The following is a 288358-nucleotide window of genomic DNA, read 5'->3' as shown; positions in this document are numbered from 1 at the left end:
AACAAATTGATATTTTAAGACCGGATATTTTTTATTAGTTTAAGAATTCGATGAACTGGGTCCGTATTTCATATCAGTGGCCTAGTTTACGTATTTTTTTTTAAATTGAATTTTTATTAAAATTCACTACGATACATCCGTACAAAGCCAAACGAACTTTTCTTATTTGTCACGTGAAAACTATGGCGTCACTTGATCAAGCTAGATTTTTTTAGACTGCGTGCGCATATGACAAGAAAAAAGGGCGCCGATATTTAAAAAAAAAATAAAAAATACTCTGTAAGAAATTACTTAATTAAATTTTTTTTTTCTTTTAATCAATTACACAATTAATTTTTTTCTTAAAAAATGAATGAGCGTTATGAGGCGTGCACTTTTGGATTTTCCAAACTTTTTTTTATTTTATTCAGCTCGATTTTGGGAGATTATCAAACCTTTTAAAACACACATATTCCCAATAAATGACTACTATTTATGTTTTTTTTCAGTGGAGTTTAGTTTACATTTATCAATTTGTCTATTATTGATATATTGAAAACTTGTTTAATTTTAAATTTTATAAATGTCTTAAACAAAAAAATATAATTTAGTGAAACTCTTTTCTTTATAATACCTTATATTTTTACTTAAAATTATTTATTTTAATTATTTTGATTTATTTTAAGTTAGAAAGTTAGGTTTTGCTGGATTAGATTAAAGCGTTCCACATTTTTACAAATATAAATAATGCTGTGAAGCGGGAAAGAATAGGAGTTACGGTAATTATTACGTGAAGCGTTCCACATTCACGTAATAGGATATTGGTAGGAAAGGATTGAGAAAGGAATGTGGAGAGGATCATCTTAATGTGAGTTTATAGAATATGTGAGAAAAAATTATTAGATAGCTCGGACTGGGTTACACGCTAAAATTAGTTAAAAAATTAATTTCTTTGAGACCAATAAACGATTTATTAAGTATCAATAAATCATTTGTTAAATACTACTAAATATTCATTTGGTGAAACTAAATGGGCTTTAATAAATGATTTAGTACCTATTACTAAATATTTGGTAGTGAAAGGTTTGTTACTAAATCATTTAGTATCTGTTACTAAATCTTATTAAATAGAACTAAATCCTTCTATCAGTGTGCTAATCAAAAAGATAACTAAAATGACTTCAACATAAAATAAAAAATTCTAAATTTTAGGTTAATATATTAAAAATAATAAAAATCATATGGGGACTTTTTTGTAGAGAATTTAATTATCCACGAAAAAGGTCTTTATAAATTTCAGCGTATCTCTCACCCAGTCGACAGAATAATAACGTTAAGCAAAAAATGTTCAGTATGTCTATGTAGAATTTTAATAAACTTGAGGATAATTATTTTTCACACTGAAAAAATAAATGAAATAACATAATTGGCTGAACAGAGAATTTCCATGGCTTACTGGAACAATAAAAAAATTAAAACCCACCAAGTAAATAACAGTAATAATAAATAAAAGTTTTATCTCCTCGGTGAGTAACTTTTTTAATTTAATAAACCAGAAGAGCCTCCAAAACAAAGCAAATCAACCTGGAATTCAATAAAAGAATATAAATTGAGGGCACGTTAAAAAGTCGAATAAAAGAGAAGAAAATAAATATAAAAAGCAAACTTTTTTCAATCTATTGAACGTTAAAATGGCTGAAATCGCGCTTCGGCCTCTCGAATCTATGATCGAGAGGTCGCGAGTGCTCAGAAGTGAAGCAAAGTAGAGTCGAGGCCGTGATGGTGAGAGCGAGATCGATGAATGACAATCAGTTAGCTATATAGAGTATAGTATACATTTTACTACACATATGCATTATGTACATCTATTTCAATACACATATATACAGCTCTTGTGTTTTCAATATTCAAGAGTGGCTTCCGAATGCGCTACTACTACCGTCCACTCCTGTGTTATAACAAAGTGGCTTAATCGCTCGGGTCTCAACGATATCATGCAAAACGCGTCTCTAAAATAGTATTCAAGGTTTTAATATTCAAGGACTCTTATTTTCTCTATTCACTTACTCCATTCTCTATGCATAATCTCTATACTTCATACTGTATGACGTACTAGGTACTATGTACCTGCACTACCATTCTATCTCCACTACCTCCATTATCATTATCAATCCCTCTATAATCCGAGCTAATCGATTCAGTACAATCAACCGCTCCATGCTTACTGGTTCTTCATCATAAATTATTATCGAAAATAATTATTGCACCACTTACGGTCAGAATTGTTAGATACCGCTGGAAAATTTATTTCATCTCTACTCGTCAATTATTTTTTAATTCATTTCAAATAAATATTTATTTGTTCTCATATTTTTAAAATTCACTATTTTTTAACTTAGTGGTCTGAATTATTGATAAACTAGTTGTTACTCGCCCGCTCCGCTGGGCGCTTTATAGAATTGCATTTTTAGATCTACATGGAGAGAAATTTATAGGAACCTTTCCAAAAATTATGGGAATGGTTCCTATAATAAAATGATCATTATAGGTATCAATCCTATGCTCATTATGGGAACCATACTCATATTTTATTGGAAATATTCCTATACAATAATAGAATGGCTTCAATATATTATGGGAATGGTTCCTATAATATTATAGGAATGGTCCCTATATTATTAACGGAATGGTTCCTATAATATTATGGGAATGATGCACATAATAATATAAAAATGTTTATGTTCATAATAATGAAGCAATCACATCAAAAATATAAAGTAATTATTATATATTTTTTTGCTAATAAACTTTTTTTTGTATATAAAAATTGATCTTTCACTAAAGTGAAAAAATTTCTTTTTCATAATTTTTATTGACGCGTGTACTTAATCTTAAATTGTTTATTCCAACTCAGTTATTATTGTGTTAGATAATATTGAAAAATATTGTAGCAAGTCTGAAGTTTCTCTAATAAAAGGGATATTTTTTCACTATACAATGAGAGGAGCAAAGTAGATATGGAAATTCATTGTTTATTTTTACAATTTTATTTTATTTTTAAAACAAATTATTTATTTACAATACATACGTTGAATATTTATTAAATACATCTTTTGGGTATGTAACTTTTATTATTTATATGAACAATATTACTTATTGTATATATTTCAAATGATATTGGGAAGCAAGTAAAATTATCGAATAATTTCAATTTGCTAATAATTTCAAATGCTTCAAAGTGGTCATCGAAGTGACAAATAACTGGAGTTGCAATGATAAATATCTCAATATTATTAGGCATCATCAGTATAATATTATGGGAATGGTTCCTATAATATTATAGGAATGGTTCCTATAATATTATAGTAATGGTTCCTATAATATTATAGGTATCGTTTTTATAATTATAGGAACCATTTCCATAATTATAGTAACATTCCCCAAAAATTATGGGTACAATTTCCATAATTTAAGTAATCGCTCCTAACATAGTATAGGAAAACATTTAATTAAAATTAGAGTATTGTTTTGCACACACACAGACTCCCAATTCTATCGAATCGGCATGCACCTTTTATCCATGTAATTAGTCTAGCAAATATTTATTGTAACTTTAAATGTGCAATCATTATAACATTCCCGTGTCTTTCTTACAAAAATGAATAATGATTGATATGAAAAAAAAATTTTTAATGAGCATTGAAAGTTACAGTTAAAGAAATTGCAGGTCTCATAAGTGAAGAAATTTGCCTAGTATGTAAAAATAACCAATAGAATTAAAAAATTTATTTTAAATAAATGACAATCGAATAGAATAAATTTAGTTACAATAAAAATTCATTATTTCTAAGTCAAAAAAATATAGGTTCTAAATAAGTAATCACCAACATATCATATACTAAAACCTCTGAAACACGCTGCATCTTACGGTATAAGTATTATTCCGATCGGTTTAGTAGTTTTCGCAGTATAACCGGACAAAAAAACCGGCTCTCCATTTATTAGTACACAGAAAAAAAAATGTTCTTGAATCAAGTATATAATTTTGAAAAACTTAATATTTTTGATTTGAGTAAAAAAATTCTTGATTCAAAGAAATTTTGTTTGATTCGAGAATTTTTCGTTTTAATTCAAGACAATTACCCTCTTCAAAATTGTATTCTTGGTTCATGAATTTTTATCTTGAATCAAGTTAATTTTTTTTTTTTTTTTTATAGATTTCGATAAAATAAGCCTTAATTTTTACGCTTTGATTGAAGAATAAATTTAAATTAAATAATAAAAAAATTATCTCCTATTTTAAATGAAAAAATAAAAGTTTCCAAACTTATTTAATAAACTAAAAGGTTCAATAATTAATTTACTTTGAAATATTTTTAGAGTTAAATTTGAATTTAATTTAATAACTCTCTAAAAATACTAACTTGACAATTTTGTTGATAAAATTACGAGTTTAGAAAAAAAAAATATTTAACAACAAATTTACTAAATTTTTTTTAATAAAAGATATTTTTTTTTAAATTATCACATAAAAAAAATTGAAAATTTTTATACTATTGAAAAGATAATTTAATCGAGATAATTTTGTTGTCTCTAAAAATTAATTTGATATAATGGAAAAAATGTTGCAAACATAATAACATTCAAAACAATTAATTTATTAAAAATTTTTTTTTTTTAACGAATTTGTTCTATCGAAAAAAAGAACCGTATTGCAAATAGCTTTCATAATCGGTGCCGTTAAATTATTATTACGAGTTATAACATAAAAAAAAAAAAGGTTTCTATCCTTAACATCGGTAAATTCTTAAAACTCATAAGACTTTCACGATAAATTTATCGGATCATTACTTCACCCGACGAGCTGCATTTACGGCCCGGTTTATAAATACTTGGGGATAAAATATAAATTCTGGTGGTTTACTCGAAATATATCTGGAGATCGCGTCGACAGGAGGTCTCCGGGGACAAGAAGCAGAGTGACACGGATGCAGAATCGGTTATCTCTTATCTCTTAAAACCTAAAAGAGGAGGAAGAAGAGTTAGCTCACTCAATAGCAACATAAACCTTGTACTAGTCTGAGGTCTGAGGAGCGATACCAACCATTTTACTGTCTAGTCTGGCTCAGCTTATCCACACACGTACCAGGAGCAGCCTCTACTCGTGCCAGCAGCTATTTCTTTAAAAAGTTTATTGCATCGAGACCGTGTAACGAGTTTTCCATGACATAATCCTGGGTCAGGTAATACCGCAACGATTACGTCAAAGTGAAACCGCTTCTTGTATAATAAATTTATATATCTATATAGATATACATTAATAAATAAAGTAATGCTCTCTCTGGTACTCTCTGCAGTATAGAGACACAATGTCCTATCCAATTGGCTTTCACTATCCTTGGACTCGGTATTTTTATTCATTCCATATCAATATTATTATTATTATTATTATCATTACTATAAATCAACAAGTCTTTGATACTTTTTAATAATAGATTTAATGGTTGAAATTTTTAAATAAATAAATTTTAAAATAATAATAACAATAATAATAATAATAATTATTATTATAATAAACAGAAAAAAAAATTAGGAAAGCGATTGACCCTGAAGGCCATCCCTGCAACTTCCCGCCAATTCTATACCTAAACGCTTGAAATTGCACTTATGAAGTTTTTGAGCTCTCCGAGCTCAAAAAATAGCTTTTGCATGCTTTTGAGCTCTTCGAGCTCAAAAATTTGATAGAAGTTTGATAAAACACTATTTTTTGAATTTTCAAATCGCAATAACTTTTGAATGAATGAACCGATTTTCACGCGGTTAGTGGCATTCGACGCAATTTTTTAAGCTTCATGGAGAATCTTCAAGTTTAAATTGATAGAATGAAAAATTTCGGAGTAATTTCGAAAAAACACTTTTTTTGGTTTTCTTTCGTCAACGATAACTCACGAACGAATCAACCGATTTTGACCGAACTGGCAGCGATCGACGTGGTTTTTTGATATTAAGAGCTGATTAGTTTTTGGAATTGATCGGTTGAGCCGCTTAAAAGTTATTCCAAAAAAACCACATTTAAAAAAATTTTTTTTTATACTTTTTTTGCGATTTCTCAAAATCTACCGGCTTGAATTGTTCCAAAGTATATTCAAAATCTAAGTTCAGTCAAGCCCTTTTGAATGGCATCAACCGCGATCAAATCGGTCAAGCCGTTCAAAAGTTATGAGAGGTTTACATACGTCCATACACACGCACACACACACACACACACACCCATTCATACATACGTACCTACAGACATATAGACACCATCGCGGAAATAGTCAGGGAAGCTTCCTAGGACCTCGAAACGTCGAGATTCGATGAAAACTCGATTTTCATAAAACGGGGTGAAAACAATAACTTCCCGATTCTTGAAAATCTTCGATTTTCTTAGCGGGAAGTTAAAAATTTATTTAAATCAAAGTAATAATTTTGAAGAACTTCATCTTCTTGATTTGAGTAGAAAAATTCTTAAACTAAGAAATTTTTTTTGATTCAAATAAATTTTACTTAATTCAAGAATTATTCGTCTTGATTCAGAACAAAATCTTCGAAATTATTTTTTTGGTTCAAGAATCTTTCTCTTAATTCAAGTTAATTTTTTTTTCTGTGTAATAATAATAATAATAATGATCTATATTAATAAGAGAATAAAAAAAAATTGTGTCTAAGATAGCCATATAATAAAAATTGGTTTTATTGCTCGACGGGCAGAAAGCGTCAACTTTCGGCCCGCTGCGCTAAACGAAAGTGCCGCTTCCTGCCTTCGTCGAGCAAAAAAATAGTATACACTCCACGGGAAGTAAATAAGAAAGCCTCAGATCAATTACATGTGATCTGAGACATTTCTTACTTTACTTCCCTAGGTGTGTAATATACTATTTTTTGTGAAATTTAGTGTCATTGCAAAGGTCTTGATTTGAATTTGTGCCTTTTCAAAATTTTTTATCATTTTCACCGATAATCAATTTATGATGATAAGTATTCAGGCTGCATTCGAAAACTCTCTATCTCTAGATACATAATTAAGAAATGACCTTGTATCTTGAGAACCATTGACTTTTTTAAAGATATAAGCTCATCCCGATGTTACACTAATCAAGACCTTTCATTTGAGTATCCACATCAATTTTTGATATATTTTATATATTTATATATATGTATATATGAAAAATATATCAAAATGCATGTGGGTACTCAAATGAAAGCTCTTGATAAGTCTAACATCGAGATGAGCTTATATCTTTAAAAACCGTCAATAGTTAAAAAAGTACAGTGCAATTTAACATAATTAAGAAATGACCTTGTATCTTGTGAACTATTGACATTTTTAAAGATATAAGCGCATCCCGATGTTACACTCATCAAGATCTTCCATTTGAGTACCCACATCGATTTTTTATATATTTTATATATTTATATATATGTATATATGAAAAATATATCAAAATGCATGTGGGTACTCAAATGAAAGCTCTTGATAAGTATTACATCAGGATGAGCTTATATCTTTAAAAACGTCAATAGTTAAAAAAGTACAGTGCAATTTAACAAAAGTCATTATTTAATAAAGCTAAATTTTATTTATTTATAGTTCATAAGTCACGGCAGTCACGTAGTTGCAAGGTTGGTAGTAATAATAATAATAATAATATATTCATTCTAAATTTTTATTATTATTATTAAAATATTGCCATTTAAAATTAAATAATTTATGGGAATAGCAAAAATAATTTATTTAAAATGTTAATTTAAAGTCAGAACTTTGTTGACTATTACTCAAGTGTTTGGTTAACAAAAACATTGAATACACAATAAGTAAATGGAAAAAAAAAAGAAAGAAAGAGAGAATGAGATAGAAGAACATGTGTCACACTCACGCTTTCAATTTAAAAACCACTTGCCTCTGCTCTTTATCTACATATATGTATATATTTAGGCATATATAGAAATAGTATGCATGATTCGGCATCACCAAGTTGTTAAAACTTTACAACAGCCCGAGCATGTTCTATTGCTAAACAATACATCAACTCGATAGGACGCGAGCGATGAAATGAAATATCCATATAAATATACACCCTCCATAAACAGACGAAAAATAAAATATGTATTTCATATAATAAAAATATACAAATGCTTTGCTACATTACCTGGAACAAAATTGTTTTATTAAACGAAAGACGGAAATTTATCATTTATATAGTAGTTCCAAATTGCTCGATATTTTTTATTATTTCCTATATCTTTACGGATGCTTAAATTTATTCATCAGCCTTTGCGTCACCGAGCAATTATGTTTATCATACGCTAATAAAACAAATTGATTGAATTTTTTAAATAACAGCTATCATAGATTTTGCAATATAATAACAACAACTCTGAATTCATTTACCCGGATATGTCACTTTGTACTTTGTATGGTTGTAATATTAAATAAAATATTTGCCTCGTTTCTAAAATTTGTGTCAATCACGTCACTGAGCTGCACTGTTCCGCGTTTATTATTTTTTATATACTGACAGAGTTATATACCAATGAAAATCAACTCCCTCGTAAAATAAAATATAATTAGAGGTTATTATTTTATGTAACAATTTGTCACCTTACTTTCAAGTTTATTGTCACTTTAATAAAAAATACAATTTATTACATCTGTCATCATCATTACGTTCAATAAAACATATAACAAAGTTTTATTTATTTTATTTTATTTTTTTTTTTTAAAGAACTTTTCTTGTGATAATTTTTTATTAAATGACCTGTAACTATTAGCGAAGTTTACATTTTACGCTGATAAAAAAGTTTGTATCAACTGTTAATAAATTAATTTATTCATTTAGAGACAATTTTTTAATTTATTAACTATAAATAATTATTCTCTAACTTTTAACAAAATATTCAGGAATGCATAATTATCATTCATTAAAAAATTTTTTTTAAATAGCCATATATTGTAAAATAATTTAATATATCCATATATATCCTAATATGATCATATATTCTTACATTTAATTATTTTATCAAAATTAGTATTGATAATTTCCGACAGGTAGCGCATGATCGCCAAATTTTTTCGTTACTAGAGAGTTCAAATTCAAGATATAAATCTATAAATCAAAAATAATTTTTTAAGGAAGTCCTTTCGCTCCAGTTAAGTCACAACTGTAGTAATCAATATTCGATAAATTAAAATAAAAAACCCATAAAAATTCCTAAAATTAAAAAATAAATAGTATATGAGGAATTAATCGTTGAAATTTTGAAAATTCGAAAAAAAAAATAGTTAAATACAAAAATTAATTTGACTCTTGTAAATCAGTTGTTAGTAACCTGTCCGTGATTTGGCAACGCTATATATTGGTTGTTTACATTTTCATTTGCACAATATAACCTTAACCGTGTTTAAGTTTTTGCAGTCAGTGTAAATAAATAAATTAATTAAAAATGTTTAGTCATAAAACCATAACATTCTAATGTTCCATGGCAAGAATGCTAGTATTTTTTAATTATTGTTTTATTTTTCAATTATGAAATATGAAAATTTGTTAACAATAAATTAATTAATAAGTATGTATGAAAAACATAAGTGCGTTAAAGTTTAGTTTGAATTTATTGAATGATCTAAAGCTCGCGCTCTATGCAACGTTGCCAAATGTTCTGACGCCATTTAAATGTAGGTTACTCAAAACTTTTCTGTGATTTTATAATTTTAATTTCTCCATAAATTCCACGGCAACCTATATATTTTATTGCAAAAAATCAAACCTGAATATTTCTAAAACCTTATTTTGAGTTTTTTTTTACCCCATCTAATTGGTGGTTAATGCCATAATTCGAGAAAGTTGTTAAGGTCTGACTTTCTCGTAAGATTCAGAAAAAATACTACCATTTTTAGAAATTTTTTTTTCAAAAATTTCCACCGTGAAGAATAAATTAAACTTCACTAGTAGATAAATAAGGACTTTATTAGATAAAACTTAATTCTATGCATAATCTAATATTTTTTATTTAACATTGATGGCGAAAGGACCTCCTTAAGCTTCTATAGAGCTTATTTAAAATTAATTCTTGATACAATCAACTATTAAACCTATTTTTGTCGAATTAAACATTTTAATCGATAAAATTACAATTTTATCATAAAACTCACGAAATTTTTATCTCAGTAAAATTTGGGCAAAAGGTTTCTTAAAATTGTAATAAAAAAAAAAACCCAATCATCCCTCCAAACTATCCCTAAAACCTCAAAAGTCACAAAATAATTAGAATCCCAAGCAACTAGCAGTCACCTCGCAACCAAAGTAAGAAAAGATGTAGCCATTAATCAGAAAAGTGATTACCCCGAAAAAAAAAAAAAAATCAAGGAGTAGATATCCGAGTCTATTTAACGCGTGAGAACCCACCGGGTGAATTCCCATCACGTATAATATTTAGAATCACAAGTTATTTACATTTCCAAGAACGCGGGCACCAACTCAAGCTTGAGCTTACCTTCCTTTAGCATACTCTCTCACCCCGCATTTATTTTGTTATCTAACGTTAAACTATCGCCTCTGGCACTAAATACTTTCTTCTTCATCTACCCGAACATCTCGCCCTCTTCTCTCTATTACCCACCCTCATCCTCAACTTCTTCTTCTTCTTCTTCTCTCATCCTCCTGATATTCATCCCACAGTACCTTCTCTTTTTCCCTCTGCGACAGACTTAAATTTGTTTCGGTGACGTATATGCACCCTTCGGGAACAGAAACCACGTTACAGCAAGCAACAACTTCTAGAGCAACATCCAAAGGTACAACGAGCCAGTAAACTCTTGTACATATGTACAAATGCTCATACATAGCGGATTTATAATGTTGATCTGTAAGTGTGTCCGAAGTTGTGACTGGTCGAAACAACATTCCCTCTTTCTCTGTCCCTCTGACGTAGCTTTCACTGGGCTCTAATGTCTGCTCCAGTGTTTGAACACAAGAATACGCTTGTTTATATTTGTACACAACTAAATTTTGGTGTAAGAGTGTGTTAAGCTTCTAGGACATTAATATAACTTGGTGACTCGCCGACGTAATAGTATATTATCCCGATGGGAGTTATATTTACTTGGTGTCCAGCAAGTCCGCTTGGTTCAACCCAACCCTGCTCCTCCTGGGGTATTTATTTATTATTATGCTTCGTTTCCGTCCGTGTTCATGTTTATGTCTATGTTTGTGTCCATCCAGCTCATCTGGAGCCTAACGGTCTGACAAGTTAACATGTGTCATGTTTGAATTAAAACCTGCAAGTACGTTTTAAGTGATAAGCTCCGCTTAGTTGTTCTCTCCAAACACCTTTTATTTTTCATGTCCTAAATGGGTTAGCTAGTTATTTCTTTTTATGACCTCCAGAGTAAATGTATACTGTATTAAATTGTTTCTAATGAGAATTTTAATTAGAAATAGTTTCAGGTTGTAAATAATGCCAGGTTTAATTTATCCGGAATTCTACAATGAATTTCAGTTTCTATCTATTGTTTTCTGAGGTATGGTTCATTTTAGTTTGTTAATTAATTAATTGTTTTGTTGGGAGAGTTTCGTCGGTGTTTTAGGAACTTCGAGAATATGAAATATTTTATGCATGAGAAGTATTTATATTGAATTTATTTTAGTGGGTAATTTTTCAATTAAGAAATGGAAAAGTACTCTTGGTAATTAAATTTATCATTTTGGGATTTTTATGTTGGGGGTATTTGGTCTGTTACCAAAATAATACAATTCGGTTTTATTAGTTTTAGTAATATTATTAGTATTATTTATGTTTGTTGTCGCAAGAATTTAAAGAATGAAAGTTATGATTTTAAGAGATAAATTCTTGTTTGTTATTATGAAATAATGGAATTATTTTGTAGCTTATTTGAAGTTTTTAAATTTTAAATACAAATTCCGGATCATAATATTATGTCAAACATATTCTTTGATGTTTTTAATCAAATATTTTTAAAATTATAATTTTTGGAACGATTTTTTTAATTTTACTTTTGGCAAAATATTTTTTTTTAATAATATTTATAAAATGGTATTTTTGAAGTTATATTGTTAAAATGATATTTTTAGAGCGATATTTTGAAATGATATTTTTGGCGAGATATTTTTGAATAATATTTTAAAAATGATATTTTCGGAATGACATTTTTTAAATGATTCTTTCGGAATGATATTTTTGACATGATATTTTCGATAAAATATACTAGCAACCTTGCAGTCACTGTGTGACTGCCGTGACTTGTGAAATATAAATAAATAAAATTTTGCTTTATTAAATAATGACTTTTGTTAAATTGCGCTGTACTTTCCTAACTATTGAAATTTTTAAATATATAAGCTCATCCTGATATTATACTCATCAAGAGCTTTCATTTGAGTATTCACATGTATTTTGAAATATTTTTCATATATTCATGTATATAAATATATAAAATATATGAAAAATTGATGTGGGTACTCAAATGAAAGGTCTTGATGAGCGTAACATCGGGATAAGCTTACATCTTCAAAAATGTCAATAGTTCACGAGATACAAGGTCATTTCTTAATTATATATCTAGAGAAAGTTTGGAAAATCCAAAGGTGCACGCCTCGTAACGCTCATTCATTTTTTAAGAAAAAAATTAATTGTGTAATTGATTAAAAAAAAAAAATTATAATTAAGTAATTTCTTACAGAGTATTTTTTATTTTTTTTTTTAAATATCGGCGCCCTTTTTTCTTGTCATATGCGCACGCAGTCTAAAAAAATCTATCTTGATCAAGTGGCGCCATAGTTTTCACGTGACAAATAAGAAAAGTTCGTTTGGCTTTGTACGGTTGTATCGTACACGGAAAAAAAAATTTCGTTCTAGTAACGTAACTGTAGAGTTACCACAACTATACACAGTTTACTATTCGTTGTAGAGTTACAGTAACATAATGTTATTTAGTTCTGATAACTAAATGTTGTTGAGCTCTCAGAGCTCTACGGGATTGTTCTCAGAGCCAAACGGTATAGTTGGGAGCGCTCTACGTTGCGCAGTAGTGGAGTGCGCTGACATATTTCATAACCTTCTAAAATGCCAAACATAATTATTTTGTTACTAATCTATATTATTAAAAATATATGAGGACAATTAAGTTCCCAATTTATTTATTTAAAGAAGGTGAGAGGTAAATAACGTTTAGCTCTCAGAGCTCAACGATGTAGAGTTGCAGGAGCTAAACGGCATTGTTACTATAAAAATACGTTAACCTACTGGAACTTTTTACAACTAACTAACTACTATAGAGTTCCGATAGCAAAATTTTTTTCTCCGTGTAGTGAATTTTAATAAAAATTCAATTTAAAAAAAAAATACGTAAACTAGGCCACTGATATGAAATACGGACCCAGTTCATCGAATTCTTAAACTAATAAAAAAGGTCCGGTCTTGAAATATCAATTTGTTCGGGAGTAATCGTTGTTACATCCAAAATGGGGTGACATCCGGACGTCCACGTAAAATTTTTTTCAAAACGTTTTTTTTTTTTTCAAAATAGCTACATGAAATGATTCTAGAAAGTAAAAGGTGGTTTAATTTAAGTATTTTTCCGGTGTACATCTACTTATACCATTGTATAAGTGTAATATGGTTGTGATAGAGGCATTTAAAGATCACAAAATTGCTTGACCTTGATAAGTCGAGTATAAAGCACAGCCTCACGCGCTTCGCGCTATGAGGTTTGCAATAGAGCATTTTTGAATGCCACCTAAATATTTATTATCATAAATTAACTATTGGTGAGAATGATATGAAATCTTGAAAAGGTACAAATCCAGGTCAAGACTTTTCCAACGATAGCAAATTTAACCATAAAAACCCATTTTATCATGTAAATATACTGGCCACAAAATTTTGCTTATTTTCTTAATAATATAGATTAAAAATGATGTTATTAATACCCCAAAAATTTCACCTCAACTGTATAAATCTCCAAATATCCAACTCGACCTGATAAAAATAAATCCATAACTCAAAAAAAATACAAATAAATGAAATAGCAATCCTGAAAAACTTTGAGTTGAAAATTAAATATCCGATTACGTTTTATGGAAATTCAACCGTAAATTCCTTTGTAATTTCAAACTCATCAATATTCTGGATTGCATGTGCGATGTGCTTGATAGTATCATATAGAATATACAGAATAGGCCAGAATACTATCCAGGGGGCTGGTGGATGTCCGGGAAAGGTGATTATATGCGATGATGGACAGATCGAGCGTAAGAGACAAAAGATAGATAAAATGTGGGTGGCGGTGGTGGTGGGTAGATTTTAGATAGACGAGTTGAGTGTAACAGGATGCAGTTAGCAGTTATGCAGGACCTATTCTAACTGACGTATTGCGCAGGTTTGTTATATATTCAATATATAGCGCGTAGAATAAGGGCTTGGTGATCTGTGTACACAGGTGTTACCAACGGGCTGTATAACCTATTGACTAGGTTAAAGTACTGGCACGGTGAAGGCACTTTGGGATTGGCGGGCGATTTAAACGCTTTACGTCGTTACGTGCGAGTAACTTTGTTCCACTATCGGGTTACCAGACACGTGGTCATGCAAAATTTTCCCTAACTGGATTCAATACTGGTCTATCATCTAACCTATTCTGTTACTTAATTTACTTTGTTGGCTAAATTTATTTTGTTATTTTTTTCAATAAAGAATTTACATTAATAATTTTATTTTTGGCCAAATTTTGAGTAACAAATTTTTCAATTTTTTTTTTTCTAAGAAAAAAATTAATATCATAAATTTAATTTTTAAATTTTAATTTTGAAAAAAAAATAGTTTTATAAAAAAAAAAAAAAAAAAAAAAGGCCAATTACTTGGGAAAAAAAAAAAAAAAAAAAAAAAAAATATTTTTTTTTATTTATAGAAAAAGTAAAACTATGTACTCTCTTTTAGAAGTTTTTAAGGGGGAACACCACTGTGATGGTCGAAAAAAAAAGATGATTTTCGGGAATTTTTTTGACAGGGAAAATAAAGAAATTTGGGGATCGCATTTTTTTTATTTTATTAAGGGTGCATTAAAGATTTTTACACAGCAAGAAAAATTTCTTGACTAGAGAACAAAATTCTTGGCTCAAGAAAATTTTCGGGTGCCTGAAGGAAGACCGAAGTTGTGTTGGCCGAAGTAAAAATTTTTTTGAAATTCTATTCTTGGTGGAAGTAATTTTTTCTTATTTCAAATTATCATAAATACTTGATACAATAAATTTTTATATTTAATCAAGATTTTTAGATACTTTAGGGAAGCAGCGCTGCCTACTTCAGCTGAGAAAAAAATTTTCTCACCTTGAGAAAATTTTTCTCTTGAATATTTGATACCCATTTTATATTATTTTAGCGTGCAATTATACATATTAAATGAAAAAAAAAATGATTCAATATTATTTGATCTTTCCATTTGACATGTTAATCAATAAAAATATTAATGAAAATTTACTTCTATCGAGATATTTAGTTTTTTGGAACAAGAGAGAAATTTTCTCAAGACAAGAAAATTTACTTCTATCAAGAACTAAATTTTTTGGAGCAAGAGACTGAATTTTCTCAAAACAAGAAGATTTTCTTGACAAATAAATTTTCTTGGATCAAGATACGTATTTCTTAAAGCAAGAGAATTAATTTTGTTGGAATAAGTAAAATTTCTTGTGTCAAAAATAAATTTTTTTTTTGCTCAAGAAAATACACGGAGAAAAAAATGTTGCTATAGGAACTCTATAGTAGTTAGTTAGTTGTAAAAAGTTCCAGTAGGTTAACGTATTCTTATAGTAACAATACCGTTTGGCTCCTGCAACTCTACATCGTTGAGCTCTGAGAGCTAAACGTTATTTACCTCTCACAACTCTACAGGATCGTTCTGAGACTATAACAAATTTTTGGAAGTCTGCTTAATAATTTTTTTTTACGATTTAGCATTGATAATTTGATAAATACATGCGGCAGAATGAATTTATATTGCCAACAATAATTGTATACGACAAATAAGAATAGTATTATAATAGAAATAAAATAATAATAGAACTTACATTACAAATAAAAATTATTTGTAAAATAAAAATATGGTCGTCACAAAATTATCTTATTTTCTTAATTATATCAATAAATATTGGACATGAAATCACTACCGTATATGCACAAGAAAAGATAAATAAACGAAAACAAATTTTATTTTGGGTTAAATGGGGTCTTTTTAATGTATTCCGATAACTTATCACTTATCACAATATATTTAACTAATAAATTAAATTAACAGTCACTGCAAATAAACCTTGAAAAACCATAAATACAAAACTGTTCTGACGAAATTCAATTTGACAAAAAAAAAACCTATTTCCTTAAATAAATAAATTGGGAACTTAATTGTCCTCATAAATTTTTAATAATAAATAAATAAATTAATAATAAATAAATAATAATTAATAATAAATAATAATTAATAATAATTAATTAATAAATAAATAATAATAATAAATAAATCCCAACTATACCGTTTGGCTCTGAGAACAATCCCGTAGAGCTCTGAGAGCTCAACAACATTGAGTTATCAGAATTAAATAACATTTTGTTACTGTAACTCTACAACGAACAGTAAACTGTGTATAGTTGTGATAACTCTACAGTTACGTTACCAGAACGAAATTTTTTTTTCCGTGTACTTAGAAAGAGAAATATTTTCTTGGTTCAAGTTAACCTTTTTTCTGTATTCTCTGAATTTTTATTAATAAATATTTAATTATTACAAAGTTATTAACAATCTCGTAGAGCACTAGAAAAAATTTTCCCCTCCATGGTCGGTATCGATAACTCAAAAACGGACCATCTGAAAATAAAAACCCAAATAGCTTTTTAATCAGTAAGGATGTAGTTATCGTTGCCCGTACAGAATTTTGAAAATTTTAATTTAAAAAAAAAATGGTGACTGATTGAAAATTTTCTCATTATTTTTACTGTTTTTTTTTTTTGTTTTAACTCAGCTAAAAAAATCTGTAAAATCAAAATTTTAAAAATTCCGTCCGTGCAACGATAACTACATCCTTAAAAAACTACCCCTTAAAATCAAAGTAAAAAAATTTTTTTTCTTTTTCTACAAAAATTTTTTCTTATGAATTTAAAAATCTAATATATATTAAAATTTTTACTAAATATTTATAAAAAATATTATGATGACAACAGAGAGGAAATTTGAAGAAATAAATAAAGCAATTTTTCGTTAAGTATAAAAAATCAATGGCAATGTTTTTTCATCAGGTGTCGAAGGTACGAATTTACGGCATAGCAGTCGGCGGTAGTCGATCGAGTTGAGATTGCCAGATCAGTAGACGGATCTGGGGTATAAAAAGCTGAAATAAAGCTTGAGTAGACAGAAGAGAGTGGAGAGAAAAGAGTGTGAAGGTAAAAAGAATCGGTATATATAAATATATAAATATTATAGAAGAGTATTAGTGTTAGTATTAGTTGTGTAGATACCGAGCAGTGCTTGAGATTACACTCGAGACTCCTTGTGGTCCTGGGTCAAAGAGGACGATGGGAGCCGAGATAGAGGGTTGATCGATCCTGTTCACTCTCACTCTTGTTCCCTCGGTTTATCTTCATCTTTATTCCTTTCTCTTTTCCCTTTTCTCCTCTGTCCTCTGTACTGTATAATACGTGGGTACTGTGTATACACAGTACTACGACATAGACACGGAAACTTCGAAGGAGACGAGAGACTACTAACGCGGTCTCACTTTTCAGTAGTTCAACTCCACGCTAAAACATTGACTGAAACTGCCCGAGAAAAATAAAACCTCAACTTGTCGATAAATGCTTTAAATTTATTTAATGGCTTCATTTTTTAAAGTCCTCCCTTTTTTATTCCAGATAGATTTCAATCAATATTTTTATAATAAAAAATTCCATTCATTGTTTTTTTACATTCATACATGGGGAAAATAAAGTAGTCATATTTATTATTTTATACATAAAACGAAAAAAAATTCTTGAACCAAGAAAATTATTTTTAAGAGCTTTATTGTTTAAATTTGAAAAATCTTCGTCTTACTTTAAGACAATTAAACTTTTCAGAATAAATTTCTTCGTTTAAAAATATTTCTCTTAAAATTCTTTTTTTTTCCGCGTCTATTAATGATCTTCGATAAAATTCTAATGATTTTTACACTAAATTAATTAATTTTCAATAAACCAAATTATTATATTTTAATTAATTCAAGAGTAAATATCACTATGATTTATATAAATTAAAGCATTCGTATTACGGATAAATTTATCAGAAAATTTTTAATAAAAAAAAAAAAATAATAATTATAATAAAACACTAAAATTTATCTCAATTTTTTTGACAATTATTTTTCAATAATACCCTTTTTTATAAAATAAATTGTTTATTAAATTTTAATTGAACAAGATTATAATTATTTTTTTTTAACCATCAATTTAATGAAAAATTCGCTTTGATTTATAACAATAAAGCTTATTAATACTTCGCTATTTTATTTCCACGCTGAAATTTAATTAAAATTAATAATTAGTTTTTTAATAAAAAAAAAATTCTTCTTACATTCTCTAATGAATTTATAATAATTTTTTTTTTCTAATTTGTTTATTTAATTTATGTTTCTTGATCTTACAAATGTATACTTAAAAAATTCTCCGTAATTTCGAAATAAAATTAAAACAAAATCTCTGAGTTAAAATCCAATCTTGAGAATTTTACCAGCGGGCTAAAAATACGTGACTAAATAAACTTACCTCCCTGCGATAATTTTTTATCATCAAGCCTGGAGCTTTTTTCTATCGGAAATGACATCAATACATATCACCGCTAATTCTTTATTCAGGAAAGTAAAACCCGTCTGATCCGGAGCTTAATATTAGCTGGGCATTAGTGCGGGTCAAAAGGTGAAGTCGCCAATATTATCGAGCAAGATCTCCCGGAGATTACTCTCTGTTCCTTCTCGATAGACTAACCATGCCTGTGTCTGTGTCTCTGTCTATAATAACCCTCTTGACAAATATATACTCGACACGCGACACTACTCACATTTTTTCCCGAAGTTTGAGGGTACACCCTCACCCCGTCCATTATTACATTTGTCCCTCAATCTCACCTATCTCGTGTGGCTTCTGGATGTCGGCGAGTCCTTTCAGCCCCGAGCCCTGAGATTGCCGAGAACTCACGTCGACTTGTTCACATTTTTCCCCAGGGTCCATAAAAATAAAAACTAAATAAAATAAATGAAAGTAGCCACGTGTAAGCTCCCACAATCTCTAGTCGATCAATCTCTCGCTGAAACTAACGTCAATGCGAGTGAAAAAATTTTTACTTTATTTTATTTTATTCGTACTATCTCTATCTCGGATAACTTTTATTGATAATGTTAGTAAAGGCGAGAGCGAACTTGTAGAATAATATAAGCTCCCACTATAGGTAAATCCTTTATTTAGCTTACCTTTATTTTATTTCTCCATCACCTCCTCGATCTTCTTCATCTGGCACCGAAGCCTTGTCTTCATCTCATCTCTTCCTCTCATCTTATCAGTTAACGTCAGAAAATAAATATAATATTTCAAAGCTTCGTCATATCCAGTGATCGATAATGTCATTTTTCCATTTTTTAACTTAAATTCAACTTTAAGCTCCGAGCTTCTGTTCGTCTTTATTTAGTACAGCTAAACTTTTTACTCAGGAGAGCCTTCCCCTGTTTTTACAGGTCTTTTTTACGGCAACAGTGTCGGAAAAAGATGCAGATTATCGTCAGACAATTTCATTTCTCTTCCTGCCAATTTTACCAAAGCGGAAAAAAAATTCACTCGATACATTTTACGTTTTACTGTTAAATTCTTCGTAATCCGCCGGTACAGCTACAGTTTATTAAGAAAATTCAATTAAACCCAGAAGATAGATTCAATGTGAAATTTGTTGTTTTTTTTTTTTTTTTTTTTTTTTTTTTTTTTTTTTTTCAGTGAAAACTTTATAATATTTATTATTTTCTTTAATGCCAAAGTCAAAACTATTTAAAGTGAGTTATGAATAAAAATTTATTTTATTTTATCCGCCTCGAGAATCGAACTCAATACCTTTTGTGTAAGCGTTTCGTCAATTTGATTTAAATTTCAATTAAAAAAGTTCGATTATTATAGTAGAAACTAGCAACCTTGCAGTCTCTATGTGACCTGTTAACTATAAGTAAAAAAATTTTTCTTTATTAAATAATGACTTTTATTAAACTAGAAAATCGAACGCGTTTTGCGCGCTCCCGTCGAAATATTTATTGTCGACAATTTAATTAATCAAGATTTTTAAAAATTTAACTCATTTATATTTAACCGTTGCTATGGTAAATGTTGTCATAGTAACCGTTGCTATGGTGACAATTGCTGTGGTAACGGTTGCTATGGTAGTCTTTGCTGTGGCAATCGCTACCATAGCAACGGTTACTATAGTTACGATAGTAACCGTTTTTATAGTAACTGTTGCTATGATAACCGTCGCTTTGGTAACCATTGTCATAGTAACCGTTCCTATGGTAACCAATGCCAAAGCGGTCACCATAGCAACGAAAAGCGACAACAATGAAAACGTCACATCAACTTTTTAATAAAGGATTGCACTGTACTTTTTTAATTATTGACGTTTTTAACGATATAAGCTCACCCCGATGTTACACTCATCAAGAGCTTTCATTTGAATACCCACATGGATTTTGATATATTTTTCATTTATACATATATAATAGGGTGCGTCAAAATTTAATCTTCGAAAGCAACCTTTTAAAATTGAAATTTCGAGTTTCGCTTTTTAACAGGAGCTGTATTTGGGCATTTTCTGATATATTTTGGTGTGTTACAATTTATTTAATATTCACACGATTTTTTAACAGGAGTTTCGTTTGGCCAAATTTTTAAATTCCAGAAAAATTGCTTCAACAAAACCCCTGTTAAACAATTATGTGAACATCAAATAAATCCTGATACATCAAAATATGTCAGGATATGTTTAAACCTAATTCCTGCTAAAAGCGGAACTCAAAATTCCGATTTTAAAAGGTTGCATTTAGAGATTAAATTTTGACGCACCCTAATATATATAAAACATATAAATATATGAAAAATTGATGTGGGTACTTAAATGAAAGGTCTTAATGAGTCTAACATCAGGATGAGCTTATAACTTCAAAAATGTCAATAGTTCACAAGATACAAGGTAATTTCTTAATTATGTATCTAGAGATATTTTCGAATGCAGCTGAAATATTTATCATTATAAATTGACTATCGGTGAGAATGATATGAAACCATGAAAAGGCACAACTCTAGATCAAGACTTTTCCAACGATACCAAATTTAACCATAAAAACCCATTTTATTATATAAATACACTGACGACAAAATTTTGCTTATTCTCTTAATAATATCGATTATAAAAGCATTGTTTTAATAAAATTCCAAATAAAAACTCTAGCTTTATCTTTGTAAAAATTTCAAATAATTATTAGAATCATTAATCTTGAATATATACTAAAAAATACACTTAAAAAAATTGTGTAAAAATCAAATGTACCTGAAGTTCCGAACGTTTTTTTATGAACGAAAATCAAAAAAAAAAAAAATGAAAGACTTATTTTTAATAAATTTTATTCTCAAACTTTAAAAATACAATTAAAAAAAAAGACGTAACTCCTTAAATAAATTTAATAAAATTTTTCCCAAAACAAGAATCGAACCCGGAACTTTTTAAGTAAGAGTTTCGTGACTTTGACCGCCTCCGTTCACCATATTTTCCATTAAGCCGATATTCGCGTGCGTATTTATAGATCGAGGAGTGTCGTATTAATTAGTCAGATCAACCCTGCGCCATAAAAATCCCCAACCCCATCAAAACGAGTTTATCCGCCACAAATATTAATTTTCTTGCGTAAAGCAGAGCAAATACGAATTAGATGTGAACGAAGGGAGGGTGTGGAGTGTGAAGGATAAAGGACGAAGGGGTAGGACATTCTCGAAGCGGAATAGAATCAAGCAGGCGTAACATACCACGCAATCTGTCCCACCGGATCGTTCATCAAGATCGATTGAAACAGTAGTTGTGTTGTAGTGCCCGTCCAATCGGCATGGTAGTAGTAATTGAGTATATATGTGGGGTGTTGGGATATATAAGTGCAGTTACAGCGCCGAGGTGACTGTACGGCACTGTAGGGTAATGTCAGTGGTAGTGACAGTGTTGGTTCTGTTGGTACTGTAGGTGCCAGCGGTGGTGACGGTGGCGGAGTGTTTACTTGTTTTGTGTCGAGTATGGAGCAGTCGGGCGTGAGCTCTCCTATCCGTTGCTCGACTAAATGTCCCCTGGGCAATGTAATTCTCGTTCTCGAATAATTAGCGCTCGGGCTCCCGCAATCGGAACGATTATGTCACCGCGATTACGCTTCGTCTGTGATCCTAACGATCGCTCGCTTCTACCACATTAATTATACTCACAATCCTCAATCAATCGTAAGAGAGGAGAGTCCGACTGGCGCCGACTGAGGACCAACCTCAATAGAATATTCAAACTTTCCTCATAGTAAATATTAACTCTGCTTTTGTTGATAATAATAATACGCTTCGCTGATTCCCGAGTCGCTTTAACTTTTTTATTTTTGTCGAGAGCGGATATATAATTATTGTAATTTTATGCTGGCTTTTATTCCATTAGACGGTAATTAAGACTGAAAGAAATCCAGAAAAATTTTTTTTTCACTTTGAACTGATTTTTAGCGTATTGTAAATTAATGTGGAAAATTTTGTATTAGTCTTAGTGAAAAGGATTTAAATTTAGAAAGCTAGACTGTCAGTAATTTTTTTTTTCTTTTTAAATATAAATTTTTAATGATCTATAAATATTTTCAGAGCTTAATTATTAATTTATACTGCCAAAAAAATTATTTAAAAATCCATAATTACAATTTTCTATTATTAATTTAATTTGTCATATTTTTTTATAAAAAAATTATTAATTTACTCAATTGATTGGATTTTTTTAATCCAATAAATTAACGGAGTTATAAAAAAAATTTTAAATATAATTTTGACTGTTTATTTAAGGATTCAAATAAATATTTTTTATTTTAAACTACACGGAGAAAAATTAATTATACTACCTACTATACAAAAATATTTGTAAAAATGCTTACCGTAAGATGGACGGTGTGGCTTAATGTATATAGAATAAGCGAAAGGAAATTTAGTATAGACCGGATAGCTCAAATGGTAGAGTAGCCGACATGTCTTCGGAAGGTTCTGGGTTCGAATCCCAGTCCGAGCTATCTAATAATTTTTTCTCGCATATTCTATAAACTCACATTAAGATGATCCTCTCCACATTCTTTTCTCAATTCTTTCCTACCAATATCCTGCTACGTGAATGTGGAACGCTTCACGTAATAATTACCGTAACTCCTATTCTTTCCCGCTTCACAGCCTTATTTATATTTGTAAAAATGCTGTGAAGCATTTACTATACTTAATCCTTACTATCTGAAATGGTAATAAAATTAATTAGAAATAAAATAATAGGTAGTATCATTGACAATTGTAATAGTTACTATTAATAATGGTAACGATTACTATCGAAAATGATGATTGTAATTATTAAAAATTATAACTATTATAATTGAAGATGGTAATTGTAACCATCTCAGATTTTAAAAATTCTGAAAGAAAAAATAATATACATTTACTTAATTAAATCCTTTATGTTCATATTTTTTTTTTAATTTTAATTTTATTGAAAATTTTAATTTTTTCTGAAGTTTCAAATTTTTTTGAAAAATTTGGCGTTGAAACTTATTTTAGACACATAAAAATTTAAATATAAATTCAATCCCAATTTAATCTTGTAGTTTATTCTTGTATTTTAATAGCAGTAGTTGCTAAATAATATTTACTATTATCAAATTCAGTTAATAGATTTTACCATAACTAGATAATAAACTTAACTATAAAATTTTCTGTGTACTAAAAAATGTTAATTTATTGTTAATAATTTTTATTCAAAAATTATTTATCAACAATTAATAAAGTTTTTTAATGCTAATAATTTTTTTATCACTGCAGACCTAAACATTAATAATTAGATCAAATAAAATCATTAAAAATTGAAATTTCAGCTCATAAATTCTTGGCTCTTTTTCGGTATTGTTTTTTTTTAATTTTTGAAAAATATTTTTCGTCGGAATTAAATTTAAAAAAAATTTATTCTATGCCGCTTAATGAAAAATTTAAAATAATTCTCCCAGGCTTATTAAAAATATTAATACAGTATTAAATTTCGGATAAAATAAAAGTGTATTTGACTGAAAAGCTATGATATTTTCTAGTAAAAAGCTCATCCGTCGCATCATTCTCTTTTCCTCTCCAGCGTATAAAAGCAAAGTAAAAATTTGGTATCGGTTGAAAACTAAAAGCGATATTGTAAATTCTCGAATTGAAATTTTTGGAGTATTAAATTTAGGCGATTACAAAAAGCACTTGGATAAAAGCACTTGAGTTATGGGATCGTACCAAAAAATAAAATTCCTCTTACAAAGCAAAAGTAACGATAAAAAGTTGGTGAAAATAAAAATGCGAGTGACGATATTAAATAAAAGTTGAGATAGCGTCTGATGTGTGGAATCTGTGTAGTGTGTAGTGGGAGGGGATCCGGGAATCCCCTCCGACAAAAATATTGTAAAATCAAAGAAAAAAGGGCTCGGTTCGATCATTCCTCTTGCTCACGGGTACGTCGAGATGTCGAACCCGCGATATCTGGGAATATGCTCCGAGGGTAGCATACGTAAATGTGTAGTCGCTCTGGGGTGTTCGCACGTCTCGAAAAACTGAACAACGAGAGCACACCCATGCCTGCAAAATAGCTTGCGGTGCCAATACAACTCCACGGCAGACTCACTAGACACCAGCGTACGTCTGCTGTGTGAAATAATGCCGAGGGTTTGTCTGTGTAAGCGAATTTGAACCGAAAAAATCAACTGACTCGTTGTTTTCAACACTTTGTTTTTCGCGTTACAATAATACACTTTTCTTCTATTCCTGATATTTTTCTCTCTTTTGTGCATAATATGCTAATTTGAAAAACGCTTACTACGCTTTGCTTATATTAAATTTTAATTAACGCTCTCTTTTTAATTTAATTATTTATTTGTAAGTTTATTAAGTATCCGTCCGACTGAAATTTAGATCTTTCTATCTCGAGATTAAAAATTAAACGGAAGATTTAATAAAATTAAAGAGAGCGAAAATTTTAAATGATCTACTTTAATTAATTGGAATTAAAAAAGAGACTTTTAATTTTATTTTTGAAGCCAGGAAAATTTTTTTTTGAAAAAAGAAAAATTTTAATTGAAACTTCATTCAATTTTGAAGAAAATGATGTATAACTATATGTATTTTGATATATTTTAGAGGTAGTAATAATTAAAAGAAGAATTAGATTTATGAAGTCAATTTTTGATCATTAAAAATTAGATGTAATTAAAAATCAATTTTTTTAGGTTAAAATCATTTTTTTTAATTAAAAAAAATATTTGACAACAAACTACATTACATTTTAAATAAAATTATGTATAATGAGATATATTTTTACATATTTATTAAGAGATTCTAATAATTAAAAACATCCACTTATATTAATTAAATCAATTTTGAGACATTATATAAATGCTAACTAATGGAAAGGTTTTTTCGCAAGAATAACTTCCATTAACGCATTTTTAAGGGGGCATTCTGGTCTAGAAGCATGAAATTTTAAGTAATTTTTCAAGTGCTGTAAAAAAAAAGACAATCAATATTTTTACCATCCATTTTTTTATAAGTTATTTATTAAAATTACTAGCTATTACGCGCTTGCTCCGCTGGGCGCTTTATAGAATTGCAATTTTAAATCTAGACTTGAAATTTAATTAGTTGTTTTGACTTGCACTGATTCCCAATTCTATCGAATTGGCATGTACCTTTTATCCATGTAATTATTCTAGCCAATATTCATTGTAACTTGCAATGTGCAATCATTATAACATTCCCGGGTCTTTCTTACAAAAATTAATAATAATTGATATGAAAAAAAAAAATTTAATGAGCATTGAAAGTTACACTTAAAGAAATTGCAGGTCTCATAAGTGAAGAAATCTGCCTAGTATATAAACATAACCAATAGAATTCAAAAATTTATTTTAAACAAATGACAATCGGATAGAATAAATTTAGTTACAATAAAAATTCATGATTTCTAAGTCAAAAAAATATAGGTTCCGGATAAGTAATCACCACCATATCATATATTAAAACGCAGCATCTTATGGTGTAAGTATTATTCCGATTGGTTCAGTAGTTTTCGCAGTATAACCGGACAAAAAAAACGGCTCTCCATTTATAAATATAGATAAGAATACAGAAAAAAATAAAAAAATAAAAAAACTTGAAAGTTTGAAAAATTAGCAACTGATAAAGTGAGGGGCCTCAAAAAATTGGCACGTGACTATACCCACGATTCCAACCCTCCTAACAATCGAAAATAAAGAAATAAAAAAGATTATTAAATCTAGAGTAAGGTAAAGGGCCCAGTTTCTGACACTCTAAGAGTGACGGCAGAGGTTATAACACAATAATTATTAGAATATTTAATTGGGATAAATAATTTTTGCATCATAAAAAAATTTAGAATTTCTTGAAAAGATTATGAACGCGAAAGAATGATATGGGACTAGTTTATAATTTAAATTAATGTTTTAAATAGTAACGTTGTAGGACCTAGTTTCTGACACTCAAAATTTCTTGTATTGTAGTTTCTGACACTGATGTCGGCCTAGATTCTGACACTCATTTATAAAAATTATTCATTATTGGTTAGGTTTACATTATTTAATTAAAATAAAATAAAATCATTCAATAAAAGATAAATTAAACTTGTATTATAATTAAAACACTTTTTTTTATGTTAAAAAAAATTTTTTAATGTTAATTTAACTCTACGATTATAAATAAAAGCATATTATTATAATATATTAAGTATAATAAATATAAATATTTAAATGTTTCATTCAAACGTCAACAACGAAATAATCTCGATAATAGGTTAAAATTGGAGTGTCAATAACTGTGGCGTTCTTAAAAAAATGGACCTAGTTATTGACACCCACATTTTAATACATAAATGTCATTTAAGGGGTTATTAAAGTGATATATTATAATTAAAAACTAAATAATGTATAATTATTAACTAATTTATATAGTTTTTATTATATTTTTATACTTATATGATAAATAGTTGATTGATTCGATAGACGAACGCTCTTACGTATACTGCTTAGAATATAGCTTAAAAATGGCTTCCACAGTCACTCAAGACTTGAAGAATTTTTTTTATTAAATTATTTTTTTTTTTCACGGTTGGAAATATAATTAATTACGTACATAATTAATTAATTTTAATTTTAAAAAAATTCATAAAACTATTTAATGAAATGTTTTTTTTTTAAATTCAAAATAACGTTAGAAGTGTCAGTAACTGGGTCAGTGTCAATAACTGGGTCTTTCACCTTAGTGTCGCTATGGTTGGAACTACGAAAAAGTTGAAAAAAAAGTTTTTTCACAAAAATTCACTGAGTGAAAATTATTTCCACCTAAATTTATTGTAAACATTAAAAATATTGACGAAAAAAAATTCCTCGTAAAAATTACAATTTAAAAAAATTATATTCCGCACCGAAACGAAAATTCTACATCTACTCGTAATATTTTCAATATCCCGATGAAAAAACATTTAACTCTAGGTCTCTTCAATTAAAGCATTTATTTTCTCGTAAAATATTTACTCTTGTCAAAAAATAAAATTGTGTATTTGCCTAAAAATACATCACAAAAAAACTCATCTAAACTACAGGTGACGATTTCACAATAAACGAATCGAGAGCCTAAAAAAAGCACTTGTCACCTCACTTCACATTTACTCGACAATTGTTGTTTATCTTTACAAACTCTCTTCATTTAAACTCCCGTAAAATATCGACATAAAACCCCATTTACAATTGACTAATAAAAGTTCATCATAGATCAAAACATTTTGGCTTTAAAATGCAGTAAATGTTACGGATGTTCAATGGGGAATCCGCGATATGAATTTATATGATGTAATATAATATAACAACTCATTTCTCTTTCTCCACTGATCGTCAACATTTACGGAGGATTGAGTGCACAATAAACAATAACACATCCTCAATAGAAGCTAGTTCTCGTCGGTGATCGGTTTTCCGATTCTCATTCTGTTGTCCGGCATAGGACGCTACACTAACCGATATCTCAAAGATTTATCGACGGAATAATAAATAATAATAATGTCAATATTTATGAACATGATTATTAATAGGTGGGACATCAGAGAGTAAAGAGGAAGGATTTACCGAGTCATGAATAAAATATCACTCACGGATCGTTACCCAATATCTTCTATGTCTATATTTATCTCGTATTTGTGTTTGTATTTATACTTATGGTTATTGACCAGTCGGTTCAAGGACATTCGACTGGGATTCTCCGATTCTCGCGTTTAATATGTAGCTCATTAATGTCTTAGTTATTGCGTAATTATGCTTTTGCTTTTGTGGTAATTACGAAATCTAGTTAAGTTTCTAGTGATAAATTTTGTTTCTTCATGGCAATGAAATTTAGAATTAGAAATTGACATTCAACTGTGAGGTCGTAAAAAATTTGGTAATCGGGATTCTTTTGGAACGTTTTAAAGGAAAATTTATTTAGACGGCTTAAAATTAGTTATTTTTAATAATTATTTTTATAAACGATAAAAAAATTATAATTTTTAAATTTTAATATCATTTGATTCAAACTTTAAAAAGTTGAAAAAAAAATTTTTTTTATAAAAAAGCGTTTTAAAATTTTAAATCTTAAAATTTCAGTGCAATAAATAATTATGGCTATTAAATCTGTGCAATAATTCCGTAAATATTTAATATTTAATATTTTCAAAATACGAAAAAAAATTCAATTTTTAAAAATTTATAAAAAGATTTCTCTCTTTAATTAATTTTTTTTTTCATTAAAAATTTTTTATATGAAGGCGTATAAACTATTCATACCTCTACGGAATCTGTAACGCAATATTTTCCGTGATTGCTTTTCCAATTTTCTTCCATACTTTTTCAATTGCTCAAACTTAACAAAAACATTAATTAACTTACAGAAAAAAAAATATTTGTAAGTTTAATTATGATTCATGATAGAATTATTAAAACAAAAAATATGTCGCTGAATGAAAAATTATGCAAATGCCAAGCATATTTTAATCAACAATAACATCTCTCGGATCTTATCGTTCACCTTCCTCGTGAATTTTCCGGGCGAGCGAGCATTTACATACTTGGCATTAATTTTTCTTGGTAATTATTCCCATTGAAATAAAAGATACCATTCTTTCTTTATTATCATTATAATCACAATAATCCCGGTATTTTTTCGTTCCGTACCTTTTGTTAATTAACTTTATCATAGAGAATCATACATTATCCCAGATCCCGGCCCGGGTGGAGCAGTACTTTATCTTTTAATTTAACTTTCCATTTCTGTTTCGACAGCATAACACACTGCCACGCAATACTGACGCCGTCCCCGAGAAAAGAGACCGTGATACTCTGATAGAAAGATAAAGATAAAGATAACCTTTATTACCTTAACGAGTGAAGCGTTTTTTTAAATTTCAATGACCAGCCAAATCGCAATCACTATCGCTAACGATTATTGTTATTGCGCTTACTACTTTTTTTATTTCATATTTAAATTAATCTTTTTCATAATCGATTATTTTAAAAATTCTTAAATCGAGTAAAATTTATCCGAGCTAAGAAAAATTTCTTATTTATCAATAAAATTATTATTTAGAATTTAAAAAAATTTTGACTCAAAAAATCTTAACTAAAATTAATTTAAAAATATTTTTTAATAGTTAAAAATTATTTTTTGTAGCAAAAAAATATAACTTACCATTTAAGAAATTATTTTATTGAAATTTAATAAATAATTTCTAACTATAGTAAATTATAACAACCTTGCAGTCACTATGTGACTGCCGTGACTTGTGAACTATAAGTAAATAAAATTTTGCTTTATTAAATAATGATTTTGGTTAAATTGCACTGTAGTTTCTTAACTATTGACGTTCTTAAAGATATAAGCTCATCCCGATGTTACACTCATCAAGACCTTTTATTTAAGTACCGACATCACTTTTTCATATATTTATATATATTATATATACAAATATATGAAAAATATATCAAAATGCATGTGGGTACTCAAATGAAAGCTCTTGATGAGTGTAACATCGGGATGAGCTTATATCTTTAAAAATGTCAATAGTTCACAAGATATAAGGTCATTTCTTAATTATATTAAATTGCACTGTACTTTTTTCACTATTGACATTTTTAAAGATATAAGCTCATTCCGATGTTAGACTCATCAAGAGCTTTCATTTGAGTACCCACATATACTTTGATATATTTTTCATATATTCATATATATAAATATATAAAATATATGAAAAATTGATGTGGGTACTCAAATGAAAGGTTTCGATGAGTGTAAGCTCGGAATGAGCTTATATCTTTAAAAACGTCAATAGTTAAAAAAAGTACAGTGTAATTTAACATAATTAAGAGATGACCTTGTATCTTGTGAACTATTGACATTTTTAAAGATATAAGCTCATCTCGATGTTACACTCATCAAGAGCTTTCATTTGAGTACCCACATGCATTATTGATATATTTTTCATATATTCATATATATAATATATATAAATATATGAAAAATTGATGTGGGTACTTAAATGAAAGGTCTTGACGAGTATAACATCGGGATGAGCTTATATCTGTAAAAACGTCAATAGTTCTCAAGATACAAGGTAATTTCCTATTTATGTATTTAGAGATAGAGCATTTTCGATTACAGCCTAAATACTTAGCATTATAAATTGACTATTAGTGACAATGATATGAAACCACGAAAAGGCACAACTTCAGGTCAAGTCTTTTTTAACAATATCAATTTAACCATAAAAACCCATTTTATCATATAAATACACTAGCCACAAAATTTCGCTTATTCTCTTAATAATATAGATAATATGATAATATGACGACTCCGCCACACTCTTTGTTTATAGGTATACAGCTCAAACTAATGCATATACATAATTACCGCCATCTACCCTCTAATTTTCTTAAGAAATATTTATTAACTATTAATAAATCTTTTTTGCTGGTAATAAATATTTATTTCAATATAATGACACTTTGTTAGATCTAAAAACATTTATTTAATATCAGCAATTAACTCACTTAATTATAATAAATAATTTTTAATTGATAAAGAATATTTTTAATTTCCAAAAAAGTCACTTGACAAAATTAAAAAAAATCAATTAATTACTTCCTTAAAACTTCTTAAATAAAATTAAAAATCTTTTCATTTAAAAATTTCTTGTTTTAAATCCAGGATTTTGTTCTTATCAGTGTTAAAAGCAATAAATAATCATGAAATAATGCATGTCAAAAAAATTTATTATTAATGGAGCTCTAACTTTTAATTTAAGTTTATAATCAATAGAGTAACTATCCATCATAATAATACGTCGGGAGGCTTTGTAGCAATGTGCTTAATTAACCATACATAATGCATTTACTGTTCATAAATTTGTATATATGCCGAGACTAAAATACCATCGTTAATATTATACATTACTCTACTTATACTCAGCATCTATATAGTTATACACCTGACACTCCACACATAGACAGATAGATCCTACACTATATTTATTTCCGTCTAATGAACCTAATTCAATATGTTCGAGTATGATGAGCTGTCGACATATGCGTTTGTTTGTGTTGTTAGGCCGAATTAATTGAAATGGATATATACTTTCAAGTTAATGCTGTTTATGTTATGTGTTCTATATTTTCAATGTTTTAATAACAATGCTTTCAAGTACTTATTTTGTATAATTAATCTGCAATATACAGAATATAACTCTGTGTTTATAGTTTATGACTGCGTACTTTTCCGGAATAATAGATGAGGTGCTAGTGTCAAACTTTTTGTTGAATTTTATCCCATGTTGCGAAGAGAACCAATTTGTATAGAGCTTATTTTACGAATGGATATTGTTAATATTCTATCATACTCAATGAATGCAATATCGGTTTATTGTTCAGGGTATTAAATATTTAATATATATAAATATAAATATATATCGTGTATTACGTATTTTCATTTTAACTAGAGGGAAAGATTATTGTAAAGAGCTTTTATATTCAAGTATTTTAGTTATTTCCTTTTAAAACTCTGCAAATTAATTTTCCGATACTTAATAAGTCTATGCATCATTTTTGATGTAATCCTATTTAAAAATTGATCTAATAAACCATTTGTAATTTTTTTATAAAAGTTAGTTTCGAAAAATTCCGACAGGTGGCGCATGGTCGCCTAATTTTCTCGCTGCCAGAGATTTGCAAATTTGAAGTATATATTAACAAACTAAAAATCGTTTTTTGACTCTTTTAAAGAACTTATCGACTTTTTGTTCAATCAATTAAGGTGTAAACTCAGAGATTTCCATTTGAAAGACGATTATCGCAACAGCTTGGAATTTTCCACGAGCCAGTATAAGAAGGTCCAAGATGGTGTCGCGAAAAATAAGGAGATATGGTGATAAGAAAAATAAATAAGGAGTAAAATGGAGCTAGCTGGAATGGACAACAAAACGAGTAGTAGACGGACGTGCTCCAACTGGCGATACGCCGAACAATGACCGGCTGTTACGTCTACTGTCGAGTTGATGCCGTGCCTGATGCTTCCAAATGAGACATCCAGGACATTATTACGAGCTGGGTGGAGTTTGTCGACGGTAAGACGCCTCTTATACTTAACTGTACTCGGGCTCTGGTGGTTCTTATTCCGGAGTTTCTTTAGCGGAATAAAAAGATCTAGAGCAGGGATGACGAGCATTTATACGGACGGTGAAATGGGATGATAGAGAGAAGAAAGGAAGAAGAAAGAAGGGAGCCGAGGACGGAAGCGAAATAAAAAAGATGTTGAAAGGACAATCGGACTTTTCTTTTCGGGACGCTTAAACAGAGACATTATTGGCTCAGCCGGGATGGGTGCTCCGTCCCTTGAATACCAAACGAGGGATCGAATAAAACCAAAAGAAGGAAAAGAATAAAAGGACGAGATTCACTAAAAATCCGTGAGAAGGAATAGAAATAAATACATATATATATATATATATATATATATATATATATATATATATGACTGGTCTGGTCTGGTGAAAGAAAAGAAAAAGAAGAAGAAATATGAATTGGAATTGGAATTGGCGAGGATTTGCAACGACGATGGATCCTTCCTCGCAGCGGTTAAATTTATTATTAAATTACTGAGGCAAGTTTTTGTTTAGACAGGAAGGGAGAAAATCATGGAAAGACAAAGCTTAAGTTTTGGTTTTAAAGACTATTGGTTCAGCCGGAGAGAATGACAAAAAAGAGGAAGAGAAACTGCTGGAACAAAAGCTAAAGAAAAATAAACCAGAAAAAGAATAAGAGAAGAAAGTAGTCGTATTTCTTGAGCAGTTTTCTTGTGCATGCCGGGACAAGTATTACGAGGGTAATAAGAGCAAAAAATCTAAAACAGCAGAAATAAAGGATGATAAAATAAAAACAAAAACAAGTGTAGTAACATCCTCCTGGTGGAAATCCCGATGCTGGGTTAGTAATCCCGAGAAAAGGGATAAAGCACAAAAGAGACTGTAATGGCAGCACGTGGAAAGTCAAACGTCTACGTGTTCGCGGCATTTCCGGTCTTGGTATCATCAGATCTACTACTGATAACTGGCTGGCACTTTTCCAGGCTCCACGAGTGCCCCATTTCGCCCCTACTCTCCTACGCCCCTTCACACCGAGATCATTCTCCTTTAGTCCCGTCCACGGATTTCACACTGCCTGGTTTGCCATTCTTCCCTCCTTATCCTTATCTGTCTCTTCTGGTTCTTCGCTTCCGTCTTTGTTCTTCATCAACCCTTGCTTGCTTTTATTACGTCCAATTTTATTTTATTTTCACGGTACTTCCTTGGCATCGTCTTCATCTTCATCTGCCTGGACTAGTGATCCAGATATCACCGTACCAAGTATGGTTAGAGATTATAGCTATTTTACTCTGATTGTCATGTCTGCAAAATAAAATTTTATATTCATTAAGCCGTGAATAAATTTCTTAGCATGTCTTTAAGGCCATTTGACAAAATTTTTATGTCCGCATCTAGCCTAATATATTCTAAAATATGTCTAGACAATTTTTGATACATTCTGATATTAAAATTGCCCATATAATCTCTGACAAATGCATATATAATTTTTTTTATCAGAAATAGTGTTACAAATCTCCAACAGATGGCGCATGGTAGCGAACTTTTCTCGCTACCAGAAAGTTAAATTTAAGAAATAAAGTTCTAAACTAAAAATTAGTTTTCTAACATATTTTATATGTTTGGTGGATTTTAATTTAATCAACTGTTAAACCAATTTTTGTCGCACATGCAAATTGACCATATCAGGAAATTTCTCAACAAAAAATTAAGTAACAGCTAAACTTATAAAGTTTTAAAACTAAAAATAACAATATAAAGTTTCTAAATGAAAATTCAACCCTAAACTTTATATGAGTATTTTCCGAATGCACCAGGATGAGAAACTACGCCGAGACTCGGGGTAAAACTTGCCATTGAGTGAATGAAAGAAGCGTCGCATCGCAGCATTGAATTGGTAAAAGCTCGGAATTAAATCCCCGGGAAATGGTGATCGACGTACCCGATGAACCGTTAAAATTATTCAAAGTGTCACGCACTCTACGAGCCGAGGGCCATAACAAACGACCTGGAATTTAAACCCAAGTGAGACAGCGTCATCACGAAATAAATAATAGAAAAAAAAAATGAATAAAAACGGGGTGAATCTGGGCGAGGCGTGGAGCTGTTACGTCAGCTAATGCGGGTACGGGTGCGGATGTTTTTTAATGGAACGGCTCAGTAGCAGTGGATAAAGTGTATTGGAGGTAAAGATATAATAAAAATTACGCGGTCCGTTAGATGGGTAAGTACTTGAGAGCGGACACGCGGGACAGTGTGTCGTTGTGTCGGAACGGAGGACACTGTTAGTCGTTTGTCAACGACAGTTTCCCAGTCGACGGCGTTTTTCACAGCGACAACGGCTAACGGCCACCCCGCCGCATCGAGTCTGGCGGTGGTGGTGGTGGAGGCCAACTGGAGCTGGACTTCATGACACTTACTGTCCTATACATTACAACTAGCTCCTATTTTTGTGTTTGCATGTCCATGTCTGGCTATCTGTCCGTCTGTCTGTATGTCTCTGGTTGGATTCACATGTGGCAGGAGTAGGAGTCCATGAACATGAAAACACAAAGTTGTTGTCACGTGAAATGTTCCAGCTCAGTTCCGTTAAATTTGTTTGATCGTTTCGATTTAAACCCCAGGAGCTCGAATCGAAAAATACAGGCAAGCTTTTTGATCGGGAGCTTTTTAAAATTGGTAGTAGTTGTGCGCCCCCAGCAGAGACGAACGTCGAGAGGAATGGGTCGGGTGGGAGGTGATCAATCGACGGCGATTTGTCTAACAAGTTGGATGAATTATCGGTAAATCCAGTGGCTAGATTGTTGGTGACTGATAGATTGCTTGTGATTAATCCCCGTGACGTGAACGACACACGGTCATTAATTTTTCATTGGCACACGGCTACATCCAGCTCACTGTTAGTCCAGCTCAGTATTATGGCCAATGGAATCGCGATTGATAATTATCGCCCGTTTTCATTACCGGATACGCTGATTCACCCGATATTGCTAATCATTACTCTTACCAGGGGGTAAATCACCCGTGGCAAGTCTACGAATAAGGAGAGAGGGAACCCATCTATTCTGGGGATGATAACAGGACACTTAACTGTGATTGGGTCAGTCATTTTTTGGACGGAAATTTACAGTTGTTGAAATATGGATGAATTTTATTTTGTACAAAATTATTTTTATTTTTTTAATAAATTAAAATAATTATAAGAAAGTTTAAATTCACATTAAGGTAGTTGAGTCATGCGAGCAAAATTTTAAGAAATTTTCCAAATCTATACTAATAAATAGATAGCCGGTTTTTTTGTCCGGTTATACTGCACAGTAAAAAATTTTGCGTCAAAAAACTTGGTGTTAAAAATTTTTGTGTTAAATATTGATCACTTTTTTGTGTTGATCTAACATTTATTGTGTTAAATTAACACAAAAAAGTGTTAAATATTTAACATAAAAATTTTTAACACAAAATTTTTTGACGCAATGATGCAAAATTTTTTACTGTGTGCGAAAACTACCGAACCGATCGGAATAATATTTATACTATAAGATGCAGCGTATTTCGGAGGAGATTTTAGTATATGATATGGTGGTGATTACTTATCCGGAACCTATATTTTTTTGACTTAGAAATAATGAATTTTTACTGTAACTAAATTTATTCTATTCGATTGTCATTTGTTTAAAATAAATTTTTGAATTCTATTGGTTATGTTTACATACTAGGCAGATTTCTTCACTTAGGAGACCTGCAATTTCTTTAACTGAAGCTTTCAATGCTCATTAAAAAATTTTTTTTTCATATTAATTATTATTAATTTTTGTAAGAAAATGTATAAAATTGGGAATCTGTGCAAGTCAAAACAATTCTCTAATTAAATTTCAAGTCTAGATCTAATAATGCAATTCTATAAAGCGCCCAGCGGGGCGGGCGAGTAACAGCTAGTTTATAATATTAGTAATTAAATGCATAATGCACATGCTGTTAAAATGTGGAGACAATTTACCTCTTCTAACCAAAAATAATTGCAATTAATAATGATATTCTTACACAGGCAGTATGAAAAAAGAGAGAGAAAAACGCAAAGTTTTATTATTTTTGGAATGTAGAAATTTTTCAGAATTTTACGGAAATCTAATATTACTTAGATTAATACTTGTATAATTACCTTTAAAAATTCTGGAATTCTCTACTTCATAGTTTTTAAGAAATCATTGATAAACTAGTAAAGTAAACAAATAAAGTCATACTTGGAAGTAAGTGAGCAATAGCTCGTAAGAAGCGATACTAGCCAATGAAAGACAGTAGTAGCATAAACTAGAGATTGGAAAAAAACTACCTTAATGCTAAAAAAAATTTCTTTTAAGATAATTTTATACATATTTTTTCAATTCAATTAAAATTTTGTATTGATTTAGTAAAAATTTTGACAAGTATCTTTTTGCCTTAATTTGTCTTCTAAATAATTATTTAATGAATTCATCGTCATTCGAGAATGTAAGACGCTATCTTACTAATTAATCACCCACTTAATCATTAAATCTTCGCTGTCAGATATATTAAAATAATAAATTGATTAATTTAAAATCTCTTTTAATTGTTCCAATAACTCATTCTATCAAATTTTGAAATAAAATTAATTAATAGTTATTGTAAAAAAAATTCAAAATCAAGTAAAAAATTCTTTATAAAACTGATGATTGTCAAAAAATATAAATTTAAAGATTAAATATAAAGAAGAAATTTCTTTTTCCACAGAAAACATATCTTGTAGGAAATTGAATTCTCTAAAAAAAAGTTGGTATCAATTTTATCGTAGCTTTGTTGCTGCAGACAGAATTTTAATTGAAAAGTGAAGCTTTTTGTAATATGCTTTTTATATTAAATTTATTATTTCTCTGTTCTTTGAAAAAGTTTTACCTCAAAGAACTGATAAGGAGGTCACCATAATCGACAATGATGACTCGGAAAAAAGAAAGATTAATATGTAATAGTATGTTTTGCGCCAGAAATTTTAATATGAAGCTTTAAATCTCCCGTAGAAAGATTTATCGCGTAGTAGAAGGAGTTGGCATACGCGAGCTTCGAATTGAAATTCAACAGAAAACTATGCAAGCTTTAAAAAATTGTTTATAAATAATTTCGTAGTAAATTAAATGTTTTATCTCGTGAATAATTTACGATTGCATTTAATTGTCAAATATTTTGATAAATTGCTTAAATAATTTACCACTAAGATATTTCCGCATTTGAATTTCAAATTATAGTAACAGTAATAGTGGTAGTAATGGGATGCGTAAATTAACGCGATTGAGTTTACCAAAACTTTTTCATTCATTTAATTTATTTTTTTTTTTTTTTTTTTAGTTGAACAAAGTTATTCTAGCTATCAGAACGTCAATAAAAGTTATTTAAGAGGCGAAATTAAAAAAAGAGAGTGATAAATATATAAAACCTTTGGGGAAGCACTCACTTTTAAACGGTATATCAAATTTTCATTGTGTCACGGAAGAATTATCGAGGCACAACTAACTTTACCACGATTTCAGGAATACTTTTAAAAACTCCCTCGCGGGGTAATAATTCTTACTGAACAATGAACAATTTAATATACCACCGTTTAGGTCAATCTTTTCTTTCTCATGCTTCAAAATATTAACTTAAATATAAATTTATAAAGCTTGCGTGTTTCCACCCGTCCGTCTATGATAACAGTCCGCTTAATTTAAAGAAACCTTTTGAAATATTTATGACAGACTTACCACTACATTTTTTATGTCTGCATTTTTTTATTTTTCCATTCTGTCCATAAATAGGAGCATTGAACCTTTGAAGTACACTGAGAAAAAACAATACTTTTATTAAGAAAATTTTCTTGATACACACGGAAAAAAGTAAACTGTAATAAATAACAGTCGATTTATAATAAGTAATGATCAACTGCTGAAAATTACCATTTCAAACAGTAAAATCGTGATTTTACTATTCACTTTATAATATTTACCATTTAAACGTTATAATTTACTCTTTACATGGAAGAAAATACTATTTCAAACAGTAATATTCGCTATGTACATGTCTAAAATGTTAAAGTATAAGAATTAAGAATTCAGACTTTGATATTCATCATTTCGTACACTGATAGAAGGATTTGTTTATAGTTAAAAATATTTGTTAATATTTAACAAATCATTTATTAGAGACCACTTTTTAGTCCTTAACAAATATTTCTTAGTATTTAAAAAGATTTATTAATATTTAATAAATGAATATCTGATTTATTAAATACAAACAAATCATTTTAAATACTAAGAAATATTTGTTTGATACTAAAAAATGGTCTCTAATAAATGATTTGTTAACTATTAACAAATATTTTTTTAATACAAATAAATCCTTCTATCAGTGTACCTAAAAAATGATGTTATGATATGTAAAAAGTATAAAATAAAGTTAGTAAATTTCTAATACAAGCAACGTCAATATTTACAAAGTAAAATGGTAAATTTTAAACGCAACGCTAAAAATCAAACTGTAATTATTGACTTGCTTGGACTGGTAAAATGTATATTTTAAAAGTATAATTTTTACTGTCTCAAATGTTAAATTCTCCCAGAGTGAGACCCCCTTCTCCTCATAATATGGACTAAATATTGAAATGGCAATTTTTACTGTTTGAAACTGTAATTTTTCAAGATAAAAGAGTCGTTATTTACTATAGTGACAGCTACTAATCACTCATTTTGGATATTAAATTATAAATTGTGGCTTTCATACTTTCTACATTAAGTTCTGTGATATTTATATTCTTGCCACCCCGATGTCTGCTTTACTGTTTGAAACTATAAAAATTAACCGGAATCCAAGTGAATATTACAGTTTACTTTTTTCCGTGCAAGAATTCATGTTCTTGAAAATTTTCAAGAATATATATTCTTAACTCAAAAACTTGTTAAGGAAATCCTTTCGCTCTAGTTGAGTCACAACAACTGTAGTAGTCAATATTCGATAAATTAAAATAAAAAACCCATAAAAATTCCTAAAATTAAAAAATAAATAGTATATGAGGCAATAATCGTTGAAATTTTGAACATTAAAAAAAAAATAGTTAAATACAAAAATTAATTTGACTCTTGTAAATCAGCTGTTAGTAACCTGTCCGTGATTTGGCAACGCTATGCATCGGTTGTTTACATTTTCATTTGCACAATATAACCTTAACCATGTTTAAGTTTTTGCAGTCAGTGTAAATAAATAAATTAATTAAAAATGTTTAGTCATCAAACCATAACATTCTAATGTCTCATGGCAAGAATGCTAGTATTTTTTAATTATTGTTTTATTTTTCAATTATGAAATATGAAAATTTGTTAACAATAAATTAATTAATAAGTATGTATGAAAAACATAAGTGCGTTAAAGTTTAGTTTGAATTTAATGAATGGTCTGAAGCTCCCGCGCTACACAACGTTGCCAAATTTTCTGACGCCATTTAAATGTAGGTTACTCAAAAATTTTCTGTAATTTTATAACTTTAATTTCTCCATAAATTCCACGGCAACCTATATATTTTGGTGCAAAAAATGAAACCTGAATATTTCAAAAACCTTATTTTGAGTTTTTTTTTACCTCATCTAATCGGTGGTTAATGCCATAATTCGAGAAAGTTGTTAAGGTCTGACTTTCTCGTAAGACTCGGAAAAAATACTAACATTTTTAGAAATTTTTTTTTTCAAAAATTTCCACCGTGAAGAATAAATTAAATTTCACTAGTAGATAAATAAGGACTTTAACTATTAGATAAAACTTAATTTTATGCATAATCTAATATTTTTTATTTAACATTGATGGCGAAAGGACCTCCTTAAATTGATTGGAATAATTTTTACTTGATTTAAATAAAGCTATTATCTTGTTTATCTATTATGCCAAGATAAATATTGATGATCTTCTCTTCAGAAATTAATAATTAATAATAATAGAATATTTGATAATCACCGAATTTTTTCAACCAAGAAACTGCTAATTGAGTAAAAGTATTTTTTTTCTCAGTATAAAAATAAACAAAATAACTTTCCCAAAAAAATAAATCATCCTTCAAGATTCGTCCCGTCTAATTGAATAGGATTTTCAGCAAACCACCGAGCTCATAAATCCCGACAAACGTTAGAACGTGAATTTTCAATCCAGCACCGTCTAAGTAACTAATGGGGGTGTTTGAATCACGGCAACAAGCTGAATTTCCAACCGGCAGAGGAACAGTGTCGCGATAGTCATGAAAATGTCATGCAATCAAATGTCGTTTGGTGAGTGGTTGTAAGCCTGGATGCTAGTCGTATAACTAGAACTACCAATGGTGGAAATGGGATGGGACTAGAAACAAGACTAGACGACTCTCTATCTCTGGCCCCAATTCTCCAGTTCATTACCATTTTCATCTTTGTCTCCATTATTTCACCGCTCAACCTCTTCTCACTTAAGCTATCTCTCTCTCTCTATTCTTCAGATTTAGCTTTACGGCTTTCATTGCACCCAAATGGAGCTTTCAATAAATAAATAGGAAATTTATCCAAAGAGTAGAATTACCTTGACAGAGATTCTCAACCGTATCCAGTCCCAGGAGAAGATACAAACCCATTCTCCTTCTCCTTTGGCATAACGACCGAGCATACATAGTTTATGAGATCATTAAAGCTGTTGTTTCGTTCGGTTTCATTGTTCTCATTATACAACTTTAAAACAGTGTTTATTGTCGAATAAAATCTCTCCGGGGATTAAGATTAATTCATCTTATCCTGTTGATCCTCCGTGCTGAGCACAGATAATGTACAAACTCATCTGCATATATTTCCTCGGGGATATATTTGTATATTAAACTAAAACTAAGCTAAATACATCCATACTCAACACAGGAGAGAACAGTCTGCAGATGGAATACACTTTATTTTTAAATACACCCCAACTGTATTCTTTTGTTGACTCGAATAAATCCAGTAGAGTTTTACTGCAGCTCACTTGTACTTATATTACGTAGCTCCTGGTGGGCTGGCTGGTGGAGATCTTACACTGTTTCGAAATAAATGGAAACTGCTAGGCACATTTCAGACAGACTCGGTGAAAGGAGCCCCCGGTTTGTATTATATACCAACCATGTTAACTTATATATTATATGTATTATGTATTATGTTCTTAGTATTTTCTGTGTGGGTGTTAGCAATTCAAGTGTTATCCACAATTCACCTAAATGTGACATATTCAAGTTAAGTTTCCCTTAGCGACCCGCCAACTCCAGCATTCATTGATAATGCTGTTGCTGCTTATGCCTCGCTGGTGGTTGTTGATTCTTAGTCGTTGATAGCGCTGCTCTCGGTTCATTCGGGTCATAATGCTCCCTCAATCGAAGGGGGATGTTTATTAGTTAGTTTTACAAAGCTTCAAGCTGATTGTATTAATATTCTATTAACGCTGATGGCGATAGTCTTCAAACACCGCAAGGGTTGCTCGATAATTAACCAAATGTTTGATTGCTCTATTGTTAGTTTAAAAAGCTAGTTTTTTTTTAGGTAGATTTTTTTAGAAATCTAACTAATGCATTAGTCCTCATGGTGGAATTTTCAACTGATTTTACTATCATATGTTATAATTAGTCAAGTAAGTTCCAAAAATACCATTTGTTAAAAAATGTATGTATAAATATATATACATATTTAATATAACCGACCTTGTTATCAGGATATCTGCAAAAGTTTTCGACCGATCTTGATGAAACTTGGTACACATGTTCTTTGGGTAATTACCTTGAACGAGTTCGAAGATGAGCGAAATCGGTCAATTAGTTTAGAAATGGCGGCTATTTAAAATTTTCAAAATAGTGAAAATCACGTTTCCGGTTACTTTATTGATGTATAACTTTTGATTGAAAAGAGATAGCTAATTTTTGGAAAATTCATAGGATGGCTCATAAAATTGCCTTCAGTTTAACGTATATAACATTGACTTTTTGTTCATTTTTAGTTGTTTTATCAAAGTTAAGAGGTCTATTGAACCATTTTCAGGCAATGTGTAGTACATTTGATTTATTAATTTTATTCTATCAAGAATTATGAACAGATCCTAATGAAATTTGGTACACAATTTTCTTAGACAATTATCTCGCATGAGTCCTAGGATAGATGAAATCAATAAATTAGGTTCGAAGTAGTAGCATTTCAAAATTGACAAAATAGTGAAAATCACGTTTTTTGTGGCTTCATTGATGAATAACTTTCGATTGAAATAAGATGGCTAATTTTCGAAAAATTCATGTGAAAGCTCATAACATTGCCGTTGATTTGATGTACTTAACATATATCAAATGAAATCTACCTTCCATTTCGGATAAGGCCGAATAGCATTTTTTATTTTTTATTGACCCATTAAAAACTTTTCTAATACGTTATAATTTTGGTATCAGGTCATGCAATTGTCATGTTTTAAGGCTTCAATAAACAAGTTTATATGTAGCAAAACACAATTATAACTCCCAAAAAAGTTTAAATCTGAAAAGCTAACCTCAGTTGAGACTATAATTAGTAGCTAATGCTAGTTCACGAAAACGTCAAGAGTAGATACTAGACTTTGGGATGATAATTAAATGGATAGCAGCAGTCGATACTCATAATTATGCCGCGAGGTAATTACTCTGTTTCCAATTAAACCTTTAGAGCAACCGGAGTCTGAAGAATCCATGCATTAATACATAACTAATGCACCTTCTCGGCATTCCTATTCATGCTGCTCCAAATCCACACATCAAAATATTAATCAAAATCATAGTGATAATGATAACAATAATAATAATTTCATTCCGCCAGGAGAGCAAGGTTCAGGACAAGCATTTATATAATATAAATTACCAATTAACCACCAGCACGTTCACATAATCGACTAATTCTCGAGGCAGTTCGCGAATGTTTGAGGTTCAACGTCACGTTTTCGCCTCAAGTCCTCCCTTCTTCCTTCTATTCGGAATGAAGCAGCCTCTCGGCCTTCACCCTTCATCCCTCTGGCCCCTTGACTCCTATCCAGCCACCCTCACAGACTCTTCGACCTCGTTCACCCACGCCACCCAGTCACCGCCCGTAACACTGAAACGGGTAGAGGTCGGCTCGTTACCTCGTTGCCATACTCACTCAGAATTGGTTAACGAATCGTGAAGCTCCCTGGCGTACACATTGCCACCCAACATAGTCACACCAGACTAGACCTCTTCTCTCTGCGATAGACTGCTCAGACCTCAATACAGACTAATATTCGGTATAGTCTCCAGTTCACAGTCTACAGCGTCCCTAGCTCTCAATATAACCGGAAATTCTGTATTTTCCTCTACCACCTACCCACTCTGATATAATTTAAACCATCTGCCTGCCACCAGCCGGTCGCTCGTCTGCTCACCTGCTCTCCAGCCTCCAGTTAGTCAATCTTAACTCAACTACGCCGTGTTACTCCAGTAAGCAACAAAATCAATCCAACTTGATTCCCATGATTAATGTTTGTCTCGAGACTTGAGGCAGCAAGAGGTTCACTCCTTCTCCTTCCGATCATCCTTTGCTTCACTTCCGAGACCGCTGATTCACTCAATAAGCGGGTAGACAAAACAAGACACGAGGAACTACTAGGAAGCTGGAGGTAGTTAACTACCTGGCGCTACTTGACTTAGTTTACAACCAGCAGCCAGTTTATCAAATTACTTGATTCTCGAATCGATTGTTGTTGGTAAAAGGGCCAACTTTTGGCCCCTTAAGTATTCTGAATTAGTAACTATTTGTATTTTGCTACACCACAGCACTTTTTTTTTATCAGCTCAACGAAGCTGTAGGGCATCACCAATTCGCATTTTCAATGAGCTCTTCATTACGGCAACAACATCAGTATGTTCTTTCTTACTTTAGCACAGACTCTTTTGTTTGGGGGATTAAATTAAAGGGTGTTTGCAGCGAATCGCAATAAGAGCTCTCTTTTTCCACAAAGTTAATTGTACGTTTCTCTTGTTCTAGGTAAGAATTTAATTCCCCGTCGTACGGCATGTAATCAACAGACCAGTTACTGCTCTTAGCACAACTCCTGAAACCCGGTCTCTCGACTCACGTTTTTTAAAGGTAACGAAATTGATTATCGGCTAACAAACTTTTAAACACAAGTAAAAAGTTATTTACAACAACTCTACAAAGTTTCTGGTGATTGGAAGCTACAGGAGTGCAATTAAGAGGTTTCTATTTTTTTTTTGCAATTGCAGTCTGTAATTTAGAAATCTAACTTATCACCAGTCTATCTCTTTTATCACCAATTAAACTTTCAATAATTTTCTACCATACCTACTAGTAACATACTAAAAATATTCCTACTTACCATCTGCAGAAAGGTACTATACGCCACCGCTAGATGGCGCCAGCACGTTATCGACCGGCATTATAACGCGCATTCGTTTTCTAGATTGTCGACAAATGGAAGCTTCATTTGTCAAGCAATTTTTTTTATCTCCTAGCGATTTCTGCATTCACCTGCAATAAAATTCAATTAATTAAATTTGAACTTCGGGGCTTGATAGGTTTAATAATTATTGAGATATTAACTAATCATAATTATAAATTCATAATTTTAATTTTGTAATTAAATTTACTTCTGCTCGGAATAATTTAGATTTTAGAACATCACATAAATTAATAAATCCCGGAATAAAGTTATACAAGATTAATAGCGGCTCTGAAACTCTAAAACGATGCATGCCAGCCAATATGAAATTCAAAACAAATAAACTCAATATAAATACAAACACAAATAAAAATTTTTAATTTGCAACCGTGTTATTTTGGGAAAGTAAATATAACGGTGACGTAATTAGCGTCTGTATTGACGAGTTTAAATTACCTCTTTTAATTATTTACTCATTTTCCGTCATCATTTTTTAAAAAATTTTTTATTATTTATTTTCCACACATACAGACGTGGGTATAATAAATATATTTATTTAAATAGTGACCTCGCTTTGACGCTAGTGAATTGAACGCGGCATAAATTTTCGGTCGACGGAGCACACTTGAAGCGCTCAGTGGAAAGAATTAAACGTATTAAATTATTAATACTCTTCCCACGATATAAATACATATACATATATATCTGTGTAGAAATAACCTCCACTCCACATATGTGTATCACATCACATATATATCAAATGTATGGTGTTACAAGTGAGAAGGAAAAAAAAATTGTCAAGGGCTAAAAGAGGAAAAGGGAAAACAAGTGATGTGACGTGGGTTGAACCCACACGCTCGCAATGGCTGGGAGCATCGCCCTGGGGGACAACCAACATGGTACCCCCACTTTAGCAGCCGCTTTTTTGCCCCTCGCCCTGCTGGCCATCGTCAAGCTAAATTTTATACACATGTAATGTAATGAAAGTGTATATAAGTATATGTTTCTGTATTTAATGCCATGTGCGTCTCAGATGTGCCTTTTATCCTTCGATAGAGCTGTAAATTGAAAAATTTATAATTTTTAGAGCGTCGAATCCGAAAAAATTCCAAGAGAATATCAAAGAAGCTTTTCATTCAGGATTAATTAGTTTAATCTGGATCAAAAATATTTTCAGGGAGATAATTATTTAATATTTTTATAGACTACCGCAGAGCAAAATTAAACGGGAGCTCGCCTGGAAGTTAAGAGTTTTTTATTTGTCGGTAAAGTTTGTTAATTACCTACCGCTCTGCTCTTTCTCTCTAATAAACCGCTAAAATAGAGAGATTCTTTAAGAGAGTTCTTATTTTTAAACTTGTAAGAAGCTAATTTCATTTTTCGTCCGAGACTTTTAAGTATTAACCTTCTTGTTAATGAGCTACAAAAAAATACAAACTTTCTAATTCTACTGATACTTTACACACTCTAAAAATTTCCTTTGTTTCCAAAAAATATTAATGCACCTTTCCGAATCCGAAAGCAAGGTTGCGTAAAGATTTGAGAACCTCAAGGTGCTCAATGACTCACTGATTACTGATTGAGACCTCGAAACCCGTGAAGTAGGAAGTGTCTTCTTTCTAAATTACGAAATTTCAGCCGTTCAGAACTTTATTTGTACCATTAAAATCCAAGAACCTTTGCACCGGGGATTTCCAGGACTGAAAAAACGTAGTAATAATATATTTAACATTCCCCCTCTCTTTCCGGCAACACAGCCGTTTTTTACGGCTAGTATTTTTGTTTTTATTGTAGACTCATATTATTGGCAGCATTGGAGGCCAAAATTTATGAGTCCATGTATCGATTTGAGGATGTAAAATATCACATTCCAGGATTTTACCACGCGGAGCACGTGCAAATATCGTAAATTCGCGCCTTTTAAAAAAACCACAAGTGCATGTACGAGTACATGAACACGTACTGGTAGTACTGTACCGAGCGAAGCCAAGCTGAGCACAAGTACAAATATATTAATATTAATTCTCGCGCTTTCTATCTATATATATATATATACTTTATCCAAAGTGTCTCAGTACGTGAAAAAGTGGTGATAAAATCAAGATTTACGAAAAAATGGCTGGAAGTTTGTACAGCCGTAGGAAAGGCGAGGCGAAGAGAGAGGAAGGTTAACGACGAAAATAGCCTGGTAAGTGATGTGATGAAAAAGTCCATCGACCTGAGCTGAGAGAGGAGACTTACAAGCATGGAGTGAAGCCACATTATACATCATACATATAAACAGTAGTGAACCTTGGAGCTGAAGCTGGTTTCCAGTTAGTAGATCGTTTATGTACTTTTTTGCATAAAATACGGAGAAAAGTTGTCCTTAGAGCACACTTTGGTGAATTAAATTTCAGGTGAAGTTTGTGGAAATGTTGAATAAGGTGATGCTTTACGGAGAACACACGGACTAGAAAGGTACTGCTCCCTTTTCCTTTTGGAAACTTCTTGAGTGCTTGGTACGTTGGACAAAGAGCTCGCTGTGGGTTTCGGCCCAAAGTAAAATAAGTGAGAGTAAGCACGTTGAATAATAGCAGAATGAAAATGGACACACTCTGTAATGGTGTTGGGTTTACGGAAGCACACGTATCACTAAAATGGAAGATGAGCTGGATGTCGTTGTAAGAATTTTAGAACAACAATACGGTACAGTGTTTTTGAGAATAAATAACAGAAAATAAGGTTTGTTGTTGCAACTGGTGACTGTGATGATATGAGCTTGTGAGTGCATTCTCGCGTCACCAGTACCAACTTAATTGGAGCTTCTGGAGTCGACCTTTCTAAATCTCTTGCCAGAAATATTTTCACAAGCTTACGTGGTTGTTGTTATGAGGAAATCGTACCACGGAAATGGCGAGAGATAAAGTTACCTGGCGAATTCTCGGGTCACGGTTATTGCAAACGACGAGACGGGGTTCTTACCTTCTTGGAAAAACACCTCAGCAGAATTTCTTGGGATGAAATTCTGGGATTAGATGCTTCTCTTTTTAAGCTTGAATTTAAATGAGAAACATAATCGCAAAAAGAAAAGGTTAGTGTGTACCAGGATCGAAACCTCCAATATAACTGTCAGAGCAGTTTAGCCTGTAAATAACCGAGCGAGCTATAAAATTATGTTTCATAGAGCGTAATCCTGGTCGGAATTTTTACCAAACCGTAGAAAATACTGTACCGTAGATTTGAAAATAGTGTAAATGCACTCTGAGCAAAAATAACCTTTATTGTTCCTTATATTGTGATTTAGAGATCGAGTGTGTCAAGACTTACCCGTTCACTCTTTCTTCTTTCTTCTTTCGGGTGCTGGCTACTGCTAGCCTCCGGTAGATGGCGGCATTTATTTATCTTTATTCTGTTCTCGCTACAGAAGCTTTTTCCAACCGCCTGTATAAACATCTCACGAGTGCTTTTAACGTTAACATAAAAAGACTCCAGAATAACTTTCTCTACATTACCATTCCCATTCCTATTTCCATTGCTATAACTACTATTATTATCATGATTATTATTACTACTACTGCTACTATTACGACCATTATTGTTATTTTGTAAGCATACTGCTTTGGATCATTGCTTTAGTAATTTTCCGGCACCGGTCTTCACGGCGATTGGCTCCACAGAATATCCGGCTCTCATGCTCTATAGCTGGATATGGATGGATTTTATTTGAGGGATTGTGCTGATGCTACGAGGAAGAGAGCCAGGGGAAGGAGACGGCCGGAGGAAACCAAGCAAAGAAAAGATCCAAACATTTCTATATATATAGTATATAGTGGCTGGTGGCTGGTTCTTGGTGTATTGTCAGTCTGAGTACATAAGACATACCTCGTACATAAGACGGTGTTGTATATAAAAGGAAGGGCGAGAGACTGAAATGTGTATGAAAGCTATAAAGGATGCGGGGCCAAGGGAGGACCGGTTCGCCGGACCGGACGGAATCGTTCCCGATCGCTTGGAGCGTCTCCTTGGCTCCGGTCAGTGCCTGCTCCGGCCAACTTTTCTTCACCTTAAGGGCGAATGACCGTTACGTTTTTTCGTTCCAAGGCTGACCATCTTTCCAAGATGTTTCTGCTCTTGTGGATCGCTGCTGCGCCAGTATTCTACCAATCACAACTCAAACTCCAGTGGACTATTCACTTCTCAATATTCTGCTAGGTAGATAATGCTCCAACTGGTTTATCGGTTCTACTTTGGACTGTTCAATATCCAGTAGCGCTTTTCGATTCCTGGATGTCGACACCACGCTCAGCTTCTTTGAAGACTATCTAAAGTTATGAGTACTTTTGGTGATTGGGATAATGCAGAAGCAAGGGAGCGAGCAATTTTCCGATTAATCGGAAGCCCTCAGCAAAATTGGCGGATAGACAAGGAAAGAGCACTACCAGAAGGATCGAGGAGAACCGAGCGGTGGATAACTGTGAGCGGATCCATCCGAGTACAGAGAGTAATTCGCATGGATTGATACGAGGTGAATTAGCCTCTCGGACAACTTGCTCATCCAATCCACTATATTTTGGGCAGGTTCTGCTCCACGGTGGTTGAGTCGCTCGTGTATACACTATCACCAGTTTGTTCTATATCGTATGGCCTAGCTGTATGCGATCCAGGGTATATGTGGCAGGAAAACGACAGGCTGGTTGTTGGAATATAGCCCGAGGGCACCGCAACGAGGCATAAGCCCTACAGGAGAAATTACGATTGGGCGGTTCATCGTCAATCGATCGCTCGGGTAATTTATTCGCAGTCTCTCTGCACAGGGCTTCTCATCAGGTATCTAGATACACATATGCATAACTGACATCATGTATCGTGTATGGTGTACTCTGGGATTGCTGTTAAAACTACATTGGCAAAGACGAGTTCTGCTGAGGACGACCTACCCACGGTCCTACATCACCGTGCTAACTCAAAATGCCTAGAAGTCATACAGATGGTATGCTCATTCCGTTCAACGTGGTATGTACTGTACTGTATAGAGTATGTAGTATGTGCGGCAAGCCAAATCCCGGAAGCAACCGTTATTTTTTAATTACCCTCCCGAACAATAGAATCGATATCTCGTTAGCGGCTTTTCCGTTTTCAGTTTCTCTTTATATGGACTGATGCAGAGACTGACGCGAATTAATTTCCCTCTTGTACTTTGTGTTTTTTTCATTTAGTGCTTTGTTCTCAAGTTGTTCCTAAATTTTTTTGATTATTGATCACGATCAGTGCTTGAGAGTCATGTCTCAAGATAAGCGTATTAAATTGTCAATTTTAGGTGGTAAAAATAAACTCTAACATTTTTAGTTTCTAATTGACGCTCGGATCGTCACTTTTTAATCAGTTCGACTTGGCATTTATGAGGTAAAACAAAAATAGCAAATAAACAACTGGAAACTAAAGCATTCATAGTTATAATTAACGAAAATCTCGTTGATACCGATGTTTTTGGTTGTCTAACAATAGGATTCATTTCTGGTGATGAAGATAGAAGTTCTGAGTTTGCTGGTGACGAGTTTTGTGACAAAGTAGCAGAAAGTTAAGCTCCTTGATGCGAATATAACCATTTAAATATGTTATCACTTGGAAGAGTATTAAAATTCAAACATTTGATTATTCTTGGGCAAGTTATAAGGTTTTGGACAAATTGCTGGCAATACAACAACAGAGTGAACAGAGTGAAGAAAGAGAAGAAAGTGGTAGCTGGTGAGGACAGAAGTGTTGTTAGCAACAAACTTTTCCCTCTTCTTCTCAAGTTTAAACTGTCAGATTCTTTCATATTACATAGCGGAGAGTAAGAAGATTTTTAGGAAAGTTTGGCACAATACAACGGATACCATTGAATTTACGTCACCAACTCCTTTCTTCGTTCATTCCTCTCATTCTAGTTAGACTTGTGCGATATTACTTGGACCCTTTTTCTCTCTGTTCTCGTCTTTCTTTAGAGTTTTCCTTTTCCCAAGGAAACTCTTCTCGTCGTAACGAGTTACGATCACAGTTCCTTTCTGTCCAATGAAAAACGACTCATCGTCTTTTCTTTCGAATCACTACTGCAAAAAAGCCAGGAGCAAGACAAACAAAAACCGGGAGAAAAGTAATAAAGGAACAGAATCTAAGGCGGGATCTGACGGAGAGGATAGAGATGGAAACCAGCCGAGGGACCGTGCCCGTAATAAGGCTCCAAATAGCGACGCCGTATAAACCCTCTAAGAGGGCCACAGCCAGCGATCTACAATGAGAAATTTAAAAAACATTGAAGAAAGTTAAGTACACGAGAAAAAGCGTGCATCAACATCCATTATCTGTACTTAGCCGTTAAATCTTCCTCCGCAAGTGCTTGTTACACTCGCTGGCTATTACCCGAAAGAGGGCGTTCAAATTAACAAGTAAAAATCTTGAAACCTTTCTCCATCCTCTTGCTCATTTTTTTCTGCTATCAATCTCTATGCATTTAATATTTTTGAATAAAGTGCCAGGCATTAAATTGGATCGCAAATTTTTGAGAGTTTAAAAAGTATAATTTTAGAATTGGTCACGTCAAAAAATTTCTTCATACTGATCATTTGAAAAAAAAAAATTAGGAAAACGGTTGACCCTGAAGGCCATCCCTGCTACTTCTCGCTAATTCCATACCTAGGCGCTTAAAATTGCACTTATGGCCTTTTTTAGCTCTTCGAGCTCAAAGAGATAGCTTTCCTATGCTTTTGAGCTCTTCGAGCTCAAAAATCTTATCACAGTTCAATAAAACACGATATTTTTAATTTTTAAACTCCTATAACTTTTAAATGAATTAACCGATTTGCATGCGGTTAGCTGCAATCGATGTAGTTTTTTTAGCTCTATGAATAATTTTGAACAAAAAAATTGATCTTATGAAAAATTTTGGAGTTATTACAAAAAAACACTTTTTTCGATTTTTTTCGGCAACGATATCTCACGAATGCATCAACCGATTCTGACGCTTTTGGTGGCGATCGATGCAAGTTTTCAAGATTAAGAGCTGATTAGTTTTTGAGGTCGATCGGTTCAGCCAATTCGGAGATATTTGAAAAAAAAAATAAAAAAAAAACAACTTTTTTTGCAATTTCTCGAAATCTACTGGTCCGAATCGGTTCCAACTTACAGGAAATCTAAGTTTGGCGAAGACCTTTCGAATGACACCAACTGCGATCAAATCGGTCAAGCCGTTCAGAAGTTATAAGAGGTTTACATACACACACACACACACACACACACATACATACAGACGTACGGACATCATCGTAAAAATAGTCAGGGAAGCTTCTTAGGGCTTTAAAACGTTGAGATCTGTTGAAACCTCGATTTTTGCAAAACGGGGTGAAAACAATAACTTCCCGATTTTTCGAAAATCTTCAATTTTCTTAGCGGGAAGTTAAAAATCAAAGATTTAATTAACAGTACCAACCTTGTTAATTTTAAAGGAAAAAAAAAAATGAATTCTTTCGTCTGGATTTATCTGGGGATGAAAACTCGTGATACTTTCGAGGCAAAGGTTACGAAAGCGGTCTCCTTGAAGGCCGATATCGGAGGTGAAGAAACTGCCCAGAAGGTTGAAAACAATCTCTCCGAGGCCAAAGTTGCTTTGTCAGAATCAGCAAAGAGATGCCATGATAAAAATGAGTTGGATCCAGCGAAACAATTCCCGCAAACCAGATTTAAATCGTGTCTTCATAGCAAACAGTATCCTTCGTAGCATGTTCTTTAAATTCAAAAGTACCTCCCTCCGAGGGATGCCCAAAGAGAAAAATAAGAGAAGAACGTTACAGATAAAAGGAATAATAAAGAGGCTGTTAACCTTTCTCTTTGTATCTTCCTGGAGGAATAAGACAGGAACAGGGAATAAGTAACCGGCGGAGGTTGTCCGATAGCAAAGGTCAAGAGGTTAAGTCCCGTTCAAGGGGTCAGCTGACAATAAACACTCCAACACTGGTTGCTGAGTTTAAACAACTTAAAGTGTGTCGGCAACTTCAACCGTCCCTTCTTCGACATCTAGCACGTAAGGGTGCGTAAGTTCCACCGATCGATCCTCCAACTTGGGGTGTAGTTTGCTGTTTCGTGAAACCAACACCAGGATACTTTGCGGTTTTGGTGCCTCTATCCTTCGTCTTCTAAAAGGGAGCTTCTATTCCTTCCAAAGCAAAGTATGCGTACGGGCACGGCTTGCCTTCACACGTTTTCGTTATTAGCCATGGTTGCAAGCTCCCCCTCCTTGCTAGGTCTATAAAGCTCGAAGCTCTATTGCTCCTGTTTCTGTTCCTGCTTTTCTTCCTCTTCTGGCTCTGTTTCGTGCACGGTTCCCTTATCTTCTTGCCTATCGACTCCACCATGATTACAACAACGCCCGGAGGCACCGTGGTGCCCACCCCATTGAATGCTAGCTCTCACCCCCTCAGTCCCTGCCGACCCCCGTCAACCCCAGACCGAATCCCGTCAGACTCACGCGAACCTTACACAGAACGGGACAGGATAGGGATAGGGAGCACCAGAGCCTGCCTTCTACCTTCTACCTACTGGGTTTAAATTCCCCGCAGCACGCAAACAACCGCTACTGAATTTGGCACGCCTGCGACACGCGATTTAAAGCTCTCTCAGATAAAAAATATAAATAAATAAATAAATAAATAAAGGGGATTAATGTTTCCGTTTTTCACAAGGCTAGATTTTAAGAAGTTTTAAGACTTTAGATTGCGGAAATTTTGGCGATTGTTGATTGGAGAGCATTCAAAGAATCGTTTAAAGATTTTTATTGTTGTTATTGACACAAGCGATAATTTCGATTAGTTTTTGCTGGTAAACAGCATTTGTTTGTGTACTTTGAATTGTTCATGTGTAATTTCGCGCTGTTTTACATGCGGGTATCTTAATCTTTAAAGCTCGTGCGTGACAAACTATTTTCACGATATTATTATTGTTTGAATTAATTTAAAGTCTCATTGTTTAACAACGTATTAATCTATTTTTGTGAAACATTAAATTATTATTGTAAATTTTAGCTCATTAAAATAAATTTTTTATAATTATAATGATTATTATTAGTTACTTTTTTGCACGTTGGCTGACCTACCCATTTTTTCCCATTATAATAATTGATAAAATATCGTTAAATCAAATAACATACGTACGACACATATTGTTGTTCATTGTTTTGCAACTAGGGGGTGAAAATTCGGCTCCTCGCGTACACGTGTCATGCAACTGACGTTATATTATTGTTACATTGTCTACACCCAACGCATATGACTGTTTCTAATGACATACTATTAATACATATATTATTTAATCGCTTTTATTTTCTATTTTTATTTTTACTTCTCGCTCCCAGTTTTTATTGCCGGTACTCTTTACCAACTGTAAATACGGTATATCCTTTTACTTTGATGGAAAATCAGTGATGTTTTACACAATATGTGCGTATAAACAAATATATATATATATATATATATATATATATATATATATATATATATATATATATATATATATATATATATATATATATATACTTCACGATTGAATTTCCCACGCACCCGTATCGTGAACATTTGCCGGGTAATAACTTTGTTAGTAATGTTTCTAATGTAAATTTACCTAGACTTTATATTCATAGAGTAGTCTTTTGATACTATCAGCCATTAAACTAAGCAAAAATTTAAATAAATATTCCAAGTAAATCACTTTTGAATAAATATTTTGTTTTTTCTTTTTATGATCAACATTTGCAATACTCAAATACGATTATAAAATCTTTGAATCATTTTATGAATATTATTTCAATTAATGATTGACTATTAATAAAGATATATTCACATTTAAGTGAATAATTTAACTAAATTCAAATTAATTTTATTCGTCTATGAAATCAATTTTTTTTTTTTCAATTTTTTTATGTGAAAATATCTGCAGTGATCTTTAAATTTTTTATTAATAAGTTTAATTATTTTTAATATAAAATTCGAAATAATTTTTTTCAGTAGAATATTTTTATTAGGTTTAAAAAAAATTTTTTTTGAATCTTTATAATTTTTATTCTATTAAATTTATATTTTTAAAATAAAAATCTTAAAAATAAATATTCTAAATCGTTAAATATATAAATCCCTAAATATTTCAGTACCTTGATATTTTAGCAACCCATATTTGTAATATATGAGACCTATAATAACCTACAATCTATTAAACATATAAATATTCTGTTCAAAATAGACTTAACGGCCATTAAAAATGAATAAAAACAGAGAAGCGACAAAAACAACAAATGTATTAATAACAATAATAAATCGAACGGAAGAGAATAGAGTAATGAAAGCTAATAATTAATGACATGCTATTATAATTATTCCCAAATCTGAAAGCAGTTTGCATAAATATAACCGTACTAAAATATCCCCTGAATAAATCAAATAGGGGTATTTCATAAGTGACAATAAATAATCTAATAAATGTCTTAACAATTACATAATAACATTAATAGAAATCGCGACTGATAATTCTAAATGTCATTAGCAGCTAGAAATTAGTAAACACAAAATAGTAATAGTAATTGGCATATAATATACAAAATCCGTAATTAATGCTTGAAAAGGTGGTTGTACCAACAGGTTTACGAATCGTCTATATCTCTATTGCTCTCTCTCACATATCCGCAACACGGTCTTGCAATAATTATCACATTCGATTAAACCTCTCCCAAACGTGTTTACAACGGAAATGAAGTCTATAACCACGGTGAGTAATTACTCTCGTCGATATTGGCTTGCCAATCACGCGCCAGATCTCTAGTCTGAGTGCATTAAAAAATTATCGATTCCAACTAAAACGTGACAGACATTCATTTACCGTCGGGCTGAGAGGGTTTATGGTCCTCAATAAATTCTTAGGCTATTAAATATAAGCTCCAAATATATCTACATCAGATATATCGATATTTATCTATCTATCTGTCTATTAATGGATTAAACTTTGTTCAAATTGTCGTACTTTCCTACATTTGTCATCATTTAAGGGCGCATTTGTCTTCGAAGATAATTTACCGGCAAACAAAATCATATATTATTCACTTAATGATAAAATAGCGATAACACGGAAAAATAAATTATCTTTATTCAAGAAAAATATTTTTTAATTGAGTCAAATACGGAAAAATTATACGCGCGGACTAAAAAAAATTATTTGATATATATATATATATATATATATATATATATATATATATATATATATATATATATATATATATATATATATATATCTTATACACGGAAAGAAATTTATAGGAACCTCTCCCAAAATCATGGGAATGGTTTCTATAATAAAATGATCATTATAGGTATCAATCCTATGCTCATTATGGAAACCATACCCATAGTTTTTTGGAAAAATTCCTATACAATAATGGAATAGCTTCAATATATTATGGGAATGGTTCCTATAATATTATAGGGATGGTCCCTATATCATTAAAGGAATGGTTCCTATAATATTATGGGAATGACGCACATAATAATAGCAAAATGTTTATGTACATAATAATGAAGCAATCACATCAAAAATATGAAGTAATTATTATATATTTTTTTGCTAATAAATTTTTTTTTGTAAATAAAAATTGATCGTTCACTAGAGTGAAAAAATTTCTTTTTCATAATTTTTATTCAAGTGTGTACTTAATCTTAAATTGTTTATTCCAACTCAGTTATAATTGTGTTAGATAATATTGAAAAATATTGTAGCAATTCTAAAGTTTCTCTAATAAAAGGGATCTTTTCTCACAATATAATTAGAAGAGCAAAGTAGATATGGAAATTCATTGTTTATTTTTATAATTTCATTTTATTTTCAAAACAAATTATTTATTTACAATACATACGTTGAATATTTATTAAATACACCTTTTGGGTATGTAACTTTTATAATTTATATGAGCAATATTACTTATTTTACATATATCAAATGATGTTATTGGGAAGCAAGTAAAATTATCGAAATTACTAATAATTTCAAATGCTTCAAAGTGGTCATAAAATGGTATAGGAAAACATTTCATTAAAATTATAGGAATGATTTTCATATTTTTCTCTCCGTGTATGTACGACCTAAATTTTTTTAATATAGGAAAAAAGTCAATTTTATTGTTTCAAAAAAATTTTTTTCTTGGTTTTTATATTCTTGCTTGGAAAAATTTTTATTATATTAGTTCAACTTAATGTAATTTAATTCTCAAATTAATAAAATTTTTTTTCATATGAATAAATTAAAATTTTAACACCAGATGGTGCATCGGAAAACAATAGCCGAGTTATTGATGACATTTATTATTTTTTTTTTTATTTAATAAATTTTTTTTTTTTTCAACATCAAAAAATGATTCCGCGTTTAATTACAAATGTATAAATAATTTTGTGTACATTTAATATAATGCTCTGATTAACTAATAAAATACCAAAAAGAGTTTGTATAATATTTAATATTTACCTGACCAACGAATTAATATTGCACTGCAAATAAAATTTATTGATCGACTTATTAACACCGTAATTTTTGTAATTAAACACCGGACGGATGATCGATAGTAATTTTGCTGTTAATACCAACGAAAATAACTTTTCCCGTACATAATTCGATATAATAATTAATTAGTAAATCAATCTCTCGATAGAATATCATAATACACTCTAAAGCAGCCGCGGCACCAAATCACACATTATAATAAAAGTTTTGTTTCGATATAAAATAAATGGTGATAATAATTAAACTGAACAAAAGCAATATAATCAAATAAGCTTCCAAATATCGGTATTAATAGCAATAATAATAACAGTTATACAAAGCATTTATAACTCATCGATATTGTTAATTTAACCAAAAGTCATAACTGCTGTAAATTTCATCATTTCCTCAATTATTTTTCGTATAAATAAAATAAAAACTAAAGTTAATTAATGCAAAACCGATAATTTTTATCGAGTTTTAATAAACATTTTTAATTAAATGAATTTATAATTCACATTTCCAATTTAATATTGATTCTACTTGGAAAGTTTTTGTAAAATGAATTTACACTTTTACGGATCATATTTAATGTAAAATTAAATTGAAAACCAATTATCTTTATAATAGAATATTTTAATTATAAAATTTTTCTCTCAATTAAATAGTATATTACACTACAAGGGCAGAAAGCTGAGATTCCTGCACTGCGCGCCATGATGCCCTCGGCCACGCCTCGGGCATCATGGCGCGCAGTTCAGGGCTCTCAAATTTCGGCCCGTGTAGTGTATACTAGTTTTCTTGCTATCCGGTCGAAAGTACGCAAAAAATTGCTTTGAAAAAAAATTGATGCCTGCTCCCGACATTTGCGGCACGAGCGAAGCGAGTGCTGCTGGTCGGAGGGGGGGGGGGGCAGGCATCAAATACATCTGTCAATAAAGATACTAATTTATAATCTATCATACTACTACTTTCTTCTGAGAAAAGATCTTAATTTAATTAAATAAACTTAAAGTTATAAATATATTATTAATTAACTCTGATTTTGAGAATAAAAAAAAAAAAAACAGAAAAATGAAATAATAATCGTAAAATGCATAAAAAAAAAATTAAGAAAAAAATCTGTTTGTGTACACTCATAGAAGGATTTGTTTATAGTTAAAATATTTGTTAATATTTAACAAGTCATTTATTAGAGACCACTTTTTAGTCCTTAACAAATATTTCTTAGTATTTAAAAAGATTTATTAATATTTAATAAATGAATATCAGATTTATTAAATACAAACAAATCATTTTAAATAATAAGAAATATTTGTTTAATACTAAAAAGTCGTCTCTAATAAATGATTTGTTAACTATTAACAAATATTTTTTAATACAAATAAACCCTTCTTTCAGTGTATTTTTTCAAATAATTATTTGTTCAATAATTAATTTATTTATTTGAGAATATCTATCAGAATAAAAAATATTTCTCGTTTCTTTATGTAATTTAAATATTAAACAAGTCTCATTTCATTAAAATAAATATTTATTATCTATAATTAACTTAGTTTTAACCTAAAATCATCGACACATAACAAAACAGATACATTCATAACAATCACAAGTAAGGTTAGGCTTATAAACATAAGTTATAGAGAGAGCGGGACTACCGACTTTCAGACTTTCTGCCGCTTCGTGTCTCGTTGTCAGTGCATGAATTCATTATTTCGACTCTCCGTCATAGAGCGCATGCGTGACTCAACCACGGCATCAAAGCGGGGCTTTCTGCCGTGAAATTGCAACGGGAACCCCGTTCTTTCGACCGGCGTAGTAAGAAAAATTTTTTAAACACTCTTAGATTATTTATAAAATTCTTATCTCAAGTATTAAAAATATTCATACACGGAAAAAAGTAAACTGTAATATTCACTCGGATTCCGGTTAATTTTTATATTTTCAAACAGTAAAGCGGTCATCGGGGTGGCAAAAATATAAATATCACAGAACTTAATGTAGAAAGTATAAAAGCCACAATTTACAATTTAATATCCAAAATAAGTGATTAGTAGCTGCCACTATAGTAAATAACGACTCTTTCATCTTAAAAAATTACAGTTTCAAACACTAAAAATTGCCATTTCAATATATAGTCCTTATTATGAAGAGAAAGGGAACTCAGATGAGAAGAAGGGGGTCTCACTCTGGGAGAATTTAACATTTGAAACAGTAAAAATTATACTTTTAAAATATACATTTTACCAGTCCAAGCAAGTCAATAATTACAGTTTGATTTTTAGCGTTGCGTTTAAAATTTACCATTTTACTTTGTAAATATTGACGTTGCTTGTATTAGAAATTTACTAACTTTATTTTATACTTTTTACATATCATAAGATCATTTTTTAGGTACGAAATGATAAATTACTGTTTGAAATGGTAATTTTTAGCAGTTGATCATTACTTATTATAAATGGACTGTTAGTTATTACAGTTTATTTTTTTCCGTGCACTAATAAAAATTCTTAAGTGAATTTTTTTTTAATCTCAATTTTTAAACCTCATCACTAAAATAATATCCCGATATTGAAAAGACAACAAAAGTATTGCAACAAAACTCCATTTGATCGGATAAATATTTTCCATAAACTATATGATCCACTTTTCGATATTCCCATGGTCGTATACAATCATGCCTCGAAGTCATCTTATCTTGGTTCTATTCTATAAAAACCAAAACTAAAACTACATCACCGGGTTTTTAACAAGTTGAAGCTGTATCAGAAGTTGTATCTGCAATAGTTAAATTTTCGTAATGCAGCTCACGTGCGTAGTGAGCTTTACGATCGGGCAGCCGTGAGGATCACCACAAGTGATTCGATTCGATTTGATTCGATTCGATGGATATATCGCTGCTCCACTGAATATATATACACACCCGAGCAGCTCTAAACTAAATATATATTTATAGACAGACATATATATAGATAAATATATTCCCGGGGATGCGGTGAAGGGTCTCCTCTGTCTATCCGGTCGAATGATACTCAACTGGATGACGAGGGTACGGACTACAGAGACTTCACAACTACCGTATTCTCTTCGGGCTGAATCCTCCTTATTATTATAATATACCATACACAATATACAGTTTATAATACACAAAGTAAAGCTAAAGACCCAGAGTTATTTGTTGGAGCTGTGCAAAGTAAAACACGGCAGAGTCATGTCTCTAGTCTCATGTCTTCTGTCCCTTTCCCTTTCCCTTGGATATTTATTAAAGTTCCCTACCAACTACAAAGGGTTGACGAGGGTGTGCAAGAGATGCCTTTAAAGTGTTAGCCTCCACTTCTCCATATCTAAGGCTTTAAAACTTGGAATATGTATGCCGGGCAAGTACCATTGAAAGTAGGCCTTTGCGCACCCTGCACACCCTGCACACCCTGGGTCTTCTTAGAGCTTGCAGATTACAAACTACAGTCTGTAGATTGTATACTGTACTATCATACACCTCCATGAATGTGGCCATGGCAAAATGTCGATGGTGTGACGGCAAACTAAGATGGTGTGCTTCCAAACTTAGATGGTGTGCTTCCTAACTGTGCGAGGGCGAAACAGCTGAATCCGCTGGATTCAAGTATAGCTGACGCAGAATATTACGCAGAAGCTTGTGGGTATTTCGACCCCTTGGAAAAAGAACAATGTGAAAGCTGAAAATTCAAATGGGGGAGATCTTAATTGTCAACACTTTTCTAAGATTTACATATTCTGGAGAGTAGAAAAAAAAATTTAGATAATAATGATAAAATTTTGGGAATTTTGATTTTTGAACTGTTGAAAATTTCTTGCTGATTTAATTTCTTTATAATAATATTAACTTCGAGGAAAATTTTATTTATATTGTTTAATAAGTTTGGAAAATCTAAAAGTGCACGACTCATAATGCTCATTTAATTATGAAATATTAATTAAATAAAAAATGTGAAAAAATATGTAAAACAGCTAAACTAGCACGATAATGCGTACGCGCCTCTAGTGGGATAAATGTACACAATATATATAGATATACAGTCTTCTACTTTTTGTTTTATTTTATTAATTGTACATAAACGACACTGAATTACCTAGCCATTCGCATTTGGTGACCTATAATTTTCTTCCAAAGAATTAAAAAAAAGAAAATTTAACTCAATTAAGGCATTTTTTCGCAAGTTACAGTGTTTCCGCAGTTTCATACATGACGGACAGGAAAATTTTTTGATCTATTTTGATGTTTTTTTTCCGTTTTTATTGCATTAAATCAATTTTTGAAAAGTGTCAAATTAATTTCTTAAGTTATCTTGACAATAGTACGTAAAATATCGCGATTCCGTGAATTAACAAGACTATAATAATAAAAATAGTTGCTGAAATGAGGCGAAAAAAATTTTTCGATCGTAAAGCACTCTCTGATGCTTCGCATCATGAGTCGTGCAAAAACTGTGTCATAAATTTTGTTCTAATAATTGTTATTCGTTTAAAAATTACAAAATCCGTAATTAAATATTTTTTAAATTAATGCACAGAAAAAAATGTTTTTGATTATCAGTTTATGATTTTGAAGAACTTCATCTTCCTGATTTAAGACAATTACCTTCTCCAAAAATATTTTCTTGATTCAAGAATTTTCCTCTCGAATCAAGTTAATCTTTTTTTCAGTGCATTAACTTTTTTCCTCAGTTTGATGGAACAAATAAGTTTTAATATTTAATATCATTTTTTGATAAATTTTTATATAAAAATTTATTTCAGTTTAAAAACTCCTTACTGGAATATTTATCATTCTAAAATTCGTTTTTACTCGATTTTTCACAGCATATTCTTATCATATAATTATTTCTACGGAGCATAAATAAAAAGGGAAAAATCATAAATATCCCCTGCACATAAGCTTGAACGCAGCAAGACAATGGTATGCCGTCATCTAAATTGTAAAACGCACCTTGTACATTGCAAATTGCAAATGACCGTTTCTACGGGGTTGAAATAGCAGTTGGCCTAGGGAGGGTGAAAATGGCTCGGCGTAGGCCGTCGGGGTTGAATGTTCTCGGGGAAGGATATACCAGAATGGAAGTTGAGTACGAACCAGGAGCATGCGAATTATTTCGAATCTCGATTGCCACTCGACATGCAGCCGATCATTCGATGTGGAAAAATCAGCATACTATGCCCATTTTTTCTTCCGCCAGCAATCGATCTCTCCCCAGCCTGAGTTCTGTAAATCCTACCAAATCCTTTTTTGCGATTGTGATTACTGAAATCGTTGGATAGGATAAAAATATATAAAAAAAAAAAAAAAAAAAAAAAAAAAACGGCGTTATTTGCCCTGAAAATATTTTTAGTTTTTAAATTTACTTTTCGATTCGAGATTTGGTATCTGTAAATATTCCCCTATTGATTCACCCCTTTTTAATTAAACTCAAACTTTTCAGAAGCTTAAAACTCATCGGCTACTTTATTTCAGGTTGACATTTTTTTTTTCTCCTGCTCCGTTAAATTAAAATACTCTTACAAAGTATTCCAAAAGCTTTTTATTATGATTATAATTATCGTCGTCACTATTATTATCATTGTTATAATTATCAGAATGACAAAGTTTGTAACTGCAAGGCCGGCAGTTAAATGGACTATTAATTAAGAAAAATAGATTATTCCCGAAATAGCGACGTAAATTATTTTTTCTCTGGGAAAATTAGACGCCACGGGAATAAGAAAGCGCTAAGAATAAGCCAACAAGGCAACGTGGTAATGTGACTTTAAATCACTGTCTAGTTTTTCTTTTCTTCTCTTTTATTTTTTTCTGTTGCGACAAACAGTTCCAAGGAAAAAAAAAATAAAGAAAAAAAAGTCCCGAGAAAAAGCGACAAGACGAGACGGTGAAGAGACAAGAAGCGACAAGAGACTAGTGGCGGAATGGGCGGGCAACGTTTCTCTTGGATTTGCATTTTGATAAGAAATCTTGTGAAAAGTTTCATCCCCTTGTACACCTTACCGGAAGATAGAAAATCTTTCTATTCTATCTATATAGTTATAGATATCTTCCGTATAAATATATATCTGAGATACATAGTATATATATAGATGAACCCATTCCGGAAACTATTTTATTCTTACTTCATTACACGGGATTAGCTCCCTGGACTTTTTGCCTTTTGCCCGAACTCCCGGCACGAAACCCACGAAACTTTCGGCATTTCTTTCTATTTTTTTGTCCACTCCGCTCCACTTCCTTTCCTTCATTTTGCGATCAAGAAAGTCGTAATTAACCACTCGAAGAATATCAACGAGCTCGGGTTGAATTTCCTGCTCCCTGATAATAATAATAATCATCATCACGATAATATAATATGAAAAAGCTCTGTCTAGATAAGAACTAAAAGGAAAAGGATAAAAAAAAGATCAGGTAAATTTTTAAATAACTTTCCGTAATGGTTGATCGAGAAAATTCACCAGTCCTTGTCGTATATATTTATATATATTGTTAATGGATAGTACCGAGATCGGCGTTATCATGGTTAAGAGCAAAACCGTAATTCTCGAAAGTTTTCAAGCGGTATCGACGACTAGACTGCCTCAGATGATATCTTAAACTTCGTCATCCTTCGACGTAATCTTGTGACGGTAATTATTTACGCCACTCTGAGGAATTACTCGAGTTAATCAGTTGGTTTTTTTGATAAACATTCGATTATGTACTTAAAAGTTTTAATTCTGATCAGAAGGAAATACAAAAAAAAAAAAAACATTCTTTGGCTACAATTGACTTAGATTTTTTAAATGAATAAAAAAAATAAGAATTAATATCAGACGTGAATTATTTGAAAATAAAAGTCCAAAATTTTTAAAATCAATTTTATCCAAATTCAGAAAAATTGTTTGTATTAAATAAAAAGAATTTGATTGGATCAAAATAATAAAACTCTTCTAAATTAATTTTTTGTTTGAAATTTTTCTCTTTTATTAAAGGGACATTCCATACGAAACGGGAAAATGACTAAAATTTCTTTAATTAATTCTAATTTAAGCCTAATTTATTATTAAAAGTTAATATTTTACTAATTTGTAAAGAAAATTTTTTTTAATCAATAAGAAAATCGATTTTTCTTTTCTAGTAACTTTTCAGCCGTACTAACTTGTATCCGGGTCAAATGTTGTTTTAATAGTTTTAAGAACAAATTCATTTTATGTTTGTTATTAACTAACATATTAATTAATATAGTTTTAAGAAGAAATTTTTTTATATTCGGTATTAATTAACACCTAAGTTTATCAAGATCGTGTTGTCAGCATGCTAAATCCTTCATTTGTCTTTTTTAATTAGTTTTTTTTAACTATCCTAAATAATTCATAGTTAAATATATAAACAATAATGTTTCTAAGGTTGAAATAATATAAAAGTCTTTTTAATAAACAACTTCCTGTACACATTTTATACTTGTCCCACCAGTCACAAATGTCTGTCTCACCAGTCACAATAAAAAAAATTAGGAAAACGGTTGACCCTGAAGGCCATCCCTGCAACTTCTCACTAATTCCATACCTGGATGCTTAAAATTGCACTTATGCCGTTTTTGAGCGCTCTTTGAGCTCAAAAATACAGTTTATGTGTTGTTGCTTTCGAGCTTAGAATTCTAATAAAAGTTTGATAAAACACTATTTTTTTAGTTTTCAAACCGCAATAACTTTTGAATGAATGAACCGATTTTTACGTTATTGGCGGCATTCGACGCAGTTTTTTAAGCCTTTTGAAAAATCTTTAAGTTCAAATTGATCAAACTAGAAAATTCGGAGTATTTCCGAAAAAACACTTTTTGGGTTTTCTTTCCTGCACGATATCTCTCGAATGAATCAACCGATTTTGACCGGATTAGCGGCGATCGACGTGGTTTTTCAAGGTTAAGAGCTGATTAGTTTTTGGAGTTGATCGATAAAGCTGTTTGAAAGTTATTAAAAAAAAACCACTTTTAAAAAAAAGTTTTTTTACAGTTTTTTTTAAATTTCTCGAAATCTATCGGTCCGAATCGGTCCAAATTATATCTAAAATCTAAGTTTGGACAAACCCTTTCGAATGGTGCCAACCGCGATCGAATCGGTCAAGCCATTCAAAAGTTATGAGAGGTTTACATACTTACACACACACACACACACACACACACACACACACACACACACACACACACACACACACACACACACACACACACACACACACACACACACACACACACACACACACACACACACACACACACACACACACATACAGACATAGTGACACCCTCGCGGAGATAGTCAGGGAAGCTTCCTGTGACCTTCAAACGTCGAGATCTGATGAAAACTCGATTTTTGTAAAACGGGGTAAAACCAATAACTTCCCAATTTTTGAAAATCTGAGATTTTCTTAGCGGGAAGTTAAAAATTTTTTTAATTGTTTCTACGTAGGTAATCAGTCTAATTCTTCGTAATATTGAATGTTTGTAGGATAAATTTTGTATTGAGCGGAAAGTATTTTTTAAAAGTTTAGTGGTCGAACTGAAATTGGACTTTAAGTATACCGCAGTAAGAGAGAGGGGTTTTTCGATGTCCCACCAGTCGCACTCAGTCAAATGATAATTACGAGAAACTTAAAAAGTAATGGAGGTTTTTGACAAAGGGATATTGTTAATTAGTTATTCTTCTATATTATAAGATAAATTTTACTATAGTATAAGTTTCAGTTACATAATTATAGCTTATAATTGATGGAATGTCCCTAAAGTAATTTTTTATTTCAGTAGACAAAATTATTTTTTTAGAAATCAAAAAAAAATTAAAAAGCTTACTTTTAAATTAATCGACCAATTTTATTTATTCTTGAACTTGATTAAGATATTTTTCATAGAATTAGTACACAAAATTCGAGAATCATATACATAAATCAACTTTTGGACAATAGTCATTTTTTTTTATACAAAAGATAAATTTCTAAAAAAAAAATGGAGCTAGTAAATCAAATTTTAACGCATAAATCATGGACACCCCTTAGATGAAATAGAAGATTTTTTGCAAACCTCCAAATTACATCCTTTGAAATAAGAGAATAAGTTTTTCATAGCATAGTTCACATTTGAATGAAGTTTAGACGGCGCTTGGTGAAGCCGAACGTCAGACTGGACCCCAACCCTTCGTCTACGGACTAAAAATCATAAACAAAAAGTCGGTATTGCTTATATTAGGGTGAGGAGCTCAACGACCACGTGCTGGCCTTCTATTCCAGCTGGACCCAGTAGATACTGGCTGTACTGGATTTAGCAGATGATATCTGTAGACACAAGATTCGTACATGCGGATTGTGGATTTTGGATGTATGTGTCCTGTATATTTACCCCCACCGTCACATCTACCATAGTTAATGCAGATTCCATTTTGCACGGGAAGGTTGCGTGCATTATCTACGCACGCGTCGCGTACACGATACGCAATCAATGGTGAAATACAGGATACGAGGGACGTCACCCCAGTTAACGCTGCAGGAGATACCACCACTACCATATTTATGTATCCCGTCACCACTTTCCACCCCATCGGCATCAAACTCGACATCAACCCTTCATCCCGTCACTAAATAACCCGCGGTATCTTGTAATCCATCGTTAACATTAATGAACTAAATTTACTGTCTTTTATTATTAATTATTTATGTTCGATTCTAAGCTTCAGTAATTCTGCTTAGCTTCTCCTTCATAAGAAAGAGAAAAAGATAATATTTATTATTTAGAATTTTTTTTGATAAAATAATGTGATAATTATTACGTTTTTTTATAACTAAAAGTTAAATATAAATGTCTTAATAATTTAGATATTATTAAAAAAAATTAATTTGATTTGCGAAATAAACTTTAAACAATAAAATCATTTTGAAGAATTATTTTATTTTGTAAATTTTTTACTCTTAAACTTTACAAATTAATAAATTATGAAATAAATTTTGATTGAAAATCAATCAGGTAATTTAGAAAATTTCATAACTATTGATTAAATTTAAAGTAAATGACAAAATATTGGGATCATCTTTTAGTCTCGGTGTAATTTTTTTAAATAAATAAAAAAAAATTTTTTCTTTCTTTTCCTTCAATTTTTTAAATTTAGAATTTAGAATTTTTCCAATGAGCAACATTTCATGTAATTAATTATTAGTATATTTTGATGTTTTAATCTGATTTATAAAATTAGTAAAATTGAACTTTTTAATACTCTAATCGCTAGAAAATCCTCTTAACAAGCTAACATAATACTGTTGATAATTCCAAATTGTGAATTGTGAACAAAACTATTATCTTCTCTCCGAGTAATTAGAATGAAGATGACCAAAGTTCTTGTAGAAAGTTTTTGACTAGAATCGATGACTAGAAGCTCGAGAAGACCAACCAGTGATAGCCCAGAATGGAAAGTGACGATTTTCCGGAGTTGAAAACTCCACTGCATGGTAAAATCCAGGAGTTAGGGCAGCAGGAGCGAAGTAGGAAGGGGGAATAACCAAAAGTTAGGAAGTAACGTCAAATTTAAAAGCTTTCACGAGCTCCTGAAAGTTTTACGAGGCGAATTGACCCTCGGGTTTCTGTGAACGTTACACTCGGATGTACGCATGTCCTCATGCTGGACGACGCGAACTGATGAATTTTAGCGAGATCGCAAAAGGGAGACGTCAAAGTATTCCGGCAGACTGTTACTATAACGGATTTATGGGCTGGGATGGTATATTGCACACTGGGCAAACGATCTGTCCGTTATACACCTGACGATCAACCGTGTATACAGACATTGGAAGCTTGATGGCCGGCCATCGATAAATCCCGATTACTCCAGCAGCTCGTTACTCATATCGGATATATTCGTCTTGAATCCACAGACATTCTCATTTCGTGGCATCATTTTTCCCAGAATGAGTTTGGGCGGGTAGCAAAAATGAAAAACTAAAAACTAAAATGAAATAGAAAAAAAAGATATTGAGAAAAATGAAAAAATAATTTGCTCATCTCGTGTGTATGAGTTTACAGCAGCTTGGGAAAACCATCAGTTTCAGATATAAGCCAAAAAAGAATGTTATGAAACAATAGCGTTACATTGAATAGTGGTTTTTATAAAAGCTTGTGGTTTTATTTTTATCTCATACATGACGTACATTTTTATTCTCGTAAAAGTTTATCATTTTATTGCAGCGATTTTCTTTTTTATCTTTTTATATTGTTAAAATATACAATTAATAATAACAGTGACCATTAATTTTTTTATACCAGAATAAAATAACATTTCAGTTGATTTTGTCGAGCGAGCTTGATTGCTGATGTCTGCTTCTGGACAAACATTTACTATTTTCTATTTACATTCAATTGTTGGAGGAAATTTTTGTGAAAAATAAACATAGAAGTTTGAAAAGGAAGAGACTTGTAGAGAAATTTTGTGATATGAGTTGATTTGGCCATATGTGAAAAAAAAATTTATTGATTGGGCTAAAAATTATTTTTAGATAAGCTCTATAAAAGCTAAAGAAGTAAATTTTAATTTATAGCTTTATACTTTGAATTTAACTTTCTTAAAGCGAGACCATTTGGCGATCATGCGCCACCTGTCGGAAATTTTAAAAACTAACTTTGATAAAAAACTCAAACATGAATATATTAGGCCTACTATGATCATATAAAGTCATTGTAAAAATTTTTTTTACGGAAAAATAAATATCAAAGATTAAAAAAAGGTTACAACACTAATTTCTCGTAAAGGTTATCTGAATAATTCAGTAAAACAGGGCGCTCATATTTTTTCCATTAATTTTCTATGCTCAGCTGGGATGACACTGGAATTTTATTTTAACGGCACAGTAATAAAATCGATATTCCAGTGGTTACACTGGAGATCTATATTTATACATGTATCTCTATGCCGATATCTGTTGAGTTTTTTACCTTTTGCTTAGCTGATTTTTATACTTTTTAGCTTTGGTTTTTTTCTTTTTTTTATATATCAGCGAGCTAGGAAGCTAGATAAACCAACTACATATATATAGGTATCTATAGATAGAAAGATAGTAAGAGTAATAATACCGAGCACAATTTTGTCCGATGAAAATCCATGAGTTCTTTTTCACAGCGGAAAGCTTTCGACGACACGTTCTGAACATCAATGAAGTGTACATCCTGGATTTTCCAGTGTGTCGTCAAATGTTAGAGCCGCGAGGGTAAAATAGGACGAACTGGGTGAAAGAAGGAGGAATCGAAGTGGGAAAAGGGTGCCGATGTCGAATCAAAGGAACCTCTTTTCAAGACCCTTTAGCTCTTATATTGCTTCTTCTCTCCACACTTTATACTTTTGCGGACGCCTGGTGAAAGTAAAGTCAAGACCACGGATTGAATATTTACGACAAGACGGAGAGCGGAGGGATTGAGATTGAGAGTTAGAGCAGCTCACTTGATACGGAAAATCGAAGACCCTGGGTATATATTGGGAGGGTACCGTAGACCGACAAAAACTAAAATGTTTTGAGGGCAGAAGAGTGGAATGAACCAGACGAGGGTTGAAGCGACGGTTCCCCATGAATCCACTCTTTACTTACTATCAAAAAATAATCGACAAAGGAAAATACTATTGAAAATTTAATCTCATCTCATCTCTTCGTTTTCTTTGTTCATCCAACTGTTTTCTGAATGAGCCACGGTTTACTCTTAATCTCTCCGTACCGCATCCTTATGTCGATTTTTGTTCTTTGATAGTTTTGTTCTCCAGTGATCTCCATTGATTGGCATTTTTTCGATTAGTTTCTACCGTACCAATCTCAAGCGAGCAATCAATTTTTTTTTCAACAGTCAGTTGCTCACTTAAAATATTCGCAAGCTATTGCAGTCAAGTTGTTTTAATAAACCGTAGGAAAAATTTATGAAACAGGCTAACGTGACCTTGCATAATTTTTTTATGTATCCAGATATGTAAATTGACCATATTGAAACGTTTCAGCCTTGATTGAGCTTTATATGATCGAATACGCCCATATATAATTTTTTATTAGAATTAGTTCTGAAAATCTCTAACAGGTGGCGCATGGTCGCTAAATTATCTCGCTACAAGAGAGTTGAATTCAAAGTATAAAGATATTAAATTGAAATAATTTTTTTAACTCTTTTAAAGAGCTTATTTATGTCTTATACTCAATAAAAATTTATATTAACATTTTTTTAAAGTATACAATTAAAAAATTACAGGGAAATATTTATCTATTTATGATAAAATCAATTCATATCAGAAAATTTTCGAAAGAATGTTATCTCAATAAAAAAAAAAAAAAAAAAAAAAAAAAAAACAAAGCTATTATACGAGGAAAAATGAAAGCAGAAAATATGTGCCAGGAGTTTCCACAAAATAATTCAAAGTTAACTAAAAAGACTTTGAACGAAAATAATCACCAAACTCCTTTTCCTTTTTCTGAATATTTATTAGCCCGCCACAGAACAAACCGCGTTTTTCATTCGCTTACCGAAATACAGAACCGCAGTAGAATAGTAGAGTATATAAATGAATGAAAAACAAATTCATATTCTTTGTTCCTCATCTCCTAGATTCTAGATATTTTATTTATACTTTATTAATTTTATTTTATTTTTAAAGAGGATGTTATTTTTAGTCTGGTTTCGTCTCAGCTTCATAAATCTTTCATCGAAGCAGTTCACTCAGTACGACCGGTGGAGTCCGTGACGGGCGCTTGGCTCGTTTACGCGATTGCAAATTTGCATACCAAAATTTTAAAAACCCTAGTCTACCGTCCATACCCGAGTCCAACGAATCTAGTTTTCTAGCCACGAATCCCTTCCGTTCTCTCTTTCTCTCTCTTTCATTCTGTGTTTTTCCACCCCAACCGCTCGGCTACAGAGCTTGTCTATCAGCATAAAAAGCTTTAAAATAACTTGCGGTAAGAATGAAGATAAATCGCAAACCGTTCTGACGTGATAGCGTATCGAGGAAGAGGTTGATAAATTTATAAAAACTTCTTTTTCTTCCCCTTTTTTTATCCGTATTTCCCTCCTGTCAATGTTAATTTTTTCCGTCATCAAGCTTAAAAAGTTTATTCATCTTTCCCTTTGTCTAAAAATGCAAATGAGTGTCTAGTGGTTGTGTCTATAATCGAGTTCAAGTATAACGTAACACCCCCTCACTCATTCCTGGGCCTCCTTCAGGGGCCGATCGATTTGTTTACACTCCGCGAATCCTCTTCTCCTCCTGCATTGAGTGAGCATTGAACATCGGTGTATTGAATAGAACCGGGAAATAAAAAGCTCGCGGAATAATAGAGAGATAAAATGAAATGAGGACTAAAAAAATAATGGCTAATGAAGAGAATGTCAAATAAGGTTACAAGGAAGCAGAGTCGAGTCGAGTATACTGGAAGGGAATAGCAAATCTGTTTTTCCGCCCGGCTTTCACAGTTTCTCCGAATAATGTCGAGGGAAAATGTTGTGCAGCTGACAAAGTATTGTCTCTTGCTCGTGTTTCTACTCCTTCCCTTTATCTTCGGAAAATAGGGAGCTGTAAGGTGCGATGAAATAAAAAGTAATGCAAATTTAAGTATATATTTATAAAGTTTTTAAAAGTGGAATACGGCTAGGGTGATTTAAAATTGATGGCCAAGTGGCAAGATATTTTAATATCATCTTGCTCACATTTTTAATAATACTTGACGGGTTCTTTCCCCTCCTTCTAGCTCCTCTTATTTCTCGCCGGCGTCTTCTCGGTAATATATAGTTTTATATATATATATATATATATATATATATATATATATATATATATATATATATATATATATATATTCTTGACGGTGTGAATTGACTTGGTCGTGCTTGGAGCGGCGGATGAGGTACATTCGCGACTTTCCACTGGATTAAATTTGAAATTGGCTTGGTGGAGCTCGTCAGATAATAAACTATCGACATTATCGTTGGGAGAAACTTTAAAACTTAATATCATACCCATCATACCCATTATTATGTTCATGTGAATTATCGTATGAATTGATTAATGAAATTCAAATTAATTTTAAACTCTTCGAGACTTTCATCCGAGATATCGGCCCATAAATCCTACTGAAATTTCCGTTAAGGTATTTCTAGGTTGGTTAATTCAGCGTGAATAAAATTTTCTAATATGCCGTATGGCTAATTTTCATTTTAGGCTATATTAGGCAATATGTAAAGGTAAAATAATTAATTTTTAGCTGAAAAATTTATGTTTGTAATTTAACTCTCTAGAAGTGGAACGATTCAGCGATTATGCGCCACTTGTTGGTGACTCTTAATACTATTTTTGATAAACAATCATATAGAGGCATATTAGGCCTAATATAAGACTCTAAAGTCATGTCAAGCCAAAAAATAATAAATTAAAAATTTTTCTATCTAAAAATCAACTCAATGTACATTAAATGAATAATATTTTTCAATAATTTTTGATATGGCTCTTTATGGACTCATCAAACCATATGAGAAATTTTTATGGGTGGAATTGGAAATTCTTCGTTCAAAGGTCTGTATTGTATGTAGCAATGCCTAACAAACAAGTTTCACAATAGTATAAAGAACATCCGTCTTATACAAATTATGTTATGTGTTATATGTTATATACGTAGACGCGTTGGCTCGTACATCTTCCCTCAAGCCTTTCCATATACCTCCTCACAAGCTTTCACATAATATCCTCCACATGGATGAAACAGCGTGGACACAGACAAGTTCCGCTGGTAAGAATCTCATAATTTTATCTCATACGACACACTTTTAACGATTGCAAAAGCCAAGGACAATTATCAATGCAATTTAAATACACCGTCAATAACTTTCCACCTGTCAATGCGATAACCAGTTCCTTTCCGACAAGAGGCTCTAAACATCTCCGAAGAGTCATCCAACGAATTAGAATTCTAAATGTGAAGGCAAATGGTTGTTTAGTCGTAAGCGATGTCGAAACCCGTCACCCTGTCCCTTCTCCCATCATCGGTCCAGGAACCTTGAAAGAGCGGTCTCCATATTAGGAGCTCTCAATCCGCAACCAAATTAGGAGGAATATGCGGGATATCTTCATTGAGCAACTATGTGAAAGTAACCAGCAACGGGTTTATGAGATGAGATGCCCTCCTGGCAAATTAACTTGTGAAGATCCTCCTCTCGGTCTCATATCAGATCTCTCAAGGCACCCAGATCGCCACCACTTCAACGACCGAGTACCACTCCGCAATTCCTCGGAGTACCATCACCGCATCTCAATATGTATCTGCCCAAAACCGATACTAATACCATCAAGACTACTAGAAGAACCATCCCAACCAACCAGCCCACTAATGACCTAAAGCTCTCTTTTATAAAATCATCACAAAATTTTCCAATATAGCCTCATGGGTTCATACAATAATTGGCCATATCATACCATAAATAACCTTGGCTTGATATGTTCTAATATAACTTTTATCTTCACATATAATTTTTTCAAACAATATTAGTTTTAAAAATTTTCAATAGGTGGCGCATGATCGCTGAATTTTCTCCTTATAAGAGAGTTAAGTTTTATATTTTAAGTTTTCTAGAGTAAAAATCATTTTTGGAAGGAGCTTATCTCATTGAATTTAAGTTCTATGATTATCAGATCATATATTGTCATATGAGGTCATATGTAGCCATGTCAGAAAATTTTTTTGCGGTCTTGGTCTATAAACCGACGGTCATCATCATGGACCCGGATGCATGCTTCAATATTTTTGAAAAAACTTGATGGGCGACACCGGAAAGTACCTTATAAACCTAGACCATAAAACAGTCAGATCTTTTCCTGACATAACCTACCAGAATAGAGGCGACGCTCGTAACACGGGGAGCCAGTAATGGCGTCGGGGGCAAAAATGAAGACTCGACGTACGTAAGGTCTCGTATCTTTGGGGATCTTGCGTGCAATTGTCCCCTCTTTCTTCTCTTTCTTGACAAAACTAGCGAGGAGCACACACCGACGCCTTCAGCGGAGGGATGAGTGGACTAGCACCCCACGTTGGTGGTCGTCCGCGTGCGATCAATAGGGGTAGGTCGGAGATTCGCGCATGCGAATCCTATCCAGCCAATAGCTAGACGGGAAAACATCCCGACGGCCCAACGCCCTCGTGCAGTAGGGGAACGTGCTTTCAATGTACACAGGGGCGACTGAGGTTATTTTACGACCCTGTTCGTCTCCCTTCAACCTTTAACCCTCTCTCTTTCTATCTCCCTCTCGTGCCTAAAGAGTACACACATTCTACTATTAATATCTTTATTAATAAAACGCATAATCGAAGTCCTTTGTTTTTAACCCGAGTGTTCATTCAAATTAAAAAAAAAAAAAAAAAAAAAGTGTAAATTTGCCAGGAATTTCCACCAACGGGAGATTGTCCCCGAGTTTTTCCCCGGAATAATTTAATTAAAATAATTAATTGAATGTGTAATTGAAATTCTCAGCAACAATTTTGATTACTTGCTTAATTTCTCGTTGAATAATTTTCTATTAGCTCTAAGGAGCTGAAGAACAGGAACAAGAACGAAAATGAATTGAAGAATGAGAAGAAGAAGAACACGAAGAGGCGGAAGAAGTTTTAGAAGAAGTAGGAGACCGAGTTGTGAATTTCCAGAAATACACACACACACACACACACACACACACACACACACATATATATATTTTGTTGATAGTAAGAAGCAAAAGTTTTATAAAAGTTAACAGTGACGTTTTCTTAGCGCAATAGAATCTGAATTTAGTTGTGTATGTTTAAGTATACATTCGCTGCTGTAATACCAGCGTGCAGTAGTACAGTGTGCTCAGTAGCAAATTCAAGACTGTCATTTACATCCGCGTCAAGCTTCCTGACAAATGCTCACTCCCCTACTCAACTCCAAGTGGCTCTCTAACTCTAGAAGAGACTGGGATAACGAGGGGACTGACTACTACAACCTATATACACCCTAGATATATACCTTTACGTACATACATACATATATATTAACTCTCGAATGTCGTAGACCGTAGAGGAATGGCTTGTAAATTAAATTCCTTACACTGTAACCCCTCTAATGATTAAAGAGATCTTATAATTTCAATGATAACATTCACATACTATCTTATCCTTCTTCTTCTTCAGGCTCCTGTTTTTCTTTTAAAAAGTTATCATCACCAAAACACCATAAAAGAAGTGAATTTACGACTCGGTGGTTTAATCAACAAAAATTAAAACTTTTTAATAGTTTTGTTTACTGAAAAGCAGACCAGACCAGACAGAGTTCCATCAGTCGACGCCCGGAACCGAGGTCAAGGATGGTCATTGCTTTTACCTTTTCTTCCCTTCTCTTAGCCTCAGCCGCTTACGGCTCCTTACTTCCACCTGCAGGGTCACCAAAACAGGTGTTTGCTTTTTCCTCCCTAAGACAAGTGGAGTTTACAGCTTGCCTGAAAAAAATAGATGTTTTTTCTCCATCCTTCTTCCTCCCCCTGTCTTAAACTTTTACAGGGAAACTTTATCAATTTAGTAACAATTTTAAAACGCGCTCTACCATTCATCCGGATGCAATTTTACCGGTATAGCACGTCAGGACCTCAAATATTGTATTTACATTGAATATGAATCATTTTATGGATATAGAGGTATATATATATATATATATATATATATATATATATATATATATATATATATATATATATATATATATATATATATATATATATATAGGTGCATGATATAAAGTATATATTTAAATGGAGAATAGTGGATGGTCATAGCGCGAAACCAAAACCACATCATTGATGGTCCTATTATGCGTGCTACTGTTATTTTAATAATATACTCTGGCACTGAAATTTCTAACAATAAAACGAGGATCTATATGAACATACACTCACTAGTACCAGCAGGCTCGGAATATGGATGGAAATCCACGGGAGTAACGAGGCTACTGGTCTATTTTACACGTGTATTGTCAATGACGGATTCATCGTAGTGGAGTTCGGCCTCGGTTTATATCGTCGGAGTTGATTAAATTACTCGTGACAGCTCGCTCAATTGTGTCCGAATTCAATAACCCGAGGTGTATTCACATTTAAAAGGTGTTCTGCTGGAAAAAAATCAACAACAAATTGGGCTTAGCGTCCTAACGGATACATTTCAGCGGGAGAGATGCTTTCGTCAATTAGCGGAAGGGTGATTGTCATAATGATGATCATCACCACCCTGGAATGTAAGAGAAGAGCCGGGGTTCCTGGCGGACAAGTGTCATACCTGTTGTTGAAAGAGCGCAGCCGCGGAGTTTGAAATTTGTGGCGCGTCGTATTGTCGGGGTTGTGCTCGACGTTCGTTCGCCGTCAGCTACTCGGGGGTGGAAGTTCTCCGTAAGCCGGTCGACGGTGGTGTGGCGTCCCGCTTTAGAAGAGACCGAGTGAGTTTTGAGGGAGGAGGCGTCGGCATCCCCTGAACCTTTCGAAGGAACACCAGCAAAACGTAAAGCTACGCAAACCGTGTCGTGCCGTGGTGGAGCCGCGCCTTCTATGTGTCATCACTTGGCGTGCTTCTTACCCTACAAGGCTCCGCGCCTCAGTGCTTCTTGTTTATAACACCGTTTCCTATACAATCTTTCCCGTTGAACAAACTCCCTGGAAGTATAAAAGTCTTAAAGTTTGTGTGTTTAACTACGCTGTCATTAGCGGCACCAGGATGTTGCTTAAAAAGTGTGACAGCAAGACTTAGTGCATCATTGACGTTTATTGTTATGTATGTTCGAACACCGTGTCCGGTTAGGTTGAAATGTTAGTACGCTCTCAAGAGAGCCTTCAGTTCTGATCAGAGTCCCGTCGACAATTAAGGGTAGTTCCCGCGCAACCGTCCAGTAGCAAGTGTCCGTTCGTTCGTGTAGCATCGTAACTCTCCTCCAAGTAATGTAGCAGCATTACTCCTCGCCAAAGCTGTAGAATAGTCGTAGTTGTGATCGTAGTTGCCCCCACGGGAAATTACCAACTAAGTGCATGTGACTCAAGGACTTTTCAATCGTCGTAATCAAGTGACAGTTTCACAACAATCATCAGTGCCTCTTGTCATCTCAATCATTTCTGTGGTTATTGGCTGTTTACTGCCCGCCCACTGTCCCTCGTAACAAAAATATACAGTATTTATAAGGACTTGGGGTAAGACTGGTTGGTGGTAATCCTTATCATCGACAAGAAAAGCTCAGCTGTAGGTTGGAGGGCTGACAGAAATGTCGCCGTGACATGTTACCCTGCAGCCACTTTTGGCGTGACTGCACCCTCTTCGCGGAAGAGTCACGACCGGTCATTCACCATCATCATCATCTAGGATTACAGTTCAATAATCCGGGGTATCGTCTGCTGCCGACGGTATCACTCAAACCGAACGGTAGCGGCGGATCGCTCCCCTATGTTCTATGGTGGCGAACGCCTGGACCAGTTCACCAGGTCCAAGTGCCAATCCAGCAGTTCCCCCAGCCTCAAAGTCAGAACCAACATCAAAATCAACATCAACATCAACATCAATCATCCTATCAGCAGTTCGGCTCAATCCCTCCGAACCTGCGACATTTCCAGACCCAGAACCGAAGACGTCAACTGGCGGGACGTCGTTACCGTGACAGCTCTGACAGTTACGACAGCCAAAATCTTGTTCTTAGGGCGAGATCATCCTTCGCAGCCCGTGGCCTCGAGGGACGCCCGCAAGCTCTACTCCGTGGAATGGAAACGAGGTGAGAGGCTGGTTATTGTTATTGTTATTGTTATTGTATTGTTGCCGTTTGTATTGCATTGTCTTATGCGGTGATATTGCTAGTACTGTTCTACTATTCAGAAACTTACTTTCAAGGAGGCTTATATCTGTGTCACATTCTCAGCCTCCGCGGTCTAACATTGTCACAGATCGCTTTCCCTTTTTCTACTTGTTTTCATAACAATCTTTTTAGTCTTTTCTGCTTGGCTGGTATACGCTTTTTTGCTGTCCTCCATTGAAACCGTATCCCTCCATCCAGCCATTAGCTGTCTAGTCTGTTACACCAGACGTCCATTCATAATCTCGTAAAAATATAACAAATTACCGTGTGAATAAGTATGCATACTCATGCTAAATTGCACTATAATCGTAATTGTCGATCGCTCCGAAGCAATAACTCGATCACCAGTCTATATTATACTGCGAGTAAGTAAGTAGCTGATTAGGCACAGGTATAATAAACCATAACCATAAGTATAAGTATAAGTACAAGTGGGTGGCATGAGATTCAATCCAACTCGAATGCAATTGACCTTGAATTACAACTTGGATGGATTCGCTGTTTGCTGGTACGATGCTGTCGATGTCGACAATCGAGAATTGGTGATGGTATCGACACGAGATGTAGTCACGCACACGACGATTACCACGGAGTTGTCGATATCCGACAAACGATCCTTTCGAGTACAATGCCACGATCACTCAGCCCAGTAACTGTGTCTGTGCTAATGTGTCTATAAGTGATATAACGACATCAGTGTGTGTCTTGTCCTTTCATTTGGTCATCGCAACAATCAACAATCGGGCAAGAGGATCACACGTTGTGTGATTGCGCTGGCTCACCGACGGTACTATCACTTAGTGGGAGAGTTTAAGAAGGACATAGCTCTGAAGCTGGAGAAGGTCGTTTCTGATCGGTTGGGCAGCTGGGTGAAGGCTCAAACCGTGGAGCATGCTCCTCCAGGCGAATCTCTTTCGCTCCTTCTCAAACTTTCTGTCTTACTGGCTGATGATGGTGTCTTGCTAAGAAAAGAGTGTTAACCTTTTTTAAAAAAAAATTTATCTTTTCGAGTTTAATTTCTCAGCCAACGAACCGTTCTTTCTGTCCCTGACGATTCTTTGGTACGTTTTTCATCATCCACCAACCAAGCTAACCGTCTTTTTTATTTCTTTCACGTGGAACGACCGGCATTATACCACCTTTTTCAACGCTGGTCCCTTCTCGTCCTGCCTTTTTATTCTCACCGTCTCGACTAAAACCCAGACCAAACTTGCCCATACACGCATTTACACACACTAACAAGAGTTTATTTGTGGCAACACGGACTCGGGAACGCTCAGGGCCAACAGAGTCTCTTTCTCCTGTTGTTGACCTTCGGCGAATCGATAGATCTCCATCGCAGGTATGATGTATGCGAAAAAAATGTGGAATTACGCCTCTCACTTTTTTGCATAGTTGCCTCAGCTAATTCGACGGACGCATCTTTTTTTATTATTAAAATCCTCTCTCTTTACTCGACTCATTTATTTATTTATTTATATATTTATTATTAATTCCCAACAATCGCTGTTGAAATAGTCAATAAAGTTGTCGAATTGATTTCAACTCGAGTGACTTGATCAAATAAAACTTGGATTGAAAAAGTTTCAGCAACTTTTGTAGCCATCCAAAAGAACGTTTCACATTTAACTCCATGTGATACGTGCCTCTCAAAATAATTCTCTTCTCTTCTCTTCTCTTACTATTATTATTACTATCACTATTATTATCATTGTTTCGGTGATTGCTGTTGTCAGTTTGTTAACAAGCAAAGTACGGCTTAGCTTAAAATTATAAATAACCCAAACAAACTTTTATAAATAGTCCAATTCATAAAAGTAAACACAGCAGGTAAGGCAAAGTTTCTTTGTTTTGACAGAAATTAGATTACGGTTGTCATCACGCGACAACCATTTTATTGCCGGTGTAGACAGAATGACAAAGTTGTTCTCGCAATGTCAACCAAAGACACATCAATTATGCATATCTCAATCTTTTTGCTTCTCCCTTCCTTGCTTCCTTCTCACCTTTGTGTAGCATACCAGGATTCGGTTATTCCAAAAACTTGGGCATCGTTTTGTCGTTGATCCTATTCGAATTGTATGCCGATACATAACACAATATAGGAGTACAAACACAATATTATCCGTTTTCATCCGACACGGAGATCCCGCTGACACTCACATACGCAAAACACACACACACACACAATACATTCCCAAAAGATATCTTTGTATTGTCCGGCGTTTGGCTCTGGCTCGAATTGCAACCGATTGTTTCGTATTACCTGGGACACACAAAGAGAATGTGTTACAAATATTTGCGGATAGTTGCCAATGAAAATACGGTGATGCGGTATCAGGTGGAACAAAATATCCGTTTGTGCATTCCCATTATTATTAATGTCAGTGGAAAGCAAATTAAAGTTTAACCAAGTAAAGTGACCATAGATTAATAAACTAAATGCTTGGGAACAATAATAAACTGGGGTGAATATTTTAGATGCCTGTGGATCGATTGATCTCGACAATTTTATCATTGTAAAAATGCCTGCGGTAAATTCTCCAGATCCTTGCCCTCCCGCGAGACCTGTGAGAAGAGAGGAGAGACGAGAGAGGAAAGATGAAAGATAGTCTATCGTATTAAATATAACATCGTTGGTTTTTCTTGTTCCTTTGGGAGCGATCTGGAATTAAGCAGCCTAAAGACATAGTAACTGAGAAAGAATGGTTTGCGTCGAAAATAAAAAAGTAAGCTGCCGAGGAAAAGGAAAACAGAAACCCAACGAAGGAGAAGAAAAAACAAAGGAGTAAAAAATATATAAAGACCGTTTGAGAAAGGGGAAGGGAATTGAACGTCTCGGTCCATGACATTCTTTGTCTTTATTCATTCTTCTCAATAATTCCGTAGCTGGGCTTGCGAGCCTCGGTCCTTCTCTATCTCATCGCCGTTTCTCATCTACTACCGCTCGCTACTCACTGAATCCTACAACTACCATTGGCTCAGATTTAATGAAGGAATCTCGAAGGAACCTCGGGTGGTTCCTCAAGGAGGATTCACAGATCGAGTTGAGAGAAGAGTGCCTACCTAGGCTCTTCTTCCCCCCTCCTCTTCCTCCTTCTCTTTCTTGACTGCTCCTGCTCTTCGGGAGTGGCTCTTCCAAGGAGCAAGGAGCGTTACTCGAATCCCAATATAATTCCGATCTTGAAATCAACCTTCCATGAATAACTTTGCGTAGGTTTGTACTCCTTCTGCTTTCTGGTAGAGCTCAAACCGTTAATGCTCCATCTCTATCTTTGTTTCCATCTTCAACTCCTTTAGTTTCTCAATCTGGAAGTTTAAGACACCGACTCACCACTTGCCAACATCAATGTAATTGATATTAACAGTCTGTAGATCCCTATCATCCAGCCTGTTATTTATTTATAATCCTAATCATTGCGGGACATTATGATTGCTCGATGCAATCAATCAAGTCAGCCCGCCAAGGAGATGTTGCCTTCAATTGTTTGATGATGATGACGATGATAATGATTGCACCAGCATCATTATTACCAAAGTGTAATCATCTGAGTATCAAAGGCCAATCAATAAACAAGATATACCATTGGTCTTGCAATAAAACATTAAACACATCATCATCATCATCATCATCATCATCATTATCAGCAGCACATCATCACCGAGCATCTTTCTAATGGATAAATCGATGTTGCTATAAATGGTATTAAAAAATGGAGTGTGGCGGGTGCCCGAGGCAAAGTTAACTTGGTGGAAGACTACTGGCCAGCAAGCCCGAGAAAAGTTTGCTGAGACGAGACAAAACATGGCGGTTCAACTACTGATACCCTAGAGCAGCAGATTGGGGTGATGAAAAGCCTCCTGGATCATTCCATAGCATACCCTCAACCCTCAACTCGGGTTTCTTCGCTTACAACTTGGAGCCTCTTAGTTTAAATGAAAAGAAAAAACCTTAAAAGTATGTATAAATAAAAAATTTAACAGAAAAGGAACAAAACTCTGAGAGTATTCCACGGAGTTGAAAACCCACTGCGGGCTTCTTAATTTGATTGCATTCCCTCAGAAATCCTTCCATGTATATTTGTTTGCAAAAGGAATGACTGCTATGTTCATCAATATTATTTATAATAATAATAACAACATGATATCGCGGATATGGGCATGGGTAGTGAGATAATAGGACTGAGTATGTGGATTTCATAAATCTAAAGTGAAAGCAAATTTTCATTGATGATACGCGAATAAATGAAGCGTGCCAAACCGTGGGCGATATTGTATAATATTAATTACAAACTGTAATTACGATGAACCGCAATATATATATATAGGAAGAGGTATGTGCCAGAGGCGGCTTTGTAATCCACCGGTACCGAGTCACTCTCACTCTGTATCTCTATATCTCTAGCTAAACTATCTATCTTTATCTATCACCCGGGTTGTTGGTGTAGTATGCTCTATGCTCCCGTCTCCTCGTTCATAAATTATTAATTCTCGGCGTCCACGCATTTACGGTAGTCCGCGTGTTCTGAATGAAGCGAGTTAGCACCCATCCTCTGTCCCTGCAAGCTCCGCATCACCACCGCCAACAGTCTCGTGAAATAATGACAAAAATTTTAGCGCTCATGTTACTCCTGTTACAACCCACGACACCGTAATAATTTTAATCAAAGCATCCTATCCCGTTTATCCTGTCCCATATCGCTATTTTATGTACAAGTTAGATTATAGGTAAAGGGAGTAGAGTTTATCACCAGGAAAAACGTGCTACTGACAGTGCCGAGTCATCGGTATCCTAATAATACCATACGTACCAGATAAAAAAGGTATTAGTTGCATCTGTGTCATGACTCAGTAACCTCGAAAACTCATCATCGATTGCCAACCCATACAGGCGGCAATCGCTGAGTAAGCACAAAATAGAAGGAAGAACCAGAATTCAAAGAAGAATGAGAATAAGGAGCAGAATTACAAGGTCTTGTGCCTACGTTGAGCAACATTATAACTTTTTCGGTTCCCAATTCGGTGAACAATCATCAAGGAATATCAAGTCCCGGGTCCCAAGCTGGTTTTGGGCCAGTAGCTGGAAGACAATCGAGGTCCAGAGTTTGCGGGGTGAATGAGTATCACTGGTTTAAAGCAGACGCCACCCGACAACGTTGCCATACCCATGGCAGGTCCCACTCTTCTGGTATCGACCCGCACGGCAACGTTGCCAGATCCTTTTCCGTGGCTTTATCGTCCCCTTTCCATCTGAACTAAAACTCTCATCGTCGTCGCCGTCGTCAGTCGGGACGAACTCGCTTACTCTTTTCTCTTTCCCACTTCTTTCTGGTGAGAAGCAGTAGCAGCAGCAGCAGCAGCAGGGTAACCTCTATCCTCTATCTCCTATCCCCTATCCTATCCACCCAAATGTTTGTATTGCCTCTTACCCGTCCTCCGAGCTTAGCCAGTCTATCCATTTCTCCTCGTGATCCTGAGCCGGCTAAACTACTCTTCTGGTGCTAGTCGAGCTCAGGCACTGCTCTTGCTCCATCCACATCTACATCTACATCTGGAGCGTCAAACACCCGCGAACTCACGTTCTTCCTTTCATCGGCAGCTCCTCATGTGTTACTCATCCACACACACACACACACCCATCTCATATCCACCTTGTTCTTTACTAAAATCACACAGCTGTTTCTGGTGCCTCACCAGCAGTCCTCAACCTATCCCTATTTCTCGGTATCACCAACCAGAGACTGAGCCAGATGCCTCGTTTGGCTTTTTTATTCCTTCTCAACAGAGCAAAGTAGAATAGAACAGGAGAGAAGAGAAAATAAGAGAAAGAGAACGAGTTAGGTTGGTGAAAAAGCTGGCCAACAGTACACTACACTTCCATTCTTGTCTCTTGTCTCTTCCGTAGCCTGCCTATTCTTTTTGTTATTATCTCCTTCTCATTTTTCCGTGGGGAGTTTTTTATTTTCATTTCCCGGATATTTTGTTCCCTTTTTGCTCTTCTCTGTACACCCGTTTTTCTCTCAGCCGTGCTTTCTTTCCCACAGCGCACGTAATTGGCTGATAAAACACTTCAGCTCGGGGTCTGCTCTATACACCAAAACGAGAACCACCAGCAGAAGCACCACTAGCACCACTAGCAGTAGCAGCATCTGACCTCGATTTCTTTCTTCACTAGTAGCTCTTCTATCAGAATTACTCCCCTTGGTGCCTCGGCGTTATTTTCGCCTCCTATTCCAGTGAATGGGCATGAATACAGCTATAGAGGCTTCAGACAACTGTCATGTTCCTTTCCATTGATTTATTTGTTGCCGAATTCGGTTTAGTTACTCTTCCATTTAACTTTCCTTCATCTAGCATCTAGCAGCTAGCATCTTCTCTTTTTCTTCGATTTCTATCCCAGCGAGGGTTTTTCCATTTCCATCCTGGTTTTTCCTCCACTTATTTCAAAGGGGGTATTTGTCTTCCCGGCTGTGTTCCGTTTACCCAATGATATATACATTCCTCGTATTTCATTTTCAATTTATCGTGAACCAGTTATTCTCGTTACTCTCTTCCTCTCAGCAACAAAAAAATGCCATTCTACTCCAATTCCTCTGCAGCACATGCACCAAAAAAGGACGCCCGGACGGCAAAGAAAAGCGTCGTTAAAAAAGAAAATTACGTTACCCAAACAAAAGGAGAGTTTTTGCTGGATAAATATCCCTGCTCTACTCGTAGAAGAATTTTTTCCTTAAATTAAGTGTCCTCTCCATGTGTGAACTTTCGTAAAAGTTATTTTGTTTTGTTGAGAGCTTAACTAAAGGCCATCGAGGCTGCGGAATGCGAATAAGCTTCACCGGCCAAGGAATAAAGAGCTAATTGCTTTTACTGGGACCATCATTTAATGAGTAAGCCTTTGCCGGTAAAAGAGCTGCTTCTACCGGCTACAATCATAATCACTAATGATCGCGAGTATCCAAATAGGAGAAGGGGAATATGGAAAATTTAAGTAAATTAGCTTTGTCTGCTCTTATCTGGTCGCTGTCGCTGAATTCGGCCGGGAATAATGTCGCATAATGAAGATTAATCTTCAGTACAGTAGTACTCGGTCTAGGCAGTGCAGTGCGCTCTGCTCCGGAGGGAAGCATATCTCTCAGCGTCATAAATCAATCGCATCCAACCGATTATCATTCAAATTGGCTAGCATGCTACGCGATAGATTGTGCTAGTACTGATGGCTTCTCTCGTAACTACTCTAGTCTGATGGTATGATGCTCCGGTTCAATGCTCATCGACGCCTCGCACATCACAATATATATATATATGGGGAGCAGTATGGGTGGAACAATAATGCTCAATACCGCTCATACTAATACAAATACTAACGCTAATGCTAATACTAATGCTAACACCCCTAATGCCAACAGAATCCGTCGACGTCTCGCTCCAATGAATTGACTCATGTATGTTTAGTTATTGGGTTCAATGGGCTCCTGCCCAGTAATCATCAACGTTGAATTGATAAACGTCTGTATTCAATGCGAATACTGGAATATGCTGATAAACCTCTTGATTTATTTTTCGTTATGTTTCTCATTATTGATGACCAAACTCTACTGTTTCAGAAATTACAGGAAATGCTCTTAATAATCAGAATTCAGATATGATAAAATTGATAGAGACTTTTTGTGTAGGGAATTCAATTTTGGACAAAAAATGTATCTTTTTCATATTTCCAGAATTTAACCCGAAATTTTGAATTTTTATTGCACGCCTCATAAGCGAAGTGTTGAAGTAGCGCTCTACTCTCGACATTTCAAAAAAAGAAGTTTTCTCAAAACTGAAATTGAGTTTTTTGATTTATATCACACTTTCAGGTTAATCTGAGTGTACTAATATCAAGTCAAATAATTTTTCATGCACATCAAATATATTTCGACGGTCTAATTAGAATTTGGTCCAACTCCTTATTTTGTTAAAGGTGATTTTTTAACATTTTAATGTAGCAATTGATAATTTAATTGTAAATTATTTAAATGATCCATACCAAAATATTATACCTCTATTAGATATTAAATGATTTTTTTAATTGATAATAAATTTTTAACTAATTGTTTTATCGTACAAATGGAAGATTCTCTAAAATGGAATTAGACCATTTTGCTAATTAGAACGTCGATTTCAATAACAATATTTTGTTTAACATAATAAATAATAACATTAAAAATATTCTTTTCTGGACGTCCGTGTGTCTGTGTTTATGGATTGGTGTATGTAGCAGGGAAATTGGTCGAAAAAATGATCGTACCGGAATAATTTTATTTTTATCATCTAAAGTAACACACGGCGGAATTTTTCAATTAATATGAGCGTTCAATTCACTATCGTCAAATTATTATTCGTAAAAAACTAATATATGACTGTATTTTTTTGTATATCTATCTATACATTTTATTATGGTATTTTTTTTCCTCACCTTAGAATTATGGCGCCACTAAACTATAACAGAGTTTTCTGCTTTTTATTATTTTGCTTTTTATATTTTATTTTAATCAATTTTATTGTGAAAAATGAGATTATGAGGCGTGCACTTTTGGATTTTTCAAACTTTTTTTATATTATACACTGATGGAAAGATTTGTTTATAGTTAAAAATATTTGTTAATATTTAACAAATCATTTGTTAGAGACCACTTTTTAGTCCTTAACAAATATTTCTTAGTACTTAAAAATATTTAATAAATGAATATCAGATTTATTAAATACAAACAAATTATTTTAAATACTAAGGAATATTTATTTAATAATAAATAGTGGTCTCTAATAAATGATTTGTTAATTATTAACAAATATTTTTTGACACAAATAAATCCTTCTATCAGTGTACAGAAGTAAGGAGCTGCTCTGGTATCTTTTTGATAAGAAATGATTCGTTAAACTTTTGGCTAAGTATTCTGAGTAAAGGGTTGAAGATACGATGAAATTGATAGGGACTTAGTTTGGAAGAAATTAAATTTCCTACAAGAAAAGTCTCATATTTTTTTTTTCGTATCTCCAGATTTTTTTCGAACTGCAAAAATTGAGTCGAAAACTCACAAACGACTTAAGCTTCATCAAAGTCTCATTCCAGCAACCACTTGCCGAGGATAAATGAATACTCCAGTGGAAATAGTAATTACAAATAGTTAAAGGTCAGAGCTGACCACATCGGAGAAGTGGTCGACTTAGGTCAGACCATCAGAATTAGGTTTTCGGGATATTTGGAGACTGGTTAAAACTATTGACTTAACCTCACTTGAGACTTTGAGAGTAAACGACTGCATAACCTCAACATTAATCTACCGATTTCCTCGCAGAGTTCCTATGAATAATTGCCCGATTTGTGACACTTTGCGTAAATGCATCAAGTTAAAAAGAAAAGTGAGATCTGACGTGACGTGAGGGAGACTCTGGGACTGTAAAGCATAAAAAATGTGTGTACTTTATTAAAGCGGATTACCTCGGAAAATAGTGTCTAAGTGTCGCCTTGTAAAATTCCAAGAGGAAAAGTTTAAAAATTTATAAAATAAACTAGAGTTTTTGAAATAAAGAGCAGAGACGTTAAAAAAGACCGAGAATATCATTCGTGGGAGCGTGAATCTCGTCTCGGATTTCATCCCTCGTCATCGTAAGCGTAAGAGGATTCGCGCCCGGGCCATTTCGACGTAAGCTATGAGCATCACACAGTAACTAGATATTATGCTCTGTGAGCCAGAAAAATTGAGGTCCGCAATTGCTTTACTTTCATAGATCCGATAATTACCTATCTTGTTTTTTTTTTTTTTTTTTTTTTTTTAGAGAGAGAGAGAATTTATTTCACGCCGAGGCAATAAATTACACACTGAAATAGACAGCTCTGATTATAAAAAATTACAACGGACCAAAAATAAAATAAATATTGATATAACAACAATTATTACTTAATTTGAGCTAAAAAAAATCTCCTTCAAATTCTAACAAAACTACGGTTTTTTTTTCTTGTTTTAAAAATATAATATTTTGAAACTGTAGAAAACAAAATTTTTATTTTTACTCTTTAAAATTTTATTTCAAGATTATAATTATTTTTTCATTTATAAAAAGACAAAAAATGACTAATTTTTAATAAAATTCAATGAAATAAAATGTTTCGGAAGCTTTATACCGAAAAATATAATTGAAATAAAAAAAATTCAATGAATGAAATAAAATATTAATACCGTGAGTAATTATAATTGTAATAGTAATTATAAAATGAAGGCAGCGTTTATTTAGAGGCATTTAATTAATTAGCATTGAGTAATAATTGCGTGTGACCGAGATTTGTTTAGTCCTTGGCATTTGAAAGACTGGCGTTATATGTACGTGTCAAACAGCGAGTGAAGTGAATAATAAGTCATAGGTATAATGGGTAAAATAATTACCGATATACCCGTCTACAATAATGTCAATTCATGTAATGCCTTTAGTGAGTAAATATCCATAACTAATAAATAATAAATAATGCCTCACACTGAGTACGCTAACACCATTAATGTGCGATGTGTGACTCAAAAATAGAGCGGTAATAAATTTCATCAAGTATGTGCCGATTTTTGTTAAGTTAATAAGCTAATGAAACGATAAATAACAAGATTATAAATTATAACAAAGGTTTTCGTAGCCTGGATACTATCAATTTATTTAATTTATGAGAAAATCTAATTAGTTTGTTTGAATTTCGAGTGGTCATTAATTATTAGTCAGGTTTAATTATTGAAGTCTTTCATTATACATTTTTTCAACAAATCGTAATTTATGTTCATTAGATTTTAATGAACTATCGTCTCGACATTTTTTAATTTAATTTTTTAGGTCATTATTAATCAAGCTTATTTACGAATGGCTAAAATGAAGACACTCGTTAAAATAGGCCAAAAATCAAGGGATAGTTTATGAGAATAGTTTTTGTGATACATGGATACTATTTTTTCTTGGAAGTGTTGCTGGTAAATAAATGGAACAGTTTTGGAGGATTTATTACTGTAGTACCTTGTTTGAAATTGTTCCAAAGTAATGAACAATGCAACTTTTTCTAGTAAAGTAGGAATTAATGCATTGAAAAAAGTTCATTAAAAAAAAATTTTTCTTTAATTTCAGTTATAAAAATTTGAAATTGTTCAAATAATTCTAACTTTTGAAATAAAGCAAGATATAAAATTTTTTTTAAATGATATTTTTGTTAAATCTACTTTTTTCTTTTTAAAGAAATTTGCAAAAATATTCTTAGAATTTTTTTGATAGTGACAACCATTATTACGACAGTTAAAAAAGAAAAAAAAATGTTTGAAAGAATATTACATTGAAATAAATCCCATTATCGCAAGTTACCAAACTTTCGACAGTTGATGAATAGTTTTTCCCCTCGATTCAGAGTTAGGGCGCGTTACTATAATAATTTTATCGGTGGGTATGGTTCTATCAAAAGAGAATTTATAAAAAATTTGACAACCGGATTGTAAAAATGAAAAAAATAAATAATAAAATTACAGAATCGAAAAGACCGGCTAGACAAATAAATTAACAAATGATTGATAAATGCAATTTGAACAGACATATATATTCACGTACATATTTATCTATATGAACAAATACAGAAATACAATCAATTGTCTACTTTAAAGCGACACAAAACGTGAATTAATGATAACAAGCAGCTGCCGCGCATTAATTGCATTAATTCACCGTTGTTTAAACATTGAATGCATCATTTTGACTTTTTGTTTCCATAAAGCTGCGCAACGATAACCTATTCTCAATGCATACAAAACAGCAGTACACAGCACAAATACGCCGGCATTATGACTAAATATCTCTGAATATGCATATGGATAAATGTCAAAATCTTTCTCCCATTTTCTCTGGATGTAAATTTTATAATGATAAAATATTTCAATCCAAACACTACTTCCATTCCGGCGTTTTCCGACTGTCTATTCCCTTCTCCATTCGTTCACAACATTTACATTTTGATTATTATTTCAATCAACCAATGTGTCCACTGCTCGACACGTTATCACGATCAAAATAACGTCCAGACAATCGAAATTCACTGATATTCATATATAAATACACAACATCTGCAAAATAATTCATTCAAATTATCATATAAATACAAATTTTCTTTTTGTATGTTCCAATGCTTGAAAATATATGTATTTGTTCGTCCGTGAGTATTTATGAAATACACATACGTGTTTGTAACTTTTTCATACAGCAAAAAATTTTTACACATATCGACGGTCTAATTAGCAATTGGTCTAACTCCTTATTTTTTAGAGGATGATTTTTTAATATTTTGATGTGGTAATAGTCAAATTATAAATTATTTGAATGATCCTAACCAAAATATTATACCTCTATTAAATATTAAATAGTTTTTTAAATTGATAATTTTGAACTAATTGTATTTTCGTAGAAATGGAAGATTTGCTAAAATAAAGTTAGACAATTTGCTAATTAAAACGTCGATATGTTCACATATCGAGGGTTTTCTAATGCAACCACGTATCTCGATTTTTGAAGATGAAAGGTTTCAATTAAAAAATTAATAATTAATTATAAACGCGTTACTGAAATAGTATATTACACTATTAGGGTAGAAAGTTTGAGATTTCTGCACTGCGCGCCATGATGCCCGAGGCGTAGCCGAGGGCATCATGGCGCGCAGTTCAGATCTCTCAAACTTCTGCCCGTGTAGTGTATACTATTTTTCTTTATAGCCGGTCGAAAGTACGTAAAATATTTAATGTGCTGCATCGAAAAAGAATTGATGCCTGCCCTCGACATTTGTTGGTCGGGGGGGGGGGGGGGCAGGCATCAAATAAAAAAATTTTAATGTAAAATCAAATAAAAAATAATTAAAAAACATTTTTTTTGAAACATTTACAGATTAAATAAAACTGAAATTTCTTGAATTCAACAAACATAATAAAGATTATTCTCGGTTAAAAATAAAAAAAAAAAACGAGCATATTATCTGAAAATTAACAATAATTAATAAAAATCAAATTAAATTGTTGTTACTGCGTACATTTTTCTAAATAATCATTAATTACATAAAGTTGATCCATTTTACATACGTCACTGTCAAACTGAATCTTAGTACAGTACAACCTGGTTATTAGTTACATTGGATGATCTACTCACTCTTACGACAGTTATATCTTTCTCTATATCTTTATCTATATATGAAATATTTCATATAATTAGAAGAAAGAAAGAAATAAATATAACCAATCGTTTTGTATCGATTTGTATCGTACCATCAATCGTCAATGATCAGCGTAAACAAAACATAGTTAGTAACAAACGACTAATGTCAGTCACGGTAACAATAGTATATTACACATCTAGGGCAGTAAAATAAGAAATGTCTCAGATCACATGTAATTGTTGTCCGAGGCGAAGCCGAGGTCAATAAACATGTGATCTGAGGCTTTCTTATTTACTGCCCGTGGTGTGTATACTATTTTTTGCTCGCCGAAGGCGGGAAGCGGCACTTCCGTTTGGCGCAGCGGGCCGAAAGTTGACGCTTTCGCCCGTCGAGCAAAAGCATTTTATGCTCCCGCTGTTATAGAAGGCGAATGTGTAGCTTTACCAATGCACGAATCTTTAACTTTCTGCCTCGAAATAGGTGCAAAAGATGCGTACTTTCGACCGAGGTATAAAGAAATAGTATATTACACACTTAGGGAAGTAAAGTAAGAAATGTATCAGATCACATGTAATTGTCGGCCGAGGCGAAGCCGAGGTTGACAAACATGTGATCTGAGGCTTTCTTATTTACTTCCCGTGGAGTGTATACTATTTTTTTGCTCGACGAAGGCAGAAAGCGGCACTTTCGTTTAGCGCAGCGGGCCGAAAGTTGATGCTTTCTGCCCGTCGAGCAAAAAAAAATATTAATCACATTAATAATAAATACGATAATATTTTTAGAAAATACAATCGATAAATATTGTTTTTAGATGAATATTAATTTTTTATAAGCTATTTTTCACCTCATCTCTAAAATTGTCATTTTTGAGATACGAGGTTGCGTTAGAAAACCATCGATATGTGATCTCATATGGTCATATATGATGATAATAAAATCACATATTCTTGTAAATTAAAAAAAAATTGTAAACAATAAAAAATCACATAAATGATCACCCTAGTAGAAATGAACTCAATGTTTTAGCCAGTAACTGGCCAGTTTTACTAGACTTAAACCAGTAACTGGCCAGTGTAATATCAAGTTTCTGTCTAGTAACTGGCCAGTTTTACTAGAGATCTAACAAAACATTATGGCGGCTTTAGTGAAACTGTCAGTTTCGAATTCTGAGGTTATTAGGCGTTATTAAAATTGTCAAATAAATTCAAAATAATGTTTAATAAACGATATGATATAAAAAAGTTTCATTTATGTGTACATTATAAAATAGATAACATCATTAGACTGATAGACTAATAATAAATCTAACAATAGAATAAGAAAATAATTATTTTGAATTGGAGATTTGTTTTTAATACCCACAGTCGCAATTTATATATTGTGGCATTTTTTTTCACTGCATCCATTTTGAAATATATACTGGAAATTATTTACACGTTAATAAACACTAAGTTTGATTGATTTATACTGTTTTTTAATAATAATAATTACAATAATGATGCGTACAGGTTAACAAAAAAAATAAACAAACATACACACACTATTAAAGATACACTGTCGGTGTAACCAATGTTTATGACTTAGTTGTAGGTGGCGCGATTTCAAGTTTTTACTCGATATCACTGGCCAGTTACTGGTTTATATCCAGTGAAAACTCGATTATTTCTACTAGGGCATATGTGAATCTTATATCGACGGTCTAATTAGCAATTGGTCTAACTCCTTATTTTTTAGAGACTAATTTTTTAACGTTTTGATGTAGCGATAGTCCAATTATAAATTATTTGAATGATCCAAACAAAAATACTATACCTCTATTAGATATTTATTTATTTATTTATAAACAAACAAACCCAACAGCCGCAGCCATTAACAGGGTTAATAATCTTTACAAAGTAGTTGTTCTTAAAATTATTTTTGTACTGACAAAGGTAACCAAAAAAAAGAAAAAATTAAATAACATATTCGGTATTCGATATTAAATTGTTTTTTAAAATGATAATAAATTTTGAACTAATTGTTTTTTCGTACAAATGGAAGATTCTCTAAAATGGAGTTAGACAATTTTCTAATTAGAACGTCGATATGTGTATGAATATGAAGCATACATATGGATCTGTAACTGATATGTAACTGATTTTCAACAAAGTCATATGTGATCATACAGTAATAAAAGTAACATTACATATTGTAAATTTCTAAAATAAAAATCGTAAATTATAAAACAAAAGCTCATATGTGGTTCATGCATAAATAATATTACATATGTAAACCATCTATTCAAATGTAAGTATACATAAAATATATACGTTGATTTATAATTATGATAAATTTCGTTCAAAAAAAAAATAATACTAAAATCTTAATGAACTATTGTTATTTCGTTCTTATCGTTTCGTAGGAAAGAAATTATGGACAACCACTTCGTCGACCCTCACCGCTTCTTATATTATTATTATTATAACAATTTATTTTTTTTTTTATATTTATGTATTTTTACTTTTTCTAGCAACTTTCTCGTCGAGGGTACGGGAAAAGTTTATCGTGACTATGATTGTCATCGCGATTACCGAGCTCATTTTATTTTTACTCCAGGGTTTTTTTTTCCTCTTTACTTTTATCAGAATGTATACATCTTGATGATAATGCCGGTTTGTCTACACTTTGTCATCTTAAACTTTAGCATTTATGATAACATTTTTCTCTTAAATACTCTTAAAGAAATAATTGCTTTTTTTTTTTTCCAAATAACTGAGCAAGAATTTTTTTCTGTTCCAGGTAAGATAATTTATCGTCATACTGATTCCGATAGTACGTAAGTATCCATAATTTTCCATACTTATAATTTTTTTTTAAATATCCGACTTTATTAAAACAATAAAAAAATAATTGCCCGATTAAAAATCAAGTATTTAAATAAAATTGTATGAAGACTATGAGGGAAAATTGGGAATAAAAAGGGAAAATCGTTTATTGTAAAAGTTCATTGACCTGAAAGTGGTGAAGTAGGCTGTTGGCTGTTGGCTGTTAGCAGTAGCTCAGCAGGGCGTAAAATCTAGGTGCAATCTATGCATCTTTGGATCGTTGGTTATACACAACATACAACATACAGCATAGAACATACGGTTGTCTGACAGCATATCACACAAGGGTGTATTTTCCTCCTCTCCACTGGCTCCTACTATATTATAGGCCAATATAAGCACAGCCAGAACAGAAGAGTGGATATACAACTCTGAACAGTGAACCAAGAAAGAGGGAGTCTGTTTAAAGCGCCCAAGCAATGCAAACGTAAACGCAGCCAGCTAGAGCTTGCTATCACACATAACAGCTGTTTGTAACATCTGTGCCGTTAATAAATTACCCAGTCATTTAAATCCACGTGAATTGAATCCACAATTCGGAATGAATTCGGCATCATCCGGGCAATTAACTCAGAAATTAACCCCGCTAAAGGATAATTCCCAGCGAGAGAACATTTTTTCACCTCGGAAGAAAATTTCTCCCGGAAAAATCCCTCTGCAGAATGTCGAGGGTAAAAATAACTCATTGTTTATTGTTTATTGTTTATAGATTTTTTGCGGGCAAACGAATTGACCTGTCGTACATTTTGTATCGCTCCCGAATGTACTGATACAGGCAAACAGCTTTTTTGTTCACCTTGCTTTGTTTTTTAAATATTTTTGTTTTCGGGCGTGTCCGTGTGTGCCAACGCCTGCCTGGCTGACTGTCTACGGAAAAAAACCAATAACTCGTTATATCCCGCAATTATTTCTCGGGATAGCGAGTGTATATTTTCGTTTATCGAGTTTACGTCTGGGAAATCAAATGCCTGAATGTCAATGACCGGCAACTATTTTTTTTCATTATTTATTTAGATATATATGTCGATCTCGGTATGTTAACTTTATTATAACTATATTTTGTTAAGCCGCTCGTATGCGAGCTTTATAATGGGACTAATTAATACGGTCCATTGATTAAGAGGTTCGCTAAAAATTCAAATGAGAATAGAGTAAGTTAGCGCATTCATTTTTAAAACTTTCAATCTCTGTTAAATGCTCTGAAATTTTAATAATCGCGGCTATGAGAGCTCTGTTCATTGTGATTAAATATTTAAATCAATTAAGTGGATTTGTTATTTTTTTTTCATCAAGAGTTCGACGATTTTACCACTGAAAATTATTTTACGGAGATTCAAGAGGATTTTACTTTTTTTAAAGTTTGTTCTGGGGTGATACCTGCTGATTGAAATTATTAAATGTAATTTGTTGAAGGCTTTTGTGGAAATTCCACGGCTAATTCAAAGTTTTGATGAATTTTTTTATTTTTTAATCTAATATATATTTATTTAAACAATTAAACTTAATTATTAAATAGTACGAAAATTTTCTTCTTTTTTTATTAGTTTAAATAAATTTCTAAAAAAGTTAAAATTTGAAAAAAATTTAATATTTTTTTATTAAATAAATAATATTTGATGAAAATAAAATTTTTTTTAATTCAACAAAAATTAGATTATAAATTTTAATTTCGATTAAATAGTTAAAGGACTTCTGAATTTTTTATTTTTATTAATTCTGACTTTTTTAATCAAAAAAATTTAATATTACTAATTAAAACTAGAATTTTGATAATTATTTATTTACTCTTCAAGCTTAGCTTACAATAAATTTAACAAATTAATTGACTTACAAATTAACAAAAGATAAAAACATCAGATATACAAAGCGGCTAAATAACGAATTTTAAAAAATCTATATGTTGCTTAAAAATTACAGTTTTATATTGTCAATTTTGATAATTAGTAAGAAATTAGAATACAATATTTAACATTGTTAATAAATACATCAATCTTATATGGATTAAAAGGCAAAGATATTGCATTAGTAAGTTGGCTAGATATTATTTTGTACTCTTAATACTAATTATCAGGCTTAAGATAGCAGGACTATATGAATAAATAGAAAATCTTGCTTAAAAAGTCTACCTAATTCTTTGGCCAAGAGTTATACAAATAATACAAATACAGAAGTATAAAATTATATAATACAAATATAAAAATATAAAAAAGTGTGTGAGAACAGACTTCTGGAAGAATAGCTAAGCTTGAAGAGTAAATAAATAATTATCAATTATCAATTATCAATTATCAATTAACTAGAATTTTGATCGAAATTGAGGTTCAAATTTATAAATAAAAGAAATTAATGTAGTTATGTCAAAATAATATTTTCTATGAAAAAAAAAAAAAATAAAAACATTGAAAGAAATTAATTATAAATCAAGTTATAAATTAAACCGTAATAATTTCAATAATTGCGAATCATCTTGACAAAACCATTACGACATTTTGAATAATAAACGTCACTTAAAGTTCCAATATTGGGTAATTTAAAATCCAATTTCAATAACTTCAGCTTCGGAAAATAATTTTCTGGCTCTGGCGTACGTAAAAAAAATAATAAAACGCGATTAAATAATTAAATGAAATAAAATAAACCAGCGCAACAGAATGCGATCTTATCGGCTGAAAAAAAATGAATTTCCAGTAGAGGAGGAGAATTTTCAATTGGCGTAAACGCCGGAATTTATTTATTCATAAATCGCGTGTGTTACCGCCATAGTGGTCGTGCACCTGCTGGTGTCGTTTTTGCTACCCATTTTATACATCCACCAAAGAGTATAAATACATGTCCCCTTCTCTGTTCTCTACCCGCACACAGATCGAGCACACGTGGTAGTAATCATCCCTCTGCCGTTTATTTTCCATCGAGATTTCAAATCGGCGTTTTCCTTTGTACGCGAAACAAAGAGTTTATAGAGTAAAGAGAGCCGACTATCCACCGGGAACCGGAGGGCCAGAGAACCAGAGAACCGGAGGCAAGAGGAAGAGGACGTTGAGGGTGAGATGGACGAGAAAACCGCCGGTTTTATTACGTCCAATGTACACGTATATCATATTCCGTACCTCGCGGTTAAATTAAATTAATATTGTTGTTATTATTATTATCACGATCACTATTACTATTATTGTTATTTTTTAATGAAATTTTGAAACATGAATGACTTGTCTGCGTTTGCATGCCAACTGGATTAATTGAAAACGATAAATAAATAACACTCTCATGTAAATAATTCTGGATAAACGGATTAATAAAGAATTTCTGACTGAAACAGAAACGAAATTGGATTTTGGGATCTACCCAGAGGCTAGTTGCTTCACTAAACCAAAACCAAGTGGTAGAAATACAAGTGAGATTGTATAAACATGTCCTTATGTTCTTGGTTCAAGATTTTGGCTCTTTAGTCAAGTTAGTTTTTTTTATCAGTGTATTTATAATGTAATTTTTCGAGTTTTCTTTTTTCCGTGTTCCGAGAAAATGCAAAATTAATAAACTTGTTTTCAAAACTTCAAGAAAACATCAAATCATTGCTACTTATTGAATCTAATTGAATCGAAAAATGTAATTTTGATAAAATTAAGGTTCAAATTTCGAATAAATTATAAATTTTCTCATTCAAAAAACTCTAATTATTTTAAAAAAATTCAAAATTAATAAACTTGTTCATACATTTCAAGATAACATCCAATTATTGCCACTCATTAAGGCATAATCGATCCAAAATTATTATCTGAACTAATTTTAGGTTCAAAGCCGTATAAATGAAAATTATTATTGTTTGGACAAAAATAAATGTTTAAAAAATCTCAAAATCACTGAACTTGTTGAACAAGACTCAAGTAAACGTTGACTCAACCAATTTTTCGAACTTGAACAAATCGTCCGGGACTTGATTTGTAAAATAAAATCGAATTTGAGAGTAAAAGAAGTTTAATTACCCATCAACCAAACATTTATTATTTACTCTTCTAGCGGGTAGTAAAAACATTAACGGTGGTGCTAGCTGCTGGCGAATAATAAAATTGTCAATAAAACGTTTTCAATAGCTCGTATAACGGCATTGTGTCACCGTGGATTGTATGACGTGTTATAACGTCGTGAGGCGATCGCATAAACGAGACCCGTACCATCACCGAGACAAGACCCTTGCTGGGCGATACAATCTACGGCAATCCAGCACGGCTGTGAGCTGTAATGTGCGATATGCCCTCAGCTCTCACACTCAGACCCAGACGATATAATACGTATTACAGCCATACGTATCTCGGTCCACTGGTGAGTACTATTGCGTTTATTGCCTATTGCTATTGCCTGACAGACCTCCTCGATGACGCTAATAAAAAACCGACAAACATTCTATACTGTTCTATTGTTTTCTGTGTATTTGCATCTAATAAATAACTTTTATATTTTTATCGTCGTTATTTATTGCCCGAAAATTGGATTCGAGTGAATTATTATCGTGATATACGATTTTTTGCATAGAATAAAAAATTTTCCCCTAATTATAATTACAATTATATTTTGTAAATAAATGAATTATTAACCACAAAAAAAATACAATTAAACTTTTTTATGTTTAGCCAAAAAATAATTAATAGCAAAGTGCCTGGAGGGTGTTCCGTTATAAAAAAAAAAAAAAAAAAAAAAAAAAAAATGAGTAACGCATGAACACGGTTTTCTTGTGCCGTACAAATGCGGCGTGTGTAAAAAATAAAACAACTTCTGGGAGCTAGAGAAAAAAATAAAAAAAGGGTAAATTACCTAGGGGGCTAGAAAAAAATGCATGAGTGAGTGGTAGTCCATAGTCACACCTCTGGCCCGAGGGTTGACGCCCTTGCCGTGTTGCGTCATATATATTCTGCATCAAGTGTAGTGCTCGAAGAAGCCGTGTTTCTGCACAAAGACCCACGCCCGTCAGTAACGACCCGGAAAATCAAGCTTATGCTTTTGGATCTGGTGGATGAGTCTCTGAACCGCCGTTCCTCCTCACTAACATACTCCAAAAGCTCCCTCACTTCATATTGTTTTCATCATAGATACACCTCTTACACGTATTGTGCAAGTACCAGTGTCTACTGGTAACCCACCAGCTGCTTTCACCGCACCAGTCAACGAACTAGCCGCTGGGTAGCTTCCAAAACCTAATTTTCGCTAAGGTTACTTTACATTGTTATTTTATTTTTATTATTATTCAAATTTTGACCCGAATTAAAAGAAAAAAACTTCAAATTATTTTCAATTTTAAGCTCTAATTGAATCAAAAAGTGTAATTTACACTACATTGAGGTTCAAAATCATACATTTTCATTCAAACAATGATCATTGTTCTAATGGAACTCAAAATTAATGATTTTGTTCAAAAGTCATCGAGAAAACATCAAATCATTACTATTTATCAACGTAATAGAATTAAAAAATGATGTTTTGACCAAATTAAGGTTCAAATTTTCATAAATAATGATTCTTTTTGTTCGGAGAATAGTAATTACTCTAAAAAAGTCCAAAAATCAATGATCTTGTCCAAAAGTTATCAAGAAAAAATCAAATCATTGCTATCTATCAATGCAATAGAATCAAAAAGTGACGTTTTGACCAAACTAAGGTTCAAATAATTATTCTAAAAAAAGTCAAATAAATTAAAATGTTCAAAAATAATCAAGAAAGCATATTAATTAAAATTTCGACCCAAAATAATAAACATTCTCCTCATGGAATTCAATAAACACTCTTGAATTCTCGTCGAAATAAACTTAAACATAAAAATCTCACAAACAGAAAATACCCTAAACAATACAGTTCGAATTCAGAAAGAAAAACTTAGAAAATGATTAAAGCAATTGGCTAAAGAAGTACTGCCAGTGAAGTAGCACGAGAAGAAATCCAAAACTCCCCTTATTTCCTCTTTTTTCGCTTTTAAATTCGTTCTATTTCTTAACCGGGACTGGCACCGTATCGTTTCTTTCGACCCTTTCCACACATTCGATTCGAGTTTTCCTGCTTCCGTGGCTCTTATCTCAACCCGTTGTATGATATCGATTCGTAAAGTTTGACGCGTACCAGCTGGAAAGTACTTATACTTGAGCCAGCATCATCCACCAGCAGCACACCAGCTACCAGTTCTAGCAGTAGCAGCAGCAGCAGCAGCAGCAGCAGTTCAACTAAGAGCTAAAGTACCAACAGAAGACCGATGGCACTGTTCCCGAGTGCACCCACTTCTGAACGTGATCGAGAATAGGTCTCGTTAGTAGATCCTTTTCAAGTTCTCTTCTTTATTGAGAAATATCTTTCATCCTTAACTCTCTTCAATTTAAACCATCAGAAGAAGCTTCTCTTTTCATTTAAATTCGCAATTCGGGATGTCCTTTATTTCCATTAGCCATTACTCATTAGTCATTACTCATGAACCATTAGTCAGATCTTGTCACGAAGCAAACTACCAGTAACTGAATGAATTAAATCTTCCAGCGAGGTTTTATAAATTCATGATATTATAAAATATAATAAATTGTGTGAAATTATAAGGTAACGCAATACAACGGGTAATAAATAATATCACCACTCTTCTCGGGTATAGGAAGACTAAATTGATAGTCATTTTCTTTTTATTCACTGCAGTACCACCACCAGAATAGGATGCATACCCTCTTGACTCGTATTACACTTTCTTTCTTTATTTTTCCCCCCTCGACTCTCCTCTTCATTCTTCTTTTTTCAACAAACTTATCACGAGGTATTATTCACCATCACGAGAGGCAAAATGGAATAAGCACTTTTCCTGTGCTTCAAACACGGTATAAATTACTACCTACCGTCTAGCAGCACCGCCAAGTCTGTAAGAGTGTGTGTGTGTGTATGTGCAAAAAGTGTGTGTAGTTATAGTTACACAACCGATCGAAATTGCTAATTTTTTAGCGGATAATAGTCGTGGTGTAAAGCCAACTATCGGTAATTATTACAGTAGCTGGTTTAAATGTCAACTTTCAGCACGAATGTTATAGAGTTGAGAACAATATTTTAATTACAGAGATAATAACGAGTATACCAGAGAGCTGAAGAAAAAACTAATAGTAGGAGAGGTTCACCGAGGGCGTTGTTTTACAAATTAATTAGAGCTCATTCGGAGTAACCTATTTAAATAATTAAAAAATTTTATAAAATATTAAGCTGGGTAACCGAGAATGAAGCTTACTAAACATAAAACCGTACCCGTGTGGTGGAATAAATAATAAAAATGTATGGAAATAATTCTGTCGAAAAAGTTATATCAACATGTCAGTAAGGGAAAAAAAAGAGAGAGAGAGAGTTGGGGAGGTGTCACGGTATTCTGTCTCTTGGAGCACTTTTACTAATTAATAAATACTCTGGGCTGAAAAAAAAAATGTAAAAATGAAAATGAAAGCATGGCACAATTGATCCGGCATCTGACTTATTCATCACATATTTGAAAACATAGGGGGCTGAATCCATCAACGATATGACACGCATCCAACAACCATCAACCCTTACCCGCCGGCAAAACCCAGCTAAAAATATCAAGGATGAATAAAAGTAAAACGTGTGTATCGAGCGTATACTAGCTAGAGTTGCTAAGGATTTTTCTCAGCCCCTTTTATTTATCTCGAAACAATATTTATCGCGGTTTAAAAGGAAGCGACGAGACGTGAAGAGAAAAGGCTTTTCGCCCTTTTACCTCCGTGGTTGCTAGCGAGATCTACGTATGTATTCTCCTAATTGCCACTGGAGATGGGAATGTATAGGTGGTTGTACTTGTAGATGGAACTTTTTCGCCGGTTCGTTACCAACAAACCCTTTGGCAACATATTCTGGCAGTGGTATGGTGCGGATAATACACCGCGAGCTGAAAAGCTTCTGGGCTGATGTGCCTGAGCTGGATGACTGACTGGGAACCAGAAACACAAGCAGAAACAGAGGCAGTAGGAAGTAGGATTGAAACAAGAGGCATTATTGTTATTTCGGATCCATGAAGAAGAGACAGGGATCTAAACGAGGACAGAGTATGCCCCTCTGGATTTGGTAGGAACGAATGCACAGAGTATCGGCACGATAACCACCGGTTGGTATTGATCCTCGCGGGGGTGAGGGTGAACCCATCACACTGAGAGCACTAGATATACCCAGAGACTGGGTTATAGTCTGTGAGCACAGAGAGCTGCTTCATACCGCTCGGGGGGACTACCCAATGAGGTATGAGGCATGAGGCATGAGGCATGAGGCATGAGGCATGAGGGGCGAATGGGGACGATCAAGGGAGCTACAGCCAGACAGCAGAGCAGGAATAGAATGTTGGGGACACTCTCTGCTGTGAGAGACAGTTGTTGGCTTGGGTTCGTCCCTCTGGTGACTGGCTCACACACTCACATACAGACTCAAGTCAACGTACTGGGTTAGGATCACTAACCTAACGTAACTAAGGTTACTAAGAAGAGAGTCACGCGAAAAAATTTTCGTCCAGGCCACAGCAAAATTATGATATAATACATTGGGAAATTTTTTCAGACAATGATTTGATGTTTTGCTTTAAACCTATGGTTCAAAAATGATTAAGGTCATATCAGAAATTTTAGTGAGGTTACATTTAATGAATTATCTTGAGAGGCATAAGAAGTTGCTCCGTAACTTGGTAGAGCTTCCAGAGGTCGTTATCCAGGTCCAGCTTGAACGTGGAAAGTTGATCGTCAAACAACGGGCAGATATAAACTGTCGTTAAGCAGAGGATCCAGTGATGCAAAGCTCTTGTCATTGATCCTAAAGTACTCACGTTATGAGATGAGGATTACTCGGAGTACTCAGCGATGATAAGGCTGGCGTTGCCCTGCGCTGGTGGTATTAGTTGATGGTGTGGAAGCGTAAGCTCACCAAGGCCAGGGGTGACTGATGAAATATTTGCTAGCTCCTGGGGTCGCCGGGGATGTCCACGGGGAATAAATGAGGGCTGGATATTTATTTAGGCGGATAGCTGGGAGGATAACCGGCTGGTTGATGAGAAGCTCCTTCGACGGAGAAAACGCAGTTGTGGTAGTTCCAGGCTGTTGTGTGTGTCGTAGGTTTCAGTTCCTGGAGGAGCTCAACGACGAGCCAAATGACATTATGAACTGTCCGTATAACTCTGCCCGCTGGCAACTTGTACATCTTCTCGGCAGCTTCGGAAGGGTCTCCTCTTTGCCAGGCCACAATCTACCACTTCGTACCGTCTCGTGAAATTACCGCGAAACTTGCTTAATAACTTGTTACAAACAATCAACGAGAAACACTACTACTACTACTTCTACCACTGCTGATAATACTACATCTAGCAGTGTTGGTGATGCTCCTATGGCTCTGGTGGTGAAGGAGAAGATAGAATCATTGAGGATGTTTCTCCTCCGGATGTTGTTGTTGTTTCCACGGTTTTATTTACTTCTGAAAGTTCAACTGGAAGTTATGCGCAGAAATAATGCCACGTCAAGAACATATGAAGTCAGCAATTATGTTTCTACAATTGAATTCATTCGTAATAAGGTATATTATATGTATGTTTTGCTGGATTAACTTCTGGTGAAGTCATCTGGAACATATCAGTGAATTTTTTCACGGCAAACTTCACTTTTAAAATAGAATTCGGAATTTATTGCACCCCAACTTGGAAACTACAGTGCAAAGAGCATGAAAAATTTAAAAAGCTCACTTTAAACTTCGTCGAAGTTCCGGAGGAAAGCATGAACGGGGCACGTTCGCAGTGACAATTTCCGAGTTATTCACACACACATCGCTCAAACAATGCATTAAACATGAGTGATTATTTAGGTGATCTCGGGCATGAGTCGGGGAAATGACGCTTCCAAAATATGTATCGAACTACAAAAATAATCCAGGGGTTCTATTCCATTTATCGGTATGTGAATAATTTAAAAGAGTAAATAGGAGGAAGCGGAGTGGCGTGCTCGTGAAAAGCATCAAATGTGGAGCGAGTCATTCATTGATTTGAAAACTGGGAGCTCGAAAAGGGTGTTGCGCGTGCAAAAATCGCGTATTTCGATCGAACTTCGTTCATTGTGAGCAGCCAACCGTGCCCGCGTGTAAATCCCGTAATTCTCTATCTCTGCTCAACTCTACAACACAATTACGGGATATAATTCGACGATTGAGTTCTCTCGTTTTGTTTTTTGGTTCACTTTTCTATCGCATATGAGCATTAATCCTAATCATCATTTCAATACCGTCAGGAAATTTTGTTTACTATTCAGATTCAAATTCAGAATAAAAAAAAAAAACAGATAATTGATAATTATAATCATAAAATAATTTCTGTAAAATCACGGATACCACTTTGCAGAATGTTTTATTTAATACCCTTTCTTTTATTTTCACCAGCATGTTTTCATTCCAAGGATTGTCATTGTTATTATGATTACAATGTTTTTCAGTGTATTTTTGTTGAAAGCTCGTTTAACTGAAACTTGCTATTCACCGAGTAGCATTCACTTATTCAGAGTCATTCAAAACGGGAGTTTCTTTCTTTTATTTTCTCTTGTCTTCTTTCCGAGCTGTTTTATTTTCAGCGGCGAGTAATTCTTCTAAATGTCCATGCAAAAAACTCCACACACTTACCCTTATCTCGCTAAATTCCGCGACTCTTTTGTCCTCAACCCTTTACTTTTACTTATTTATTTTTTTTTTTATTATCTCCGTGAGCTTTTTCAACGCAACTTATTTTTTGCTTTCTATCGCGAGGCCACAATCCGCACGAGAACTGACCGTGTGTCAGCGGGCAAAAAATTCCGTCACTTTGTGTCGAGCTTTTTGTCACTCTGCGAGGGATCTTCAGTAAAAAATTTCATTGCAACCCCTTTGCCTTATTTTCTTTAAACCGACACCTTCATGATGATCTTTTTTTCTTAATCCTTGATTATTTAAACTGGTAAAATTAAAACCGAGTTTTTAATCACTTAAGGCTTTAACTTTTTACAACTCAAACCTTTTAAATAAATCTAAACCTAAAAAATTTTTGACAAATCTAAAGTCATAAAAAAAATTTTTTTTTTCAATTCAATTTCTTTTAAAATTACTTAAATATAAAAATTAAATAAAAACTTTAAATATTTTGTAAGCAAAATTAAAAAATTCAATATTTAGTTTAAATATCCAAAGGATCAACAATGAAGCTAGAAGATTGTGAAAATTAGTTAGTAAAATTTATATTGCAAATATAAAATCTAAAATTTAAACGGAAAATGACGACAATGAAATATAAAATAGTTTAATCACAGTATTAATATCCATCTAAAATAAATGTAAATTAAAACGAGTCACTTAGATTCGTCCCTTTCTAGAGGCATTCCCTGAAGCACTCAGACTCATCTCGCTGTCGAGTCTGGATGATGGTATTCAAGTTCTCGTGGGTTTTCATAACGACGCAATTTAACAGAGGATTCAAATAAGTAAGCCAGCAACCAGCGGAGATGAGCAAGACAATGCTCGCGCTTATGACGGAAAAAAACTTCAAAATTAAAGCAAACTGGGTCCTCGCAATAACCTCCCTCGAATCTTACCTTTCATCTTGCACTTAAAAACACAAGTAATGCTGGAAGAACAGAATAAGAAAAAATAAAAACTCACCTAAGAGAGATACTTCAGGAACCAGAAATCTTTCAGCCTCAGCCATAGTGGGTAGAATTTTTGGGAGCTCTATCTGTTTTGTTCTGTGAGTGGCCCGAACTCAGCCCAGGGGGAACTCTACCTTGAAGAATATTCCGCTAGTCTGGCCTCTTAGTAGCAGTTCTGGTGCTGGAGCTGGAGCTGCAGCCAACAGAGTATTCAAATATTTAAACACGAAAATACGGGGAAGATGCGGACTATGAATTATGCATAAAGCGTTTCTACTCCCTCTCACACCCACTCATATTTCTCAACCACTCTTTTATTCACCTCCTCTTTCTCCTGACCGTCTCACCTCCGCTCTCTTTCAAACACACAGATATAGATATACAGAGCCACCCTTTAAAACTTACCAGGTCGTGTTTCTCGTGCGACCGATTCCTCTCGTTAGTCATGGCCACATTCTACATTCTATGGGCTACATGTAACTAAGCAAACTTTATACTTACATTGCAGACGGATGTGTGAGTCCTTTCACGAATTCCCGATACAACATCTCCCTTTCATTGTCGGGTGCTCGGTTTCTGATCGTCTGAACCGTGGCCTTGAGCTTGATCTCCAAGGTATGATCGATTCCGAGATCTCCGCTGGCTAAGAGCTGTTCGTCGAACTCCTTCGCTCTTTGCTTGTAGCTTACTACTCTCTAGTCGTGGGTTTTGATGTACAGTTACGGTTTTTAGACACCTACAACCTGGAAATTGGATTTTAATTATGATACAATAGGTCTTAGAACGTTCGTTTCGGAAATTTTGGGCTTGTGGCATTTTTAATCAGTTGAATTACGAAATTCGACTAGAATCCTCCATGAAAAAAAAAATATATGTCGAAATATATAAAAAATATATTTTAGATATATTCAAGATATATCTTAAGGAAGTCCTTTCGCTCCAGTTGAGTCACAACAACTGTAGTAGTCAATACTCGATAAATTAAAATAAAAAACCCATAAAAATTCCTAAAATTAAAAAATAAATAGTATGAGGCATTAATCGTTGAAATTTTGAAAATTAAAAAAAAATAGTTAAATACAAAAATTAATTTGACTCTTGTAAATCAGCTATTAGTAACCTGTCCGTGATTTGGCAACGCTATATTTCGTTTGTTTACATTTTCATTTACACAATATAACCTTAACCATGTTTAAGTTTTTGCAGTCAGTGTAAATAAATAAATTAATTAAAAATGTTTAGTCATAAAACCATAACATTCTAATGTCCCATGGCAAGAATGCTAGTATTTTTAAATTATTGTTTTATTTTTCAATTATGAAATATGAAAATTTGTTAACAATAAATTAATTAATAAGTATGAATGAAAAACATAAGTGCGTTAAAGTTTAGTTTGAATTTATTGAATGGTCTGAAGCTCGCGCGCTACGCAACGTTGCCAAATGTTCTGACGCCATTTAAATGTAGGTTACTCAAAAATTTTCTGTGATTTTATAATTTTAATTTTTCCATAAATTCCACGGCAGTCTATATATTTTGTGGCAAAAAATCAAACCTAAATATTTCGAAAACCTTATTTTGAGTTTTTTTTTACCCCATCTAATCGGTGGTTAATGCCATAATTCAAGAAAGTTGTTAAGGTTTGACTTTCTCGTAAGACTCGGAAAAAATACTAACATTTTTAGAAATTTTTTTTTCAAAAATTTCCACAGTGAAAAATAAATTAAACTTCACTAGTAGATAAATAAGGACTTTAACTATTAGATAAAACTTAATTTTATGCATAATCTAATATTTTTTATTTAACATTGATGGCGAAAGGACCTCCTTAAAATACATAGCTAAAAATATAAAAAAAATGTATTTTGAATGTATCTAAAATATATTTGAAATATATAAAATATATATGAAAATCGGCCAAAAGTTAGTTATTAAAAATATATTTACTATACATAATATGAAAAATCATTTTTAATATCTTCGATTAAAATCTGGAATCAATTGCCAGCTGATTGTACGATGTTAGCAATCTTTAAGGAGATATTGCCCCAAGAAAAAGACACCAATAGGTTCGGGCTATCGGTTTCTTTCTCACGCACTAGTGCTGCCTCTCTTTACAGACTATCGCTCACTTACTTCCACTCACGTAAAATATCGAAAGCCACTAACTTCAAACATTTCTTATAAAAAAATGAATACCGTTTGTTTGTGTTATTTTTGATAAAAAATACTTGTTATAACTTCAATTAAATATTCTCAGTTTTTCAAAAAAATCCTAAGAAAAGTATGGTTGTTATTCCATAAAATGTTCACTCTAACTACGGTCAGAATAGGGAATACATGTTAAATGTACGATTTTTAATTGCTAATATTTCAAAAATTAGCACCACAAGGACTATTAAAAAAAATTTATTCGTATAGAGAACACTAAAAAGTACGCGTATTCAAAAATTGAAGAATATTGTAAGGAAAATGACTTTGCAAAGTACCTCCTTGAGGAGTTTTGAACGGCTTGTTATCAATATTTTTTAGAATTGGATAGATCATAATATGCATTCATTGTTATATTATTTGGTGATGCTTGAGTGATTGATTGAGTGTTTAGCATGCTACTTTATATATTATATATTATATTAAATAAATAAATATTAATAATAATAATAATTTATATATTTTTTATAGATTTTTAATATGTTTAAAATATATTTTTTATGTATTTCGACATATATTTTTTTTTTTTTTTTTTTTTTATGGGGGATCATTGAAATTTTTTAACTTTCAATCTTATAAAAATTGCCCTAAAAAATTTTTTATTAAACTAATGTCATAGAAAATTATATTTTTGATGCAATAAACCTCAAAAATGCTTTAATTTTTTATTAAATCTTTCAAATTTAAAAATTATACCTAATTCATTGAAATTATAGATTATCATTAAAGCTAAATTCTTGAAATATTGGCTTTGTAAAATTTTTTGTAGAACTAATAACATAAAAAATTGTATTCTTGATGCAATTTATCCTAAAGATTCATCAGTTTTTTATTAAATCATTTAATTATTAAAATGAAATCAATATCATTGAGATCATAGGAGGTAAAATATTAAAATAGTGGCCTTAAAAATTTTTTTTTAGAACTAATGTCATAAAAAATTGTGTTTTTAATTAAATAAACTCTAAAAATGCACTAATTTCTTGTTTAATCACTCAAATATTGACCATACACTGAAATAATCAGAATTTTAGAGGGATAATTTTCTAAGAAAACTTATTTAGAATCAAATTTATTATCTTAATTTTCTGAATATTTACTCACAATAAATTTATAAATAAAAGACAGAAAAAATTAATATGATTTGGCAAATTAATAATTTGTTTCATAAACATTCGCTTGAATAAAAATAAACAAAACAATTACTCCAGTGATTGAGCACAACAGTGATGGGTAAAACAAAATAATCGAAATCGCAAACAACAAATAAGCACATAAAGAATTACAGCTTAAAAACAAAAATACAAATCGTGCAAACAGTGAATCGGAGAAAAAATGAAAATCCCAACTCCCGACTATTATAATTGTTTCCTCATGCGAATTAATACAACACCGAGCTGCCCGGGATAGAGAATAAAACGCTTTTCATTGGGTGTCCGCCATGCTCACTGTTTAAAGTACTTTTTGCTTCATATTTATCCTCCTTTCCTCATTTCATCCTATTTATTTTATTCCATCCCATTTTATTTTATTTTATTTCACTTTATTTAATATATACCATCTACTTTTTTTATTTTATTTATTTACCTTGCATATATTTAAAACTACGTACCGCTGGTCATCGGCCATGCGTAAAGACAAATGTCCGGCGCAATTATATCACTGCGTATTTTTTGTGTGCTAGTCGAGTAGTACCGAGGCTGCCTCTGCACTGATTCTGATTTTGTACCGAGTAGCCCCATTCGAATTATTCTCGTGTTAACTCATTCGTTTATTCCAAATTTATCAGAATGCATTTATACATACATATACATAAATACATACATACAAATACATATAAATACATATTTATGCATCTCACTTTTATTCTCATATATTTATTTTATTTTCTTTGCGCATGCTAAATTAAACTCCATTCTCTTCCCGTCCGTTAATTTTTCATCATTCAAATATTTTTTTACCTAAATTAGATAACCCTGCAATTACTTCCATTGTTTTTAATTGCAATTTCTTCATAAATTATTACAAACAAATTTTTCTTCAAATTCTATGACTAAACTAAGAAAATTTTTATTTTGCTTTAATATTTTAAGGGGGGGGGGTCCATGTAAGAGCATTAAAATCGGTCATTTTTTTTAAATATTTTTAAAGGTGATAAAATAATCTTATTATTTTTAAACTTTAACACACAACTTTATTGAACCTTTTTAGGATACAAAAGTAATTTTTTTTTTTCTTTCAAATTGACGTCTCAGGATAATTTTTTATCTTCTGCCTCCGACGCGAGGTCCCAAACTGCTCTATTTATCGCTCATTAACCATTGATTTGAAACAAAAAAACTAAAGTGTTTTCTTTTTAGAACATATTAACGGAAAGGATAAATCTTTAAAATTAAAAAAAAAAAGTATAAAATTCAATATAAAATAATCCTTTGAAAGAAAAATCAGAATTTGGGGCTATTTTTTGACATTTATGACCTCAAAAAAGTAATTTATCAACGCAAAATATCTGAAATTTTAGGTTTATCCTTCCGATAGTAATATAGAGAAAGGCCTCACCAAATTTCAAACAAATCGATCAATAACTTTTTGAGTTACAACACGAGCAGTTTTTAAAAATACTGTATCTAGATAATCGCGTTTAAACTTACACAGAAAGTAAAATTTCTTGACTAGAGAACAAAATTCTTGGCTCAAGAAAATTTTCGGGTGCCTGAAGGAAAACCAAAGTTGTATTGGCCGAAGTAAAAATTTTTTCTTGAAATTCTATTCTTGGTGGGTCATTTTTTTTTAATTCAAATTATCATAAATACTCAATACAATAAATTTTTATATTTGATCAAGATTTTTACACGGAAAAAAGTAAACTGTAATAAATAACAGTCGATTTACAATAAGTAATGATCAACTGCTAAAAATTACCATTTCAAACAGTAAAATCGTGATTTTACTATTCACTTTATAATGTTTACCATTTAAACGTTACAATTTACTCTTTACATGGAAGAAAATACTATTTCAAACAGTAATATTCGCTATGTAAATGTCTAAAATGTTAAAGTATAATAATTAAGAATTCAGACTTTGATATTTATCATTTTGTACCTAAAAAATGATCTTATGGTATGTAAAAAGTATAAAATAAATTTAGTAAATTTCTAATACAAACAACGTCAATATTTACAAAGTAAAATCGTAAATTTTAAACGCAACGCTAAAAATCAAACTGTAATTATTGACTTGCTTGGACTGGTAAAATGTATATTTTAAAAGTATAATTTTTACTGTTTCAAATGTTAAATTCTCCCAGAGTGAGACCCCCTTCTCTTTCATCTGAGTTCCCCTTCTTCTCATAATATGGACTAAATATTGAAATGGCAATTTTTACTGTTTGAAACTGTAATTCTTTAAGATGAAAGAGTCGTTATTTATTATAGTGACAGCTACTAATCACTTATTTTGGATATTAAATTATAAACTGTGGCTTTTATACTTTCTACATTGAATTCTGTAATATTTATATTTTTGCCACCCCGATGTCCACTTAACTGTTTGAAACTATAAAAATTAATCGAAGTCTGAGTGAATATTACAGTTTACTTTTTTCCGTGTAGATACTTTAGGGAAACAGCACCACCTACTTCAGCTGAGAAAAGAATTTTCTCACCTTGAGAAATTTTTTCTCTTGAATATTTGATACCCATTTGATATTATATTTTAGCGTGCAATTATACATATTGATTGAAAAAAAATGATTCAATATTATTTGATCTTCCCATTTGACATGTTAATCAATAAAAATATTAATGAAAATTTACTTCTATCTTTATATTTAATTTTTTGGACCAAGAAAAAAATTTTCTCACGATAAGAAAATTTACTTCTATCAAGAACTAAATTTTTTAGAGCAAGAGGCTGAATTTTCTCAAAACACCAAGATTTTCTTAACAAATAAATTTTGTTGGATCAAGATATGTATTTCTTAAAGTAAGAGAATTAATTTTGTTGGAATAAGTGAAATTTCTTGTGTCAAAAAAAAATTTTTTTTCATTCAAGAAAATAATTAGGAAGAATAGTATATTACACACCTAGGGAAGTAAAGTAAGAAATGTCTCAGATTACATGTAATTGTCGGCCGAGGCGAAGCCGAGGTTGACAAACATGTGATCTGAGGCTTTCTTATTTACTTCCCGTGGAGTGTATACTATTTTTTGCTCGACGAAGGCAGGAAGCGGCACTTTCGTTTAGCGCAGCGGGCCGAAAGTTGACGCTTTCTACCCATTGAGCAAAATAGTATATTACACACCTAGGGAAGTAAAGTAAGAAATGTCTCAGATCACATGTAATTGTTGGCCGAGGCGAAGCCGAGGTCAACAAACATGTGATCTGAGGCTTTCTTATTTACTTCCCGAGGAGTGTATACTATTTTTTTGTCCGACGAAGGCGGAAAGCGGCAACTTAGTTTAGCGCAGCGGGACGAAAGTTGCCACTTTCCGCCCGGAGGGCAAAAAAAAATATTTTCTTGACTCAAGTGAACCTTTTTTTCTGTGTATAATACGCACTACAATACGCATTCCAGCCCGCTTCATTATATTAGCTATAACTTCGTCAATATTCGAGATTTTATTTTTTCCTTTCGTCAGTACACGCTCAGCATACTATATTTTTAGATTATCGAAAAAAAAAATTGATTTTTTGAAAATTTTACATGGACTTTCCCCCCTTAAAGTACAAAAAATATTTTTATAAAAAAATATTGAATGTCGTTCTATCGAGCGTGATTCCTGATATATAAAAAAAAAATACATATATGTCTAATAAATATAAGATAAAAATGACAGTAGCCTTGGTGATGTAACTTTCACAAGGTTTTTCTATCAATCACTAGCATACTGTACAAAATAACCATATTCTACCGACAAGCATCACTTCTAGCTCAGTGATGTAACAAAAAATAATTTAAGCAAGCAAATAGAGACAGATAATTGTCTCTTACAATAAATAATACCCGTGTAATAGGATCTGGCTTTCCAAAGTCAATTAAATTTAAAAATATTATTAAATAATTTTATTGTAAATTGTAAAAAAAACGTCACATTATGTACTTGCATACTTTCGTAACCGTGATTGGCTCTGCAGACAAGGTCGGGTACAATTACGTTTTTTATTAGGTGTTATATCACTCATTAATCGCCAATTGACTCATTATTCATTATTGACAACCATACATCATTATTTAATATACTTTTAATTCTCCACTTAAATTTTATTTTTTTACGCTTTTTAACTCTTATTTTTTACTGTTGATTTTTTTATCAGATGTCAAGGTACTGATTTATTAAACAAATTTTAAATTAAAAAAAAAAATTTCTACTATTAATTGTTCAAATAATCGAAAGGAGCCTTTTAATTTAATGAGTAAATTAGCGAACCCGAATGAAACTCGGAAAAACTAAATATTTAAATGAAAAAAAGTTTATAAAATGTCAGAACAAACTTAATTGCAAAGAAATATAAGTTTTAAAAGTAGTGAGTTAAATAAAAGTTTTTTAACTGATACCGGAATCAAAGACTAGAGACCGAAGGCAATAATCCTCGGGCGCAACTAATCAGCAGCCCATTAATAACGTTAATTAATATAAGTAAATATAAATAATCAAGATATAAGATATACATAGGCTTTGGCAATTAATAAAGATTATTTGTCGACTTTAGTGACATCAAAGTATCCCATAAAGTCTCAGGAATTAATCCCCCGACTACTCGACTACGAAGCATTAAAATTTAGTAGCGGTGTGAAACTATATCTCAGGATTTTCCTCTTAACTTTATGAATATCCAAGACACTTAGCTGCGGAAAATTCGCTCCAGAAACACAGATATAAATTCAAATACACACACAGTGCACAAAAGTCTGGTCTTACGTGTTAGCCATTTTCCCTTCTAGGTCGGATTTTAATCAAAAGTTCGGAGTCCAAAACACTTGGGACAGAATTAATGTTAATGTTATTTAATATTTAACTCTTGGAAACAATATTTAATTGAACTAATCGTATTTAATCGTCTGCTCACTCGCGACGCCCTTGGGTAAGGAAAGGAGGGGGCGCAGGGACAGAAGGAGAAACACCAGCTGTAAAGTTTTAACCCGGGTCAAGTCTCATTGGTAAGTTTGCTTTGGACTGAGCTCAAGAGTCCTTTGTCAGAGGGCACACAATAAGCAATACCTTCAGTGTCCACCGCGAACTACCCTTTCGTTCGTTACACTGGTCAAACTGTCCTTTAACGTGTTCGACTCTTTGAGAAGGGAACCCTTTTCCCCATTCCTTGGTTTTGGGTCTGGCTCACGGCTAATTCACTGCGAACCCTTTGCCCTTTATCCTTTCTCTTTCATTGACAAGATATACCTTCAAATTACCTCCTCTGCACTATTGTTTACTGCTTTGTCTTATAACTTGTGTTTCTTGATCAACAAATCCTTGATTATACGCTCAACATTTCTCCTTCCTTTAATTACTTCTCTTGTTCGGTTATTGGTGATGGTTTGTGCTTGGATGAACGGGATTTACGGGCTTAAATAGTTTATAATTGGAGAAAAGGGCTACATTCTAGGAACTTTTTTTAGATTACAAGGTTAAAAAAACATAACATGACGAATAAGAATGTTTTTTTATGGAAAATGATTAACCATTTATTCCTTCTAAGCGCATCGATGAATTTCGCTGATTTTGAAAAATGATCAAGATAATTGTCTATAAAATATATCTGTTCAATTTCATTTCGATAGCTTCAAGTTAATCATTGATATCAATAACACAAAACCATTAATTATAATGTTTCTTGTGGAAGAAACTAAAAATTGTGATACTCAAAAATGATTGACCATTTGTTTCTTCTAAGCGTTTCGATGAATTTGGCTGATTTTGAAAAATGATCAAGATATTTGTTCATAAAATATATCTTTTCAATTTCATTTCGATGGCTTCAAGTTAATCATCGATATCAATAAGACATAAAATGATTAATTATAATTTTTCTTGTGGAAGAAACTAAAAATTGTGATACTCAAAAATGATTGACCAATGTTTCTTCTAAGCGCATCGATGAATTTTCCTGATTTTTGAAAAATAATCAAGGTATTTGTTCATAAAATATGCCTCTTCAATTTCCTTCTGATGACTTCAAGTTAACCATAAATTTTAAATTGACATTTAAATTTAGAATTGACCGGAGCAAGATCCATGATGAATATTAAATCTCGTAATTCAAGAAAAGTGAGTAAAATAACTTTGAGCTTGATATAAATTATAATAAATTCGATTTCCCAAACGTACAGAAAACGATAAATCCGTAGTTTTATATATCTTATCCTTCAGGGAGTGTAAAAAAGCGTTCGTGGGACTTTTATATACTCGGGCACAACTGTTGGTGATGAAAAAAGAGGAATAAAAGGCGAGCAGCGAAGAAGTTGAACGGTTAAAAGTTCTCATTGCGGACACAAAACGTTTTCTAGTAAGAATCGTTATCTAGCAGGGCTCCGGGGACTCGGGTGTCTCTTTAGGTAACCAGCTTTATGGCACCACCGGAAGAGTCAGTTAACCGCGTTTCCCATGGCTGCATCATCCTTCAACCCTTCAACCCTACCGAGTTGCAGAAACCAAATCGAAACCGGTCGAACCGGTTAGTTCATTTCACTAGACATCTTGCATTATTATCCATGCACTGAATCCTTCACATCAGCTTTGTTTCGGGGATCAAAAGAGGTCATGATGTCAATGCGAGGATCGGTGATTGCAGAGCGAGTTACCTGCAGAATTCCCCGTGAGAAGGTGTCATGTCACTTAGAACGGAATTCGAAATAGGTTTAATGTCTGTGCGAATTGGTAATGTACACTTCTGGAGGCACTTGAGTAAATTAGTGTTGGAGACCCTGGATTTCGTCGCTCAACAGCTCTGCGAGTCGCTAGTTGCTGGTTGCTCGTTGCTGAGAGTATTGACAAACCAGTGATTCAACTGTTGGCTCATTCTCCTTGATACGGGTTAATTAATTAATAAAACAGTCCCGGTATACTCTCGCAGGCTAACAACCCGGTAATTTGCCAAACAGGTTACACAAATATTTAACTTCTGTACGCTTTATTTTTACCTTCTGTTTGCTTCTCAGTCGCTAAAACTTTCAGTACTTTTTCGGACTCATCACTCTTCTTCAAAAACTTACATTCGTTAATTACTTACGCAACTTTCGTCATTTCTGCTGTCCGAAATCGAGTGCCACGTAGCAGTTTGAAGAATAACTTTCCCCCAATTCTAACTCCAAGTTACTTTGCTATATACCCCAGAAGCAATGTAGTCTCTACGGGTATGTTCTCTCTATGTTTTGTGTGAGTTTTATTGCCAAACATAAACTGATTCGATCAAAAGAAGCTGTTGGTTTTAGTGCCAACGAGGGAAGCAAAGTTAAAAGTATGACATTTCCGATAAATTGATTTTCAGAATTCCTTCTTGCGCGAACCATTAATTGCATTACAGGTGTTTATTGAGGTTCGAGGCTACCAAACGAATTCAACTAACAACATTTATAATTCTTTTATCCATCCAACAGAAAAACTTCCACGCCATGGGCGATTACAATTACTCATATCCTTACAAAGACCTTCTAACTCAAACTATTCCCCAACACGCTGTTAATTCTCACATTATAGATATCAAACATAGAGCCACGTAATTGGATTTTCGAAATCTAAAAATGTCGGAAAGTTGGTGACAAGTTTAATTCCTGATGAGCAACATCGAATCCGACCACAAATCTCTGAGCGCTTTAATTGTCAACTGATCCTGATGTTGCTTCTATTTTATTCAACTCTCCAAAGGAACAAGTGTTGCCGTTAATGTTTTAGAGAAAATCAATAAGCTGATGCTGTCGTGGAGCAGGATTACCAAATTAAAACTGCCCTACAGACTACACTAACCCAAGCTAAAATTGTAAAACGAAGCCAGGAGGATTGGGTGAGTTTATTGCACTTTAACCCTCGCTGTGCCTAACAAAAGAAGTTGCCAACTAGATGCTGGGCTTATGAATTAGATCCAGATCCCAGTTCCCGGCATAGGGGTTGCCGAATTTGGGACCAGTGGCTCGCTGTTGAAAGGGTCGCCACGTCATAGTTGGGAGAGGTTCAGCCATATGGGGCTTCTGAACCAGCGTCATCAAAATTCGTCTAAGCCTTGCATTTGCCGAAACGTCATTACCATTACCATCCCCATTCTCATTTCTGGTCGTCACACTGGAAGGAGAGAGACGTAATAAGGGTAGATACAGAAGAACGCAGACGAACACTGCACAAGATCCCCTATCCCTCGGATTAGGGCAATGAACTTTCAGCAGGTTTAGATGTTAGAATGGATTCGGGATAAGGATAATGAATCCCGCGATATGCTCGGTATCCATAAAACATCCAATATCGAGTATTCCAATTCCTCGGATAAAATAGTACGAGGACAAATTCGAGCTGGAATGTCACGATTTACTCGCTCCGAGATATGTTAATCGTCTTCTGCACACGACATCTATAAGGTGGTAGTCTATAGCACCAAGAAATATGATTTAGAGGCATGCTGAAGGTAGAAGCATGTAAGCATATGTGGGACTGGTATTAAACATACCTCAACATCCAATCTCCGCACATGTCTCCGTGCAACGGATCGTCTCCGTCTTATTCGTTGTTATAACCTCACGCCTCCTTCCAACATCCTACAACACTTGCTGTCTCTTAATCGCGATGCCAACGAGCAAAGTGCAATGTCACATCTGTTTTCGAACAATACCTCGTCTCTTCGCCAAGGACGTCTTGTGTCTCCGTCTCCACTTAAATCACATGCTCATATCGAGGCTAACAATTGTCAGGAAACTTTTACTTCCATTGTTCAGATCCAATCCAATCATTCGGAACTATTAAGGTTAGTTTGTCAGGTTTGCTGTTAACGAGATATTTTTTAAATGCTTTAGATGCAGTCGATTCCGCTCACTTTTGTGATCTACGCTTTGATCTTCGAGGACGATTGAGTAGAGGTTGAGAATTCTGACAGAAAATCCCGTTAGAAATTTTAAATTGATTTTTTTCATTTTTTTAAATTATGATTCATTGAGAGTTTAATAAATATTTAAGAAGTTATTTTAAATGTTCAAGAGGTTCTATTATTCATTGTACTGAAATTTTAATTGTGATCTTATCAAAACTGTCACATCCTCCCTGTACATGTCAGAAATAACTTGTATCAAAGCAGTCAAAAAAGTGAGCCACTATAAAAAAAAAAAAAAAAAAAAAAAAAAAAAAAACTTTTTTTAATTCTTCAAAGATCAAATATCTTTTTATTTTATTTAAAGATCTTTTTGAAGAAATGACTGGTCGCAGGATTACATTGTAATCTGTTTTACAAAAATTAATATAAAAAACATTTAATAAAATGTCTAAATAGACACAGGAGAGGTTCAAAGTGCTATCGCGGGTGCAACGAAATCGGCCCACCATTAAAGGTCATGAAGCTAGAATGAAAAAAGTCTGTTAATTATGGAATATTTATTAAATCATTTTTACATTCTTTAAAAGAATACAAAACAAACTAATTATTAATTTAAATAAAATTATTAAAAGAAATAAATATTATAAATTATTCACTTTTTATCCAGTCACGGGTGCGACGTAAAACTATTGCGGGTGCAACACGTCTCACTGTAGTGAATATAAAAATTTCCATGTAACTTTAAATTAAAGATATGAGATCATAGATGCTGTATCACTAATTAGCACTTTCCTATGTAACTAAAATAAATTATTTGTTTGGAATAGTCGGCGATTTATCAGACTTAAGGTTCATCTTCAGAATCGCTGTAAACATCAGAAACGCGTAACTTTTGCGTAACTTTTTTTGCAACTTTTCTACGTTTTTTTTTTAGTAGCAGTTATCAAAACTAATTTGCTTTTCAAATTAGACTTCGACGTTCGTGCAACACAAATGCTCTTACCCTCCTCAAATTGAAAAAAATTGGTATAAAAAAAAGTAACAAACACTGTGATTTAAAAATTTATGTCAAAGATCGTCTCCCGCGGAATCGCCCACTATTAAAACTTTGAAATTATAATTATTTCATCAACTGCAAAAGCAATTATCAAAAATAACTCTTTTGAGCAGTCTAAACTAATTTGCATCCTTTGATGTTTTCCAACGAAATTTGATTTTAGTAAAGCGAGATAATTTAACTTTAATTCGAGGTGTAAAATTACCTTATTAAAAATCTAAAATATTAACAGGCGTTTAATTACACTCGTCTAATGGTAACTGTTAACTAAACCGTTGATGTAATTTTAACAGGAACATAAATGTCGCATAATAAAATCAACTAGTCGAGTAATTCTGTGAAAACAGTAAATTTGAATAAACATCAACTGAGGCAGATAACCTTGACTAGTGAAATAGTGACTAGTGAATTTATTCCTTTGACGTTGGTAAAGTTTATTTTAGCGAAAATCAACAGCTGTAATAAAATTAAATTTCATAGTTTGGCGCCCAACCAACATTCTCTTAAAAATCAGAAGCTGAAAAATATTACCAATATTATCTTACCTGATAAATATAATAAAATATTTTATTTTATTTTATCTGAGCGAATACTGAAGTAGAGTGTAGAAGAGAATTCGTGTAAGCGATTCTCGTTTTGCCTTCGGAGTTCTATGAAGGCAATAGAAGCAATAGTACTCCATGATTGCATTCGTGATACACATACACGAGAGATATGAGGAAACTTTGGTATGTACGAATAAGAACCAGAAGCAGCAGTATAGCTTACAGAACGAGAAGCGTCTGAGAAACTATATCTGGTAGATACCTGGAGCATAATTGTGGAGCAGGAAACTCGAGATTTAAAGCAGTATCTATTGAGGAATGGTGATGCCGTCTCGTTCGCGTTCTCGTTCTCGTTTGCGATCTGCCGCTTCTGGAATCGCAGAAGGTATAAGGTAGTAGCGAGTGCCTCCTTTGACGCTGGGTGATCACATCGCTGGGTGATCACCCAGCTTTAGCATCAGGAAACCAGCTCCCATCAGTCACCCAGCTAGAGTCTTTGTTGTATCTAAAGACACGACACACGACATACGACACTAGACTGCTGTCTGCTGGTGGAAAGTCTTCTATTTCTGTCGCTCATTCTTTCTTTGTATTGCGATAGTTCTTTTTCCGCTTTATCTCCGAGTCCTTTATTTTTGCTATTTTTACGCCGAGAATAACGAGGACGGCACGTACGGAACGGTAACGCTCCCTCGTTTCTTTCGCTAAATTACTCGGTCTTCTGTTTTCTGTCGACAGCTCGGTCTTCAGCTTCAGCTTCACTATTCGCTGCTCCGTTTCCTCATCTCGGAATCCATCGACAAACACCTGTCTGCTTTTTTAAATATACTTTAACTGATGGAGTTTCGTCAGGACGGAGAGCAAATATTACTAAAGCAATTCGATTTTAATTACTCCAGATTATTATTGTTATTATCATCTGCTTCCAAGATGAAATTTATCCATACCTTTCATATCTATCTTTACTAATAAATGAAGAGACTTTTTTTTCTTTAAACGCCTAATTTAACAAAAATTATGAAATCAATAGAACAATTTCATTTTTTATTAATTTGAATTTTTTTATAATTAATTTAAAGCAGGATTTTGCAGACCAAAATGATGGTATGTTTTTTATTTCTTTTATTTTAACATACGATGTTTCGTCAGTTTTATTCTGACATCATCAGGCACCTATGTGTTTACAAACAAATAAATAATTAACAATTTTCATGTAAAATCAAAACCTGAGAACAAATATCTAAAAAATAAATTTATAAATACCTTAAAATTTTACAATATAAAAACGCACACCGAAAAAAAGGTAAGAAAATATTTTTCTTCCTAATTATTTTCTTGAGCGAAAAAAAATTTTTTTTCGACACAAGAAATTTCACTTATTCTAACAAAATTAATTCTCTTACTTTAAGAAATACGTATCTTGATCCAAGAAAATTTATTTAAGTCAAGAAAATCTTCTTGTTTTGAGAAAATTCAGCCTCTTGCTCCAAAAAATTTAGTTCTTGATAGAAGTTAATTTTCTTGTCTTGAGAAAATTTCTCTCTTGCTCCAAAAAATTAAATATAAAGATAAAAGTAAATTTTCATTAATATTTTTATTGAATAACATGTTTAATGGGAAGATCAAATAATATTGAATCATTTTTTTTCATTCAACATGTATAATTGCACGCTAAAATAATATAAAATGGTGAGAAATCAAGGTGAGAAAATTCTTTTCTCAGCCGAAGTAGGTGGCGCTATTTTCCTAAAGTATCTAAAAATCTTGATCAAATATAAAAATTTATTGTATCAAGTAATTATGATTTGAATTAAGAAAAAAAATTACTTTCACCAAGAATCGAATTTCAAGAAAAATTTTTACTTCAGCCAACACAACTCGGGTCTTCCTTCAGGCACCCGAAAATTTTCTTGAGCCAAAAATTTCGTTTTCTAGTCAAGAAATTTTACTTTCTGTGTTACTTTATACGCGAATATCTCGATACTGTATTTTCTTGAGCCAAGAATTTTGTTCTCCAGTCAAGAAATTTTTCTTTCTGTGTAGTCCTTAATTTACAAAAAATTACCTCGCATGACATTTTAATATACAAATTTTTTATATTTAGAGTCCGTAATAAATAAAATGAACCATATCCAATTAAATATACTAAAAACCTTGTCAACAATATTTCCTATTACTTTCTAGTTAATATTGACAAGTAACAAATTGTCAACAATAACCTTCAAATAAACACGAGGTTTCAGTCCTTACTTTTTAAAAGATACTAACTTTAAAAAACTTAGAATTAAAATTTTTTAAATCTTCAGATCATAATTGCAGTTGAATTTAAATGATAATTTTTGATAAAAAACAAATTAAAAATTGACAGCTAGTACATAAATATCCTAAAGATTGCATCAGTGAAATTCAAATCGCTAATTGCTAATTACATTAAAATAATGTCACATTTTTGTGTCTGTGCAATCCGAGGGTTATAATTACAAGCCCGGGAATCATCTAGCTGTAGGATAGAGCAAACTAGTGCCTATCATTATTAAGATGAGATTCACGGTACACCAGAGACATACTGTTGTGTAAACAACAGCACTATCTCATCACTACACCTGATGTATGTTCCGTGGTTTATATAGACAGCTAATGTACTTGAGATTAGTAATATTGGGACCTTTGGAGGATTCGCAGAACGTACAACATCCAACATAGATACCAGTTAATGTCTGGGAGATGGGAGATGGGATTTATCATCTAGCTTCACTGAGTTAATTTGTCATTAACTCAGATGTGCTATTATCAAAGAGTCTTCTATAAATTAAACATTACTCAAAACTCCGTTCACTTATGCTCCTGGGGCTCCTACTCTAGCTCCTCGGCATTCTGGTAATATTCTGTTATTTTAACATAAATACCTCCCGCGTTAGCGTTATCTCGAATATGTTTAGCCAGTCTTCTTCCTTCTACCTCCACCATCGGGTATATATTTAAAGGTGGGTTTTGTTTCTCAGGAAACTACGGTAACTTGATATAACCAGTTGGTACATACTCAATGAACGAGCCAACCACGATCGACACTTTACTCTTGTTACATTAGTTACTACTTTAGCACAATCTATTCTGGTTAGAGTTGACTCGGAACTCGGAACTGGCAACTGGGAACTAGGAACAAGGAAGGGAACTAACAACTCAGAACTACCAACTAAAGTACCGAGCAGCGATACACTGAATAAAGGAAACCGGTCTCTGTTTTGTTAAACTTTGACTTTATAATTTTGTTTAAATACTTGGTTATAGTGATAATGATAATGATGATGATAATGCATGATCAACTTTCATCAAAATAACACCCAGGTCTCTTTCTCTGTTTCAGGTAAGCTTCATTAAGAATCCCAATAAGCGAATTCCGGGTGCATTATTGCTGATAACATTCCCATGAAAGTATCAAGTATACATAAGGTAAGACTCGAAAAGTTATTCCAGACAGAAGTTCTGCTTCTGGTTTAATTTCCATGTGAAGGAACGGGTTGGGATCCAAATACTAATCTATTCACCAACCCATGGCTCATAGAGTTTCAAATTCTGCGGTTCCTCAAAGAGAAACTTTGGTTTTTCCAATGAAATTCTAAGGAACAAACACGTTCGTATTTAAGGTAGTTTGATCGTCGCATTCCGAAGTCAAATTAATAGATATTTTTTTTTTCTTTTTTCCAAGAGATCACTCGAAAAATAGTATAAAATATAAAATTTTTTCTAACCAGAATTTAATTGATTAAATTCAATTCATAATTATGGTTGAATAACTATAATAATATAACTATTAAAATATCAACTGACAAGTACTGGGCTGTCACAAAATAATAACAACTGTTATAGGTTATGTAAGGTCGGTACTTAAAACAGTTGCTCACGGTGTTCATTTATTGTTTAAATTTGCAAATATCACTTCAATATATTAAATCTGCTATAATTTACGTGAACTTTTAATGTATGTTTAATAACAATTTATTTTAATGCAAAAAAACTTTATGATTATATTTCAATTTCAAATTTGCCGCGCACCGAGAAGTCGCCATTTTTTCCCTAATAATGATGGGGGAGTAATGTCTCCGACAAACAACAAAGATAGAAACCAATTTTTGATATTAAAAAATTAATTAAATTAAAACTATGTGGGAAATCTTTATCAAATTTTGATAGAATATGTATGAAACATTGTTCTAGCTATTGGAAAGTTTTTTTTATTAGGTCAAGTTGGCCGATTTTTTATAAATCCTCCATTTCCGGAGTTATTCAACAAGGACACTCATAAGAGACCGTGTATTTTTCCAAAACTTTAATTAATTATATCTCTTAAACGGTGTGGTAAAAAAATCTGTTTTTTTTTTGTATAGATGTATTAAATCATAATCTTTCGAATGAATATGGGTGATACTCTGTAAGGATGTTTTTCTCTATCCCAGGCATTTTTTTTATTAGAAAAATTGTTATTTTGTTACTAAAAAAAATTTGTTACGAAAGTAAAAAAACATTTCTATTTGGAGCATTGAAAACTAAAATGAAATAAATTTCGGTTTTTTTGCTATAAATTCGTAAACCACTGAAATAACAGTCCCCTGGGCTGTCCCTTTCCCAAAATTAAAACTTTAAGATTAAATTTTAAGTTATTCGTCCATAATATATAATTTGGTCCATAATGTTTATGAACTTAATTAGTTAACTAACAATCTTCTTCAATAAAAAGTACCGAAAATTAATTTGTTTCATTAAATTCATTAAACCAAAGTTTGTCCCAGGCATTTTAAGAACAGTCCCCTGCCAGAAGTTCAAAGCCAAAAAAAAATCCAGCGTGTTATTTTACCTTTTGTAAGGTTTATAAGGATCTAACTAGCTTCAAGTTAATAACCATAGGGCTGTTAGCGCTTTATCGCCATTTTATTTAGTGTCAAAGCTCCGTTTGTGCTGGAAATATGTGTCTGGACCACTTCAAAACTCAGTCCCCTGGCAACTATTTTTATTTATAATTTATTCATAAAATTGGATCCATAAGTCTTAATATTATTCTAATTAATGTAAACATTCATTGAGAACTTGAAAAGTTGAATGCATTGAAATAGTTTGCTTGATTTTTCTCAATTTGATAAAAAAACAGTCCCCTGTCATGTTATATGGCAAAAGATGCACAAATATCGAAAAACAAAAATTAATTTGGCTGTTTATTTATTATGATTAAGCTGATAGTTTTGTAGTCCTTGTTAATTTTTTTTCTAATAAAATCAAAAATAATTTGGTCGGACAATTTTGTACAGATTTAAGACGTCCTTACAGAGAATCACCCATATAAAAAAATATAGGTTCAAGTTGAAGTCATTTGGAGCCCAAACTACCTTTAAGAGATAAAAAATTTTGTTTAATGAACTAAATTCTTTGGAAGGAAAAGGTTCTTCTCTTGTTAATGCAAGAATTTTGGATCTGGGTGTATTTTATAAAGAATCGAGATGAAGAGTACTTACCACCGGGCTCATGGATGCTCACGTTTCTTGGGTGGTAGTTGATAGTTGGTAGAATTCTGGAGAGTTGAGGCTTCCCGTACACAGGATACTGTATATAAGTATAAGTTGTTGGCTCAGAGCCTTACTAGAAACGGAAACTTATGCCAAAGTCGGTGCATTATTAATTTGTTTTTCGAGCAGGCTTGCAGCTCACTAAGTACCTCACTAGCATATTCCTAAATCATACAAATGCGATCCTTATATCAGGTTTTGCTGAAGCTAAAAGATCTTTTTTGTGAATCTTTTTTGGGTAGATTAATTGTAAATTCATAAGAATTAATAATAGTAACAAGCTTTGTGTGTTTCCAATATTGGTTTTTATTATTACTTTGGGTTTGAGGTGAATGTATTTTCATAAATGCTTCAATGAGAAAGAGATTTTAAAAGTAAAAGCTATTTATATGAATTTGAAAGAGCAAAGGAGCTGATGAAAGACATTGAAGGAGTAATCAATGAGCCAATGTGCAATTTTCGATTTCCCTTTACTACAGTCGGGGCGATAAGACCAAATGTCACCGTAAATGCTGGAAACCGTTAATGTCACTTTCAAGCATTGCTACAAAATGACTTTTACGACCCAGCTACACTCTCAAAACTATTTTCACCAACTAAACTGTCAACTCCGGTTCTATTGGAATTCTTTCCGATATTTTCCGCCGCTTACTGAGGACTCTTTGGGTAAATCATTAGCCTATCACAGTAATCCGCTTCAATAGAGAATGAGAGCCGTGAAAAAAATTTCTGCTGAAAATCAATGACAGATAAGGTCTTTAAAAAAGTCAAAAAAAGACATTTTTAATTTAGAACTTTATACTTTGATTTTAACTCTCTAGTAGTGAGAAAATTCAGCGACCATGCGCCACCTATCGGAATTTTTCAAAACTATTTTTATAAAAAAATTCTATATGCATATATCAGACCATATAAAGCCTAATTGATATATATGATCATATAAATAATAATGATCATATAAAATCATATTAAGTCATAAAAATTTTTTTCACAGATAACTAATCAAAATAGACTTTTTCCTGCTTTATCAAAAAGAGCGAAAAATCTTCTAAGGCCAAAAGTTCTAACAAAATTCACTATCTCTCGTTTCTAGAAGGTAAATTTATCAGATATAGTTATCAGTTATGGAACGAAGCTCGGGTTATTCAAAAAGCGTTGCTGTGTGAATCTTGTAGCGATTTACCGCTACAACAAAGTGTGGTTTGGTTCGGCTCGGGTTGGCTTTACTCAACGCGGTTTAGTTCCTAGCTCAGGTTTTCGTGTGTCATGTCGACATTGGGGCGTGTCGTTGGCACACGAGCGAGATAATGTCGCGTATACCGCAGAGTTTGCGCGCAGAGTTTTGTGTGAGATCGGTAAGTGTACATTGACGGGTAGTGCCCGATAAAAAAGGTCCTGGTATAGGTACAAGCAACATCAACGTATATTGGAACATCAACCGTTTATAGGCACCAAGTCTAGTACGGTCTTTACGGCCCGACATAAATGTATATAAATGTATATGTGTTTTGAGCTTATCGGGTTGAATGCATCCCATGAAAGCAGCTAGATTTCAAGGAGATTGGAATCCCTCATCGATTATGCGCTCGTTCCGTTTTCCGTTTTCCTTCGCTTCTATCATCCAGGATTTTGGAGAGGCCTTTTTTAACATCACATCACATCACATCACCATGAGCTTTTAAAAATCCTCCATCACCTTTTCGCTGCTATCAGCTTGGTTACGGGCAGGCTAAAACAATCTTTACAACTTTCCTTTAAATGCCCGTTTTTTTTTTTTTTTCGTAATTTAAAAATAAGCTTTTGCGGGTCTCAGTCTGTATGGGTGCGTTAATCGAATTAACCAAAGGGAGAGAAGGGGAGGGTCTGTCAAAGGAAGGCATTACTTTGATGTATGATGGACTTCTTGAAGAAAGTTTGCTGTGTGGAGCTCCGCGGGTTTTATGTATACTATGCGGGCTATTTGTAGATGTATAAAGATTTAAAACGCGGAAATTGTATCGGTGGGTTTCTGTTTAGAAACAGTCTACTTGCGAAAGAAAATGAAAACGAGCGACATTCTCCTTCCCACCGGTAAACTCGATCACGTAATCGCCTAACTCTTTTAATCGTTCACCTTTCAAAGGAAATTTTAAATTAAATTCGTTTGCCTAGTAATTATTTACCTTTTTTATTTTCTTTATTACTGAGTAATCGAAACTTTTAATGACGTCATAATCTTTGCGCTAGATTATTAATCCTTTATTAGTAACGTAATTATAGTTAATATTTTTTTAATTTGAAATTTATTTTTTAAAAAATTATTTTTCAATTCTTTAACAATTTTTAACACTTCTTGACTTAAAAATGTAAAATTATTTAAAAAAAAAAAATTAAATTCTCTTCTCGCCAAAAAATCGTGATTTCGATTCAAACATGATTTTCATAATTTAAACAAAAAAAATTATGTATAAAAAGCATATTGAAATAAATAATAATAACTACAGAACACGTCAAAAAAATTTTCTTATCGATTAAATAAGATTTCTCCGGAGAAACTCGTTTTTCTGGCGAATTAAGTGAATAAGAGCGTTGTATTCACAGGAGCACTAGGCTTGATAACACCACAACTTTGTCAAAAATCATTTTCACGATTTAATTTTTTTTTTGTTTTATTCCTTAGGGAGTTTGCCAAAACCCTTGTGAAAATTTCGTGTCAAAATAATTCCGTTTCAATACAGTTAATTTTTTTCGACTGTCAGCTCGGTGACTTTTTCTGCAATTTCGACAGTCATATATATTATTTTTCATAAAATAGGATTGAAATAACTAAACAAGCCGAAATTATACATATATGATGGTATAATTACTAACTGTTTTATCATCTGTTAAGATTTTTTTTTTAGCTCAGCCTATAGAGGAGATAACACCACTCGCGGGAAAATTCAAACAAAAAAAAGAATCAAAAAAGTATAGAAGTCTTTATGAAAAAGCTAACAAATCGTAATCTAAACATTCAATCTAAATAATTTGTGTATCAGATGAGCTCTTAAAGAGGTTCGAGCGAATTTAATGTAAAAAATAATTTCCAACTTTGAGCTTTAAAATTAATCATACGTATAAATAAATACGTCATTTATCTAATCCCAAAATTTTAAAAAGATTCAACATTTAGTTACTTAGATATTAAATTTTAAAAATCACATATTTTATCTCCTTATACACGGGCTCTTATGGCGGACAAACTTTTGTCGAGACTTTAATTATTTTTTTAAATATTAACCTCCCAACTTTAAAGGATAAAAAACTATACACATGAAACTTGGATTATTGCAAAATATAAAAACAATTTAATAATAATACATTACCGAGATAACTTTTGAAATATTTAAAGTCAAATTTTATGTTTGTAACTCGTTTATCGTCAGCCATTTATTCGAATAAAGATTTGACAACATCGCGTCAACAGCTGAGAAAAAAGAAAAGGATAGAAATATAGTTACAGAGAAAGAAATGTTTAACTCATACACTCATCCACGTCTCAGTTATAGGTATAATCAAGCGCCCTATTGCCAAATCTGTTTATTTATTCCGGCAAGAAATAAATACGAAAGTCATTTTATTACTTTACTTTATTAAATAAGTCAAAATTATAAATTATTAAATTGTTTAAATTATTTTAAATTAAAATAAAGAATTTTTACGAATATTGGGAAGACTAAAATTAAAAAAAAATTTTAACACTATTTTGACTTATTAGTTACGCTCGAACTTCCTTAAGGAGGTCCTTTCGCCATCAATGTTAAATAAAAAATATTAGATTATGCATAAAATTAAGTTTTATCTAATAGTTAGAGTCCTTATTTATCTAGTAGTGAAGTTTAATTTATTCTTCACCGTGGAAATTTTTGAAAAAAAAATTTCTAAAAATGTTAGTATTTTTTCCGAGTCTTATGAGAAAGTCAGACCTTAACAACTTTCTCGAATTATGGCATTAACCACCGATTAGATGGGGTAAAAAAAAAAAACTCAAAATAAGGTTTTCGAAATATTCAGGTTTTATTTTTTGCAATAAAATATATAGGTTGCCGTGGAATTTATGGAGAAATAAAAATTATAAAATTACAGAAAATTTTTAAGTAACCTACATTTAAATGGCGTCAGAACATTTGGCAACGTTGGGTAGCGCGCGAGCTTCAGACCATTCAATAAATTCAAACTAAACTTTAACGCACTTATGTTTTTCATTCATACTTATTAATTAATTTATTGTTAAAAAATTTTCATATTTCATAATTGAAAAATAAAACAATAATTAGAAAAAACTAGCATTCTTGCCATGAAACATTATAGAATGTTATAGTTTTATGACTAAACATTTTTAATGAATTTATTTATTTACACTGACTGCAAAAACTTAAACATGGTTAAGGTTATATTGTGCAAATGAAAATGTAAACAATCAAAATATAGCGTTGCCAAATTACGGACAGATTACTAACAGCTGATTTACAAGAGTCAAATTAATTTTTGTATTTAACTATTTTTTTTTTAATTTTCAAAATTTCAACGATTAATGCCTCATATACTATTTATTTTTTAATTTTAGGAATTTTTATGGGTTTTTTATTTTAATTTATTGAATATTGACTACTACAGTTGTTGTGAATCAACTGGGGCGAAAGGACTTCCTTAAGGGATGCACATTTGGATTTTCCAAACTTTTTTTTTTTATTTTTTAATAATATTTAAATGACTATAAATAAACTTAAAAACTAAAAATAGCAGAGGACTAAATTTTTCTGATAAATTAATCAGACATTCAGTAGAATAAAATCTTAAAGAGTTCTGAGTAAGTTAAAAAAAAAAAAGAATCCTATCAACCCCGACTTATCTCGCCCTGAAAAGTATAAAGCAGTAAGCGGGTAAGAAAGTAAAGTAATTAAAAAACATTTTGGAGATAAAAATGTGTTGAGAAGAGTAGATTTTATAGAGTCTTTTAGGAAAGTGAAGAAGTAAAGATGATAATAAATGTCTTGGTAAGAGACACGTTTCTCTTTTGTTGCACCCACGGGACTCAAATGAGTTTCTTTTCAAGTAAAGCTTCTTCTTCTTCTCGTATCCTTGCGCTCGGCAACTAGGGTGTTACCAAAGTAGATATATATATACTCCACTTCGCTATCCGTCCCATCATACTATCATACTATCATACTCTGCTAGCTACGTACACCGTCATGCTATATAATATATATTAGACTGTACAGTATATATAAATATAGCGCACTGGTGTATATTCTCTAACATCTGTCGAGTGTCCTACGAGAACTGTGAATCTCGCCGGCTATATATCTTATATTACACCACCCAGTGTGCAAGTAAGTGTATGCTACATTACGTACTCTCTCCATATATATATACCTATAACAAGTCCTTGCAACTGTACACATATATGTTATAGTGTAGGAGTGAAAAAATATTCCAACTGTAAAAAAATATTCCAACCCAGAGGAAAAAGTGCCCACGCTTTCAATTTCAAGATGACAGTTGAGAAACTTTATAAGTATCTATGTTACCATATATATACCTGATATGATGTATCTGATCTACCCTCGACTCTTCGCGGAGATACAAGTACAACCACCAGCTGCGAGAATCCATCCCCGAAGTATATATATCTGTATAGAAAATTTTCGAAGCTCTTCTCTCTTCACTCGCCAATTGTATTTTCAACTCAACTATTCAATAATGTGTGTTCCATATGTCTGGCTTCTATTGATTTTTATTTCCGCGCTTAATACAATACTCGGTGCATCGGTTTTTTTATATTTTTCAATATAAATCCAATATTTATATTGATACAATATTTCCAAATAATATTCTCACGAAGTTTAAATGACGGTGAATTATGCTCGGGCTTCAATTGGCTTATTGAGTACTTACCGGCATGATAATTGTCATATTTTTGGGATTATATTAGTCAATATTCATGTCACTTGAAAATTTTTTACGATAAAAAAATTATCAGTCAATTTTACATGAAATTATTTTAATCACTATTTTTATAAAAATATATTTTTAGTGATTTAATAAAAATAGAATATTGTGAAAAAATAAAATTTTTAATAATTGTATTTTATTCTAAATTGCGTTATAATTTTTTTAAAAACTAAAGATTTTTTTTTTTAATTAGAAATAAAAATACAAAAATTATTTTGGCAAACAATTTTAGGAAAACAAATAAAAATTTAATTAAAATTTAAAAAAATATCTAGAATTTAAAAATATATCTGAAATAAAAATAAAATAATAAAAATAAAAAATATCTAAAATTAAAAAAAAAAAATTTTTTTAATTTAAAAAAATATCTAGATAAATAACTAAAAATTATCTATATTATTAAGAGAATAAGCAAAATTTTGTGGCCAGTACATTTAGATGATAAAATGGGTTTTTATGATTAAATTTGGTACCGTTGGAAAAGTCGAGACCTGAAGTTGTGTCTTTTCATATCATTCTCACCAATAGTCAATTTATGATGCATAATTGAGAAATGACCTTATATCTTGTGAACTATTGACATTTTTACAGATATAAGCTCATCCCGATGTTACATTCATCAAGACCTTTCATTTGAGCACCCACATCAATTTTTCATATATTTTATATATTTAAATATTTCACAAGTGCTATATATATATATATATATATATATATATATATATATATATATATATATATATATATATATATGAAATATAAAAAAAATGCAATATGGGTACTTAAATGAAAGGTCTCGATGAGTGTAACATTGAAATGAGTTTCTATCTTAAAAAATGTCAATAATTAAGAAATGACATTGTATCTTGTCAAATAATGATATTTTTAAGGATATAAGCTCATCCCGATATTACACTCATCAAAGCCTTTCATTTGAGTACCCACATCAATTTTTCATATATTTTATATATTTATATGTATTATATATATGCATATATAAAAAATATATCAAAATGCATGTGGGTACTCAAACGAAAGCTTTTGATGAGTGTAACATCGGGATGAGCTTATATCATTAAAAACGTCAATATTAAAAAAAGTACAGTGCAATTTAACAAAATTCATTATTTAATAAAGCAAAATTTTATTTATTTATAATTCACAAGTCACGTCAGTCATATAATGACTGCAAGATTGCTAGTATTAATTATTCCTAAAAGTCAACTAAAAAAAAGAAAAAAATAATGTTCTCCATAAAAAATTCAATAAAAATAACCTTATAAAATTAAGAGAAAATGATAAAATTTTCCGAGAGTAAATTAAAAATTAACAAGCACTTTAACCGATAAAATGAAATGAATAATTGATTGTTAAAAAGTGTTTATTGGTGTATTATTTAAAAGTCGGTATCCCGTTCGCGGGTCACTGTAATAAATCATCTGGCTAATAAAAAACTACTGACATTTTTTATTAATTAACAGTTGATTACGTCGATTAATTGACGGCCGTGAAATAAATTAAAAATAAAATAGGAACCAAGTACAGACAAATGGTAAAAAATTTTTTTATTCACGAGGAATAAAACGGAAATACGAATGTGTTATATACTGTGGGGCGAATGTTGAGCGTGCGTTTAGCCACGAGTTGAGTAGAGTCTGGTCGTGATATAATGGAAATCGTTTTATCCTAGCAAGGCTCTTATTCTGTATCTGGGAGCACAATGATGTCAATGGTACAACTCCGTTCATGTCCGTAACAAAATTGTAAGCTCTTCTATATAAATTTATGTATGTATGTAAAAGTCTTGTATATAGATATATGTCTTTATATATTTATATGGGAGAGAAAGATGGAAATGTGAGAATGAAAGGGGAGAGATAACCTAACCCAAGCCCGAGACAGCTCTACGTGACTCGACGTCTTCGTCGGGTCGGCACTACGTCTTCTCTACTGACAAGTGAACGCTTGAAACGACTATCACTCTCAATATTTCGACAGATCTCCGTAAGGTGAACGTTGTGGAGCTCAGACTTTCCCTTCAATCTCTTTCTCCTTTATATATATCATATACATCATCATCATATATATACGTTTTATATATATAATGTTTCTTAGCTAAACTATCGCGAGTATTTACATTTAAATAATCAAGAGCTTCGGCTCTATTCTATCGCTACAACTTCAGTGGTGAACCTTCTTGTTTGATGAAATTTATGCAGAGTGTAACAAAATTTTTGAAAACCTTTACGGATTTTACTTCATACTTCGCGAAAGGATGTGTAAATTGGATGTTGTTCTACAGAAATTTAGTCTTCTACAATTTTAGTTCTAGGCGAAATTGTTAAAAGCTTCGGAGTTTTGAGGTTACAGCCTCAAAAATATCCATGTATACACGGAAAAAAGTAAACTGTAATAAATAATAGTCGATTTATAATAAGTAATGATCAACTTCTAAAAATTACCATTTCAAACAGTAAAATCGTGATTTTACTATTCACTTTATAATATTTACCATTTAAACGTTACAATTTACTCTTTACATGGAACAAAATACTGTTTCAAACAGTAATTTTCGCTATGTAAATGTCTAAAATGTTAAAGTATAATAATTAACAATTCAGACTTTGATATTTATCATTTCTTACCTAAAAACAACGTCAATATTTACAAAGTAAAATGGTAAATTTTAAACGCAACGCTAAAAATCAAACTGTAATTATTGACTTGCTTGGACTGGTAAAATGTATATTTTAAAAGTATAATTTTTACTGTTTCAAATGTTAAATTCTCCCAGAGTGAGACCCCCTTCTCTTTCATCTGAGTTCCCCTTCTCCTCATAATATGGACTATATATTAAAATGGCAATTTTTACTGTTTGAAACTGTAATTTTTTAAGATGAAAGAGTCGTTATTTACTATAGTGACAGCTACTAATCACTTATTTTGGATATTAAATTATAAATTGTGGCTTTTATACTTTCTACATTAAGTTCTGGAATATTTATATTTTTGCCACCCCGATGTCCGCTTTACTGTTTGAAACTATAAAAATTAACCGGAATCCGAGTAAATATTACAGTTTACTTTTTTCCGTGTATCGACCGATTGGTTAGGTCTTGAACACGGATTTGATATTTTTTGGTGCTGGTATGAAGAGAAATTCAAAGAACCGAAAAATGCAATAAACCCGATTTCGAAAAAAATATGACTTATGGGGTTTCTCAAATAAACGATTCATTTAAGGTAGTTTGATCGTCGCATTCCGAGGTCAAATTAGTAGATATTTTTTTTTTCTTTTTTGCAAGAGATCACTCGAAAAATAGCATAAAATATAAAATTATTTCTAATCAGAATTAAATTGATTAAATTCAATTCATAATTATGGTCAAATAATTATAATAATATAACTATTAAAATATCAACTGACAAGTACTGGGCTGTCACAAAGCAATATCAACTGTTATAGGTTATGTAAGGTCGGTACTTAAAACAGTTGCTCACGGTGTTCATTTATTGTTTAAATTTGCAAATATCACTTCAATATATTAAATCTGCTATAATTTACGTGAACTTTTAATGTATGTTTAATAAAAATTTATTTTAATACAAAAAAACTTTATGATTATATTTTAATTTCAAATTTCCCGCGCACCGAGAAGTCGCCATTTTTTCCCTCATAAAGATAGGGGAGTAATGTCTCCGACAAACAACAAAGATAGAAAACAATTTTTGATATTAAAAAATTACACAATTAACTTTTTTTTTTTTTTAATGAATGAGCGTTATGAGGCGTGCACTTTTGGATTTTCCAAACTTTTTTAATTTCAAATTATTTAATTATTTATTAATGTAATTTTCTCAAAAAATATAAATTAAATAAATAATTTTCTAAAATCGGTATAGTTTATAAATTTTAAGTTTAATTTTTACTTCATAAAAAATTTATTAAAATCTTACTTTCCATAAAAATAAATTGGATCTCCTAAAACTAAATTTTATCGAAAAGCATAATCGTAAAAAAAAAAAATTTAATTTACTTCGTGACAAAGATACTCACATAATATATAATACATAAAGCATAATTATTAAAAAAAGAACTGTTGTAGGAGAAAATAAATGATACAAGTCAATTTTCTTTACAATCTAAATATACATTAGATATGTAACTTTAAAAGTGATATAAGAGAGTAATTTACGAGGGAATTACCAGAAATCCGCGGATTTACTTTTACAGTTTATGATCATACTCTTCGTACTCGTGCGCTACTATACCCGCTCTTGTGCATAACTCTGGCCTACTCTACTCTCAGTCGTCGACTTCGTCTTCGTCTATTGCAGTGTTTTGTAGTATATATACTACACATATACTTCTCTGCACTGTAGCAAATCGTATGTATGTGTGGTAAGTGGTGGTGGTGGTGCTAATAGTAGTAGAGGAGATTTGCCACGAGATAAGCTCGCGTAACGCCTTCTCACATTGTGTTTAAGATTTATTAATAGTGCTACTTGTAATCAAGTATGTTGGTGCACGACGCGCAATAAATACGTAAACTGAAGCTAAATACCGGACTAAGATAAAACACGTGTTCGATAAATTATTGTATTTTATTTATTATTTATCATTTGTTCTTTCGTGAGCAATTACTCGGAGTAATTTATGTCATTTTTCTCGAACATCCAGATTTATTATTATTCTTATTATTATCATTATTATTATGATTATCGAGACATTCATCCGTTAACGTTAACGTTTAGATTGTTAAACTTTCGAATGGGTTTACGACTGTTCCAACAGGTGTCCGGTGCAGAAGCTCCGCAGTCGCAGTTGGAGACCTAGTCGTCAAGCTATTACGCTTGAGAAACCACCAGTTTACTTAGCGGAATTGTTTTCGCTTGCTTAACTCTATCGACAAATGTGTGTACATCATTTATCAACAAATATTGTCTTATATTGTATATATTTTACCATTTTATTTTGAATTTTAATTTAAAAAATATTACACTTTTATAATAAATAACAACCTTGCAGTCCCTATGTGACTGCCGTGACTTGTAAATGATAAATAAATAAAATTTTGCTTTATTAAATAATGACTTTTAGTGAATTGCGCTGTACTTTTTTAACTATTGACGTTTTTAAAGATATAAGCTCATCCTGATGTTACACTCATCAAAAGCTTTCAATTAAGTACCCACATGCATTTTGATATTATATATATATAATATTTATAAATATATATGAAAAATTGATGTGGGTACTCAAATGAAAAGTCTTGATGAGTGTAACATCGAGATGAGCTTATATCTTTAAAAATGTCAATAGTTAACAAGACATTTATTAAAATGCCTTGTACTTTCTTAACAATTGACATTTTTAAAGAAATAAGCTCATCCCGATGTTACAATCACCCAGACCTTTCATTTGAATACCCACATGCATTTTTGATATATTTTTCATATATACATATATATATATATATATATATATATATATATATATATATATATATATATATAATAGATATAAATATATGAAAAATTGATGTGGGTACTCAAATGAAAAATCTCAATGAATGTAACATCGAGGTGAGCTTATATCTTCAAAAATGTCAAAAGGTCAAAAGATATTTGTTAAAATGCCCTGTACTTTCTTAACAATTGATATTTTTAAAGATATAAGCTCATCCCGATGTTACACTCATCAAGACCTTTCATTCGAGTACCCACATGCATTTTGATATATTTTTCATATATACATATAGATTTATATATATATATAATACATATAAATATATGAAAAAATGATGTGGGTATTCAAATGAAAGGTCTTGATGAGTGTAATATCGTGATGAGCTTATATATTTAAAAATGTCAATGGTTTACGAGATACAAGGTCATTTCTTAATTATGAATCTAGAGATAAAGCATTTTCGAATGCAGCCTGAATACTTATCATCATAAATTGACTATTGGTGAGAATTATATGAAACCATGGGAAGCCTCAGCTCCAGTTCAAAACTTTTCCAACGATACCAAATTTAACCATAAAAACCCATTTTATCATATAAATACACTAGCCACAAAATTTTGCTTATTCTTTTTATAATATAGATAATAATAATAAGTTTTATAAATATATCAATAATACGCGCAGCATGATATTATATATAAATCAAATTATATTTGTATAGACATATATAAATCAGATATAAAAAAAATCAATAAATCATTGACATTTCAACCCCTATTATCTTTTATCAAGCAATAATTTAATATCCCTTTACTTCCGTCAATAATTAACAAAATTTAATTTTCACAGTAGAAATATATATATAACAATTGATTTATAACGGAACACGGAAAAAAAAATTTCGTTCTGGTAACGTAACTGTAGAGTTACCACAACTATACACAGTTTACTGTTCGTTGTAGAGTTACAGTAACAAAATGTTATTTAGTTCTGATAAATCAATGTTGTTGAGCTATCAGAGCTCTACGGGATTGTTCTCAGAGCCAAACGGTATAGTTGGGAGCGCTCTACGTTGCACAGTAGTAGAGTGCGCTGACATATTTCATAACCTTCTAAAATGCCAAACATAATTATTTTGTTACTAATCTACATTATTAAAAATATATGAGGACAATTGAGTTCCCAATTTATTTATTTAAGGAAATAGGTTTTTTTTTTTTTTTTTGTCAAATTGAATTTCGTTAGAACAGTTTTGTATTTATGGTTTTTCAAGGTTCATTTGTAGTGACTATTAATTTAATTTATTAGTTGAATATATTGTGATAAGTGATAAGTTATCGGAATACATTAAAAAGACCCAATTTAACACAAAATAAAATTTGTTGTCGTTTATTTATCTTTTCTCGTGCATATACGGTAATGGTTTTATGTCCAATATCTATTGATATAATTAAGAAAATAAGATAATTTTGTGACGACCATATTTTTATTTTACAAATAATTTTTATTTGTAATATAAGTTCTATTATTATTTTATTTCTATTAAGGTAAAAGCCCCAATATATGATCATGTACCAGTATATGATCACTCCATGTATTTGTATACCTATATTTGTGAATATAGATATACAAATACATGGAGTGATCATATACTGGTACGTGATCATCTATTGGGGCTTTTACCTTATAATACTATTCTTATTTGTCATATACAATTATTGTTGGCAATATAAATTCATTCTGCCGCATGTATTTATTAAATTATCAATGCTAAATCGTAAAAAAAAATTACTAAACAGACTTCCGAAAATTTGTTATAGTCTCAGAACGATCCTGTAGAGTTGTGAGAGGTAAATAACGTTTAGCTCTCAGAGCTCAATGACGTAGAGTTGCAGGAGCCAAACGGTATTGTTACCATAAGAATACGTTAACCTACTGGAACTTTTTACAACTAACTAACTACTATAGAGTTCCTATAGCAAAATGTTTTTCTCCGTGAAGCAATCAATTATTTACATTGATAATTTATCGAAACCCTCATCATCGTTATCGGGAGAATTAATTCAGTCATTCAACCTTAGGCCTCTTGAAAACCCAAAAATACAAACGTACTATAAATTTATAGCAATCTGTCAATTACACTGAGAAAAAAAAAATACTTTTATTAAAATACTTAAATTATACTTTTATTTAAGAAAATTTTCTTGATACAAGAATTTATGTTCTTGAAAATTTTCAAGAATATATATTCTTAGCTCAAGAAATTGTTAAATTGATTGAAATAATTTTTACTTAATTTAAATGAAGCTATTCTTTTGTTTATCTATTATCCAAAGATAAATATTGATGTTCTTCTCTTCAGAAATTAATAATTAATAACAATATAATATTTGATCGTCAGCGAGTTTCTTGAGCCAAGAAAATGTTAATTGAGCAAAAGTATTTTTTTTTCTCAGTGTACCCAAAAAAAAAAAATTTTCTTTTAAATTCCAATATGAAGTAATTAGTATTGTACTTCAAAAGTAAAAACTTGAAATTTTAAATGATTGGTCGAGAAATCAGAGAGAACGTCTAGCCGGTATCGAACCTCAAAGGCTTTTCTTCAAAGTAAAATAAGAGTAGTGTACAAGTGCCGAGTATAAGAAAGGTCGAATAAGAGGAACCTCGCGGAGATAGAGACAAGATAGAAGATATTGAGGGTCAGGAATTCGAAATTACTTGTATTGGGCTTAGAGGATAGGAAGTGTGCAGCTGGTCCTTAGGGATTGCCCAGCTGTTCGCAGTACCTATACAAGGGAATAGAAGGAATGAGCTTGGGTATAGACCCGAGGATCCTCGTGCACGTCCTTTGGGTCGTGAGAAAGGACCTCGGGACTACCAACCAGCAACTACCTACGTACGAGGACCTAAGACGACTTTGATGCATTTTCAGCTATCTGCTCGCTCAACCATTCCGTCATTATAGGATCAGACTTTAAAGTCTTTGCTCTAGTTATATCGTTATTCTCGATAGATATAACATCTATTTTTATCAAAGTTTATTCCAAGTCTCATATTAAATTTATAACTTTTTTTTATAAGTTATTATTTTTGGTAAATAATAGATTAGTTACTTTATTTATTATTCACTCACTTGTTGCTATTTTTTTATGTCTGGAAACTTACTTTTTATATTAATTAATTTATCATAAATTTTTAGACTGATATAAAATCACGTAAATTATTAATATTATCAAATTAATTATTTTTGTATTTATTTTTAATATTTTAATATTAATATATATTTTTAATACTTTTATTTTTAATATTTAGAGCCGTTAAAATTTTATATAATATTTAAGATTATTTTATTCTTAATTTTATTGACCAGAAGATTTTATTTTTATTTATCAGTCAAAATTTTGAGTTGGTAATACAAACAAGAATCGATTGCAACAATAATATGTTTGTAATAATGTTTTATATTTATGTTGCTGACTAATATACTCTTTGAAGAGTTTTTCTTTTAGAATTCTGACGTAAGCCACTTTTATTTGGAAAAAGGATTTCTTTAGAGTCTAACCAAGTCCTCAAAGGTGTATTTTCCAGATGCTAGATAAGATTTTTGAAATTCTAAAGCCTGAATAAATACATTTATTACCTCGCTAGTAAATTTTGTGAGGGAAATTTAAAGTTTTTCGGGAAAAATTCTTTAATAAAAAATTATGAAAGCTGTAAAAATATTTGAGTAAATTTTTTTTTTAATTTGACTTTAAAAAAAAATTTGAACTTATGATTGAATTTAAAAGAAAATGAAATTTTCTATTCATACTAAAAAAAAGCAAAATAAAAATTTTTTAATATATTTTATAATAATTATAAAAAAATTTTATTTTTATTTTAAAATTTAATTCTCACTAATAAAATTTTTAAATTATTTGAAAAAGTTTAAAAAAAAATTTAAACTTATAATTGAAATTAAAAAAAATAAAATTTTCAGAGGCGCGCAGTAGCCCTATCGGATCCGGCCCTTGCTTACCAAAGCATTGGACCGGGTTCGAGTCCGGCGCACACCAATGAATATTTTCAATATTTAAGTGTATTATTCTGCTCAGCCCAAAAAATAAAACGAGTTCCAATCTCAAAAGTTTACCCCCTAACGTAGTCGCTCATGACCTTAGTAGTTTATGCGACTATAAACAAATTAAAAAAAAAAAAAAAAATTTCAATTCATACTATAGAAAGGCAAAATAAAAATTTTTTAATATATTTTATAAAAAAATTTTATTTTTATTTTAAAATTTAATCCTCACTAATAAAATTTTTAAATCATTTGAAAAAGTTTAAAAAAAAATTTGAACTTATAATTGAAATTAAAAAAAAAAATGAAATTTTCAATTCATACTATAAAAAAGCAAAATAAAAATTTTTTAATATATTTTATAAAAAAATTTTATTTTTATTTTAAAATTTAATCCTCACTAATAAAATTTTTAAAACATTTGAAAAAGTAAAATAAAAAATTTTTAATGTATTTTATTAGAATGCCAAAAATTTGAATAGCGCTTTCATGTATTTTAATTTAGAAGAAAAAAAAATTTATCAAACTAAACAAAAAATTTTTAATATATTTTATTAAATTTATTTTTATTTTAAAATTCAATTCTCACTAAAAAATTTTATAAATTATAAAAAAAATTGAAATGAATAATTTTTAATAAATTTTCTTACAATAAATAAAAATTATATCTAACTGAATCCGAGATGTTTATTAAAAAAAAAAATGAGATGTAAATAAAATTAATTCAAACAAAATTAATAGAAAAAATGAGCTGAATGCTCTTAATCAAAAATAGTATTCCGTCTAATTGATAAATAATTCTTTGAGGATTAAATCAACAAAAAGGGAAGCTATTGACTAAGGCCTTGATAAATAATAATAATAATGACGGAATAAAGGATGGTATACAACATACAACTAAAAGTAAATAAAAATAAAAAGAATGTATTGAATAAACAGCATTGAAGCCTGTAGTGAGCTTGTACTTCTCGGCAGGTAAACATAAAAATAATGATAATAAAAAATGATGATTATTATTATTAAAAAAAGGTGAGTCGAGTTGAGCTGAGCTGAGGTGGTGGCACTACAGGGAATCAAAGTATTCGTATTTCTCATCCCTTTAACCACAATCGTTTCATTTGACTGTCGCTAAGCGAAATATCTGTCTATCTATATCTGTATAGATCGATTACATGATCCCAGGTGGCTGTATATTTATATATAAAATGAGAATAGTGTAGTCTGTAGAGTGTATGATGCAAGGTTGTTCAGCACGTTTAATACACGGTGGGGCCGTGGATTATTCTGCCGAGTCGAATTTATTATCACCCCTTAACATACATCCCTCTCACTCACTCGTAAACCATTTTGCTCTCTACTCTCTGGTGCTATACTCGTACGGCTAAACTGACAATCGATAAAATCGTATTTGTGTCATCAGATAAATTATTTTTTTTTTATTTTTGCTACCAGCTACATAAAACTATATTTTATTTAACTAAACGCTCGAATTAAATATTTACTCTGTTTACTTTCATTCAATTTCTGTTTTAATAAATAGTTTATTTATCCGGACGATCGATACTTCTGTTTAATTGGATTTTTTCGGATACGCAGATGCTCTATGAGCTTTTTTATTTTGTTTGCTAAAGTGGGTTTTATGTCGAAAAATAAAGTATGTGTTGATTTTTGGGAAAAATTTGCATTAATTTTAGTCTATTAGCGAATTTAAAATGAAAATGCTGAAAATTGCAAGAAATTGAATATTCAAATTGCAAAAAATTAAAAACTAGCGTATTAATTGTCATGCATTGTTGATTTTTGATTATTTTTTTAACAATGAGAATTTTAACGCGTTGTATACTATTCACAAAAGCTTTGTTTTGGACATTAAATGCTACAATTAGTACACAGTTGAGTGTATACAATTTATTGTGTAATGAAAATTCAATTTCCAGGCAATTTAATTTTTATAACTCGTTTGATTTTTTGTAAATTTATAAATTTATTAATTAAAATTAAAATATAATTGACTTTTTTTTATACAAATTATTCCAGAAAATCGAAAAATCATTTTTTTTTTTAATAAGTAGAAAGTTAAAAAGTTTAAAAATAAAATTTTTGAGCCGATAATTGAATCGTTCATTTGAGAAACCCCATAAGTAAAAAATACTAAATTTTTCAGGAAAAGCAAAAAACATTTTTCTCGGTTAAGTTTGCATTAACATCATGAACCAATGATGAATAATAATAATTTTAGTATCCTGAAAAAATATTCGAGCATGAAAAAATTTAATTGTTAATTCCTACTGTTCATAATAATGATTTGAAGTTGATTGACTTATGGGGTTTCTCACCAAAACGAACAAATAGTAATAAAATCATTAATTTATTAATTTTTCTCCGTCAATAATTTATTACATTTATGTAATAAAGTACAAAATATGTATTGGAACAATTAACGAAAATTATAATAAATCATCTATTTTTAATTTCAAATTAGTGAACTGAAAGTCAACAATAAAACATTTTAATTTATCACAATCTAACTTTATAAAACTAAAATTGCAAAAATTATTGAAATCAAAGTATTTAACAGTAAATATAATATATTTTTATTTGATTATCATTAATTTCAGAATTTAAATCAGTTGAATCAGAGTCAACAATAAAACAACATATTTTTAATTTTAATCCATCTAGCGAATATTGTAAAACTCGTTAAAATTCAAGTATTTAACAGTAAATTTAGTTTCTAATTATCTAATAATCAATCATTTTAAAATTAGAGTCAGTGAAATCACATCAAACAATAAAACAATAATTTAATTTAATATTTTTAAACCCACACTGAAAATGATTAAAATTTAAGTATTTTGCATTAAACTGAATTTTTCTACTCAAAAGAAGTTTTTTAAAAAAAAAAAACATAGAAATTTATTTTTGGAATTTGATATTTTTTGAGATTTTTGAGATTTGATATTTTTTAGTGCTGGTATAAGTGAGGGAAAATTCAAAGAACCGAAAAATGCAATAAACCCAATTTCGAAAAAAATATGACTTATGGGGTTTCTCAAATAAACGATTCAATTATTTTCTGAAATTTTATTTTTTCTAAAAATTAAATATTATCTTTATGAAAAAAAAAATTTTTTTTTAAATTATGAAACAATAAAAATTTTTAATTCATTTTGTTTTATTAAAAAATAAATGAATTTCAAAATATTTAACTTATTTAATAACTAAACTTTTTCCAAAAATTGACAAATAAATTAATGCCTAAAAATGTCATAATTCGTTCCGAATAAATAATGCCTTAGATTTATCATTACCTCTGTAACAAAATAATTAAACTGTGAAAAACACAAAACATGAAATTAACGGTAGAAAACCCGGCAATTATCGGCAGCTGCTAGAAAACAGATGACCGATTTTAAAATCAGTTGTTACTGTTTATAACACAAAAAACATACATAATACTTTTTGGAAACTTGATTTACGTTGATACATAGCCAAACAATTAATTACCTTTTGCCTGGAATCAAAATCTAGCGCGTAATTTCACAGCCCGGGATGAACGCGGGAAATTCCAGGAGTTTTTATCGGCACCAAAAAAATTGAAGCTTCCACATTGCCAGCGGGAGTAGAGTATTTATCGTGAAAGCTCGCAGCGGGTCTCATTGACCCGGATTCCCCGCTCGAAAGCAAAACAGAATCAAAAATAATTAATGTGAGTAATAGTCGAGCTGGAATTCCAATAAATCTGTTTTCGGTAAAAAATTAACGCTCTTGCTGCTGATATGATCTACATTTTACATGTACATATTTCATATGTGCAATGTAAATAGTGATTATATACACCTACGCAGTCATAAAATCATCGCGAGTTTAAAATAGTTTTATTAGTAGCCTTGACTTGAAATACTCCAGAGCACTAGGACAGTGAACTTTGATAACAACAAAAACAAAAACAAAAATAATAATAATAATAATAATAATAATAATAATAATTATAGAAAAATTATTCGATTTAAATTATAAATAATAATCAAGATTTTTTAATCTATTTTTATTTTTATTGTTAATTAAATTAATTTTTTTTAATAGTCAAAAAAAAATTCATTAATTATTCAAATTAATTTTAATGACCCATAAAAAATTTTCATTTATGGCAAATTATTATATATAATTATGGCAAATTATTATATATAATTATGGCAAATTATTATAAATAATTATCTATGAAAATAAAAAAATTAATTATTCTAATTTTTTATTTTTTTTGTAAATTGCACGACTCATGATGCGAAGCATCAGAGAGTGTTTTACGATCGAAAAATTTTTTTCGCCTCATTTCGGCAACTAATTTTATTATTATAGTCTTGTTAATTGACAGAATCAAAATATTTTGCATACTATTGTCGAGATAATTTAATGGAGATTAATTTAACACTTTTTAAAAATTAATTTAGTGCAATAGAATCGGAAAAAAACATCAAAATTGATCAAAAAATTTTCCTCTCCGTCATGTATGAAACTCCGGAAATACTGTAACTTGCGAAAAAATGCATTAATTGAGTTAAATTTTTATTTTTTAATTCTTTGGAAGAATTATAGGCCATCGAATGCAAATGGTTAGGTAATTCAGTGTCGTTCATGTACAATTAATAAAATAAAACAGAAATCAGAAGACTGCATATCTATATATATATTGTGTACATTTATTCGACTTGAGGCGCGTACGTATTATCGTGCTATTTTAGCTGATTTATATGAGTGATTCTCTGTAAGGACGTCTTAAATCTGTACAAAATTGTCCGACCAAATTATTTTTGATTTTATTAGAAAAAAAATTAACAAGGACTACAAAACTATCAGCTTAATCATAATAAATAAACAGCTAAATTAATTTTTGTTTTTTCGATATTTGTGCATTTTTTTGCCATATAACATGACAGGGGACTGTTTTTTTTATCAAATTGAGAAAAATCAAGCAAACTATTTCAATGCATTCAACTTTTCAAGTTCTCAATGAATGTTTACATCAATTAGAATAATATTAAGACTTATGGATCCAATTTTATAAATAAATTATAAATAAAAAATAGTTGCCAGGGGACTGAGTTTTGAAGTGGCCCAGACACATATTTCCAGCACAAACGGTGCTTTGACACTAAATAAAATGGCGATAAAGCGCTAACAGCCCTATGGTTATTAACTTAAGGCTAGTTAGATCCTTATAAACCTTACGAAAGATAAAATAACACGCTGGATTTTTTTTTGGCTTTGAACTTCTGGTAGGGGACTGTTCTTAAAATGCCTGGGACAAACTTTGGTTTAATGAATTTAATGAAACAAATTAATTTTCGGTACTTTTTATTAAAGAAGATTGTTAGTTAACTAATTAAGTTTATAAACATTATGGACCAAATTATATATTATTAACGAATAACTTAAAATTTAATCTTAAAGTTTTAATTTTGGGAATGGGACAGCCCAGGGGACTGATATTTCGGTGGTTTACGAATTTATAGCAAAAAAACCAAAATTTATTTCATTTTAGTTTTCAATGCTCCAAATAGAAATGTTTTTTTACTTTCGCAACAAATTTTTTTTAGTAACAAAATAACAATTTTTCTAATAAAAAAATGCCTGGGACCGCAAAAAACATCCTTACAGAGAATCACCTATATATTTTTTTCACATTTTTTATTTTATTAATATTTCATAATTAAATGAGCATTATGAGTCGTGCACTTTTGGATTTTCCAAACTATTTTTTTTTTAAGTCAATTAACAGGTTAAATTAAAAAAAAAAAAAATTAGGAAAACGGTTGACCCTGAAGGCCATCCCTGCAACTTCCCGCTAATTCCATACCTGGATGCTTAAAATTGCACTTATGCCGTTTTTGAGCGATCTTTGAGCTCAAAAATACAGCTTATGTGTTGTTTTGAGCTCTCCGAGCTCAAACAGATAACATTTCTATGCTTTTGAGCTCTTCGAGCTCAGAAGTCTAATAAAAGTTTGATAAAACACTACTTTTTGAGTTTTCAAACCGCAATAACTTTTGAATGAATGAACCGATTTTTACGCGGTTGGCGGCATTCGACGCAGTTATTTAAACCTTTTAAAAAATCTTTAAGTTTAAATCGATCAAACTAGAAATTTCGGAGTAATTCCGAAAAAAAAACCCTTTTTTGGGTTTTCTTTCCTGCACGATATCTCTCAAATGAATCAACCGATTTTGACCGGATTAGCGGCGATCGACGTGGTTTTTCAAGGTTAAGAGCTGATTAGTTTTTGGAGTTGATCGATAAAGCCGTTCGAAAGTTATTCCAAAAAAACCACTTGAAAAGATTTTTTTTTACAGTTTTTTTTAGATTTCTCGAAATCTATTGGTCCGAATCGGTCCAATTGGAATTATATCCAAAATCTAATTTTGGACAAGCCCTTTCGTATGGCATTTAACCGCGATCGAATCGGTCAAGCCATTCAAAAGTTATGAGAGGTTTACATACTTACATACACACACACACACACACACACACACACACACACACACACACACACACACACATACATACATACAGACATAGTGACACCCTCGCGGGGATAGTCAGGGAAGCTTCCTGTGACCTTCAAACGTCGAGATCTGATGAAAACTCGATTTTTGTAAAACGGGGTAAAACCAATAACTTCCCGATTTTTGAAAATCTGAGATTTTCTTAGCGGGAAGTTAAAAATTAATGAAACTAACAAAAATATTAGATCAATTTATTTAATGATAAAAGTATTTTGTAACTTCCTAATTATTTTTTTTCCATAAAAAATATTTCATTTTAAAATTAAATTACCCAAATAATATTTTAAACAAAAAATCAAAAGATACTTTAGTCAGAAGCAAAAAAGACTAGATTGAAGTATCAGCAGTCAAATTGCACGCATGAAAGAAACCGTATGTAGGATTTTTATGAAATGTGTTGATGCAGATGTTCACTTGAGCAACAGGCATACTTGTCGTATTTTTTCCCAATACTCCAAATGATGGGAGATGGCGTACACATGACATAAAGTATAAAGTAAAAAGCATAAATAGTGTCTCGATGGAAGCAACCACGACTCAGAGCTCAGAGTTGCGTTGAATTAAGGTGATGGAGCCGGTAATTTAAATAATTGGATGAAGGCTGGCATTATTTTTATTGGTGTAGTGTATAGTATACAGTGAGTTTTTGTAGCTGGGTTGGCTGCGCCGCAGTCTACCTTGGAGTAGGTCCGTATTAGTACAGCACCTGCCCTTAGCTCAACTTTTATTCATCCTCATTCTCATCTTTATCCTCATCCCATCCTCGTCTGCTGCTTTTATTCCTTTGCTTTTTACTTTTTTACCTACTATGTCTTTTGTGAGTGTATTGTACAGTCTCGCTCATCTTTCCCTTTCATCCGTACCTCGACAATCCAGCTCCAGGTATAGTAAAATATAAATATCACTGCATTAGGCTTATATCTGCTGGAAAGTACAGTTTGCTCCAAAAAATTTTAGACTGTGTCTGTATTTTACATTCATGTCTACCAACTCAGAATTTTTTGTTGAAAAATAATTAATACACTGTAAAAAATTGCAGAGTAGATGGTTATTTATTAATTTAAACCTCTCATAGTGAAATTAACCCTGAAAAAAATTTTATTTATGTTATTAATAAAAAAAATTCCCTGGAGTGAATTTTTTTTTTTTTTAAATAAAAAAAATTTGTTATTTGATTAAAAATTACAGAATAGATATTTAGAGAATTTTTTAATGAATATGAATTTTTTTTCCTTAAAATGAACAAATAAATTTTAATATTTAAAAAAAAATTCCATCAATATTTTTTTTTTAATTTTTATAAGTAGCATTTTTTAATAAATTATCTCTATAATAATTTATTTGTTAATAAATTCTAAAAATTGCCATATAAAAGCTAATTTAAGTAATTAATTTTATTTAATTAAACGTATTAATGTTAATAGTTTATTATTATTTTATTTTTACGTTTGGATTTATCAACAAGATTAAAAAAAAAAAATAATCTTTATAAAAATTTGTTTTAATGTTTGAAAATAAAATTTTTTGAAAAATCTAATAAAAATAAAATTAAACTTGAAATGAATTTATTTTAATTTAAAAATTTTTTTTGCATTAAAATTCTTAACTCCCAATTTTTTACAGTGTAATTTTAATATTCTTTATTATGTAAACAATTATTCACTGGTCAATTGTTTTGGATAAATATTAATTGATAATTATAAAAAATGATATTGATATAATTTTAATTATAAAATAATAATGATGACGTGTTAATTTATAAAAAGAGAATGGGAAATTTAATACCGCAGACGAATGGAAAGTTCAATTTGTAAATTAATAAAACACACGATTGGTTATTAAAATTTATTATTGGCATTGTATTTTTATTTATAATGTGGATCGTACCTTTTCGATTCAATAATTATCCTGATTGTTAATTAATAATTAGTCATAAAATAATTTAGTTATTTTTTACGTAATATTAATATATTATTTTAATAAATCACGTGTTAATTATTTTATTAATTGTAGCTTCTGTATAAAAAATTCAAAAATAAATTTTAATTGTTATTGATCAATATAAATTTGTTTTTAGGATATGTTTTCTTGTCGGTAAAAAAATTCTTTTTGAATTAGAATTAAAGAAAAATTTTGTTCAATTTGTTTCACTCGGAATTTTTGACCTGAAACTTTTATAAAAACAACTTCAGATAAATGCATTTAACTGGATGCAGTTTCAGTCCCTTCAAAAATTCTTTTACAATAATTTAATATAACAAACCTATCAATCTCTAACTTAAAATTCATGAATCACGGTTAAAGTCCAGGTATATTTTACTAGAATAGCTTCAAGTGTCGTCTGATGGCTTGTCTTCAATGTAATCTTTACCTATTAAGCTTTGAAAAAGCTAATAGGTAATAAAAATTAAGCGAGAAAAAATTATTAGATAGCTCGGACTGGGATTCGAACCCAGAACCTTCCGAAGACATGTCGGCTACTCTACCATTTGAGCTATCCGGTCTATACTAAATTTCCTTTCGCTTATTCTATATACATTAAGCCACACCGGCCATTAAACATAGAGGCAGCACTGTAGACGTTTTAAGATGGCGCAGTCATGAGAAGTTATTTTGCCGCTAGAATTCATAAAAGCTGAATAAAAAATTTTAAATTATGATTTTTCTTGCTCTCCTAGCCGAAAGTACGCTCTTCCTGGACGTAATTTACCCCAGGAAGAGCAACTTTTATGGCCTGCTCTAACGCATGCGTATTACGCATATTTTCTAGCCGGCAGCATAGAACCTCGCTTTCTTTCGTATTTTCGTGGCACGACCGGCCTATACAGCGAGTTTCGACTGTATATAACAGTCACAACATCGTCTGTATGTAACATGTTAGCGCAGAAACTAACCAATAAATGTCAAATGAATAAAAATAATTTCTAACTAGATTATTGTTAATGAACTATTTAATAATAATACATCATAAATAATTTATATAAAAATTTTAGAAAATAATATAAAAGTTTTGTAAATTTTATTTGCTTTCTTTTATATTTTGACAGCTAGTAGAGCAATGTTTATAAAACAATCCATGTACTCTACAAGCTTCTAATAATTTAATTTCAATCTTTCTTAGCCGTCTAATTAAAAACTAATTTTTAATCAACTTAAAAAAATTAATTTTGTTATTAAATCGAGTTTAAATATTTGTGACGAGTTCTGTGCATGTTATCTCTCTTAATCAGAGCATTTGTTAGTAAACTTTAAAATAACTTATTGTTTTTTTTTTATTTATTAATTTTTACTTTTTTATTATGCCTGCCCTGACCAGCAAAACCTTGGCTTTGCAAAAGTCGGGCGGCGCCCCCCTCACCCCCGGCAAAACCTCGGCTTCGCCTCGGTTTTGCAAAACCCCTTCCCCGGGATTGCGTACTTTCGGCTGGATAGCAAGAAAAATAGTATACAACCCACGACCAGAATGTTGGATGCCCTGACGTATGTGATATGATATCCCATACGCCAGGAAATCCAACTTTCTGGCCTTGGGTCGTAATATACTATTTTTTGACAAAATTTTGGGTGAACTAATTTGATTATAATTATTATTATAAAAAGTGGAACTTTCAGAGAGGATAATTTCATGAATTATGTATGAAATAAGTATAGGGAAAAATGAAAAAGGAATAAGGATAATATGAATGTAAAATTTAGGATCACTTTTGAAGGATAATCGATCATTTTAGCCTCATTTGACCTTCGTCATCATCCAGGTCTAATGGAGTTGTACTCGTTGTGGAATCTTGAGTGGAGACTTCTTATTGTGTCGAACATAAAGAGTCCCAGGTACATAAGCATAATGTACCAACGAATATTTATCGATCATTCAACTCAATCCATCAATTTGCTCAGGATTTATCGAATGTTTTCGGTGGTATTAATATAATAAATAACTGATAATAATAATAATAATAAACTTAGTAAAGAAAAATTATCGACAAACCTCAACATTTTATTGAAATAAAATTTTGAATAATAGAAAAATATTTAATAAATTTAATAAATGTAAAAACTGAGAAAGTAAATACGAGATAACAAAATTTTTTCTTTCAAAACTTTTAGAATTTAATTTGTAACTAGCAACCTTGGAATCACTATGTGACTGCCGTAACTTGTGAATTATAAATAAATAAAATTTTGCTTTATTAGATAATGACTTTTGTTAGATTGCACTGTACTTTTTTAACTATTGACGTTTTTAAAGATATAAGCTCATCTTGATTTTACACTCATCAAGAGCTTTCATTTGAGTACCCATATGCATTTTGATATATTTTTCATATATAAATGTATAAAATATTTATAAATATATGAAAAATTGATGTAGGTACTCAAATAAAAGGTCTTGATGAGTGTAACATCGGGATGAGCTTATATTTTTAAAAATGTCAATATTTCACAAGATAAAAGGTCATTTCTTAAGTATTGACACTTTTTAAGATATAAGCTCACCCCGATGTTACACTCATCAAAAGCTTTCATTTGAGTACCCACATGCATTTTAATATATTTTTCATATATACATATATATATAATATATATAAATATATGAAAAATTGATGTGGGTACTCAAATGAAAGGTCTTGAAGAGTGTAATATCAGGATGAGCTTATATTTTTAAAAATATCAATAGCTGACAAAATATTTATTAAATGCCCTGTACTTTCTTAACAATTGACATTTTTAAAGATATAAGCTCATCCCGATGTTACACTCATCAAGAGCTTTCATTTGAGTACCCACATGCATTCTGATATATTTTTCATATATACATATATATAATATCTATAAATATATGATAAATTGATATGGGTACTCAAATGAAAGGTCTCGACGAGTGTAACATCGCAATGAGCTTATATCTTTAAAAATGTCAATAGTTCACGAGATACAAGGTCATTTCTTAATTATGTATCTATAGATAGAGCATTTTCGAATGCAGCCTAAATACTTATCATAATATAATAAATTGTCTGTGAGAATGAAATGAAACCTTGAAAAGGTACAACTCCAGGTCAAGACCTTTCTAATGATACCAAATTTAATCCTATAAAAAGCCATGCTGGCTACAAAATTTTTTTTATTCTCTTAATTTAATAATATAGCTTTTATAAAGCAAAAAAAAACATTAAAAATTTAACACAAAAATTTGTGTTGATGACTTTTTTTACACAATTTATGTTGAATCAACACTCTATTTTATTGAATCAACAGACTAAAATGTTAAATTCTACACACTAAAATGTTAAATTTTACACAAACATTTTTACACTTTACGCAATGACGAAAAATTTTTTACTGTGTAGATAAATGTTAATATTTTTTTTTAATAAATATTTTATTGTTGTTATGAAAATTATCATTTCGTTTTACTTTATTTCGAGGAATTAATTGAAAAATTATTTATTATTATTAAAATTTTCAATCAAAAAGTCTTTTCTCAGTCTTTTAATAAAATAGAGTGAAATTGAACTTATATGAAGCTAACAAATTGGATATCGCGGGTATAGATGTGAATGTGTATATGCTGTTGGCTCCATAGAAGTCGCTCACCCTGAGAAGTTAAGAGTTGACTCAGCCAGAACCCGAGTACGAGGTGGTAAAAAATAAGTCGATGTAGCTCATGTCCTATGTCCCAAGCAGAGTCCCCGGAGACCAACCGTACGTACACTGGGGTCTTTATAGCCGGTATCAATATTATATAGCTCTGGGACTCGCTGCGAGCTCAAGTCGACGACAAAATGAACTCAACGGAGTACATACTCTTTTTCTTCTGTTTGCCGCATATTCACAATCATAACATCAACAAATTTCCAAGAGTAAATTTAAATTTAAAAGTATTTTTTCCTCAAAAAAGCGATCCGTAAAAAAAATAAATCAAAAGTCGGACAAATAGACACAGGAGGTTTTAAAAACGCCCGGCAATTATGCAAATAATTACAACAATCGTCTAGTTCCGTGTTGAACATATTCCGGGTAGCAAAATTAATTTGGCAATTGTCCAAATCGGTGATTTCTATTCCCAGTGGTACAGATATATAACTAAGCATAACGAGTTTACATAAATCGGATATTTGCCGGTAGAATGTCATGGCCGTCTCTAAGACGCACGTGGAATAATCTTATAACGTAATATAATACGACCAATCTCTCCATCGTGATCTCCATCTCCGTCTCTTTCTATACAAAATAAGTTATACCGTTACAAGTTGATTCAATTATACCGGAATAATTAATGGTCCACGTGGAGACATTACATTAAATCAGATCTAGCATGAGGACAAACACTCGGATTTAAATACGAAATCACGAGCTGAGAGGTAAAGAGGGAAGAAGATTCTGCAATGTAACCAAAACCGGACTAAAACGTCCTTGACTAAAGTTTAATTTCCTCGGTGGTATCAACCTGGCACTGACATTCTCTCTTATACTTATACTTATACTTATACCGTCCTATAGTAATAATAATTATAATAATTTATCTTTCTGTACCACTCTCGGAAACTTAATTAGTGAAAAACTGAAATTGATAGTTAATAGTACATCAAATTGTTTGGAATAAGTTTCAAATTCTAAATTATTAACAAAAAGTTTAGAAAATCCAAAAGTGCACGACTCATAATGCTCATTTAATTATAAAATAAAAAAAAAAAAAAAAAAAACATGTCGTTCAAAATTAGTTGCCGAAAAAACAGCTGTACTAGGAAGATACTGCACAAGCGCCTCTGGTGGAATAAATGTACATAATATCTATAGATATGTCACCATCCATGTTAATTTTACATGGATATATATAGATATACAGTCTTGTAGTTTTCGTTTTTTATTAATTGCAATTAAACGACACTGAATTAATCAATCATTTGCATTCAGTGACCTACAATCGTCGATTAGAATTTAAAAAAAAAAATTTAACTCAAATAATGGATTTTTTCACAAGTTACAGTGTTTCCGGGTTTCACACATGACGGACAGGAAAATTTTTTGACCTATTTTGGTGTTTTTTTCCAATTCTATTGCAGTAAATCAATTTTTAAAAAGTATGAAAATAATCTCCATTAAATTATCTCGACAATAGTATGCAAAATATCTTGATTCCGTGAACTAACAAGGCTATAATAATAAAAATAGCCGCCAAAATGAGGCGAAAAAAATTTTTCGATCGTAAAGCACTCTCTGATGCTTCGCATCATGAGTCGTGCAATACTTCAATCTATCTTAAGTTTGATTTTATAAATATTTTTTTTTAATTTGACTTTGCAATATTGAACCAAATTTTCATAAAGATTATTTTGTTTTTTAATTTTTTTAGTAAATTCAAACGTAAAAAATAATAAATTATTGCATTTAATTAAATAAAATTACTCTAATGTTACTGAAATTAATTTTTATATTACAATTTTTAGGATTTAGTAACAAATTAATTATTCTAGAAATAATTTATCAAAAAATGCTACTCGGAGAAAAATTAATTATACTATCTACTATACAAAAATATTAACTCTTACTATCTGAAATGGTAATAAAATTAATTAGTAATAAAATAATAGATTGTATTATTGACAATTGTAATAGTTACTATTAATAATGGTAACGATTACTATCGAAAATGATAATTGTAATTATTAAAAATTAAAACTGTTATACAGTCGAACCTTGATAAGTGAGAGTTGATGGGACCAACATTTGATTCTCACTTATGAAGATTTTCCATTAAACTAGGTTTCTCACTTATTGAGGTATTTTAATGGCGTTTGTCACTTAGAGAGATATAAAAAAATAGAATAGTATAGGAAACATTTAAATACAGTATCAATTAAGATTATTATTAAATCTTATTACAAATATACTGAAATCAAATACATTAAAGCGAAGTACAATACAAAGTAATATTATCAAAACTATTAACATAAAGTGTTATGATGATTAATGTCAAAAAAATCAGAAATTTTCTTTTGAATTTCCTGTTTATCACTCTGAACATATTTTTCCAATTCGTATATCTTGTCAAAAATAGATTGATCCATTTTATTTGTGGAAAATTGAAAATATTGATGAAGTGTTTCTAAGGCGTTCAAGGCTTCTTGTCTTTTTGGAATAATAGGCGTTTCAGTCAATGTTATTTCAGAAACTTCACTATCTTGTACAAGTAATTTGCTATACAAATGATTAGTAAACTGTACAGAAATGTGTTAATAAGATTTTGAAAATGTAGAGAATAAGTGAAAGAAAAAAAAACATGTGCTCAAGTCTCACTTAAAGAAGTATAGCGTGAATAGTAGTCTCAAGTATAGAGGTTTTGACGTCAAAAATAGCACTCACTTACAAAGGTTTTCATTTCTCACGTATGGAGGTTTTTGAGAGTAAAAGCAATGGGACTCGATAATTATTCTCAATTATCCAGTTTTTTCACTCACCTAGTTGTCACTTATCAAGGTTTGACTGTAATTGAAGATGGTAATTGTAACCATCTCAGATTTTAAAAATTCTGCAAGAAAAAATAATATAAATTTACTTAATTAAATCCTTTATTTATATCCATATTTTTTTTTAATTTGAATTTTGTTGAAAATTTTAATTTTTTTATGAAGTTTCAAATTTTTTTGAAAAATTTCGCGTTGAAACTTATTTTAGACACAAAAATTTAATATAAATTCAATCCCAATTTCATCCTGTTTTTTTGTGCACTACACTGCGCTACAGCTGCTTGTAGTTTATTCAGAAATGCATCCACGGTAACGCAGATTCTTAATTTTTTAAATAGTTTTTACTAGCTTAGATAGTAGCTATTATTATTACTGATGGTAACTGCAACCATCAGGTTATATTAAGAATTATAATTTTGATAATAGTAGTAACTAATTAAAATAATAGAAGTTATTATTACTGATTACCATCATAATAGTAGTAGTTGCTATCAGGATGGTAAATACTACAATTTAGATTGTTCACTTAATTATTTAAATAATATTTACTACTATCAAATTCAGTTAATAGATTTTACCATAACTACACTGATCAAAGAAGGATTTATTAACTATTAAGAGATAATAAACTTTACTATAAAATTTTTTCCGTGTACTTATAGAAATTAAAAAAAATATTAATGCAATTTTTTCTTAAATATTGCATGGAAAAAAGTAAACTGTAATATTCACTCGGATTCCGGTTAATTTTTATAGTTTTAAACAGTAAAGCGGACATCGGGGTGGCAAAATATAAATATTACAGAACTTAATGTAGAAAATATAAAAGCCACAATTTATAATTTAATATCCAAAATAAGTGATTAGTAGCTGTCACTTTAGTAAATACCGTCTCTTTCATCTTAAAAAATTACAGTTTCAAACAGTAAAAATTGCCATTTCAATATCTAGTCCATATTATATGGAGAAGGGTAACTCAGATGAAAGAGAAGGGGGTCTCACTCATCTGGGAGAATTTAACATTTGAAACAGTAAAAATTCTACTTTTAAAATATTCATTTTACCAGTCCAAGCAAGTCAATAATTACAGTTTGATTTTTAGCGTTGCGTTTAAAATACCATTTTACTTTGTAAATATTGACGTTGCTTGTATTAGAAATTTACGGACTTTATTTTATACTTTTTACATATCATAAGATCATTTTTTAGCTACGAAATGATAAATATCAAATTCTAAGTTCTTAATTATTATACTTTAACATTTTAGATATTTACATAGCGAATATTACTGTTTGAAATAGTATTTTCTTCCATGTAAAGAGTAAATTGTAACGTTTAAATGGTAAATATTATATAGTGAATAGTAAAATCACGATTTTATTGTTTGAAATGGTAATTTTTAGCAGTTGATCATTGCTTATTATAAATCGACTGTTATTTATTACACACGGAAAAAAATTTCTGGGAAAATTTACGATACAACTATTGTAAAGCTGGACTATACTTTCATTACTATTAATTGTCAAATATTTTAGAAGAAAAATTATTATAAACTATTTATTCATGAAAAAATACGATATTACTATTGTAAAAAGTTAGAGATTAAAATTTCCAGTGCTGCCTCTGTATCTTTCCAATAGAACTATAACAAATTTTACAATAGTTGAATTGGAATGTTTCTCAATTAGTGTGAGTGATAGCCGTGCACAGCGCTAGACTCCGACTTTATGTAAATGTTAAAGGACTTTGGTTGTAGTTTAACTCGGGTAGCGTAGAGAGAGAGTCTCTGGCTGCAAACAAAAACTTCTGGGTTCGATTCCCAGATAGAACGAAAATGTTGGTTTCTTTTTTCAGTTACTGTACTTTCCGTGCAGTTTACTTTTTTTCCGTGTAAAATTTATTTGTTCGATTTAAGAAAAGTTTATATTGTTTTAAAAAATCTCTAAATACGCTTTTTGTAATTTTTAATCTAAAAATAACTATTTTTTTATTTTTATTAAAATAAAAATTCACTTTAGAGAGTTTTATTTATTTATAATATAAATAAGGGACTAAAAATGATCCACTCCGGAAATTTTAGCCATTGTATCTAGTTCTATCCTCTAAATTTGATTCATCTGGTATTTCCTCAAGGTCCATGTCTCAATACTAGTATCAATTCTTCTCTGAGTAGATGGGAAATATAAGGTTTCGAATGATAATACAGCGAGAGCTCAAGATCACGGATTTGGTGTAGCGAGAGAATGTGTTGGCAGAGCCACGAGCCAGTGAATGTCAGCTTGAAGGCCAGCTTTTGTCAGCGGATTCGCGTGTCTTGGATCCAGCGTTGAGAGTTGGTGTGAGGCTGCTTTTACACCGAACATATAGATTGTTTATGTGTGCTGCGAGGTTGTCCACCAGCCCTAAGCAGCCAGAGACAACCTATATGTCCCACCACAGTCCTACATATCCATTTATATCTCTTATGCAGCTGGCGATGTGTATAGATAGACGGAACAGAACAGAACAGCCTTTGGTGGTGCTGGTGCTGCTAATGTAAGAGGAGGGGCAATGACCACCAGGAACAATTCGCGAGGAGATGGAAGGGACGTCCAAGCGTCATTGACCGTGCTATACAATATACAACGCTGTCGTTAGTTCGCTTACTTGGGCTCCACTCTCGCACTAAGGTTCCTACATCTACACCTACGTCCACAGACACCCAACCATTATATTCAATGCAGACGTACATCTACATCTGTGTTTGTATTTGTGTTTGTATGTCGAGTGTAGTCCAAGCTAACTGATATGCTCGAGGTGTTCCGACACTAGGTGTTGTATCTTCACTTGATTACCTTTTCAACACTACCAGCTATTTGGTTCTAGCACTAGAGATCCAATAGTCCAATTGGACCCTGGTGTCGAATCGGAATTCCGATATCTCTGTGATCTTATAAATCATGATTAACTTCTGAGTCAATAGTCCTTTCATCGAGCACCAACTTCAATTTCACTGAAGTTCCAGACTTGATATGGTCTCGGTAGACCGATCTTGGCCCAAAACTTTTGAAGCAATAGCAATAATGGCCAAAATTAGCTCCAGTTGAAGAAGTTTCGTTTCATCAGTATTTTGATGTAAATTGTGTTTCCTCGAGTGAATTGTAGGTCTTCTGAAGTTTGGTTTCGGATATTGGATTAGTGGGTGAATTTTATGACAAAGCTTTGGTATCAGTAGCGTAAATGTCTAAAATTAGCTTCAATAGTTTCGTTTCATCACTATTCTGACATACATTATATGTTTTGTGATCCGCTGCAGATCTTTGATGAAGTTTGGGTCTTGATATTGGATCAGTTGATGGATTTTACGCCAAAGCTTCGGTGTTAATAGTAATTATGTCGAGAATTAGCTTCAATAGGATAATATTTTGATTACATGAATGTTGAACTGATTTTAGGGTAAATTTTAGATACTATAATGGACTGCAGCTATTCTAATGAAGTTTGATAATTGACAGTGGATTAGGTGATGGATTTTATGTCGAATCGGAAGGCAATTTGATTTCATGAGTGTTGAACGGATTTTGGGGTAAATTTTATACACTAGGGCCACTTTTGAAGAAAGCAGCAGCAACAAAAATTGAACTGGATTGATAAGATTTTGAGTTTTCGGTGTAAAATCTGGGGACTTGATGGCAAAGTTTTAGAAATGAATGTCAAGAAGATGACAAAGGAAGTTTGGCTTGTGCGTAGCCTGAATACACAAATGATCTGTGAACTGGTTGGCTATAAATCGTCGTTAGGTTACAGTGATACCGTTAATCATATCTGAATAACGCGAGTGGTGGAGCCAGCAACCCACTCAATCATCCCGGGGAGGATAGTGGAGTTAGATCGAAATGTTAATGCGGAGCAAGAGTGAGGGCACAGCGGAGATATAATTTGGATGGAGATAGAAACGGAGGCAGAGAGTATGGATTCAGTGGGTCAAAATCAGATGCGACGGGTCTCCAGGCACCTCATCAGCATCAGCTAAGCTGCGGTTGGTTCCTCTGGGTATTCCTCTGACTATAGAACTGCAGTTGGCTGGTAGCTGGGACCATAGTCGATGACGATAATTCGTTGGACGCCAAAGCGACGCGACGACGGTAATCGTATTAACCAACGTCACGTTGTAGTTACTTGCTGCTCCATGAGTTCAGTGTAGGGAGTTCGTTCTAGCTAGTAGGTATGTAGGTATCTGTACATCCGCAAATTGTCTGGGTTAACGAATGAGCTAGAGAAGGAGAACTGGAGAAACCAAAGAGACAACGAACAGTGAGTAAGTAAGTAAGATAGATAGATAGATATTAGAGCTGGAGATAAAGAGGAACGCTACCGAGCACTTTGGAACGTGCATTAGCGACCGAAATGCCGCGTTTAAATTTTTACCAAATTGCATTTCTCATGCTCTTACTATCTAACTATCTTCGCTCTTACTCCTCCTGATGCATACAGGAAAATAACTAAACGGGAAAAAGTTTTTTCGCGATGAGAGCATCCAAATTTAAGGCTATTTAGTGTATCCTCCTTTTTTTTTAAAGATGTAATGGTGCAATTTTTTTTTTTTTGAACGATTTTCAGCTCAGAAAATTATGATATTAAATTTTTTTTGTAATTTTATTTTTTAATAACTAAGTTCTCACTTTTGAAAATTTTATGATTGAAAAGAAAATTATTATTTATTTATTTAACTATAGACTAAGGCAAAAGCTGAATGACAAAAAATACATGGCAATTTTATAATCATATGAGTACTATGACATGTTTAATTTAATAATTTTACAAAAATTAAAATTAATAAACAGAAAAAAAGGTTCACTTGAGCCAAGAAAATATTTTTCTTCCTTATTATTTTCTTGAGGGAAAAAAAATTTTTTTTTGAGAAGAAATTTCACTTATTCCAACATAATTAATTATCTTGCTTTCAGAAATACGTATCTTGATCCAAGAAAATTTATTTAAGTAAAGAAAATCTTGTTGTTTTGAGAAAATTCAGGCTCTTGCTCCCAAAAATTTAGTTTTTGATAAAAATAAATTTTCTTGTCTTGAGAAAATTTCTCTCTTGCTCCAAAAAATTAAATATGAAGATAGAAGTAAATTTTTATTGAATAACATGTCAAATGGGAAGATCAAATAATATTGAATCATTTTTTTTCATTCAATATGTATAATTGCACGCTAAAATAATATAAAATGGGTATCAAATATTCAAGAGAAAAATTTTCTCAGGGTGAGACATAATATTTTTTTGCAGTTTTTAAATTAAAAATAGAAAAATTGTTGATATTAAAATTTTTCAATTTTTAAAATCGATAAAATATTAAAATTTACAAAAAAATTGATAAATTTTTCAAAAAATTATTTTAACTTTTCACAGAAAAAAAGATTCACTTGAGCCAAGAAAATATTTTTCTTCCTAATTATTTTCTTGAGCGAAAAAAAATTTTTTTTTGACACAAGAAATTTCACTTATTCTAACAAAATTAATTCTCTTACTTTAAGAAATACGTATCTTGATCCAAGAAAATTTATTTAAATCAAGAAAATCTTCTTGTTTTGAGAAAATTCAGCCTCTTGCTCCAAAAAATTTAGTTCTTGATAAAAATAAATTTTCTTGTCTTGAGAAAATTTCTCTCTTGCTCCAAAAAATTAAATATGAAGATAGAAGTAAATTTTTATTGAATAATATGTCGAATGGGAAGATCAAATAATATTGAATCATTTTTTTTTCATTCAATATGTATAATTGCACGCTAAAATAATATAAAATGGGTATCAAATATTCAAGAGAAAAATTTTCTCAGGGTGAGACATAATATTTTTTTGCAGTTTTTAAATTAAAAATAGAAAAATTGTTGATATTAAAATTTTTCAATTTTTAAAATCGATAAAATATTAACATTTACAAAAAAATTGATAAATTTTTCAAAAAATTATTTTAACTTTTCACAGAAAAAAAGATTCACTTGAGCCAAGAAAATATTTTTCTTCCTAATTATTTTCTTGAGCGAAAAAAAATTTTTTTTTGACACAAGAAATTTCACTTATTCCAACAAAATTAATTCTCTTGCTTTAAGAAATACGTATCTTGATCCAAGAAAATTTATTTAAGTCAAGAAAATCTTGTTGTTTTGAGAAAATTCAGCCTCTTGCTCCAAAAAATTTAGTTCTTGATAGAAGTTATTCTTGTCTTGAGAAAATTTCTCTCTTGCTCCAAAAAATTAAATATAAAGATAAAAGTAAATTTTCTTTAATATTTTTATTGAATAACATGTCAAATGGGAAGATCAAATAATATTTCATCAATTTTTTTCATTCAATATGTATAATTGCACGCTAAAATAATATAAAATGGGTATCAAATATTCAAGAGAAAAATTTTCTCAAGGTGAGAAAATGTTTTTCTCAGCTAAAGTAGGTGGCGCTGCTTCCCTAAAGTATTTAAAAATCTTGATCAAATATAAAAATTTATTGTATCAAGTATTTATGATATTTGAATTAAGACAAAATTACTTCCACCAAGAATAGAATTTCAAGAAAAATTTTTACTTTGGCCAACACAACTTCGGTCTTCCTTCAGGCACTCGAAAATTTTCTTGAGCCAAGAATTTTGTTCTCCAATCAAGAAATTTTTTATTCTGGGTATATAAGTTGCATTACATTATTTAAAATTTTAATGCCCATACAAGGAAAATATATATGTAATTTCGAGATTATTTAAGCAATAAAATTTGATATATATTTAAATAAATATTAATTTATTTATTTATGTATGCAAGCTCAAGTAAATTCACTTTTTTAAAAATAAATTCTGACTTAAAAATTTTTTTTAAATTTTATAATTGAAATAAAATTATTATTATTATTATCCCACAAAATAAATGAAAGAGAAATGATAATTCTCGTAATAGAAATAAAAGATTATTAAAAATTAATATAAATATTTATCCAGCAGAGAAATCGCGTCCGGTGTTACATATCGGAAATAATTATAAACCTTCATCAAAGTATAAAATATTATACAAGTCCACTCAATATCTATGTACATATATACAATATATATATATGCTCATAAAGTGAGTATAAGTAAGTGAGTAAATAAGTGAGTAAGTGTATGTATATTCTATATAGAGTTGAGAGACTGAGATTACCCTGTAAACCACAACGATTAATTTTCAACCGCACGGAGACACATTACCATCCACTCGGAAATAGCACCAGGGGCAGCCGCATAAAAATTCAAGACGCGCGACACCTAAACTAACCCCTCACTCCCTCCCATCCTCATCTTCGTCCTCATCTTCATCCCGTAACCCGTAACCCGTATAGCACACTATACTACTTCTCAGTACTCAGTCCAATCTAATTGCAGCGGCTCAACCCAGACGACAGACTCGCTGCTTTATCTTTTATTTAATGTATATATTCAAATTCATGGCACAGTATTATGCATGGATTTATCTCATCTTAACCTTCTTCAATGTCCGAATCCCAGAGAAGAGATAGTCATCCGTTTTGGTTTTGTTAATATTAATGCTAATTTTTGTATCACTTTTTTAAATTCATAACCCACCAGTTTATCCTTTAATTTAATGTAATCATTTGTAAGTCATTGTTGTTATTATTTTTTTTTTTTATTAAGAATTTTCTCTGGCATTACAGTTTTATAAATTTCTTCTAAATAAAAAAAAAGGTCTAACATCATTTTTAACTTCTACACGGAGAACATTTTGTACACGGAAAAAAGTAAACTGCCACGGAGAAAAAAATTTTGCTATAGGAACTCTATAGTAGTTAGTTAGTTGTAAAAAGTTCCAGTAGGTTAACGTTTTCTTATGGTAACAATACCGTTTGGCTCCTGCAACTCTACATCGTTGAGCTCTGAGAGCTAAACGTTATTTACCTCTCACAACTCTACAGGATCGTTCTGAGACTATAACAAATTTTTGGAAGTCTGCTTAGTAATTTTTTTTTACGATTTAGCATTGATAATTTAATAAATACATGCGGCAGAATGAATTTATATTGCCAACAATAATTGTATATGACAAATAAGAATAGTATTATAATAGAAATAAAATAATAATAGAACTTATATTACAAATAAAAATTATTTGTAAAATAAAAATATGGTCGTCACAAAATTATCTTATTTTCTTAATTATATCAATAAATATTGGACATAAAATCATTACCGTATATGCACGAGAAAAGATAAATAAACGAAAACAAATTTTATTTTGTGTTAAATTGGGTCTTTTTAATGTATTCCGATAACTTATCACTTATCACAATATATTCAACTAATAAATTAAATTAATAGTCACTACAAATGAACCTTGAAAAACCATAAATACAAAACTGTTCTAACGAAATTCAATTTGACAAAAAAAAAAAACCTATTTCCTTAAATAAATAAATTGGGAACTCAATTATCCTCATATATTTTTAATAATATAGATTAGTAACAAAATAATTATGTTTGGCATTTTAGAAGGTTATGAAATATGTCAGCGCACGCTACTACTGTGCAACGTAGAGCGCTCCCAACTATACCGTTTGGCTCTGAGAACAATCCCGTAGAGCTTTGAGAGCTCAACAACATTGAGTTATCAGAACTAAAAAACATTTTGTTACTGTAACTCTACAACGAACAGTAAACTGTGTATAGTCGTGGTAACTCTACAGTTACGTTACCAGAACGAAATTTTTTTTTCCGTGTGTAATAAATAACAGTCGATTTATAATTAGTAATGATCAACTGCTAAAAATTACCATTTCAAACAGTAAAATTGTGATTTTACTATTCACTTTATAATATTTACCATTTAAACGTTACAATTTACTCTTTACATGGAAGAAAATACTATTTCAAACAGTAATATTCGCTATGTAAATGTCTAAAATGTTCAAGTATAATAATTAACAATTCAGACTTCGATATTTATCATTTCTTACCTAAAAAATGATCTTATGATTTGTAAAAAGTATAAAATAAAGTTTATAAATTTCTAATACAAACAACGTCAATATTTACAAAGTAAAATGGTAAATTTTAAACGCAACGCTAAAAATCAAACTGTAATTATTGACTTGCTTGGACTGGTAAAATGTATATTTTAAAAGTATAATTTTTACTGTTTCAAATGTTAAATTCTGCGAGAGTGAGACCCCCTTCTCTTTCATCTGAGTTCCCCTTCTCCTCATAATATGGACTAGATATTGAAATGGCAATTTTTACTGTTTGAAACTGTAATTTCTAAGATAAAAGAGTCGGTATTTACTACACTGAGAGAAAAGTGCATAGTTAAGGTAGTACCTCCGCGACAATCCAGATCAAAAATTTTGACTCGCTATCCATGTTATACGTATCGACAGAGCTAAGGTTGTAGGTTAAGATTTTTTAACGTTACTGTACTCGTCACTACTATATTCTCTATACATATACACACACACTACGGTTTCAGTGACTAGCGGCTGTTTTTTGTACCCCCTCTCCTAAAAATAATCCTCTAAAAGTGAAATTGATTTTAATTAATCTCGAAAACTACATGGTAAAAAATTTTCATTTTTTTTTTAATTGTTCGAAATATCATATTCTTCAATCTACTAGTTTTTTGATAAAGTCTTGAAATTCTTTCGATGGAAAAAATTAAAAATACTGTCATTTTCCCACGCTTCTCCTATGTTACATGTACAAAAATGTCATTTTCAATTGCAATTATCTCGAGCTTGGTGTGGTAAATCGTCTTCAAATTTTAACAGCATATGTATTATGTATTTAATGACTTATATTCAAAGTTTCGAGGATTTCTTGAAATATTGCTTTCATAACCGTACTACCTTAACTGAATTATAACATCACAATTATGAAAATATAGTTTTCTGAACTTTTTTTTTGTAGTTACTTAAACTATGCATTAGTTTAAGTAACTATTGATAAATAGTTATATCGACTATATTTTAATAAATATGTTTTTGTTATCGCGTTAAACAAAAAGTTATTAGGTGACTGAAAGGTTTTTACGGACGACGTCTCAGATAGCTAAACTGGAAGAGCCCTTAGTGCGTAACCAAAAGATCCGAGTTCGATTCCCGGTCCAAGCTATCTGAATTATTTTTTCTGTTTTCTGAGTTAAACTTAATCAAGATGGCTATTAAGCTGATATTTAACTGAAAATAGTTTAAGTAACTATCTACTGAGGTTCAATATAATAAATAATGTTAGGTACAAGAACTGCAATTAAATAGTGGTGATACTATTTAACTAGATTTTCCTAGTTCAGTTGACCATATTTTTCTCTCAGTGTATAGTGACAGCTAATAATCACTTATTTTGGATATTAAATTATAAATTGTGACTTTTATACTTTCTCCATTAAGTTCTGTAATATTTACATTTTTGCCACCCCGATGTCCGCTTTACTGTTTGAAACTATGAAAATTAACCGGAACCCGAGTGATTATTACAGTTTACTTTTTTCCGTGTAGTAAAGTTTATTATATAGTTATGGTAAAATCTATCAACAATTTAAGATTAGTAAATATTATTTAAATAATTAAGTGAACCATCTGAATTGTAGTATTTACCATCCTGATAGCAACTACTACTATTATGATGGTAATTAGTAATAATAACTTCTATTATTTTAATTAGTTACTATTATTATCAAAATTGTAATTCTTAATATAACCTGATGGTTGCAGTTACCATCAGTAATAATAATAGCTACTATCTTAGCTAGTAAAAACTGTATAAAATATTAAGAATCTGCGTTACCGTGGATGCATTTCTGAATAAACTACAAGCAGCTGTAGCACAGTGTAGTGCACAAAAAAACAGATTTAAATCGGGACTGAATTTATATTTAAATTTTTGTGTCTAAAGTAACTTTCAACGCGAAATTTTTCAAAAAAATTTGAAACTTCCAAAAAAATTAAAATTTTCAATAAAATTAAAATTAAAAAAAAATAATTTTTTTATCTACTTTCCAAGTGCACGAAGACTGTAGTTTTTCTCAATGAGTGCAAATAGATAAAAAAAAAAAAAAAGGGAACAATTTTTAAATATTTTAAACATAATTACACCTCTCAACTGTTTAATTTTCATTAAATCCCTTTTATTTTATTTTTGAATAAAAATTAAATTATAGGCTTTTAGTTCGGCATAAGAAATGCGAAATCTTAAACTATACTGAGAATTTGGGACTCGCATTTCCTTTGACCCAACTGTAGTACCTGAGGTCAGAAAATTTATTTCTAAAAATAGAATATAATAGAGCGTATTTTCTGATCCTAGAGATATTCCAGGGGACAATGAATGGTATTTAATAAGATTAGGTGATTTTTGTTGGCCTTAAAATATTTATGAGTCAAAGAATTTAGTGACGAAACCGAAGGAAATTTTTATTCAGTTGAAATTTTTCTGAAATTTTGCTACGAAAGTCTATATTTATATAAAGTAAATTGTTATCTAATTTTTAGGAATTTTTGAAGAATTTAATAAACTTTTTTAAATAAGAATTTTGAAAGCGAAACTTTTCCTTTTCTTTCAGTCTTTTGTAATCTGTTTTCAAGGATTCTGTTTCTCAATAAATTATCTTCATAAATTATGAAAAAAAATTAGAGAAGACTCATATGTTGAAAGTTTTAAAAATGATTTGAGAAAACTTTTGAATTATTTCTATACTAACTCATTCTATTATTTTAATTTTTTCCAAATGTAGTTTCAATAATTTAACTGTTATTAATAAAAAAAAAGTTATCAATAATCTTAATCATTTCAATATTTAAATTGAAAAAAAAATATTCATTTATTAAAATAAAATTTATCAGCAATTTTTTTTTTTTTAAATAAACAATGTTTTTTTGAAATACTTACTTTCAAATTCAGATAAATCTTTTTAAATATCTATTCAATAAATTTATTCTTCAAAAAATCTGAATAATAATTATTTTATTTTAAAAATAGAATTTTAAATAGAAAAAAGTGTAAAAAATTTTAATATTGATCATAATTTTTTTAGATACTTGTTTAAAAATTTATTTTAAAAAAAATGTTAAATTTTAATTATTTCTACATTAAAATCTTTAATAAAAATATTTATCTATTTAAAATAAAATTTTAATATTAAAAAAAATGCTCAAAATTTCGAAACTTAATTTAAATTTCAGAGTAATTAATCCAATAAATTTACTCTTCAAAAAATCTAAATAATAAATAATTTTTATTATTTTAAGAATAAAATTTTAAATAGTAAAAAGTGTAAAAAATTTTTAAATTAATCATAATTTTTTTATTAAAAAATAACAATAAAAATTTCCAATGTTTAGTCTCAGTTTTTTAATTATTTTTAGATACCAGTTTAATAATTTATTTTTTACAAAAAAAAATGTTAAATTTTAATTATTTTTACATTAAAATAACAAAAAAAAATTTTTATCTATTTAAAATAAAATTTCACTATTAAAAAAAATGCTCAAAATTTCCAAAGCTTAATTTAAATTTTAGAGTAATCAATTTAATAAATTTACTTTTAAAAAAATCTAAATAATAAATAATTTTTATTATTTTTAAAATAAAATTTTAGATAGAAAAAAGTGTAAAAAATTTTAAGATTAATCATAATTTTTTTATTAAAAAATATTAATAAAAATTTCCAATGTTTAGTCTCAGTTTTAGATAAAATTTTTTAGATACTATTTTAATAATTTATTTATTGCAAAAAAAAATGTTTAATTTTCCATTAAAATCTTAAATAAAAATATTTAACTATTTAAAATAAAATTTAAAATAGAAAAAAGAGTAAAAAATTTTTAAATTCATCATAATTTTTTTATCAAAAATAAAAATAAAAGTTTCCAATATTTATTCTCAGTTTTAGATTAATTTTTTTAGATACTAGTTTAATAATTTATTAAAAAAAAAATGTTTAATTTTAATTATTTCTACATTAAAATCTTAAATAAAAATATTAAAATAAAATAAAATTTTAATATTAAAGAAAATGCTAAAAATTTCCAAAGCTTAATTTAAATTAAAAACTAATCAATTCAATAATTAATTAAAAAAAGAAAAAAAAATCATCAATATTAATTCCTAAAAACTTTCATACCTCCACCCAACCAAAAATATTCCCGTCTGTAAAAAGCGAGGTACTCCCATGGAATGGAGCCTTGAAATAGCCTCGAAAAAAAGTTCATCGATCGCTTTAATTTCTCATATTAATTCCTCTCTGTATACATATACCTCTTATACTACAAAGTACACATACAAGGACACAGTATATTGTATATATTGTATATATTGTATATATTGTACATTGTATACCGTATATTGTATATGGGTATCCATAGGTCTATAACCTCCCTTTCACCCTACAGCCTTGCAGGATTGAGCCCCTTGCCCTTCACTCTCCATTCCCATTTCCATCGCCATTCCTATCCATATCCCCATCAAGTCCATCGCACTTACCGTCCCTTTAACAACCGTGACCCTCCGTACAATCAGTATCGCCCTTTTAGGGCGCTGCCTGCTCCCGTTCCCAGAAATATATTTCCCATCCAGAGTTAAAGCCCTCGGGAGCTCGTCCTCCCTTTTATCTCCGTCCTAAATTCTACACTCTGAATTTAATATTTCTCAACTTTAATTCAAAAATTTCCCTATTTAAAAAATTTTAATAAAACCCGAAAAAAAATCAAAAAATTACTCACCACTCTCCAAAAATGATGAAAAATTTTTGAACTTCTAGGGTAAGGGCACCGGTACTTCAAAAGCCGTGACTGTACTTCCCCTTCTGTCCCCACTATTTCCTTGAGAGCGAGCGCATGCAATGTTCCCCCACCAGTTGGCATGCGCGTCAGCTTCGGCGCGTTCAATTTTAGTCTTCGCTGGGCCGTCATCGTGGCAGCTTCGCGACTCTTTTTTTTCCCGTTAATTAAAACAATTAACCTAGAACATTATTAAAATTATTTAAATTAATAATAATTACAATGATATTATTAATAAATTAAAATAGTGTGTGCAAATATAACCTCTAATTTTATTAAATTAGTTACGCGCACTATAGCGAAGTTTTGTGAAGTTTTAAAAAATTACAAGCCCTATTACTATCCCCTCTCGAAACTTGGGTCAAAAATTGGACTGAATATTTGTGTTAATGTTTGGAAAGTTATATTTTACGTTTTATGTCTCGTGGACGATTTACTGCTGAGCGTCCCGGACAAATTGTTCGAGTGACGCTTGCGCCAAAAACCGCCTACATTAAGGAAGAGCTTTTCTCAGTTGAATTAATATTATTATTATTTAAAGTGTGTTGATTGGTTGTTTTTTAATAAATAAGTTTTATTTTATTTGTGTCCGTGAGTGCAATATTAATATTGATTATTCACACTCAAGATATATATTATTATTATTAAAATTATTTTTATTTAAGAAACGTGATACGTTTGTGTGGTTTGACGCAATTCTTGGATACGTCGTTTTATAATGATGTCAGAGTGGTCTGTTAAAGCGCGCCGGACGTAAGTTTACACAATTATATTATTATTTTTATTTATAATTGTTGTTTTCATGCTTTAGGTATTTATTTAAGGACTTATTTTGGAAATACACGGACACGTGGTGAATTTTACCGAAAATTTGAGGTTAACCTTTTTGAAATTTTAAATTTCCCGCGGAAACTAAGCGCCATTATGGCGTGGCGTGGCTCCGATTTCAAAGCTGTGATATCAATGGATGCTATAGCTCAATAATATGATACGACTGTTTTCTGGATGTAAGTGAGTTAACGTTTGAGTAACTGGAGAGCGATTATTATGTTGTTTAATCGGATGTTTACTGCCGAAAATAAACACGTGTGTATGGATTGTGGATTCCGATATTGTTTTGTTTGGTTTGCGTTCGATATGACGTCTGTTCGAGGAATTTTCAATTTTTTTTATTTGTGTTTGGATGATAAAAATTCTTCGAGCATTTTCAAGGACGGATGAGTAATGTGGTGATGGCAATTAATTATTGAGAGTGGAGAATTTAAGAAGGGTTTACATTTTTCCTCTCTCTCGCCCTCTATTGGACAAACGAAAGTATCTCTGTCATACTTGTACAACAAATGGAATCTTAAAACGCATTTTGTGCATAAATAAATGAAAATTTTCCAAAAAAGCGCTTCGCTCTTCGATAGATAATTTAATTATCTATCGAAGAGCGAAGCGTTTTTTTTTCGAAATTTTATCACATACATGAGAAAAACACGTTTGAAAATCAACTATAAACCGCTCTTAAGGAGATTAAATTTTAATTTGTCTGAAATTGTCGGGTTAGTTAGTCATGGAGATGGAAATTCGGAATTAGCTTTTGTCATCAATTGTTCGGGCTTGTCAAGAGTGATTCAGGGTTTTTTTTTCTGATAATTCGGAAATTATTTTTATTAAAGAATTTATAGGTTAGATTATATATTTAATAAAATTAAAAGTTTTATTTTTATTTATATTAATTTTATGAAGCAAATTTTTTATGAAAAAAATTAAATTTTTGTAAAAAAATTAAATGAAAATTAATTAAATAATTAAAAGCCGACACTGAAAAATTTATGATTTTTTTATTGATTAAATAATAGAATTGAAATTATTTTTTAACAATTCCACGTATAATCTTTTTAATTTTCTACATGTAAAAATATTTATTTTAATGTTTTTTTAATTATTTTTCAACAAAATAAATTATAAAAATTTTGAAATGTCAGCTAATTTAATTTTTATAAAAAAATTAAATTAGCCGACACTCAGAAATTTTTGATTTTTTATTAATTAAATAATAGAATTATTACTATTTTTTAAAAACTCCATGTATAATTTTTAAAATTTTCTACATGTGAAAATTTTCATTTTAATTTTTTAAAAATTATTTTTCAATGCAATGAATTCTAAAAATTTTTAAATGTCGGCTAATTTAATTTTCATAAAAATTAAATTTCTATAAAAAAGTTAAATTTTTATAAAAAAATTTTTAAAAATTATTTTTCAATATAATGAATTATAAAAATTTTTAAATGTCGGCTAATTTAATTTTCATAAAAAAATTAAATTAAAAAAAAAAGTTAAATTTTTATAAAAAAAAATTTGAAATTCAATTTTTAAAAAATTGATAAATTATAAAAATTTTTACATGTGATATTTATTTTATTATCAAGAATGATAAAAATATTTGTTGATTTTATTTTTTAATGACATTTGTCCCCGTACACTTTTTTTTTATTTACTTCAAGGTTTTTAAAAAGAAATTTTTTTTCTTTAAAATTCTAAAATTTGTATAAAAAGTTATATTTTTTTTTAACAAAAACTCAAAATACATTAATCATTCCATTAAAAAAAATCGCCAATATAAATTTATTATTTAAAAAAAATCTACTATAAAAATATTTCCACAAATAAAATTGTTCTACTTTACAATTATCCAAAATTTATTATGTAAATTTAATCAAAAATAATTTTTACAAATTAATAATCGAAAAATGTGTTAACTGAGCGTTAACTTAATACTCATAACCTAACCCTAAAATAGACACGTGTTTCGTCCAACCTTAAAATATTTAATACTCTTTAAAAAAATAATTGCATAAAGCAATACAAAAAAAAAATTTATCTGTAATAAAGAACAAAGCGAGGTAATTACATGCTTAATGCTTTTCTTTAAAAAATGATAAAACACGAAATTGCGATTTGAAATTTAATCATCCAAGTGTATTTTATAAATATGAATATTATCGTAAATTTATTTAAAAACTAACTTGAAAATTTTTATTTAAATTATAAAATTTTTTTTTAATTTTTAATTCGTATAAATAAATTGAATATTTATAAATAAAAATAAAATAAATTCTGACAAAAGTTTTCCGAGTATTAAAAAAAAATGTCTCTTCGATTGTAGTCACAATAAAAAGCCGTCAAATGTCTGGAGTTTTATACTTCATTTATTATTATTATTATTATTATTATTATTGTTATTATCTGTAGTTACGCGACTTTAAAAGCAGAGTATCGTTACACCCGATAGAGCTTTTATCGATCGATAGACAATGGACACATCATTTGTTCAATTCCTTTGAGCTTTTCAATTTTTATTTCCAATTGCTCGATTTTCTCTTTCCGGGACGAGAGCAGCGCTCTGTTAAAAAATCTGTTAATTATAACGCGAAAAAAAGTATTAATTTATCTGAATTGCAGCGTTTTATTATTTATCGATTGAATTTCTCATCCTGAAAAAATAAAAGTATCAAACAGACTTTTGAGTTTGAAATTTGAATCGCAATTCTTTTGAATTCAATTATATATTCTTTTTTAATACTTAACTTTATTTAATAACAATAATAAAAATACTCTGAATTTAATTAAATAGCAGAACTGCTACAAAGCTAATTAAAAATTATCTTTTTAATGACACTGTGTAATATTAGAGGGAGTTTTATGTTTCTATAAAAGATAATATACATTTTTTTTAATACTTTACTTTTTTTAAATTGAATAAGTTAAGATGAGATCGGGTTTTAATGCTGCTTATAATCTTCTGATAACTTTCAGATCAAATTTATAATACCAAGAAGCTCTGTTTTATTATCTCCATTAGATAATTTTTAAAATAATTTTGTCGTGTAAGGGAAAAATAATTGATGTTAAAAATATAATACTGAAGATGATGTTGAGAAAAATGAAACCCAAGTGTTGAGCTGATATTAATTTATAAAATTTATTAAAATAATAAATTTTAGTGGTGTAAGTAAAGAGAAGAGAAAAGTGTATGTCGATAGTTATCGGGCATTACATCGTGTAGTATGTAATATATGTGTATACATACATTAAGGAGCATATATCGCAATGAGTATAACTTTGAATGTGATTATAACAAGCGCGTTCGCTTTCACTTGACATCATTTATTCACTTGAATAGTGGATCAAGTCCACGGGATACTTTTTGCAGAGTAACCTCCCGTACAGTTTGCTTACTTGTACTTTACTCTAGTGAGTGCAGCCTGCAGTCGCCTTCTTCGTTCAACGTGTTCCATTCGAGTTATTGTGCAATCCAACGGTATATAATTATGGGCATTACCATGGATGTCTTCGAGATTTTGTTGCATTCACAAGACCTTGATTCTTTTAATTAATTCAATTTTAAACAAGTTTTTATTTTTATTTTTTTAATAATAATTACCAGTCAAATTGCACTATTATTCGTAAATTATTATTGTTATTGTTATTGTTATTATCATCAAGTTGAAAATTTTAATCAAAAACACTTAAATAATAATGATGATAATAACTTGCAACCTTGCAGTCACTATGTGACTGCCGTGACTTGTGAACTATAAATAAATAAAATTTTGCTTTATTAAATAATGACTTTTGTTAAATTGCACTGTACTCTTTTAACTGTTGGCATTTTTAAAGATATAAGCTCATCCCGATGTTACATTTATCAAGAGCTTTCATTTGAGTACCTACATGCATTTTTGATATATTTTTCATATGTACATATATAATATATAATATATAATATATATATATATATATATATATATATATATATGAAAAAATGATGTAGGTACTCAAATGAAAGGTCTCGATGAGTGTAATGTCAGGGTGAGCTTATATCTTAAAAAATATCAATAGTTCACAAGATAAAAGGTCATTTCTTAATTATTCACATTTTTTAAGATATAAACTCATTCCGATGGTACACTCATCAAGAGCTTTCATTTGAGTACCCACATGCATATTTTGATATATTTTTCATATATATATATATATATATATATATATATATATATATATATATATATATATATATATATATATATATATATATATATATATATATATATATATATATATATATATGAAAAATTGATGTGGGTACTCAAATGAAAGGTTTCGATGAGTGTAACATCGGGATGAGCTTATATCTTTAAAAATGTCAATAGTTCACAAGATACAAGGTCATTTCTTAATTATTGACATTTTTTAAAATATAAACTCATTTTGATGTTATACTCATCGAGACCTTTCATTTAAGTACCCACATGGCATTTTTTATATATTTTATATATATGGTATTTATGAAATATATAAATATATGAAAAATTGATGTGGGTACTTAAATGAAAGGTCTTGATGAGTGTAACAGCGGGATGAGCTTATATTTTTGAAAATGTCAATAGTTCACAAGATACGTGGTCTTTTTTTAATTATAGACATTTTTCAATATATACTCTCATGCCGATGTTACACTCTTCAAGAGCTTTCATTTGAGTACCCACATGCATTTTTGATATATTTTTCATATATACATATATAATACACATAAATATATAAAAAATTGATGTGGGTACTTAAATGAAAGGTCTTGATGAGTGTAACATCGGGATGAGCTTATATCTTTGAAAATATCAATAGTTCACGAGATACAAGGTCATTTCTTAATTATGTATCTAGAGATAAAGCATTTTCGAATGTAGTCAAGATTTTTCCAATGATACCAAATTTAACCATAAAAAACCATTTTATCATATAAATACACTGGTCACAAAATTTTGTTTATTCTCTTAACAATATAGATAATAAATTTTAAAAACATATTATAATTTCGAATAAAAAAATTTTAATAAAAATACTAACATTAATTTAAAAATTATTATTATTATTTCTGCTAAATTTTTTATATTTTTTTTTATTCGAAATATAATAGCTAATATGTCCAACAATAATAATTATTATTATTGAAGCTAACAATAGTGACTTTGTATAATAACTAAGGGAGTATATAGCAACATAATAAATTTTAAAAGTGTAAAAATAAGCTTCAAAGGCAGTAATTGTTCCTACATAATAACTAAAGCTTTATTATTTTTAAATAAAAATTGAGCCAAGCGTTCAAAGCGTGTGCTGGCCTTACTCATCGGTGAATAATATATATATATGGGTATGGATAGGGATATGGATATGTATGTATAAATGCAGATAGAGGAGCGTGCATGTGAATTTCCTTTTATGCTTACACGCACGTGTTGCACGTGTGCATGTACCGTAATAGTAAGCAGTAAGCATACGAAGAAGTAATAAGACTACATATATTAGTAGTCTCACTTTATGTTAGTCTTTACTTGCATCTTCAACAGTCGTGACTCTTTAATTATTTTTTAAGGAATTATTCCGAAAATCTAAAGTTTTTTTTTTTAATAATAATTATCATTCATTTTTAAGTCAAGGTTATTATTATTATTATTATTATTATTATTTATAAAAATTTATCTACAATTTTTTTTTAATTAATTCTATAAAAGTAAAACACAAAAATATTGAAAAAAAAAATTATTTAAAAATTTTTTTTCGCGGTTTTTCGCGGATTGATATTCTTCAATTAGTATAGATCCGTGAGTACTCATTTTAAAAAGAATTTCATGATCTATAAAATTATATAATCTAAGTTTATAATTATTAATATAAAAATTCGTTAACAATAAAAATAATAATAATTAATTCACGATAAAATCTCTAAAAAAACTTGTTCATTATTATATCGAAGAATTTTGCGAAACAAAATGTTACTGGGATTTATTAGAAAGTATTTGAGGTGTTAGAAGGTCACCACCGTACAAAATATTCCGTACCGAATGTATCTTTCGGCAGAAACGAAACTTGTACTGTTAAATTGTGAAATAAAGTGTGTGTTAAAATTGTGTAATAAAACTAACGATGGAGGAGTTTAGATAAGTCATTGGCGAAGGTAGAGGCGAATGCAAAGACAAGCGACAAGGATTCGAAATAAAGTTACTGAGTAAAATACTCGCTTGGGTAATTAACACTAGCAGAGAGCGGTGTAGGTGGTAGTACTCCTATTACCCATTATCCACTCGAGAAGTAGGGAACAAACTCATCATCTGTAATTTTCCCGGTATATGGAGTAAATAGTGAATAGTAAATATAGTAACTAGTACATAGAAATCTTAATGTATATGTTTAGCAGTTAACTTTGTGCTTATACGAGTGCGATTGCTGTTAAGATAAAGGGGAGATAACCGATACGTTAATGATCGTTTTAGTTTTAGTTTGTTGCTCGCTTACTGTTTACTATTCACTGCAATCAGTACCTCTATATAAATATATAATATTGTACAATTTGCTCGTTAGATCTATAGTTGATAATTTGCGGAATCTGATCACTCTGTTTGAAGCTATTATTATTATTATTATTATTATTATTGTTATTATCATTAATATTATACTAATAACAATCACTATTAGCTATAAAATTATTTTGTCATCGTATAATTATTATTACCTCCATGAAGAAAAAATATATTTTAAATATATTAAAAATCTATAAAAAATATGTATAGTAAATATATTTTTAATAACTAACTTTTGGCCGATTTTCATATATATTTTAAATATATTTTAAAATACATAAAAAATACATAGCTAAAAATACAAAAAAAAATCTATTTTGAATATATCTAAAATATATTTGAAATATATAAAATATATATGAAAATCGGCCAAAAGTTAGTTATTAAAAATATATTTACTATACATAATTTATATATATTCATACATTATTTATAGATTTTCAATATATTTAAAATATATTTTTTTTTTTTCATGGGGCAATACAGAAAAAAAGGTTCATTTGAGCCAAGAAAATATTTTTCTTCCTGATTATTTTCTTGAGTGAAAAAAAAATTTTTTTTTGACACAAGAAATTTCACTTATTCCAACAAAATTAATTCTCTTGCTTTAAGAAATACGTATCTTGATCCAAGAAAATTTATTTAAGTCAAGAAAATCTTGTTTTAAGAAAATTCAGCCTCTTGCTCTAAAAAATTTAGTTTTTGATAAAAGTAAATTTTCTTGTCTTGAGAAAATTTCTCTCTTGCTCCAAAAAATTAAATATAAAGATAGAAGTAAGTTTTTATTTATATTTTTATTGATTAACATGTCAAATGGGAAGATCAAATAATATTTCATCATTTTTTTTCATTCAATATGTATAATTGCACGCTAAAATAATATAAAATGGGTATCAAATATTCAAGAGAAAAATTTTCTCAAGGTGAGAAAATTTTTTTCTCAGCTGAAGTAGGTGGCGCTGCTTCCCTAAAGTATCTAAAAATCTTGATCAAATATAAAAATTTATTGTATCAAGTATTTATGATAATTTGAATTAAGAAAAAATTACTTTCACCAAGAATAGAATTTCAAGAAAAATTTTTACTTCGACCAACACAACTTTCGTCTTCCTTCAGGCACCCGAAAATTTTCTTGCGCCAAGAATTCTGTTCTCCAATCAAAAAATTTTTCTTTCTGTGTAGCTATAAAATTATTTTATCATCGTATATTTATTATGACTTTTTACTGGCTTAAAAATTTTTGTCACTTAAAATTTTATAAATTAATTAATAGCAATCATATAAAAATATTCCGCGATAGAATTTCATCTAAAATCGTGTACTGACGCCTGTCGTTTTTTTCTTTCAGGCTGAGCCGTATCACGAGCAAAAATGAAGACACGAGGTATCAATAACTTTTTAAATAACCGCGCAATATAATTATTTACATTTTTTTAATTCTTAATTAATATGAGCACGTGAAAAAAAAAAAAAAGTTTTTTTTTCTAAAATAATTAGCCTTTGATATGATTTGCGCAACCGCTAAAATGAATATGGAGAGAAAAGTGGTACAGAAACGAATTTGGAACACGTGCTTATAGATGTGTGTAACACTCGCAAGCCTCTTTACTTATCGCTCAGTAAAAATAGTACACCGTTGTCGGAGGTGTGGGTGGGCCAACGGTTTATTTGCAAATGGAAATAGCCTTGCATCTCTCTTATTCGATTCGACACTCTGTTAGTTATCTTCTTTTCTCTTCTCCAAACACTCTCACACAAAAAAAGCAAAGAACAGTCTGCGCAAGCGTGTCGTGACCCACACAAACCGCGTCTCTTTCATCAGCTCGCCCCCGCGACCACTCACCGCGACCGCGATCTCCGTCCTCGTCATTCAACCAGCTGTTTTCATTCACTTCAAGATCTTACATTAAACATAACATTTCCTTCGTTCTTATCGCATATTTGCTTTTTTATTATATTTACAGTGATTCAGCGAGTGGGAATGATTCACAAGACCTTTCATTGCATTCAAAAGATTTGACTTGACAAGAAAAAAATTTTTCCGCTTTTAATTAGCGCTAAAGTCACCGAGAAATTCGACATTCGTACGCAGAAAGAAAGATGCACTTGAGCCAAAAAAATATTTTTCTTCCTAATTATTTTCTTGAGCGAAAAAAAATTTTTTTGACAAGAAATTTCACTTATTCCAACAAAATTAATTCTCTTGCTTTAAGAAATACGTATTTTGATCCAAGAAAATTTATTTAAGTCAAGAAAGTCTTGTTGTTTTGAGAAAACTCAGCCTCTTGTTCCAAAAAATTTAGTTCTTGATAGAAGTAAATTTTTTTGTCTTGAGAAAATTTCTCTCTTGCTCCAAAAAATTAAATATAAAGATAGAAGTAAATTTTCAGTAATATTTTTATTGATTAACATGTCAAATGGGAAGATCAAATAATATTGAATCATTTTTTTTCATTCAATATGTATAATTGCACGCTAAAATAATATAAAATGGGTATCAAATATTCAAGAGAAAAATTTTCTCAAGGTGAGAAAATTTTTTTCTCAGCTGAAGTAGGTGGCGCTGCTTCCCTAAAGTATCTAAGAATCTTGATCAAATATGAAAATTTATTGTATCAAGCATTTATGATAATTTGAATTAAGAAAAAATTACTTCCGTCAAGAATAGAATTTTAAGAAAAATTTTTTCTTCGGCCAACACAACTTCGGTCTTCCTTCAGGTACCCGAAAATTTTCTTGAGCCAAGAATTTTTTTCTCTAGACAAGAAATTTTTCTTTCTGGGCATAGACAAAAAGGTTCACTTGAGCCAAGAAAATATTTTTCTTCCTAATTATTTTCTTGAGCGAAAAAAAATTTTTTTTTTGACAAGAAATTTCACTTATTCCAACAAAATTAATTCTCTTGTTTTAAGAAATGCGTATCTTGATCCGAGAAAATTTATTTAAGTCAAGAAAATCTTCTTGTTTTGAGAAAATTCAGCCTCTTGTTCCAAAAAATTTAATTCTTGATAGAAGTAAATTTTCTTGTCTTGAAAAAATTTCTCTCTTGCTCCAAAAAATTAAATATGAAGATAGAAGTAAATTTTTATTAATATTTTTATTGATTAACATGTTTAATGGGAAGATCAAATAATATTGAATCATTTTTTTTCATTCAATATGTATAATTGCACGCTAAAATAATATAAAATGGGTATCAAATATTCAAGAGAAAAATTTTCTCAAGGTGAGAAAATTTTTTTCTCAGCTGAAGTAGGTGGCGCTGCTTCCCTAAAGTATCTAAAAATCTTGATCAAATATGAAAATTTATTGTATCATGTATTTATGATAATTTGAATTAAGAAAAAATTACTTCCACAAGAATAGAATTTCAATAAAAATTTTTACTTCGACCAACACAACTTTGGTCTTCTTTCAGGCACCCGAAAATTTTCTTGAGCCAAGAATTTTGTTCTCCAGATGAGAAATTTTTCTTTCTGTGTAACTTCTATACAGCCATTTTTAGAATTTATTAATAAACAAATTATTATAGAAATAATTTATCAAAAAAATACTACTTGTAAAAATAAAAAAAATTATTGATGCAATTTTATTTTAAATACTAAGAAATTTTTCTTCTTTCTGTGTATGGAAGGACTGTAACTTGGAAACTTTAGAAGCTATTGGCTTGATTTTTTGTGGGGACCTTTGGGAGAGTGCTCTGAGTGGATTTTCAAAAAATCAGGACTTAATTTAATGATTTTATTTATTTTATTATTATTTGAATTTTTTGAGGGAATAAATAAATTAAAGTTGGAAGAAAAATGTTTATGTGTAAGCAGTTAAATGTAACAGGAAGAAACCGTTTCTAATGTGAAGAGAGGAAACAAGAGATAGAGAAGAAGCGTCGATGCTTGACGAACCTCGAAAGGCAGGTACTAGCCGTTCTGCTTACATCGTATTATTTTTTTTTCCTTTTAATTCGCGGACAAAAAAGCTATTAGGCAATAAAATTCACAGTCTCGGTAAAAATAGTAAGAAAAAAAAATTGAAAAGAAGTAATAGTTAGGTATGAAAGTTATAATAAAGTCGAATAAAAGTATAAATGTAAGAGTGAAAGACGTCTTTCAATTTGGCAACCGATGTACGACTCGGAAGTTCCTCAAGGACGGCCGGATGCCAGAAAACTTAGTTGCCTTTCTCAAACTTTTTATCCCTTGACTCGTCCTACTCGTGGCACCTCTACGATCTTTCGCTGTATGCCAGTCCTTTCATCTGGTACGGGTTTAGTTCTTTTGAGTGAACCGACGCCGAACCCGAACCCGACACTCTTTCCCTCAGTCTCAGCTATGAAATTTCAAAGTTCCTCAAACAAACTAACTAAAACCATCTCAGAGAAACGTATTCCCGATATCTAATAATGGACGTGACTCCTGCATTTCTTCCCAAAGAATCCGATAGTTTACGTCATATTCTATTGAAATGTAACTCACTGTATACTGGTTATAATTTCTTTTAAAAAGTATTTCAAAAGTTACCTGAATCGGAACAGAGACAAAACTTTCGATTAAGAACCTATTTTCATTCTCTACACGGAAAGAACAATAACCCACTGTACATCCTCGTATAGTATACTCCGTGGTATTTGTAGTGAAAAAAAATTTCAGACTATAGTCAATATCCTTCAAAGTACACTAAATTATTTTTGGACTGTACTCAGTGAAGTCTCCGATTTAATCGATTAATTTTTCTGGTTATATCGCGTAAAACTTCACGGGATATAATCTGAAAAATTATTTCGTGTAAATTAAATTATACTCTGTTGAAATTTGGATTATGCCCACGGTGACTCCGCCAATTTTTTTTCTAGCGCCTGCGCACAGCATTATCATATCTATTATGTATTTTAAATATTAGGTTATTCAAATATTACAGAAAACAGTTTACTTGGTTATTACGCTCTTTAAATTATTTATTAAACGATCCTTTTGTCATGAAAATCATCAAAATAATTTAATAGCTTAAAAAAATCATAATTTTTATCTTGATTTTTTATACACGGAAAAAAATTTCTGGGAAAATTTACGATACAACTATTGTAAAACTGAATTATACTTTCATTACTATTAATTGTCAAATATTTTAGAAGAATATTTACGATTTATTCATGAAATTTTTCAACTTACTATTGTAAAAAGTAAAAGATTAAAATTTCCAGTGCTGCCTCTGTATCTTTCCAACAAAACTATAACAAATTTTACAATAGCTGAATTGGAATGTTTCTCAATTAGTGTGAATGATGGCCGTGCACAGCGCTACACGGAAAAAAGTAAACTGTAATATTCACTCGGATTCCGGTTAATTTTTATAGTTTCAAACAGTAAAGCGGACATCGGGGTGGCAAAAATATAAATATTACAGAACTTAATGAAAAAAGTATAAAAGCCAAAATTTAAAAAATTACAGTTTCAAACAGTAAAAATTGCCATTTCAATATATAGTCGATCTTATGAGGAGAAGGGGAACTTAGATGAAAGAGAAAGGGGTCTCACTCTGCACGGAAAGAACAATAACCCACTGTACATCCTCGTATAGTATACTCCGTGGTATTTGTAGTGAAAAAAAATTTCAGACTATAGTCAATATCCTTCAAAGTATACTAAATTATTTTTGGACTGTACACAGTGGTTTCCGATTCAATCGATTAATTTTTCTGGTTATATCGCGTAAAACTTCATGGGATATAATCTGAAAAATTATTTCGTGTAAATTAAATTATACTCTGTTAAAATTTGGATTATGCCCACGGTGACTCCGCCAATTTTTTTTCTAGCGCCTGCGCACAACATTATCATATCTATTATGTATTTTAAATATTAGGTTAGTCAAATATTGTTTTAAATAATTTTTACATACATCAAAAACATTTAAGGAGCATTAAAGCACAATTTTTCCGAAAATTTGGGGTTAAAAGATTTTTTTTTCTTTTCTTAGACTCTTCGAACTTAAAAATGTTAGGCTAAGAAAAAAATATTTTTACATATCAAAATATATAAATAGTCACACACTCATATAATTCACTGATTATATTTTAATTAATGTCCAATATGCTGATTGACTATAATTCACAAATTATAAACAGCACTTTACGCGCAGGCCCTAGAAAAAAAAAATGGCGGAGTCACCGTGGGCATAATCCAAATTTCAACCGAGTATAATTTAATTTACACGGAATAATTTTTCAGATTATATCCCGTGAAGTTTTACGCGATATAACCAGAAAAATTAATCGATTAAATCGGAGACTTCACTGAGTACAGTCCAAAAATAATTTAGTATACTTTGAAGGATATTGACTATAGTCTGAAATTTTTTTTCACTACAAATACCACGGGGTATACTATACGAGGATGTACAGTGGGTTATTGTTCTTTCCGTGTACAGTTTGTTCATTTTTTAATTTATATTATGATTATTATGAAGGAATTAAGAGCTGAATTTTTTGGAGGTAGCTCAGAAAGGGCCCTATATATAGTTAAACAAATAAATAATAATAATTTTGTTTTCAATTAAGGTAAAGTAACCAGTAGTTGAACAGGTTTCAAAGTAAAACTTATTTGACCCTACTTTTAATATATAAAGATGTAATTATTAGTTCAAATTAGTGATTTTTATGAAAATATAAACAATTTTGAATTAATTGAAGAGCAAAATAACGCAGATAATTAATTATTTATATTTTGACAACGTTTTTAAAATAGACTATGAAAGGAGTAGTAGTTGAACAATCAATTTTGACAAGCCGCAGTAGTTGAACACTCTGGGAGCAGTAGTTGAACTAATAAAATAAATGGCAATAGGCACACCAAAAATTTTCAACATTTTATTGAAATATCAAAAGAATTATAACATATTATTGAATAATGTTAAAAATAATACTGTGAATATTTAATATGTTCATTTAAAAATAAGAAATATTTATATTTAATTTTTTAACTACATTTTTATGGATGACAAAGCAAGTTTTCAATTATAAATTAAAAAAACTCAATTCAAAACGTTCAATAATTTTTAACTACACTAATTTTTAGTCATAAAACTTATTTTAATTGCAGTAATTAATACAAATCACAATGCTAATCACTAGTCTATAAACCTATTAGAGGTTACAGTGCTGTTAAAATTATACGGTCCCAGCCTGTTCAAGTTCTGGGTACCGCTTTGAAAATTTGGAGGTATAGTTGAACGCTAAAATTTAATATGAAAATTCTAGTTTATGTCTTTGCAAAAAATATAAGTTATTTAGAAAAGACTATTTCATTAGATGGTACAATTTTTTTTTTACTTAAAATGATGATATATCGTTTTTTTTTACTGATTGTTTGGTTTACGATTTAGTACTTTTTTCATGAAAAAAATAGTATCTATCGGTGGTTCTCGACATGTCAACTTTTAAATTAATAATAATATAATTGTTTTGATTTATAATTGAAAAAACTTACAGAAATCAATTACTGTATCATTTAATAATTATATGCGTATATTGCTCATAATAAATTTACAGATTTTGTATTATAACAATTCGAAAAGTCTGTTCAAGTACTGGTCCCATTTTTACAAGTGTTCAAGTACTGGGTACTTTACCTTATAAACTTTTAAAAAATTTAGAACTTAGTTATTAAAAAATAAAATTACATAAAAAAATTAAATATCATAATTTTCTGAGCTGAAAATTTTCTTGGCTCAAGTGAAGCTTTTTTTCTGCGTACATCCGTACAAAGCTCCATCTGTACAGATCGCAATTTCCCCGAAAACCGCTAAAAATCCTTCAAATTCGCCAGGAAAAAAAAACTCGGACGTTAATTACAGAATTCCTAGAGTCCTGGGAAACAAATTTCCTGCGGAATTTGATTAAAAGTCGAGCGTTTTTGGGCGGATACTTCCCGGGCTAACGAGTCCTAATTGGGTCCTCGACGTGATGCGTTACAGTCTAGTATCCACTTGGATGTCCTCGATCCATAAATACATGGTCTAGCCGGAGAGTACATGCAACACACAGTGGATAGACTGGCAGAGGAGAGTACACATAAACCGTACACAGCATTACGGCTGGCATTTAATCGGAACAACTTCCTCAATACAGCTAAGCCCGGACACTCCCGGGAGTTGACTATCCTTCGCCTAACCTCCAAAATCCGCCCACGAGTTCATTATAACTAACATCAAGCACCATCATCCTCTACACTCTACATGCCTCTGTAGATGAGGATGTGGATGAAGATATAGACTTCTACTTGACTCTACTCTACACGCGGTATAACTAGAGCATAGTTTAAACAGCCTCTGCATCAATGTTAGTGCTCATAGTGCTCTCAGGCCGTACATAACGAGTATAACATGTAGCTGACGTCTAATCTAATCTATAACTTTAAACTTGTAACATTTAATTTGCAATCTCTCAGCAGAATAGAACCCTGCCCGCATTTCTATCGATATTTATATTAATATATCCTTAATTAAACGAGTTAATTTGTTTTATAATCCGCCGATAGAAAGTCGCTGACCTACATTAAATGTCAACTTACATTACGTTACGTATTGTGTGTATTGTGTGGGTACATGGTAATGTTAAATAAGAATGAGAAAATTGGTGGAGGCGATACACGTGTTACGAGTCAAACTTACGATATGTTATAATAAGTGAAAACGTTTTATTTCGACAATATTTAAAAACACTCACGCTTTTACTTTGGATGAGACCGTTTTCGCAATCTTTCGGTAATAATGTATTATATGTTACGTATGGTGTGTGTTTGACGGCTACCAGACGCTATCAGTACGTTTATTTTGCCCACTCGCTGACCTATTTGTGTAAGACTGTTTATATTGATAGTGTAAACAAATACTCGGTGGTGAAATTTTTATTTCGGGTTAAATATTTAACATGTAGAAAATTATTCAATAATACGGGCTTTAACGTTTTTTTTTTTTTTTTTTTTTTTTTTTAATATAAAAACCGAAAAATTTTTATTGACATTTTTATGTTGAAATTTGGAAAATAAAATTTTTATTGACATTTTTAAGATATTAATTCACAGAATTCTTATTTTTTATAGATAAAAAAAAATGTCATGATGTTTTTAATAAAAAATAGTCAATTTCGACCATTTCTGCACAGAAAATAAGGTTCACTTTTGATCCACAATATTGATTATTTTTTTCGAAAAATTTTACTTTAAAAACTTTAAATCAAATTTTGATAAAAATTATTTTATTTTTAAATCCCATTGATGAATCCCAACATAAAAAATAAAAAATAATAAGTTATTAACTTTTCTTAAATTAATTACTTTAATTACATAGAAAAAAAGGTTCACTTGAGCCAAGGAAATATTTTTCTTCCTAATTATTTTCTTGAGCGAAAAAAAAATTTTTTTTGACAAGAAATTTCACTTATTCCAACAAAATTAATTCTCTTGCTTTAAAAAATACGTATCTTGATCTAAGAAAATTTATTTAAGTCAAGAAAATCTTCTTGTTTTGAGAAAATTCAGCCTCTTGTTCCAAAAAATTTAATTCTTGATAGAAGTAAATTTTTTTGTCTTGAGAAAATTTCTCTCTTGTTCCAAAAAATTAAATATAAAAATAAAAGTAAATTTTCTTCAATATTTTTATTGATTAACATGTCAAATGGAAAGATCAAATAATATTGAATCATTTTTTTTCATTCAATATCTATAATTGCACGCTAAAATAATATAAAATGGGTATCAAATATTCAAGAGAAAAATTTTCTCAAGGTGAGAAAATTTTTTTCTCAGCTGAAGTAGGTGGCGCTGCTTCCCTAAAGTATTTAAAAATCTTGATCAAATATAAAAATTTATTGTATCAAGTATTTATGATAATTTGAATTAAGAAAAAATTACTTCCACCAAGAATAGAATTTCAAGAAAAATTTTTACTTCGGCCAACACAACTTCGGTCTTCCTTCAGGCACCCGAAAATTTTCTTGAGCCAAGAATTTTGTTCTCCAGACAAGAAATTTTTTTTCTGTGTATAAAAACAAAAAAAAATTTTTATTTTCGTTTTTTATGTTAGGATTTGGAGAATAAATTTTTTATTGACATTTTTAAGATATTAATTTACAGAGTACGAAATTTTTTTTTTTTTGAAGATAAAAAAAAATATGATAATAATTTTTTAATAATAAATAGTCAATTTTAACAATTTCTGATTTAATTTTATAAATTATAAAAAATGACCTAAGTAGGATTCGAACCCAAGACCACCGCGTCAAAATTGACATAAAAAGCTTCGACTGTTACTATGGAGCCTCGTTGAGCAATTAATTAGTGTTTAAAGCGAGTCTGATAAATAAGAGGAATTAAGTACAAGTCTAAAGCATAGAAGTGACTACTCAGGACGTTGTTTTATTTATTAGAGTACATTACACTAGTGAAGGGAAGGCCTTAATAATGAATCATGATGGTATGACGGAACATTACCCGTAGAGTATAGAATATAAGTTAATATAACAACACAAGTATGAGTATGAGGCCGAAATATAAAAGTATTCGTATATGAGTTGAAAAGTCGTCTTGCGTAGAGCCGGCGTCGGTCAGAGCCCCCGATGCCAATCGTTTTAACAAAAACTTTTATTATTCTTATTGTTATTTCTATTTTTATGCTATAAATAATGTGTAGCAAAGAAGCATTTATGGAATAAAGTATAAGAGCTTAAGGCGCTCGAAAGATGGTGGAGATAATATAAACTGTTCTTGTTCTTGCACAAAGGCAATCGCGTCATTTGTCTTGGACAATTGCCGCTATTAGATATCTGATAGCAAAGAAAGATCTAAAGCTGCTTTAAAGAGACTTCACTAAGGAAAACTCTTTAGCTTTATATATTCTATTTTGTTTTGTGCTATTTTAACATCCTCCATCTATAGTCACAGGAAAATTTATAAATTTTACAAAAGAAAACAGTTTACTTGGTTATTACGCTCTTTAAATTATTTATTAAACGATCCTTTTGTCATGAAAATCATCAAAATAATTTAATAGCTTAAAAAAATCACAAATTTTATCTTGATTTTTTATACACGGAAAAAAAATTCTGGGAAAATTTACGATACAACTATTGTAAAACTGAATTATACTTTCATTACTATTGATTGCCAAATATTTTAGAAGAATATTTACAATTTATTCATGAAATTTTTCAACTTACTATTGTAAAAAGTAAGAGATTAAAATTTCCAGTGCTGCCTCTGTATCTTTCCAACAAAACTATAACAAATTTTACAATAGCTGAATTGGAATGTTTCTCAATTAGTGTGAATGATGGCCGTGCACAGCGCTACACGGAAAAAAGTAAACTGTAATATTCACTCGGATTCCGGTTAATTTTTATAGTTTCAAACAGTAAAGCGGACATCGGGGTGGCAAAAATATAAATATTACAGAACTTAATGTAAAAAGAATAAAAGCCAAAATTTATAATTTAATATTCAAAATAAGTGATTAATAGCTGTCACTATAGTAAATAACGACTCTTTCATCTTAAAAAATTACAGTTTCAAACAGTAAAAATTGCCATTTCAATATATAGTCGATCTTATGAGGAGAAGGGGAACTTAGATGAAAGAGAAAGGGGTCTCACTCTGCACGGAAAGAACAATAACCCACAGTACATCCTCGTATAGTATACTCCGTGGTATTTGTAGTGAAAAAAAATTTCAGACTATAGTCAATATCCTTCAAAGTATACTAAATTATTTTTGGACTGTACTCAGTGAAGTCTCCGATTTAATCGATTAATTTTTCTGGTTATATCGCGTAAAACTTCATGGGATATAATCTGAAAAATTATTTCGTGTAAATTAAATTATACTCTGTTGAAATTTGGATTATGCCCACGGTGACTCCGCCAATTTTTTTTCTAGCGCCTGCGCACTTAGCATTATCATATCTATTATGTATTTTAAATATTAGGTTATTCAAATATTGTTTTAAATAATTATTACATACATCAAAAACATTTAAGGAGCATTAAAGCACAATTTTTCCGATAATTTGGGGTTAAAAGATTTTTTTTCTTTTCTTAGACTCTTCGAACTTAAAAATGTTAGGCTAAGAAAAAAATATTTTTACATATCAAAATATATAAATAGTCACACACTCATATAATTCACTGATTATATTTTAATTTATGTCCAATATGCTGATTGACTATAATTCACAAATTATAAACAGCACTTTACGCGCAGGCCCTAGAAAAAAAAAATGGCGGAGTCACCGTGGGCATAATCCAAATTTCAACCGAGTATAATTTAATTTACACGAAATAATTTTTCAGATTATATCCCGTCAAGTTTTACGCGATATAACCAGAAAAATTAATCGATTAAATCGGAGACTTCACTGAGTACAGTCCAAAAATAATTTAGTATACTTTGAAGGATATTGACTATAGTCTGAAATTTTTTTTCACTACAAATGCCACGGAGTATACTATACGAGGATGTACAGTGGGTTATTGTTCTTTCCGTGTGGGAGAATTCAACATTTGAAACAGTAAAAATTATACTTTTAAAATATACATTTTACCAGTCCAAGCAAGTCAATAATTACAATTTGATTTTTAGCGTTGCGTTTAAAATTTACCATTTTACTTTGCAAATATTGACGTTGCTTGTATTAGAAATTTACTAACTTTATTTTATACTTTTTACAAATCATAACATCATTTTTTAGGTACGAAATGATAAATTTTAAAGTCTGAATTCTTAATTATTATACTTTAACATTTTAGACATTTACATAGCGAATATTACTGTTTGGAATAGTATTTTCTTCCATGTAAAGAGTAAATTGTAACGTTTAAATGGTAAATATTATAAAGTGAATAGTAAAATCACGATTTTACTGTTTGAAATGGTAATTTTTAGCAGTTGATCATTACTTATTATAAATCGACTGTTATTTATTACAGTTTACTTTTTTCCGTGTAGGCTCCGAGTTTATGTGAAAGGACATGGATTTTAGTGTACCTCGAATAACGTAGAGGGAGACTCTCTGGCTGCCAGTAAAGAGTAGTTCTGGGTTCGATTCCCGGATAGGATAAATATTCCGATTCCTTTTTTCGGTTACTGTACAGGTACCAATTAGTCCAACCTCCTGCCTCTCTCCTTCTCTAAAATTTCTTTAAAAAAAACTGACTGTGAATTTTTACAATAGTTGAATTGTCAAGTTTACAAACACATATTGTATAATTTGCTCTATAGTATTCGACTTTTTGAGTCTCTTGCTAGTCTTGTTTGTTGGATAAAATTTACAATAGTTGATTGTAAAAATTACTAAATGAGTATAATCCACCGTTACAATTTTATTTAGTAAAAATTACGATAATAAAATAGTAAAAATTCCTTCAATTTTCTTTCCGTGTACAAACAATTTTTTATTTAAAAAAAAAAAATTAAAACTCTAATAGAAAAGTCCCTTAAAAAATCCTAATCCATCAAAAAGGATTCTCTTTGATGGATTTCGCACTCAGAAACACTTCGAACAACTCCTAATCCTATTTCCCTTACAACAGAAATTCTCTAAATAAGCTCATTCAAGCTTATTAGCAGCAAAATATCCTTAAAATTTTTAATTGCATCAGACTAATTACCAACAATAGTTTATTCTTCTTTTCCTCCATTATATTACTGCTAGTTCGAACAGAAGCAGAAGCAATTAACCACTCAGCGCTTTCTCGGGCGGTAATTAAACGACTAAACAGATTAATTAATAACAATTAAATTAGCACCAGCCAAGTGTCTATCAATCTAAGAAAAGTTTCATGTACTTTTGTCAAAATAACTAATGATACCATTAAACTCCGTCAACTTACAAAAGCTTACATTATATCATAAATTATTTACGACTGTAGTTATAAGTCTAACTATACCTAAAACTATAGCCATAAATACTGTGCTAATACTAAATGCATGAAAAGTTGCGCTTACATGAAAACTTTTTATCCAACTTTTATTGTGAATTTTTTTCTGTAATCCGCAACAAAGACATAAGACATATTTCTACCTAATTTAGCTGTTGAACAACTTTTACAAAACGGTTAACATATTTTATTAATAAAATAAATATTCGAGAAGACCAATGTTTATCGGGTGGTTCGTAACACAACATAAATGGTAAAGAAAAAAGGGATAGGATCCATTTGCTTGCGTGCCCACGCACACACACATACACACACGGCCTATCGAAAGCACCCGCACGTCCGTTGCACGTGTTCACATGCGTGTTTCTCGTCAGCTTTCTTTCCACCAGCAAGGGTATAGTATACCCATACACTCAACTTTTAGTTGTTTTTTCTTTCTCTTTTTATTTTTTATGGCATTCTCATTCCTCAGTTGTAAGTTCCAGTCCTTAGCGGTAGGTTGGACCTTACTCCATACATTACATTAGCTTGACTCGACTCGTTGTCGCACATAATCCGGCTATGTGACTTGGGAACAAAGTAAATTCCCCGTAGCCTTGCTATTCTTATTGCAAACAAAGTAAATTGTTGCTTTAACCGTAAGTCCTCATAAATAATCATGAAATTTCTGGTAAACTTTTCGCTTTTGCACGCCTCATAGCGCTAAGCGCGTGAGGTTGTGCTTTATACTCGACTCGTCAAGGACAAGCAATTTTGTGATCTTTAAAGAAGTTCGATCTTTAAAGAGTTTACAAACATAAAATTTGACTTTAAATATTTGAAAAAATTATATCGGTAATGTATTATTATTAAATTGTTTTTATATTCTGCAATAATCCAAATTTCTTGTATATTGTTTTTTATCCGTTAAAGTTGGGAGGTTAATATTGAAAAAAATAATTAAAGTCTCGACAAAAGTTTGTCCGCCATAAGAGCCCGTGTATAAGGAAATAAAATATGTGATTTTTAAAATTTAATATCTAAGTAACTAAACGGTGAATCTTTTTTAAATTTTGGGATTAGATAAATGACGTATTTATTTATATGTATACTTAATTTCAAAGCTCAAAGTTGGAAATTATTTTTAACTAATTTAATTAAACAATTTAATTAAACCATCTTTTACTTTCTAAAATCATTTCATGTTGCTATTTAAAAAAAAAAAACGTTTTGAAAAAAATTTTACGTGGACGTCCGGATGTCACCCCATTTTGGATGTACCAACGATTACTCCCGAACAAATTGATATTTCAAGACCGGACCTTTTTTATTAGTTTAAGAATTCGATTAACTCGGTCCGTATTTAATATCAGTCGCCTAGTTTACGTATTTTTTTTTTAAATTGAATTTTTATTAAAATTTACTACGATACAACCGTACAAAGCCAAACGAATTTTTCTTATTTGTCACGTAAAAACTATGGCGCCACTTGATCAAGCTAGATTTTTTTAGACTGCGTGCGCATATGACAAGAAAAAAGGGCGCTGATATTTAAAAAAAAAAATAAAAAATACTCTGTAAGAAATTACTTAATTATAATTTTTTTTTTAATCAACTACACAATTAATTTTTTTCTTAAAAAATGAATGAGCGTTATGAGGCGTGCACTTTTGGATTTTCCAAACTTTTATTAGAATTAGTCGGATGTTGGCAGTCCCAGTGGAAGGGGAAGCGCTCGAGTGATGGTACAGTAGGAAACTCTTGCGCGTCGACCTGCTAGCCGCCATCTTGTCGTTCTTTCAGAAGAACTGATTTATTTTATTGTTTTTTGATTAGTTTCAAAGGTTTTGACGAGAGTTTTTTTTTACTATATCATCGTGAGACGGTTCTTGGTTTGAATAAAAATTTATTACGACCGACAGCTGCTGGTTCACGAGGATGAGTCAGTGACTTGCCGACTGGTACAGCTCAAGCAATATAATGTGATGTAAAGGAAATGCTCGCGATTGAGATGAAGTGGTTACGTCAGCCTCAACAATCGTACCAATTCAATCTTACGTCTCGCGTCTCATCTCTTTGATGGCCATATTACCCTCTGTTGCTATCCGAGTGTCCCTCTGTTTGTTGGAAGTCTCGCTCGTCAACGGCCCTTGACAACAAGATGAATTATTAGTTTTGCCGGCTACGAATAGAATCAAAACTTGGTGAAAAATTTTTATGCTTTTATCCACACCTGGATGTTTTATATATATATATATTTTTTTTTTATATAAAAAATATTATAAATGCTGGCACAAAGGGCCCGCATTTCATCCTGCGGGATCATTGTACGGAATTAATCCAACTTTAAAATATTTTAACCTCAACAATGAAACGGGGAGAATAAGCCGGAAGAATAACAAACTTTGTGTCTTAAAAGTTCTCAAGCCACCCAACAAAGAAATTCATTTGAGACATTTGAATTGTGTTTTTAATAAAATAATATATTAATATTTTGTATCAATCGATGTTTAAAATTTTTTTTTTAATAAATAAAAAATTTTAAATTATTTTTACACTGATAGAAGGATTTATTAACTATTAATAATTTAATTTATTTGAAGACAATTATTTAATTTATTAAATATTTTTTAACATTCAATAAATATTTATTTGGGAGGAAAGTACATATTAATAGTTTATAAGTATTTATTAATAGTTAACAAATAGTTATTAACAGTTAATAAATATTTTGTTGAGTGAATTTGTTTTACTTGCAATGTCGTAGATATGAAGATTGCTTATAAACAAAAATCATCTTAATAAATTATTTAAATTAATTATATTACATTATAATAACGTTTATTGTAAAATACTAAATTCTATCACAGCTCATAATTATCTTTTATATTTTTAAATATTAAAAACGTTAATTTAATTATTATCATGTATTCTAGCTAGAAAGTTATAAAAAGTGTCAAACGAAAATTTCTATTTTTGCTTTTTGATTTTAAATAAATATTTGTTAACAGTTTATGCTCATGAAAAAAAAATATATGTCGAAATATATAAAAAATATGTATAGTAAATATATTTTTAATAACTAACTTTTGGCCGATTTTCATATATATTTTAGATATATTCAAGATATATCTTAAAGTACATAAAAATACATAGCTAAAAATATAAAAAAAAATATATTTTTAATATATCTAAATTATATTTGAAATATATAAAATATATATTAAAATCAGCCAAAAGTTAGTTATTAAAAATATATTTGCTATACATATTTTATATATATTTATAAACAGTAAAAAATTTTGCGTCAATCCGTCAAAAAATTTTGTGTTAAATATTTAACACTTCTGTGTTAATTTAACACAATAAATGTTAAATTTACACATAAAAGTGTTAAATATTTAACACAAAATTTTTTGACGCAATGACGCAAAATTTTTTACTGTGTAATTTTTATAGATTTTTTATATATTTAAAATATATTTTTTATGTATTTCGACATATATTTTTTTTTTCATGAAGAAACAAATATTCATTAACCATTAATAAATATTTATTATATCCTATAATGTTTAAAAATAATTTATTAACAGTTAATAAAGCTTATTAAAAATAAACAAATCCTTCTATGAGTGTAGCTTAAAAAGTTTTGATTATAAAAAAAATTTTTTTTCAAAAATAATTCCCAGCAACAAAATCATACTGCAGAGACGAAAAATCTAGGGGATAACAAAAAAAAAACCTTGAAAAATAATAAAGCTTGATTTTTATAAGAAAATATAATGCGACTTAGCTGGATACCAAAAGATTCTAGCCAATACAAAATACGAGTCTTTCATTGTATTTTTTTTTGCTCAACTCCACGGGGAAGTTGACTGAAGTTAAAATCTTGGTGCTTTTTTTTATTATAATATATATTTTATTGGATTTAATGCAAGACAACTAAACACACACAAAGCGAACAAAGAAGTGCAAGTAAAGTACTCTCTCACGAGTGCGTAATCGTGTACAAGAACTTGAACGAGTTCACCGGAACGTGCAAAAAATATAAGTCCCCATTACATGTCCAACGTTAATAAAATATAAATGCAATAAATAGTTGCTAAAATTTTCTAGGCTCATAATTGAACTTTCGATTTTGGATTTTTCTAACTTTCAACTACGGAACAATTGTTTAGAATTATTTTTTACAGCAAGTCCATTGTCGTTTTACGGTAGTGAGCACGCTAACGAGCCCAGGGATGTTTTGTTTAGTTTAAAATTAAAACAATTCACTGTAATTAGGTGATTTAGATTTTTAAATCTGGCAGTAATGCACCGCGACTCGAGATTCGAGATGCGAATGGAGTTGACCTGCTGCAATATTATACATACAACATATACCGTATAGTATGTATGTATAGTTAACCGTCTTCACAAGTGTTTACACCTCTCTCTTTGACGCAGGGTGGGGAGACTTGCGAAGGATGTGATGGCTGGGTGTGAGAGAACACATGAGCTGGTTTTACAGTGGGGTCGAGACCAGACAAGGTCACGGCTACCAAGCTCCAGACTGCTGTAGCTGCCTCGTATTCGTATTCAGTTTTGTTCAATCCAGTATTTATTTATTTGTAAATTTATTTTTTATTTATTTTATTGGGCTTGTTAATTATTGATAGTGAGTAAGTTTATTGTGTGATTGGCAATCAATGGTCCTTGGTGGTAATTTTTTTTGGAAATTGATTTAATCAATAGTCCTTGATAAAAATTTTATTGATGATGTGAAAATATTAGTTTTATCAATTGGCCTTGATGAGAATTTTTTATTTAAAAAAATAGTTATTTATTTTTATTGAATAATTTTAAAATAAAATTTTTGTTAAATATTTAAAAAGAAAAATTCGAATCATTATTTTTTTTGGAAGTAAAATTTTTTTCAATTGTGTTAGATAAGAATTTTTAGTAAATAATTGAGTCAAAATTTGGGTCATCTATATTATTAATAGAATAAGTAACATTTTGTGACTAGTGTATGTATATGATAGAATGGGTTTTTATGGTTAAATTTAGTATCGTTGGAAGTCTTGACTTGAATTTGTGCCTTTTTATGGTTTCATATTATTCTCACCGATAGTCATGAAAATATATATATATATACATATATATGAAAAATATATCAAAAATGCATGTGGGTACTCAAATGAAAGCTCTTGATGAGTGTAACATCGGAATGAGCTTATATCTTAAAAAATGTCAATAATTAAGAAATGGCCTTGTATCTTGCAAACTATTGACATTTTTATAGATATAAGCTCATTCCAATGTTACACTCACCAAGACCTTTCATTTAAGTACCCACATCAATTTTTCATATATTTATATATATTATGTATATGTATATATGAAAAATATATCAAAAATGTATGTGGGTACTCAAATAAAAGCTCTTGATGAGTGTAACATCGGAATGAGTTTATATCTTAAAAAATTTCAATAATTAAGAAATGACCTTCTATCTTGTGAATTATTGACATTTTTAAAGATATCAGCTCATACTGACATTACACTCACCAAGACCTTTCATTTAAGTACCCACATCAATTTTTCATATATTTATATATATATATATATATATATATATATATATATATATATATATATATATATATATATATATATATATATATGAAAAATATATCAAAATGCACGTGGGTACTCAAATGAAAGCTCTTGATGAACGTAACATCGGGATAAGCTTATATCTTTAAAAACGTCAATAGTTAAAAAAGAACAGTGCAATTTAACAGTAGTCATTATTTAATAAAGCAAAATTTTATTTATTTATAGTTCACAAGTCATGGCAGTCACGTAGTGACTGCAAGGTTGCTAGTTTATTTTTATTAAATGATTTGAAAATAAAATTTTCATCAAAAACTTAAAACTCATAATTTAAATGATTATTTTTTATTTTTGATAATTTAAAATTAAAATTTTTATCAATTTTTTTTGATGAAAATTTATAATAAAAAATTGAAAGTCAAAATTTTGATAAAGTTAATAATTTTAAATGGATAAATTGTAAAAATAAATCTTATACAAATAAATAGCGAATAACAAACTTTAATAAATAAAGTAAGAATTTAAAAATCCATATAATAAACACCGAAGATAAAACAACTGAAAAAGAGAATAAATATAACCAAGTTCTTTTACAATTCCGTTACAATTCCCCGAAAGCATCTTCTAAATCTCTCAAGTTTCATTGCGGCGTCTTATCAACCAACAAAAACAGGAGTATCAAGATCCCTTAGCTTTCATTTCTGTTTATTATCCCGGAGCTCGTCCTATCTGCTATCTACTATCTTCTGTCTTTCATCCCTATCCCTTATCTCGAAAACAGGAGTAAACGTCAAGGTTTACGATAGCGGCCATTCCATTTCACCGCCATCTTCTCAAACTGCCAGTATAGAGCGCCGCAGCATGTCCACGTCGGCCATTCCGTTGTCTATTCAGTCCGCACAATGGCGCGTAATGTAGCGAAGCGTATATTGGCCTTCCAAAGGCAATAACTAACTTTACTGCCAAATGAAATGAAAATCCGGAACAAAAATAACTAAACTAAACTGAATAATAGAACTATAAATTATTAATAATATAATATAATATAATAAAATAATATACTGGCAACTTTCTATCCACTGGTTGTAGTTATATCAGGGAAGTGATAAAATTTGTCGTCTTTCGTAGCTCGTGGTTATTTTATGATATTATTTATGCCTCTCACACACTCTAATTCATACGTATATACACATATAATTCACGTATATTTTATTTATAAGATAGACGAAACAAACGTCGACATGATATACGTCGGCTATCGATGGTCTCGCTCTTGTCGGTTTAGTATATAAGTATAAAACCACTCTAAGAAATAGAATAACTTTGACAAAATAAAATGCCGTGCATTTTATTTCTCTCATTTGAATAAATAAATATTTTAAAAAATAAATATTAAAATGTCAAAAATTTTCTGTTCCACATAAAGAAACAGTTTGGAAAATCCGAAAGTGCACGCCTCATAATGCTCATTCATTTTTTAAGAAAAAAATTAGTTGTGTAATTGATTAAAGAAAAAAAAAAATTTTAATTAATTAATTTCTTACAGAGTATTTTTTATTTTTTTTTTTAAATATCGGCACCCTTTTTTCTTGTCATATGCGCAAGCAGTCTAAAAAAATCTAGCTTGATCAAGTGGCGCCATAGTTTTCACGTGACAAATAAGAAAAGTTCGTTTGGCTTTGTACGGTTGTATTGTAGTGAATTTTAATAAAAATTCAATTTAAAAAAAAAATACGTAAACTAGGCCACTGATATGAAATACAGACCCAGTTCATCGAATTCTTAAACTAATAAAAAAGGTCCGGAAATATCAATTTATTCGGGAGTAATAGTTGGTAGATCCAAAATGGGGTGACATCCGGACGTCTACGTAAAATTTTTTTCAAAACGTTTTTTTTTGTCAAAATAGCAACATGAAATGATTTAAGAAAGTAAAAGATGGTTTAATTTAAGTGTTTTATCGGTGTACATCTACTTATATCATTGTATAAGTGTAATATGCTTGTGATAGAGGCATTTAAAGATCCCAAAATTGCTTGACCTTGACGAGTCGAGTATATAGCACAACCTCACGCGCTTCGCGCTATGAGGCGTGCAAAAATTAGCTTAGATCAAGACGAAAAATTGTTGAATTAAGTAAAATTTATTTAATCCAAAAATAATTTCTCATTTAAAGAATTTTTTTACGCAAATTAAGATGAAATTTTTCAAAATTATTTACTTTATTTAAGAAAGTTCGAGCGTAACTAATGAGTCAAAATAATGTTAAAATTTTTTTTTAATTTTAGTCTTCCCAATATTTGTCAAAATTCTTTATTTTAATTTAAAATAATTTAAACAATTTAATAATTGATGATTTTTACTTATTTAATAAAGTAAAGTAATAAAATGACTTTGGTATTTATTACTTGCCGGAATAAATAAACAGATTTGGCAATAGTGCGCCTGATTATACCCATAACTGAGACGTGGATGAGTGTGTGAGTAAAACATTTCTCTCTCTGTAACTATATTTCTATCCTTTTCTTTTTTCTCAGCTGTTGACGCAATGTTGTCAAATCTTTATTCGAATAAATGGCTGACGATAAACGAGTTACAAACATAAAATTTGACTTTAAATATTTCAAAAATTATATCGGTAATGTATTATTATTAAATTGTTTTTATATTTTGCAATAATTCAAGTTTCATGTGTATAGTTTTTTATCCGTTAAAGTTGGGAGGTTAATATTGAAAAAAATAATTAAAGTCTCGACAAAAGTTTGTCCGCTATAAGAGCCCGTGTATAAGGATATAAAATATGTGATTTTTAAAATTTAATATCTAAGTAACTAAACGATGAATCTTTTTAAAATTTTGGGATTAGATAAATGACGTATTTATTTATACGTATACTTAATTTCAAAGCTCAAAGTTGGAAATTATTTTTTACCTTAGATTCGCTCGAACCTCCTTAAGTTAATTTGTTTTTTTTCTGCAAAAATAAAATTTTTAAGCTGCAACTCGATAAAAATTTACGTACAAAGTAGAAGGATTTTTGCATTAAAATCGTTGTTTCCTCGAGAGGAGGGTGCGATCCTGGTTATACTATTCTTTAGGGCGGGCGCTGAGACAATGGTGATTGTCTCAAAACGTTTACAGCCTAATTATGTGAACACGGTCCAGGCATGGTGGAGTAACAATGCCATAACAAAGTAACAATGTACGATTGTTCATTGTCCCATTGCGACTTTGTTTTTTCCCTCTTTCCTCTTATTTAATTTTTTTTTTTTTTATTGTTCAATCACTAATTCCGACGATTTTTTTGTCAACACTTTTCACTTTGAATAATATTTTCAACTTGTTATTAATTATTTTTTTTTTTTTTTTCAAAATATAAATTACAATTTTTTTACAATTAAACCATGACATCAGTATATTAAAAGAGCAAAAATAATTTATTGTGTTGCGAAATAAATGCAATTTAAATGTTCGCAATTGACAATAAAACGCAAAATATATAAGTTGAGCGCAAATATTTAAAGCTAACCGTATAAATAAAATAAAGATAAAAATAGTTAAATCGTAAACGATCTGAATGATGAAATTGAGAATCGAGAATTGAGGCAAGAAGATTTTCTCAAGGACCAGCTAGCCATCGAAGGAAAAACGAAAGGCGTCTCGTTACTTTTTTACTTTATATTTCTTCTATTCATTTTATTTAATAGTTTTTTATTTTAGCATACACTTTTATTTATGTTATTAATGTATGTGTTTATATTCCACTCACGCACGTGTCTCCGAGCTAACAGGGGTTCATATACATCTATATTTTATAGGTCTATCCATGTTAATGTTATTATATGTGCCGTGTATGTAGTAAACCGGCATAGAACCTTCATAACATAATGTAACATTCACGCGTAGGTTTTATCGTCATGGGACATGACAGGTTTCGCATTGCCTTTTGCCTTTACTTTGTCCTTGCAAATCTCACTACTCACGACTTCTGTTCTCCACTCTACGACGACACTACTATTGTCACTACTTTATATTTATTTTTGTATTCACATTAATATGTGGATTTTATAACTTATTACCTCTATGTTGGATCGTTTACTTTGTTTACCGATTCAACCTCCAATGTGGCACCATTTCAATGCTTATTTCGTATGTCACCGATTGTTATTATACCTATTATAACAATAGTAATAATAATAGCAGTAATAAATTTAAAAGCTGGTGTATAAGACGATGGAAATTTGAGTATTTTCAGAATTCTTGCTCAAGGGTTGAAGCTACGGTGAAATTGATAAGGACTTTTATTGTAGAGAATTTAATTCTCTATAAGAAAGGTACACTTATAGAAGGATTTCTTAGTATTTAAGGAGATTTCTTTGTATTTAAGAAATCATTTCTTAGTATTTAAAAAATATTTTTTGGTATTTAATGAATATTTCTTAAATACTAAGAAATACTATGAATAATAAGAAATATTTCTTAAATACTAAGAAATACTATGAATAATAAGAAATATTTCTTAAATACTAAGAAATATTTTTTAAATACTAAGAAATGATTTCTTAAATACAACGAAATCTTCTTAAATGCTAAGAAATCCTTCTATCAGTGTATCTTATATTTTTTTTTGTTTTTAATATTTTATCCATAAACAGGACTTGAAACTTTTGAAGACTACACAGAAAGAAAAATTTGTTGACTGGAGAACAAAATTCTTGGCTCAAGAAAATTTTCGGGTGCCTGAAGGAAGACTGAAGTTGTGTTGGCCGAAGTAAAAATTTTTCTTGAAATTCTATTCTTGGTGGAAGTAATTTTTTTCTTAATTCAAATTATCATAAATACTTGATACAATAAATCTTTATATTTGATCAAGATTTTTAGATACTTTAGGGAAGCAGCGCCACCTACTTCAGCTGAAAAAAAAATTTTCTCACCTTGAGAAAATTTTTCTATTGAATATTCGATACCCATTTTATATTATTTTAGCGTGCAATTATACGTATTGAATGAAAAAAAAATGATGAAATATTATTTGATCTTCCCATTTGACATGTTAATCAATAAAAATATTAATGAAAATTTACTTCTATCGATATATTTAATTTTTTGGAGCTAGAGAGAAATTTTCTCAAGACAAGAAAATTTACTTTTATCAAGAACTAAATTTTTTGGAGCAAGAGGCTGAATTTTCTCAAAACAAAATTTTCTTGACTTAAATAAATTTTCTTGGATCAAGATACGTATTTCTGAAAGCAAGAGAATTAATTTTGTTGAAATAAGTGAAATTTCTTCTCAAAAAAAATTTTTTTTTCGCTCAAGAAAATAATTAAGAAAAAAAATATTTTATTGGCTCAAGTGAATCTTTTTTCTGTGTATTGATAACTTCTGTGATTTAGTTTTTTTATTTTAAATTCAAATTTTGGAGAAAGGAAGAAAAATAAGGCAAAATTGGTAAGAATATTCTTTGTAGAAAATTAAATTCTCTATAAAAAAAATTCTGATATAATTTGTTCGTATTTTCAATATTTGATCTAAAATTTTGAAATATTTGATCCAAAAATGAATAAATAAAATAGTTTTTTATTTATTAATTATATTTAAAAAAAAATTATTATTATTACTGTTTTCATTTACTTATCCAAGGCTATTTATTTCAATAACTTTTTTTTACAACAATTTTGTAATTACTGTCGAAAAAAAATTATCAACGACCAATTGAACAACAAAAGTTTAGAGCGCACATTTAAAGTTCAAGGTTTATTTTCTTAATTTTAAATCTTTAATAATTATTAAAAAAAAATTTGAGCAAAAATTAAATTTTCTGAAATTTAAACCAAAAAAATCTCGTCTTGTTTGTTTTTTTTTTTTATCAAATAAGAAACTCAATTAAATAAAGAGCATTTAACGCTGAAACAAAGTGGTAATAAGGACAATGAAAAATAAAATAAAATATTGTTTTTATTTGAACTGTGCAATCTCTTCATTGGCTTGGTCCAGAGTTCGTGAGCGAGCAAAGTGCCGGAGCGTAACACGAGGAAAGTCCAGGTCTGAGTTAGATATCTTAAATAACTTAACAAATATTTTTTTTCCGACTTACACAGCACTGCTGAGTTTATCAAAGCTGTTATCGGAAAAATCGAATCGACCAGTCGGATAATTATTTAATTCAATTTTACAATTCCATTATCAACTGCGATGCTTCTATTTCTCTTCCTACTCTTATTTCTTTTCTACTGTAGTCTGTTGATTGAAATTTAATTGCCGTAGGTGTACGGCACGTATGTATGTATCGTTTGAAAGTTTCGTCTAACACAATATAACAGCGACACTTTTTTAAAAGTTCCGTTGGATAATCACTCGATTATCGAAATAACACTTTTATTTTAAACTCAAAACTTTCACAGTCATATTTATCGCTCTTACGCGGTAAAAGGTTAAAATTAACAAAACAATTAGTTTTAGAAATTTTAATAAAAAGAAAATTTATGTACACTGAAAAAAAAATTTTTTTTCCACCTGGAATACTAAATTTTTTACTCGAGTTTTCTTGATATAAAAAAACTGGTATTCTTAACCTTAAAATACCACGCTTTATTTATAAGGCTAGTTTTTTGACAGTGATTAAAAACGGTATTCTTATAGTTAAAAAACTTTCGTATTTAATCCATAAGAATACCAGTTTTTTAACCATAAGGAAACATTTCCTTGGTAGAAAAAAACTTTTTTTTCAGTGTAATTACTTTTTTGGTGTTTGAAAAAAAATTCTTACTTCAAGAAAATTATTATTCTTTACTCTAAATATTTTCAAATTTTTAATAATTTAAATCTAAAGCTCAGTATATTTTTAGCCTTAAAAATTTCAAAAATTAATTTTTTTTAATTGTTCAATTTTATTTTTTTAAATAAAAAATTGGTACACGGAGAAAATTTTATAATAAAGTTTATTATCTAGTTATGGTAAAATCTATTAACTGAATTTGATAGTCGTAAATATTATTTAAATAATTAAGTTAACCATCTGAATTGTAGTATTTACCATCCTGATAGCAACTACTACCGTTATGATGGTAATCAGTAATAATAATTTCTATTATTTTAATTAGTTAATACTATTATCAAAATTGTAATTCCTAATATAACCTGATGGTTGCAGTCACCATCAGGAATAATAATAGCTACTATCTAAGCTAGTAAAAACTATTTAAAAAATTAAGAACCTGCGTTACCGTGGATGCATTTCTGAATAAACTACAAGCAGCTTTAGCGCAGTATAGTGCACAAAAAAACAGAATTAAATTGGGATTGAATTTATATTTAAATTTTTATTTGTCTAAAATAAGTTTCAACTCGAAATTTTTCAAAAAAATTGAAACTTCCAAAAATATTAAAATTTTCAATAAAATTCAAATTAAAAAAAATATGGATATAAATAAAGGATTTAATTAAGTAAATTTATATTATTTTTTCTTTCAGAATTTTTAAAATTTAAGATGGTTACAATTACCATCTTCAATTATAACAGTTATAATTTTTAATAATAACGATTTTCAATTTAGATAGTAATCGTTACCATTATTAATAGTAACTGTTACAATTGACAATGATACAACCTAATATTTTATTACTAATTAATTTTATTACCATTTCAGATAGTAAGACTTAATATTTTTGTATAGTAGGTAGTATAATTAATTTTTCTCCGTGTACCGAAAAAAATTTTTATGAAAAATTGAAAAAAATAATTTTTTGAAATTTCCAATTTTTATCAAATTTTTGGTCGTATATTAATATTTTAATTGTAATGTCCGCTTGAAATGTGTACTTTTTTTTTTCTTTTTTTTTCTGGTTATTTTTTATATGCATATAAAATTAAAGAAAATTAACGTTTTCTAAGATGAATATAAAAAGGAATATTTTAGGCTCAAATAGACTAACTATGTTCAAGATTTAATAAATGTGTTTCTATTAATTTCCTATGCAACGGAACATTATTTTTATATTATATGACTTTTTTTATTTGTTTCTAAAAAGGCCCATTAAGATTAGATATATCCTGAAGCCTAAATAAACTGCAGCTGGCTTTATCGTTGGCCTCCTACAGTGACCTTAAGGAAAAATCATTCAAAATAAAACTTCGTATCTTCAAACTAAAAATATTACTAAATATAAAAAGAAATTTTAAATAGTAGAAAATATGTAGGATACAGTTAAGAATATTTTTTTTTTATACAAAATTTATAACGAAATAGAACTACAAATAAAATAAAATTACAAGGAATGATAAAAATAAAATTATGAAGTTAGAACAAAATTAGTAATCATTAAAAGACAAAATTTATTCAAATTAATAACTTTAGAATTCTAATAAATAAAATTATTGAATAATAATTTAAACATTGACGAATTACAGAAACTTTTAAATAAATTATAAATGAAAATTTTAGATCAAAGAATATTCAAAAAAATATTATATAAGGAATTAAAAAAATAAATTTGAAGGATGAACTATATTTAAACAAATTGAATGAATTAGAAAAATAAATGTAATGAATAAATTAAACGAACAAAAAATTATAGTTGATAAAAATAAATAAATAATTCAATTTTTAATAACAAATCTAAACTCTAATAAAAAAATGTATGAACTTTAAAATTATTATAAAAAGGAAAACTGTAATTGGTTTGTATCTCCCACCTAACGTATTAATTTGGACAACGTCCTTTCCTTTGAGCTTGATATTAATAAAAAAGAACTCAGTTACGAGTTAGCCACAGAACGAAGCCATATCAAAGCAAATTTTAAGGGAGTTGGGAAAGAACGGATAGGGGAAAGGGGGGGACCTACTCAGTGGGAATTTTTCCGTAGTGAAAAAATAATCAGACAGCCCAGACTGGGAATCGAACCCAGATCTCTCGGTTACGCGCCAAGGGCTCTACCAGTTAAGCTATCCGAGACAAGTACTGACTACTTTATTCAGTCACGTATATAAGACCCACCGAGCAAACAACGCCACCGTCCATCTTACTCTAATTTGTTCTAATTTGAGTCTTCCTTTTTTTTTTAATAAATAATTTTAAAAATTAAATATGTGTACAATTCACTAGATCCCTTCATCAATATCTTCTACGTCCCCGGTTTATTAGTCGAAAGACTAGGACCGAATAAAATAAATACAAAAAAATGTCCATTCCGGACATAACATAATAAAATTACTATTTATTTGAAAAAAAATCTACTGCTTTTTAATTAAAAAATTTTTTTTTATAAAAAATGATATTTGTCACAACCACCGGAAATTTAATCATCCAATAATCTCATAATCAAAAGTGTCTAAAACTGCTCTTCGTAATTACTGCTTATTTCTGTCAAATAATTAAAACCTCTCACTGATAATACTTCTATTTTATTAAAGCTCTCTACAATTAAAATATCACCCAGACAAGTAATTCTGACATTTACCAAATTACCCGAATGTGTCAAAAATCCTTAAAATAAAATCCACCTTTCCAATTCCATGACTTATTCAAACAACCCACTTACTGCAAATGAGCGGCACAGTAGATCATCTTCTGCTAAAATGATCCTCGAAATATCAATAAATTCAAAAATATCCCATCAGAAAAGGTCAAAAAAATTATCTCCCAATTTAGTATTTAATCCGGGATGGCTTTCGTCACATAATTGCCCAACGAAAAGAATAATCGGCAATCATTCGATCATTACTTTGTTTGAAAGGTCTAATTCATCGTCACATCGAAGTACTCATGCTTACCACTATGACAACCTCTGACTTTTTCTCCCAGTACAGGTAAATAAATAGACCTACCATCGCATATCTTCTTTCACAGTCAAACTGTTCAACAAGACATTTAAATATTTCAAAAGTCAACAACTTGACAAGCGTATCTCCTGAATCGCAAACAACTTATAAGTTGTCAGTTTCAACGACAATACTCGATGTAAATTACGCGTCTCGTTTCAATCAACAATGCCCAATCATCTTATCATTTTATTAAATTTCTCAATACCAAATACGACGACAAATAACAGCTAAATAATACATAAATATGTCGGGGATTATTCATCGTCTGTCATCGCTTTCGTACAATTTACAATGTTACATAAATTTCATTTCTCAGAAGACCTTTTATCTTTATATTTACTTTCTTGTTTGTTCGACGGATGGTAGAATTGATTTTATTTCGTTTCAATCATTTCATTTCGTTTAATTTCAATTTAAAATTGTACTCATTGTACATCAATAAAATTTTTTATAAATATTTAATGAAATTTATGAATTACTTATTCTATAAAATTTTATTTTATCTCTTAATTTTGATGACAAATGTTAGACTTGACAATTTAAAAAAAAAAATAAAAAATTAGTTTTTGGAAATTCCGCTAGATGGCCAAATCTTCTCGCTCTTACAACGGCATAAGGGATTTATTATACAGAAAGAAAGGTTCACTGAGCCAAGAAATTATTTTTCTTTCTAATTATTTTCTTAAGCGAAAAAAATTTTTTTTTTTGAGAAGAAATTTCACTTATTCCAACAAAACTAATTCTCTTGCTTTAAGAAATACGTATCTTGATCAGAGAAAATTTATTTAAGTAAAAAAAATCTTGTTTTTTTGAGAAAATTCAGCCTCTTGCTCCAAAAAATTTAGTTCTTGATAGAAGTAAATTTTCTTGTCTTGAGAAAATTTCTCTCTTGCTCTAAAAAATTAAATATAAAGATAAAAGTAAATTTTCATTAATATTTTTATTGATTAACATGTCAAATGGGAAGATCAAATAATATTAAATCATTTTTTTCATTCAATATGTATAATTGAACGCTAAAATAATATAAAATGGGTATCAAATATTCAAGAGAAAAATTTTCTCAAGGTGAGAAAATTTTTTTCTCAGCTGAAGTAGGTGGCGCTGCTTCCCTAAAGTATCTAAAAATCTTGATCAAATATAAAAATTTATTGTATCAAGTATTTATGATAATTTGAATTAAGAAAAAATTACTTCCACCAAGAATAGAATTTTAAGAAAAATTTTTACTTCGGCCAACATAACTTCGATCTTCCTTCAGACACCCGAAAATTTTCTTGAGCCAAGAATTTTATTCTCCTTTCAGATACGTTCCAAAATTGTTTCTTTTAATTTTTAAATTTACAACAAAATTTTTTTTAATTTCCGAAAATCATATCCAACCATATCGGTTACTTGGATTTTTTAATTTTTTATTTTATATCTTTTTGTAAAGAAATAAAATTTTTTTTTCTTAATAGTCTTATGAACGTGGACTTGGCGTGATTTTTTTACAGTGAAACTGTTTTTGTTCGGTTAAATATTAAACAAATCATTGGAATAAGGTAATCAATACGATAAGAAAGGGTTTTATAAACGGATTCAGTCATCTAATCAGACGCAATGGATAGGATTGAGTGTTAGTGTTGTAGTTAGCAGAGTTTAGTTAAATAAATGGTTGATGTTATTCAGCGGTTCGGATTTGCCAGAGCTAATGTCGGGTCAGATTTCATTGGACGTTTAATACTCGATCAAGTGGAGTCGAGCAAAGCTCTAAAATGATCGCGGTTACACTCAGATTAGCGTATTATATACCGTTTATAGTTTAATGCCCGAGTTGTAGATGTAGATGCAGTAACTGCAGTTCTCCAACACACACACACATATGTTCTCACGATTATCGGATTACATTTGCTGGCATATCGTTTACAATTTACGTTATAAATCCCCAAATTGTCCAATCATTACTTTCCTTTCGAATTGCAACTTAAGAATACCTAAACGGAGAAAAATTAATTATACTACCTACTATACAAAAATATTAACTCTTACTATCTGAAATGGTAATAAAATTAATTAGAAATAAAATAATAGGTTGTATCATTGACAATTGTAATAGTTACTATTAATAATGGTAACGATTATTATCGAAAATGATAATTGTTATTATTAAAAATTATTACTGTTATAATTGAAGATGGTAATTGTAACCATCTTAGATTTTAAAAATTCTGAAAGAAAAAATAATATAAATTTACTTAATTAAATCCTTTATTTATATCCATATTTTTTTTTAATTTGAATTTCATTGAAAATTTTAATTTTTTTGGAAGTTTCAAATTTTTTTGAAAAGTTTCGCGTTGAAACTTATTTTAGACAAATAAAGATTTAAATATAAATTCAATTCCAATTTAATCCTGTTTTTTTGTGGACTACACTGCGCTACAGCTGCTTGTAGTTTATTCAGAAATGCATCCACGCTAACCCAGATTCTTAATTTTTTAAATAGTTTTTTCTAGCTTAGATAGTAACTATTATTATTACTGATGGTAACTGCAACCATCAGGTTATATTAGGAATTACAATTTTGATAATAGTAGTAACTAATTAAAATAATAGAAATTATTATTACTGATTACCATCATAACAGTAGTAGTTGCTATCAGGATGGTAAATACTACAATTCAGATGGTTCACTTAATTATTTAAATAATATTTACGACTATCAAATTCAGTTAATAGATTTTACCATAACTACACTGATACAGTCGACGCTCTCTGTATTTGACCGCTCTCTGTATTTGACCACATTCTTCCTCTGTATTTGACGTTTTTACACAGCTCTTATGGATAAGGACGAGTCAAATACAGAGAATGGTCCTGTACGGGCGAGTCAAATACAGAGAGCGTTGACTGTAGAAGGATTTATTAACTATTAATAATTTTATTTATTTGAAGACAATTATTCAATTTATCAAATATTGATGAATATTTTTTAACATTCAATAAATATTCATTAACAGTTAATAAATATTTTATTGAGTAAATTTGTTTCGCTTGCAATGTCATATGATATCAAGATTGCTTATAAACAAAAATCACCTTTATAAATTATTTGCATTAATTATATTGCATCATAATAACGTTTATTATAAAATACCAAATTCTATCACAGCTCATAATTATTTTTTATATTTTTAAGTATTAAAAACGTTAATTTATTTAGTGAATTGAATTATTATAATGTATTCCACCTATAGGGTTATAAAAAGTGTCAAAAGAAAATTGCTATTTTTGCTTTTTACTTTAAATAAATATTTGTCATCATTAACCATTATTAAACATTTATTAACAGTTAATAAATTATACTTAATAAATTACTAAATAAAAACAGTTAACAAAGCTTATTAAATATAAACAAATCCTTTTATCAGTGTAGATAATAAACTTTACTATAAAATTTTTTTCGCCTATCGATTGCTATTGCCCGCCATTTTGATTCAGGGAGGCCATTTTGTTGTGCTGGGGCGCAGAAATAGACTTTTGGGGTTTAAACGTAGTTTTATGGGAATTTTTGAGTAGTTTTTTTTCTAAATTGATTTTATGTCATCGTCTGATTATGAAACAAGAGCTAGAGGTCGTTAGTTTTGTGAACTTTTATAGAAAATTGGTATTAGAAAAGAGCGAATCGATTTTAATCAGAAAGTTTTTTCATTTCACAGCTTCAGAGTTTGAGATAAATTTTTTATGAAGTTAATATTTTTTTATTAATGAGATTTATAATAAGGAATTTTGAAGATAACTTTGATGGCAAAGGTAATAAAAATTCAATTTTATTATTAAATTTATAGAAAATAATTTATGCAAAAATGAATTAAAGATAATTGGCTTTTGCTTTGAAATTTAAAACTGAGTTTATGAGGCAGTAATTTTTATAACAATCCAGCGGTTGTAAAAAAAGCGACAAAGAAAAAAATTTTAATATAAAAATTTTAGATCTCGCGTTATTAAAATCCGGGGGAAAAAGTTAAGGGGCTGTGTGCATAATAATGTCCTGGAAAAAATAACAACATTATAGCTTAATATAACAGGAGGGAAAACATTCGGTGGTAAATGACTTTAATCTCGGTGATGATTGTTTCGCGCTCAGCGGGCGGTCTCGCGGGGTGTGGCCCTAAGCTCGACAATATCGCGCTGGGACAAAAAACAGTTGAGAGTGTGCTCTGTAAGTGAAAGCAAAAATACACGAGTACGGAGAGAAAGGTATGTAGCATGTGTACGTAGTGCGGAGAATAATAAAGTCGGAGTCAGCGGAGAGCGTACAAAAGGAAGAGAGTAAGAGAGACGAATCGAACGACTACGACCTGACAAAGGCTTCCGTCTAGGCCCTTGGGGCTTGCACAACGAAATGGCCCTTTGTCGTGGCAGCTGGTGAACAGGTGTGTGGGGTTGAAACCTGGTTGTCAGCTGTTACTTTGCTACTCTATGTACTCCGTACTCTACACTCTGTACTCTATAACTCTATACATCTATACCCTGAAGAACAAAGTACTCTATACGCTTACATTCTATACTTTTTGTAATGAAATTTAAATTATACTTTCATACCAAAACCAATTTTTCTTTTTTTTATGTTTCAACAATTGTTCAGTCTATGGTTAATTAAAATTTATTGAAAATCGATCTGCCATAAAAGTCATTTATATTTAGAATATGTTTAAATGTGTAATTTATAAAATTTTTGTGTTGAAAATTTAACACAAAATTTTTGAACACAAAATTTTTTACTGTGTATATAGTCTATATTATTAAGAGAATAAGAAAAATTTTGGGGCCAGTATATTTATATGATAAAATAGGGTTTTATGATTAAATTTGGTATCGTTGGAAAAGTCTCGATTTAAATTTGTACCTTTTCAAAGTTTTATATCATTCTCACTTATAGTCAATTTATGATGATAAGTATTTAGGCTGCATTTGAAAATACTCTATTTCTAGATTCATAATTAAAAAATGACCTTGTATCTCGTGAAATATTGACATTTTTAAAGATATAAGTTCATCCCGATGTTACACTCATCAAGAGCTGTCATTTGAGTACCCACATCAATTTTTCATATATTTATGTATATTATATATATGTATATATGAAAAATATATAAAAAATGCATGTGGGTACTCAAATGAAAGCTCTTGATGAGTGTATCATCGGGATGAGCTTATATCTTTAAAAACGTCAAGAAAGTACAGGGCATTTCAACAAATATCTTTTAAACCATTGACATTTTTAAAGATATAAGCTCATCCCGATGTTACACTCATTAAGACCTTTCATTTGAGTACCCACATCAATTTTTCATATATTTATATATATTATATATATGTATATATGAAAAATATATCAAAAATGCATGTGGGTACTCAAATGAAAGCTCTCGATGAGTGTACCATCAGAATGAGCTTATATTTTTAAAAATGTCAATAGTTCACAAGATACAAGGTCGTTTTTTAATTATGTTAAATTGCACTGTACTTTTTTAACTATTGACGTTTTTAAAGATATAAGCTCATCCCGATGTTACACTCAGCAAGAGCTTTCATTTGAGTACCCACATCAATTTTTCATATATTTATATATATTATATATATGCATATATGAAAAATATATCAAAAATACATGTGGGTACTCAAATGAAAGCTCTCGATAAGTGTAACATCAGGATGAGCTTATATTTTTAAAAATGTCAATAGTTCACAAGATACAAGGTCGTTTTTTAATTATGTTAAATTGCACTGTACTTTTTTAACTATTGACGTTTTTAAAGATATAAGCTCATTCCGATGTTACACTCATAAAGAGCTTTCATTTGAGTACCCACATCAATTTTTCACATATTTATATATATTATATATATATGTATATATGAAAAATATATCAAAATGCATGTGGGTACTCAAATGAAATCTCTTGATGAGTGTAACATCAGAATGAATTTATATCTTTACAAACGCCAGTAGTTAAAAAAGTACAGTGCAATTTAACAAAAGTCATTATTTAATAAAGCAAAATTTTATTTATTTCTAGTTCACAAGTCACGACAGTCACATAGTGACTACAAGGTTGCTAGTATATTTTAAATAATTTGTTAATTTTTAGCAGATTTTCGTATTTATTTTAATTATAGTTAAAATGCATTAAAAAGATATCTTAAAAATGTAGAAAAAATTTTTATATCGTATATTTCTTATGTATCAAATTATACAAAATGTAGATTGAAAAACGAATTATTTTTAAAAAATGTCAATTCATTATTGCAAAATATAAAGACGTAAATTTCAAATGATTAAGAAATTTTTTATCCTATATAATCAGGAGGATCAGATCTCTCCAAGAAAATTCATCGGTAAATCCACAGTTGACGGAGATGGTCATTGACATGTGGAGTGGTTGGAATGGAAATGGAACTAAAGTAATGGTATCCGACTTGTTATGTCGAGTAGAGAGAATAGATGAGTAGGAAGAGTTCGGGGTTCGGGGACAAACTCCTCGACTCATCGTGGATTTCATAGCAGCAAGGCGGAAGCAGCATCGAATGTTGAATGCTGCCAGGGTATTGATCCGTTTCCCCTCGTACTTGCTCCCAGTAGGCACTTCACTCGGTTCTACCGTCCCAAATCCCCTCTGTGTACATTAAACTCTGTCTCCACCGCACCCTCTGTTTAAATAAGAAATTTTTATTTTGAATTTTTCAGACTTTCCGCGGGTCCAAATCCCCCGGAGAGCCCTCCAGAATTTTTCCCAAGTCAATTCGTCCAAAAACTCCCGAGAAATCCGAGTCCGTACATCCGCACAAGTTTTTGTGCGAATTTACCCGGAAAAAAGTAAACTGTAATAATTATTAGCTGATTTATAATAAGTAATGATCAACTGCTAAAAATTACCATTTCAAACAGTAAAATCGTGATTTTACTGTTCACTTTATAATATTTATCATTTAAATGCTACAATTTATTATTTAAATGGAAGAAAATACTATTTCAAACAGTAATATTCGCTATGTGAATGTCGAAAATGTTAAAGTATAATAATTAAGAATTTTGACTTTGATATTTATCATTTCGTACCTAAAAAATGATCTTATGATATGTAAAAAGTATAAAATAAAGTTAGTAAATTTCTAATACAAGCAACGTCAATATTCACAAAGTAAAATGGTAAATTTTAAACGCAACGCTAAAAATCAAACTGTAATTATTGACTTGCTTGGACTGGTAAAATGTTTATTTTAAAAGTATAATTTTTACTGTCTCAAATGTTAAATTCTCCCAGAGTGAGACCCCCTTCTCCTCATAATATGGACTAAATATTGAAATGGCAATTTTTACTGTTAGAAACTGTAATTTTTTAAGATGAGAGAGTCGTTATTTATTATAGTGACAGCTACACGGGAAAAAATTTCTAGGAAAATTTACGATACAACTATTGTAAAGCTAGACTATACTTTTATTACTATTAATTGTCAAATATTTTAGAAGAAAAAATACTATTTATTCATGAAAAAATACTATATTACTATTGTAAAAAGTAAGAAATGAAAATTTCTAGTGCTGCCTCTGTATCTTTCCAATAGAACTATAGCAAATTTTACAATAGTTGAATTGGAATGTCTTTCAATTAGTGTGAGTGATGGCCGTGCACAGCGCTAGACTCTGAGTTTATGTAAATGTTAAAGTATATGGGTCTTAGTTTACCTCGGGTAGCGTAGAGGGCGAGTCCCTGGCTGCCAACACAGAGTTCTGGGTTCGATTCCCAGATAGCACGAAAATGTCGGTTTCTTTTTTCGATTACTGTACAGGTACCAATTAGTCCAACCTTCTATCTCTCTCCCACCCTAATATTTCTTTTAAAAAAACCAACTGTTAATTTTTACAATAGTTGAATTGTAAAGTTCACAAACACATATTATATAATTTGCTCTATAGTATTCGACTTTTTAAGACTTTTGCTAGTCTTATTTTTTAGATAAAATTTACAATAGTATATCGTAAAAATTACTAAATGAGTATAGTCCACCGTTACTATTTTATTTAGTAAAAATTACAATAGTAAAATAGTAAAAACTTCTTCAATTTTCTTTCCGTGTACTAATCACTTATTTTGGATATTAAATTATAAATTGTGGCTTTTATACTTTTTACATTAAGTTCTGTAATATTTATATTTTTGCCACCCTGATGTCCGCTTCACAGTTTGAAACTATAAAAATTAACCGGAATCCGAGTGAATATTACAGTTTACTTTTTTCCATGTACTGATTACCATCATAATAGTAGTAGTTACCATCAGGATGGTAACTACTACAATTCAGATGGTTTACATAATTATTTAAATAATATTTACTACTATCGAATTCAGTTAATAGATTTTACCATCACTAGATAATAAACTCTACTGTAAAATTTTCTCCGTGTATGTTAATAATGATAATAAAATAACAATTGCAATCGTTGATCGATAGATATAATATAAATCCAGTGGATTTAGTGCTTTATCGTCTGTAGGTGTGTAAAAAAGGTAAAAGTTGGGAAAGCGGACTAGATGGCTAAATAGAAGGATTAGGGAGATTAACTGGTTGAATAGTAAACTAGTGGGAATAATTAATGGCCGTGTGTGTGATGCGAGCGTCAGAAGTAACCGTGGGTGTGTGAGTGAGTGACGCTAAATACACTAGTATATCTTGATTGCATAGTGTGGTATTCGCGGAATCTGCGCTAATCCCCGATGTTGCCGAGTTGAATTGGAAACCTCATTGGCAATCAGTGGAACCAGGAACAGCCCTCTCCCTCTATATGTATATAGATATATATGTATATAATAAATCTATATAGGTGGATGTAGATCTATATAGTGGATGAGGAAGACTGGTAGTACTGGGTGCGTGTGTATCGGACTATTATCCCGTCCTCGTTCTGTTTGATCGATTCCTGCTGTTCCAACGTGTCAACGAATCCCGATATTCCCAGGATATAGGATATATAGGGTTCCTCACGCAAATCCTCCGGCAAAGCTTTGTATTGTTCACTTTCTGTGTTCCGTGTTCGCTGTCCAATGTATCTCTATCTATCTGTATGGATGTACAAAGTATATACACGATACCCGAATCGGAGCACATCTAAACAGCTAAGTAGGATCTATAGAGGATGTCTGTGTACAAATACAGGGAAAATCCCTCGGGCCTCGGAAAATACAACTACAACTACTGTACATTACTAGGTGGATGCACGTGAGCAAGCAATTACTCCTTTCTACCTTTTCGTACTCACTGACTACGACCTGGAGACAAACTAAATAACCAGATAAATCTATATAAACATTTAAGATAAACAAACTTTGTAGTTTATATCATTTAGAAGTTATATTTTAGTTATATTAGTTTTATTCTGGATTTATTTATTTTTCGGTTTGTTATCAGGCTATTTATTTCTTTTTTTTTATTTGTCTTTTCTCTGTAAGCTCGGCTTAGTTTTCCGGGTGAAATATTGGACTTATTTAGAGACCTCTTCGAAGGAATTTATTTATTTATTTATTTGACGATCATTAAAGTTTATTTTTGGGAGAAGTTTAAGATTTTATAAATTAATACTGGAGAAAATATTAATATTTATGGGAATTAAATATTTGTAGCTGTCTAGTCTGAAAGCTTAATAATTAATATCCGACTCAAATATTAAAACATGGGAAAAAAACAAATATCTTGATCAAAGAAGAGTATTTATTTGATATAAAAAATTTTAATTAAGGGAAGTTTAATTATTTTTCAATAAACATTTTAGTGTTAGTTCACTTACGCTGTGATTGCTGAGTGGTATCACTCTTTATTAAGAGCACGGTACGATCAGGGTTTGAGTCCGGTCTTGGGCGAATTTTATATTATTTTTAGGTTATTAAAAAATTAATATTCTCGTCTCAAATATTGATCTTCTTAAATTAAGTATTCATTTCTTCAGCTTAGATAATTATTTTTTAAATTTCCAAGTTCTAGACGTTTTAATAAAAATTTATTTTAGCTCAATTTAAAAATGAGTTCTTTTCAAATTAATAAAGTTATTTTCTTAATTTGACGTTTTTAATCCTATTAATTTATAAAAAATAAATTATTGAATTAAGAAAAATAATTTTCTTTTATCCAAGAACCAATTTTTCAAGTAATTTTTTTTCCTCTCTAGTAAACTGTAATATTCACTCGGATTCCGGTTAATTTTTATAGTTTCAAACAGTAAAGTGGACATCGGGGTGACAAAAATATAAATATTACAGAACTTACTGTAGAAAGTATAAAAGCCACAATTTATATTTTAATGTCCAAAATAAGTGATTAGTAGCTATCACTATAGTAAATAACGGATCTTTCATCTTAAAAAATTACTGTTTCAAACAGTAAAAATTGCCATTTCAATATATAGTCCATATTATGAGGAGAAGGGGAACTTACTCTGATACAAGAGAAGGGGGTCTCACTCTGAGAGAATTTAACATTTGAAACAGTAAAAATTATACTTTTAAAATATACATTTTACCAGTCCAAGCAAGTCAATAATTACAGTTTAATTTTTAGCATCGCGTTTAAAATTTACAATTTTACTTTGTAAATATTGACGTTGCTTGTATCAGAAATTCACTAACTTTATTTTATACTTTTTACATATCATAAGATCATTTCTTAGCTACGAAATGATAAATATCAAAGTCTGAATTCTTAATTATTATACTTTAACATTTTAGACATTTACATAGCGAATATTACTGTTTGAAATAGTATTTTCTTCCATGTAAAGAGTAAATTGTAACGTTTAAATGGTAAATATTACAAAGTGAATAGTAAAATCCCGATTTTACTGTTTGAAATGGTAATTTTTAACAGTTGATCATTACTTATTATAAATCGACTGTTATTTATTACAGTTTACTTTTTTTCGTGCAGGGTTTGATTCTGGTCTTGGGCGAATTTTATATTATTTTTAGTTTATCAAAAAATAAATTCTCAAGTCTCAAATATTGATCTTCTTAAATTAAGTATTTATTTCTTCAGCTTAGATAATTATTTATTAAATTTCCAAGTTCTAGACGTTTTAATGAAAATTTATTTTAGCTCAATTTAAAAATGAATTCTTTTCAAATTAACAAAGTTATTTTCTTAATTCGACGTTTTTAATCCTACTAATTTAGAAAAAAAATTATTGAGTTTAGATTAAATAATTTTCTTTTAACCAGCAACCAATTTTCTAAGTAATTTTTCTAATTAATTAATTTATTTGATGAAAAAATTGAAAATGAATGATAATGACCGTGATAGGATGAAAATAATGAATAGCGTAATCAACGATTTGATGAATAGCAAAGAGGTGATTGGAATGAAATAAAAGCGGATGGATGACACGTTTGATTTGACAATGTGTCCTTTAGTCGAGCCCTTTCGATTATTTTTGGGCATTGTGTACGGGAAGGTATTTTTGATGGTCTCGGTAAAACGTGACCGCGAGTGCTGGCTCGACAGGACACGGGACAACTCAGACTCACTTCCGGTTCTATTTGGTTGCTGCGAACAAGCTTCCGTTAGTGTTTGTGGAAAAGCGGACGGGCATCCTGGATCCAAGTTGTTGTACGTTGTCTGCTGTCTGTTGTATGTTTTCGTTCGTCAGTCCAGGCTTATACGTTGTTTTTATTTTTTGTTTTGCTGGTATGTTGTTTGGCTTCACTTCGCTTCTTTTCTCCTCGCTTCTGTTCGATCGTGTTTGTATTATTGTACGATCAGCTTTTTATTTCTCGGTTAGGTAGGTGATGCTATACTACTGTAGACGTATATGCACACCTCACATGTGATACATTCATTCATCCAGGATATGCATTGTGAGGTGAATATTTTTTGTGCGACTAACGACTACAAATATTCCGGTTTTTAATAATAATAATAAAAATTCAAATTATTATTATCAATCAAAGAATTTTACCGAGAAAAAAAGTTCACTTGAGCCAAGAAAATATTTTTCTTCTTAATTATTTTCTTGAGCGAAAAAAAATTTTTTTTTGACAAGAAATTTCACTTATTCCAACTAAATTAATTCTCTTGCTTTAAGAAATACGTATCTTGGTCCAAGAAAATTTATTTAAGTCAAGAAAATCTTGTTGTTTTGAGAAAATTCAGCCTCTTGCTCCAAAAAATTTAGTTCTTGATAGAAGTAAATTTTCTTGTCTTGAGAAAATTTCTCTCTTGCTCCAAAAAATTAAATATAAAGATAAAAGTAAATTTTCATTAATATTTTTATTGATTAACATGTCAAATGGGAAGATCAAATAATATTTCATCATTTTTTTTCATTCAATATGTATAATTTCACGCTAAAATAATATAAAATGGGTATCAAATATTCAAGAGAAAAATTTTCTCAAGGTGAGAAAATTTTTTTCTCAGCTGAAGTAGGTGGCGCTGCTTTCCTTAAGTATCTAAAAATCTTGATCAAATATAAAAATTAATTGTATCAAATATTTATGATAAAGAAAAAATTACTTCCACCAAGAATAGAATTTCATTAAAAATTTTTACTTCAGCCAACACAACTTCGGTCTTCCTTCAGGCACTCGAAAATTTTCTTGAGCCAAGAATTTTGTTCTCCAGTTAAGAAATTTTTCTTTCTGTGTCATAATAATTATAATGTTTTCAAATTTTATTATTATTATAATTTAGAAAAATCTTAATAAATAAAAAAATAGTTTATTTGTTCAATTTTTGAATGTTACTGTTTTGATTCAAAATTCTGGGTCAACTATATTGAAAATACAAAAAAACTATATCAGCCCTTTTTTATAGAAAATTTTAATTTTCTACAAAAAAAATATTTCTACCAATTTTGTCTTATCTCTTTTCGGCTCTCCAAAATTTGAATTTAAAGTAAAAAAACTGTCTTAAAACCTATTCATAAGGTTCAAAAGTTTAAAATGCTGTTTATGGCTGAAATATTAAAGATACAAAAAAATATAAGATACCTTTTTAATAGAGGAATAAATTCTCTACAATAAAAGTCCTTATCAATTTTACCGTGTCTTGTTCTTGAGCAAGAATTTTGAAAATAATCAAATTTTCACTGTGTTATACAACTACCAGCTCTTAAATTTATAATTATTTTTTTTTTCTTGTTAATATAATGATTAATGATGAACAATGTGATTAACGAGGGTGTTATTTTGTGTTTCCAGGTACAAAGCAGCTCATTGCGTGAACGGTGGCGGGAGTCGCCCCGGACCCGGGGGGACCGTTCCGACGAGCGGAGCGACCGGAGGTACCAACGTAAACGGACTGGTGGGAGACCTAGGCGTGTTAGCTCCGCAAAGAGCGAACTACGTCGGAGCGGGTGTCGGGGGAGTTGGTAGCGTTCGTACCGTAGGAAGCGCGGGAAGCCCCAGACGGGGGGCTGCTCAAGAAGGTGGAGTACCTCTGTCTGTTGGACACCATCACCAGGGTTCCGGGAGAAACTATCGACACAAACTATCGGCGGGCTGCGGTGAGGTCCGTCATTCTCATCACCATCATCGGCACCACCCACACTATCGCGCCCACCATAGGGGCATGACCATGGGCCAAAAGTTATCAGGTAATTTCATTTATAAATTAAATTTATACCGAGCAATACACTTTTAAAAATCTAAAATTTAATTTTTTATGTGGCTGATTTTCTGTAAGGATGTTTTTTGCTGTCCCAGGCATTTTTTTTATAAGAAAAATTGTTATTTTGTTACTGAAAAAAATTTATTACAAAAGTAAAAAAACATTTCTATTTGGAGCATTGAAAACTAAAATGAAATAAATTTTGGTTTTTTTGCTATAAATTCGTAAACCACCGAAATAACAGTCCCCTGGGCTGTCCCATTCCCAAAATTAAAACTTTAAGATTAAATTTTAAGTTATTCGTCAATAATATATAATTTGGTCCATAATGTTTATAAACTTAATTAGTTAACTAACAATCTTCTTCAATAAAAAGTACCGAAAATTAATTTGTTTCATTAAATTCATCAAATCAAAGTTTGTCCCAGGCACTTTAAGAACAGTCCCCTGCCAGAAGTTCAAAGCCAAAAAAAAATCCAGCGTGTTATTTTACCTTTTGTAAGGTTTATAAGGACCTAACTAGCCTTGAGTTAATAACCATAGGGCTGTTAGCACTTTATCGCCATTTTATTTAGTGTCAAAGCACCGTTTGTGCTGGAAATATGTGTCTGGACCACTTCAAAACTCAGTCCCCTGGCAACTATTTTTATTTATAATTTATTTATAAAATTGGATCCATAAGTCTTAATATTATTCTAATTAATGTAAACATTCATTGAGAACTTGAAAGGTTGAATGCATTGAAATAGTTTGCTTGATTTTTCTCAATTTGATAAAAAAAAAAAAAAAACAGTCCCCTGTGATGTTATATGGCAAAAGATACACAAATATCGAGAAAGCAAAAATTAAATCGGCTGTTTATTTATTATGATTAAGCTGATAGTTTTGTAGCCCTTGTTAATTTTTTTTCTAATAAAATCAAAAATAATTTTGTCAGACAATTTTGTACAGATTTAAAACTTCCTTACAGAGAATCACCCATATATTGATTATATTTTTCGAAAAATTTTATTTTAAAAATTTTAAGTCAAATTTTGATAAAAATCCCAATATAAAAAATAATAAATTATGAACATTCCTTAAATTAACTTTTACACGGCAATTTTTTTAATTTAATAATAAATAAATAATTATAGAGATAATTTATTAAAAAAATTTTCTACTTGTAAAAATAAAAAAAATTATTGATGCAATTTTTTTTTAATATTAAAATTTATTTGTATCATTAATTTAAGTAAAAAATTTATTTTATTTAAAAAAAATTTCTAAATACGTATTCTGTAATTTTTAAACAAATAACAATTATTTTTTTTATTAATAATATAAATAAAATTCTAGTAAAGTTTACTTTAGAGGGATTAAATCAATAAAAATCCTCCACTCCGCAAATTTTTAACAGTGTAAGCATACTACAGCGAGAGTTTAAAACTTAATCAATAGTTTGTTGAGATTAGTATAAATATGTTGTGAGGTCAAGGTCTGGCTCCCACGGGGACTAAAATACAAGTTTGGTAACTACTCAGTACAGTATCAGTTACAGTATACTCGTACTCGGATACAGAACTTTGGTCTAAATCAACTAGGCCATCTAAGATCTTTAAAACCCCTTCCTTAAACTATCCTCTCTCTCTTGTTCCTCTTCCTTCTCTCAGTTCGCCTCCACCCACTCTAACTCTTTACTTTATCTTACAGTACATTAGATTGCGTTACATTATTCTTCTTCCTCCATTCTATTTCCGCTCGCGCTTTTTTTGACAAAAGAGTTTTATACACGTCCCACGATTTATCTCACTGAGTTTAATGAATTTTTTTTTATTTCACTTTAATGGCGCTGTTGAGATTGCTCTTGAAAATAACTATCCGTGTAATTGATTTCAGCAATACAAACACTACAATATAAATTAAAAAAAAGCTCGCAATTTAAATTGTGAGTTAAATATTGAAGATACAAAAAAATAATAAGAGACAATTTTTAAAGAAAATTAAATTTTCTACAAAAAAAAAAATTTTTATCAAATTCGTATCTCTCGTACTTTAGTCAGAATTCGAGGTCTAAAGTCGAAAATGTCACTCCTAATCCAAAAGATAACTAGACCGTTTCTTTTTAATAAAATTAAAACTCAAAATTTTGGATTAAATATTGAAGATAAAAAAAATAATAAGATATATCGACGGTCTTATTAGCAATTGGTCTAACTCCTTATTTTATAGAGAGAAATTTTTTAACATTTCCATGTAGCAATAGTCTAATTATAAATTTTTTGAATGATCCAAACCAAAATATTATACCTCTATTAGATATTAAATTATTTTTTAAAGTGATAATAAATTTTGAACTAATTGTTTTTTCGTACAAATGGAAGATTCTTTAAAGTGGAGTTAGGCAATTTGCTAATTAGAACGTCGATTTTTTTTTATGGAAAATTCAATTCTTTATAAAAAAAAAAGGTCCTTATCAAATTCATCATATCTTTGATACTTTAGTCAGAATTCGAGGTCAAAAGTCGAAGATATTATCCCTAATTCAAAAGATAACTTAAACGGTTCTTTTTAATAAAATTGAAACTCAAAATTTTTGGTTAAATATTGAAGATAAAAAAAATTTTCAAACACAGAAGATAAAGTTTACTTGAGCCAAGAAAATTTTTTTCTTCTTAATTATTTTCTGGAGCGAAAAACAAATTTTTTTTTGACACAAGAAATTTCACTTATTTCAACAAAATCAATTCTTTTGCTTTAAGAAATACGTATCTTGATCCAAGAAAATTTATTAAAGTCAAGAAAATCTTGTTGTTTTGAGAAAATTTCTCTCTTGCTCCAAAAAATTAAATATAAAGATAGAAGTAAATTTTCATTAATATTTTTATTGATTAACATGTCAAATGGGAAAATCAAATAATATTTCATCATTTTTTTTCATTCAATATGTATAATTGCACGCTAAAATAAAATGGGTATCAAATATTCAAGAGAAAAATTTTCTCAAGGTGAGAAAATTTTTTTCTCAGCTGAATTAGATGGCGCTGCTTCCCTAAAGTATCTAAAAATCTTGATCAAATATAAAAATTTATTGTATCAAGTATTTATGACAATTTGAATTAAGAAAAAATTACGTCCACCAAGAATTGAATTTCAAGAAAAATTTTTACTTCGGCCAACACAGCTTCGGTCTTCCTTCAGGCACCTAAAAATTTTCTTGAGCCAAGAATTTTGTTCTCCAGTCAAGAAATTTTCCTTTCTGTCGGCCCAAATCTCAATATTTAGAATAAAAATTTGGTTTTTTTAAAAAATGAACTTAGTTTTATAAAAAAAACTTGAACACTCCTGAAAGTAAATCAAATTTATTTATGACGTACTATTCTGTCGTCCAAGAAATTCTCATATTTTCTCTGGATATATATATATAATATATATTTTATCTTTATTTCTGTGCATTTTCGTACAATAAACTACATCACACCATTTTATGTCGGTGATGGGCGAGCCACGGGCAGCAGCGTCCCGAAAAATAGTGAAGCTTACTATAAGGTTCTTTGCAAACGTGTACGAGCTTTGGGTCGAGGGAGGATGAGGGATCAGCAAAAGGAAAAGCATAAAAAGACCCAAAAATAAAATAGTCGACTCGGGAAAGAAAAATGAGGGAGGCATTGAGCTGCTGGAGAAAGCTCAGCCAAAGCACAAAGCTATCCTCCTCCCTTCGTCCCCCGGCACCCATTTTGCCTCTTCCAGACAATAAAAATCGATTTATGGCATTTCATTAATCTGTCCAACGGCTCGCTCCGCAGCTCAACTCCCGCTATCGAGATAAATTTACGATCCATCCTACGTATTATCCCCGTGTCCTCATCCTGATCCTCAAGTTTTTCCCGGCGTCCGCTTTCCTTACAGACTCAAAAATAACCCATCATTCATTTTTGAATTAAACATTTTTCATTTAATTTACGTCACAATCAACTCCGCTTCCATTGAGCTTCACTCGGGATGCTTTCAAGCTTTAAAACTTCATAGCTTATAAACTGATTGACCTAAAAAATTCTACTTCGTATTGATCAAAAGCTTGAGCTTTCAGCTACAATTTTCATTTTATATCAACCAACTTTCCGTCAATAGTTTCCGAGTTACAGAATTATAAAGTCAGCTGCTTTTTTATTTCAACAATAACTTCATTTTCCGAGTTTTACTTTTATCATTTTATTTTTCAAGATAATTGGCCAAAAAAATAAATCTTGATCTCATTAGGAAGACCGTATTTTCTTCTCAAAACAACATACTATATTGATATACTTTCCTTGAATAGTTTCCGAGATAAAAAACTTTAAAGCAACTTCCTTTTCTAAATTTCCGAAGAATGTTAGATAATGCCGAATTTTACTTTCAAACTTTTAAAATTCATACCTTCCAAAGTAGTTGACCTGGAAATTATTTATAGTTTCCTTCAAAAGCTTGAACTTTCAGCTACAATTTTCATTTTCTATTGACATATTTTCCGTCAATAGTTTCCGAGTTACAGAATTAAAAAGTCATCTGCATTTTGATTCTACCAATAATTTCATTTTCCGAGTTTTACTTAGATAATTTTTATCTTCCAAGATAACTGTCCAAAAAATGAAATCTTGGTCTTATCAGTAAGATCAGATCTTCCGCTACAATTTTCATTTCATACTAATCGACTTTCCGTCAATAATTTCCGAGTTAGTCTTTTAAAATCAGCTCCTTTTTAATTTCAACAATAACTTCATTTTCCGAGTTTTACTGTTATCATTTATATTTTCCAAGATAATTGACCAAAAAAATAAATCTTGATCTTATTAGAAAGACCGTATTTTTTTTTAAAAATGATATTGGATATTGATATACTTTCCTTGAATAGTTTCCAAGATAAAAAACTTTAAAGCAACTTCCTTTTCTAAATTTCCGAAGAATCTTAGATAATACTGAATTTTACTTTCAACCTTTTAAAATTCATATCTTTTAAAGTTGTTGACCTAGAAAATTATTTATAGTTTCCTTCAAAAGCTTGAACTTTCAGCTACAATTTTCATTTTCTATTGACATATTTTCCGTCAATAGTTTCCGAGTTACAGAATTAAAAACTCATCTGCATTTTGATTCTACCAATAATTTCATTTTCCGAGTTTTACTTAGATAATTTTTATCTTCCAAGATAACTGTCCAAAAAATGAAATCTCGGTCTAATCAGAAAGATCAGATCTTCCGCTACAATTTTCATTTCATACTAATCGACTTTCCGTCAATAGTTTCCGAGTTAGTCTTTTAAAATCAGCTCCTTTTTGATTTCAACAATAACTTCATTTTCCGAGTTTTACTGTTATCATTTATATCTTCCAAGATAATTGACTAAAAAAATGAATCTTGATCTCATTAGAAAGACCGTATTTTTTTCTAAAAACAACATAGTATATTGATATACTTTCCTTGAATAGTTTCCGATAAAAAACTTTAAGGTAGTGCTACCGGTTTTAGAATTGACGTTCAGAATTTAATGAAATTTGGCATATTGGTACTTTATAATATCATAATAAAGCAGTAAAATTTTTGGAAGCCTGGCAAGTCCTGAAAAAAAGATATTAATATTCACATATTTTTGCCTTTACCATTGATCCTTATGGAAAATCAAAGACTTTATTTTATTTCACAAAACTGGACGTTCAGATTCTTATAAAAATTAAGACAACGAGAGAAAATAACGTCTAGAACATATTTAATAACAATCAGTATGGTTTCCAAGCATATGAGAATATTTATTAATAAAAAACATTCAAAATTTATCTCTGTTTCTCTTTCTCCAATGTGATTTTGTATAGGGAAATCTACTACGTTAATCAAATAAGGTTAGGTTTTGGGATTTGACTCTTGTGGTAACAGTACACGGTGAGAAATTTCCATTATTTTTTATTCTGCATGGATTTTAGATATTACAATGGTGCATATTACTAGTGAACCTTATTGACTCAGAATAAAATTTTACAATGGCCCATAGTAATTTCCGAAACAAATGAAATCAGACATAGTAAATGGTAGAAATTGAAATGTACCATAGTAAAATGAAATATGCAATAATTTAAATTTCCGAATGTACTATAGCAAAAAAAATAAGAAAACGTTTGTAAAAAATAAAAAATTTTAGAGTAAAAATGTTTTTAGCAATCAAAAAATATTAAACCAAACAAGATTTTTTGTTTGCAATAATTTTAAAAATATTTTTTAAAATATAGTTTTTATTTTTTTTTTCATTTTTAACAATGAACGTAGGATTTATTTTGGCAGTTAATTTTATTATGAATAATTATAAACACAATATATAACTTTTAAATTATTTTTTATTATTATTAGAAGTGTCGGTTGCAGGTTAACCATCAAATGTTTGTTTTCATTTTAATTTTTCACGGTAAATTATTAAATATTTTATTATTTATGAATCTTACAAATTTTCATTAACTATTCATGTGTTGATGGATTTATAAACTAATATTTATTCAAAACTTAATGTTTATTGCAATTTTCATAACACCGTTAACCACTACTGATAGCGTCTGTACACTTATGTTGACAAAATAAAGCAGTACGAAAAAATGAAAGAGCGCGCGTCGCGACTGACGCGCATACGTTTACTATGGGACATTTGAAAATTTCATAGTCACAATTTTAAATTTAAACCGAGTACACGTGACTAAATGTGAAACTTTTTTATAAATTTTTATTGTCGACTGAGCAACAGAAATTTTACTATGGAACTATAATGAAAAGTTTTAAGCACACTAACAGTTTTTGTTCTGTCAGTTTACGAAAATTTTTTATATATGTTTATGTAACAGTTGCATGGTCAAATTTACTATGGTCCCTAGTAAATATTGATTGGTACAATATGATATTCTTAAATTTTTATGGTAATATTTTGAATTGAGTCATTAAGGTTCAGTCTTATTATGTATGCATAGTAAATTTCTACAGAAATTTCTCACCGTGTAATACTGCCTTAATTTATATCTTTCAAGATAACTGTCCAAAAAATAAAACCTTGGTCTTATTGGAAAGATCAGATCTTCCGCTACAATTTTCATTTTAAAAGATAAAGAACATTTCAAAGTTATCGATCCTTTGGGGTGATTAATTTGGAGATGGTTGTTATTAGAGCAAGCTACTTGGTATGCATGGTTATAATTGAGGGTTTTAATTTACCGTAGAAGAAAAGAGTATAATAGTGATAGTAGTAATAATGATAATAACAATAAAGGTGTACTCAGATGATGCATTTAAACGGTTGAATTAAAAGTACAAAAGTAATGCCAAGAATTAATTAAGCTAATTAAAATGAAGGATATAATTGTAGGTTTTAGTATTGTTTCAGCCAGTAAGTGAGTAACTGAGTAACTCAGTGAGTAACTTTATAACAAGAAAAAAGTATAATAGCTTCTGGGGTCGCTGGGGGTAAATGTGAACCGGACCCGTTCTCCGCAGGGCTCTACAAACGAACAACTCAAGAATGAAAGAGAAATTAGTAATTGCACTTGTTATTTTAATAAACAACTATTATTTTAAAGCTTCTGTTCAAAAGAGTTTCTCACTTTTATAATTCATAATGTAATAAATAATTCGTCGGAAGATGTTTGTGGTCTTTGGTCTTATTATAAGTATCACTAAGATACTTTTAAATCTTGATAATTTGGAGATTATTTACGAAAAGTATATTAAAATAAAATGAAGGAGATTCATTATTTTTAAATGTTCTTTACACTTTATTTCGAAAGCTGTTGGAGGAAAATGGGTACATATAAAATGAAAATTATAGCGGAAGATCTGATCTTTCTGATAAGACCTAGATTTTATTTTTTGGACAATTGTTTTGGAAGATATAAAGTATCACAATAAAGCTCGGAAAATTAAATTATTGGTAGTATCAAAATGCAGATGACTTTTTTATTCTGTAACTCGAAAACTATTGACGGAAAATAAGTCAATAGAAAATGAAAATTGAAGCTGAAAGTTCAAGCTTTCGAAGAAAATCAGAAAGAATGTTCTAGGTCAACTACTTTGAAAGATATGAATTTTAAAAGGTTGAAAGTAAAATTCAGTATTATCTAACATTCTTCGGGAATTTAGAAAAGGAAGTTGCTTTAAAGTTTTTTATCTCGGAAACTATTCACGGAAAGTATATCAATATGCTATGTCATCTTTAGAAGAAAATACGGTCTTTCTAATGAGATCAAGATTTATTTGTTTGGCTAATTATCTTGGAAAATATAAATGATAAAAGTAAAACTCGGAAAATAAAGTTATTGTTGAAATCAAAAAGCAGCTGACTTTAAAATTCTGTAACTTGGAAACATTGGCAGAAAGTCGATTGATATAAAATGAAAATTGTACCTAAAAGCTCAAGCTTTTGATCAATACGAAGTAGAATTTTTTTAGGTCAATCAGTTTATAAGCTATGAAGTTTTAAAAAGCTCGAAAGCATCCCAAGTAAAGTTTTTTACGAGCAGAGTTAACTGTGACATTAATTAGCCAAATTTTTCGGGATATTTATCAATATTAAATGACAATTAGTACATAGTAATAAATTTGGTACTGTTTGGTAGTTTCAGAATAATTGTAATTTATGCAAACAATGGCTGTTATTACTGTAATGATATTAATATTATGATTTATGAATTTCAGGCGGCGTGAAGAGCGTGACGCGGGAAAGTGGAGCCGGTACAGGCGGCGGCGTCGGTATCGGGGGCGGTGGTGCAGTAGCGTACAAGCCCGTGGTACCACGAGAGATAGCTCAAGATTTTTCCCGACCTACTAGACTCGATGTCTTACTTGATATGCCTCCAGCAAGCAAAGACACACAAATTCATCATGGATGGAACGGAGAGGATAGAAGTCTCAATATATTTGTCAAAGTAATTATTATTATTTTTATCTATATTATTAAGAGAATAAGCAAAATTTTGTGGCCAATGAATGTTTATAATAAAATGGGTTTTTATGGTTAAATTTAGTCACGGTGCAAATATCTTGATTTGAATTGGAGCCTTTTCAAAATTTCATATCATTCTCACTGATAGTCAATTTATTATGATAATTATTGAGGCTGAATTTGAAAATGCTCTCTCTAGATACATAATTAAGAAATGACCTTGTATCTTGTGAACTATTGACAATTTTAAAGATATAAGCTCACCCCGAGATTACATTCATCGAGACCTTTCATTTAAGTACCCACATCATTTTTTCATATATTTATATATATTATACATATAAATATATGAAAAATATATCACAATGCATGTGGGTACTTAAATGAAAACTCTTGATGAGTGTAACATCGGGATGATCTTATATCTTTAAAAATGTCAATAGTTAAGAAAGTACAGGGCATTTTAACAAATATCTTGTGAACCATTGACATTTTTAAAGATATAAGCTCATCCCGACATTACACTTATCGAGACCTTTCGTTTGAGTACCCACATCAATTTTTCATATATTTATATACATGTATATATGAAAAATATATCACAATGCATGTGGGTACTCAAATGAAAGGTCTTGATGAGTGTAACATCGGGATGAGCTTATATCTTTAAAAATGTCAATAGTTAAGAAAGTACAGGGCATTTTAACAAATATCTTGTGAACCATTGACATTTTTAAAGATATAAGCTCATCCCGACATTACACTTATCGAGACCTTTCGTTTAAGTACCCACATTAATTTTTCATATATTTATGTATATTATATATATGTATATATGAAAAATATATCAAAATGCATGTGGGTACTCAAATGAAAGGTCTTGATGAGTGTAACATCGGGATGATCTTATATCTTTAAAAATATCAATAGTTACGAAAGTACAGGGCATTTTAACAAATATCTTATAAACTAATGACATTATTAAAAATATAAGCTCATCCCGATGTTACACTCATCAAGACCTTTCATTTGAGTACCCACATCAATTTTTCATATATTTATATATATTATATATATGAATATATGAAAAATATATTAAAAATGCATGTGGATGCTCAAATGAAAGGTCTTGATCAGTGTAACATCGGGATGAGCTTATATCTTTAAAAATGTCAATAGTTAAAAAAGTACAGTGCAATTTAACAAAAGTCATTATTTGATCAAGCAAAATTTTATTTATTTATAGTTCACAAATCACTGCAATCACATAGTGACTGCAAGGCTGTTAGTTATTATTATTATTATTATTTATTGTTTAATTTTGAATGATACTAATATGTGATTTTTCAGGATGACGACAAATTGACGTTCCATCGACACCCAGTTGCCCAAAGCACAGACTGCATACGAGGGAAGGTAGGATACACGAAAGGGATGCACGTCTGGGAGGTCCACTGGAGTACGAGACAACGAGGCACTCACGCGGTGGTGGGTGTCGCGACTGCCGATGCGCCGCTACACAGCGTAGGATACCAGAGCCTAGTCGGCAACAACGCGCTCAGTTGGGGTTGGGACCTCACTAGAAATAGATTATATCATGATTCTAAAAACTCACAGGGTGAAGTATATCCCTCGCTGCTCAAGCCCGATGAAACTTTTGTTGTTCCAGACAAATTTCTGGGTAGGTCTTCTTTTTTATTACTCTTCTTTTAAAAATCAAAATCAAAATTTTTTATCGTCATTTTATAAAATTCATTTTTATAAAGATCAAATATTTAAAATTTTTTAAATTAATCAATTTTTTTTAAATTCTGATTTATAAATATTTAAAAAATTTAATTATTAAAATTCTTTTTTTTTTTTTAATTCAATCTCTAGTTTTTTAAATTTAATATAAAAAAAAATTATGGATGAAAATTAGATAAAAATTTAAATTATTTCATTAATATTAAATTTTGAAAATATTAAAAATAAATAATTATAAAATTTATAACATTAATTTAAAAATCATTAATAAAATTGATACTTACAAATTTTTTATAAATTCAACATACACACTAGGGGGGCCAGAAAAACCGACTATTTTTTTTTTTTTTTGTCTCCAGTGAAAAAATGTTAGTTTTTGATGTTTTAAGAGCCCTCTCCAAAGGACAGCTGAAAAAAAAATTTTTAAGAGGTCGCTCCAAATTTTTTTTAATTTCAAAAATCGAATTTTTTTTTTTTTTAATTTTTTTTCTCGTTACGGTATAATTTTATAGACAAAAAAAAAATAAGTTTCTGAAAGTTTCAGTTCAAAATTAAAATTTTGAAAGGTCCCTCATAATTTTTTTTTTTTCTTTAATTAGTCATATCGCCGACTTCAACTGTTGGGAGTGGTACGGTGGGGTTTTTTTGGTTTGTAAAAATCTCAACCTACGCGGCAAACGTCAAATCTCAACCAAGCTGGTTTCTAGAACCAGCTTGGGATTCGAACCCACACTTGGAATTTGATTAAATAAAATTATTAAATTAAAAAAATTATTTTTTCTATATTGTGCTTGATTTTTAGTTGATCTCGTGATGTATTTTTATCGATTATTGTACTAAATAAAAAAAAAAAAATGTATGGAATTTTAATTTGAATAGTAAAAGGTCGCTCGAAAAAATCTAAACTAATGCACTAATAAATTGAAAAAAATTATGAGCGACCTTTCAAAATTTAAATTTTGAACTGAAATTTTCAGAAACTTATTTTTTTTTAGTCTATAAAATTATACTGTAACGAGAAAAAAAGTTTAAAAAAAAAAATTCGATTTTTGAAATTTTGAAAAATTTGGAGTGACTTCTTAAAACATCAAAAACTAACATTTTTTCACTCGAGACTAAAAAAAAAAAAAAAAAAAATAGTCGGTTTTTTTGGGCCACCCTAATACACACTCTTTAAATTTTGTTAAAAAAAAAAAAAATAAATTTCTAAGTCAAAGTTTGAAAAAAAAAATTTTGAATTCCAAAAAAAAAAAAATAATTTAAAAAAACTAAAATAATTAATTATTTTTACAGTTGTCTTAGACATGGACGAAGGAACCCTAGCCTTCGTTGTGGACGGTCAGTATCTAGGAGTAGCATTTCGTAATTTAAAGGGTCGCAAGCTCCACCCGATAGTCTCAGCAGTATGGGGTCACTGTGAGATCACAATGAAGTACATCGGCGGTCTAGATCGTGAGTACCACCCAATCTAACAAACCGTTTCTGAATTATTAAAGAAAAATTAAATAAACAAAAAACTTGAAATTACAGCCGAGCCATTGCCGCTAATGGACCTGTGCCGACGAGTGATCAGGCAGCGTGTGGGCAAGCACCGTCTGGAGAAGATCCAAGAGCTGAATCTCCCGCAAGCTATGAAAACTTATCTCCTGTACCGCGACAGGAGGTAACCAACAGAAGCAGAAGCAGATGTTGATTTAGCCACACGAACCAGCCAAACGAGCCCGTCATCCAACCGAATCTCTGGAGCTCTAACGAAACCACCAAAATCAGAAGCAGAAGCACAAGCAATTGCCAACGAGCCAGATAACAATGTTGTCTTCTCTAATAATAAAGATAAAAATAATTTTATCATTTCGACTGCTATCGAACCGCATCGTTGCAACAATACCCACCAGGACGCTCCGGGAGATCCTCCAGGAGTTCCACTGCCCAGCGACCAAGCGTCTCATATATTTATCCACGGAATAAATAATTATTACCTAAAACTCTCAATAGCAGCAGTGCGTCTCTAATCTCTCAATTTATTAATTAATTAAAAAAGTAATATGTGTATAAGCTTATATTACCATGTCGTTAACGGTAAACTGGCGATTAATAAATAAATTAATTATAATAATATTAAATTGTTAGGTAATTGTTTGTTATCATTTTTATATTATTGATGTTCAATTTCTCGTCTCAGATTTTTTTTATTAATTGTTAATTTAAATATCTCAAAAATTATTAATCATTTAAAAATAATTTTACGTGATAAATTAAGTGTGATTTCTTTTTTTTTTTTTTTTTTTTTTTTTGTTTAATTATTGATTATTAATTATTAATTAAAGATTGAGGGCCGAAGAGACGAAGAAATATTCTCACGGTTGGCCAGTAATAAATCTAGACTTAGTCGAGCCGTAAGAGAATTTTCGCCTTCGCTAGCTAGTGCATAAAAATTTATAAATAAATATATATTTAAAGACCGGTAAGAGTCTAGTCCAGCGTTAATGGGCATAATTAATTATTAATAATAAATAATTAAATAAAATATTATCTGTGGGGTGATTTGTTTCGGCGAATTATTTTTAAGTTTAAGACTTTGCGGTTTACGATGGATATATAAATATAAATATAAATATATAAATAATGGACTAAATAATTGCAAGTGTGTATAGTGAATTATTAAAATTATTCATTATTTAATTAATTATTATTATTATTTTTTATTATATATAATTGGTTATTATTATTTTTATTATTAATTATTAATTGAAGGGAAGAGCAGTTCTGTAATTCAATATATATTTTTAAGCATGTAACTTTAAATATTGATTAATTGATTAATCTATATTAATGGTGTGTATTCACGTTATGGGACAGGTTTATTAATTAATTAATAATGATAATGAGTTGATAAGGATAAATAAAATTTAAAGTTAAGGTTATTGTATTGAGCTAGTGTGTGGTAATTTGTGGTTAATTAATAAAGTAAAATAAAATTTGCTTTTCTATAAACAAAAAAAAAAAAATTAAGAAAGTAATTTGAGCTTATGAAAATTCATAAGCTTTTTAATGCGTATATGTAATTAAGAAAAAATTAAAATTAATAATTAAATTCATTTTTATAACTAAAAAAAATTATTATTTTTTTTTAATTAATTTCTAGATTGCTGCTTTAATAAAACTTTATAAAAAAATTTGTTTTTTTGTTTAAATATTTGGTCAAATTAATTATTATAAATTTCATGGAAAGAACAAGATTACACTGGATATCATCCCAGATTATACTCAGTGATATCTGTGGTAAAAAAAAATTTCAGATAGTTGCTAGCAAAACCCAGATTATACTCAGTGATATCTGTGATGAAAAAAAATTTTAGATAGTAGCTAGCAAAATCCAGATTATACTGTGTGATATCTGGATTATACTCAGTGATATATGTGATGAAAAAATTTTTTAGATCGTAGCTAGCAAAATTCAGATTATACTGTGTGATATCTGGATTATACTCATTGTAATCTAGATTATACTCATTATAATCTGGATTATACTCAGTATAATCTGGATTATACTAGTTACTATCTAAAAAAAAAAATTTTACTCAGTATAATCTGAGATTATAACCAGTATCATCTTGTTTTTTTCCGTACAGGCAATCTAGAATAAAAATTATTTTTATTTTTATAATTTATAAAAATTAATTACTTTTACAGTATGATTTAAAACAATCCTGTGCAATACAGGTTGTCTTCCAAATTAAACTTTGTTTCGGCAAATTTTTCACGTTAATTGAAATAATTCATTAAATCACTGACAATCGATGAATTTTATTTTTTGTGGATTATATTAATTGAATATAAATTATTCGATTAATTGTAGAAATAAAAAAAAAAAAAAAAACATTTAATTATTTTGAATTAATTAGAATCAAAATAGGATTAAAAAATTGTGAAATAAAATTTATCGATTTTTGGTGTTTGTTCAGTGTCATAAATCATTCATTTTGAAGAAATGATCTCACAAAGAGTAGCCCGTCCCTGTAAATACAATTGCACACCCGTGTATTGTCTACCGTTTTTTTTTTTGTTAAACTAAAAAAAAAATAATTTGTATTTACAAACTATAACTGAAATAAATAAATAAATATAAATGAAACAAAGAAAGAAGAAACTGAAGAATTATAATCTAAAAAATTGTGGGTGTGCATTACACACTGATTGTATAGATACAAAGTAAAAGTAATTAAATAATAAGTGAATTCATTTATTAAAAATGAGCGATTAAGAGATAAATAATATGTAATAATCATTTATATATGTATAAATAAGATATATATAAATATTATTGATTATTTTTTCTCGAGTTATCCTCATCTGAGTGTTCAGGTACAAAGTAACCTAAACCGCCAAGCCTAAACATCACACAGAGCACATTTAAATAGCGTATTTAATAAATAAACAAAAAAAAAATTATTGAAAAAATAGACACGATTAATTAACATGAACGATGTACATGTACAAATAAATAAAATAATTTATAATGAAGAAATTATTTAACAGGAAGCACGAGCTATGATTTAATAAATTAATCAGTCGATAAATAATAATATTTTTTTATTATTTACCGACTATTATTAATTGAAGGTTATTGAAGAAGAAATTTATTTAAAAAATATAATATGCAAACTTGGATGGAAATATAAAGCACTACTGTCTTGTAATAATACTATTTTATAATCGGGCGAGTGGTAGTTCGTTTTAAAAACGGAGAAATCTAATGTTAACGTGTTGTAAATATTATTAATAATAATTATCTTGGTTAAATTATTAGATTTAATGGATATTGTGTTAGTGTAGTTATTAATATTATTAATTATTAATTAATAGTTTTCTAGTTTGTTGTATTAAGTGAATTTTTCTTTTATATGTGACAATTATTTTAATTAAGTGATTAGTCGGTTTAATTTAAGACTTTGTAATATCTGATACGTTAAAATAGAATTTGTTTTTTAAGGCTGATGTGAGAAATGTTTCTTTTTTTTTTTTTTTTTTTTTTTTAAAGATAGAAAGGACAACACGTTAATTGTAAGAGAAACGATTAAAATGATTATAAAGTTGTAAAAAATGATAATAAATAATAAATGATAAAACAATTTATTTATCTTTTTTTTTTTTAACATTCAAAACTTCTATTCATTTTAATTTTTTAAGTATTTTATTATGAAATTTTTTTAAATCCAACTATTGATTTTTTTTTTATTTAAAATATTGATTAATTTTTTTTTTTTTTTTTTTTAATACTTAAAATTTGTATTAATTTTTATCATTTTAATATTTTATTACAAAATTGATCAAATTTAAATTATTTATATTTTTAAAAATTTTAAACTTTTATTTTAAAATTTATCAAAAAATTTATATTATTTATTTATTTTAATATTTAATCTTTTAATTTATTTTTATAAATAAAATTAATTATTTCAATATTTTATTGCAAATTTTATAAAATCAAATTTAATATTAATTTTTTCTTAAATTAAAATTTAAATAAAAAAAAAATTTTTTTAAATTGATCAAAAAATTAAATTCAATTTAAATTATTTATTTATTTTAATATTTAATCTTTTAATTTATTTTTATAAATAAAATTAATTATTTCAATATTTTATTGCAAATTTTATAAAATCAAATTTAATATTAATTTTTTCTTAAATTAAAATTTAAATAAAAAAAAAATTTTTTTAAATTGATCAAAAAATTTAATTCAATTTAAATTATTTATTTATTTTAATATTTAATCTTTTAATTTATTTTTATAAATAAAATTTTTATTATTTCAATATTTTATTGCAAATTTTATAAAATCAAATTTAATATTAATTTTTTCTTAAATTAAAATTTAAATAAAAAAAAATTTTATTATTAAAAATGACAATGAAGACTTGAGACTTAAATAAACTCTCTTCTAAATACAATAAGAAATTTTTTGTAGCTCCCTAAAATTAAATTAAAAGTTTTCTAAATCTATAAATTCATCAAATGAAGAAACACATTGTCTAAATGCTGCCTTAACAAACTTAATTATATAATATTATTAAATTTGATACTGAAGATGAAGACTAACGAAGTATTATCTTTACCGTCAGTCGAGAGTTAAATAATAATAATAATAATAATAATAATAATAATAATAATAATAATAAGTCAGTGCTCGCTTCTCTTATCACAAAATAATAAAAAGGAAATCTAATTTCTATGTCGACTCTTGACATTTTAATTTAATGATCAAGTATTCTTCTGTATGATTTTATTTCATTACACTGAATTAATCATCCGGTATACAATCACGGTAAAGAACGTCGCAATCATCCCCCCGTAATCCAGCAGCTGCGGCGTCTTCGACGAGGCGGTCCCATCCAGAAATACGCTTCAACGATTTCTTAACACTACGTCTAAGAATACATATTTACATAAATTATCATTATAATTATTATAAAATAGTGTGGATAAATACATCGAAGAGTTCATCAATGAATTTAAGAAATACTAACGTCAGATATTTCGCAAATCTGATCCCTCGAGACCCAAAGTCCTTCGAGAGTTCCCGATTTTCTTCACAAATAGTCCTTTGTATGCATCTTACTTTTAAATCATTTAAAATTTCTTCTTGCTCTGGTGTCTAAAATTTTACAAATTTATAAATATTATTGAAAAAAATTAAATTAATTTTAGATTTTAGAAAAAAGTTTTTCTATGCACTAATAGAAGAGTTTAATGTTTATAAATTTATTAATTTATTCAAGCAATTATTTTTTAATTTTTAATATTTTTTTAAGGTAATAAATATTGGTAGTTAAAAAATATTTTATTAAATTTAATAAATATCTTTATATTGAGAAGAAAAATTTTTTTGATACAAAAATATATTTTCGATAATTATTGACGATATATTTTCTTGTCTGAGAAATTTATCAAAATAATTTGTATTTAATTTTATAATTAAGGTGGATATATAAAATTTTGACCATACTTTTTACTCAAAGATTTAAATAAAAATTTATTAAATTTTAATAAATATTAGCCACCTTGCAGTCACTATGTGACTGCCGTGACTTGTGAACTATAAATAAATAAAATTTTGCTTTATTAAAAAATGACTTGTGTTAAATTACACTGTACTTTCTTAAATCTTGATATTTTTACAGATATAAGCTCATCCTGATGTTACACTCATCGAGACCTTTCATTTGAGTACCCACATGTATTTTGATATTTTCATAGTTACATATATATATTATATATACAAATATATGAAAAATTGATGTGGGTACTCAAATGAAAGGTCTTGATGAGTGTAATGTCGGGATGAGCTTATATCTTTAAAAATGTCAATAGTTCACAAGATATTCGTTAAATTGCACTGTACTTTCTTAACTATTGAGATTTTTAAAGATATAAGCTCATCCCGGTGTTACACTCATCAAGACCTTTCATTTGAGTACCCACATGCATTTTTGATATATTTTTCATATATACATATATATAATATATAAAATATATGAAAAAATAATGTGGGTACTCAAATGGAAGGTCTCGATGGCTGTAATGTCGGGATGAGCTTATATCTTTAATAATGTCAATGGTTCACAAGATCTTTGTTAAAATGCCCTGTAATTTTTTAACTATTGACATTTTTAAAAATATAAGCTCATCCTGATATTACATTCATCGAGACCTTTCATTTGAGTACCCACATGTATTTTGATATATTTTTCATAGTTACATATATATAATATATATACAAATATATGAAAAATTGATGTGGGTACTCAAATGAAAGGTCTTGATGGCTGTAATGTCGAGATGAGCTTATATCTTTAATAATGTCAATGGTTCACTAGATCTTTGTTAAAATGCCCTGTAATTTTTTAACTATTGACATTTTTAAAAATATAAGCTCATCCTGATATTACACTCATCGAGACCTTTCATTTGAGTACCCACATGTATTTTGATATATTTTTCATAGTTACATATATATAATATATATACAAATATATGAAAAATTGATGTGGGTATTCAAATGAAAGGTCTTGATGAGTGTAATGTCGGGATGAGCTTATATCTTTAAAAATGTCAATAGTTCACAAGATATTCGTTAAATTGCACTGTACTTTCTTAACTATTGAGATTTTTAAAGATATAAGCTCATCCTGATATTACACTCATCAAGAGCGTTCGTTTGAGTACCCACATGCATTTTTGATATATTTTTGATATATTCATATATATAATATATATAAATATATGAAAAATTGATGTGGGTACTCAAATGAAAGGTCTTGATAAGTGCAACATGAGGGTGAGCTTATAACTTCAAAAAGGTCAATAGTTCACAAGATACAAGGTCATTTCTTAATTATGTATCTAGAGATCGAGAATTTTCGAGTGCAGCCTAAATAATCATAATAAATGGACTATCGGTGAGAATGATATGAAACCTTGAAAAAGTACAAATTTAAATCAAGACCTTTACAATGACACTAAATTTTACTAAAAATACCGATTTTATCATATAACTATCCTGGACACAAAATTTTTCTTATTCTCTTAAAAATATAGATTTTTTTCAAAAAATTTTCAGAAATAAATATTTATTAAATTATTTGATATTAAAAAAATAATTTTTCTCAGTTAGTAAAGCCAATAATTAATTAAATATTAAATTCTTCTACCAGTGCAGTTACCATTTCTTCGATTTGATAAGACAAGTCTCTTCTCTTCCTGGTAAGAACATCACTAATGTCTTTTTGCTTTGCCGAAATAATGGAGCCCTGGATGATGGCAAAGAGTGTAAGGAGCCCAATAAATAAAGCGACGGTCATAAATTTCGGAGTTACTCCTAATTGATGGTTCGGGTCCTGGGCAATAAGAGGATTGCCAAACTCCGGGTATCCGTAAGACCAAGGCTCACTGCGATATGTCAGCGGACGAGCTGTTGGTTCTGTAATTGCTATTTATCAGCAGTATAAAAAAATCAATGGGAATTAAATTACGAAAAACTCCTCAATAAATAGATTTAAAGAAATTTAAAGAGAAGAAATAAATTAACTTAAGACCGAGGAAATGGATTTCGTTGTATTGATGTATTGTATTAAATTATTGAACAATTTAATTTATCCCTAAATTAAGAAAATTTTTCTATTGAACGAGAGTAGAAGTTTAAAATTACAAATTTTTAACTTTTAATTTAAGCATTAAATATAATTTTAATAATTACCTTGTAAGTAATAACCTGGAGGGATTGGTTGATGTATTTCGGCGGTGTAAGGTGAGGTTTGCATCACTTCAACGTCACTAGGAGGCCACCACTCATTTCTTCTCACTGTGGTGTTAATAAACGGGCTCGCGGAACTGGCTATTTGATTTAAAAGCGTCTGATTGTCAGACGGAAATTGTAACGCGGTTGAAGAAGCTCTCGCGAATTTGAGAACGAGGAGAATGAAAATGAAGACATGGGACTTCATATTTTAAAAAGCTGGACAAAGACTGACGGTTTTCGGTCAGCTTACTTTTATTTAAGAGATTTACACACGCATTAGAATAAATTACTGTAATTTTTTTTATTTATTCGCTTCGGTGAATAAGTAAATAATTTATAGTTGTAATTTTATCTTATTTTTTATTTTAGTTATTAGATTTAACAAGGGGGAAATTTAATCAAAATAATAATAATAATAATAATAATAATAATGATAAAGTTTTATATGAGAAATTACTATCAAATACTTAAAATATTATTATTATTTCGATTTTTACTTGTACAATGTAAAAAAAGCGGTGTTAAAATGCACTCATTTTAACACCGCTATGTAACACCTGTGTATTAACACCGGTGTAGCGGTGCTCTTTTGCGGTGTTAAAAATCCGGTGTTAAACCGGTGTAATATCGGTGTTAAACCGGTGTAATACCGGTGTAACAGTAAAATAATTTTACACCGTATCGGAGTATGAATATTACATGATCCATAAAACACAATTAATATTCAATATTTATCAAAATGAGACAAGTAACATTTATTTAAGAATTTTCAATTTATAAAATTACGCAGAAATCGATTTAATGAATGTTATACAACAAGTTAAATAGTATTTACAATATTAAATGTTTAGGAACAATATAATAATTATTTTTATCGTAACCATGATGTTTCTTATGATATAATGGAAGTTTTAAACATGAAAAATCTACAGCTGTGCAAAAATAAATTATCTATTTTTTATTTATTTATTTTATTGAAGACATTCGGCCCTAGAACTGACGTTCCCTAAAGGCCGTAGAAATTTAATAGTATTATTACATAGTGAGTAAGTACTTTGAATACAAAATTATAAAGTAATTTGAATACAAAATTAAAAAGTAATTTGAATACAAAATTAAATAGTAATCTGAATACAAAATTAGAAACCATTTTGAATAACATTTTAATCATATAAGTAAATGAACACTTATTATTATTATTGACTCTCTAGTTCAAATGTCTTTATCAAAAATTAATTTGTAACACAACGTCTGAAACTCAGCTGAAGAATTCACGGCCACAAGATCACTCGGTAACTGATTCCATTCCCTCACTGCAGTCAACAAGAATGAATTTTCATAGGCAACAGTCCTACAGGCAGGCTGATGCAGAACTTGATTTCTACGCTCAGCACGACCCCTGACATCAAGCAATATTTTGAAATTCGAATGCAACAACTTATGATGCTGCATATTTAGCATTTTATACACCAGACTCAAAATTAGAAACTCACGCCTACTTCGGAGCGTCAACCATCCAAGTCTCCTCCTGTAAGGTGTTATGTACTCAAACCGCCGAGCTCCAAATATGAATCTGATGCAAGCATTGAACTTCCGCTGGAGCCTAAGTTGCAAAGTCCCCGAAATATTTGTAAATACAGCACTGCAATAATCAAATATAGGCAATATCAGAGCAGCAACTAGTCTTCTCCGCATTGAAGCACTTAGCACCTTACTGTTCATTTTCAATCGAGCAAGACAACTCATCGCTTGTATCTATATGAAAATCATTTAAAAAACGTTCAAAATTTTCGTAAAATTGTTCTAAAAATGTTTCAAATTTGTTGTAAAAACACTCTAAAACTGTCCAAAAAATGTTCCAAAATTGTCTCAAAAATATCCGAAAAATGTTTCAAAAGTATTCAAAATTTGTTCTCAAATAGTTAAAAAAATGTTTTAAGATTATTCAAAAAAGGTTCCACATAAGATTTAAGGACAAAATTTTAACTAAATTGCTACAACTAAATTGCATTGATTCTAAAATTATCTTAGAAGTATTCCGAAAATCTTAAAAAAAATACTTAAAAGTTATGAAATAATTACTAAAATCCACTATTTTAGAGTTTCCGATTATCTATATGATGTCCTAAAATTGTCCTTTAATAATGGTGTTAAAGTAACACGGATCGAAAATTTACACCGAGAGAATTTCACACCATTATTTCACACTACACGGCCATGTAAAGTGCTCTGGGTCCATTTTTACATCGAAATTTTTTACAGTGTATTTAATTTAATCAAAAACTTTTATCTACTTTATATTTTATTATTTTAAACTTTCTAAATTAAATATTAACTTTTTTTTTATTATTTATCTTTAATTATTAAACATAAAATGTTTAAAAATAGAATAAAATAAAGATATAATTCAAAATTGTTGGTTATAATTCAAAATTATTAAATAATGATAAATAAAATATGTGGCGCCACCTATTGATCGTTATGAGTACTCTAAACAACAACATTGGCGCTTTCGCTTAGCTCGCGCTTAGCTCGCGTCTGCGCCTAGAAACATCTCGTAAAAGAAAAGTCTAGATCAAAATTCTTAATTTTGGCTAAATATTAATTAAAAATCGATAAATTAATAATCAAAAGAGTTAAAATAAAGTAAAAATTCATTTTTGTATCAAAATCATTCATTTTGTTAATCTGGAAAGTGAATTTATCTAAAAGAATTCTCTCGAACTCAATCGAGAGAATTCCAGCTGAAAATTCGAGAATCCCGCCAGTCAAGTATATAAGCCAGTCCGTCCGGCGCTGCGAGTCAGTCTTCAATTCAAACGCTTACTATTCACATCGTGATATCAAGCTAAAATAAAAGTCTTTCACTGCAACGAACTTGTCTACAAGTAAAATCTTGTTATTCTGAGTGTGAGAAAATCATCTAAGTCAGCGTGTTTATAACCTAATCGAGAAAGCATCTTCTTTGGCGACTTCTAGACAAGAAAATCATCGTGTTCAAGGCTCGGTACTTCTTTTCACCCTGTTAGGTGACCTACAAGCTTCCTTGTGGTACACATCAGAGAAAATCATCGTACCCAAGGCCCGGCTGGTCATCACTTTGTAAGGTGCACCTGCAGGCTCCCTTGAACACCTTCTAGAAGTCTATTTCTAATCAACAGATCCAGCACCTCTTCTCCTTTGAGTTTACGGTGTCTAACCACTATTTTAACCATTTAAGTGACTTTCATTGATTTCATAAAACGAAACTGTGATCTAAAAGACTGTGTGTTCTCTAACTTAAACTTGTTCTTAATTTTGTAATAAATGTCAATAAAATTAACCTATAAACCTGACTCTCCAGCTATTGTTCTTTAACATAAAAAGTTTAATTATAAAAATTGTGTTACTTAAAATATTATCAACACCGGAAAATTTATAACACCGATTTAACACCGAAAAAAAATATTTACACCGCGACCGGTGTTACTGCTACACCGATTTCGGTGTTGAATTAAACACCAGAATTTTTAACACCGTACACCGCATGGACTCACACCGGTTTTTTTTTTACAGTGTATACCGTTCTTGGTTTTTACAAGGCTGAGTAGATGGTAGCTGTCGCATTCCGCGAGTGCACCACCCTCTTGTGTTTTTTATATTGTCCTTGTTTATTCAACGCTTTTTTGGACCCCAGCACGTCCTCTTTTCACTCCTGTATTTTCACTACATAATCAACCTTATTTTTCGCACATTTATATACTCAACTCTTAATTATTATCACGCGGCTGTGGACCGACTTGTGCTTTCTGTACTGTATTTGCCCTATTCCTCACCCCTTTCTATCGGTTGTTGGAATAGTGGCGATGGGGAAACCACAGAGAAAACCCATGCCAGTACAGTTCGGCTACCGGAGCGACCCCCGACGGTTGGTGTTGGAACTATTCGAACAACCGTCGGGGCTCGAACCCTCGCCTCACGGCATGATGTGCGAGCAAACTAACGGGATAATAACTTAACCCGCTCGGCCATCATGCCGCTCAAATACTTAAAATAATATATTTCAAATTTAATTTTTTAAATATTAATTGTACTATTTAAAAAAAGGCCATTCAACATCCGCCAAGATGGACGGTGGATTTCATATAATCCATGATTTTAATAACAATATTTAGATGACATTCAGCTTCTTAAATTTTTATTTTAATTGTTGAAAAGTAAATTTATTATAGGTTAAATGAAGGAGAATTTCATAAAATTTGAAATGAAATGCAAAAAAACGACCTATTATTTCTCAATGAAAAGTTATTCCTTAAAAAAGTCACCAATCATGTGATTTTTTACATTTTCGAAAATTTCAAATGGCTGCCATTTCTAAACTATTTGATGGATTTAACTCATTTTTGAACTCATTTATTCAAGCTAATTGTCTGTAGAAAACATTTGATAAGTTTCATGAAGATTTATTAAAGTAGTACTACCAGTTTTAGAATTGACGTTCAGAATTTAATGAAATTTGGCATATTGGTACTTTATATCATAATTAAGCAGTGAAATTTTTGAAAATCTGGCAACGACAAAAAAAAAGATATTAATATCTACATATTTTTGCTTTTACCATTGATCCTTATAGAGAATCACAGACTTCATTTTACTTTACAAAACTGGACGTTCAGATTCTTATAAAAATCAAGACAAGAGAAAATAACATCTAGAAGATATTTAATAACAATCAGTATAGTTTCCAAGAATATGAGAATATTTATTAATAAAAAACATTCAAAATTTATCTCTGTCTCTCTTTCTCCAACGTGATTTAGTATAGGGAAATCTACTACGTTAATCAAATAAGGTTAGGTTTTGGGATTTGACTCTTGTGGTAACGGTAGTACTACCTTAAGAATTGTGGAAGTTATCGTATCCACAAGCCGCGCGTTATATTACATAAGTATATACAGTCGACGCTCTCTGTATTGTACCTCTCTGTATTTGACCGCTCTCTGTATTTGACCACATTCTTCCTCTGTACTTAACGATTTTACACAGCTCTTATGGACAAGGACGAGTCAAATACAGAGAATGGTCCTGTACGAGCGAGTCAAATACAGAGAGCGTTGACTGTATGTACTAATATACGTTGCGCGCGCGAGCGCGCGTGTGAATGTTAGTATGGAATTATCTATATTTTCATGCTTATGATATATTTGACCATTCACGTCACGAATAGTTTGCTGACATGATATATTTGACCAATCACGTTACGAATAGTTTGCTGACATGATATATTTTCATATTTTTCATCTAAATTATAAGAGTGGATACATTAGGGTGTGCCAAAATGTAACTTCCTTGATGGACCTTTTAAAATTGGAATTTTGAGTTCCGCTTTTAACAGGAGTTGTGTTTGGGCATTTCCTGACATATTTTGAGCGTTAAATTAAGGAAGTTCGAGCGAATCTAATGTAAAAAATAATTTCCAACTTTGAGCTTTGAAATTAAGTATACGTATAAATAAATACGTCATCTATCTAATCCCAAAATTTTAAAAAGATTCACCGTTTAATTACTTAGATATTAAATTTTAAAAATCACATATTTTATCTCCTTATACACGGGCTCTTATGGCGGACAAACTTTTGTCGAGACTTTAATTATTTTTTTCAATATTAACCTTCCAACTTTAACCGATAAAAAACTATACACAAGAAACTTGGATTATTGCAAAATATAAAAACAATTTAATAATAATACATTACCGGTATAATTTTTGAAATATTTAAAGTCAAATTTTATGTTTGTAACTCGTTTACCGTCAGCTATTTATTCGAATAAAGATTTGACAACATCGCTTCAACAGCTGAGAAAAAAGAAAAGGATAGAAGTATAGTTACAGAGAGAGAAATGTTTAACTCACACCCCGAGTCGAAAATTCAGACCCGTTTAAGCTGTACTTTTTTCCAACAATTCTTAGAAAATTGAGTGGTCAGGAAAGACTGCTCAGTTAAATACTATATAAACTCGACGCCTGGTTTGACTGTAAATAGTGGAGTTTTGTCCCATTTTGACAGGATTAAAGTCTAACCAGGCGTTGAATAATAATAACAATTTAAATAATAATAATTACTTTTGTTGTACCGTGCCTGGGGACGCAGGTTCGAACCCAACTAGAGACCGAATTTTTTTTTGTTTTTTTAATAATAATAATAATAATAATAATAATTTTGTTATTAGTAAAATGATAAAAAAAGAAATTTTTCGAGTTTTTTTTTTATATTATTTTTAATGTAGAGCTAAACACATGTTTAGACCGCTTGACTCTTTATTTAGACCTAACTTTCGCTACTTATAGAAATAAAGTGAAAATCGCATTCGTTCTAACCGAGACTCGAACCCGAAACGCCCGCTTGCCAGACCAATAACTAACCCCTACACCGTACGACCGATGAGTTAATATACCTCTAATCATTGCTATAAGCTAAATTTATGTAATGACATTATATGCTTATAAAATTTTTTTTCTACATTTCTGCACATTTCAGACGAAAATTCGTCGATTCCCGAAAAAAAATATTTTATACGTACCGATAGCTTTTCATCGAGGCCTTTTGTCGGAATACGCCTTTATGGTATCTGGAACGCGACATATAAACTTTTGAATGAAAGATATTTTCTGACTCAGTTTGTCAAGCTGATTCAGAAAATGGGTGAATTTTTTAAAAGTTGCGCTATAAGGACGACTGCAATAGTTAGATTATTATAAAATCTACTAATAATGATATTATTATTATTATTATTATTATTTATTATGCTTTGGATAAAATTTACATTGAAAACGGAACTCAGTGGAGCTGTTTTCACTATGTCCTTAGTTCACCCCGACTTTTACAGCTAAAACGGGTCTAATGTTTCGACTCTGCATTATTATTATTATTCTTTGGATAAAATTTACATTGAAAACGGAACTCAGTGGACCTGTGTTCACTGTATCCATAGTTCACTCCGACTTTTACTGCCAAAACAGGCGTCTTCTAAGGAGGAGAATTGAACTACAAAGGATTTGGAAACTTTTACAGCTTAACAGGCGAGACCATCTTTTTCTCGCTTTGCTCTCACGGAGTTCAACGGAACTATCTCTGTCGCACTCCCAACAGCAGAGCAATCGCAGTTTCGATTGGTTTCATGAAACGAATGAAATTTTTGAAAAAAACGCTTTGTGGTGAAATAGTTTATTAAATTATCTATTATCTCTAAAAACGTTTTTTCAAAATTTCCATTCGTTTCGCTAAGCCGTTTGAAACTGCAATCACTGGTCTCGGCTGTTAAACGGGTCTGATATTTCGACTCGGGACATTCATCCACGTCTCTGTTATGGGTATAATCAAGCGCGCTATTGCCAAATCTGTTTATTTATTCCGGCAAGTAATAAATACCAAAGTCATTTTATTACTTTACTTTATTAAATAAGTAAAAATCATCAATTATTAAATTGTTTAAATTATTTTAAATTAAAATAAAGAATTTTGACGAATATCGGGAAGACTAAAATTAAAAAAAAATTTTAACATTATTTTGACTCATTAGTTACGCTCGAACTTCCTTAAGGATTTATTTGATTATTATAGAATTTTTTAACAGAAGTTTTGTTTAGGCATTTTTGCTGAAATTTCAAAATTTCAAAATTTGGCCGAATAAAACTTCTGTTAAAAAATTCTATGAGAATCAAATAAATCTTTAACGCTCAAAATATGTCAGGAAATGCCCAAACACAACTCCTGTTAAAAGCGGAACTCGAAATTCCAATTTTAAGAGGTCTATCAAGGAAGTTATATTTTTAAAGCTTTACTTAACTAAATAATTAATATAAGAACGAAATTCTATGTGAATTTTGACACAAGGACCAATGCAATAGATAGATTTTATGAAATCTACCTAAAAATTTGACGTTGAGAATTTTGAATCAAATTTTTCTAAAGATTATTTCTATTTAAAAATTTTTAAGTTCTCAAAATACGCATTCTGTAATTTTTAATCAAAAAACAATTTTTTTATTATTATAAAAGAAAAATTAAAGAATTCACTACGTGAAATTTTTTTTAACATATTAATTTAATAATAATTTTGTATGAATGAAAATTCAATTTTATCTGCAATCAACTCTATAGTTATAGTCCATAAAACATGAACAATAAATTGAATAAAGTTCCTTTGTTTGCCGTGAATATATATAAAACTTCAATAAAGTTAAAACAATACTTCAATGACATTTATTCTGAAATAAATATTATCAATAATAAAAATAAAAAAACCACTTTGAGTTAGAAATAAATCACGGATTTTCCGCTAAAAAAATCTCAAAAGTTTTTTCATTAAAAATATTCATCCAGGCCTGTATAAATTTTAATGGTATGTAAAAAAATAAAAATATAGAAGTACTCATACTTCCGGATCCTTTGATATTTATAGCGTTGTTGAATTACATTTGTTTTATTAAAAAAATGAATTTACATGTACAGTTTGAGTTAATAGCCTATAGAACACGAATAATGATATTTATGAAGTAAAGGGAAGTTTTTTGATTGGGGTAGGTACATAGTGCCAAGTGCGTGCAAGGGGTTGCTATGACAATCCACCAGTCTACTCACGTCAAGACAAAGACACTAAAAATACGGCTGGAGTTTTTTGAAGCCTCGAGAGACGAGAATGTCTGGAAGGCTTATATTACTGCTATAAGAAATAGATTGTAAATTTTTTTCTTCAGCAATAAGTTTTTTTAATCTCCACGTATGTATTTATTTATTTATTATCTTGATGAACATGTAAAGGATAATAAATTACCGGAGAATATAAATCATTTTTTTTTTTTATTTCTCTAAGGGAGTAAAAGTGTTGCTGTAAGCAAATTAAACAAACTGCATTGTTACTGAGTCATTGGATTGTATAAATCTGCAGCACCAAGATAACGACAGCAACTGAATGTGTTGGATCGCAAATCGGGGTCACATCGATACTGAGCGGGATGGGACAAAACATTGTAGAGCAAATGAACGGGGAGAAAAAAATAGCCGAGCGAGATAGAAAAATAGTGAGAACGCCAACGCGATATCACAGGAAAATTATTTATAGATCTTTTTTATTTATAAATTTATATCTTTATTTTTATGGATGCTTCATCGGCCTTTCCAATCTTCCAAGCTGTAATCGGCTTTATTAATATAAGAATTTATTTTTTATTCCACGTAATTATAACGCTCGAGCCTGATTAATTTTTTTTTTTTTTTTTTATTAAATTACCTTGTATTTATTTACTTCTGGTAAAACATTCTATAGAGGTGCAAGAAGCACCTGTGCATAGACACCAGAAAAATATAATGCATTTATAAAAATTAGTACATAATATTAAATTAACTAAGAAAGTAGTGTACAGAGTATATTAAGAATAATTTTACAAAATTTTTACATAAATACAATTTATCATGAATTAAAGTATTATTGATCTTATCCACCTCACAATATGCTTTCTTAACCATTTATTATAATTTAGCTCTTTCAGATTACTAGGAAGTGAATTGAAGTATTTAATTGCAATATAAATTGCACTTTTAGTACTTATTGTTCTATTAATTTTTGGTAATGTTAACTGTCTAGATCTTGTATTGATTACTCTATCAGAGTACAAAGTTTTACATTCACAAAAATAATAGGTTAAGGCTTGTACAACGAAAGATTGTTTAATCTTCAATGGTCCTAACATATCATCAGAATTTGTTATTTTGCTTAACATTTTATTTTGTAGATTTACAATAGGTTTTAAGGTAGTTGTAGCGTGATAGGCATTTCAATAGAAAATTATGAAATTTTTTTTATCGAAAGATAAATATATTAATAATTCACTACCAAAATTTCAGATCAATTGACCGCATCGTTTTTGAGTAATTAATTTTTGAAATTGCATCTTTTACACGTAGCGGTATAGAGAGATGATAAAGTTAGTATCAAATCTTTGGCCCTCTCAAGTGGTATGGAAGATTTCATACTAACTTTACCATCTCTATACCTCTACGTGTAAAAGATACAATTTCGAAAATTAATTACTCAAAAACGGTGCGGTCAATTGATCTGAAATTTTGGTAGTGAATTATTAATATATTTATCTTTCAATAAAAAAAATTTCATAATTTTCTGTTGAAATGCCTATCACGCTACAACTACCTTAATGTGTTATCATATGCACCTCCCCAGGCTATAATTCCATAGTTTATAAAACTTTCAAATAGACCATGATAAATGATTTTCAGTAATGATGTGTCTATCCAATTACTTAATTTGTAAAAGAGGAAGGTAAAGTACTTGAGTTTTTTCATTAGTTCTGAAATATGTTTGTTCCATTTCATGTGGCAATCAAAAACTACTCCCAGATATTTACAACTTTCAACTCTTTTCAACTCTCTATCTTTAATGTACAAATGAAAATTAGTAGGCACACTGTCAGTATAACAACCAAAAGTAATAAATGTCGATTTATCAACATTTAGCGTTAACTGATTGACTTTTAACCATTGATCTAGCTTATTCAACCAATCAGACAAACAATCAGAGACTACTAACCAATTAGTTCCACTACACAGAACTACTGTGTCATCAGCATATGATACAAGAGCATTAGGAGGCAGAATATTAAAAATATCATTTATGTACATAATAAAGAGAAGAGGCCCCAAGATGGTCCCTTGGGGAACCCCAATTTTTACTATTCTATAATCACTAGAACAATTATTTAATTTAACACATTGTTCTCTACCTGATAGGTAATTAACAATCAATTTATGAGGTAGACCTCTGATTCCTTTGCGCCACAATTTAATTAACTTTAAATTTTATTCAAATTTTTAATTTATCCCAGTACGCGGAGAAAAATTGATTATACTACCTACTATACAAAAATATTAATTCTTACTCTGAGAGACAATTTTAATTAATAATAATGAAATTTTATTACTACTTAATAAAACGTTTATTTGGCTAATCCCAAATAAAAATTTATTAAATATTATTAAAATTTCCTTAAATATTAATAAAAATTTTCTTAAAAATTAATATATGTTTTATTAAATACTGATAGATTTTATTAAATACTAATAAAATTTTGTTAAATACTAATAAAGGGCGATTCCGTACTCGCGGGTGCAACATTTAGACTCACTCAAGGCTTCTTACTAAGAAAATAAAAACTCTTTTTAAAGAAATGACTGGTCGCAGGATTACATTGTAATCTGTTTTATAAAAATTAATATAAAAAACATTTAATAAAATGTCTAAATAGACACAGGAGAGGTTCAAAGTGCTATCGCGGGTGCAACGAAATCGGCCCACCATTAAAGGTCATGAAGCTAGAATGAAAAAAGTCTGTTAATTATGAAATATTTATCAAATTATTTTTACATTCTTTAAAAGAATACAAAACAAACTAATTATTAATTTAAATAAAATTATTAAAAGAAATAAATATTATAAATTATTGACTTTTTATCCAGTCGCGGGTGCAACGTAAAACTATCGCGGTTGCAACACGTCTCACTGTAGTGAATATAAACATTTCCATGTAACTTTAAATTAAAGATATGAGATCATAGATGCTGTATCACTAATTAGCACTTTTCTATGTAACTAAAATAAATTATTTGTTTGGAATAGTCGGCGATTTATCAGACTTAAGGTTCATCTTCAGAATCGCTGTAAACATCAGAAATGCGTAACTTTTGCGTAACTTTTTTTGCAACTTTTCTACGTTTTTTTTTAGTAGCAGTTATCAAAACTAATTTGCTTTTCAAATTAGACTTCGACGTTCGTGCAACACAAATGCTCTTACCCTCCTCAAATTGAAAAAAATTGGTATAAAAAAAAGTAACAAATACTGTGATTTAAAAATGTATGTCAAAAATCGTCTCCCGCGGAATCGCCCTAAAATTTTGTTAAATACTAATAAATTTTTCTTAGCATGTAAAAGACGTCGTCTGTCATGAAGACAACATAAAAGTCAGAAATAAAAAAATAGGTTTAGTTAGGATGTCTCGTTGAAAAATCTTCTTATTATTTATAAAAAGATATTACTGTGAAAATATATTTGACTAAATTATAATTAATACAAATTTATGTTATGTTATGAAACATAAATTATGTATTGTAATTAAGCACGTTTAACTTTTATATGTTTATATATCTCAATAAATTAAATTGATCAGTATTAATTTTTTGATCAATATTTTATAATAATAATTTTTTTTTGATCAATATTTTTTGTAATAATAATTTTTTTTGATCAGTATTAATTTTTTTTTTAAGAAACTTTTGGAACAAGTACAAACTACGCGAATTAATGACAGCTAACGAAAGCACGCTTGTGGTTATTTTAATAAACACATATTAGTATTTAAGAAAATTTTATTAAATACTAAAAAAATTTTATTTAGATGAAATATAATTTTATTAATATTAACTAAGTTTTTTTTTCAAGTCCAAATAAACTTTTTTATTATTATATTAAATAAAATTGTCTCTCAGTGTACTATCTAACATGGTAATAAAATTATTTAGTAATGAAATAATAGGTTGTATCATTGAAAATTGTAATAGTTACTATTAATAATGGTAACGATTACTACACTGATAGAAGGATTTATTTGTATTAAATAATATTTTTTAATAGTTAACAAATCATTTATTAGAGACCACTTTTTAGTATTAAACAAATATTTCTTAGTATTTAAAATGATTTGTTTGTATTTAATAAATCTGATATTCATTTGTTAAATATTAATAAATCTTTTTAAATGTTAAGAAATATTTGTTAAGGACTAAAAAGTGATCACTAATAAATGATTTTTTAAATATTAACAAATATTTTTAACTATAAACAAATCCTTCTATCAGTGTATCGAAATTAATAATTGTTATTATTAAAAATTATAACTGTTATAATTGAAGATGGTAATTGTAACCATCTCAGATTTTAAAAATTCTGAAAGAAAAAATAATATAAATTTACTTAATTAAATCCTTTATTTATATTCATATTTTTTTTTAATTTGAATTTTATTGAAAATTTTAATTTTTTTGGAAGTTTCAAATTTTTTGAAAAATTTCGCGTTGAAACTTATTTTAGACACAAAAATTTAAATATAAATTCAATCCCAATTTAATCCTGTTTTTTTGTGCACTACACTGCGCTACAGCTGCTTGTAGTTTATTCAGAAATGCATCCACGGTAACGCAGATTCTTAATTTTTTAAATAGTTTTTACTAGCTTAGATAGTAGCTATTATTATTACTGATGGTAACTGCAACCATCAGGTTATATTAGGAATTACAATTTTGATAATAGTATTAACTAATTAAAATAATAGAAATTATTATTACTGATTACCATCATAATAGTAATAGTTGCTATCAGGATGGTAAATACTAGAATTCAGATGGTTCACTTAATTATTTAAATAATATATACTACTGTCAAATTCAGTTAATAGGTTTTACCATAACTAGATAATAAACTTTACTATAAAATTTTCTCCGTGTACCTTAAAAATTATTTTTTTACAGAAAAAAATTTTAATTAAATAAAAAAAATTTTTTATATTTTAAATTTAATCTTGTTATTTTACTTTGTGGTCATCGATTGAAATTGTTAAAAATAGCCTCGCTAATTCCTGAGTAAAATAATGAAACCCCGACCTTTTGTACAAAAATAAAAAAAAAAGTTATAAAATAAAAATTTAAATTAACCGAGAGTTAAGCCATCGGATTTAGTTACGAGTTGAAAAAGTTTTCAATTAACCCGCAAGTTGGTTTAGAATTACATGACCTGGCGTAAAATATAAGTATAAGTTAACTAACACGTAGACCGAGGTATATATACACGCAGAAAGTAAGCGCGCTAATTATTACTTGCTGGCTTACGGCAGTTAGTAAAGTACGAAAGCCAGTCTATTGTACTATTATATTTCATATTCTCGCGAGTCTGACTAAAAGTACCGGCATTATTGCGACAGGGAGTGTCAGTGTAAATGTATACTAGATTATCTCGCTATTTGTCGCTATCAGTTAATCGTCGTCCGTTGGCTGATGTATTAACAGACTTACTACTGGTTAACACGCGACTTTTTTATCTTCTCAATGGACTGAGCTCGCCTTATCAATTCTTTAACAATTCTTAAACTTTCGTTTGCACTTTTGATTTTTGGATTTAAAATAAGCAGTTTTATTTCTGTCGGAGATTTTATAGATATTAATGATTTGATGCAGTAAGATGGATTGCGTTTATTTCTGGGTCATCTTTTTATGGGAATCGATTTTTAGGGATGGAAATAAATTATTTTCTAAGAAGTGAATTATATCTCGCCTATTTTTGTAGAATTAATTCGTCATTGGAAAGCTAATGATAACGAGAATTTTGTAGGCGGTGGTTTGTAATTAATTGATTGGTAAAAGTGTAAATTGATTGGTGGAGAGATCTTAGATATCAATAGTATAAAAATTATCTTAATTAAAAAGTTTATTAAATTTTTAACTTCCCGCTAAGAAAATCGAAGATTTTCAAAAATCGGGAAGTTATTGTTTTCACCCCGTTTTGCAAAAATCGAGTTTTCATCAGATCTCGACGTTTGAAGGTCACAGGAAGCTTCCCTGACTATCCCCGCGAGGTTGTCACTATGTCTGTGTGTGTGTGACTCGCTTATAACTTTTGAACGACTGAACCGATCGGAACCAACCAAATGGCGTTCTAAAGAGTTCCCTCAAACTTAGATTTCCTGAGAATTTGAACCAATTCGGACCGATAAATTTCGAGAAATTTTGAAAAATCTAAAAAAAAATCATTTTTGAAAGTGGTTTTTTTGGAATAACTTTTAAACGGCTAGAGCGATCAACTCCAAAAACTAATCCACCATTAAGCTTGAAAAACCACATCGATCGCCGCTAATTCGGTCAAAATCGGTTAATTCGTTCGAGAGATATTGTGAACGAAAGAAAACCGCAAAAAGTGTTTTTTTCACATAACTTCGAAATTTCTTTTCGGATCGTTTTTGATTAAATAGAATAATTTTTAGAGCTCATAAAACCGCGTCGATCACCGCTAAGAACGTTGGAATTGGTTGATTTGTTTGAGAGATATCGTCGATGAAATATTTGGAAACAAGTAATTTTTTAACATAACTCCAACATTTTTTGGAATAACTTTTAAACGGCTCTACCGATCGATTCCAAAAACTAATCAGCTCTTAACATAAGAAAACCACGTCGATCGCCGCCAACCGCGTAAAAATCGGTTGATTCGTTCGTGAGTTATCGTTGACGAAAGAAGTCGAAAAAAAGTGTTTTTTTCGAATTGCACCGAAATTTCTGGTTTGATCAATTTGTGTTTGAAAATATATCATAGAATTTGAAAAACTGCGTCGAATGCCGCCAACCGCGTGAAAATCGGTTCATTCATTCAAAAGTTACCTTTATAGGAAATGACAACCGGCCCGAGCTTGGCCAAGGCTTGGCGCAATGCTCATTAACTCTGGGGCAAGCTTGAAATCCAAGCTTGGCCCAAGTCCGTCTAAGCATACAAATGATAACTTCCTGCCAAGACTGAATATCAGTACTGTGCCAAGACTGAAAATAAGTATTGCGCCAAGACTGAAAATAAGTATTGTGCCAAGACTGAATTTTAGTATTGAGTCAATACCGATTTTCAAATCTGACCCATGCCTGGTTACCAGGACTGGACCACAGTTACTATTTAAGTCTGGCCCATGCCATTTGATAAAAAGTGATAAAAAGGAATTTATTAATTGTAATTTTTTTTTTATTTTAATATTTATGCAGGGCTAACGCAAGTTTAGACCATTTGACTTTTTATTTAGATCTAACGTTTATTAATTATGGAAATAAAGTGAAAATTGTATTTGCCCTAACCGAGATTCGAACCCGAGCCGCGCGCTTGCTAGACTGATACATCTCATCATTCTTATAAGCTAAATCTATATGGTGACAGAGTGTGACGGTTTATTATTTTCATAATTTATGTTATTTAATATTGTGTTTTGATGAAAATTAACGATTTTTTAGAAATATTTATTAATTTAAAAAAATACAAAAGTCATGTCCTTATATTACTTTAGAATTTGTACATTGTTCTGTATACTTTTAATATTTTGTTATAAATTTTAATGTTCAAAATTATAAATACTAAAAAATTATTAGATAGCTCGGACTGGGATTCGAACCCAGAACCTTCCCCTACCAATATCCTGTTACGTGAATGTGGAACGCTTCACGTAATAATTACCGTAACTCCTATTCTTTCCCGCTTCACAGCATTATTTATATTTGTAAAAAATGCTTGCCGTAAGATGGACGGTGTGGCTTAATGTATATAGAATAAGCGAAAGGAAATTTAGTATAGACCGGATAGCTCAAATGGTAGAGTAGCCGACATGTCTTCGGAAGGTTCTGGGTTCGAATCCCAGTCCGAGAAATTAAACATTTTCAAAAATCAGGAAGTTATTGGTTTTACCTCGTTTTTCGATAATCGAGTTTTCAACGGATGTTGACGTTTTGAGGTCCTAGGAAGCCTCCCCGAATATTTCCGCGATGATGTCCGTACGTCTGCCTGCCTGTGTATGTGTGTGTGTGTGTGTGTGTGTGTGTGTGTGTACGGCCCTATGTAAACCTCTCATAACTTTTGAACAGCTTGGCCGATTCCATCGCGGTTGGCACCATTCGAAAGGGCTTGACCAAACTTAAATTTTGACTATAATTTGAACCGATTCGAACCAGTAGATTTTGAGAAATTTCAAAAAAACTGCAAAAAAAATTTTTTCAAATGTGGTTTTTTTGGAATAACTTTCAAACGACTTTACCGATCGATTCCAAAAACTAATCAGCTCTTAACATAAAAAACCACGTCGATTGCTGCCAGCCCGGTCGAAATCAGTTAATTCGTTCGTAAGTTATCGTTAGCAAAAAAAATCGAAAAAATCGTTTTTTGGGAATTACTTCGAAATTCCTTGTTCGATGAATTTAAGGGGCCATGAAAGAAGATTTGATAACATTTTTATGAGATGATTTTTGGTGCATTGTTTTCAGCTAAATTTTGGACAGTTTTTAATCAAATTTAAACCACATATAAAAAATATAATAATAAAAGCAGGGAACTGATTTATATATGAAATTTTTACAAAAAAAAATTAATTTAAATTTGATTAAAAACTGTCCAAAATTTAGCTCAAAACAATGCAGCAAAAATCATCTGATAAAAATGTTATCAAATCTTCTTTCATGGCCCCTTAAACTTAAAGGTTCTCCACGAGACTTCAAAAACTGCGTTGAATGCCACCAACCACATAAAAATCGGTTCATTCATTCAAAAGTTATTGCGATTTAAAATTTCGAAAAATAGTGTTTTATTCAACTTAAGTATGAAATGAGCGGGAAGTTGCAGGGATGGCCTTTAGGGTCAACCGTTTTCCTAATTTTTTTTTTTAATATTCAATAGTGTACAATGATGTTAAAAATTACAGCATCAACGGTGTTAGAAATATTTTTGAGGAAAAAAAAATTTTTTTTTAATTTTTTTAAATATTGGAATTTTTTTTTTTCATTTTCCCAAATAGTGAAAAATAATGTTGAAATATATTTTAGGATATTTTAGAAGCTTTAAAAGGAAATAATTATAAATTTCCTTCTTTGTATAAAACAAAAAAGTTACTAGAGATAAATTTTTAGGAAATAATAATATAAATGATATAAAAGTTTTCAAAGTTATCATTACTATAATTATTATTATTTTTTTTAACTTAAAATAATAATAATAATAATTTAAATATATCCATAAAAAAAAACTAAAAAATTCAGCCAACGAACTTCATCGAAAAGCTATCAACCCTCTTAAAACCAGCAAGCCTCCTAATACTTCCTCATTATCCCCTTGATAGACACATCTCCCATCACAAGACCTCTCCTACGCACTCAGTCCTCTCCAGCACCCTCATGACCTCAAGTGACCGCAACCACCAATTTTCCTCCCCAAAAAAGCAATCTGCAAAACCTCCCCTAAAATTTCCACCCAAAATTCCCCTTTTTTCCACCAACTCTCCAAATTTCTAAAACTCCCAACCAAATTTAAAAAACCCCAAAAAAAAATTTCAAATTATCAATCCCTAAAATTCAAATCAAACCCTAAAACTCAACCCTCTTTTCTTATACTCTGGCGTTTATCGAACGAGTGCGCGCGCAAGTTGAGGGGCGTCCGGTAGTGTTATCGCGTACATGCGTCCCACGACGTAGACGTCGACGTCGGCGGCAAGATGATACGGGGTGATGCTCTTGACGGAAAGGGACGTCCATCTCTAACCCGAGGGCTCACTTCTCTCTGACCATCGCCGTAAGCTCAAGACACAACAGCTTTGTTTTTTGATAAAAAAAAAAAAAAAAAAACAAATCACCCTTGTGATCATCAGTGATTTTTATTTATATTAAAAACATTTCGCTCTTCGATTAAGTGACTAATCAATGTGCAGTGACTAAAACATTCTACAATTTTTCATCTTTAATAGCAATTAATTACTATAAAAAATTTACTTTTTAATAATAAAATAACAATATTAATATAAATAAAATTAATAAAAAATTTAACTTAGTCTTGTAAAAAAAAACTATCATAACAATTTTTGGTAGCGAACGCGCGCCGAGTTTATGTATTGATCGACCGCCATATTAGTCGCGGAGTTTTCTGCTGTGAGGGTGCGTACCGAGGATCTGATTGCAGTAAGGCTAGTGTCAGTTATCAGTTAACAGTTGACAGAATAAAACAAAATAAAATAAAATAATAATTTAGTAATTATTTTTTTTAACTAAAAAATAGTGAAAAAAAAAGTACTCGAAGGCATCAGGCTGGGAGGTAGGTTGAGCGAAGTTGTGGGTCCCGTCGTGGAGGAGGCCATTGAGCCAGGGGATGCGACCCCGCTGACGGGACCCGTAAGGGAGGTCTCTATTCCGCGAGCGCCTCCACCACCCCCGCGAATCACGACTCCGAGTCCTCCGCGGCCGCCACCTCCGCCTCCGCCGCCTCAACAGACCCAAGTGAGGATCCAGTCCCAGGAGCAAATCCAGCCCTTGGTCCAGGTCCAGGTCCAGATCCAGGAACAGCCACTGCAAGTTCACTACGCCAATCCCTCGGAAACTGTGATCACGCAGACAACTACCGGGTTGACTCTCACCAAAAGCCACAGCTCTGCTCAGATTAATCAGCACCAGCTTCTCCACCAGACCAGCGAGCCCAACAACCTCACCATGGGCACCGTCCTGTCTTTCAGTCCCAAAGAGCGGAGGAACTCCTCGGTCTATCCGCCAATCGGCAGCCAGCATGCCAATGATTTTACTCTCAATAATTTTAATTATGAGCAGCTCAACAATGCCAAAAACAGGGAGAATAAAAATGTCGCGGCCGTCGCTCCTGCTCCTGGGAACAACACTTCGCTTCAGAATAATAATATTAATTTGAACAACGACAGCGCGAGGATCATTTCGGAAAAAAATGCTCTGGAGAAAAATTTGAAGAAACACTCGTTGTTTATTAATGCGTTGTCCTGGAGACGGTTTAGCACTACTAATAATAATAAGAAGAAACTTGATAATAATAAGAACAAGAATATCACTTTTAGACAGCCGCTGGATAATATTCCCATTGTTGATAAGAACAAAAATATTCAGACGCCTCAGGTTGGTATAATAATTTTTAAAAAAATATTTTTTAAGAAAAAAATTGATAAAATTTTTAAAAAAATATTTGTAATTTTTTTTAATAAAAATAAAAGATGATAGAGTGCTAATTTTAGTGAAACAATTATTTTTTTTATTTTTTTAGATAATTTTATTAAAAATTTCAAACATGGATTTTTAAAAAAATCTGACAATTTAAAAAAAAAATAATTCTAAAAAAAATTTTAAGAAATTAATTCAAATTTTTAAAATAATAATTTATTTTTTAAACAAAATAATGATCGAATGTCTGCTAATTTTATTAAACAATTATTTTGTTCATTTTTTCAAATAAAAATATATTTATTATTTATTTTAAGTTATTTGAAGAAATAATTCAAATTTTTAAAATAATAATTTATTTTTTAAACAAAATAATGATCAAATGTCTGCTAATTTTATTAAACAATTATTTTGTTTATTTTTTTAAATAATTTTATTAAAAATTTTAAACATGGACAAAAAAATCCGACAGTTTTTAAAAAACAAATTCTAAAAAAAATTTTAAGGAATTAATTCAAATTTTTAAAATAATAATTTACTTTTTAAGCAAAATAATGATAAAATGTCTGCTAATTTTATTAAACAATTATTTTGTTTATTTCTTCAAATAAAAATTAATTTATTATTTATTTTATTTAAAGAAATAATTAATTCAAATTATTAAAATAATAATTTATTTTTTGAACAAAATAATGATCAAATGTCTGCTAATTTTATTAAACAATTATTTTGTTTATTTCTTCAGATAAAAATTAATTTATTATTTATATTTATAAGTATTTAATGATAAATTCTGAATTTCATTGAAATATTTGTCTATATAGAGAAATAAACTGAGCATTAATATCCGGTAAATAAATAGAATAATTAATCACTAAAAGTTGGGGATAGTACTTCTAAATAACTATCATTTTTGTCAGTATACTATCAAGGGTAGAAATAATAAATGTTATGGGTAGTTTTAGAAATTCCAAAATCGATAGTTTGAAGGGCTATTTTTAGAGGCCATAAAACGACATTTCTCACAATTGTTAAATAAATTGACCCATCTCTTTACATTTGACATTAAAATTTAGAGTAAAAATTTCTGGATAAATAGCGAGTGTTTCATGATTGTAAGTAACGAATGACCCTCAGAAATAGCAAACATTAGTTAATTTAAATGAAAGTCTGGAGCAGAAGACGAGCGAGCAATTAAATTCTCATATCTCGTATGTAAATCAATGTTATGATTCGCATTGAGTTTGTTTGGGCGAATCGGCGCAAGCTTCGAGCTTCCAGCCTCTGGGGAGCGTGTTATTATCCGCCGGCTGGCTGCAGACACAGACGAAGACATGTATGCACCGAACTTCCCGATGAAATTTATTGATTCAGTAAAAACCAACAAATACTATAATTGAACAATTTTGATTAAAAATTCCCAGTGAATGCAATTTATGACACTGAAAGCTCGCTATCTGTATCAATATCTATATCTATGCATTTCCGTCCACGTGACAAAGTCCAAGTACATGTATTGTATAATACATGTAAATTGACAGAGTTGTTCAAGGTCTTACTCCCTTATATCGACAATCAAATAAAACCATTGAATGTCTCGGCCTACTTGTTCTATTCTACTATTTGTTAAATTGACGATATTGATTTGCAGACAAAAGCACCAGCGTCGAACAACAATCACACGACGCACAATTTAAAGTGTGAGAAAATATCGGAGCGACCTCAACCGGCAGGGCCAAGGAAAACCGTGATCCAGGCCTCTACTTCCGAGCTGTTGAGGTGTCTCGGAGTTTACTTGCACGGGAAATGCACAAGGTTGAGGGATTTCCAGGCTGGGGACGCTGTCATGTGGCTCAGAACTGTCGACAGGAGTTTGCTGCTTCAAGGATGGCAGGTTTGTTCCTTTTTTATCAATCCAATACAAGGCTTTACTTTATAAATAAGGACAATTGCACAATAAGTGTCAAGCTTTCAATTATTGAGAAGAATGACAATATTTATTTCCTTAGTTTAAAACTTTTACGACCTAAGATGATAAACAAAGTTCACTTGATTTAAATTAAAAATTCTTGAACTAAGAATATTGTTGAGAAAAGATTGCTGACCTTTAATTAAGTTAAGCAGAAAAATTCTTTAACTTAAAGATTGTTTAAGCAAATTTTTATTTTGAGAATTTTTTAGCTTGATTGAAAATTATCAAAATTAGTATTTTTCTTAATTTTTTTTTTTCAATTAAGATATTTTTTTTTAGTGTAATGAAAACTGTAAAAAATGATATGATTCTCTGTAAGGACGCCTTAAATCTGTAAAAAATTTTCCGACCAAATTATTTTTGATTTTATTAGAAAAAAAATTATCAAGGGCTACAAAACTATCAGCTTAATCATAATAAATAAAAAGCTGATTTAATTTTTGCTTTTTTGATATTTGTGTATCTTTTGCCATATAACATGACAGGAGACTGTTTTTTTTTTTTATCAAATTGAGAAAAATCAAGCAAACTATTTCAATGCATTCAACTTTTCAAGTTCTCAATGAATGTTTACATTAATTAGAATAATATTAAGACTTATGGATCCAATTTTATAAATAAATTATAAATAAAAATAGTTACCAGGGGACTGAGTTTTGAAGTGGCCCAGACACATATTTTCAGCACAAACGGTGCTTTGACACTAAATAAAATGACGATAAAGCGCTAACAGCCCTATGGTTATTAACTCAAGGCTAGTTAGATCCTTATAAACCTTACAAAAGGTAAAATAACACGCTTGATTTTTTTTTTTTGCTTTGAACTTCTGGCAGGGGACTGTTCTTAAAATGCCTGGGACAAACTTTGGTTTAATGAATTTAATGAAACAAATTAATTTTCGGTACTTTTTATTGAAGAAGATTGTTAGTTAACTAATTAAGTTTATAAACATTATGGACCAAATTATATATTATGAACGAATAACTTAAAATTTAATCCTAAAGTTTTAATTTTGGGAATGGGACAGCCCAGGGGACTGTTATTTCGGTGGTTTACGAATTTATAGCAAAAAAACCAAAATTTATTTCATTTTAGTTTTCAATGCTCCAAATAGAAATGTTTTTTTACTTTCATAATAAATTTTTTTTAGTAACAAAATAACAATTTTTCTAATAAAAAAATGCTTGGGACAGCAAAAAAAAAACATCCTTACAGTGAATCACCCATATACACTTCAAATAAAAAAAAAAAAAAAATCAGTTTTTTTTTAATTAAATTTTTCTAATGGAAATTTTTAAAGTATTTTTTAAATTCTATGAAAATTTGGAATTTTTTAACAATTCAAACTAAAGATATCTAGTTCATTGCAAGTTACCTCTCAAAAAAAAACAAAAATATTACAAAAATTATTATTAAAATAAAAAAAAAAGCAAGAACGTATTATTAAAGTTTAAATTTACAATTAATAGTTATAAATCAATTTTAAAATTAATTAAATTAAAAAACTTTAATAAAAATAACCAAAAAATCGTTTTTTTTCTGACTTTTAAGTGCATACAGCCCCTTAAAATAAAATAAAACAAAATAAAAATGTTCATGAAGACACTGTAACACGATATTACGACAGAGTAATGAAGGAATACATTGGAATAGAATAACACCCTTGAGAATCTACGACTTCGGATAAAATATCAAACAGGCTTCCGTGCTGCATAATTTTATTTTATTTTTTCCACGTCCAGTTGAAGGAAATTAAATCAACCCTCTCTCTACCTCCCTCTTAAAAATAGACGAGCCGAGTTATGAAATAAAATATTCAATTAATTCTAAAGTTTTAATTAAGCCAAAAATCAATGAGCTTGATGAAAAATTGACGAGGTAATATTTAAAAATAAAAAAAAACACGCATTGTATATTAAATTAATTCATATTAACATTTAAATGTCAGCTAAAAAAAGTATTTTAATAAGTCAATAGAAATTCAGATTATTCGATCGGAGAAAATTGAAAATTTCATCCCGGAGTTGTTTATTTATTTAAGATCGAATTCGAAATGGAAGCTTAAAACTCGCTCGAGGATTTAACTCATGAGAAATGAATATAAAACCCCAGTAACGCTCCTTTCGATCTAAAAATAATACTTTTTCCGATAAACTGACTATCTGGGTCTTTATTGTTTTATCATTATTGTTATCATCATCAGCGGAGCTTAGCGACTCAAAAATATAAATAAATAAAGGTAGAATAAAGGAATCTTGCGAGTGGGCTGATGGAAAATGAAAAATGAAAATAATTAGAGGCTGAGGATTGTTTTTTAATTACTGTCGAACAGCTCGAGGAATTTTTCATGCGTGTAACTGTAACTAGAACCAAAAAGAGTCGTGAGCTACATAGCGTTAGAATGATGTGGGTGTAGTTTTATTTAGTTTCTGGCGGGGTGGAGTGAATACGAGACAAGGGTGGCTCCAAAGCAATGCCAGAAAGAGGGTCACGTGCCGAGGGTGACGATAACTCTAGTCATGGGGTATTGTGTACAAACACCTACGAGGGTCGACATATATGGATACTTGTACAGGCAACGTTGCTGAAAATTTTCTACCCCTCGACAATGTTCTTCCCGGCTTCTATTTCCTTTCCAAAGATATTTAGTTTCTTGCTGAGCCCTAGATTTAGCTTTTCATTTCCCGGTTTTTGCTTACGATTCTGTTGCTTTCCGATTTATGGGGAGGTTATTTTATTAGAGCAGTGATTTTTGTCATTAGATTGATGTTCCACATATTTTATTAATTCTTACACTGTAAAAAAAAGCCCATTTGGCAACAGCCGAGATGGAAAGTAGATTTAAAAAAAAAAAAAGTACAATCAACTGGGAAAAAAACTATTTTCATGTTTTTCTTATATATTTGTATAAGTTCTCAACATTTACAAAAATAACAATTAATTCTGACACCTTAAATTTCTATAAACGAGTTTAATTAATAATTATTGATTATATCAGAAGAAAAAATTGTCCGAGAAATACAGAACACAGCAAAAAAATTTTGCGTTAATGCGTCAAAAAATTTTTGTGTTAAATATTTAACACTTTTATCTGTAAATTTGACATTTATTGTGTTAAATTAACACAGAAAAGTGTTAAATATTGAACATAAAAATTTTTAACACAAAATTTTTTGACGCATTGACGCAAAATTTTTTACTGTGTAGCGCTCAAAAGTATTTTGACAAATATATTTAATGGTTTAATTTAAAATAAATATGAAACACAATAATAATTTATTTATTTTTTAAACAGCTTTTGAACAATCTACAGAATTGTGTCAAAGTGGTCCTTGTTCGTAACAAAAGAATGTTTAATTTTTTTTAAATTAGGAAAATGGTGGCTCCAAAGTATTTTTACATTGTTGAAAAAAACTAACGCATAATGTTGTTAAAATACTTTTGAGCACAGTTCCGACTTCCGTTAGAATCTGGTTAGAGAATGGTTCAATTAAACTCTTAACTTCGATAAAATAACTAATAATTCTCAAAAAGTTAACGTTATGTACACAGAAAAAAAAATTAACTTGATTTAAGAGAAAAATTCTTGAACCAAGAATATAATTTTGAAGAGGGTAATTGTCTTGAATCAAGACGAAAAATTCTTGAATCAATTTCCTTAAAATTTCCTTAAATCAAGAGTTTTTCTACTCAAATCAAAAATATTTAGTATCAAAATATTTCATAGTTTTTCAAAATTATATACTTGATTCAAGAACATTTTTTTTCTATGCACGTCAAATTAGAGATAATTTCATGAGCTTTCACATGAATTTATTAAAAATTAGCTATCTTTTTTCTATCAAAAGAAATACATCAACAAAGTCACCGAAAACGTAATTTTTACTATTTTGACCATTTTGAAGAGCTACTACTTCTGAACTAATGAAATAATTTCGCTCATTTTATGACTCATGCAAGCTAATTGTCCAAGGAATTTGTAAACTCAATTTCATTAGGATCTGTTGAGAATTATCGATAGAATAACATTCATAAGTCGCTTGTACTACACATTACCTGAAAATGATATAATAGAACTCTTAACTCTAATAAAATAACTAAAAATGGTCAAAATTTCAATGTTATTTACATCAAATTAGAGCTAATTTAATAAGCTTCCACATGAATTTATCAAAAATTAGCCGTCTCTTTTCAATTAAAAGTTATACATCAATAAAGTCACCGTAAACGTGATTTTCACTATTTTGATCATTTTGAAGAGCTACCATTTCTAAACTTATTGACGGATTTCGCTCATCTTCGAACTCATTTAAGTTTATTATCCAAAGAATATGTGTACCAAGTTTCATCTAAATTCGTTGAGAATTGTAGACGCTTTCGTGTCCACAAGCCGCGTTGTATTACATACATACATAAATATATAAACTTTTGAGCCAATGCCAATTTTGAGCCTTACTCGATTAAATAAGAGATAAAATGACAAAATTCCGCGTGAATTCCGATGCAAGGACCAATGCATAGATTTCTATGAAATCCATTAAAAATTTACGAAGTGGATTTTTAATTAATTAGATTTCTTTAAAGTAAAAATTACTTTGAAAAAGATTTTATTTCTTATTAATAATAAAGAAATTTTGCGGAGTGAATTCTTTATTATTTTGTTTTTTTTTTTTTTTAAATAAAAAAATAATTATTCGTTAAAAATTTTTAAAATTATCATAAATTTTTCCAGAAAATATTTTTAAAAAATTACATCAATATTTTATTTTTATTTAATTAAAAAAAATTAATTAGTGACATTTAATAAATAATTAAATAAATTGTTTTTGAATAAATAAATAAATTAATTAATAGTTAGTAAATTATTCTATCAGTGCATCAATCTGATCTTAAAGATTTTTCATAAATAGAAATTTCCTTAAATGTTTATTGTCTAAAAAAAGTAACGGATAGAAATAATAATCATAATGTGTGAGGATATGTTTGTTCCGATACACCTGACCTTTTACCTAGTCACGTATATTTATGGATTGGGCACGAGGCCAATGTATACAGTTAACATATATTTGCCATCAGCAGAACACGAACGTTTACCCCCGAGCAATTAGACGCGCCCAAATTGGAGGTTTTTATTCAGAAGCTGAGTCATCCGCCCGTTAAATTGCGATTAGAATTTATAATCACTTGCAAGGGGAGTGAAACAAAAGGAGACTGAGGATATGGAAATTTTCAGCGATCGAAGCTTGGGAGCTTGAAAGATCGCCAAAGGCGAGAAAAAATCCACGATATTGGGTGTGATAATGCCGGAATTTATGATGGAGAAGGATATTTGTGAAATGTGTGAATCTTGAGGTAGAAACAAGGAAATTTATAGAGGTCGGTTGAGAAAAAGTCGGGTTCGAACGGGTAAATTTATGGAAAAATGTTCCGATAGGTTAAAAAAGTGCTTCTGGGTATGAAAAATCTTTTCGTCCGGAAAACTTTGATAGATGTGTTTTGAATTTAAAGAAAAAGCAAAAATTAATTTATCCTGTAATACTTTTTGTTCAAATATTGGAGTAAATATTAAAGATACGGAAAATTTATAAGAGAACTTTTACAATAAAATTCTCTACAAAAAAGGTTCTTTTCAATTTTGCGGTATCTTCTATACCTTCGTCAAAATTCGAGGTCAAAAGTTAAAGATATCATCCTCAATCAAAAAGATTACTAGACCGATTTACTAAAAAACTAAAACTCAAATCTCTGGGTTAAATATTGAAATTTATAAAAGTCGAAAAAATTATGTCTTTTTTTATAAAAAATTAAATACTCTTTAAAAAAGATCTCTATAAAATTTTCTGTATCTCTCATCCGTAAGCCAGAATTATAATTAAAACTAGCAACCTTGCAGTCACTATGCGACTGTCGTGACTTGTAAACTATAAATAAATAAAATTTTGCTTCATAAATAATGATTTTTGTTAAATTGCACTGTACTTTTTTAACTATTGACGTGTTTAAAGATATAAGCTCATACCGATGTTATACTCATTAAGAGCTTTCATTTGAGTACCCACATGCATTTTCATATATACATATATGTAATATATATAAATATATGAAAAATTGATGTAGGTACTCAAATGAAAGGTCTCAATAAATGTAACATCGGGATGAGCTTATATCTTTAAGAATGTCAATAGTTCACAAGATACAAGGTCGTTTCTGAATTATGTTAAATTGTACTGTACTTTCTTAACTATTGACATTTTTAAAGATATAAGCTAATCCCGATGTTACACTCATCAAAAGCTTTCATTTGAGTACCCACATGCATTTTGATATATTTTTCATGTATACATATTTATAATATATATATAAATATATGAAAAATTGATGTGGACGGAAAAAAGTAAACTGTAATATTTACTCGGATTCCGGTTAATTTTTATAGTTTCAAACAGTAAAGCGGACATCGGGGTGGCAAAAATATAAATATTACAGAACTTAATGTAGAAAGTATAAAAGCCACTATTTATAATTTACTATCCAAAATAAGTGATTAGTAGCTGTCACTATAGTAAATAACGACTCTTTCATCTTAAAAAATTACAGTTTCAAACAGTAAAAATTGCCATTTCAATATGTAGTCCATATTATGAGGAGAAGAGGAACTCAGATGAAAGAGAAGGGGGTCGCACTCTGGGAGAATTTAACATTTGAAACAGTAAAAATTATACTTTTAAAATATACATTTTACCAGTCCAAGCAAGTCAATAATTACAGTTTGATTTTTAGTGTTGCGTTTAAAATTTACCATTTTACTTTGTAAATATTGACGTTGCTTGTATTAGAAATTTACTAACTTTATTTTATACTTTTTACATATCATAAGATCATTTTTTGGGTACCAAATGATAAATATCAAAGTCTGAATTATTAATTATTATACTTTAACATTTTAGATATTTACATAGCGAATATTACTGTTTGAAATAGTATTTTCTTCCATTTAAAGAGTAAATTGTAACGTTTAAATGGTAAATATTATAAAGTGAATAGTAAAATCATGATTTTACTATTTGAAATGGTAATTTTTAGCAGTTGATCATTACTTATTATAAATCGACTGTTATTTATTACAGTTTACTTTTTTCCGTGTGGGTACTCGAACGAAAGGTCTCGATAAATGTAACATCGGGATGAGCGTATATCTTTAAGAATGTCAATAGTTCACAAGATACAAGGTCGTTTCTTAATTATGTTAAATTACACTGTACTTCCTTAACTATTGACATTTTTAAAGATATAAATTCATTCCGATGTTACACTCATTAAGAGCTTTCAGTTGAGTATTTATATATATATATATATGAAAAATTGATGTGGGTACTCAAATGAAAGGTCTCGATAAATGTAACATCGGGATGAGCTTATATTTTTAAAAATGTCAATAGTTTACAAGATACAAGGTCATTTCTTAATTATGTATCCAGAGATAAAGCATTTTCGAATGCAGCCTAAATACTTATCATAATGAATTGACTATCGGTAAGAATGATATGAAACCTTGAAAAGGCACAACTCCGGGTCAAAACTTTTCTAAACGATACCAAATTTAACGATAAAAACCCATTTTATCATATAAATACACTGGCCACAAAATTTTTCTTATTCTCTTAATAATATAGATTAAAATTATAAAAATTTAACTCCATCAATATACTTAAAAAAATTTGATCAGTAAAATTATAAAATCTCATAATTATATTTACAAACTCAACGTGACACTGCCAATGACCTTGCGGAGCTTTAAAAAAAAAACGTGCAGAATACTCCACTTTCAACGTAAATCATTTAATCTAATTATCATCAACCGGATTTTAAATTTGTTCCATTTGTTTTTTTCCTACAAAATAAAATTATTCTCTAATATAAAACACGTGTCAATATCGATTCTTCACCCAGACACTTTTCACTTAAATTCGAACGGATAAAAAAATCAAAAAAATATTTCTGAAAGAGCAAGTGAACAATGATTGCGAAATACTTAAGAGCTGCAGTAAAAAGGTCAGTCACCCCATATTGATCGGAGCTATACCCTCTTTTATGTATTATTTCAACTCCATACTCGGTATAATATGTATACAGTACATATAGTCATAGTCCAAGTCTAAGTCTGCGTTATATTTATATTTTTGCTAGATTTTTCTATATCGGAATTCGCTGGGTGAGTTTAAGCCGATGCTTGTCCTCTTTATGAATATTAACATTGTTGTTGATATTATTGTTATTATTATTATTATTGATAAAAGTAGCTGCTTAAGGGCTGGGTTTGCCAGCGAGAAAAAACGTCATAGTGTCGACGACCGTATAGCGTGAAAGAAAAAATAGCTATCATCATCATTAGCATCATTGTTATGATTATGATTATTTTTATGATAATGGTGGTCAGAAGTGCCGGTGACCATCGAATCGTGCTTTTACACGTTATTGTTATTATAGACTTACTTATTAACGCTCAAATGCGTGGGCGAGAATGATAGAGCATCATAAAAAGCTACTTGTAAACTGACATAGATTTTACGCCAGCGTATTAGTGTCAGGAGTTTATTGAGTATTTAAAAAAAGCTTTATTTATTGCCTACATCAACTAGATTGCTGATATTGTCATTGTAAAAAGTAAAGAAAAAATTGTTTGGAAATGAGAAATAGTATATTACATACCTAGGCCAGTAAAATAAGAAAAGTCTCAGATCACATGTAATTGTTGGCCGAGGCGAAGCCGAGGTTGACAAACATGTGATCTGAGGCTTTCTTATCCACAGATTCGGTAGAATCTGGCGCCAAGTTCCGTTCAAAAATCCCGTTGTAAACGGAGCGCCAGACTACCGACTGTGTTTACTGTAAGCAGAACGGTATTTCGAGGTTGCAAAATTTTATTTAATTATATGGTTCTCCTTTTTCCAAAATGATATATTATAAAAGTAATTTATACTTTATTTTACTGATATTAATTAATTATAATCAATTATAACACTTAATTCACTTAAAATTATTAAATTTTATCAGCACAAACTATAGTAAGCCCAGAAATTTCGATCCTGACTTTTTTTCGATGGGAAATATCAGCGCCACAGACTAGATAAAATAAAAATGTGTAGTAATCCTTCCTATAGACACGCAACTACAGTAAAAAAAAGTGATTCATAGCCTGCATCTATGGCCGCCAGGGTGCACTGGAATTACATCTACATAAACCGTAGCTTCAAGGGGATAGTTTGCAGTAAAAAATGCAGTCAACACGAGATTTAAGTTGTTATCAATTGTAATTTTTCATTATAATTACAAAAAATACTAAAATCCGAACAAAACAGTTTCACTGTAAAAAGTCGCGCCAAGTCCACGTTCATAAGACTATTAGGAAAAAAATTTTTTTTCTTTACAAAAAGATACAAAATAAAAAAATTAAAAAATCCAAGTAACCGATATGATTGTTTATGATTTTCGGAAATTAAAAAAAATTTTATTGTAAATTTAAAAATTAAAAAAAAAATTTTAGAACGTACTTGGTGTGCGTCATTGTGTATTTCAATTTTTTTAAAGTCCTAGTAAATAGATTTTACGAATTTCATTAAAAGTAAAATATTTTGCAACCACGCACACTAAATACGTTCTAAAATTTTTTTTTTTATTTTTAAATTTACAATAAAATTTTTTTTAATTTCCGAAAATCATAAACAATCATATCGGTTACTTGGATTTTTTAATTTTTTTATTTTGTATATTTTTGTGTAGAAAAAAAAAAATTTTTTTTCCTAATAGTCTTATGAACGTGGACTTGGCGCGACTTTTTTTACAGTGAAACTGTTTTTGTTCGGATTTACTGGCCAAGGTATGTATACTATTTTTCTGCTCGACGTAGCCGGAATGTGGCAACTTTGTTTAGCGCAGCGGCCAGAAAGTTGCCACTTTCCCGCCGGAGGGCAGAAATAAATATTTTTCATATAACCTGCATTGAAAATGTGAGTTTCAATGCCTGTTGAGCCAACCGAAACTAGACAATTTCAGACCAATGCGACTGTGCCGGGCAGGTATCAATTATTTCTTCCCGGCGGACAGAAAATGACGATTTTCTGTCCGCGAGGTGAAGTTGCAGCTTTATTTTCAATCCTATCAATTGTTTGTTTATTTTATACCTTTATAATTGTCATTCTAACCGTTAACTGTACTGACATATTATAACTCTGTTATTAAGCATAAATAAGAATGATAAAAGAAAACTTGTCAATTTACGAATAATGTTTGGTAAAAAATAAACCATTACTTTCTATTTTATTATAAGTTTCATAATAAAATGGTATTTTCGCTGTTCGTCTGAAACTATCTAGTTCTGGTTGGCTCCAGACATTGAAACTAGCATTTTTAATGCAACTTATATGAAAAATATAATGTGTGACGCGGGATGAAACACGATTTCAGACCGAGTGATGCCAGCCCTCGCTTCGCTCGGGCAGGCAACTTCACTCTGGTCTGAAATCGTTTTGTTTCATCCCTAGTCACACAATATACTATTATCAAAATTATATTAGGCACTTTAATAAAACATGGCAATCAAATAATAATGCAAAAATTTATAATTTATATATCAGATGTAAAATTAAGTGACCTTATTACTGGCCCTTGGCTGTTAGGTCTTTTTCAAATATTAAGTAAATAAATAAATAAATATTAAGTGTATATGTTTTATTTAGTCTTGTAAAAATTATTTGAGAGAAAGCCGCGAAATTGGATTACTTGACACAGATATTTTTTTTATAGTTAATAATTTGAAGGAACTTGAAAGAATTTAAAAGGGAATAAATTTTTAGTTAAATTAATCTGGAATTCTTGGGGTTTAATAAATTTACATGAAAAACTTCAAGTATTCTCATGCCCGATAAACTGACGTTTAGAAACGGAAAATATTATAAAGGAAATGGAATTCTTAGAAGAAATACATAAATAATTCTGTTCGTAATATAATTTCACGATGAAATTCTTTGGATGGTTTGAATTTTAGTAAATTTTTTAAATTATCATTTTTAAAAGTTATTATTTTACTTTTTTTGTACCTTTTAATTATTAACTATTTCGTTTCAAAATTTTTACACTGAAAAAAAAAAATTAAATTAAATGCAAGAGAAAAATTTTTAAAATTATTTACAAGTGGGGTCAACCCTGTTTTGGGCAATAACTAGATGAAAAATTAACATTTCTAATTTATTTTTATTCTGCTTATTTTTACGGCGCATTAATAATAAAAAATATCGTGAAAGAAAAAAATTAAGATTTCGATAGCTTTCTTGCCTTTAAAAGTTGGAAAAAAATTTTGGCTCTCATGTTTTTGGATAAAATTTCTATTTTATCTTTTTTTGAAAGGTACAGTAGCGCTCAAAAGTATTTTTACAACGTTATGCGTTAGTTTTTTTTAACAATGTCAAAATACTTTTTGGAGCCACCATTGTCCTAATATTTTAAAAATTAAACTTTCTTTTGTTACGAACAAGGATCACTTTGACACTATTCTGTAGATTATTCAAAAGCTGTTAAAAAAATAAATAAATGATTATTACACAGAACAAAGAAAGCTCGAAAAATTACAGTATATAATGCAACGTGGCGCTTCGTGATGAAAACTGGAAAAATTACAGTTTCAGATTTTAATTATTACAGATTTTATAATAATCACATTGTAGAATGTAATATTTACATTGCAAGCTCTGAATATTAAGCTATAAAATTGAATTTAAAAAAATGTTATTTCAAACTGTAATTTTTCTAGTTTTGATTACGACGGGACCGATTTTACATTTTATACTGTAATTTTTGGAGTTTTCTTTTTTCCGTGTAAGTTTCATATTTATTTTTAATTAAACCATTAAATATATTTGTCAAAATAATCCAAGGACCTAAAATAACGAAGACTAAATTTCAAAGCAGTCCACTGTATACTGCAATTAAATATTTTAATAAGCTACCGAATGAAATAAAGAATACACATACATTTACTAAAAAAACTAAAAATTATATTAAAATATGGTTGACGTCCAGTCAGAAACAACTAGCAACCGAATAAAAGATATGTCACTTGCGCTAGTCGTAATAATAGTATTTAATCGTATGAAGAATAATAATTATAACTTTTACAAAACTTGCACGTTTCTGGTGCTATTCTATGTTTTCGCTTTATATTTTTCTATTATAAATAACGTACAAATTTTTCAATACTAAGTATATTTTGTTAAATAGGCACATATGATAAATTAACCATATAAGATAAAAGCCCCAATATATGATCATGTACCAGTATATGATCATTCCATGTATTTGTATACCTATATTTGTGAATATAGATATACAAATACATGGAGTGGTCATATACTGGTACGTGATCATCTATTGGGGCTTTTACCTTATGCCTATTAACTCTTCCCGAACCTATGCACAGGGAACATTGTGTTTCCTCTTTAGGATTTATATGTACGATTTTTGTATATCTATCTTTTTGGGAAGTAAATAAATAAATAAATAAATAAAAATAAATAAATACTTTTCAGCGCTACTGTACATAAAAAAACGAACAATTAAAAAAAAAACTTTAATATTCATCAAGTTGTGATATTCATCACAATTTTTTAAAAAATTTATAAATTTTTTTGAAAATTTGTTAAAATTGTAATAATCAACTTTTTTTTTTTCAAATGTTCAATTTTTTATGTATTTTTCAAAAAAAAAATATATCAATAAAATCAAATAGAAATTTCGTTCAAAAAAATGAAAATTAAAATGGTTGACCCCACTTGTAAATATTTACCAAAAAAATTCTACTGGATTCAAAAATTTATAGTCTTCGTTCCTCTTAATATCTTTTTTAATTCAAGTTAATTTTTTTCCAATGTATAGTCTTAAAATATTTATAATTCATAATTTATTTGTGCTATTAAGCTTTAAAAAACTTCCCAAATTATTTACTTGAATTAAAAAAAATCAACCTTCAAATCTAGCATTATAATTAATGAATCGAATCGACGAAATTGACCCTAACCGCTAAATATTAATCGAAATACCAATCATCAATAAATAATTATAAAATTACTAGACCTGGATCTAATATTGAAACACCTGAAGTTATCGGTAAACAACGTTCCTCGATAACGTGTAAGGTATGCATCTCATAAATGCATGAGTGAGAATAATAGGAACGGTTTCGAGGTAAGGTTTAGTGGAGGCGATATTATATCGAGGGCATCGATCCTGGTGCACGTACACGGCTCGGAGCTCGCTGCCATCATTTCACGTACACTCAAAGAACAATGATGTTGAGGTGTGCGCTGGTGGCGTATGTTTACCTACCAGCCAATGCTCTCGCAATCTCTCAATACCCTTGCCAGGAATATTCAGCTTGAGCATGCGACACAATATACAATATGCAATATACAATATACCTACGACAAAGCAACAACAATGACACTACACTGGAGCAGCTTCACGGTCTACTCGTTGTCATGCACGGTCTAAATCGAGCGGTACACTCCAATTCACTAATGACAGCGTGTACGTTTAAGTATATTGCTACTGCACCAGCTATTACTATCTTTACAAGGATCAACCGGTTTTTATCAAACAGACATGCCTGGTTGGTTCCTATCTGCCCGTAGCTCAGGTTAATGCTCATGCTAATGTTAATAATTTCGACTAAATTAAGCTGGCAAACGCCATCAATAAATGAGATGAAAGTCGGTGAACGTCGATGGAATTTTTTTTTTTTTTATTTATCTTCAATCATAAAAAAATTAACTTGATTGAAAATAGGAAATCTTTAGCCAATATCATGAAGAATTTTATAATTTTTTATTTTTTTTTGCTTGACTCAAGACTGAAAAATTATTTTCTCGGTTCACAATTTTTTTTTTTTTAATTTAGAATTGTAGATTAGATCAAAATGTAATAAACTACTTTTTTATAAGAAAAAGAGAATTGAAAATTAAAAAAAAAAAAAATGATTGATTGATAATAAAAATTGAAAAAATAACTTAATAAATTAAATAAAAAATTTTTAGTAAATTATTGCAATAAAATTTTGACAGTTTTTAAAACAATCATCTATATTATTAAGAAAATAAGAAAAATTTCGTGTTCAGGATAGTCATATGATAAAATCGTTCTTTTTTAGAGAAATTTAGTGTCATTGCAAAAGTCTTGATTTGAATTTATGCCTTTTCAAGGTTTCATATCATTCTCACCGATAGTCAATTTATTATGATAAGTACTTAGGCTTCATTCGAAAATGCTTTATATCTAGATACATAGTTTAGAAATGACCTTGTATCTTGTAAAATATTGACATTTTTAAAGATATAAGCTCATTCCGATGTTACACTCATCGAGACCTTTCATTTGAGTACCCACATCAATTTTTCATATATTTTATATATTTATATATATGAATATATGAAAAATATATGAAAATGCATTTAGGTACTCAAATGATAGCTCTTGATGAGTGTAACATCGAGATGAGCTTATATCTGTAAAAATGTTAATAGTTAAAAAAGTACAGGGCATTTTAACGAATAACTTGTAAACTATTGGTATTTTTGAAGATATAAGCTCATTCTGATGTTATACTCATCAAGACCTTTCATTTGAGTACCCACATCAATTTTTCATATATTTTACATATTTATATATATGAATATATGAAAATGCATTTAGGTACTCAAATGACAGCTCTTGATGAGTGTAACATCGAGATGAGCTTATATCTGTAAAAATGTTAATAGTTAAAAAAGTACAGGGCATTTTAACGAATAACTTGTAAACTATTGGTATTTTTGAAGATATAAGCTCATTCTGATGTTATACTCATCAAGACCTTTCATTTGAGTACCCACATCAATTTTTTCATATATTTATATATATATATATATATATATATATATATATATATATATATATATATATATATATATATCAAAATGCATGTGGGTACTCAAATGAAAGCTCTTCATGAGTGTAACATCGGGATGAGCTTATATCTTTAAAAATGTCAATAGTTAAGAAAGTATAGTGCAATTTAACATAATTAAAAAACGACCTTGTATCTTGTGAACTATTGACATTTTTAAAGATATAAGCTCATCCCGACATTACACTCATCGAGACCTTTCATTTGAGTACCCACATTAATTTTTTATATATTTTATATATTTCATAAATATCATATACATAAAATATATGAAATATATAAAGAAAATCATGTGGGTACTGAAATGAAAGGTCTCGATGAGTGTAACATCAAGATAAGCTTATATCTTCAATAACATCATTAGGTGACAAGATACAACATCATTTCTTAATTATTGATATTTTTAAAGATATAAGCTTATTGCGATGTTACACTCATCGAGACTTTTTGTTTGAGTACCCACATGAAATTTTTCATATATTTTATATATATGATATTTGTGAAATATATAAAATATATAAAAAAATCTTGTGGGTACTCAAATAAAAAGTCTCGATGAGTCTAACATCAGGATGAGCTTATATCTTTAGAAAAGTCAATAGTTAAAAAATTACAGTGCAATTTAACAAAAGTCATTATTTAATAATGCAAAATTTTATTTATTTATAGTTTAAAAGTCACGGAAGTCACATATTAGTGACTGCAAGGTTACTAGTTTATAAAAACACATTATTAAATCATTTTTTTTCTATTAGAATTTTAAAAATATGTTATCAAAGTATAAATAATATTTTTTGTTATAAGAAGAATTTTTTTTTAATTTTAAAAATATCAGTTACTGTGTTTTGATATTTAGCAGCCGTAATATTTACTCTTTAGTTAGTTAAAATCTAACATAGTAATTATAACCATAAAAATATTAATTGATTTTATTTTGAATAATTTTATTAAAAATTAAAGTTTAATTAATATAAAAAGCGATGAATATTATAATTTTATTTTCTCGATGTACGCTGTATAAATGACGTCATGAACATTTATATTATTTAAGCATCCGGCTTAAGAGAAGTGCTTGCTAATGAATAGATATTATAATTAAAACTAGTCTCTCTCATACCGCATGATTGCGGTAATTTTAATTAATGAGCAGCATGCAATTGGGGCAGCCGAATCCATAAAGCCAAAGATAAAGTATTTTAATTTTAATTAATAGTTCGTCAAAAGATGATTTAATAATAAATAAAATTTTTTTCAGGACGTCGCGTTTATAAACCCGGCGAACGTGGTGTTTGTATACATGCTGGTTCGCGAGCTGGTGGACGGAGAGGAGGCGTCCGAGCGCGAGCTGCAGGCGACCGTCCTAACGTGTCTGTACTTGAGCTACAGCTACATGGGGAACGAGATCAGCTACCCCCTGAAGCCGTTCCTGGTGGAGGACAGCAAAGACAAGTTCTGGGACCGGTGCCTGCTGATTGTTAACCGACTGAGCACCAAGATGCTACGTATCAACAGCGAGCCCGGATTCTTCACGGAAATCTTCACCGAGCTCAAGGTATATGACACCCCCTGGAGGCGTCCGTCACTGAACATGGGTCTATAAAATCAAAACGTCGTGTACGTAGCGACGCCTCTACTTGTTTGTACGAAGTAGAATTAGAGTATCATTGTCATTATAATTATTTAATTTTCATTGTCGTAGAATTAAATTTAAAATTATTTTAAACTGAAATGCACTCCATGAAAAAAAATTTTTATCAAAAATATATGTTGGAATATGATAGAAGAATTTATTAACAATTAAAAAATATTTATTGATAGTTAATATTTTGTTTAATAATTTAGATAATTAAATTAAACAAACAATTTTTAATACATCATTATTTATTTTATTTGTCATATAATAAATGACATAAAATATTATTTTTATGAAAAAACTACACAGAAAAAATGGTTCACTTGAACCAAGAAAATATTTTTCTTGCTAATTATTTTCTTGGGCGAAAAAAAAATTTTTTTTTGACACAAGAAATTTCACTTATCCCAACAAAATTAATTCTCTTGCTTCAAGAAATACGTATCTTGATCCAAGACAATTTATTTAGATCAAGAAAATTTTCTTGTTTTGAGAAATTTTTCTCTTGCTCCAAAAAATTAAGTTCTTGACAGAAGTAAATTTTCTTGTCTTGAGAAAATTTTTCTCTTGCTCCAAAAAATTAAATATCTCGATAATAAATTTTCATTAATATTTTTATTGACAAACATGTCAAATGGGAAGATCAAATAATATTGAATCATTTTCTTTCATTCAATATGTATAATTTCACGCTAAAATAATATAAAATGGGTATCAAATATTCAAGAGAAAAATTTTCTCAAGGTGATAAAAATTTATTGTATCAAGTTTTTATAATAATTTGAATTAAGAAAAATTACTTCCACCAAGAATAAAATTTCAAGAAAAATTTTTACTCTGTCCAATACAGCTTCGGTCTTCCTTCAGGCACCCAAAAATTTTCTTGAGCCAAGAATTTTATTCTCCAGTCAAGAAATCTTTTTTTCTGTGTATTAATTTATCTAATTAATTGGATTTTTTTTTACTATCAAAGTTAGGGCGTTATAAAAAGTATCTAAATAAAATTTTGAAATTGACTTTTTATTTAAGGCTCCAAATAAATTTTTACTAACTTAAAAAAAAATATTTATCATCTGCAAAAAAGTGTTAATTAATTGTTAGTATAAGTTTTATTTAATAAATAATAATTTATTAATTATTCATAAGTATTTATCAAACTAGTATAAATATTTAAACATTAGATAAAATATGAAAAAAAAATTATTTTCAATAGATAACTTTTGGCCGACTTTCGTTTATATTGTAAATATTTTAACTATAATTGAAATTTATTAAAAATATCGTATAATTTTACGAAAACAATTTTAAATCAAAAAGAAAAATTCTTAAACCAAGAAATTTCTATTAGTTTAAGTAAATATTATATTTACTTAAAATTAAACATACTTTAGATATTCTAACATATATTTTCGCTGTAAAAAATTTTCCTGGGAGTCCTAACAGGGAATAATAACCAACGAATAACAACAATAATAACAATAATATGTTCCAGGCCTGCGGAACCGGAGAACGCGGGAGTCTTACTGGTGGGGGTCTCGAGCGAAGTCTCGTCGTCTCCGGAGTCGCGGTTCCAACCAAGGCAGCTTGACAAAGCTACAGAGAACTGTTGGGCCGGATCACCAGAAACGACAGCCATTTCGAGCCCATCTGACATCCCGCAGTTCGAGGAGGAGTCGCGTACGCGGCCTGACGTGTCGCTGACTCCGTCGTCGTCACCGCCGGTCCCGTCCACCTCAGGAGCCTCAACATCAGCCCAGCAGCGCCACCACCTCTTCCTCCAGCCTCCCGAGCGCCCAGTGTTGCAGCGCCGCAGAAGCAGTGCCGGGTTGTCAGGACGCTGTCCGGATTGTGGTAAGAAGCGCGAGGACGCCATTTCGTACACAATCGAGGACCTCGACGCGGTCGATTCCGCGCCTCTGGAGAGTGTCTTCAAAGGACTGGTCTGCACTTGCGACCAACAGGCGCCACCTTGTCCTCCCGACGTCTCCCCGCTCTTCAAGAAGCCTCACCCTGACTTGAGGAAGTACCGGAGCGTCGAGACCTCGACTTCGAGGTGGGGAACCAACTATCTCTCTCCCGACGACATCTGGGACCTGAAACGTCCGAGCTCCGAGGAGATTACCGAGTACCGGTGGGAGCTCAGCACCTCCAGGACCGACGTTGACCTCAACCGTCGCACCAAGTGCAGCTGCCATGACCTCACTCCCGAGGAAAAGCGGCACCCCGACCGCGGGGACCTTCGGAAGCACCACAGTGCTGAAACCGACAAATGGTCGCTCAGGCCCGATCACCTCAGTCCGCCCCATGACCTCAGAAAACACTCGAGCGACGCATCAGGAATGGCCCGGGACGGTCCCCAACCAACGGCCAAGACCCTCAAGGTCCCCGAAGTCCTGCCGAACCCGAAGCCGAGGTGCACTTGTCCGAAGCCGAAGACCTTGAGCCCTTCTCCGGTCAATGAAAGGGCCCAAAGGTTCCAGGACCAGGAAAACCGGGTCCTCTTTTCTAAATCCCTGACTCCTGAAGAAGAAGCAGCCTCAGAGCGCCCGGAATTGAAGAAACACGCCAGCGAAGACGTTCGGCCGGTCAAGAAGGAACGGGGAAGGTTGGTCAAGGAAAAGGCTATCGTTGGATCGATAAAAAAACCCGAAAGAGAGGTCACTAGTCCTGATGAACGCAAGGCTCAAAGGTCCAGGTGGGCCGGAATGACCCACTTCTCGCTTCAGCCGGAAAAGAAAGAAATCAAGTACGGAGATCCTAAAAGCAAGAGCCTAAAGGAAAAGCAGAGGTACAGTGTCAGGAGAAGCTTGTCCCCCGAACCGGACCCGCGAGCTATCGTCAGGGTCAACAGCAGGATTGTCAAGCGGCTGATTTCACCGGAAATCACGATTACTGACGCAAAGTGGGCGCCGTATGAGGGGTACTCTCCTTTACCATGCGTCGGGATTAAAACTCGCGAGCCCAAAAGGATCAGCGAGATAAAATGGACGCCCTACGACGGGTCTGCTTCGGAATTGAGCATCCTGGAGGTTCCTGAAGAAACTGAGGCGAATGATGAGTACCATATCACACCGACTTGCCACCCACCGCCGAGAGCTACTGAGCTGAAGGAGGAAGAAACCGACGAGGAGCGAGAGCGCTGGAGGTTTTTGAACCAGATCTCTCCCTTTCCGATCTATCAAGGCGCGTGGAAAGACGAGTCGCCTGAGCAGTCTCCCCAGAGGGTGATCACTCCTGAGGACCTGGAACCTCCGATTTGGAAGCCCATGGAACCTAGTCCTGTGAGGGCGCGCACTCCGTCGCCGGTTTATCAAGAACCTGTCAAGCCTGTTAAGCCTTCGAAGGAGTCCAAGCGGAAGAAATTCAGGGGCAAGGCGGAGAGCGTCCAGTCGAGGAAGGAAAGCCTCCTGGTGCCGCCTACGGTCATCGTCAGGGCGGCCAGTGAGGAAACTAAGCGGCAAAGGCCAGCTTTGACCAGGTCGAATGCTTTTCTGGAGCTGCCACGTGGGAAAGGATTAGATCCTACCAAGCGGTCGCTCAGTGAGGAAGTTCCCAGGTCTAGGGCTCGGGAGGCTCATCGTGGACCCAGCAGGGCCAAGAGTGAGGAAGCTTCTAGGAATCCGTGGGGTGATGAGGGGGAAGTTCGCCAGTATGTGACGACTGTTTAGATTATTTATATAGGGGAGTGTTGGGGTTTTCTACGAGTTGTTTATTTGTGATGTGACTGACGGACAATGGGAGTTTTCGACTTTTTCCTCGTAATTGTTTGCTACAACACCAATGCCCGGTCTATTTAAAATTGAACAACTTGACATTGACTAAGCTGCGGCCTACGCGTTCCAGCTCTTACGGAGATCAATTTTAGGACTGTTATTTGTCACGACATTCAACCAGAGCCGGTATGCTAGGAATCTTTTAAAGAAAGGACGACAACATCAATAATATCATATTAATTGCAGTAAATTAATGCTCAGGGGCAATATGGCGGGCTTGTAAAAGCGCCCCGATAATTTAGGGGTGTTAAAAAAAAATAAATTAGTAATGTTGTAATGTTATTGATTATAATTATTACGTTTTTTGTATGAGCTTGTGTTGCTGAGACTGCCGACGAGAGGGCATTGTCCATCGGTTATTTACTCGCCGATGTTTTAATAAAAGTGATAGCGTAATTAATGATAAATAATGATTGATATTCATTAATATTAATACTTAATTATAAATGATTTAAAATAACCGTAGCGTATAAGTAGCCATTGAAGTTCAGTAACACATTGTACTTTATAATATATAGTACGTACTTGGTATATAATATGTGTATATTATCTATACCGACTTGAGATACATAGATGTAATCTAACGCTCAGACAAATGTAAGGTTAAACCCGTGATTAGTGGGTAATTAATTGAATAATATTGATAATGGTTATGATTAATGATGATAATTATAAGAATAATAATGACAATGATTGATTAAAAAAATAAATTAGTTGAAGCGGAAAATCGTCTCGTCGGATCAGCCGTTTGGATTTTCTTTCGCATTTGTAGCGAAGTTGATAATTAATTATTAACAATTGATAATTATTAAAAAAATTTTGTTGTTATTCATTTTTTTTAAGGAGAGAATAATTTACCGTGTTTTTCGGTAATTATTGTCGCTCCAAACAGTTATTTGAACTCGAGTTCTGGGGACGGCCATTTTGTTGTCAGTTGACGCTCAAAATGGCCTTGCGCCGGGTCGTGCAATATTTAATACAATCGTAACGATTTTAGAGTAAGATATAGCTACTATTATGTTGGGCTGTTACTAATAATTATTATTATTATTTTTATTTAATAATAGAATAATTGATTGTAGGTAAATATAATGAGTTAAGGGTTAATTAATTAAATAAAAATGAAAATACTCAGAGATATTAAAAGCTGCTTACACTTTCCATTCTGGGTTTTAATAATGAAACCGAGCTTTTGTGAAAAGCGTGAGCAGCTGAGTGTACTTTTCACTAAAAAATTAAAGTCATATTTAGGACACATTTTGATATTTCTTTTAATCATAGCGCTTTTTCTCAGATTAAAATAATTTTTTTTAATCTTATCTAATAAAATCAATTTTTGCTCCTAAATTTTTAAACATTTTTAGTGTTTGATTAAATAAAAGCAATAATTAACTTAAAAAAAAAATCAAAAATTGAGCAATTTTATTTCGTTAAGCTTTAATTATTATTATTAAAATTTTTTATTACCAAAAATTTAAAGCGCTTTTTTATTAATAAAAATTAAGCTCAGAATTGACTTTTAGTATTTTTAATTATTTTGATTGTTACGTAAGTAATGAATGAAAAAAAAAATGATAATCATAAGCTTAGTTACTGAAAGTGTCATTAATATAGGCGGCAATCGTTCGCACGCTGAATTATTACCACCCCTAAAATATACTTACGTCTGTATATACAATGTATCGATACGTTATTATTTATAGCGAATCGTAAATATTAATGCTAGTCCGACTACTGCAATTAATCCATCATATAGACTAATTTAATTATAATTATTAATAATATTAAATTAATTATTAGCGTACGTATTATTTAACCACCTAATCGTAAGCATTGTAAACAAATGTGATTCATTACCCTGTTAAGAATCTCTACACCCTCAGTAATGACTTAATTGATTGATTGGATATTATTTGATTAGTTAATTAATTTATTTCTGTTGTATCGATTGACATTTTTGTTAAATCACTCGTACATCCGAACTTTCATTTTGTTGACTTGTTTTTGTTATATTATTATTATTATTATATAAGTAATTCTAATAATTATTATTTATTATTGATAATGATAAGGCACTCATATCGAGTATTGTCATATCCATTTTGTTAATTATGTGAGTATGTATATAAATATACCTGTAATTATATTTATATACATATCGTGCCCCTGTCCTGAGCCCCGAATAATTTGTGATCGAAAACTAAACAATTAACTCAGCGTGTTACTGTAATAATATTTATCCTTGTCTAATAGAGCATTATTTGTGCAAATTATTAACTGAAAAATAATAAATAAAACCCGTAATAAGAGGTCAATGTTGATTTGTTTAAATAAAATAAATGTAAGTCTAAAAAAATATTGATTATTTTTTTTTACCTAATTTCCTAATTTTTTTTTTTTTTTAATTAATATTATATTTTTTTTTTGTGATACTAAAGTTAGCCGTCAGCTGTCAATTTTAAAAATTTTTACAATAAAAAAATGCATCTAAAAATTTTCACTTGTAATTTTTATTAATTTTCACACTTGGAACTTTTTAATTGATTTTTTTTTTATAATTATTTAATTGCTATAAAATTCTAAAAAAATTTATGACATTAAAGTTAGCTGTCACTTGACAAATTTTTAATTTTTATTTAACAATTAAATTAACTAAAAAATTGCATTTTTAATTTTTTTTAATTTCTACTTATCAATTTTTTTTTTCTTATTTTTTTCCATAATTTATTTGTTAACAAAAGTTCTAAAAATTATTAAATACCTGCTAAATTAATTTTCATAAAAAATTTTTAATGTCGGTCAACTTCAGTGTTATTTTTTTATATCAATTAAAAAATTGATAAAATTTTTAAAAATATTTTAAAAAAATGACAAGTTATGAATAATAAAACAAATATAAAAATAAAAGTAACTAGAAAACTGACATTCAAATATCTCCTCTTCTTTTGTGCACATGCGCCTCCAAGCAAATAATTTTTCTTGATAAATAAAATATTTAAAATATTATTGTGTAATTTATTAATTAACTAAACAATTATATTATGCATTTAAAAAATAATAATAAAGTTAGCCGACATTTTTGATTTTTTTTATTTTGCTTAATTTATTAAATTAGAACTAAAAAATATTTTTTTAAAATTGCACTTGTAGTTTTTGAAGTTTTTAACAAATGAAAAAATTTTTTTTTTATTTTTTTGATAATTCTTTTATAAAAAAAAATCATAAAAATTTTTAGATGTCGACTAACTTTATTTTCATATTTAAAAACTATACTTGAAATTAATTCTATGTAAAACCGGCTGTCAGATTTTTCTTATTCATTTTTATATAATTTTTAATGCGCGCTTACTTAAAATTCATTACTCTATCGCTTAATTATTATGTAAAGAAAAAATTTGAGTACTTTTTTGTATTAATTACTGAGTATTTACTATAATAATTGCAAAAAATTGCAGAGCTATAATTTGCGTTACGTCTTTTCAACTGCGGTCGGCCATCTTGTGTTGCGCATGCGCGCGGATGCGCGCGCATGCGCAGAACTAATAAATTAAATTTGAATTTTTTATTTTTTCAATCTGAATCTTTTGTCTAATTATTATAATACTAAACTTAACCGACATTTTTAATTTTTATTTATTAAATTAGAACTAAAAAACATTTTTTAAAAATTGCATTGATAGTTTTTCAAGTTTTTTAAAATTGTAATTTTATTTTTATTTTTTTGTAATAATTTTTGTAATAAAAAAAAGTTCTGAAAATTTTTGAATGGCAGCTAACTTAATTTTTATTAATAGTGACAGTAAAAAGTAATTTTTTAATAAAAAAAATCTAATAATTTGTATATGATAAATATGATAAATTGTCTAATGACAGCTGACAAGTTGATAAGGCAGCTGACGCCTTCCAAACCTCGAGACATTTAAAAATATTTGAGGTTATAAAATGGCGGATCTAAACAGAGAGTTAAGTGAATATTTACTAAGCAACAAAAATGAAAAACAGTACAAATTAACAATCCCAACGGTGACGATACCGAAGCCTTCACTAGGAAGATGGTTCGGAAGATCATCATCAACTCAAGAAAGCACTGAAGAGTCAGGATGGTTCCAAGACACCCAGCGAAGCTGCTGTCCCAGTATGGTTAGTTTTGACACGTCAAAATCTTTATCTTTTTGAATAAAACTTTGAATAAAATAATTTTGTTCCAGACAAGGTTCCAGCGGTTAACTGGCTTTGCGATGTGCTTATTTATGGGGGTGCTCTGCTTCTCGATATCAGCGATTTATGTGCCAGTGTTGCTCCTAAAAGCGCGTAAATTTGCTCTGTTATATTCTTTAGGCAGTGTATTTTTTTTAATGAGGTATTTACTTAGCTATTAAAGTATTTAATTTTATTTTTATTTACTTTTCTATCATATGATAGTAAAATTAGCAAAAATCTGATGAAAATTAAGTTAGCCGACATTTAAAAATTAAAAAAATTTTTTTATTGAAAAAATGACTGCAAAAAAGAAGAAAAAAAAATTGTCATTTGTTAGAAACTTGAAAAACTGTAAGTGCAATTTTTTTAAAATATTTTTTTGTTTTAATTTAATTATTAAAAAAAAATCTAAAAATTAAAAATGTCGGCTAACTCTAGTATCATAGAAATCTGAATGAAAATTAAGTTAGCCGACATCTAAAAATTTTTATAATTTTTTTCTATTGAAAAAAATGATTACAAAACAATTTTTAAAAATTTACATTTGTAAAAAATTTGAAAAATTGTAAGTGTAATTTTCAAAAAATATTTTTAGTTCTAATTCAATAATTGAAGCAAAATCAAAAAATTAAAAATTTCGGCTAACTACTATTATAAAATCTGATAATTTTATAAATTTTTCTGATACTAAAGTTGGCAAAAAAAAAATGAGAAAAAAATTGACATTTAAAAATGTATAACACTAAAGTTAGCCAACGTTTTTAATTTTTTAATTATTAAATTAGAATAAAAATGAAGTTAGCCAGTATTTAAAAATTTTTTATTGAAAAAATTTCAATTAAAAAAAAAATTCACATGTAAAAAACTTGAAAAAATATAAGTACAATTTTTAAAAAATATCTTTTTAGTTGTAATTTAATTAATAAAAAAAAATCAAAAATTTTTAGACGTCTGCAAACTTCAGTGTCATAAATTAGAACTAAAAAATATTTTTTGAAAATTGCACTTAGTTTATTAAACTTTTTACAAAAGAAAATTTTTTAATCACTTTTTCAATAAAAAAAAAATTCTAAAAATTTTCAGATGTCAGCTAACTTAATTTTCATAAAAATGTTTAAAAATCAAAAATGCAATTTTTTAAAAATAATTTTTTGGATGAAATTTTTTTGTTGAAGAAAATTAAAAAATTGTAAAGTGACAGCTAAATTCAATGTCATACTAAAATAAGTCAACGTTAAAAAATTTGTTTTTATTTTTTTTTTTTTTTCAACAATTAAATTGCGAGTAAAAAAAATAAATACTTAAAAAAAATTTCATGTATAATTTTTCAGATTTTTTGCATCTGAAATTTTTTTCTTTTAAT

The 288358-nt window shown here is 30.3% G+C and overlaps 5 protein-coding genes and 1 long non-coding RNA gene across 11 annotated transcripts in view; 5 read left to right on the top strand and 1 right to left on the bottom strand.

Moving 5' to 3' along the window:
• Positions 1-77443: 77443 nt before the first annotated feature.
• LOC123272952 (protein gustavus) lies at positions 77444-233487 on the top strand. Of its 5 annotated transcripts, XM_044739992.1 has the most exons (8): positions 170415-170890; positions 170965-171052; positions 179057-179092; positions 220265-220659; positions 229350-229579; positions 230947-231277; positions 232636-232794; positions 232873-233476. In XM_044739992.1, exons 2-8 carry the CDS (start codon positions 171018-171020, stop codon positions 233007-233009), a joined length of 1323 nt encoding a protein of 440 aa, XP_044595927.1. In that variant the 5' UTR covers positions 170415-170890; positions 170965-171017; the 3' UTR covers positions 233010-233476. The 5 variants fall into 5 exon arrangements, with proteins under 5 accessions (XP_044595925.1, XP_044595926.1, XP_044595927.1 ...); XM_044739990.1 differs by lacking the exons at positions 170415-170890; positions 170965-171052 and adding an exon at positions 77444-78810 and having other exon boundaries at positions 232873-233487; XM_044739994.1 differs by lacking the exon at positions 179057-179092 and having other exon boundaries at positions 232873-233475.
• LOC123272953 lies at positions 111087-121741 on the top strand. Its single transcript, XR_006511204.1, has 3 exons — positions 111087-111429; positions 114325-114332; positions 121731-121741. It is a non-coding gene; the product is annotated as an uncharacterized LOC123272953 (long non-coding RNA).
• Positions 233488-237646: 4159 nt separating the features above from the next.
• Positions 237647-240421, bottom strand: LOC123273406. The gene is made up of 3 exons (XM_044740805.1): positions 240069-240421; positions 237873-238000; positions 237647-237773 (listed from the first exon to the last, which is right to left on the bottom strand). The coding sequence occupies exons 1-3, from the start codon at positions 240204-240206 to the stop codon at positions 237647-237649; spliced, it is 393 nt and encodes a 130-aa protein (XP_044596740.1). The 5' UTR covers positions 240207-240421.
• Positions 240422-258941: 18520 nt separating this feature from the next.
• Positions 258942-280614, top strand: LOC123272409 (cyclin-dependent kinase 5 activator 1). Of its 2 annotated transcripts, none has more exons than XM_044739154.1 (4): positions 258942-260383; positions 262077-262319; positions 278645-278941; positions 280515-280614. In XM_044739154.1, the coding sequence occupies exons 1-4, from the start codon at positions 259955-259957 to the stop codon at positions 280608-280610; spliced, it is 1065 nt and encodes a 354-aa protein (XP_044595089.1). In that variant the 5' UTR covers positions 258942-259954; the 3' UTR covers positions 280611-280614. The 2 variants fall into 2 exon arrangements, with proteins under 2 accessions (XP_044595089.1, XP_044595090.1); XM_044739155.1 differs by having other exon boundaries at positions 278645-279003.
• Positions 280615-281361: 747 nt separating this feature from the next.
• On the top strand, positions 281362-282690 carry LOC123273405 (neurofilament heavy polypeptide-like). Its single transcript, XM_044740804.1, has one exon. The coding sequence runs from the start codon at positions 281362-281364 to the stop codon at positions 282688-282690; it is 1329 nt and encodes a 442-aa protein (XP_044596739.1).
• A 3965-nt stretch (positions 282691-286655) lies between these two features.
• The window catches only part of LOC123272402 (vesicle transport protein SFT2C), a 2259-nt gene continuing 556 nt past the window's right edge, over positions 286656-288358 (top strand). Inside the window, exons 1-2 of the mRNA XM_044739145.1 lie at positions 286656-286935; positions 287004-287155. Of these exons, the coding sequence (XP_044595080.1) occupies positions 286738-286935; positions 287004-287155 (350 nt within the window). The 5' untranslated portion in view covers positions 286656-286737. The remainder of the gene's footprint in view (positions 286936-287003; positions 287156-288358) is intronic.

Source organism: Cotesia glomerata, linkage group LG10 (assembly GCF_020080835.1).
Source record: "Cotesia glomerata isolate CgM1 linkage group LG10, MPM_Cglom_v2.3, whole genome shotgun sequence".
Classification (NCBI taxonomy): domain Eukaryota; kingdom Metazoa; phylum Arthropoda; class Insecta; order Hymenoptera; family Braconidae; genus Cotesia; species Cotesia glomerata.
The sequence above is the reverse complement of the archived record's forward strand: the minus strand, read 5'-3'. Positions and strand labels throughout refer to the sequence as shown.

What these genes read in the sequence shown, in the direction of transcription:
- LOC123272952 (XM_044739990.1), top strand. Translation starts at nt 78,323, where the DNA reads ATGTTACCCTGCAGCCACTTTTGGCGTGACTGCACCCTCTTCGCGGAA. An exon ending in CATGGGCCAAAAGTTATCAG is followed by an intron (nt 220,660 to 229,349) that starts GTAATTTCATTT and finishes TATGAATTTCAG; the next exon opens with GCGGCGTGAAGAGCGTGACG. An exon ending in GTACATCGGCGGTCTAGATC is followed by an intron (nt 232,795 to 232,872) that starts GTGAGTACCACC and finishes TTGAAATTACAG; the next exon opens with CCGAGCCATTGCCGCTAATG.
- LOC123273406 (XM_044740805.1), bottom strand. Translation starts at nt 240,206, where the DNA reads ATGACCGTCGCTTTATTTATTGGGCTCCTTACACTCTTTGCCATCATC. An exon ending in CTTATCAAATCGAAGAAATG is followed by an intron (nt 238,001 to 240,068) that starts GTAACTGCACTG and finishes GTAAAATTTTAG; the next exon opens with ACACCAGAGCAAGAAGAAAT. An exon ending in AGATTTGCGAAATATCTGAC is followed by an intron (nt 237,774 to 237,872) that starts GTTAGTATTTCT and finishes ATGTATTCTTAG; the next exon opens with ACGTAGTGTTAAGAAATCGT.
- LOC123272409 (XM_044739154.1), top strand. Translation starts at nt 259,955, where the DNA reads ATGGGCACCGTCCTGTCTTTCAGTCCCAAAGAGCGGAGGAACTCCTCG. An exon ending in AAAATATTCAGACGCCTCAG is followed by an intron (nt 260,384 to 262,076) that starts GTTGGTATAATA and finishes ATTGATTTGCAG; the next exon opens with ACAAAAGCACCAGCGTCGAA. An exon ending in TGCTGCTTCAAGGATGGCAG is followed by an intron (nt 262,320 to 278,644) that starts GTTTGTTCCTTT and finishes AATTTTTTTCAG; the next exon opens with GACGTCGCGTTTATAAACCC.
- LOC123273405 (XM_044740804.1), top strand. Translation starts at nt 281,362, where the DNA reads ATGGCCCGGGACGGTCCCCAACCAACGGCCAAGACCCTCAAGGTCCCC.